Source organism: Colletotrichum scovillei, assembly GCF_011075155.1.
Source record: "Colletotrichum scovillei strain TJNH1 chromosome Unknown Contig00010, whole genome shotgun sequence".
Lineage (NCBI taxonomy): Eukaryota > Fungi > Ascomycota > Sordariomycetes > Glomerellales > Glomerellaceae > Colletotrichum > Colletotrichum scovillei.
Genome location: NW_023336268.1, coordinates 907,927 through 1,166,111, shown reverse-complemented (window position 1 = coordinate 1,166,111; position 258,185 = coordinate 907,927). Strand labels below are relative to the sequence as shown.

General features: G+C 45.8%; 44 protein-coding genes across 44 annotated transcripts; 27 read left to right on the top strand and 17 right to left on the bottom strand.

The window, feature by feature from the left end:
- Positions 1 to 15,888: 15,888 nt before the first annotated feature.
- HER10_EVM0002662 (ABC transporter) lies at positions 15,889 to 16,761 on the top strand (the record flags this gene model as incomplete). Its single annotated transcript, XM_035472364.1, has 2 exons — positions 15,889 to 15,971; positions 16,128 to 16,761. 2 exons carry the CDS (start codon positions 15,889 to 15,891, stop codon positions 16,759 to 16,761), a joined length of 717 nt encoding a protein of 238 aa, XP_035327716.1.
- Positions 16,762 to 31,196: 14,435 nt separating this feature from the next.
- On the top strand, positions 31,197 to 33,829 carry HER10_EVM0012427 (uncharacterized protein). The gene has a single exon (XM_035481823.1). The coding sequence runs from the start codon at positions 31,604 to 31,606 to the stop codon at positions 33,629 to 33,631; it is 2,028 nt and encodes a 675-aa protein (XP_035328606.1). The 5' UTR covers positions 31,197 to 31,603; the 3' UTR covers positions 33,632 to 33,829.
- Positions 33,830 to 34,399: 570 nt separating this feature from the next.
- On the top strand, positions 34,400 to 35,335 carry HER10_EVM0012044 (isoflavone reductase; the record flags this gene model as incomplete). Its single annotated transcript, XM_035481448.1, has 1 exon — positions 34,400 to 35,335. One exon carries the CDS (start codon positions 34,400 to 34,402, stop codon positions 35,333 to 35,335), a length of 936 nt encoding a protein of 311 aa, XP_035328573.1.
- Positions 35,336 to 35,600: 265 nt separating this feature from the next.
- HER10_EVM0002823 (uncharacterized protein) lies at positions 35,601 to 36,736 on the bottom strand (the record flags this gene model as incomplete). The annotated part of the gene is made up of 2 exons (XM_035472517.1): positions 35,601 to 35,992; positions 36,061 to 36,736. The coding sequence occupies 2 exons, from the start codon at positions 36,734 to 36,736 to the stop codon at positions 35,601 to 35,603; spliced, it is 1,068 nt and encodes a 355-aa protein (XP_035327730.1).
- Positions 36,737 to 42,049: 5,313 nt separating this feature from the next.
- On the top strand, positions 42,050 to 43,095 carry HER10_EVM0007348 (pectate lyase; the record flags this gene model as incomplete). Its single annotated transcript, XM_035476907.1, has 2 exons — positions 42,050 to 42,857; positions 42,923 to 43,095. 2 exons carry the CDS (start codon positions 42,050 to 42,052, stop codon positions 43,093 to 43,095), a joined length of 981 nt encoding a protein of 326 aa, XP_035328172.1.
- A 6,481-nt stretch (positions 43,096 to 49,576) lies between these two features.
- On the top strand, positions 49,577 to 49,987 carry HER10_EVM0013176 (endoribonuclease L-psp family protein; the record flags this gene model as incomplete). Its single annotated transcript, XM_035482540.1, has 1 exon — positions 49,577 to 49,987. One exon carries the CDS (start codon positions 49,577 to 49,579, stop codon positions 49,985 to 49,987), a length of 411 nt encoding a protein of 136 aa, XP_035328678.1.
- A 1,191-nt stretch (positions 49,988 to 51,178) lies between these two features.
- HER10_EVM0003594 (major facilitator superfamily transporter) lies at positions 51,179 to 52,921 on the top strand (the record flags this gene model as incomplete). Its single annotated transcript, XM_035473266.1, has 4 exons — positions 51,179 to 51,332; positions 51,470 to 51,720; positions 51,787 to 52,721; positions 52,777 to 52,921. The coding sequence occupies 4 exons, from the start codon at positions 51,179 to 51,181 to the stop codon at positions 52,919 to 52,921; spliced, it is 1,485 nt and encodes a 494-aa protein (XP_035327810.1).
- Positions 52,922 to 54,418: 1,497 nt separating this feature from the next.
- HER10_EVM0004487 (uncharacterized protein) lies at positions 54,419 to 55,392 on the bottom strand (the record flags this gene model as incomplete). The annotated part of the gene is made up of 2 exons (XM_035474129.1): positions 54,419 to 54,897; positions 55,002 to 55,392. 2 exons carry the CDS (start codon positions 55,390 to 55,392, stop codon positions 54,419 to 54,421), a joined length of 870 nt encoding a protein of 289 aa, XP_035327903.1.
- A 4,070-nt stretch (positions 55,393 to 59,462) lies between these two features.
- HER10_EVM0005749 (glycosyl hydrolase family 16) lies at positions 59,463 to 60,376 on the top strand (the record flags this gene model as incomplete). Its single annotated transcript, XM_035475353.1, has 2 exons — positions 59,463 to 60,236; positions 60,293 to 60,376. 2 exons carry the CDS (start codon positions 59,463 to 59,465, stop codon positions 60,374 to 60,376), a joined length of 858 nt encoding a protein of 285 aa, XP_035328020.1.
- Positions 60,300 to 61,892, bottom strand: HER10_EVM0012790 (methyltransferase). Its single transcript, XM_035482175.1, has 2 exons — positions 61,031 to 61,892; positions 60,300 to 60,968 (listed from the first exon to the last, which is right to left on the bottom strand). Exons 1-2 carry the CDS (start codon positions 61,785 to 61,787, stop codon positions 60,733 to 60,735), a joined length of 993 nt encoding a protein of 330 aa, XP_035328643.1. The 5' UTR covers positions 61,788 to 61,892; the 3' UTR covers positions 60,300 to 60,732.
- A 1,314-nt stretch (positions 61,893 to 63,206) lies between these two features.
- HER10_EVM0010418 (prostacyclin synthase) lies at positions 63,207 to 63,887 on the bottom strand (the record flags this gene model as incomplete). Its single annotated transcript, XM_035479878.1, has 1 exon — positions 63,207 to 63,887. One exon carries the CDS (start codon positions 63,885 to 63,887, stop codon positions 63,207 to 63,209), a length of 681 nt encoding a protein of 226 aa, XP_035328433.1.
- Positions 63,888 to 67,984: 4,097 nt separating this feature from the next.
- HER10_EVM0002908 (LMBR1 domain-containing protein) lies at positions 67,985 to 71,345 on the bottom strand. Its single transcript, XM_035472601.1, has one exon. The coding sequence runs from the start codon at positions 69,954 to 69,956 to the stop codon at positions 68,412 to 68,414; it is 1,545 nt and encodes a 514-aa protein (XP_035327739.1). The 5' UTR covers positions 69,957 to 71,345; the 3' UTR covers positions 67,985 to 68,411.
- Positions 71,346 to 80,549: 9,204 nt separating this feature from the next.
- On the top strand, positions 80,550 to 82,253 carry HER10_EVM0005791 (uncharacterized protein). Its single transcript, XM_035475395.1, has 2 exons — positions 80,550 to 81,407; positions 81,534 to 82,253. The coding sequence occupies exons 1-2, from the start codon at positions 81,247 to 81,249 to the stop codon at positions 81,784 to 81,786; spliced, it is 414 nt and encodes a 137-aa protein (XP_035328026.1). The 5' UTR covers positions 80,550 to 81,246; the 3' UTR covers positions 81,787 to 82,253.
- A 1,615-nt stretch (positions 82,254 to 83,868) lies between these two features.
- Positions 83,869 to 85,315, top strand: HER10_EVM0009719 (uncharacterized protein; the record flags this gene model as incomplete). The annotated part of the gene is made up of 3 exons (XM_035479196.1): positions 83,869 to 83,988; positions 84,052 to 84,338; positions 84,400 to 85,315. The coding sequence occupies 3 exons, from the start codon at positions 83,869 to 83,871 to the stop codon at positions 85,313 to 85,315; spliced, it is 1,323 nt and encodes a 440-aa protein (XP_035328370.1).
- A 2,948-nt stretch (positions 85,316 to 88,263) lies between these two features.
- On the bottom strand, positions 88,264 to 90,927 carry HER10_EVM0011164 (pfs domain-containing protein; the record flags this gene model as incomplete). The annotated part of the gene is made up of 3 exons (XM_035480602.1): positions 89,933 to 90,927; positions 88,448 to 89,859; positions 88,264 to 88,347 (listed from the first exon to the last, which is right to left on the bottom strand). The coding sequence occupies exons 1-3, from the start codon at positions 90,900 to 90,902 to the stop codon at positions 88,264 to 88,266; spliced, it is 2,466 nt and encodes an 821-aa protein (XP_035328500.1). The 5' UTR covers positions 90,903 to 90,927.
- Positions 90,928 to 91,822: 895 nt separating this feature from the next.
- HER10_EVM0005780 (amino acid permease) lies at positions 91,823 to 94,046 on the top strand. Its single transcript, XM_035475384.1, has 3 exons — positions 91,823 to 93,599; positions 93,658 to 93,769; positions 93,831 to 94,046. Exons 1-3 carry the CDS (start codon positions 92,180 to 92,182, stop codon positions 94,006 to 94,008), a joined length of 1,710 nt encoding a protein of 569 aa, XP_035328023.1. The 5' UTR covers positions 91,823 to 92,179; the 3' UTR covers positions 94,009 to 94,046.
- Positions 94,047 to 95,264: 1,218 nt separating this feature from the next.
- Positions 95,265 to 97,733, top strand: HER10_EVM0003975 (uncharacterized protein; the record flags this gene model as incomplete). Its single annotated transcript, XM_035473635.1, has 11 exons — positions 95,265 to 95,643; positions 95,700 to 95,857; positions 95,912 to 96,016; positions 96,078 to 96,235; positions 96,303 to 96,504; positions 96,571 to 96,776; positions 96,839 to 96,908; positions 96,962 to 97,184; positions 97,241 to 97,342; positions 97,404 to 97,568; positions 97,631 to 97,733. Exons 1-11 carry the CDS (start codon positions 95,543 to 95,545, stop codon positions 97,731 to 97,733), a joined length of 1,593 nt encoding a protein of 530 aa, XP_035327845.1. The 5' UTR covers positions 95,265 to 95,542.
- Positions 97,734 to 97,868: 135 nt separating this feature from the next.
- Positions 97,869 to 100,529, bottom strand: HER10_EVM0001276 (uncharacterized protein; the record flags this gene model as incomplete). The annotated part of the gene is made up of 1 exon (XM_035471031.1): positions 97,869 to 100,529. One exon carries the CDS (start codon positions 100,527 to 100,529, stop codon positions 97,869 to 97,871), a length of 2,661 nt encoding a protein of 886 aa, XP_035327590.1.
- A 1,597-nt stretch (positions 100,530 to 102,126) lies between these two features.
- Positions 102,127 to 103,474, bottom strand: HER10_EVM0004159 (uncharacterized protein; the record flags this gene model as incomplete). The annotated part of the gene is made up of 2 exons (XM_035473811.1): positions 102,127 to 102,683; positions 102,754 to 103,474. 2 exons carry the CDS (start codon positions 103,472 to 103,474, stop codon positions 102,127 to 102,129), a joined length of 1,278 nt encoding a protein of 425 aa, XP_035327866.1.
- Positions 103,475 to 107,778: 4,304 nt separating this feature from the next.
- Positions 107,779 to 108,900, bottom strand: HER10_EVM0013348 (uncharacterized protein; the record flags this gene model as incomplete). The annotated part of the gene is made up of 4 exons (XM_035482710.1): positions 107,779 to 107,870; positions 107,928 to 108,119; positions 108,197 to 108,550; positions 108,618 to 108,900. The coding sequence occupies 4 exons, from the start codon at positions 108,898 to 108,900 to the stop codon at positions 107,779 to 107,781; spliced, it is 921 nt and encodes a 306-aa protein (XP_035328694.1).
- Positions 108,901 to 109,671: 771 nt separating this feature from the next.
- On the top strand, positions 109,672 to 110,432 carry HER10_EVM0007365 (uncharacterized protein; the record flags this gene model as incomplete). Its single annotated transcript, XM_035476923.1, has 2 exons — positions 109,672 to 109,735; positions 109,819 to 110,432. 2 exons carry the CDS (start codon positions 109,672 to 109,674, stop codon positions 110,430 to 110,432), a joined length of 678 nt encoding a protein of 225 aa, XP_035328174.1.
- Positions 110,433 to 111,030: 598 nt separating this feature from the next.
- HER10_EVM0001862 (dihydrodipicolinate synthetase) lies at positions 111,031 to 112,409 on the bottom strand (the record flags this gene model as incomplete). Its single annotated transcript, XM_035471597.1, has 3 exons — positions 111,947 to 112,409; positions 111,301 to 111,893; positions 111,031 to 111,246 (listed from the first exon to the last, which is right to left on the bottom strand). The coding sequence occupies exons 1-3, from the start codon at positions 112,080 to 112,082 to the stop codon at positions 111,031 to 111,033; spliced, it is 945 nt and encodes a 314-aa protein (XP_035327640.1). The 5' UTR covers positions 112,083 to 112,409.
- A 500-nt stretch (positions 112,410 to 112,909) lies between these two features.
- HER10_EVM0008290 (C6 finger domain-containing protein) lies at positions 112,910 to 114,626 on the bottom strand (the record flags this gene model as incomplete). The annotated part of the gene is made up of 5 exons (XM_035477817.1): positions 112,910 to 113,194; positions 113,441 to 113,627; positions 113,730 to 114,103; positions 114,179 to 114,340; positions 114,408 to 114,626. The coding sequence occupies 5 exons, from the start codon at positions 114,624 to 114,626 to the stop codon at positions 112,910 to 112,912; spliced, it is 1,227 nt and encodes a 408-aa protein (XP_035328250.1).
- A 3,667-nt stretch (positions 114,627 to 118,293) lies between these two features.
- On the top strand, positions 118,294 to 120,553 carry HER10_EVM0001438 (uncharacterized protein; the record flags this gene model as incomplete). Its single annotated transcript, XM_035471185.1, has 8 exons — positions 118,294 to 118,399; positions 118,613 to 118,740; positions 118,799 to 119,098; positions 119,162 to 119,586; positions 119,632 to 119,830; positions 119,918 to 120,007; positions 120,075 to 120,315; positions 120,375 to 120,553. 8 exons carry the CDS (start codon positions 118,294 to 118,296, stop codon positions 120,551 to 120,553), a joined length of 1,668 nt encoding a protein of 555 aa, XP_035327604.1.
- A 2,668-nt stretch (positions 120,554 to 123,221) lies between these two features.
- On the top strand, positions 123,222 to 126,951 carry HER10_EVM0001109 (fatty acid desaturase). Its single transcript, XM_035470869.1, has 3 exons — positions 123,222 to 123,644; positions 123,786 to 124,645; positions 124,733 to 126,951. Exons 1-3 carry the CDS (start codon positions 123,476 to 123,478, stop codon positions 125,060 to 125,062), a joined length of 1,359 nt encoding a protein of 452 aa, XP_035327572.1. The 5' UTR covers positions 123,222 to 123,475; the 3' UTR covers positions 125,063 to 126,951.
- On the bottom strand, positions 125,781 to 126,614 carry HER10_EVM0006771 (uncharacterized protein; the record flags this gene model as incomplete). Its single annotated transcript, XM_035476347.1, has 1 exon — positions 125,781 to 126,614. One exon carries the CDS (start codon positions 126,612 to 126,614, stop codon positions 125,781 to 125,783), a length of 834 nt encoding a protein of 277 aa, XP_035328125.1.
- Positions 126,952 to 128,076: 1,125 nt separating the features above from the next.
- HER10_EVM0012708 (uncharacterized protein) lies at positions 128,077 to 128,362 on the top strand (the record flags this gene model as incomplete). Its single annotated transcript, XM_035482096.1, has 2 exons — positions 128,077 to 128,226; positions 128,297 to 128,362. 2 exons carry the CDS (start codon positions 128,077 to 128,079, stop codon positions 128,360 to 128,362), a joined length of 216 nt encoding a protein of 71 aa, XP_035328633.1.
- Positions 128,363 to 128,804: 442 nt separating this feature from the next.
- Positions 128,805 to 129,779, bottom strand: HER10_EVM0009751 (uncharacterized protein; the record flags this gene model as incomplete). The annotated part of the gene is made up of 1 exon (XM_035479227.1): positions 128,805 to 129,779. The coding sequence occupies one exon, from the start codon at positions 129,777 to 129,779 to the stop codon at positions 128,805 to 128,807; it is 975 nt and encodes a 324-aa protein (XP_035328374.1).
- A 4,799-nt stretch (positions 129,780 to 134,578) lies between these two features.
- Positions 134,579 to 137,084, top strand: HER10_EVM0012936 (carboxylesterase; the record flags this gene model as incomplete). The annotated part of the gene is made up of 2 exons (XM_035482311.1): positions 134,579 to 135,769; positions 135,834 to 137,084. Exons 1-2 carry the CDS (start codon positions 135,302 to 135,304, stop codon positions 137,082 to 137,084), a joined length of 1,719 nt encoding a protein of 572 aa, XP_035328656.1. The 5' UTR covers positions 134,579 to 135,301.
- A 573-nt stretch (positions 137,085 to 137,657) lies between these two features.
- On the top strand, positions 137,658 to 138,919 carry HER10_EVM0001183 (oxidoreductase; the record flags this gene model as incomplete). The annotated part of the gene is made up of 3 exons (XM_035470938.1): positions 137,658 to 137,718; positions 137,793 to 138,220; positions 138,281 to 138,919. 3 exons carry the CDS (start codon positions 137,658 to 137,660, stop codon positions 138,917 to 138,919), a joined length of 1,128 nt encoding a protein of 375 aa, XP_035327582.1.
- Positions 138,920 to 139,270: 351 nt separating this feature from the next.
- On the bottom strand, positions 139,271 to 140,633 carry HER10_EVM0010231 (uncharacterized protein; the record flags this gene model as incomplete). Its single annotated transcript, XM_035479698.1, has 6 exons — positions 139,271 to 139,530; positions 139,599 to 139,893; positions 139,952 to 140,048; positions 140,116 to 140,327; positions 140,424 to 140,494; positions 140,600 to 140,633. The coding sequence occupies 6 exons, from the start codon at positions 140,631 to 140,633 to the stop codon at positions 139,271 to 139,273; spliced, it is 969 nt and encodes a 322-aa protein (XP_035328412.1).
- A 2,338-nt stretch (positions 140,634 to 142,971) lies between these two features.
- Positions 142,972 to 144,640, top strand: HER10_EVM0010454 (uncharacterized protein; the record flags this gene model as incomplete). Its single annotated transcript, XM_035479913.1, has 4 exons — positions 142,972 to 142,998; positions 143,162 to 143,399; positions 143,481 to 144,075; positions 144,145 to 144,640. 4 exons carry the CDS (start codon positions 142,972 to 142,974, stop codon positions 144,638 to 144,640), a joined length of 1,356 nt encoding a protein of 451 aa, XP_035328436.1.
- Positions 144,641 to 145,473: 833 nt separating this feature from the next.
- HER10_EVM0011686 (GMC oxidoreductase) lies at positions 145,474 to 147,546 on the top strand (the record flags this gene model as incomplete). Its single annotated transcript, XM_035481110.1, has 5 exons — positions 145,474 to 145,675; positions 145,739 to 146,025; positions 146,086 to 146,209; positions 146,288 to 146,738; positions 146,772 to 147,546. 5 exons carry the CDS (start codon positions 145,474 to 145,476, stop codon positions 147,544 to 147,546), a joined length of 1,839 nt encoding a protein of 612 aa, XP_035328540.1.
- Positions 147,547 to 148,642: 1,096 nt separating this feature from the next.
- On the top strand, positions 148,643 to 149,781 carry HER10_EVM0006034 (uncharacterized protein; the record flags this gene model as incomplete). The annotated part of the gene is made up of 7 exons (XM_035475632.1): positions 148,643 to 148,720; positions 148,775 to 148,811; positions 148,877 to 148,944; positions 149,037 to 149,419; positions 149,480 to 149,547; positions 149,620 to 149,682; positions 149,747 to 149,781. 7 exons carry the CDS (start codon positions 148,643 to 148,645, stop codon positions 149,779 to 149,781), a joined length of 732 nt encoding a protein of 243 aa, XP_035328051.1.
- A 25,409-nt stretch (positions 149,782 to 175,190) lies between these two features.
- On the top strand, positions 175,191 to 176,542 carry HER10_EVM0006706 (uncharacterized protein). Its single transcript, XM_035476285.1, has one exon. The coding sequence runs from the start codon at positions 175,266 to 175,268 to the stop codon at positions 176,298 to 176,300; it is 1,035 nt and encodes a 344-aa protein (XP_035328122.1). The 5' UTR covers positions 175,191 to 175,265; the 3' UTR covers positions 176,301 to 176,542.
- Positions 176,543 to 179,023: 2,481 nt separating this feature from the next.
- On the bottom strand, positions 179,024 to 181,016 carry HER10_EVM0003031 (uncharacterized protein; the record flags this gene model as incomplete). Its single annotated transcript, XM_035472719.1, has 2 exons — positions 179,024 to 179,758; positions 179,817 to 181,016. 2 exons carry the CDS (start codon positions 181,014 to 181,016, stop codon positions 179,024 to 179,026), a joined length of 1,935 nt encoding a protein of 644 aa, XP_035327755.1.
- Positions 181,017 to 186,339: 5,323 nt separating this feature from the next.
- HER10_EVM0010767 (uncharacterized protein) lies at positions 186,340 to 188,192 on the top strand. The gene is made up of 2 exons (XM_035480216.1): positions 186,340 to 187,265; positions 187,321 to 188,192. The coding sequence occupies exons 1-2, from the start codon at positions 186,386 to 186,388 to the stop codon at positions 187,509 to 187,511; spliced, it is 1,071 nt and encodes a 356-aa protein (XP_035328466.1). The 5' UTR covers positions 186,340 to 186,385; the 3' UTR covers positions 187,512 to 188,192.
- Positions 188,193 to 189,099: 907 nt separating this feature from the next.
- Positions 189,100 to 190,602, top strand: HER10_EVM0000665 (mitochondrial chaperone bcs1; the record flags this gene model as incomplete). The annotated part of the gene is made up of 4 exons (XM_035470436.1): positions 189,100 to 189,298; positions 189,383 to 189,554; positions 189,642 to 189,809; positions 189,873 to 190,602. The coding sequence occupies 4 exons, from the start codon at positions 189,100 to 189,102 to the stop codon at positions 190,600 to 190,602; spliced, it is 1,269 nt and encodes a 422-aa protein (XP_035327534.1).
- A 3,097-nt stretch (positions 190,603 to 193,699) lies between these two features.
- On the top strand, positions 193,700 to 194,491 carry HER10_EVM0004019 (uncharacterized protein; the record flags this gene model as incomplete). Its single annotated transcript, XM_035473679.1, has 2 exons — positions 193,700 to 194,343; positions 194,485 to 194,491. 2 exons carry the CDS (start codon positions 193,700 to 193,702, stop codon positions 194,489 to 194,491), a joined length of 651 nt encoding a protein of 216 aa, XP_035327849.1.
- A 17,444-nt stretch (positions 194,492 to 211,935) lies between these two features.
- HER10_EVM0003074 (bZIP transcription factor) lies at positions 211,936 to 212,874 on the top strand (the record flags this gene model as incomplete). Its single annotated transcript, XM_035472760.1, has 1 exon — positions 211,936 to 212,874. The coding sequence occupies one exon, from the start codon at positions 211,936 to 211,938 to the stop codon at positions 212,872 to 212,874; it is 939 nt and encodes a 312-aa protein (XP_035327762.1).
- A 20,204-nt stretch (positions 212,875 to 233,078) lies between these two features.
- HER10_EVM0004319 (SET domain-containing protein) lies at positions 233,079 to 235,258 on the top strand (the record flags this gene model as incomplete). The annotated part of the gene is made up of 4 exons (XM_035473968.1): positions 233,079 to 233,270; positions 233,540 to 233,902; positions 233,966 to 234,539; positions 234,591 to 235,258. The coding sequence occupies 4 exons, from the start codon at positions 233,079 to 233,081 to the stop codon at positions 235,256 to 235,258; spliced, it is 1,797 nt and encodes a 598-aa protein (XP_035327886.1).
- A 515-nt stretch (positions 235,259 to 235,773) lies between these two features.
- HER10_EVM0008229 (uncharacterized protein) lies at positions 235,774 to 236,798 on the bottom strand. Its single transcript, XM_035477760.1, has 2 exons — positions 236,462 to 236,798; positions 235,774 to 236,392 (listed from the first exon to the last, which is right to left on the bottom strand). Exons 1-2 carry the CDS (start codon positions 236,661 to 236,663, stop codon positions 236,103 to 236,105), a joined length of 492 nt encoding a protein of 163 aa, XP_035328242.1. The 5' UTR covers positions 236,664 to 236,798; the 3' UTR covers positions 235,774 to 236,102.
- A 2,030-nt stretch (positions 236,799 to 238,828) lies between these two features.
- HER10_EVM0000473 (EC51a protein) lies at positions 238,829 to 239,848 on the bottom strand (the record flags this gene model as incomplete). Its single annotated transcript, XM_035470253.1, has 4 exons — positions 238,829 to 238,917; positions 238,978 to 239,039; positions 239,111 to 239,526; positions 239,846 to 239,848. 4 exons carry the CDS (start codon positions 239,846 to 239,848, stop codon positions 238,829 to 238,831), a joined length of 570 nt encoding a protein of 189 aa, XP_035327515.1.
- Positions 239,849 to 241,745: 1,897 nt separating this feature from the next.
- On the top strand, positions 241,746 to 242,582 carry HER10_EVM0005505 (necrosis inducing protein; the record flags this gene model as incomplete). The annotated part of the gene is made up of 3 exons (XM_035475119.1): positions 241,746 to 241,822; positions 241,913 to 242,214; positions 242,269 to 242,582. 3 exons carry the CDS (start codon positions 241,746 to 241,748, stop codon positions 242,580 to 242,582), a joined length of 693 nt encoding a protein of 230 aa, XP_035327992.1.
- Positions 242,583 to 258,185: the final 15,603 nt, after the last annotated feature.

Genomic DNA, 258,185 nt, shown 5'->3' with positions numbered 1-258,185 from the left:
GCTCTTGAGTGATTCCCCCTTTCGCATTCAATCTCAGCAAATTGCAGCACAATTTTGAGAGTCAGTCGTGATTTCAATCCCTCCGCCGTTCTTAAAACTTCTCGAAGCTCCTGGACTGCTGCATCAAAGTGACCGTTGAAACGGAGACTCTTTGCGTACAGGAAGTGGCATTCCAAAAGCACAAGGCTTTCCTGGAAAGAAGCGTCGTCTATTTTGTAAGGGCGGAAGTTGCTGATGGCTTTATGGACTTCTGTCGGACTCTCAGACTTGTCTATCAAATCTTGAGCTTCTATCAAGACCCTTTGGCCCAAAAAGGCATTTGCGCGCTGGTCGCTGGCACGTAGGCGTTGAAAAGGCGGAAGCGAGAATGGAAGCCTACTTTTTGCTGCAATCGGCATCGGGTGCAGCCTTCTGAGGTTCCAATGCCGGAACGTAACTCTGGCCAGGTTGACATGGTCAGGGGTCAGGAGAGCCAGTTCCTCTGCGGCTCTGAGAGCTTGCAGCTTCCACTCGAGATCACCAAACTGTGTTGCCGATAGCAATGCTTCAAACAGTAGCTGCAAATCCGTTGGCTGACTCCAAAGGTTTGGGTCGGCCCACAAAAAGTGCATCAGGCTACGGAGGAGTGGTACGAGTTCATAGCCCTTCTTTGTGTAGCTGCAGAGTAGTTAGCCCAGTTTCAATGAAAAGCTCCTTCATACATACGCAACTGGTTCCATCTGACCATCTTTTGGGAAGATCAAACAGACGTGTTTCAGAGATAACAAAGATCGATTTCGATGATCTTGCATTGACATGTTCCCGAACTTTTCTTCAAGTGTCGTACACACCGAGTAGGTCTTGCGTTTGTTGTGCGTCCTTTCAATAAGGAAGGGCGATCCATAAAGGGTCTTGAACGAACGGGCTACAGCCATTGATTGGACTTTGACTTGGCCTTTCGTGGTCCAGAATATGTTCCCAGTTGACAAAAACGATGCAGGGACGCTGTTCCCAGAGAAGTAAACTAAAGATGCCGCTTGTTCGGCTTCGGGCGGAAAGTTGCTCAGCTCGGTCGATTGTCTAGGTCTAGATTGTGATGGCCGGTGCAAGATAGAGTGTCCCCAGTGAGTAAAGATAGTAGGTAGAAGAGTGCTCTGCGTAGACTTTTCGTTATCCGGAGGATAACTGGTCAGGTTGAGGCCAAGCCGGACCATGTCAGCCTGATCTATGTGGGATAGGCGATCATTGTTGACCCAAGGAAAGACGTAACCAGTCAATTGTGCGAGTAGCCAATTGGTCTTATGGTCAATGACTGATGGCTGCTTCTTCATTGGTTCAAGAGGCTTCTCGTCTATGTTATGCAACGCTTTGAAAAGTGTAGGCCTCGTCTTTGATTGCTGAGGCTTTGATTGCTGAGCTTTTCGCCGATCCGACTCTTGATTCAAGACTGCGCATGCGCAGCTGCACTCCATCAATAATTGTTGGATCTCGTCATCGGACAAAGCTGCCACATGGAGATGATCTGTCCAACTAAAGGACACATCAGAAGGAAGCCAGAATTGAAGGACGGTGCGCCCTAGAGGATGATGTAGGGGACGAGAAGAGCTTGAGCACTGCGTGGAATTACTTTGCGATGCCATGTTTCCGTTGTCTGATTGAGAGGTGCACAGCAAAATGGCGGGGATGTTCGACCGTGCGTGCGACTTTGGGCATGGGATGACATCACGTGACTAAAAGTCTTATCGATAACTCTGCCCCGCGCGATGCACAAAAGCTATGGCTACCCATCGTAAAGCCGAAGGAAGGTTAGGAGAGCAAGCGTGCCGAGACAAGAACCGTCTGCGCATAGTGGACCATCAAGGTCCTATTACGGATATGAGCTTGGTAACCACAGCAAGTATTTCCAGACTTCAGAGTAGCCTGCTAACACGACGCAGGATAGTAGCATCGTCCCGCGCAACCAACAATGGTACCGCTACGCCGCATCCATTAGTGTAACGAGTGACATCGATATACGAGTCGTCGCAGCCAAAGGTGTGATTGTTTCATACGAAGGAACAGAAGTCTGGAAGTACTGGCCGCCTCTATCGATCCAAACAAAGGGTTCGGCGAAGAAAGGCTATCATATTGAGCTACTTGACGGAACCATAATCGTTACTGATCCTGCTGGATCGGGGGGGTAGCCTTGTTGTGTATTGGCAGGCGATATTGATGAAGTAGCGAAACCCCACTGATTCTCGATACCTTAAACTTCAACTCAAAATCGCCATGGTCTTCCATGTCTGCACTAGCTTGTACAGACAATGATAAGTTCAGAGCTTTCTCAACTTGATGGACTTCCGCGGAATCCAGGGCTTCCCGTAGATCATGCAAGACGTTTTCGATATCCGCTCTTTTTGCCCCGACTTCATAGAAAATGCTTCGGTATAAGTCGGAAATACATTCGTCGGTCATGTTGTCAATGTTCCTTCTCGTCACGTGCCGTTCTTCCCTTTGGAGGTCTTGACGCTTCACATAGTCCAAAATCCTCAAACGCTTGGCCTTGATACTAGTCTGGTCGGTGGTGGCAGAGTCATTGTTTCGCGATGTATTTTCCAGGCCATTCGCAAGATCGAGATTGTCTTCTAAAAGTTGTGCGGTGGTAAGCAAGCCCCCGCTGCTGCTAGGAGCCAGCAGATCAACTACCTCTGATTTTGCGGGAGCCTGGGTATATTGGTCAAGGGGCTTGCTGGATAAAGACTCATTCCTTCCCAACTTACGTCGCTTAGTCTGAGGCCGATCCATAGTCTCTGCGGGGATTGGCAAGGGCCCTCCCACGCGCAAACACGCCAACCCGTCGATGAGAACTTCGGCATTCCCTTTCCATGCTTCATGCAACATCTCTTTTACTCTGTAAGTAGTTGTCTGTTTTGAGAGGAGAGTTTTAGAAGTCTGTCTAGCTTTCATACCTAGTAGGAGCCATGGCGCCCATTTCGAGTTATCTGTTTGGAGACGTTTCCAGAACGTGGCACAGTGAAGAAAATCGAAGCTCTTCGATTTTAGATAGGTAATAGCGTTCTCATGAATGTCTTGTCGTGCCAAAATAGCCGCCCACCCCTGGAGAGTGCCATGAGCAGCCAGATGCGCAGCAGCAGCGATGGATAGACCCTCTACGCCATGCCTTTTTCGATACCGGCATTCTGCGATCTCAGCGGCAAATTCTCGGGCGCGCGAGTGATTTGTTAGAGTCTTCCCTGCCTGAATACTTTCCAGTGCTTTTTGGGCTGTTTCTGTGATTTTTTTCTCCCTCGATGTCTCTTTTTCTCGCTTTTCGATCTCCCGAGCTTGGTGGAGCCGGGCTTTCAACAGATTGACATTGTCCATTGTCTAGAGCTGACGGATGCGGGGGTTTTACTGGGCGGCAATAAAAACGGCATTGGCAAGGAGACCGGTCCAATAGGAGTAGGGAAGGTTCGAGAGGTACGGGACAGGCGTATTTATGATGAGTACGGTAGGTACGGGGCAGGCGTGTTTGTGATGAGTACGGAAGGTACGGGACAGCTGTGTTTATGACGAGTACGGAAGGTACGGGACAGCTGTGTTTATGATGAGTACGGAAGGTACGGGACATCGGAGCATTCGGTGTGAAGGAGAGGTTCGGCACTTGAACATGTACTGGATGTAGGAGAGGTATGGCACCAAATAGTGGATCCAGTGTTAGTGAGGAAGGGCTCGAGTGATATGTCGCTTTTGCCGTGGTCTGTGTGCGGCAACCTAAGCAGGGATGGCTCGACAATCTAGTGTATTGCGTGAATGCGACGATGGACGAACTTCTGCCCTGCCCTTGTCAATATTCAGCCCATCGATGGACCCTTGTTGGCGCTTGCCCTCCTTTGAAGGTAAGTGACCCGCATTGTCAGTCACTTCTTCAGCAGCGTGAACCACTATACAAGAGTCAGGTCAATCGATGCCTTCACTCCGCGTTGAAAATTCATTCAATCTGTATGTCTTGGTGTTCGCCTTGCGAATTTCAATTTTCCATACCTCAGGCCTCGAGCAACGCTTCATCATGTATGCTGTTACCCTCACCCGGATAGTCGACCTATGGTTCGCCTGCATCATTACGAATATAGCAGTTGTAAGCTGTTGCCTTCACCACAACAAGAAGAAATCAACATGGCTTCAGTTTTCACCGACTTTCCTCTCACTTTCAATCACGATATCTCTCATGGTGTCGGTTCAGCTCGAGTGGAACAGCATCCGGAATACAGCAACAGAGCATCCCCCACTCGTATTCTTCACGCTCTGTTGCGTTTACACTCTTATCATCAATTGCGTGGAGGTATTTCAACTGGCCAGCGCCGTGTTCATGGCTAAAATGATCGTAGTTTCTCGAGATCTATCAGTTCCTCCACAACATTCACTCAAGTCTCACAGTGCTACCATGCATACACATCGATTTTACCGTCGCGATCACTATCGCCAGCATCGTCCAGTGTGTACTCTTTGGACTAGGTGCTTTCTTCTTGTACACTACAGGACACGACCTGACAGCAATCACGCTCGTCGTGCTTCGCTGCTTTCAATTCCTGATCTACTGGCGTTTGGCAGCTCTTGCTTGTCATGCAAGAGAAACCATGTCGGCACGAAGGAAACTATCTATAGAGACATCTCCAGGGCTGAAAAGGAGCAGAAAACGCATGTTCTGGCTAGCAGTGCTCAGTCTGGTGGCATTTGTTGCCTCAGCAATAGCATTTGCCGTTACAGCTGCCGGCTTATTGTCCCTATCGGCATCGCCACAATGCGCTCTCTTCATTTTCACAGTTGGGCCGAAACTTTTGAGACGCAAGGACGAGACAAAAGGTTCAGCAGAGGCGGAATCCTCGAGAACAACAGCTCGCGAAGAAAATATTATCACTTCAAACCCGCAATGTGTCTGGTGGCTATGAAGAAGTAGGCACATCGCGGGACAGTATCGCTGAGGAAGTAGCCGCTGTTAGATGAGGCTCAAAAAACTGCAAGTTTTAACTAGATTCCAACCGCGGAAATCTCTATTCAATTGGAAAATACTTCGCCCGTCTATCTAGAGGACCGCAATCGTGCCTTTGCTACTTGCTTAAGAAGACCTCCTGCATCTATTAGAACATCGGCCGTGAGAGCTGTCAGAAGACATTTCACACCTCAAAAGATGGTTAAATCAGATCGCGAACAGAGTACACCAAGGGCGACAGTAAAAGAGGCCAGAGTAATAAGGACCCCTCTGGAAAGATTTCCGTACAATCTTCAAGATGTTCAACATCATTTAGCCCCGGATCTACCAAGTGGGGTGGGGTACATGAGACTGCACCGCTACTGGGACAGGGGTGATGGTACGTGTTCCTGAAAGCGGCAGAGATAGTGCTAGACACAATGAGGTATGTGCCCACAACAAATACATAAATGTCTTGTTTGTTCCAGTGGTGTCTTTCTTGTGTAAACATACCTCTCTTGCCCTTATCTTGCAAAATTCCACTTGCCACACATGGCCACCGTCGAAAGGTTACCAAGCACAGAGCAGCCGTCGACCGCGGACCCAGCCCGAAAGTTCTTCGAACCATTTGTCAAAAAGTTTGTTGAGATGATTTTCTCTCAATGCGACGTGGTCAACTCCAGTACTGAAGTGAAGATCGCTTCAATCCTAGGTGGTCTCAAGGATAGTTCAATCCGCAGCATCGGCAGCTTTTGGCTCATAATGGGCAATCACCCAGAAGCTAAGCGCCTGATTCAACCATTTGACCGTGTAATGTTTTTTTACAATAATGGTAGAGAGGATATTACGAAAGACACGGAAAACGCCATAGTGAGCATTACCCAAACCTTTCTTGATATGACCCCGTTAACCTTTTAGTTGGATCTGTGGCGCAGCGTTTTTCGAGAGGTCGAACCTTTGAAGGATTTTGACCCGGTCACGAATCTTGCCGAGGATTCTATAGAATTGATGGAGGGGTTGCTGAAAGATCACTCAGTGGCATCGTTGATTACAGAATTGACCGGGCTGGGAGTCTCTGACTAGAGAATGGACCGCACTGTCGTTTCCTTTTCAAGGCGACTCTTGATTATTCTTTGCAACAGCCACGGCGAAGAACTTTGCATCCGTGTTTCCCGTTCTCTATGAGTTGGAGGGAGACAAGTCGTTTGTTAGGTGCACGATCTTGACGGTCATCCCGTTTGTCTATACGAAAATCCCAATCGGCTATCTATATGGCGAATCGATCGATACACAAGGCATTGGCTCACAATAGGTGTTCATCCTGCCAGTACGTAACTACTCTGCCCGTTTGAGCATGGCCACTGAGCCATCAACACGGCGTGATCCTATGAATCTGTTTGCTAAATGACCCTTGTAAAAACGGGGGTAGCTGATGCATGCCTTGTCACAATGAGCTTCTCTGTTGGCGTCATTGGCAGCGGTCTCAGCTTGGCTTGTGCATGTCTAGAGCCTAGGTGCATGATCGAGGCCGTCTGGCTGTGGGGCTGATGACTACTGGAGGCTCGCCTAAAGACTAATATTGCTGTGCTGCTCGTCATTTGGAGCTCCAAATCTTTTCCTTTCAACCTCATAGACGACTCCAAGACATCTCTCAACCGCAGTGATCAGCGATTTCCAAAATGGGCTCCGGATTTGCTCTCACAGATTTCAAAAGGATTGGCTCGAAAGTCTATGCACGATACAAACACAACAGAAAAAGAGGGTGGCTCGATATTCACGCTTTTGTAAAGAATGGGCTTTATGAAAAATGCTATCCACCCACCCGCTACCGCAACAGCGCCAAGTTCAAACACGCGGCAGAATTTCTTGCGACATTGCGAAGACTGAAAATGCAATTAGACGACAGCCAGGGGATCAAAAGAGATCCTGAACACGAGTTGGCAACTAGAAAGCATTGGGAGACCTTCTTTTCCGGAGCATATCCAGACACCTGGCTCAGGTATCAGGATGAAGCCCAGCACGGTGTCATTGGAGCGCAGACAGACACCATAGATACTCGGTACGAGGCCTGGATGAAGTGTACGGAAGATTTCGAAGAATGGGAAAGGCGCGAGAAAGGTTAGTAGTGGTCCTCCGTACAGAAGTACATGACAAAACAGTTTTAACGCTTAACATCTTCTAGAGAACAAGGAAAAAGCTGTGCAACCTCCAACTTCTGTGACAAGAACATGAGCTGGGCAGATGGTGTGTTGTTGTTTAGTAGCTAGTATTGCGTGGGACTGCCCGTTGGCTGGGGAAGCTCCAAGTTCTGTGTAGCTAGGTTACAGGACGTTGTACAGTAGAGAGACCGCGATTATCGCGCGTTGAACTCGAAGCCCAAGTAGAAATGTGCTCAATCCTCAATGGTTCCGGCATGTGATATTCCTCCTGGGATGAGAATGGCCTCGGCCATTCCAGGGCGGCTAATGATCGTGGAAACTGAATGACTGAGCTTACCAACCTTCATCGACAGACAAAATATCATGGCCAAGGCAGGGCCGAGCATGGGTAGCGGGTATCCACTGTTCGAGTACTCCGTAATTCGTACTTCGCTCAAGGGCGAAATGTCGCTCTTGCCAATCGAGACCAGATGTCTCTGAGACAGAAGTCATTGCGTACCTATAGACATCATGTATTCGAGCAACCCGCTGGAAGTCATCTCGGAGCCCATCTCCTGCGCGGTCGATTTGCTGGCTGATCCATCTCATTGGACTCGAGCTAGTACTGATGGGGCTAGAAAAATGAAGAGACGACGCTAGTCCAGGAAAGCGTCCGTCTATGAGTGGGTCGCTCATAGGATGTTATAATAAGGTACGGAGTAGATCAGCCCAGCTATGGAAGCGCTAGTCCCAAAAAACCACATCTGTGAGTGGGTCACTCACAAAATCCACAAGCCCCCACGGGGAGACACTAGTCGCCTCAAACTTGTATCTATGAGTGGTCACCTATGAAACAAACAGAGACATATGCTGTATAGAGAGCGCTAGTCCCAAAAGGCTGCATCTGTGAGTGGGTCACTCACAGTTCACACAAACTCATGAAGGAGCGCTAGTCCCCAAAGGCTGCATCTGTGAGTGGGTCACTCACAGTTCACACAAGCTCATGAGAAGGAGCGCTAGTCCCAAAAGACTGCATCTGTGAGTGGGTCACTCGCAATTTACACAAGCTCATGAGAAGGAGCGCTAGTCCCAAAAGACTGCATCTGTGAGTGGGTCACTCACAGTTCACACAAACTCATGAGAAGGAGCGCTAGTCCCCAAAGGCTGCATCTGTGAGTGGGTCACTCACAGTTCACACAAGCTCATGAGAAGGAGCGCTAGTCCCAAAAGACTGCATCTGTGAGTGGGTCACTCGCAATTTACACAAGCTCATGAGAAGGAGCGCTAGTCCCCAAAGGCTGCATTTGTGAGTGGGTCACTCACAGTTCACACAAGCTCATGGGAGGGAGCGTTAGTCCCGAAAGACTGCACCTGCGAGTGACCCACTCACTGAATGCCTTTGAGGTGTTCCGTGATGTCATCCATGCTCGACGTTTCACCTGCAGACTTAGACAGTAAATGATAGCGAAGAGGCCCAGAGACTCCATAAAGTTGAGCCGCTGAGTACAACATACTTGCCAGCTCGTTGTCACTGAAAGGGGTTGAAGTCAAAGTCATAAGCTTGGTGATGCGGATATCATGTCCAAGAAAAATTCCGAACTCTTATTGTAAATGTAGCCAGGCGTAGGGCCGACGAAATGCCTCCTCAAAGTCTTTATAAGTATATTACATGAACGAGCTTCCGTGTGACGATGCCACATCCTCTGAGCAGTCCTCACCAACCGCTGACTTTCTCGTTATGATCGCGGTGGTGCAAGATTCAGTATCTCCTCTATGTTCCGGCGCCTTACTGGAATGTCGCCCGATGTGCTTCGACGCTAACTCAAGGACCGCAATCATACAGTTCAGTGACGTCGACATCGGCACCAGACCCGAGACAGAGAGGGCTAGAATGGACACTGAAGCAGTGAACGTGAAAGTCCAAGTCCAGAACAGCTGCCGAATCCGTCTTATATCACGCCTTCGCTCTGAGGTTGTACGTAGCGGCGTTGTTGAGAAGGGAGCGGCCATTCGACAGAAGCCTAGAAAAATGAACAGACGCAGTCCAACAAGGGACATAGGCATCAGTTCCAGGCTTGATCGATCTTGAAGCCATGCGCCAACACCAAACAATCCGCAAAGAAAAAGGATCAAGGTGTGTTGAAAGCACGGCGTCCAATCATGGCCTACCTGGAGTATCCATGCTTCGAGTAAAATTGTCCGAAACTCGGAGAACTATGAGAACGTCAGACTGGTAGACTATGGCGGCGGAACATGCACTACCTCCACGCAGTTCATGATAAATATCAATATGCCTTTCAATATATACGCGAAAGTTGAAGAAACGGTCTGGGCGAGAACTGCGCAAGTGCCGGTGATTAAGAGCATCGTGCCCGGAACAGCGAGACCTAGAACCAGAGGCAGTTCCCAGAGTCCCGAAGCAAATGACGGTAAAGTCGGTTTCGCTTTTCTGTAAAAGAAGTAGAGAGTAAAGATGATCAGGTTAGTTACCCCGAAAGCTAACCAACTGTCAATGTTGGAGACAGTCGCAGAATGCATTTTCGACGTAGCCTGGTAAAAGGCGAACCAGCAGTCCAGTTTGCAAGGCGGCTACGGTCCACCATGAGGGCAGGAGCATGGCTAAGTATGCACGACGCATGTGTGCTGCCATCTGGTAAGGGTATCTGCCAGGTTTGTCAAAGCTGCGTTGGTCAATTAGGTATATCGAGCTGCGTATAAACCAGGATGTAGATGAACTAGCTCAAGGTTCGCTGGCGCACTTTCAAAGCTGCCACGAACCCCGAACCGGAGCATTTGCGGGACCATACATTGTGATCACATCCTCGATGCCTAGAGCCATGATATTAGAAGAGGTAGATAGTAACCCTCCAATGGTCCCTGGCGCGAAGAGTGTGCGCCGCCACTCAGTGATAGGTGGGTTGACACCCTGGCGGAACGCCTTTCCCCACATCAAAGAGGGCTTTGGTAAACCCCAAGAGCTTGGTACTTCGGTTGCCTCGTCTGGACCTCCGTGCAGGTATTTCTGGGGTATAGTACTTGGGCACCTTTGCGCCCCTACCCCCTTGCGTTAGCGCGGCCGCATCTCATGGTAACCTCGACTTGATGGCTCTTTCGAGCTCACATGCGGTGGTAAGATATGATGGCCGGATTTTCGAACTGACATCAAATTACGGGTGTCAACCTTGCCACCGCGTGCCGCATCACCGACATCAAGCAGCCACGTAAATCGTCGAATGATATTCACATCCGAGATCCAGGATGCCGTAATTTGGGGGCTTCTCCTACTGCCAAGACGGCTTCCACAACCCGGCCCGATGACACCATGGATGATGGAAACTATCATACAACTCATGCGATTGACTTGACCTATCTCTTGGATTGGTGAGAGAACTAGGCATATGAGAAGGCGGAGGGTGACTTGCCTGGTTCGTATCGCAAAGTTGCACGTCCTCCATACTTGCGATCATCATAACCATCATTCCACCAGCGAACACTGTTTCTCATGCAGCCAAAAGTCAGGCAAATATCTAATAATATCCCCGATAACTAACTGACTGAATTCCCTGCTTGGATAGTCAGCGGTGGCGAGTCTCCATCTTTCGGCGAGGCGGCCGCGTCTTACGGGACTACCAAAAACGACCTCGCCATGGCCTTCACAAGGGCAACGATCACGAAGGAGGGGTGTCTGTCATGTTGTTACAGCCGGTCTGACCGAAAGAAACAGGATACTGCTGCGTTCCACCTTAGGCCATCTGGGCCAGGCAAAGATTGAGGGGTGTGGCGACAACACTTTTGTAAAATGCACACGGCGTGATTGTATTAAGCCGGAAGGCATGAATGTACTCAGATCGAGCTAATATACTTAGGACCAAGTCCACAGTGTTATAACTGCATTCCCTCGAGTGACTCGACGGTGTACTCAAGTTGATCCGACTCCAAGTCAGCCAAGGAGGCCTTGGTGTTGTGGATTTGATCCTGTGCGAAACCCTGAACGGCTATAAGGCTTGGGTCATTCTGACTGACTTCAGCCATTGCTTTCCACAATTCCATCTATCTGTATTAGTATTAGGAGGCCTGAAAACAGAAACAGGAGACATACGAAGGCCTTCTCGCCAGGAATTGCTTCTTTGATATCCGAGTCCGTAGTCGCGTAAGCATACAAAACAAAATTTCGCCAGGACCAATTAGTGAGTCCCAGAAACTCAGACTGGTCCAAGGTGCTCGCGAGCAACGCAATCTTTCGGTACGCAGTGCTCGAAAGGCGTTCCACAATCATCTGGGCGACGTGTTGGATGCGATCAGTGCCTTCAATTTTGCAGTCCAGGAGGATTGTTTGAATGAGAAGGGCGGCTGAATGCTTGCATGTCTCGGGAAGGTCCTTTTCCCCATTCATCGTAGCCTGCGGGCTTGGAAAAGGCTCCATGTCGGTAGGAATGGCTTAGATGCGGATGGTGGCAAACGAATTGCAAGAGAACCTGCCGTAAGGTAATCGACATGAGTGGGGGGGTGCGACCACTCTTTAATCTTGGAATGAAGCCGGCCTCGATCTCGACGCCATTGCACACCCTGGGTGTTTCCAACAAGCCGAATGCAGGAGAAAGGTCGATGCAGATATCCTGGCTGATTATTTCGAGTTTGACGAGGGTCCTTCGGCCCAACACCAACCCCAGTCGCCCCTAACCGAACTGAGTCGGGATACGACTTGAAGTCCAGCGGAATTCTAACGTGCGGTTTCCGACCCAAAGCCACCTACGGCCATTCCTGAGGAGGCTATTGAAGCTTCTTTACCTAGGCGACCATTTGAACGCCTCCGCGAAGGCATGGCCGAGGTTGCGAGTAGCACTCTGGAGATTAAAAAGTCTCTCATGCTATACTGTACTTAGATGTTCATGTTCCCTTCGTATCCCGTATCTGTGAAGGCTCTTCATTTTATCATCGACCTTCCTTGCTAGGCGGAATCCCGGGTTCAACACCCGATCGCTATGTCCCCTGTCTCAAGGGAATACTCCCGATGGTTTTCTGACCTGTGCTTATCGGCGCGCTCTTTACAGACTTCGTGGAAAGAGGCATTCTCTTCGACAAATTCCCTCAGGATCCCTGATCGACAATACCTTTATGCTTTGCAACTATTGAAGAGATTACTTCCCTGCGATGCCGCCTCGGATGAGAACAATGAAGAGAGAGATGCGAAAATCGATCCGAATTACGGTTAGAGTCATGGACTCGATCCTCAAGCGAACCTGCCGCCTGGTGAGAAGTCAGCACGTTGGCTTCTTCGAAGCAGGCCACATACGGTTTCTAATCAGCATCCCTTTCCTATGGAACGAGCCATACAAGAAAACACCGCGGCCTCTAAGGCTCGGGTGCATTAGTCAAGAATACCTTCGTAACTCGGCAAAGATTGGAATCGTATTACTAGCGATGGCACAGAGCCTTCTGTATACCGGTGGTCCTTTCAGACGATCCTTTTCTGATACCCACGTATGGCTCGTCGCCGTCGGGCGAGGTGAGCTCGTACTTTACGATACCGTAATAACGAGAGAGCGACTCGCAGCATTACACGAAGGGCAAACTATGGCGCCGCTCAAGGTCAATTCGAAGAGGTTTTTGACACTCAGAGAACTTCGAACAGCCTTAGGAGACATCAAAGATAGGATCATCAAACCCCTTTCGATTTCAAGAAAGGCGGACGACGAGATTGTCCTAGAGCCCATGGATAAATGGCAGAGGAGTGCGGGCCAGAAGCAACCTGAGCAAATCTGCCTGACCGCTTCAGCAGACAAATTGCGGAGTGGCTTGGAGAAGCCCCATATCGATCGGAATGCAGCTGAGTCTAATCAGTCCGCGAACTGGGCAAACCTTATGACCTATCGGGCCAGCTGCGAGCCAGAAGTCGAGCCAGAAGTCGAGCCAGAAGTCGAGCCAGTTTGGGGAGATGTGGTGTTACTTCAATTGATGGGAAAAGGACAGCACCAAGAAGTTGGTTACCAGGCTCATGTCGAGGTTTTGCCCCGGCTCAATGAGATTAGTACTCACACTACGCCTCCGGCTACCATATTTAGCTCATGGGCGAATATCGCCGCGAACTGGATGTATCGCTGGTTTCGAGCATAGCAAATACCTTCCTTTATGGAGACAAATCTTCTCCGAACAGCCGCTACTAGGGCGCTGATTCTCTTTCCTCCAAGTCCCCCCCTTCCCCCCCCTTTTCTCTTCTTATAGCCATGGGAAAAGCTAATTTGCCTCGCAAAAGTTTGGTGTACCAACAGTCAGTTCGTGATCTAAGCCTTTTTTCTATTCCCTAATATTAAGTATATAGCAAGTACATCTATCGATAGACCAATCCAAATAGCTCGTCGAGAGATGAATGCGGATACTTACAATCAGAGGGATGACCTCTTAAAGCTACATCTAAGGAGATGAATAGCGACAGTCTGCGCCTCTTTTACCCAGACTCTTAATCAATCGTACTCGTAAGTCGCATGAGGTCAGACAAATTTCTCCCTTTCCCGCTGGAATGGCCGTTCCGACAGCAATGACCCTACAACATTCCTTTTCGAAGGTTCTCGATTCGTATGATGCTCCTTTCGTATAATAGTATCTTAGGTCGTATAACACCGCGGTAGACTTGAGCGGCCTAGACCTGATGCGTTGTTGTGAGCTTCCAGCTGAACATCGATGTTCCAACAGGTGGTGTACTTGATGTCACCTCGATTGGTCAGGATGTGAAGGCTTGTAGTAGGACGCCCCTTACTCCGTACAGTTCCGTACCCAGGTGCCAGAACGCGCGGGCGTCGGGATGCCCGCATGGCCAGCGGCACGCTACCGAGTTCCCCGGCGCCGCTGGGGGCGTGGATAAGGCGGCCATGGTCAGACCCTCTTGGTGGGCACGCTGAGGGGTGGGGCGTGAATGCCACGAACGACGACGCTGGCTGATCTGCAGGTTCCTTGTTCTTGGGCGGGCTTCGATGTTTGGGGCGCTGGATTTTCTGCGAAGTGTTGCCACACATAAGTGAGGACATAGGCGAGATCGACCGATTGCGTGCAGTTTCGTAAAGGGGGCGTCACTTGAAAAGACTGGGTTTCTATGGCGGGACGGGATGTCGTAGATTGATACGGTTGGCCACTGTCTTTGTGATGTTTTATTCGATTGTGTCACTCGAACAGGAACCAAGAGGGAACGAGAGTTCAGTACCTGTCATAGGGAGTCATTGGTATGTCTAACGAAAGCAAGACCGCCTATTAAATCTCAAGGCCCCAACCCTTGCAGCTATTGCAGTATTTTCCAATGAGAAGCCCCCAGAAGAGAGACGAAAATCTATCCATAGTAGGCTGTACTAGAGGCAAGGGTGATGTACAATGGCTTGAGTTATCACAGGTTCGGCTTGTGGTCCCATTTTGCCCCATGCTGATAGGGGTAGCTGTTTATGTCGAGTTCAGGCGAGACAATCTAGCTCCATCCGGGGGGGAGGGGGGCCTTGGTATCAAATGAACTGTTATCCCGGATTTCTGCGGACCCTTTCAAGCCCGACAAGGCCTTAATATCGACGACTCGTCAGGGATTGCCTCCCATGGCCGTCGTCGACGGTGTATCGTTACCCTGAGCCTGGACGAAACGGTTTTGCATGCCGACAAAAACAAGGCTGTCCGCTGCTTGCTCCAGGACATACGTAACACACAGAAAAAGACTACGAGCCCAGGAGTACGAGCGACAGTCGCAGCGCTAGCGTATGGACCGGATCAGTAGGTTACGCGGATACGGCTATGGATCGATGTGTAAACAGCGTAATAAGACGGACTATTTCTTCCTTCTGCAAAGAACTTATAGCGCTTCCTACATGTGTGTAGAGACACCTGATTATTCTTTTCCAATCTTTGAACTATTCTCTCACGAGAACAATGATACTTCAAGATATTCTCGATTACTCGCGTCTTTCTTGCTCACTCCTGGCTGCCGCAGTATCACTTGTAGCGCCATGGAGACCGGACCGTCGAATCTCACCCATACGAGGCCTCATCTGGGCCTGCTACGCGCAACTCATCACCATATGGACTGACGCGATTGTAATCTGGACTTTGTCCATACAACAAGACTCGAGCACAGTTCCTGCCTGGAGCGGCGTTCTCTTTGCTGTCGCAGCAGTCTTCCAGGCAGAAGAGCTCTCTGCCGACTCAACCCGTGTCTGGACACTTTACAATTGGGCTTGGTGTCTGGGGTCCATTAGTGAAGTCATGGGCATTATGCGGGTCGTTATTGCTCGAGAATTAAGAGTTTTGGAATTGTTCTATCTTTTCGCGGCCTCCTTGAAGCTGGTGCTCTACGTCTTCTTGCTAGGACGCGTTTTCTTTGGCAAAAAACATAGATACAACCGTCTACCTCAGGATGACACAGGCGCCCCGTCGGAAAATGACGAAACCCGGCTTGAGATCGTTCACAAATCAGAAACCAACATGTGGGACTGGATCAAACAACTTCGTGTCTTTTGGCGGTTTATGTGGCCGAGCGATAATTTGAACATGAAAGTAAGGCTACTTTCCACGTTACTGCTGAATCTGGGCCTGGAGGGGCTTGCAATTTGGACTCCGCAAGCTTTCGGCCGACTTATCGATGAACTTGCTCACGGTGGCACATGGGTGTCTATAGGGAAGATTTTGATGTTCTGGATTGTTTCTCAAGTTTTGGAATTCTTGTCCAGTAAGCTACACACACGGTTGTGGCTTACTTTGAGTGCCTACCGGGCAGAGGAGCTCGATAAAACGGTTTTCGCCAAAGTCATGAATGCGGACCGGTCGTTTCATGCGAACAAAAGCTCGACAGATCTCATGACTTCCGTTGACAAGGCACAAGGCGTTGAAAGATCATTCGACGGCCTTATGACGAACGCCCTCGATCTTTCATTTGCGATGTGCGTCACTATGCCAGTTACAGCATACAAGTTTGGACAACACGTTATGATTGTCATGATGATACGTCTGGTACTGGCATACCTGAACTTCAAAAGGGGATTAGTGAAGGCTCTTCGAGCAAATGCAGAGTTCATGGCAGTTCATCAGGAACATAGGCAGTCTCAACAGGACACCATCAGCGGTCATGAGACTGCGTCTGTCTTCGGATGTATCGCTGATCAGATCGCCAAGAATGACACAGGAGTCGGACAGCTCCATGAAGCAAAATTCAGATATCACCTCAAAGGTTTTGCGGCTTGGGTTTATGGGACCGCTGCAGGTGAGGTGAGCTACACGATCGGCGTGTTGCTCCTGTGTAAGCAGATATTTGTTGGAGCCTCGACGGCCGGAGATCTCGCAGTCTACACTTCATATTGGAAACGAACACTCAACCCTATACTATCGATATTGAAGGAATTTCAAGAGATTGCCATTGTTTTCAAAAACGCTGAGAAGGTTGCGGACATCATGGATATGGTCCCTAAAGAGCGAGGGAGGGAAAATCTCAAAGTCACACAGGGCGCAATAGAGTTCCGGAACGTCAATTTCAGCCGCGGCAGCAAAATGGTGCTTCAGAGCTTCGACCTTTACATCCCTCCAACAAAGAAAATCGCCTTTGTTGGGCCTTCTGGCGTGGGAAAATCAACCATCCTCAATTTGCTGGCCGGTCAGATCGAGCCCGATAGCGGCGAGATCCTGGTGGACGGCCAGGACATCACGAAAGTTGATTCTGAATCGTCAGTAATCTAAACCTCGCCTTTTTGGTTCTCACTAACAACTGAGTAGCATCTCAGACCAAATAGGTATCCTTCAACAGGACCCTCATATCTACGACGCTACTATCAAATATAACCTTCTTATCGGAAAACGGGACGCCACGATGGAAGAGATTCATGAGGCCTGTATGAAAGCAAGAATTCACGATGTCATTATGGGCCGTCCGGAAGGCTACGACACCCGGTGCGGGGTTGGCGGAAAGTAAGAAGACTGCGTCAATGAATTGTTACAAGCTAACATGTCCAGGACTCTATCGGGTGGAGAAGTTCAGCGGATGGCGATTGCAAGGTTGTTCCTGAAAAAGCCAAAAGTCGTGCTCATAGATGAAGGTACAAGTGCTCTGGATGCAGCAACAGAAGGCTTCATAAAGCGAAGCTTTTCAGAGACTTTCAAACCTCAGACTATGGTCACCGTTACGTAAGTTACTATTTCACTGAAGCCCGCCGGATGCTAACTTTGTCAGACACCGGCTATCGACGGTCAGGCAAGCAGACGAAATCATCGTACTTGGCGATAAAGGGTCAATCGTAGAGAGGGGCAGTCATGATGCGCTCTTGAAGTTGAAGGGCGAGTACTCGCGATACTGGGGAGAGCACCTCGGGGAGCATATGCCAATCGAATCACAGGATACTCTGTCTTGATGGAATATTCGTAATTATTCCTTCAATTGATCATTGTGTATTTTGCTGAAGTAGAAGCTCGAAACTTTGGGTAAGCTTCGTAGGACTAAGGTTTGGTGAAGCCGTGCGAGGCGGATGATGCGGATTACATATTTTTCTCATTCACCTGTGGTTGTATGTAACCGTGGAAAGCCCTCTCTCGGAGGTGTCTCAGCCTTTTCGACGTAACTGATTTGGTGGTGGGCTTTAGGACGTTATGGGGCGTTTAACTCTGCACTCAATCTACGTCGCAACTTTCGCCGGCTTCAGGCTAAAAAAAGACCTGGCGCTCAAGTTGAGCAGTAACAATGCCCTGACCAAGTCTACCTGCGTAACTCTTTGGCACGTGTAACCAGGTAACCATTGTTCTACTTGATTTGATCTAAGCTCAAGTCTTCTTTTTATCATTGATTGAAAGGTCATTTTCGTCTAAATATAATATAAGTACTAACGCGATCGCGATATAATTTCAAATTGCCCCTCTCTCTTGACATTGTGCAGAAACCAGAATTGATAGGTCGTAAGAGCAATCGTCATCAAAATACCTTGCATGCTTGCTATGCAAAACGAAGCTACGGCTGTAATCGACCAAATGCCGCCATGGACAGAGTATACGTTAATTATAATGGTGACGATAGCTGTCAAAGAATTGAGGACACCAGGCCTCTATAAGAGTCAGCGCTGAGACGGCGGGTCTCTAGTTCGCAACTTACAAAAATATCCTACCAATCAACCAAACGTAGTTGTGCCTGAGGGTCCACCACAGCCACAACAAGCCCGCGAAGCCTAGAATGCAGGCGGCGGCGGCCACCCAGAGAAGAGGCATATTGCGGATAATGTTCTGAACTAGCCGGCCTGATTGGGAGCTTCCGAAAAGCCCGGTGCGACCGATGGAGCCGAATGTCCCAGGAAAAACCATGAACCCGGCTAGCAAGAGCCAGGAACATAGTGCAGCTAAAATGTTGCTACGTAAAGAGACGTCGTTTGATTCTAGCACCATCCTGTCATACGTCGATTGCGAGTGCGATCTGTCGCCATTTTGTATCGGCTCGGACTCTGCTTGTGGCATTGTGCGACTTCTTGTTTTCTAAGGCAAAGTGTGGAGTGGGCCGGCCGTATTGCATGCTGGCTCCTAAGTATATATACTCAAATGGCGGCTTCTTTCGGCCGTTGGTACGTTTTGGGCCGTGCAATTGGTGCTATTTTTGGTTCACATCAACAAGGTACTCAATAACACGTTGTCCCACCGCAAATCGTCTCCAGGTAACCCTCTTCGGTCTGCCATCGCAAGTCAAGATGAATGTCATTGACTACTACGGATTTTGTGTTAGCGGCGTTGTCATACTCTTGTTTGTGTTCAGCTTGATTTCTTTTCTTCGCGAAGAAGCTGCATATTTACTTTCAACGTATGTCGCTTCATGGCTTCCCAACAAACTACAGAGAATGAAGAGCAAGCTCTCCACGGTGGAGCTAAGGAAGGTTTACACCGCTCTTGCTGTGATCACAGTTCTCATCGCTATTAATACGACAATGGCGTTCGCAGATGGGACTGGACTGGTGCATCTTCGCGATCAACTCGGTTTAATAGCGGTGCTGAATCTCCTCCCACTATACATTGGCTTTGGTGTTACCTTCATTTCCCGAATCTCTCCTCTACGAAGAGACATCTTTGCCACAGTCCATCGTTGGCTTGGTCTTACAGTCATAGTCGAGGTTTCGGGCCACGCGCTTGCAGCATTGTCCAGCGGGCGGTTTTCGTTCCAAGATCAGAGAGGCGTAGCTGGTTTGATCGTGAGCAGACTATATTTTGGTCAAGGGACAGAGTTAACTTTTGGCTAGGCTGGAGCAATCCTGATCATCATACCATTCCTCAGCCTTCCCTGTCTACGAAAATTGTCACACGAAATGGTATTGAACCTGCATCGTTGCCTTGCTGTCAGTGAGATCGTTGCTATTTGGGTGCATCTCCCACCTTCAAAGGCCTTTGAAGGCCCGCGACTCTATGTTCTTATACTCGTGGCTATCTGCGTCGGCCTGAAGTGTGTCGATATCGCGAGTGCATTAAGATACGGAGCAGCGAAAGCGGAGATACAGCAAATCGCTGGGCTTTTTGAGATCCGAGTTTGTCTCTCGAGGCGTTTCACAATTCGGGCAGGACAGTTCGTGTACCTCTGCATCCCGGCCTTGAGACTGAGCCATGCATCCTTCATTCAATATCACCCATTCCAAGTAGCCTGGAGTTATCGCGACGAAGATGACCATGATATACTCATTCTGCTTATCGAACCACGGAATGGATTCACCCGGGATCTTGTTCTGGCGTCTAATAGAAAATATTTTGCTATCGTGAACGGCCCTTATGGTTTGCTTCCGGAGGTTGATCTATTCGGAACAGTTATTCTTTTGGCAACCGGAACCGGCATAGCAGGGCAGCTGATGTTTATGAAGGAGCTCGTAGTTCGTTTCACCAATTGCGATGTCAAAGCCCGTCGATTTGTGCTATTATGGGAGATAGAGGCCGAGGGTGTGATTCCATAAACCTGGCGAGATACCAGACCTATTCTTCCTCGCTTATTGCTGACAAGTTACAGTTCATCGCTACTGGGTAAGAGACTGGATGGACGAGCTTTTGGCGTTGGATACCGAATTCGTAAGTTTTTGTGCTGTATTCATGGCTCGCCTAATATTGTTTAGGTCCTTGATATGCAAATATTCATACGTGGGAGGTTTTTTCGCAGTAATACCGAGGGTTCTGCACTTCCACTCGGGGGTCATCAGCGGATTAAGCTAAATTACAGCCCAATGGACATCCAGGGAGTCTTGGCCCAGGAGATCCATAACAGAAAGGGTAAAACCCTGGTTTCTAGTAGGCGACCCAGAAAGCCATTGCGTGATGAAGTTAACGGTCCAGCTTGTGTCGACAAAGATAGTCTACGGAAAATTGTCATTTCACTTGAAGATGAACTGGATGGAGGATTAGATGCGCATCCAGATATCTTGGTTTATCAGCTTGGATTCTGGCCCAGACGTCTGTGCGAAAAGACGTTGTAATTTATTACTGAGACTCAATATATAACTCAATAGCCTACTTTTCACTCTCGATTCTCTCCTTCTCTTTCTTATAAGTGATGAGTGCAAACCGAAGCTTTTCCAAGACGTAATCGACCTCTCCAGCTAGACCATCGCCAATCCGTCGCATGTTCCCAAGATAGGCAAGTTCTTCTCGAAGCCTTCCATTCTCTCTTGTCTTCTGCTCTATCATTTCTTTCAAAGAAGGCGTTGGCATTGTTTTCAGGGTCTGTAAGGCCTCATTTGATGTATCCAAGGCAACTGTGGAGCCATGAGCTTCAGCAATGGCCAAGTCGATTCGGCTTGGTCGAGCCGGACATTCGTATGAATGGGAAGGTGTAGCCATGATTCTGATTAAAGAAAATGAAATTTAGTCCTGGCCGATCGTATCAATTATAGTCAACCAGATGAGAAGTGAGGGTCCTTTTCTGGAACGTTCCAAAAATAGACCATCTTTATTTGAATGTAGACAGTTATATAAACCACCCCATAGATGGTGATTAGCTTTTGTTTGCACATGTCAGCCATCTCTCACTCTCATCTCAGCCCAAAAGCAAAATGTCCAAAGACCCTCAGACACCTCAATTACGAACCAGGCCAGTAGAATCACTACTTAGGGAGGCAGATAGGGCACTGCATGAGGCTCAGGGAAAGGTGAAGGAGGCAATCTTTTCCGAGCTGAAAGATCGATTAGGGCGCGATCAAGGACAATACCAGATGCAAGCTGAGATGATCAAGAGCACCCGGTTGACCTCTGAGATCAACGAATTGCGCCAACAGAATCAAAGTCTGCATCATCAGAACGAAGAACAGTCGAAACATCTGCATAGGATGCAGGCGGAAGCTCTGAAAAGCACAGAAGAAGTGAGCCAAGTCCAGCAAAGCAATTATCATCTAGTTCAAGATATCATCAGAATCTCTTCCGAAAAGGCTGCTCTCAGCCAAGAACGCGATCAGGGAAAAGAACAGCTTGACATTGAAATCCTCGAACGTCAAATCACAGAACTAGCACTCGATCAGTACAAAGATGAGGTCGCTCAGTATAAGCTTGAATTAGACGAACATAGGGCTTATCTTCAACGAAAGACTGGGGAGGTAAGGAGACTCGAACAAATTACAGAGGACCAGCAGGAACAGATCATTCTCTACGAAGGGATGTTAATAGATCGTGAAACTCTGATCGCGGATCTTCAGCACCAGCTTGAGGTGGAGCATTTAATTCACACTGAGTCGCTTAGGGCTATTGATGAAACGACGACGAGTAGTCCCAAGGGCAACATAGGAGAGAAAGAGACCTCAGGCAATGTAAGACTGAAGGAAGAGTCTCACCTACATATCCATAAAAGGACCCGATCATCGACTCCTGGGGAGTGCATGCCAGCCAGCAAAAGGCTGAAATCAGGCCAATAGGCTTAGATAGCATAGCTCAATTAGAACATGAGTGCCAACGCAACACATTCAATATATTGTTTCGAAGTGGAATATTGAATCAGCTTCTATGTCGTAAATAATCACTAGATTTTACAGGCTAAATAGCTTTGAAAGGCCTCAGAGCGTAGGGATATTAGTCATTGTACATATTAGTGGACTTGTATGCTCCGAATTGGGCTCAAAAGCGTTAGAATAACTCGAATAATTTCTACATCTTAATAACGTCTATATCTTGATGGTATTTTCAGGGTTATATTCAATGCTAACTCATTCTTAGAAATGACGAAATAGTGGTGTTAATTAACATATATAGATAACTAGCAGGCTTTGACTGTTAGTACTATGTGATCTTAAATAAAGCTAAACTATCCCTCAACAGTTTGACTTATACATAAGAAGCCTATCTACCTGTAAAGCTATCTTTTGATGAGTTGCTTTTGAGTATTCGCGGAAGATGGCTAATTTACTTAAGTCTGCTTCCCGATAGCTACGGCGCATCTTATTAGCCATGCTGTCAATTTCATTTATCTTATGCCCACGATACTGTGAAGCCCCTAGAGAATCTTGTTTAAAACTATGCTGCGACGCCGTTTTCTCTAGTGTATTAACCATGCCTATCTGACGAGCTAGGTATAAAGATGCTGCGGCGAGTAGACTTGGTGGGACTGTGACAAAGTCGTCGAACATCATCGTTAGTTCAAGGAAGTAACGAGCTAATTCTTTCAATTCTAGGTCGTCGCGAGATTCTTTCAGGAGTCGATGTAGGTACACAACAGGGGTGGGCCAGGCTATATGATAATCTAAAAGAAGGAGAACCTGAACTTCAGCGGTTCTTATTCTGTCGATAGTAAAAGTCCCGCAAAGTTCTATAAAAACATCTTCGAGAGAAAAAAGGACCGTGGTGTTAAATTTCAATGCGATCATAAGAACTACGGCGCCGAGGAGGCGGAGGTTCTCTTGTGCGATGGTACGACGAGACAAAACGCGGTCAACGTAATTTGTAGCAAGGAAAAGAGTTTCGCGCTGGCTGGTATCGCCGTACATATTATGTAAACAAAGCATCCAGTCGATCAAATTAGCTCGACTTGCTCCGGAGATCTCTTTATTGACAAGATGCCGAGAACTTGGTAGCAAGACACGCTCTAAAGACTCCGTGTATTGAAAATAATCTTCTTCATATTCGTCCAACTCCAGCTCAAGAAGATTCTCCATGGCTTAAAGCGTTGAAGTTCATGTCTTGATAGTATAGAAAGAGGGTTGAGGAAATCTTATAAGATATTAAGTACGGTTATGGGTTTGAGCAATGATTAAAACGTTCAAAAGATTAGTGTTACTATTTAGATTGCTAACGTCTTCTTAAACGCTTTTTACTTTATATCAATAATAAATAAAAAGTAATCCTAGGTAGGGATACTATTAATACTAACAAATTCGCAGTTTAGTGCTATGTCTTTTATTAAACTCTTTTGTTCTATTATTAAATCCTACAACTACTATAAATTTAGAATTAGAATAGGTACTATTAATACTCATACTAGTATGCGCTTCGTACTAGTATGTAATTCGTATTGGGATGCGCATGTTGAAGCGTATTTAGTTGGAGGCGCATTTGATTGAAGCGCATACTGGTACGAAGCGCATACACTGGTACGAAGCGCATACTGGTACAAAGCGCAGACGTGAAGCGCATTTGGTCTGGTTAGGGAAGCGCATACTGGTACAAAGCGCATACTGGTACCAAGCGCATACTGGTACGAAGCGCATACTGGTACGAAGCGCATACTGGTACGAAGCGCATACTGGTACGAAGCGCATACTGGTACGAAGCGCAGACGTGAAGCGCATTTGGTCTGGTTAGGGAAGCGCATACTGGTACAAAGCGCATACTGGTACCGCATACGTACGAAGCGCATACTGGTACGAAGCGCATACTGGTACGAAGCGCAGACGTGAAGCGCATTTGGTCTGGTTAGGGAAGCGCATACTGGTACAAAGCGCATACTGGTACCAAGCGCAGACGTGAAGCGCATTTGGTCTGGTTAGGGAAGCGCATACTGGTACGAAGCGCATACTGGTACGAAGCGCATACTGGTACGAAGCGCATACTGGTACGAAGCGCATACTGGTACGAAGCGCAGACGTGAAGCGCATTTGGTCTGGTTAGGGAAGCGCATACTGGTACGAAGCGCAGACGTGAAGCGCATTTGGTCTGGTTAGGGGAAGCGCATACTAGTGTGCGCTTGGTACTAGTATGTTTCTTCGTACCAGTATGCTTCTTCGACTAGTATGCTTCTTCGTACTAGTATGCTTCACTAGTATGTGCTTCGTTGAGCTTTTTATAATTAGAACGTTACTTCTTTTTAGTATCTTTATATGTTACATTCTATTTATATTGTACCATTTGTAGGATTTAAACTGGTCCCTCAAAGATAGCTATTAATAAGGTTGGGGGCTATGCTAGCTTATTAGGCCTTGCCGCAACTGGCTGCCGGCTTGCCTTAATAAAGGGCTTCGCACCTCAACCAAAGGCAGTCTCATTCTAGGTACTCTATTCTCGTGAGAAGGATGAAAATGCTTCTATTGATTTTCCTATCATACATCTTCTTCCATGTTCAAGCCCAGCCTATTGAACATAATGAGGTCGATGTTGAAGTCCGATTCGGAAACTTGACTGGGTTTGGGACACTCCGAATAGCCGAAGGTCACCCCGAACTCCCTACTCAAACGGATACGTTTGGGTTACCTTTCCAAGTAACCATTAGACCTGAGATCACTTCCTCCACCTTGCTCCCAACAGCGACCAAGAGCAATGAAATCATCGAATGGGCCTCGCCAAGTATGCTTACAAGTCGCAGTATTGTGCCAGTCGAATCCCATCTCACAACACCTCACACAGCTGACATCGTCACGATAACAAACACGACTGTTCTTACATTTACTATCACTCGATCCCTGCCTTTCACACAACCACAAGCCGAGTCTCTTGCAACAACTAGCAACATTCTAAGTGAAAGTGATTTTCAGCTCACACCAAATAATTTCTTACCCCTTCCAACCGCATCCACATCAATCGCTCTGTCTTTGGTGACACCCAGCTTCACTAGTCCAAATATCAGCTCTGTACGCCAGGAACCCGTTTCGAATGTAACTTCCGATTTGCCTCGGCCTCCCTTGAGTTTTGAGTTTGCCAATCGAGCCACCTCCGCTTCACCAAAAATAGTAGGAGGCACCATCTGGATGAGAGCAATTTGCATCGGATTTGTAGGGATATTGGGTATTATGTAGCATAGCATAGAAACATAGTAATTGAACTCCATTTCGTTGTAAATTCTCAGTGCTCAGTCCTAAGGCGCTTGCTACGTCTTGGTTCCTCTGATCGATCAGCTGTCGATACCGCTTGTGAGTCCCTCTGTCGCTTTGTTGTCGTTTCCACCGTACGAAACCAGCCCCGTTGAATCCCCTGTTTGAAACTGCGAACCATCTCAAGACGGAGGCTGTTTTCGTTCAGCTCGATGGTGTCTGTGAGCATTCCAAACATGCGCTGGCACGCGATTCTAACTACCAAAGGCCCTGAGCTTCCGCGGCTGGTCTGTTGAGGACAGGATTCCTTCATCTCACTGTTAGTCATTGATAACTGCCTGGCTAGGGGCAACGTACTTTGCTCATGCGGTAATCCCACTGTCGAATTCCTTGCTGTAGAAGTTTAGCCTTAGCCTTCAATCTTAAGGGCAAACTGACCTGTAGTTTCCTTGAGAGAACCTTGTCTTGGTTCGGATTATAATGACGTATTCGTTTTCCTCTTTCATCAATCTCCAGCAGACTAAAATGGTCTTGACTGTGTTGCAAAGGAAAGAAACATAGGAGCTCTTGATTCTGATACGGGTCAAGTTGATCGTGCCAAGCCTCGGTTTGTGCCTTGGCCTTGCTCAATGAGGCTGGATCCTGAGCGTTGATGATTTCACCGATCCGTACGCATGACGCCTTGTCGGCCATGTGTAATGCTGTGGAAATCATGGCGTGGGTCAAGGTCTCTTCCGGTCTGAGCTTCTCGAAATCAGTAGCAGACAGAAGTGAATCATTGACGTTATTTTGTGAAGAAGTCGAGAGCACTAGAAATTGAGATGTTCCATCTCCCTTTGTTATGTCAATAAGACAATTGACTTCGTCATTCAACTCGTCGGGATCCACATGCTGCCAATGAATCTTTTGGGTGAGCTCAACTTGCTCAGTTTGGAGACCATCGATGAACTCTGCAAGGTCAGTCACGCCATTTTGCAACAACAGCTCGAATTGCCGATCGAGGTGTTCGAGAATTGTCCTCTTGTCAGCATCTCTTTTGATGACTTCTATCGAATGTTCCAACACTCTTTTGGTAGACTTGAGCAGTTCCCTGGTTCCATCAGTCAACGCAATAAATCTACAAAGGCTGAAACGTACCATATTTCTTTGACAAATAGTACACCATATCCCAGCTCCTTGACGAGCTGAAGCAGCTTTCGCCCTCGTGTTAGTTGAGTGTTGAGGAAGTTCCGACTCTTGCTAACGATGCCTGGCTCGGTGTTCTTGCTATACTTGAGTGAAAGAATCTCGTCGATCACCCTAGATGAGCCGATCTTGCCACTGATTCCAGTGTTCATTCTGCAAAGTGCTGATATCTGGGATTGATGCCAGTGAGCGAAACCCATGAGTTCGATTAGGTTGAAGAGTGTTGCTCTTCGGCGCTCACTCTCTCGCCTCTCCAGAATCTCAAACCAAGCTGAACCATTCGAGGATGGCACGTGGGATTCCGACTCTTTCAACTGTTGCGCAATCATCTGGATGGTTTCTTGTGAGCCCTCTTTTGGATCTTGGCTAAGTCTGCGGATGACTTCTACTGACTCAACGATGAAGTCAGAGATGCTTTGGTCGCCGATCGTTGTTCCAGCTGTCTTTGCCGATGGGCTAAGCATAGCCTCCGAGTCACCCAATGGAGGAGTCAAGAGACGAGAGGCCTGCCAAGATGAGTCGGTCGGTCCGCCTTGACCCACTTGTGCCTCGGCTTCCAAAGCACCGCCTTGAGGTAAGGACTGCGTCTGAGAAGCACGGGTATCGGAGGCATGAGCAAGAATGATTGGGGCGGCTTCGGGCGATGTTAGTGTGGTTGTCGGTGTGCTGATCCGGGAATCGGGACTGGTTTCCGGACTATGAGCCCCAGAAAAGATTTCGCTGTCAAATGCTGTCCCAAAAGCCGCTGGTGTGATAGCTTGAGACCCGCAATCGTTCTCTGGTTCAGGACCGCCTGGTGTGAGAGCAACGGAGATATGGCTTGCTGCTGGACTACTGAAACAAGTGGAGTAATTAGCCTCATACGCTTCAGGCGTACTGGCTAGAGATGATCGAGCGCTGGTGGCAGCATCAGGCGTGTTCACTCTGGGCATATGGCGCGCCTCGAGGTTGGCTCCAGCTGTCTCAGGGGTGCTGTCTCGGGATCGTTGATCTGTCTCGTCACTGCCGGAAACAATGGTGATGGGTGAATGGACTTCGTGTCCGGAGTGAGAGCTCACGCCGTCCGGGGTTTGAGCCTCTAAACCAGGTTGAGCGGAGCTCTTACCGCTTCCCAAGCGTGTTGTTTGTGAAGTCAGTGCGGATGCGAGCGTCTCTTCCATAGTCTCGCACCTCTCATAACTCTCTGAAGTCTCCGGGAGCGGCATACGTGACTTCTGGCAGTTCGTCTGGTGGGTTTCTGAGTCATAGGAGACGGATTTCGAGACATCCGTAATGTCAGCCTCCCCAGTAATCTCTACTGCCGAAGTGACCGTAGCTGCGGCAGCCGAGGACGCTTTTCGCTTTGACTTAGTTTCTGAGAGTGGATTAGGCGCCCGGGCTTGAGAGCTTTCCACAGCAGTGCTGTCCATCGAGGCATCAGTTGAGACCGGCACTTGTCTGTTGTTGTCCGGCTCTCCAGAATCATCAGCATCGCCATACGTCTCGACTGTCTCAACACGAGCAAAGCTTGGCCAGTTGTTCAAACCGGCATTAGACGGAGTCAATGATGATTGTCGAGGTTGTGGTGTCGTTATATTCGCCCATCCTGGAGTCAGGCTGATGGCCCGAAATCGATCAAGTTGCCACACAGGTGTACTGAGATCGAGCGATTCAAGCCTATGGGTGGACAATAGACACGGACCAGTCTGTTCCTCACAGATCTGGATTAACCTGGTGGCAAGAGTTCTGATTTGATCAGGAGCCACTTCACACAATTTACGAATCGACTCGTTCCACTTTCCGATGTAAGTTTCGCAATAGGCGATCGCAATGGGATAAACTCACGCGGGGCTCATGTAGGACACTTTCGAGTTGACGGGCGTCAATACTCGCGTCCAAACTTTCAAGCAAGCCATGAATGCATACCAAGGCTTCTTTCAATACAAGAGATTGGTGTTCCATGATGAGACGAAGGATATTCTGAGGATGATTGGAGTCGTGGCGTGAAAAAATTGAATGTACTATGATCTTTGCTATGATCTTTGCTGGGTCTCAGACAGAGAATGGGGAGCTACTTCTTATAAGAATAGAAAAATTACGTGTATGACGTTGGTTTATCGGTCGGCTCTACTTCCCGATATTTCCTCCGTAGTATCTCTTTGGACGATAATTGAGGAAGGCGCCTCCAACGGAAGGGAGCAGCAACGGCTCGATGGCAAGGCAGAGTATGCCTACCTGAAACTTGAGGACCTAGAGTTCGTACACATTCATTCATGGATTAGAAATCATGTTCGGATTCTTGAAGAGGAGTGCTCGAAGGTTCTACGCCCTTCCTGACAGAACAGATATCGCCTTGCCCCGTGTCGACTCCAAAATTCGTGTTGCGGCAATGGCGGCTTCATGAGAGCGTGATCCTCTGGAAGGGCATAACCTCCAAAAAGAGTATAACTTCCGCATCGGGTGGCGGAGCTACAAGGAATAGCCCGAGCAAGACGCTTCACGATGGCAAGGCAGTTTGTGGATCCACTATCTTGAGATCATTTGAGGCGGCATAGGGGGTATAATCCCGGAATCGAGAATCTCCGTACCCTTATGCTCCACCTTGTCCGATGACTTGTCAATGACTATCACTGGCTGAAGAAGCAGAACCTGTGTTGGATGCACGCTTCATCGACTGGCCCCTGTTGTTGTTTAATCCCATGTACCATCGAATCGTAAAGAAAATCAAAGAAAGTCCGGATAGGCATCGGACTGCTCATATATCTGAACGTTTACTTGAATAGCTGTTCTACTTCTCGGGGTCATTAGAGGTTCGTGGGAAGGGAAACAAGTCTTGTCATTAGAAACTGATTACTACTAACTACTCGTATACCTGGTACGTAGTACACCTTACTTCTTGTATCGTGAGACTTGTAGGACGGTATAAGAGTCCTTGAGTAAGTATCATAAGAAACGGTGGGGATCACGGATGCCCAGAAGGGAGTGATAACTTCCCAGGAAGTTATCGTGTCATACAGATGCTACGGAGTATACGAGTGATTAAGTATCGCGGTTTCTCAGGATAGTAAACGGTAAGTCCGGTACGGATGCCGAAAAGGGATTGATAACTTCCCAGGAAGTTATCATGCCACCCCTTAAATGATATGAGCAATGTTACACCCATGATGATGGAGGTAGGATCAAAAACGGTGAGGGGTTACGGATATCTAAAAGGGGATGATAACTTCCTAGGAAGTTATCATGTAATCAGCGTACTAGATGACCTCCTATGATGCGGTAAGCAAGCTTCATGGAATTAGGAAGGGTGGCATTGGTCAAGTGATTAGGTAGTCAAGGAACCCCACGTAGATTTAAGCCCTTGACCATGAGCCATGGTAGCGACGTGGCTTTATGGCTAGAAGATCACGGGGCTCTGATCAGACATTGAGGGGCTTCTTGGTCAAGGGTAGGTTGCCGGTGAGGTATATAAGGACGTCGGGTATCTACAGTTCTGGACCTTGATTACACATCGTTTCCTCATCCTTCCCACCTTCAAAAATGTCTTCATCAGCAACATCCGATAGATACAACAGACGGGTAGAATACACAGGCTTCACCGTTCATCGCTTCCACGTTGAGCTAAGAGGAGGCGCCAGGCCTACGAATGTCGACTTTATCGATCTCACTTCTGGAGATGTCCACTGTGCTATGCGCGATGGTCCAATTTCCAAGCCTGAAGTCATCGACCTTACTTTCGAGCCAGATGAGACCATCGGGGTTTCGACCGCACCCATTATCATTGATCTTACTTCTGAGATTGAAGATGAGGCTGCTATGCCGCTAGCTCGCAACTCCAGTAGTGGGAGCTGTGAATACCCGTCCGCTACTGCCTGTAATCCCGCGCACCTAACGCAACCCAAATCTTGTGGGTCAAACGATGCCTCGGAGGAATGCGTTTTTTGTAAGGCAGTCATCGATCCAGTTAGCCAGACTTTCTGCTTCAAGTACTGCAAATGTGTAAGTAAGCTGTATTGCAAAAGAGGCGTCAACTCACATCGTAAGGTCATTTGTGGCCCATGCTACCATCGCGCTCTCTCTCAAACCCAGCGATCCCTCCTCGGAGCATGTCCGGTTCACAACATTCTTGGAATGCAATCACTTCTGCAGGCGTTCAGAAACGATTGCCCAATTTGTTTAGAGGTGCCAGTCAGTCCTCTGAAAATTGCCTGTGGTCATGAAATTTGCGCTGTATGTTATGCAGCAGAGATTGTTTCCTGTCCTTTATGCCGATGGCGTCCTAACGATCGAGATCGCTAAAGAGGACGAGGAGTTGTGAGTGGGAGGGAGGTATACACTAACAGGAAAAAACTTCATTGGAAGGTCCCAAAATTGTGGAGCTAGTCATGACCCTGTGAATGAAATATGGCTATTATGATATTGTTGTATGCGGATTGCGCGAGTAGCGCGTGTTATGGAATGCACAATTCGACACCTTACTCTATACCATTCATAATAATGTGTCGTTATGCATTCGGTCCTCCTGAGCTACTCAGACCACATGACTGAGGTACATGATAGCCCACACTGAGCCAGGCCTGAGTTAGGGCGGCAAATACACTAACCGTATTTGGACAAATCTGATTGCGCTGTTTGTGTGACAACCCTCTCATCCAGAATCAGGAACCAGCACAAGCTCAATCGGTAACCCGTTCCCCAAGGTAGCTCAGGTGCGGTGGCCACAAGGAGGGAGGGGTCTTCTGCGTGGCTTACTCCGAACCACACTCATTCTCACTTTCTCACTCACCTCAACTCTTTTCTCTCACTTTAATCTTTCTCCAACGCGACGGGGCTCGGGAATTGGCCAGACTTGGCTTCTCAGGAGGGAGGACAGCCACTGGTCTGGCTCGCTCAGCGCAGCTCACTGCACACGTTCACGGCGCTCATCAAAATTTGACTCACTCTCATCTCACGTCGCGCGCCTCTCACCTCAACGGCCGCATTCCTCACTTCTCCTACTGGTCTGCTTCACCTTTGCGACACCTACTCAACTTCAAGCCCATAGACTCACTGTCCCGACGACATCCACGGCGCCCCCGACAACGACAACCGAGAGCGGCACACGATCAGGTCCTTTCGAGGGGGCGACATCCCCCCAATAGCGAAATACCCCGACGCGGTGAGCCAGCCCGAAACCCCCAAGAAAACCATTCGCCATGCGCCCGAACAAGGCCCCGCGATGGGGGGCGGTGAGCCGCACCTCCGACAAAGCCTCCATCCTCACCCTCCTCGGCATCTCAGAACTCCTCAAGCTCCGCGGGAAATGGAGCATGGCCCTACGCCTCGGCACTTTCGCCCTCCGCCAGTCCCAAGGCCTCGGGACGCTGACAGAGGGGCTCGCCCTGCTGAGCGTCGGCCATGCCTATCGCAACCAAACCCCCGAAGACTGGATCTCGGCCCAGCACCACCTCCGCATGGCGAAACTCCTCCTCGAGGGTCTCCCAACGAGCGAGGACCAGACTTTCTACCTTATGCGCGCCGTCCTGCTTCTCGGCGACACCCTCGTGCGCCGCGAGGATCTGGGCGACATCGCCGAGGCCGAAGAGCTGGCTCATCTCGCCGAGCGCCTGCTGCGCCAGAGCCGTGAAGGGCGATCGTCGGATTCGGGCGGCAGCAGCAGGGGTAGATCGTTCCGCTGGACGCTGTTCACAGGTTCATGGCGCGACTTTTGTCTACACTCTATGGTCGAGCTGGGCGAGATATACTACTACACGAGTCGCTGGGCCGAAGGGGAGAAGCTGCTGCGCGAGCTGGTGCCCACGCTGGTGCGGCGGAGGGGTAAACGCCACGTCACGACGATCGAAGCGCAGCGCGACCTGGCAAGCATGCTCGTCAACCAGGACAAGTACGAAGAGGCCGAGATCGCGTACCGCATCGCGCGGGACTGGAACGAGGAGGTACCCGTCTTCGGGCACGAAGAGAAGGCCGCCATCGACTACAATATCGCAATGTGCCTCTCGGAGCGCGGGCGGGACGAGGAGGCCCGCCTGGAGATTGGCAACATGGACCTGGCCGCCGACCTGCTGCACTACGCCAACGGCGAGTGGACGCTGAAGCTGGCGCGGCTCACGAGCCTGCGGCTGAAAAAGTACGACGAGGTCATTGGGCTCTGCCGGCGCTTTCAGCGCGTGCTGGACGAGCACAGGGCCCGGTTCGGGGTCTGCAGCACCGTGACGCTGCGCAACATGGAGGACCACGTCACGGCGCTCAAGGCCCTGCGGAGGTGGGACGAGGCGATTGTCATCCTACGCGACATGTGCCGGCGCGAGGCGAGCGACGTCGCGCGCGTGGTCGAGCAGACGCTGGAGACGCGGCTGAACCTCGCGCACACGCTGCGGTGCGCGGGGCTCCACGAGGAGGCGGCGTACGAGTACCGCAAGTGTCTCGAGATCGAGCGGGCGGCCTCCAACGACTTCCAGGACGAGGCGCAGATTCGGAATATACTAAAGTACCTCGCGTACCTGTACGAGCTGGCGGGCGACAAGACGAACGCGCTGATTGCGTATTCGCAGCTGCAGAGGGAGTACTGGGGCCGGCCGAGCCATCATAGGAATTTTATCAAATACGAGTGGTGCCGTGGCAAGATGTTTATGTTGCAGGGTCGGTGGGAGCACGCCTTGAAGCTGCTGCTTGGCGCGCTCGCTGTCAAGAGGGGGATCGAGACGGCTGTGTCCATCATCACGGGGTTGCCAATCGAGGCGGTGCATGCTATGCAACCTGGGAGGAGGGTGCCCGAGCCGACGCAGCAAGACATATTAGAAGTCGACGACGAGACCGACGAGGAGGAGCAAGATCTTAAGGGGCTGGAAAAGGTGGACACCCGGGGCCAGGTCCAGGTGCAAGAGCTGGATGGCTCAGAGGATACTTCTGACGATGAGGCAGAGCAGCAGTCGTGGGATGAGATCGACTGGTGGGAGGAGGTCATCAAAGACGCCGTGGACGCGGTACGGCGCGAGGAGCCCTTCCAGGCGTGCACGCCGCTCGACGAGGCTGACTCGGAGGTGGACGACGACGAGGTCGAGGAGACGGTGGATGCCGTGCTCACGCTGAAGAGCGGGTATCCTGCCGTGCCTGCGGGCGACGAGTGGTCACAGCCGCAGTGGCCACGGCTCCCGGATACGTATGAGGAGTTGGTGATTCAGCAGCGAAGTGTTGTTGAGGAGAGTAGACCTTGGGTTCCGTGAGGGCATTCAGGGACGATGATGAGAAGGGTCTCGAGGCGTCTGTTGCATAAAACTTTGTTTGATGATATCCGGAGTTGGGCATGATGCTTTGCATCAGACGGTTTGGAGGAGTGTCTTTGCTGGCACTTCATGTTGATTGGATCCATGGAGAACGTACATACAGGTTGGACAGGACTGGATATAATGACTTTTACGCCCCCTTGACTATAAAATAATGACATTGCATATTACTCTACGTAAATACCCCAATATACTGGTGACTACTGTTAATATGGCATAAATTTCAGAGAGTACCAGTGTCCACGTTGATTCCCTCATACCGTCCGGGCCTAGAGCCGGCCGCGGAGATCCGCCACCGGTTTTAGCTACCGTAACGCCGGTGCTTACTCAGACGGAGGAGGACTCCGCGGCAGGCAGGCTCCGTGGAAGACCCCTCACTGCTCCGGATCAGCGAAGGATTACATCAGTTCATGGACGGATAACTAGTGCTTGATTCACGTGAATATAGAGATAGGTATATTTGATACGTAATCGGGCTGGTGCTGCTTCTTGGGAACCTTCTTTCGATAGTTTGTGGTATTAATACGTCAAACAGCCTGAAGAACCTAGCAAAAGCCCCAAGTCCGATTTGTATTGAGTCGCGCAGAAGTTTCATGTTGCAAACGGAGCTTACGATACTCCCATCAACATACTAACTTATACTGCAATCCATATTTCGCTTTGACTGTAGTCGCCTACTCTGAACCGCATATTATACTCCTCACCAACATGTCAATCCTCGTCCTCGGAGCAGGCGAACTCGGCACAGCCATCCTCAACGCCCTCACATCTCACGCCTCCCGCCCACCCACCTCCAAAATCTCCGTCCTGCTCCGCCCCTCCACCATATCATCACCTGACCCGCCCAAAGCCAAATCCATCGCACACATCCAATCCCTCGGCATCTTCCTCGAGCCTGGCGACATCGTGCACGACTCACTCACATCCCTCGCCTCCATCTTTGCGAAATACGACACCGTCATAAGCTGCACAGGCTTCGTTGGCCCCGCCGGAACACAGCTACGCATCTGTGAGGCTGCTCTCCTGGCCAAGGTTCCGCGGTACTTTCCATGGCAATTTGGCGTCGATTATGATATCATCGGACGAGGCAGCACGCAGTCGTTGTTTGACGAGCAGCTTGAGGTTAGAAATATGCTGCGGACTCGGTGCAGTACTGAGTGGATCATCGTTAGTACTGGTCTCTTCATGAGTTTCCTATTTGTAAAGGAATTTGGCGTTGTAGATTTCGAGGAAAAGAAGTTGAGGGCTCTTGGGGGCTGGGATGTCGAGATTACGCTCACACAGCCTGATGACATCGCGAGGATGACGGCTGAGTTGGTGTTTGAGTCTCGTGGGATTCCTAGCAATGGTCGAAATGTTGTGTATGTTGCTGGAGATACTGTCTCGTACGGGACTGTGGCGGACTTGGTTGAGGAGCGGTTCCCGGGGGTTGAGTTCAGTAGGGAGGTATGGAATATGGAGGCGATCAGGGAGAGTCTTGTGCAAGATCCCGGGAACAACTGGAATAAGTACCGCGGAATCTTTGGTGCGGGTAAGGGGATCTCTTGGCCGTTGGAGAAGACGTTGAATCATGAGCGAGGTATCAAACTGGAGGACTTACAAACTTTCCTTGGAAGGATGGAGACGCCAGCCTCACTTAAGTAGGTGATGTAGGCATACAAGCCGAATAGATAGAAGTTTTTCTCCCAAAGGTCAATTGAACTTTTCAAAATATAACGTAGTCTATCGAAACCAATAACAAAATCAAATAGTTTACATCCTTTACTCCGGAACATGATCTATCCGCGTTCAATATCCCCCAGTCGATAATGACAAAAATTGTCTTTCCAAATCCCAAATCATCCACCGTCTTCCCAACTTCGCGAGAAGAATCCCAAATCCATTCAGCCCTGTGTAATAAACTCATGCTCTAGCAGTAGAATATCATCGCAAGGGCAACATGCACAGCCAAGATAAACGACCACCCAGCAAAGGGCCCCTTGATGCCAGCCGCATTACGGTTGCGGTCATTGTCATCATCATCATCGTCGTCGTCATTGTCGTTATCATCTTCTTCGCTCAGAGTCTGAGGCACATCGCTCCCCGCAACGACATCCTTCGCGCGGACGCAGTGTAGAGTAGCCCGACTCTCCGCAGCATCGCCAGAGCCACCCCAGGTCAGCATCACGGGCCAAATCATCCGGCTCGCGATAGCATACTCGCCACCTCGACGACGGTCGTCGTTGTTGTTGTCGTTGTTGCCCCAGTTGTAGGACTGGGATCCGTAGGCGAAAATTTGGGATCCAGAGGCGATATTGGGAGCTTTTCAAGCAAGTGTGTAAGCGGCCAATCTTTGACTTAGTATGTTAACTTTTAAACCCTAAACTTACAGTAACCGAAGCGTTCATCGTTGGCGTCCTCGAGGAAATCTTTGCATTCGCCGGGCAGGTCTGCGACCCCGCAAGACCCAAATTGGCCAGAAGATGTATCCAAGAGCTTCTGACGGCACTCGGCGGAGAGAAAGGCACCGCAGTCGCCGCTGTCATCTTGAGATCCGCTTCTAGCCACCCGATCCAGCCTTGGTATGAAGATGTTGACACACAGCTTCCAGCCCGCGTCGACCTTTTGTTGTCCATCGACTTGTCTGAGGTTGATGGAGGAACCGGTGAAGTAGTTCCTATTTCCGTTCCTGTTCCTGTTCCTGTTGCTGTCGTTATCGTCATCATCGTCGTCATCATCGTCATCTCTACTTCGAAGCCGATATGACAGCTGCTGCAACTGTCGCTTATCGTTGCGAGTGGTGTGAATACGCGCAGCGACGTTGATGCTGAGGTCAAAGGGGGTCCCTGTCCACGCGGAATCGTTTGCTGGCGGAAAGGCAGCGGATACGTCTGGGCCGTTGAAGCGGTAGGAGGTCGTCAGGTTGGGATGGTCCATTGCCGAGTTCCAGTCTGCTGTGCTGATGCCGTGAGGTGCACCTGTGCCTCTGATGACGGAGAAGTCTCTATCTGCGAGAGATGGGCCCGCAGCTGCCATGATGGCGAGTGCTGTTTGGAGGTAGTGCATGTTGTATGATGAAGACGGGTCTTGATGACTTCAGTTGATTGCGGTGAAATTGTTTTAGTGACTGATTTTCGAAATCAGAAGGAGAGAAACATCCCATGATCTATGTCATTTTGAGTTCCCGACGTTTCTCTGCATCCGAAGACGTTTTGCTTCCTTCCGGTGACATTGCCAAGACTTTACATATCGTCGGGGACAGATGCCCAAGCCAGAACCGCTCGACACACCTCAGAACTATCGTATAGCCAATCGGCGGACTCCCGACATATTCTGTGCTTGTTGACGAGGTACAAGCATGCGAGAGCGATCCTGATACTGTGGCGCTTCTCAACCCTCCGAGAGCGGGCGGAGATCGCTCCCGAAGACGCGGCGACGGGCGACGATGTATGCCAAGACGCAGATGAGCAATTATCAAGTCAAAATAAGATTGACGACAGAAGGGATAAACTTTTGATTAAGCTTAGGCTGGGATCGTTCCCACATTGGTGGTTCTGGTGATCCATCGTGATGGCGGGTTTGCCGACCTAACCGGCCGTTTTAGCCGGCTTGGTGTTGAGGACCTTGGCTTCGTTTGACTACATCTCATCGCAACCGGGAAGCCTAATCAACCAAAGAAATTGCCAAAAACAGGAGAATACAGCTAGAAACGCATATTGATGTAGTAGATGAAAAGAAAAGGGTGGTTCTGTGATCTGCCTGCGAAAGAACTCCTGTAGCCGAGCTGCATATCTTCGAATGGCACATACTCAATGCTCATTGTCTCGTCACATGTAGTAAATGCATATAAGCCTCCACTCAAGGGCTCTATATCTCCCATCGTTCAATGAAATTTCAAGGTAAAGACGCTAATAACGATATTATTGTTCATCTGTTGCGCCTAGGCCGTTCTTCATCAAGGGGTGTAGAGTTAAAGGTCAAAAACATGTGAGATTACTCAAACAACGATATCTAGTCCTTTGTTGACGGAATTACGGGACGCATTATAGCTGCCCTTCGAGGGTGACATAAAATCAATCGCTATATCTTATCACGATGGGATAGCATGTAGCGAGTTGAAGCGCTGGCAACTCTTCAATTTTAGCTTCTTCAATGCACTTAAAGCCCGAGAATCGCAAATTACCATTTCGAAGGACCCTACACTGAGGTTGTCATCCGTTTGCTTGCAGCGATCATTATACCACAGCTGCGTCCTCGCAGATTTTCTAAAAGACCAACAGCTGGTAAATGGTGTTAATTGCTGCCCGCAATCAGAGGTGCGACTTTTAACAACTGAAACAAACAACTTCCGAAACCTACGCGGAGAAGAGCAGAATTGGCCCGGAACTGAGGCGCAGACTCCAGCAGTGGCGTGGCAGGCAGAGAAAACGATTCAAGGGGAATTAACACGGAGCGGCGGCGGAGCAGGCCGGGCAGCACGGAGGAAGGTTCGCGGTAATAACCAAGTCAGACCGAGACGGGGTCGGGCGATGACGTGGATACATATTGGGGGATGCGTAAGTCGCAAACTCGCAATTGACTCGGCTCACTCCTTTTCATTTCCCGCGGTGGCCGGATGGCTTATCAGGAACGCAAGCAAAAGACGTCTAAAGAGTCTGGACTGTTCATCCCGTCAAAGAATTGGAGATGTACGACGACATTCCCCTGCCAAGAATTGAAAGTGCTGTCGGGGCAAATGCTAGGCTATGGAGTATCTCGTTCTCGTTCGGATGATGCAGCCTTCCACATCACTTGGGAAGCGACTTGAGGGCTGGTGCATGCTGCCGGTATTCAGTCTCCGTTTTTTCTGTAAAGTCAAAACAAGCCCTTGATGACGGAAGATCTGTTTTCCAAAGATCGTCGCTCAACTAGAAACTAGATGCGATGGTCGGGAATATCTCCAATTGGCCCCCCTCAACAGTCGGTCGCGAAAGTTGATCGATCTACAAACGGCCATGTAGCACAGGCTGTCCGCGTAGCATTGACTCTGGTATTGAGTTCCGCCTAGCTTTGGCGGCTGGCCACAAGTTCGACGCTCTGGAAGACTCGAATTGAGTTTTCTCTTGTTTCGAGAGACGGCAACACGCACAAACCAGTCTTGGTCCCGAGGACCAGCTCTTAACGGTTGTAGTGGCTTGTTAATTGACAGAGTTTCGGGAAGAATGAGCTTGAGTCAATTGCCCTCACAGAGATTTGGCAAGTGGCACTCAGGGCAAACCTAGTTACCCAGTCGCCAGCACCGTAGCACAGGCACAGCCCAAGATTTTCTGCCCCTATTTACTTATGATGTTTCGTTCCAACTGGCGAGCCTCGGCGCCAAGGTACGTCATGAGAGCAGATGTGTTCCTCTGGCGCAGCATTCTAAACCTGGTCTCTGCGAAAGGATGGACTTGCTCGAGATGTTCTGAAAAATGAATCTGGGATGCATCTACAATGGATCAGATAATCTAGGCCTTACTTTGCAGCGGGTGACGCCTTCATAATCGGCGAGCTACAACGTCCGAGGAGCCGCTAAGAAAGCTGCCAAGCATCTAATGTTTAGGTCGATACCGAACTTCTCATACCGCTTCTATTCTTGTCGTCGCGCGACATCCGGGCGGGTAGTGCGACATGGCCTATGGGGCATCAGGGGCGCGTGAGCTGCAGGGTGATCGCAATCTTCCTGGCGTAAACACATCGCCCACAACGGCCAAGATACAATGATGGCTTTCAGGATCTGAATCATTCAGCTTTTTGGCATTCTCGGAGGTCCTCCGCTACTCCGTAAGACAAATCATCACATGAAGCCTGATGCACAAGATTGATGTCGCACCTCATCCCGCCTCTCTTAGTCAGTATTAACAAGCACGAGGGCTGCAATCATGGGCCGTGGCAACGTGGTGATCCCGAGACGGCATTGAAAGCTCTTTGTTCAAGACATCTTTAACAAAGGCCAGACCACTCCGTGATCAGCGTTCCCTTGGACTATTCGACGTTCCACGAATCACCAAATCAGATGAATTCTATTCTGCTGGACATCCGAAAACGATATGGGGGCTGACGTTGCAGTGCGGAGGCAACCACATCGACCCAAAATCTTTATCCTCGACAAGCGGGAAGCCACAGCTTTTGCTGAGTCTGCTCAACAGAAAACACGGCAGAAAAATACGGCCTTGGGCAGCAGACGCGGGAGGCAAACTGCGAGTACTTGCTTACCAGGTTGGCTCGGTCCCCACCTGGCTCAAGGCGGCCGGGACACGTCCGGTCTCTTGTAGATGACCCTCTGCTCATCAAAAGGCCCGGACTCCGGAAGGGTGGGTGAGATACTCCGATCGCCCACCGGCAGGCAAAAACTTCATGGCTAAATCAATACCAACAGCTGGGGCAGTCACAATGTAAGTGACGGCTGTATCAGACTTTTCTGTTTGAATGGGATTCTTTTCTTCTTTGCAGACTGCACGGTTCTAGGGCCGTCCCCCCGATGGCCGATGCGTGGCCTCACCGTCACATCATGTATCCCCCATAATAGGGGCCATTATGTGCGGCTGCATCACCGGTATTGACCTGCAGCGTGTCTTTGCAAGGCCACCCTTGCCATATATTCGATGACATATAGTTCCCTCCCGCACTGATTCTCGAGTTTTCATGATACGATTTACCAGTGCCGCGGTTCAATACGGAGCCAGCATAAGGACAAAGTTGTTATGCATCTCCAGCTCGACCGCAGATCAGAGACAGATATCGGATGGGATCCTCAATAATTCAATCTCTATATCGTCTGATCCGAAGAGGCCGGCGTCGCGCCAGCTTGATGCTACGTGAACAAGCAAGGCGTCCACGGCGCCGAAAGAGAATACTTGGCGACCGACCTGCGAAGTGATAGCATGCCCAGACATCAGCGGGCGATGGAAAAGCAGGGGAAGCCTCCATGTTGCTCTATCCGTACGGATACCGTCATCGCCATCAATATTCCGTAGATTGACCGACCATTCTGTCCCGCCAAGGCCCTTGCCCATCTCCTTTCTCGCTCTTTCGCCCTCGCGACCGCGCCAGCTCTACGTCCTGACACGGGAAGAGCAATATGGGAATATGGGCATCATGAGGTTTTTTCGTCTGAGAAAGTCTTGGCACTGCTTTGGAAAACTGGAGATGGTGGAGTTGTCAAGATAGACGACTTCGCGGTGGTTGGCTTGGCTGACTTGTGACCCCCTTGGAGAAGTTGGCGCTGGGCACGACTGTTTCGAAACGTCCTGCAAGGGGCAAGTTCGACATTGAGAAGTTGGAGTTGGGCCCCCCCAGATGTCTGACAGGGGAAGTGGGCAGCAAGAAATCTCGAGTGTGGATATGTGTGTGGTTGCTTGAGAGGCGTGATGGTGCGTGCATGTGTGAAGCTGAGTGGTGACTTTGGGTGAGAACCTGAGAAGGAATGCGAGGAGCCTCCAATGTTGGTGTGGGCGCGTGGCTTAGCAGTTGCTGTCAGGGGCTCTTCGAGTCCACCCATCTGGACGATCACTTTATTCCAGACCTGGGATTCGTCTGTGTTCAAGCTTCCGGGCCAAGAAAGATCGAATTGAAGGGCGGGCCTAGCTAGTCAGGAACCCGGGGTCCCCAGTCGAGCCGTCCAATGCTACAAAAGACTGTCACTCGAGGTTCTGCTGCCCTCTTTGGGCAACGACCTGCGCGCGGACAATCAAGTTGGGATGAGTCTATGTCCCAACTCGGGCGTTGGCTCCGTTCCTACGATGGAGACGGGCTCCCGATGGTAACTCCATGAACATGAAATGCCACATGCAGACCACCTGCACGACGTTGGCGCCGTTGGCAGCACAGGATTCAGCTCTACGTGAGCCCACTTTACGAAACCTGGTGGATTCTGTGGCTCTAGTGCGATCTTCACTGCCTGCATCGACGCTTTCATTTCCTCCGCGTCGCCTGTTGATTGATGCTGTATTCACTGCGGAGGAGATGGAGCACCTACTCTTGGCACGCGTTGAAGCAGGATTGGGCCTCGTCGAATACACTACCCAAGTAGTCTGGACGAGCCTCTGGGCCCACGAGGGTGTTCAGTAGTAGTGTAACTCCAAGGTCGACTTGAATATGGACCTGGGCAGAAGGAATTCGTTCCACCCTGGACATCTCACTCGATATAAGTAACCTCGAGATGTCCGGCCAAGAGCTGGTTCTGTTCCCGTTACTTTCACTCCATCAACCTTTCCAACTTCTTTGTTCATTACACTCTTTCAAGCAGGCTTGAACTATTTCTTCATTCTCTCAAGTAGACAAGCCTTTCTTCTTTCTCTATCTTCGATCTCGCCTCTTATTACATCAAACCCAACGACAACCCACACAATCACATTCACAATGAAGTACTCTTTCGCCATCGCCCTCAGCACCCTCGTGCTCGGCATCACCGCCGCTCCCGCTGCCAACGGCGCCGCTCAGGGCAACGCCATCGCCCACGCTGAGCGCGGTTACTTCGACTTCCTCCACCACGCCGCCCGCGCCGAGAAGCCCACCAAGACCAAGTCCTCCAAGGCGGCCAAGAAGACCAAGCACTCCACCAAGACCCGTCACCCCGGCTCCATCATCACCTCCGCCCCCGGCGCCCCCGGCAACGGCACCAACAGCCAGTTCGAGATCCGCGCCAGCAACGGCACCGCCGCCGCCGGCCTCCCCGCCTCCTCCGGCACTTCGGTCCTCAAGGCTGCCCAGACCGTCGCCGCTGGTGCCTCCTTCGATGGTGGCATGAAAGCGTTCGACCGCGGTGTCTCCTGCACTGGCCAGGCCGAAGGTGGTGACTCTGACGCCGTCTTCATCCTCGAGAAGGGTGCCAAGCTCTCCAACGTCATCATCGGACCCAACCAGATCGAGGGTGTCCACTGCAACGGTGGCTGCACTCTCGACAACGTCTGGTGGGCGGCTGTTTGCGAGGACGCTTTCACCATCAAGAACCAGGACGCCGGCGAGACCACCACCATTACCTCTGGCGGCGCCTTCGGGGCCGAGGACAAGGTTCTCCAGCACAACGGCGCTGGTACCCTCTCCGTCAGCGGATTCACCGTCGAGACCTTCGGTAAGCTGTACCGCAGCTGTGGCAACTGCAAGTCCATGTACGAGCGCCACGTCATCCTCGACAACATCAACGCCTCCTCTGGAAAGCTCCTTGCTGGTAAGTTCATGCCACATGAAAATGCTCCCCTAACTCACAACAATGCTAACATATTTCGCCCGCAGGCATCAACTCCAACTACGGTGACACTGCTACCTTCACCAACATTGTCGCCAAGAGCGTCAAGGAGGTGTGCACTGAGTTCAAGGGTACCACCCCCGGCAACGAGCCCACCGAGATCTCCAGCGGACCGTCTACTTACTGCAAGTACGCCACCTCTGACATCCAGAGCTCCTAAGCGCGAACAACAAACATCGCGAGATCTGACCGGGCACCTTTTGTCCCGAGTTGAGAGATCATACGTGCCCTATATTTCAGTGAAAAGGGCACTCAAAACCTAGGCTTGTTTACTTGTAGATATTCTTCATTCTTGTACATTCCAAAAAAGCGTGTGTATCTAGAATTCAAAGCCCTGTGGGCGATTGTCATCATTTTCTGCCTGGTTTCTAATCGCTGTGAATGAATTCATTGGATTATCCATCAGATTTTGCATAGTGACATGCCATCCTGTGTCTGAAGTACCGACACCGTGATTGTTAGAGCTTAGTGTTGCAGCACTAGGTAAACCGAGGAAGAGAAATGGACTCAATGAAGCTTGACAACTCCCCATACTATCCGATCTCGAACGAAGCCGAGACCTAAGTTCAATCCTCAGTGCTAGAAGTGGCGTCATAAAGATCGCAAGCTACTGCGGCAGTCACAAGCTGGCCTTTTCTAGGAATTAGCACCGATGATGTATGTCTGGGGAAAAGATCCAGTCCCTCGCGAGTAGAAATGTGAAAATTGCCATACCTTTGAGTGCCTTTACGAAACCGAATGCGTTCGAAAATTTGTCCAGTGCACTGATCGCGACATTCAGCTGTTTCTTGCACTGGTACTGTACGTCGAGTCTCGTTGAAGACGAAGAGCCCCTTGCGTCTGCCGAGGCCTGGAAATGCGATATCACCATCAAGGTAAAACTGGCCAAGTTGGCCGAACAAGCCGCTGGTGTTGCTGGATAATGTCAACAGATATCCATAAGAGAGAACAGTGAAATATGTTCACTTACTGTAAGTTCCTAGGCTTGCAAGAGCTTTCAGTCCCGCAGCAATGGCTGTAGCAGACTCAAGACAAACATTATGCGAATGATTGCTTGAGAAAGGGAATACCAGGGCAGCCTTATCAGAGATACCACTGTTGCCATTGATCACTTGTGCTAAAGGAATTGAAGAGTCCGAAGGGGGCAGTGATTCGAATTTCTTCAGTATCTGGGGATGGTCCATAAAGGCGCGATATCTGTGTAACTTGATACGTGCACTGTGACCATCAGTCAGTCACATGAAATGTACTGAGTGGCCCTTACAACCATTCATACCTCATTAGTCTGACTCGAGTTGTGATACGGAGGCAAATGACAAGTTTTGACTCAGGATTGTCCACCATCCCTAATTCGTCCGGCGGATGGATTTGGCACAAGTTGAATTGTTCCAACTGATGTGTGATAACGGCGTCAAGAGTCCCAATGTTCCGGTTGAAAGACGACGCGGTTGTCTCGGAGCTGAACCCTTTGAGCAATGCCGCAAGCATCAAAGTGGCCGCAACAAGGGCCTCCTCGGCTCGGATGTACTGAATCCAAATCTATCATACGATTAGGCGGTCAGAAAACGAAATGAGTTTGGTCGACTATAACAATATCAAAGATTACCTCTGTCTCGCCTCTGTGTGAAGGATACGGTATCTTGAAGCTACTGCTATCGATAGCCTCATCAAATGGCTGGCAGGACTGTCAGTCAGCTTTGAAACCTTGACTAGCAGGTATTTGGCAGCATCTTCACTTTACCGTACAGCTCACAATCGAAGCGTTGCATCGACAAATGTACTAGATATTTGCGAGCCCGATCTCAGCTTTGCATGCCAAACGAAGTTTTTACCTCTCAAGACTTACACTCATCCACCATGCTCTACGTATGGACTCTGCAAATTGACCAGAACCTGACGCATCGTGGCTTTCCAACATTCGCTTTGAGAGACTGAGCCCTTTGTTGGCGAGGGCTTCCATCTTCTGGAAGTTTCCATGATGAAGATACTGATAAAGACTCAACGCACAACATGCCAAGGTTGCTTCGGCTTCTACGGGGACGTTTGGGTGAAAGCTCGAAGCCCGCGTCGGTTGTATTGTGACAACATCTGATGCAGTAGTCTCAATGGTCTCAAGCGCATGTTGAGCGAGTGAAGATGAGACAAAACTTCGGTCTCCAAGACGCTCATTGTTGAGATCACACCCTGCGCCATTCTGATGTACATGCGTTAAGAGAGCCTGAAGCGCCAGGATGAGAGGGGATGAGGAGGATGGTGGGGACGGAAGTTGCTCGATATCAACAGGCGGTGGAAGCAGAGGAAATACAGGATGTAAAAAGCGGTAATAAGCTTCGAGTCTAGTCTGACAATGAGTTGCCTGCCCTGGATAACTTGCGAAGTAGCGTATGAGAGACTAAGGAAAGAGGCACTTACACAACTGTAGTTGACTGGTACTCGCTCGTGTCCAAATGGTGAGATGGCGTGGATGAAACCGAAGAAGGTTGGCAGAGGCCAACACGCGGGAAAGAGGGGGTACTAAAGATATCGACGAAGAAACTGTCTAAATCGGCATCTGAGTCGCCTTGAAAGATGTTGTCAAACTCGAACGCTGCAAAATCCCCATTAAACAGTGGAGGAAGAAGCCCGGCAAATGTCTCTTGGCCAATGGTAGATGTAGAGCCATTACCTAGACATGTTCCTTGTGTGTAGGATGTTGTGCTTATCAAATTCTGCTCAGAGAGCTCTGAAGTCGAGGTTGTTGCTTTGCCTCTTAACTTCAAGCCGCGTCGGCTAGCGGTGAACGTGCAGGTGTCTCCCCTCTTTATACACTACTCGCTATAAGTAGACTTTCGCGGTGTTGATACATTCCATGTTGATACGGAATTGCTTACTCGGTTACACGGTTTCCCACCATTACATCGTACACGAGACGCTCTGCTATTGACAAACGGGTTAGAGGCTGATCACCGTCCATGTACGATACTTTGATGCTAACCAGGCCGTGCAGGCCGACTTGACAGGGGGCATTGGCATTATGGAGGATCTTATATCGAAGTCTCGTGTTGCCATCGAGATGTCGCTCCGTCGATATATTGCCCCAAGTTGCACCTTAAATGCCTTGCACAATGCTGAGAAATCGCTGCCCAAACAAGACGATGGTGCTTTCGGCTTCAGGCCCACCAGTCTCCAAAGCCCGAGGTGACAAAGCCCGAGATGTTGGAGAAATTGGGCTTTCACGTGTCGCTTGATGTCATTCCGGTGGTGAATGACTCAGGCACAACTCAAGCTAGAAGCTACTCCACTCTCCGTACATGTCGATAATCTTTGAGAATTTTGGAGAAGACACCGACGTCCCCGAGAATTCAATCCCATGACCCCAGCTCAATGACGGAGGCAATCACAGGACAGTACGTCTGCTCTTTCTGCAACAGATGTTTCCGAAAGCACGAACATCTGCAGAGACATAGACGCATACGTAAGTGTATCCGCTAATTCCTCGGTTATTGGGCCTTGGTCAATGTAAATTGCCCCGTAGCTTGGTTCTCAGCCACGGCAGGAGCCCGGTGCTAATATTGAGAGAGTTTTCAAGACACGAATGAAAAGCCGTACAACTGCGAGTGTGGCCTTTCGTTCTCCAGACAAGATCTACTTCAGCGGCATAGGCGTGTTTCTCCATGTGGCCAGCGACAACATGCTACTTTGCATGGGAACATTAACACCCTTGGTTCGCATGACCGCTTGCGTGCTACTCGAAGGGATCGCAACTCACAGGATCAGGCTCCACAGTCCAGCATAGGAGAGGAGCGAACTCTTGGCTCATCTTCACGTGAGAGATTGGAACAGCGGCGGGTGAGTCCCACGGCACATCAGTTTGGCCAAGAGCCTATCTCGACCCTCGAAACAACCTTGCCCCTGCCTCCAGAATACGCGGATCTAGGTAATTAGATAACTTTAACGCCATAGATGTGTTCCTGAAGCTGAATACTTATTCTCCAGGGTGCTCATATCTGCGATCGCAACCGGAAAAGCATGTTCTAGCCGACTTTGAAAATTTCTTCCGCAGTAGTGGACTGCAGCAGATAGCAGATGATTTGAGCCGGACGCAAAGACACGGCCTCAACGAGATGAGGAGCTCACTTATAGAAGAAGCGCTGAGCAATACATCGGATCACTTCTTGTCTTTGCCAGCTCAAGATACAACCAGGCCGGCAACGCAAACCCCTATGACTGGTAAGTCGCCTGTTTGGTGTGCTCTTGAAGTGCATGTACGATCTACTATGAATCTAAACATCCCGTGGTCAAAGAAGGCTCAACGAGACAAGGAACGGGACAAATTCAAGGATCGTGGTCCAATTATGAACCGAAATACCCAGACTTCGTACCACCATCCGCGCGGGCGTGCGCTCGATACCTCACATCTTATGTCAAGAACAGCAGAGTCCCGCTTTTTCATAATGAGGTCCAGATGCATGAGCTCGATTCAGTCACAAAGTTGGCTTTGTACGCGTTGGGAGCAATACATCTGTACGAAGTTGGAAACGCTATGTCCCTTTTCACAACGAGCAGACAGCTCGCTTTCCAAATATGGACCTCAGATATGGACAGTTCGAGAAAGGAGCCTTCACAGTAAGTCTAGCGATTCAACCCATTCTAGAGAGGCTGATAGCGGCGTATCTTGACGACTGGCAGATCTAAAACTCCCTTCGACTCCCTGATCGCCTACCACACCCTCGCTGAGTTTCTTGCAGTGACACTGCCTGTTGATGTTGTTCAGGAACTTGAGGTTTGTGCTACTGCAATCTCCTTTTACTCTAGGCCCTCGAGAGTCCATGTCCCGACAGACCAGCGGTCTGTTAAGTCTGATCCAAATTCAACTCGAACCTTTCAACGCAGTCGCACTGTTGTGCTCTGCAGTCTTGTCGTAGACAGCTTCTTGTTAGGCTTCTCTGTCGCCGCACAGTTAGATGACTTAAAAAGCACATTCAAGTGCCCGTTGAGCTCACTACTCTCTCATGACTCTGTGGGCGACGAAGGAGAGCAATCACGGGGGCTGTCTCATACTGGCGATGTAATTGCTCTTTTCGATGTCTTAGCCCATGAACATGACAACGAATCTGGCAATTACACTTCTGATTCTGAGTCGATACTGAGCAAATTTCCTCCCGATGTCCATTTCGTCTTGCTGTCTTTCATCATAATGCGCATAAGAATGGACAAAGACGCATTCATGCTTGGAGTATCTTCAGAAATTCTCGCCTTAGGGCACACTCGACTCATGTGAGTAGGAGGCATTGGAGACTGGACTGATTGTATTAGTTTCTAACTCACACAACCTCGCAGAGTGACATTGGGTAGGATTGTCCGCCTTTTGCGGCTTCAAACGTCTTCGATGATAGCTTCGCCAATCGTATGCAAAACACAAAGCAACTGTAGTCTCGCTTGTCTCGTCCACCTTCGAGCTATTTGCCAATTGGACCTGAACTATGCGGCTGATCCGTCACACCTCGTGGCATCACTCAAGGAGATTGAACCAGAATTTGAGGAACCCCTTTCTGGGTCTTTGCGACAATGTATTGAGCACTGTCTTGAGTTTCTGGAAGAGCCTTCAACTACCGGCCTTCTGCACTACGTCCGTCAACAGGCAAGCTCATGGGAACTGGAGACCGTTTTGTGGGCATTCGAATCTGCCGTGTTCCTCAGCAAATGGCTTGAAAAGAATACTACTGCTGCATCTTCTCTGAAAGAAGGTGAGTTCAAGCCCGCTTTCCAGAGCATCAGTCGATCTTACGTAGCTCTTTTTACTGATTAATTCCCAAGATGAAGTATATCAACGTGCAGTTAAATTACTCGGCATGGCCACATCTTCTTTGCCATACGTCGAAGAGCTGCCAGCTGATCCCGACGCGAAAACATTATCTTGGTCGACTTTGAAATTCTGGGGGAGTGTCTTGCAGGGGATCGAGACAAAGGCATTTGCAACACGTTTGGGGAAAACTCTTGACATCTTGGCTGAGTTTCAGAGCGAGTCTCCAGTAACTCCACTTTAGACCAAATCGTACTCTGCATCTCACAAATGAACCTTCAACCGGGTCTTGACACAAGAGGGACCCATTCATTCCGTCAAAGAGCAAAAGTTGCCAAGGTACAATTGTTGTCAGGTTGCAACAGCACATCATGATGGTACGCGGACTCCCCACAATGTCCACTGCCCATGGATTGAACATTTGAGGAAACAAAGCTCCCGACCCACTTCATCGGCGACTTCTCCAAGTCGGTGACCCCTTCTCCAAACACCCAATGAATGAGGATGAATTGAGACTTTCGCAAAAGACCTACATAAATGCCTAAACTCACTGCGCTATTGAAGGGTAATTTGACAATGTTTAATATTCCTCAGCACCAAAATACAGTTGCTCTTCCGCATTTACACATCACCTGGAAACGCTCCAAGAACCCGACAATTTGAATCTCGAAGACCCACATCTCTGTTCCCAGTCAACAGTAGGATCAACCCCTTCAGCGTACTATCTAAGCGTAAGTCCATGAGATATCCCATTACTCATAACCTGCAAAAATTGAAATTCTTCGCGCATTGGCGTCCATAAAGTTAGATACTGATGATCGCGTGTTTCTCACAGAATCCCCGCCGCACAACTAGAAACATGTCTTCAATCAAGTTCAACACCCCTCCTGGTGCCGGCAAGATTTATGGCGAGGCCTGCCACTACTCACAGTCTGTGGACCTCGGCAACGGCATCGTCAAGTGCGCCGGACAAGGAGGCTGGGATCCGGAGACGGGTGCGCTCGACGCGAACGACACCAAAAGACAGGTTGAGCTGGCGATCGAGAACGTCGATATTGTTCTCAAGGCAGCGGGCCTCCGAGGGTGGGAAGACGTCTACTCACTGAGGTCATATTCATGCGATATCCGGGCCTCTTTCGATTTCATCGTCCAGGGTTTGAAAGCACGGATTCCCGATCATCGACCCATCTGGACAGCCATTGCTGTGCCTCACTTGGCCCTTCCCGGGATGTTGATTGAGCTGGAAGTCGAGGCCAAACGTCAGGCTTAGGTGCATGCGTTCTACAAGTAGCGCAACAGGTGTATAGCTTAGTCCATGAATATTCAGATGTCGATCCCCACGTATTGCAATCACAGCCCTTTCAGAGTTACAACATCAATCAAGCCGGCCCGTACCGGTGAAACGGGGGATGTAAAGTCGACCAAGATCTCCACTTCATCGCAGGTGAAAAACTCCGACTTTGGTTTTCGGTTATGTCGTGGCCTCAAATCCAAGCTTATTCAACATCTTCAAATGACCTCGAAAGACGGCTGGCTTTGTCGACGAAAACCAGGTGATGCACTCACGCGTGTGGAAAGTATTGACCTTATGCTACGCTTTCACGGCACTGAAGGCGTTTTCTAAACTCGCTTTTCAGAAAAACATCTCTTTTCGCAAAGAAAATCTAGATAATTCAGAACGAGAAGACGGCCCCAAGGAGTGTGCTTGGCGCGCAGGGTGTTGGTTGTCATCATAAGGTAAGGTAAGACCAAAGACTTGATTACGAGGGCTCTCACATCTAACACCATCAAGACCATCAAGCACGTCATTGTCGGCCTGCCGGTCCACGACGCAGACAAGGGATAACTGCAGCGGATACTCCGCAATTGCCACTTAGAATCCTTCGAAAGGTCCAGCTTCCGGCTATATTTTTCACTCCAGATCGAGTTGGTATCGGCACACTCAATAATCCATACGATGTTGAACCGACTCAAGCTTAGTTTATCGAGTCTAGACACACCACACGATCCTGCCAGCCACGCGCCCCACGCGCATCCCATTCTTTGGGTAGACCCCCGCGCATGCTGAGGATGTCGGCCAACTCCCGGCAGGGTCTTTTCATATGCAACCACTCCAAGCACAAAGTCCCCCAGCAAAAAGGGTTCATTTTGGCGATGTCGGATGCTCCCCGACTTCCGGAAATGCTCGGCGGGCGGGACTCTTCCCACAAATCCGGGTTTGGTTGATGGGCGGTTCGCATGGCACAAGTCCGAGATGCTCTGGCGCAATCGATAGTGAGGTTGGATTTTGCCCGGCAGGGGGTCCGCGGCTGGCAAGAATCTGCTGATATCTATCGACCTGACCCGGAGACTTGGGTGACTTTGGATCAGAGTTTCCAGCTCTCAACTTAGTTCTTTCCACCCTGAGAGTCAGTTCGAAGACACTTTGATACGAGAGTGTGCTCATAGGAGTCTGTCAACAATGGCGACCGCAGACAACACCGTCCCCAGGAAGAAGTGGTGGAAGATCCAGTGGTACTCGGACGACGACACTCCCGAAGAGCGCAAGTTCATCATCAAACTCGATCTCATCGTCGTTCCCTACGCAGTTCTGGCGTACTGGGTCAAGTATATCGGTATGATTAAATCCCCTCCATCTATTACTCGCCAGTCTGCTAACACGTACCCACAGACCAAGCAAACTTGAGTATGTTCACGACCGTTGCTAAACTCTGCCTCCTCTACTCGGCAACGCCATGCTAATCAGAAACAGACAATGCCTACGTCGGAGGAATGAAAGAGGAGCTCGGCTTCAAAGGGAACGAGCTCGTCGAACTCCAGACAATGTACACAGTCGGCGCAGTTGTTGGCATGGTGCCCTTCATGTTCTTGTTCACCTATATCCCCATGTACTGGACTATCCCCGCCATGGATATCCTTTGGGGTCTCTTCACACTGCTGCAATACCGAGCACACTCTTTCGGGGAGCTGGCGGCGTATCGATTCATGGTCGGCTTCTTTGAAGCAGCCTTTTTTCCTGCCATGCACTACGTATTCGGTAGGATTCATCACCAAACCTCTTCCGACGAGAAAAAGTCGAATGCTGACCTCAACACAGGCTCCTGGTACCGAGGGCACGAAATCGCACGACGAGGCGGCATCTTTTACACTGGACTCAACCTCGGAACCTTGACAGCAGGCCTCATCGCAGCTGGAGCATCACACCGCCTCGAAGGCGTCAACGGGATGGCTGGCTGGCGCTGGATGTACATCATCTGCGCAATAATCACTATCCCCGTCGGCATTCTCGGATACTTCCTCCTCCCAGGCACCGTGGAGCAACCAAACCGCTGGATTCTCAATGACCACGACATCAAGATTGCAAAATCACGCTTGGAACGCGGCGGACACGTCACCCGCGGCAAGTTCAAGCTCGGACACCTCAAGCAGATCTTCCTCAGCCCGCAGTTCTGGACCGTTGTGCTCGTCGACGTGCTGTTCTGGAACGCCGGTATCCACAAGAGCACAGGCAGCTTTCTACTTTGGATTAAGAGCTTGGGTCGCTACAGTCCGGCGCAGGTCAATGAGATGGGGACTATCGCGCCAGCTTTGGGAATCCTATACAACATCGTGGCGTGCTTCCTTTCTGACTTGGTGCTTGGCCCCGCATGGGCCATTACATTCTCCTCGTTGTGGAATGTCACAGGCTTGATTATGCTCGTCGTCTGGGATGTGCCTGAGGGTGCCAAGTGGTTCGCCTTCTCGACGATGTACTGGTCCAACGCACTCTCCAGTGTCCTCCACGGCTGGGTCAACACCATCCTCAGAGACTCTCCGGAACAACGGTCATTTACCCTCGTCATGATTACTATCATTGCCCAATCATCGACAGCCTGGACACCGCTGTTAACATTTCCGACGGTCGAGTCTCCGAGCTATCCCAAGGGATTTTCTTTCTGTCTTGGGTGTGCTGTTGCGCTGATCGTTGCGACGCACGTCCTTGATGTTTATATCAAACGAAAAGAGTACGTCTTATCTTACAACTTCAGGAGAAAGAACTACCTAACATGTTCGTCACAGAAAATCGAAACATGCGCAGCTCGAAAGCGGCAGCAGCCACGATGGTAGCTATGTTGATGCTCCTACTAACGCTACCGGGAAGACTACGACCGCCGAAGTGACGGCAGTGGTCAACACTTCAGAAGAGTCCATAGCACGACACTGATCGGACGAATCATTCATGTTATAGAAAGAACGATAGCACAATTAGAACATAGTACCATACATGTCAACTTCGTTTCTTGATACGTCATCACTGAACTTGGATTGTGTGATGCAGCTGGTCCTACTTCCAACACGGAGTAGATACTATCACTATCACCTATTCAAACAGCACTGGAGAATGTGCCTTCCGTGAATTCGATACTAGCAATGAGTACGAAGAGTACATTGGATTGAATGGGCGGCATTTCATTTAAACGTCGTGATTGAACTGCCCTTTCCCCCCTTTTAACACAATAGAAGGCTCCTCGGGAAATGACTGCTGTCTCGTCATCATCAGTGCATCATTATGGGCATTGGTAAGTCCGTATTCCTGCGCTTGTAGCACTGCTTAGTATCCAGGAAGTATACACAGTCAGATGACACGGTTGTCAACACCTTTGGTCAGAAAAGCGAGCTAGTCAATAGCTAGCAAGTCATCGGGGTCCTTGACTGCAATAAAGGGTTATGCAGGGATATCGAGAGCGAGGCACTCATGAATATTTCCAGTGGTATATGGATTGTTCACGTGCTTTCCGTCCAGGTAGCTTTTGATGACTATGCCTTGAGACTGTGGAGCATATGGCTGAGGTGAATAAACCGCAATGGTTGCCAGGGCAGCCACCATCCACATCACCAACGCCGCGCCTTCCTCAGGTTCACCCAGCCACACCGCAAACTTTCATCCGATAGCCTTTGTTTACCACCAGAATACACAACAAGCCCTCATATACCCCTCCAACGCGATTCCTGTCACCAGCACAGCAGGCGCCCCCTTAGGCCGGGGGTCAGGTCAAACTGTGGCGTGGTGGTGGAATGGTTAATGGTCAACATCAATTATCTTCGCCAACCAGCCTACTCGACGACAGGCTTAGCGCATACGAGTAACCGAGTTCGAATCCCAGCATGAGCACCAGAGATGTAGCCCCCAGTTCAGCACCGGGGGGGTGAACTCTTTTGCCTTTTGGACCTTTTGATATCTATGTTGTTCCTCTACGTCTCTTCAGTACGCCACGCATACATTACTTCCTTATTAATTTTCGGTTTCACAAAACCTAAGGGGAGATATCAAGGCTTAGAATGGTCGTGATGGCGCCAACTCCTCTAGGCCCTACCGAGGTCACGTGGTCTCAATCAGACAGTCACGGAACACCGCCTGTGGTGTTTTTCTTTGGCCGACAGCATAAATGTATGGATGTCGGCTCTATTTTCTACTTCTTGACCTTGTTGGGCAAATTTATGATAAGTTCGAACGACTATAAAATATGTTTACATTTCGTTATTGGATGCCCTTGATTGGCAAGAGTAGTGCGAGGGAATAGAAACAGTCATGATTGGCTTCGAGTACCTTAGATAGACGAATGCCCAACGACGAACGTGTGTGGAAACAGAAATGTGTAATTACATGTGATACCTTGCTTTCCCTAAATATGAAAATAGAAAAATCAGGACACTCAACGACTCAGTTGTCAGATGCGTACCATATGTGCATCGCGCCCTTATCCGCGACGTCTTCTACTCTCAATCCAAGTTGAAAGGCCCGTTTTTCGAGATGCGCTTGCTGGTCCTTTGAGAGGGGAGCTATGCACTTGATGGCTGCTGTCATCACACTGCGTGCATTTGTCAGCTCATCTGAGAACATCTTGAGACAGTTCCCACATCCTTGCGGAATAGTAATCTTGATTCCAGCGAGATGGTCCACAATCAGCTTCAAGTGCCCTGTGAAGTTAAAAGGTAGTCGAGGGTCCCAGATATTGAAATTGTCTGTCATGCCCGCCAGAACCAAAGAACCGACGCCGCTCGGAATGCAGTTCTTTACGCAATTGTTTTTGATTGCATTCTGGTTCGAGGAGTGAGTCTTGCTCTTCATCTGTGATAGAATAGTGCGGTAAGGCTTGACAGCAGCTTCGATCAACATGAGACGAGTAAGAGAAATGAGGTCTAATACACCGAACGCGTTAGCAAGCTTTTCCTCTCTCTAGGCAAGACATATTGCCGTTCTTGTTCAACGATTAGTGTAGGGTAAAACAGATGCAATATATTACCTGAAAGATCATCTACGCTCATGTTCTGGAGACAATCAAGTGGAATCATCAGAAACTCGTTAATCTGGCCACTTTGAGGTGTCCAGTGCATCCGTTGTTTTCCATACTGCACCCCCATCACATTTGGGTTGTTGAGAGCCGAAATCGGCACGCCCTCAGCTATCCTGACCACCATGTCGCGGAACAGCAAGACGTCGCCCATTTCCCAAGCGACCCAGAGCACATACGGCTCATCCAGGGTCGAGCGCATCGCGCTCAGCCAGTGCCAACTCCAAGGTCGCAGAAGGGACAGCACATCGTATTTGTTACAGAGGACGAGAAGGTCATAAAGCCTGCGAACTCTCAGGCTGAACGGTACGCGATCGAAGTGGCCATGAATGATTTCGAGCATTAAAATCATCTTCTCGAGCCCGTCTTCTGGCAGCTCAATGATCCAGTCGTTTATTTTCTTTTGCTTCCGGCTGATTCGCCCTCGCTTGCTTTGTCTTCCCTTGATTCGTCTTTGCTAGCTTCGTCTCCACCTGCTTCGTCTTTGCTTACTTCGCTTTCGCCAGTTTTGCTCTCGCCTGGTTCGTCCTTGCTTGCTTCGACTTCGCCTTCCCCCGCTTTGTCTTTGCTTTCTTCGCCTTTGCTTCCTTCATTCTTGGTGGCTTCTACCTGCCCATTCGCAATCTGCGGGCAGGACTCCTTCCACCCGCCGAAAAGCATTTTGGCAAAAACTGGACAAACCTGGGCTAGGGACCTCGAGCATACCCGGAGCGGCGTCGGCGGGTTGCCCACATGCAAGTACAAATCGCCGCTCATCCAAGATGACGGGTTCGGGCATTCGCTTCTTTGGCGATTTTGAACGGCTTGGGCGAACTGGAAGAATTGGTTTTGGTACTAGTGATTTTTCGGCGGAGAACGTGAAGATGCTGTTCTCGGTCTTCGGGAAAATGCTGGGCGGCTGATAATCTGCCATTTTTGAGGATCACAGAATGTCGTGCTGGGGCGATGTGTGAAACTGGTCGTATGCGTGTGCCATAGAGGCTTTGAGCGATGAGAAGTTTTCAAATTGGAATTCTCCTGTTTTTCTTATAGACATTGGCACAGGTTGTCATAGAAACTCATTTCCGAGTCTTAGCCGGCGAATGTTGCTTTTTCCGTCTGCCTTTGATTTTCCTGATTAGAATACACTGCATGCGACTGCAATCAAGTAAATTTGGGAAGACTACGGGCATCTCATTCATCTGAACTTCAGAATAAGCATTATTGGATGGCGTACGCCACGGAATAGGAAGTTCCTTTGTCAGATGTGTAAAGCGCCCAAAGCAGAACCAACAAGTCTTGCCCGTCCGAGCCGAATAAGTGGGGCCGAGATTATGCCTCAAGATCCAGAAGTATCTCAATGAGGTAAATGCGATATCACTACTTACTTTTATCTATTAACTCAACCCTTCATGAAAGCTAGATTCCACATGATCATGTACCTTAGCCTTCATGATGAACCATGTATCATAGCTTGCCTTGACTTTGAATTTGTTGCTATCTTCGCTAAGCTCAGATGGAAGAATCAAAGAACGGTAGACATTGTATCGCAAACACCTTTGGGTTCAAATCGTCCTTTTTCTCCTGTTCACGATCAAGTCGACATCCATGAGACACGTTCAGGTCTTCGAATCCGCACTCAACTCCCAGACATGTCCCATAACACCGTGACCTAGGCAAAGATCTTGGAGAAAACTGATCACCGCGAAAGAGCGTAGTTATCTCATCACTCGCAGCAGATAGAGGTAGAGGCGTGAAAAGCGCAAGATGTTTGAAGCGCATTGATTTACCTCTCTCTACACCTTGGGAACGTGACCTGGTCGCATGACCAGCTTACTGAGACGATCGCGCCGAGGTGATACCGCCAGCGCCGAATCTTAAGACCGCGGGGAATTGTGGGGTTAGTGCCGGCTTACGGGTCGGGAGGTCCACCAAGTGCCGGCCAAGTGACCGAGAGCTGCTGACTTGCAACTGTCATGAAGCAAGGTGCTCTTTAGTAATGAGAAGGCGACTACATGAATCATGAGGCTTTCCCCATGACGCGATGTGTCTGAATTTTTCCAATCGTCAGATTCTTCCATCCCTTTTTTCCTTTCTTCTATTGCAACCCTATGTTGATGCCACGCACGCGTCCAGTCCAATCCACTCATCCACACACTTCTACCACACCAAAAAGATTTCCCCTTCAGGATCACGGTCCCCCCTTGCACTTTTAATCCCAACCAATCAGGCTCCGAATGGCATCCAACCTAGGGAGTTATTCGCATTGGCTTAAGCGCCTCACCCGCACTAAAGCCGTGTTGGCAAGGTGCCATCGAGCGTTTTTCACATGCCCTTTTAATCCCCCAACTTGGACGAATAGCCAGTCAGAAGAGAATACTTCGGGCTGGCTGATTGATGGGTTCCCTGAAACTGGCCTTGTTCGGACACAAGTAACGTCAGGTGCAGAACGGGTTATGCCCACAAGAACCCCATCTTCCCCCTTTTCCCAAGAGGACATGGAGAGTGACTGGCTAAGACACTGAACCTGTCAAAAGCGCAGCTGTCCACATTTGCTACCTCGTGCGATCTTTTGGGGCCTGCAACGTCACCTCTTCCGACACCAAGCACTTGGTTTATTGCGCCAAACATGACAGGAAGTAAAAGGGGGGCAACAACTAATGTGCGCAGTGCAGGTGTCTAGATCTTGCAGCTTACTAGACTGATTTGCACAACTGCCGCTAGCGCGGTGGCGTTCAGGTACCGCTATTACCAGATGTTCTCGCTGGGCTCCGTCGCACAAAGGTCACCAATATCTCTCGCCTGATGTCTCTCCAGCAGTCTTGGGGTCCTTCTGCACAATCACTGGACGTGACGAAAACAATATACCGCTTGGCGACGGGATCCACCTCCCAAGACCCCAAGACCGTAGACGAGAAGGGAGCTCAATATGACAATAGCAAAGCTCTGCCGAAGCGAAGCAGGCCCAGACCTTGGAATCATCTGCGGGTTCCTGGGGGTTTTCCTCTTCCATGGACTAGGGAGGGCGGCCGAATGCCACTTCCCGCGTGGCCGTCGCCAGGGTCAGTTTGTTCAAGCCGCAACCAACCACAAGCCTCGGAGCCGCGCCGCTGGTACCGATCCCTCGACATCCCCGTGGTCCCCCTTCTTTCCGCACGCGGGGCGCTTTTAAAGCCTTGCCATCTTCCGTCGCCGATTGGCAGATGCCCAAAATGAAACGAAGTTTCTCCCGAGGGGACACTTGGGGGCCCAAAAGCCATCCCAGTCCTCCCGGTGTTTCTTAGAACAGGGACATACTCGGCTCAGTTGGTCCTTCTCGACTTCTATTGGCCACTCTTAAAGAGCCTTAATCTTTCTTTTTTGCCAAACTACATGTACTATGCACGTTTGTCAAGCCAGCCACAAGTCTCTGCGCTCCGCTTATGCGCCCGCCTCATCTCGGAATATTGGCCGTGCCAACCGCGAATCCGCGATTGACAGACTGGACGGGCCGTGATCACAGCGCAAGGGGGCACCACCGTCCGAGATATTGGAGCCACCGAGGATGTGGACGTGTGTCCGCGGCGGACCATGTCTCAGAGTAGCACGCTTCCTCCGTCCATCACTCCTACATCGCGTGGTGCACCCATTCTCGTGGGCTTGGGGCACGGTCTTCGAGGCGAGTAGCGGGGACGTACATGTGCCATCTGATATTCTAGACCGGACACCCAAGTCCGATTTGACCTGCCCTGTGCAACACTAGACGACGGAGAGAGCACAGGGGGTAAGCATATATGAACCAGACTACCATCCACCCTCCTTGAGACCTCCGTTCTCTGCTGAAGATTGGACGCAGCTCTGAGACTCGGGGACTCTTGTCATTAAACAGGAAAGAAAAAAGGGACAACGCTCCTCCCCGTAGCCCACCGGGCGGCGGTGACTACAGCACAGTACCACTACGCCTTGCAAGATGCAAGTCTAGATTCGACATGCGGGTTGCTCCCGCCGCTTAGGTAGCCCTTCTTTGTTCCAAGGGCTGGGCAGAGGAGAACCCTTGGTCCTTGGCCAACGCGGCACGCATCGTTCAATGTTACATCTGCAGGCTCACACTTGGCCTTTTTCCTATTGTATATATACAGCAAGTCCCATGATGAATGCTTCCCGTTCTGTCCCCATGGTCTTCAACCCGCTCCTCGTGCGACCTTCCCCCCGACGACAACATCCACCATCGTGATCTTGTGCTCTTCCCCAAGACATGCCTTTCCTTTTCGAATAGCTACAGTCTCTCTCTCTCTTCTCTCTTATAAACCTTCTTCGTCACAGTCCTTTCAGTTTCACTTTGGATAAGTAGTTTGCTTCAAACTTTATTCACTCCTTGGAGCCATCTTTGCAAGACCAGACATCCAAAACACCAACTACGTTCCTTAGCTCCTTGAGCTTTACATCATCGCAAGAATGTACTCAAACTCCATCCTCTCAACCCTCCTCCTTCTCCTCCCGGCCGCCACCCGGGCCTGGGACTCTCCAAACTACTCCGGCCTCACCCGCCTCTGGCAAGATAGCTTCCCGGGCGCCTCAGGCGACCCCATCAACGGCGGCAACTGGAACATCATCACGAACCTCCATGTCAACAACGAGATCCAGGAATACACGACCTCCCGCTCCAACCTCCAAATCTCAGGCGGCGGTACCGTCCAGATCGTGCCCCAAAAGGACGGCAACGGCGCCTGGACCTCGGGCCGTATCGAGTCCCGCTACGTCTTCACCCCCGCCGCCGGGCGCCTCACCGTGGCCGAGGCCCAGATCCGCTTCGGCGACAACGCCATCGCCAACAAGAAGGGCATCTGGCCGGCCTTCTGGATTCTCGGCGACGCTATTCGTAACGGCGTCAGCTGGCCTCGTTGCGGCGAGCTCGACATCCTCGAGACTGTCAACGGGCAGCTGACTGGGTACGGCACCGTCCACTGCGATGTTCTCCCCGGCGGCGCGTGCAACGAGCCCAACGGTATCGGTGGTAACATTGGCATCCCGGATCAGGGGTGGCACACTTGGCGTCTGCAGATTGACCGTCGGTCTGGCAACTGGCAGACGGAGACGATTACGTGGTTCCGTGACGGGCAGCAGTTTCATCAGATCAGCGGCGCCAGGATCGGGAGTGAAGGCATTTGGAACACGTTGGCTCACGCGCCATTGTTCTTCATCTTGAACGTTGCCGTCGGTGGTAACTGGGTAAGTAGATGTTTTCACAAAGCTTATTCAACGTTCGTTTGACTGACTATCTGCAGCCTGGAAACCCGGATGGCTCTACCATTGGCGGCTGGGGAAGCATGATGGAGACTGCCTATGTTGCCGTCTACCAGTCCACCTAATCTCAATCCTCATGAACCTAATTGGGCTCTTGAGCTCATACTGAATATCGTCTTGTTGCTGCTCCTGCAACTACGCCGTTCGCTGTACATATGCCAGCAGCATACTTAGATACCCATTGTCCACTTTATAGTATATGCACACAACCACGCTCGCTAGATAATTTCCATAAATAATCTCACCGTCAAGATACATCACAAGCTCTCCTTCTTCACTAGTCAAATGGTTTTGAATACCTTGTTTTGTCGTGTTCATGTCTCATAATAAGCCATCTCTCCTGACTCTCATCAACTGTACCAGGTAACAGGTCATGATCTAAGTACAATGACATAGATGTCCGTGCTTCGATGAATGGTCTCTACTCATAAAACACCAAGCATCTAACCTCTATGCTTTGTCTTCCCTTCGCATCTGCGGGGGTGTTGGGGTCAATAAAGGCCGTGTGAGGCGTGTAATCGGCCCGTCCCGGCTTGCCGCCAGGCCGCCCTTGGCTCCTCGAGTCGAAGCACTTGATGAACATGGCTTCGTCAGGGGTCATATCTTTGGCGTAATACAGCTTGTGCTTGTCGCTTGGTGCGACAGAGAAAGTCTCGCCTGCATTGATGTTAGCAAAATGAACGTGCTCGTAATTCTACTACGGTGAGGGACACACTCACCCTTGACATCGTAATTCTCCGTCGACCGCGCCAAAGCCGGGTCCGGAAGCACCTCCTTGCCCCGATCATCGTCATCGGTATCCGTCCTCCGGGGGTACAAGAGATCCACAGCGATCAGATCCTTGGGCTCCGTAGTCCGCCAGTCAATCACCGCAAGCGGGAAGTCACTCGCCGGGTGTCCGATCGGTCTCCAGACATTGATAATCTGGTACCGTCCATTGACCAGCTCATCCGCCTCAGCTCCCGGAACATGCCTCCTCACACGCGCTTCCGCCGCGCCGGGCGTCTGGTCGACATGCACCTGCTGTACGGGCTGTCTGGGGCTGCTCTTCTCCCTCCTCCGGATGGTGTGGTCAAAAATCACAACTTTCTTCACACCGGGCAACTTCTCCCTCAGGAGTGCCTCCACTTCGGTATAGTAGCCGCTTCGCACTGCCTCATCGTCGATGAAATCCTTCTCCTTAGCGGGTGAGTTGTACACGGCGAAGCCGGAGACGTCGGTGCCGAACTCTTCCGTCGACTCGCGGATGTTCACCACTGAGCGGCGGCGCTCGAGCCGGCTAAAAGAGGTTACGTCTGTATCGACCTTTGCCCAGGGCTTGCTGCCCTCCAGAGTCGCGGGGTCTAGATAGCGGAAGTTGCCGGTAGTCATTGTTGCGAGGGGTCTAGTGTGGTTGATGCGGGGAATATTGCTGTTTCTGAAACTGGTTTTGATAGATGATGTGAGCTTCGAAGTTCGTCGTAGGATTGTGCTCATAATAGTACCTTATATGTACGTCAAATGGAGGGTTGATGTTGAATTACACAATGCCGTGCGGGGGTCAGGAGACGGGAGTTTAAAAGGAGGACTCGTAGGGCGCAACAGGGCGCGCGAATGAGACGACTGGATGATTGCATCACCATGAACCCGCGGCAGTGGCCATTAGTCATTCAGGATTTCTAAGCTGTTTCTCGCAGTGTCCGAGACCCACTCCCGGGCTCGGCATCGATTGTGGGGCCTTTTGATTTCCAATCGCCGACATTCCGCGATCCGAATTGCTGCCGTCCCGAAATGCATGCGTCAATCCCGCGGGGTATGCACCGCTCGGCGGCGGGAAAGTCAGCTTCACGGGGTTTAGATCAAATGCCCGACCGCTCAGTACACCAACAGCGGCATTCTGATCTATTTGCTAAACAGTGCTTGCCTTCTCCAAAGTGAATAAGCCGTTGATTTTGACTCACTACTTCGCGAGCATAGCGAGACTTGTAAGTGTGTTAGATAAGATACATGCATGGTCGTAGTAGTCATTATCGGCAAATACTTTCATCTATGAATTACACATGAACACGTAATTCAGTGAATCCAGTCGGGTAAGTCAAGTGTAAGTTATCCAGAAAAGGCATGGATAAATAATGAGACATAGAGTGGTTTCTACCGCGAAAAACAAAAGTGAAGCCGATCGAGACACGTCTTGCTAATTTCCGAAACCGAGAATCGAACTCGGGGCTATGCCTAACCTCTCACAAGATGAGAGGGCATCATGTTGGCCACTACACCATATCGGATGTTGATGGAAAATTCTGCAGGTATCCAGCTGATACTCAGTTGCCATTGTGCGTATCCACAGCGGAGACGCAGCCATTTTGACTACCCTAACGGCTCCGCAAGGTTTGGATACACGAAGTCGCGATTGATGCAATTCAATTAAACTACCTAAGTGTTCCATGTCACAAAGGGCTGGTGAAGACGTCTTATGACTACTTATGAAAGTTGGCAATGCACCAAAGGAATTCATTGTACTATGTGCAGGTACTCAATGCTACCGGAACCAAACTAAGGACATAGAGTCGAAACTCCTTCACCGACCAAGTTTCAGTGGCTTCAAAAGAAAATGTTTCGTATCATAGGCTTGATCAAGTCTTGCATCTCAACATGCAACAGGCCATTTCACGTGCCTCCGAGCCTCTCGCCTACTGATTCTGACTCTTGAGTCTGGTCCGGGCTTTGGCCTCCCTATGCCAGTCGTTGCCCAAGGGACTTGGGCTTTTGGGACTTTAACGGGCCCGCCATCAGTACCTTCCAAATCAATACTAAGTATCATTTGCGCAGCAATGCCAAGAAGAAGTCCGTTTGCAAGGTGGCGGCCAGGGCTTTCACAAAGATGCGCGGTCAGTGTATGTAATCAACCAGAGAAAATCAATTCACGTACCAGACATGTTTGCCTCCTCCAAAAGGAAGGAACCCAGGCGGCGATGATGCATTGTAACCCAGTTCCAGAAACCTGTTACCCTGCCAGCTTTCAGGGTTGGCGCCCCATACTTTTTCATCGCTATGTAGTATGCTAAGCGGCATCTGGACGTTGTTCCCTTTCTTGAGGAGGTACGAGCGGCCGCCGTCCGATATTGTCGTGTCTTTCATTACCGTTCGTGTGATGTTATCAACAATATTGTGTCGTTCCGTCTCTTGCGCAGAAGACAGGAGTAGTGGACAGTGCTCTTTGATTTTCTCCAGGTGAAGTGTCATCTCGACGTGGTCTTGATCAGTTCGCTTCTCGGTAACCGCGGCATTGAGAAGCTCGGTCCGAATACTGGCCAATAGGTCTGGCTGGCTGTAAATATTCGAAAGAAGCCAGAAGACGAGCGTGGAGATGTTGGCGAGAGCGGTGGCTAGGAGAATCTCAATCTTTGCGCTGTTGTGGATCGACATTCCGAACTTTTGTTCTGCACCGAATCTGTCCTTGGTGAATTGAGGAACTTCGGCGCCAAAATCATCCTCACGCTTGATGTACGCTTCCAAGGCTTCAATTACCTCGGTTCTCGCTTTGAATGCTTTAGACGCGATGACAGAGGGTGCAAACCCAGGGAAGAGTCTGTGCATGTCATCGTGATAGATCCTGGGTGTTGAGAATTAGCCTGGCTTCCGTCAGGGTAGACGCGCCTGTAGCGTGGCGAGGCCGGGACAGATATAAAGATGCGGTGTAGTTACCAGAAACTCTGCATGACTCCGCTGTTCTCCCAAGGGCTCAACTTCCCGTAGAAGCCTCTCATGATGGCCCTGGACACTGTCTCACGAGTCCAGCAGTAGAAGTCTCTCGGCTCGAGCTGTTCGAAGGGTATTTCGTCAAGAGAGGTGGCTAAATTGCTGACCCCTGATCTAGCAAGATCAATCAACGAAGGCCCGGCCAGTCCTTTGTAGAGAACCTTAAAGATGGCGGTACGAAACTCCGGGTTCGTCCATAAGTCCATCCCGTGGCCCTCCATGCCTACCAAAGTGCGAACAAATGTGTCAATCAGGGGTTCAAAGCTAAGAGTCCGCTTCTGGAATATGGACGATGCCAGTTGTGGTGAAGATGCCACGTAAAGCTTGCTTCCAAGGATGGGCAACGAGTATGCCGTCATATTGAACTTCTCGCTAGTATCGTATCAGCTTACAATGAGATTGCACCATCTTTGCCCGCCCGACTCAACCGTCCCTCAAGGTTCAAGCGAGATGGCTCTCAAGACTTACTGATTCTTGACATGTTGCTTGTAACCCATCTGGATTAGATCAATCAAATGACCAATGAAAGGTATCTTTGGTTGTAGGGCTGGAGGCTCCTGCGAGTCTAGGACTTTTGGCCAGAGAACATTACGGACAAGGAATATGACCAGGCAACAGGCCAAAGGAAACCATATCACTTGTGTTTCGTCCAACGTGCTTGTTAGCATTTTGAAAGGGCGTCTTTCTGCAATTCCGGTTCCTAGAGTTTGTCTGTAAGTTTTGGTCACTAGACATCTCGAAGCAACTCAGACATTCTCTTCCTTCATTTTATGCTACTTTTTGGACTTATCGACGCAAGCAGCATCCAATTTCGTTATCATCAGCTGCAGTGCACAACAATTAACTCCGCCACATTTAAACATGGGTGCATCATCGTAACGGTCTCACGTCTTGATTTGGATCCAAACTCCTCCTGAAAACGTATGTCGAGCTGCGGCGCTAACGTACAGTAAGCAATATTGTCGTGAGAAGCCAGAACCACCAATCAAATGGGTGTCTGACTTGCAGATGATTTGAGCTGAAAACCACTTCGGTACTAGCACGATGAAATAATAGACGTGGAGCATGACAGACGTGAGATTATGTGGTGAGCTTTTAGTGCAAATACCCATCAAGATGGGTTTTGCCGTGGTCAAGATAAGCGATGTCTTGGTTTACAAAGTAGGGCCCTTGGCTCTGGGGTGTTGCTGACAACGTCGGCCAGGCTTACACCGCTTGTCAGTTGTGTCACGTATCTGAGACCTTGAAGGCATGTCTAGCGGTCCGCGTGTAAGTCTTTGAAAAAATTTGAAATGTTTCAAATTGGAATCAATTGCCCCTTCAGTTTTAGGTTCATGCAATTTCAAGACCCAAGCGAGTGTTGCTCCCAGCTCGTGGTTTGGTCAAGTTGGGGTTGCTCATGGAGGGACAAAGAATGAAGACAATCTTCAACTAAAAGCACTTTATCTACCCCAGAACAAGTAGCAGTCAATTAAATATTGCAAAGCCAGAAGAAATCGATCTTCCCGTGTCAAAGAAGAGGATAATAGGCAAAAATGGCAAAAGGATGACCAACGTGGGGCTCGAACCCACAACCCCCAGATAACCACAACTCTTGATGGAAGAGATGATAGAAGTCTGATGCGCTACCATTGCGCCAGCCGGCCAGTTGCTTTGATGGGATTTTTTTCGACGGATGCGTATTCATAGACCCCGCTTTGTAAGGGCCCCGGACAATTCGTGCTCCCTGACTCACCTCGCCCGCAGTGGCACACACCAGAGCAAAACCAAAATTTTCGCGATCCCGTACGTCGTTTGCCCGCTAGTGGGCTTCTGACGTAACGATTCTCTACTAGGATCAACGTTGCATCTGCTTTTTGAGTGTTTGCATGCAATTTCTTCTTTCTTTCGGCGTCCCGCACACAAAAGCAAGCCAACGAAAAACCCAAAATTCAGAGACCCCCCCGTGGCGATCCATCGGGGAATGGGGTCTGGCGCTGTTGGAGAAAAAACTCACAGAAGGTTGATGGAGCTAGCGATGGGGCAAGCGGGTTCGATGTGGGCATCGCTTCGTGACAAACTTCAAGAGTGAATGAGACAGAAAATTCTTCAGCAAGATTCTTCTCCCCAGACAGTTCCAACTTCCAGGGAATGTGAAGCGAGCATGGAAGCCTATGTAGCATGCATAGACGACGAAACTGTACAGAGCCTCCACTCTTCCGTCTTACACGGAAGTAAGTAGACAGAAACCCTGGCGACGGCTCATGAGAGGTTGATAACCAGAACGAAACGATCTGAGGTTCGGAGCTCCACCACACGCGCCGATGTGCAAATTCGTGCCGCCGGCTAGATGGAAGCACGCCGAACACGCCTTGGAAGTTGGACCTGCCCTTTTGCTCTTCGCCTTGGAGCTGCCCGAAACTCGTTGCCTCGTAGGCTCAGCATCCAGCCAGGCCGCCTGCGGGCAAGTCATCCCGCCTCCCGGGAGCGCCTCCGGCAAGTCCCCATCAATCACGTAAGAAAAACCACTTCTTCCGTCGTCCGTAACTTGCCTCTGCCACCCCGGGGGGCGTTCTCCAACACGCCCCTCCACCCTCTCCCCCCTTTGGACCCGGCTGTCACCGATCCCGAGCAAAAGACCTGGAGCGCGGTCTCTCAGGCTCTCCCCCTCTTCTGCCACGGCTCCTTTCGCATCTTCGCACCTTGCGAGACGCCCTCTTAACCATTCCAAAACGGGCCGGGTCCGATGTTCGCATACCGTCCCTCTGACACGGCTCTCGCATGACTTTCGGTCTGGCTTGACTCATAGAAAACGCCCCAAGTCACCACTGAGCCCGCCTCCTGCCCCTACCTACCGGATTGCCATCCGATGGCGCGTGGGCGGACTGGCCACGACACACCCGGCCCGGTGCGCCGGTTACACATCATCCCCCTTCTCCTGCACCCTACACCGGCTACCCATCATGCTGCGCACGGCAAACCGACCACCGCCCACCGTCCGCCAGGGGGCGCTTAAGAGCTCGTCCGCACACCGCACTATCGTGAGATGACCTTGGAAGTTGAATCATCCATTTCGAGACTATTATCGCGCCATTCAAACCACGGGGCGGACGCGAGCTGCCCTTTCGAGCGACGTGGCATTGCTGCTTCCGGGGAAACATGCCGAGCAGGGAATTACTTTCCGTTTCAACTGCCTACGTAGTAGTACTATGCGTGATGTGCAAGTGAGCAAGTTTAGGAAACTCACAGCAGCGCATTAATAACTCGGCAACTCAACTCTACAGAGCGTATGCCGCAAAGTCACGATACTCCCGGGATCTCATCTCACCGGTACTCAATGTCCCGAAAAAGACCCTTCACTATATCACTTCAGAGCTCAGATCAACCGCTCGCCAAGGATATTCGCCGTTCGTCGGCGGGCGTTCTAGACTCTCTTGAATCTCAGAATTCCGTCCCAAAATTTCTCCAACTCCCACCCCAACACACCCAACTAGTAGTTTTCGTCAAGTAATTATTTCCTAAGATTAACTGAATAGCTTGAAGCTTGGGACATTCCCGTCCCAAAAAACCTTGCATCGCAGCGGGTAAACGCAATGCGAGAACAAAACTAGCAAACAGAAAACGTGGGATGAGCCGCAAGGTAGTGTACACATCGGACAAGTACCTGCCAATAGCCTATAATTATCAAGGGTCGTGACTCGAAAGGGATTTCACATGTTACCATCCCACGCGTCGTGGGTCGCATAGTCTGTGGCTTCGTTGGTGAGGGGCAAATTCTGTTTGAAGTTCTCTCTATGTCCACTGAGTAGTGATACTGCCGCACAATTTGCCGTCGAAGCGCACTCAAAGTATGGGATTCAACTAAGTCATTCGTAAAGTCAGTCCCGACAAGTCACATTGAAAGATGGAGAGGAAGTGGAAAGTAAATTTATAGTGATTTGTATAATAAATATTTGCTTCAATTGTATGTTTCCATATCGAGCTAGCTACTGAGAAGCCATGTGACGGGAACCTTGGCATCATCGATGATGCGCCTCTTCCATCAGCTCTGTCCAAAGTCCCCGTAGAACGCCTCGCAATGCAAAACACTTTCTCATGGTCATTTCACTCAATGCCATGCATCTCTTCAAAAATCCATTGTAAAAAAATCCAACTGAGTTGTGACACTGTCTTTCCCGCCAAAAAAGTTATAATCCTATAAGAAAACAAGCGCCCGGTTCGGAAACCAGGGGGTATAATGCGGTTGAAAAAAATAAGCAAATCCTAAATCCATTAACTTTTTGTTTTCCTTTTCATCCCGTCTCTTGAATTATTGTATGTGATTTTTTTTGGTTGTGTTGATTAATTATCTTTCATGACTCTCCTCCTCTAGTGGTGGTGGTGTCATGACGTGGTGGATCCGCCGGTAACGGATCCCTCCCGGCTATGTGCCAGTCCGTTGTGCGCTTGGCCGTCAAGGTGCTCAAGGCTCATGTAGTCGACGGGAGCCGCTTCGTCGGGGTACGCGGGCGGCGAGGGGGGAACGTCCTGGTAAACGGGCGGCGCCTCGTTATCCCAGCTGACGCCGAGACCGGGGCACTCGGTGAGCATCACGTGGTAGTGCATCCTCAAGATGCGTCCGGTGCCCGTCTGCGTCGCGAGGTGGGGCTTGCCGACGGGCGCCCATTCCTTGGAAACGACCATCTCGATCATGAGTGCGTGAGAGACTTCGGTGCCGTCGCTCGACTTCATGTCGCAGGCGTATCGCGGGCCGTGACTGTGCTTGCTGGCGACGACGCCGTAGTCGAACTCAAACTCGACGTGGCCGTCTGTACTGGTGTAGTCGGACTTCCAGCCGTCGTGCATGTACTTCTCACCGAGGACGCGGGTCTCGGTGCGGGCGACACCCTTCTGCTGAGGCTGGGTGTTGTTGTTGGCGTTGCCGGGGACCGGGGCGTGCTTCTCGCAGGCGGGAGCCACGGTCTTGATGGTCTCCTCAAGCTTCCACGTAACCTTCTTGAGCTTCCAGAACTCGACCGTCTTGTTGGTGGCGTTTGCGCTGGTGAGGCCGTCGAGGCGGAACGAGACGTTGTGAGTGCCGGCCGGGTGGATCACCTGGTTGTAGTGGGCGCTGGCCTTGATGTTGGTGGGAGGGAAGACGCGGACAGAGTGATGCGGGAACTCGGGTTGAGGGAGGGAGCGCTTGACGTCAAAGTTCTGCTCGAACTTGATGGGCGTCTGCGAACCGGGCGTGCCCTTGACGAGGATGGCCTCGGCCTTGAACTCGTAGGCGATGGACGTGATGGGTGTGTCCATGGACGCGGGAAGGTGACCCTCGAGGAGGATGGAGAAGGGGAATTGGTGAATACCCTTCTTGAGCGTCGTGGGGTGCGTGAGGAACGTCCAACGCTTCAGCTCGGTGTACTGGTTGGTGCACTCGCCGCAGTGGTTGGTGAAGGGGCGCTTCTGCTGGACGTGGATGTTGAGCTTGGCGCCAAAGGTCTCGATCTGCAGCTGCTCGTCCTTGACTTCGAGCTGCATCTGGCCCGAGACGAGGGCGCCCGTAGATGACTCTGCATCGCCAAAGAAAACAATGGGCGGGCTCTCGATCTTCAGGTCGAGGCCTGCGTGCGAGTTCTCGTGTGAATCCTTGTTGGAGCGGCCAAATGGCAGAGAGAGGCGGTGGTGGTGGTGCTTCTTCTCCTTGAGGTGGTCTGCGGGATCTGCTGCGAACATGTTGTGGTAAGGGATGTGCTCGCCGTCATCGGAGGAGTAGGAAGAGTGGCGGTCGAGGGGGACTCTGCGCAACAAGCCTTCGTCCTGGACGTTGTTGTGACGGGGTTGGTGATGTTGCTGGTGTTGCTTGGTCTTAGTCTTGAGGTTTGCAATGGCAGAAACACTGAAGTTCTCAGTGGAATTCCGCAGGAAGTTTGCTACGCGGTGGGGCATGATTGGGTGCGGTTGTGTGGTGCGTTCCCCGGATTTCGAGGGCTTGCTGAATCTTGGAATGTTCGGTTGCGGCCCTCAAGTCTTCTTTTGTAAATCTTGGCTGGCTAAGATGGGCCAACAAGATGGACAGGGGTTAAAGGGGGTGAGGGGGCGGATGAACCGCAAAATAAGGGAGGTGGTGTGACGTTTTTAGGGCGTAGGTTCGTCCAAGAGGATAATGGGTTCCGTCAGAAATTTTTGGAATCCTAAAAAGGACAAAAAGAGTCGATTCGCCGGATCCCGAAGGATAGGCGAGGTTGATGCGGGCGCGCGCAGGTTCTTTCGGGTGGGCGTGTGGTGGTAAGGGTGTAAGGCGCGAGGCCGAGGGCGAGCGGCGGTGTGTGTAGTGTAAGTGCGTTGATGAGCTGATGGACGGAATGCGGCAGGTCTGCTGATGTTCCCTGACTGACTGACGAGTGATGTGTGGTATGGGTCTGATGGGCAGACCAAGATGTGTCCGGGGGCCCTTTTCTCTTTGTACTTGGACAGAGAGACTTGGAAAAGTGAGAGAAGAGAAGAGTGTGGAGCGCGATGACTTGTTTCCTCTTGCTATTCTCGAATCCTTGCAAGGAAAGGTCCAGGTGATGTGGGTGGTAGGAGCACAAGGTCTGATTCTCGTTCTGTCCTTTGCCCGTTTGGGTTTTTCTTTCTTTATGGCGTCGAACAGCCAAGAACGAAGCTTGTTTGGGCTGGGTTGCGGTGGTGGTGGACGGGATCTACTTCCGCTATGCGCGCTGAGAGGAAGAAAGATGGGATAAAAGCGACCAAAGCGATGGATGGTAGTGAGGTGCGGGGTGTTGTAGGGCAGATGATGTAGACCCTTTTCGTTCTCTCGTTCGCAACAGGCGTGGATGGCTTTAAAGAGAAAACCAACTGTTTTGGAATCTCGGGTTGATCGAAGTCGAGATCGTAGAGTGAAGGGGTATGGGAAATGAACAAATGCAGACTTTTTGCGACTGCGATGACTCCTTCTCTTGTGAATTTCCCCTTTTGGGTTTCCCGTTCCTTCGTGTAAGTCGTTTGTCGACCGGGGTAGTAGGTAGGGCGCAAGAAAAGTGTGCTAATGTGGGATGGATGCAGCTGCAGCGTTGCGCTTAACGGCGGGCTTTTCGGGTGAGATGAGATGCAGAGTGCGGAGGAGGCAAAAGTGGCCGGGATTCTCCAGAAAGACCAGAGTTCTTTTCGGCTTCTCGAACGAAAGGTATCGTGAGGTTATCGTCAAGTTGGAGTTGTCAACGAGGGAAGATCAGAAGAAAAGTAGATCACGGTGGTAGTTGACTCTTGTAATATCAGCCTCTTATTACGCAAGACGTGAAGCAGGACCGTCGCGTTATTATGTCTTGCCAGCTCGTGATGGTCAAGCTTTTCATAGGGTAATTATGTGTCATGAGTTGGAAGGGTACCTGGCGACACATGCTCCGCTCCAGCGTTTTGACACGGCCCAGCAAGCGCGGCATCGTGTACATCAGCTCTTCATCAGACACCCACATGGGAACTGTGACTGACAGAGACGCCCGTACTGTTACTGAAAGTGGACGTGGATCCATCACAGAGGTGTGTGAATCAACCAAGGATGGGAAGAAAGAAAAAAAAGTGTGAAAAAAAGAGCCTGGACCATCTCCACCGGATGGGTCCATTGCGCGAAGTACCTGCTCCAGTTTGTTCCAAGCGCAGCTGTACATTGCGCCAACTGACACTTCTCGAACATGACCAACGCCAACCAGTGACTGAGCCCACCAGCTCCCTTCGACTGGCTGAGAAGGACGGATGCTGGCCCGAGCTGGTTCATTGTTGCAACTTTTGCAAGGCATGGCGTTGCCTGCTGTGGCATGGGTCGAGTTCCTTGGTGGCCGCCTGATCATGCGCCTGGCTCCAGGACTCGCAACCACTCTCTTCAGTCCTGAGCCATGACACTGAGAAATGGTCCTGGCGGGCCCACGTGTAGGTACGTAGGGCATCCGTAACTTGTATTCTATTCCTAGGAACCAACATCGAGTTGAGGGCCATCCACCGCGACAGGCGGCGCTGCTTAGGAGGGAGATGCCACCGCCCGATCGCGGTCCTGTAGCGCGGCGGTCAGGTAAACTCGGTACGTATATCTCATCCCGGAGCACCATCGCCGGAACCTGGGAAGAGAGCCACCAAAGAGCCAAGACAACCTGGACAAGAGACAGCTTGTTAGGTACTTGTAATTGTGGTACTGTACAGTCTGTGCCTGACCACTACAGGGAACAGCCAGCCTCAGCTTACATTCTCCCTCTCGCCGCCATCACGATTTGCGAACCCTTGAGGTCGTGCCCGGTAGTCCACAATGGCGCAAGGCCAGGGGCACGGCGTCGTACTGGATGATGCAACGGAGGGGAAGCCAATTATTCCTGCGTCCACAAGCCAGACACGTGTAGCAGCAGTAGCAGAAAGAGGAAACAAACGCAATGGAGACAAAGGGGTTCGCAGTTACAGCTAGTTACAGGCTTACAGCACACCAGCTACTGTGTGGATGGCATCATGTTGGTGCGACCGTTCGCAACAGAGCCGGTTACGGTCCATGGAGCCGCCTACCATCCAGGTGTTTCCAGCGCATCGTAGTAATAACGCAAGACGGGAGGATGATGCCAGCATCTCCCAGATTGATGCCAGAGAGCAGATCGGGCGGCACCTTAAACTTAGCACTGACCCGACTAGGTTGTAGCCGCCGCCAGCATAGTCCTGGGAAATGACACCATTGGCCAAGGGCATGAGGAAACCAGCAGAACCAAACCGCATCCTCCTCCCTCAGGTGCAGTCGCACAATGCCATGTGGTACGATTTTCTACTGTTGCCCAGGAATCGCGCTGCGGGGTCCCTCAACCTCTTTTTAGAAGACCAAGAACCGGAGCTCTCCACGAGGTGCGGTCGTGCCAGATGACATTGCAGGTGACTCGGTCAATAAGGCCATCACAATGCACCTGTCGGCAGAAGCAAGCTGCAAACCTGATGTTCTCCGGTTCTCTCTGGGGAAGGTTTCCACGGCCCACGAGGCGTCTGCCCCGGCTACCCAGCCGGTGACATATCGTGAGATCCAGAAACGGGCCATAACGACGACAGGCAGACGTGGCCGATGAACGGGTAATTGCTTGAATGTGCCAAGGAAATCGGCCTACCAGCCTATTTCTCTCATCGCAATGCGATTGTATGATGGCATCAGTCATTAGCGCCATCTGCTTGTTCTCAAACTGACACGCATAGGTAGTGGCGTTGGGGCCTGGCGTGGAACACGTATTCAACGCCGGTGTAAGTCCAGTTCAGCAAGTGGCAAGCAGCCTAGCAGTCTGTACTCTGTTTCCATAGTCAACACAAACGTAAGCAGTCCATGTTGAGGCGTAACGAGCGACGAAGAATCGAGTACCTAAACAGCAAGGCTTTTCGTCACATCTCGTAAACCAGTCAACGGCATCACCGTCACCCACATATCACCGCCACAGCATCGCAGTTGAAACCTCGTGTTGCACCTCTACTCCAAGACAAAAATCGATCTGAGATCCCTATTCGATCGTACCACTGGATCTGAAGTCCGGACCAAGCCGCAATGGAAAAGCGTTGAGAATGTCAACCCGACCGTCCGACCGTCCGACCGGCCGATCGGGGTACGTCTCACAGTCTCTCAGCCTCTCCCATTGCTTGCGGTCAGCGCTCTTGAGGCTCTGGACTATCACTGTTCACAAAGGTTTGCTTGACCGACGGAGCGCACCGTCACCGTCTTTCTCTCTATTCCGATACTCAGCAGTGAGCCGCGCGATTCCCCACCATCACCACCACCAACCATCCTCAAAAGTGCCCTTCCGTCCCCGTAACGGAATGGCATCCCGTAGACTCAGTTGACCTATTCCTAAACCGAGAGGAAGGGGTGCGGTCCGGTGCCGAGCGGGAAGAAGTCCATCCATTGCCTATCCGCAAAGGTTGTCATTTAGCCGCGTTGACCTGCCAAGCAACCCCAACCCATCGTCTTTTTTCCAATATGGAGCCGCCATCGTGAAGTTTTTTCCTTCAGTCTGCTCGATTGCGTGCGAATGTCATTCCTGGCTAGGAAAACGTGCTTCTAGACTTGGCCTAGGATCGTGAATGGAAACGAACCGCAAGCCACAATTCCCACTCGAGGAAAACAAAAACGGAGAAAACGGGGACGGGAAGCAGGGGTGGAATATCCACTTCCAAGGCCACTGGGCCACTCATGAAGTTTCTCTTACGTATAACCGGAGTCACCTGCCCATCCATTTTCGACGTTTTTTTTTTCTTCACTTTGCGTGTCTGCTTCCACCCAGACGCGGAATTCCTTTTGACATTTTCAGTCTTGTTCGACAAATTCGAAAAGCACGCCTCCAACGAGCAAGGAGTCAAGGACCCCCTCCTACAGGCGGCTACAGCATACCCAGTGAGGCTAGTTTCCGTATATGTGCCCTTGACGCTTGGGCGCTCACTTCTCTGTCCCCTTTCAGACAAGGAAACGGAGCTCCAAGGGGTTGGAGCACTCCATAGCTTCATGCCGGTGGCTGCTGGCATTCACATTTGATCCCATCGTGATATCTCCAAAAATGAACGAAGCCGCAGCAAGGAGCTAGCTGAAAAACTCTTCCCAACCCCGTGGGCAGAAAGATTCCTACCATCACTCTTAAGCCACCCCGGCTGGTGCAGGCATTGGCATCCACTGCATTCCCACACATGTCACTGCCACGGCTGCAGACTGGATGGAGCTTGGAGCTGGAGAATTTGCTCCATCTGACTCTTCCAACATTGCCCATGGGAAAGTCTTGATGTACAAGATCCGCACGCCCTGGGCAGTAAGAGACCCAAAGGCGGATGACCTAAGCTCAGAAAAACGAGATGGAACACTTCCATCGCGATCCAGAGCGGTCGTCCAGACCCACGACTCTGACCACCATTCCCAACTTGGGCAAAGGACCACAGTTCCTGCAGCCCTGCTACAAATGTGGGTTTTCAGTCGTAAATGCACACTTGTAGCCCAGCATAAATTTTCTTGTGGATGGGTACATCGAGCCAGGAGGTCGCCAGCATGATGTCAACAACGAACTCACGAATATTGTTCCTGAGTTGCTATGGAGTATTTTCCCACTCATTACCATGGTTTTTCTGTGGTGTCTTCTCCACGAGCGTGTTTCGAGATCGCCCAGCTCCGCTGTTTAATGTTTTCCATGATGCTCATCTCCTCTACAACAGTAATTAACCGCTCATACGCCAACAGGCGTCATCCAACGCCGAAGTGTCATTCAGGGGAAGAATGTTTCCGTCAAAAGTCACCACCGATTCACCGCTAGCCGCCGGTCCTCATCGGTGACCGTCGCCTCCAATGCCCAAAAACCGAGCAAGACATTTCCCACCCCCTCCCTAGCTTAGCCCCCGGGTACCCCTCGCGCCTCAGGGTCCTTCTCGGTGATCCGGGAACCATCCCGAACCCCTCCAAACCCCCCACCTCATCGCGCTCGCCGACTTCGCTCATGGGGAGTCATACTGTCATATCGTAGTGCTCTTGGCCGGCATTCTGTTCTGCTTGCCGGTCACATCGTGACATTTCCCCCAATTTCGCTTCACTTTGTGTCCTTTCCTGATTCAATAAGATGGCGCAAACTATCCCGCAACAGAAAACCTTTTGCTCATCCCCCCCGATACCGGCGCGGCGCCCGCTCACGGCTCCCACAGCGACAGCGCAGGCGGCACTGGTACGGACGCGGCCAGGCCGGTTTGATCTCACGGACCGTTTTAGAAGGCTACCAGAACAGCCAAAGCCACATGCATCCTCAAGGGCAAATAGCTTCTCACAGACTCATGCTAGGATCCCTGGAGAGTCATTCGTCCCAAGGTTTCTGTAAGTAGGGACGGCAACAACCAACGGCAACGGTTAAAGACAGGGCAGCCACGCTTCTGATTCTTGAAACATTGCGACGAGCGCAAGTCTGAACTTGTCAATTGGTTTTCGTAGAAAATCTTAAATGAGCCGACTTGAGCGTCACCCAAGCCCGTCGTCAAACACGCCAACGGGCGCGGCAAGTCAAAATTGTACAGCAAGGTTTATACCTGTGCCCATTCTCACACGTGAGCATCGAATGCTCTTTCTTGTTGAACGTGCGACCCTCGAGACAGTGAAGACACCGAGCTTGAGTTCTCGAGCCAAGAGTTCGTTGTGTTGCTCTCAGATCATTTCGTCTTCGCAATCTGTCGATAGTCGCTGTAATGCGACAATGGGCTTAGGCACTCCATCCCATTTCGCCAGGAGAAAGAAAACGAGGTCACGGCTAGGCCGCCATTGGCCAACTCAAAGCAGTTATCGGATATGATCTCCCATGTTCGCCGTGCCCCTATCCACGTTCCTGAGCCCTGGGCAGAGGAAACAGAAACAAACGGTCACGAACACGAGCGGCAGGCTCGAAGCAGGGAGATAATCGGATATCAACATGTTTTACGAGGCTGATAACGCTTGGCCTTCTTTATCTTCCCCGACATGGCACCAGGTGCAGCAAGATCCAGGTGAAACCCCGCGCGGACGGGACCAACACTCCTTTGACCACTCAACCTCGAGATCCTTATCGCAAGAAAGCCATTTCACGCTTTCCCCAGGTTTTCCTTTTCCAACGCGACCTTTCCACCCCGCATTCTACTAAATCTGAGGCGGGAGATCGCTTCATGGTAAGCCTCAATTTCTCGACTACATGCATTCCCTTTTTGTTCACATCATCGTGCGCGCCGCAGATTCGTGGCTTTCCATTGGTATTGTGGTGGCCATTCGTGCCCACAGATCATCATGACATAGGACTCGCGCCCTTTGGATGTCTGTATCTACTATCTCCGCGGAATGAGACGTCGCGTCACATGAGCCCTGTTCACGTGGACCATTTCCTTAGGACGGTCGACTACACCAAATACGCCTTAATCTAGAGAAATGAGGGGTAATAAAGAATATCATCGTCATAATCACGCCTTACGCCAAGCGCTGGTCGTAGGCATCGTCGACGAGTGTAAGTCGCAAATAGGACGAAATGCCTTATTGAAAAGGACAAAATTGACTTTGTTATTGGTGGTCCGTCCCCTCCCCGCCGGATCGACCACGTCCCAGTTCACAGCACAGCTCTGAGCTTCCAGTACCCCGCCGCGGCGTCGCCCGGCGGCTGAAGCTCTCAGTGCCCTGGCGACCCTGGCCAGGACTTCAACCCCTTTGACTGCAATCCTCCCTCGGAGATGTCCTAGACAAAGCCATTCACGAAAAACGCAGCACAACCTCTTTTTTGCTGAAAATGTTGTCATCCCTAGCGCTGACGCCTCAATTTCTTGGCCGTCTCCAATTGGGATTTCATTCAGCTTCAATGTCGGACCCCCAGACCCGGTACAGTACAATCGGGCCTGGCCCGCCATGACCCCAGTCTCACTCATCCTCACCGTCGTCCTAATGTCCTCCACAGTCCAAAGAGCTTGAGAACTTCCTCATCCTCCTCCGCCGCCGCTCCGCATTCTGCTTTTCTCCATCCCGCCCCATCTTCGCTTACTGGGCAGCACAAAAAAGCTTTTCCAAAGCCTAGAACCTCTTTGCATGTCTTCCACCTTAGCTCAATGGGCCTTTGGGGAACCTCTTACATAATGGCGTCGGACTGCGCAGACAAAGGTGGAAAAGAGCATGCTGGGCGAAAGTGCCATTGAAACAAATTTTCTTCCCCTTCCCTTTTCTTTGTGACCCAATGTGCTTACCTCACTAATAGCTTAGCCGCGCTGCGAACGAGGGAAGAGCCGCTGCCGCCACTAGCTACATAGACTATAGTCGTTCGCTAACTGGCGGAGAGCTGAATGGACCGCAAAGTTACATCTCCATGGAGAACGGCGAACCGCGAAAGATGGGCATCGGAGGTTGCCCAGTCATACTGAATGGATAGAAATTGTAGCGTTCTAACTCTATACCGAGGTATTCCGGACGAGAAGTGGCAACATGGGAATCTGAAATCACAGCCTTGACTCCTCGAGAGTTCCCTCGAGTCAAGTGTTTTCTCCTCCTTGGCCTTGGCTATCGTCAATTGAAACCAAATAATTGAAGATGAGCTCGTTATCCGTTGCTTGGACAGCACATGGCTTTTCGCAAAAGTGGCAAAAGTCTTGGTCTTTGAGCCCATAGCGAAACGTGACTCGATGTCTTTCTCTGTTTGGACGCAACTCCCAACAAGGAAAGCCGATCCGTCAAAATGTAGCTTTTTTTTGTCGTCCCAATCTTGCCGCAGCGGAAGCACTGCATACTGACCTTCCGTCCGTGTGACATGTTACGGATCCATCTCATCACCAATCCTTCTCTCGGGTGAGGCCAGGAACCGTCTTCTGCATGCTTCAGCTTGGACATTTCTGTGCGTTGTGGGCAGAGAAGTTTCTGTTATTTGATCTGGAAGTCACATTAGCCAAGACTTCAAACTCTGATAACGTTATTGAGAGTTTGATTGGTCGTGTTGGACGCTCATGTCCCACGAGCCTTCCGGGATCTTTCGACCTCTGCGCCGGGAACCGGCTCCGGGACCCATAGAACGCGGTGATCCCGGGTGGCGAAACACTGAACATCGGAGACGGACTCGGCAGCCGAAAATTCGGAAAAGACCCGCTTCGGATAGATATTCCGTCGCTCGGGGTGTCCATCTATCGGAGGTCGCCCCGTACGGCTTTGCAGGCCCTGCCGGAGACAAACTCCACAACTTCGCTCCCGTCCACCCGGTCCTCCTCGGGCCGACGATGCTTGTCCCGTCGGCTGGTTCGATCGTTCTGGGCCCACCAGCAGTAGGGACTGCATTCCGGTGCAACATGAGCTGGTCCCAAGAATGCGGTTCAATGATCCATTGTCGTGCAGATGAATTCCAGTCGCATCGGCCAATCTCGCATCTCCCGGAGCGATAAATCCGTCAAGCAGGTTAAGGTGAAATGGCTACTTGTCGAGCTGCCCATCGTCGCTCGTATCCGTTTCTGCGGACTTGGTGATCCCAATCGTTCGGTATCCCGCAAAGCTCCCGAGAGTGTCAGGGTTGCTCCGCACATAAATTGAGTCGGGGGATTTTTCAACGCCAGCGGCACCTCGGCAGTAGGCGAGGGCATTCCGAAAAAAGGACACGGGGAGAAAACTCGGGCGAGGGGGCGGCGGCGGCGCTGTCTCAGGGTTCTATTATTAACAAACTTCCAATGGTTTGTCTTGCGTTTTTTTTTCCTGGTCAGCTGGTCAGTGCGTGGCTCGTCGTGAGTGGGAAGCTCGAGCACCACAAGGCCCGTTTAGCGAAATGAAAGGCGCGGCGGTTGGCTCTTCCCGTCGGCCTTATCGCCGGGATAACTCGTTACAATTCATGCGATGGGTTGTCTGAAGCATGTCACAAGATGATGTTTTTGTTGGTCGCTGAATCGCTGCCGCTGCCTCGGTGAGGGGGGACGGCAGAGGGGAAGGGAGATTAAGAATGTGCCGTTGTTCCGTGTCAAGAAACCTGGAAGTGACGATTGTCGTCTGGTGTAGAGAAAATGTCAATTGACGTCGCTGTCATCATGAACTCTAATAGAGGGTAGTTGATTGCCCAGGTACGGATACTCAGTCATCAATGCTATGCCGAGTTTTCAGCGCCGTAATGGCGGGACGAACGCCCTTGAGATTCGTAGAGTTCGCGCTGCCAAACCCATCAGATTCGAGGGCCGTCGCGCGCGCATTTGTTTTATCTGCCACAGTCTTACCCGACCTCGAGAGAAGGGGATGGATGACATGCCAATTTCTCACCGGGCACAGCGAACAGGGAGTTTGGAATGTGAAACACGAGACAAGCATTTCCCCGCAAGACCAATTCTCTGGCAGCCACTCTAATCACGAGGCTCCCACTCTGTCCGTTGGCGATGCCCACGATAGCCCACGAAAGACTCCAACTGCCCCTCTCGGACCCTTCTTTAGCAATGCCGTCAGCTTTGTGTTTGGCTTGTGCAGTTCGTAAGGAGGCAAAAGCCAGAGTCGAGGAAATTGACTGCGGCAGTATGTTCGCCCGTATGGACCGTTCATTGGCCGTATTCGGTTGACTCGGATCGCAGGACCATCCCGCCAACCCTTTAATTGGGGCCAGGGTTCGTGTTTGTTCCTCTTCAGGACCGTTGTAAGGGGAGGCCTTTTTGGGGAGGGCTTTCCAAGAGCCAATCATGACAGCCAATTCCGGCACTCTCGGCCTCATTGAAAACGAAGATGAGTGAGACACAGCCACATTCTTCCCCCAGATTGGAACTTGTGTCTTTCCTCGCGAATGCAGAATATGCAGAAATGCACGGCCGCTAAATCGACTGAAGGAGCGAATGCGTTCCTGATGGGGGATGGTATGGAAGGAATGATTGAAAATAGAGACATTTGAGGCAGGCACGTTGTTGTCGAATGAGGGAGGAAGGAGGGGCGCCTTCTTTCCTTCCACTGTCACTCTGTCACTCTGTGCCTTCTGTCTGCCCACGGGTTCCTTCCTGTTCCTGCACCTGCTCCTGGCGTACCTGCGTCGGGCGTACTTTCGTACGTGCGGCGGTGCCTACCTCTTTCCCCCTGGACCCTGAGACGACCGCCCCCCTCCCCTGAATAGGTAGGTAGGCAGATTGCCTCACCTTCCTTCCCTCCACTTTCCCCGTGTTTTCAAGGTGTCGGGTCCCTTCCTAAATTCCATCCGTTCCTTCCATTCCTTCCAGGTTGCTTCCCGTCCCTGCCCGCCTCAATCTCGCGCGCTCTTTCCCTCCTCGCCCCCTTCTTGCTTTCTCTCGCCAACAAGCACAAACCCTCCCGGGTATTCACTCTTTTGTTCCTTCCTTCCTGCATCTCTTCTGGGCACCGGCCACTTTTTCGTTGTGTCTCTGTCCCGCCAAACTGTTTTCGCCCTTCCTCACACCAGTCACTCCTTGCATAAAAAAACCGTTGGCAATCAGAGAATGCGATAGCAGGGGCTCCGAATCCGGTTTCACAGAAGCGACACAGGGGCGAATCCACTCATTATAGACGAGCAATCCGCAACCCGCTTGCCGCAACCGAACGATAGGAATTCGAGGACGACCAAGGCGATAGTTGCGACAGGAAGCAGACGGCTCAAGCCAGGGAATTAAATACGAAAGGGAGGATTCCATTTTACTCGACGCGACGTGACGAAATTTACAATACTATCGGAACTCGAGGGTATTCCATCGTCATTACAAACGATTATCCAACCGTTACATCAAATCCACAATAATCCGATCCCTCCTCAGTCGCATCATGAGTTCCTCAACAACTGCCGCAAGCCTCCTGGCACCCGTCGCCCGCGCTGTACACTACCTCGCTGCGCGCGATGATTGCGCGGATGGAGACAACAGCTCCCGCTGCGAAAAGCCCTTTCAGTCCTCCAAGATCATCGGCATCACTATCGGCATTACTGCGTAGGTCTACCCGAACTATTCCGTACTCTGCTTCTTGGCTTCTGCCTTGATTCTCGTGTTGCCAAGCCACTCCAAGGTTTACCTCAGCACTCATCGTTCAGCCAAGACTAACATGATCCTTTTTAGTGCTGTGCTTATCTGCGGTACCCTTGGTGTCTTGACTGTGTTGCACATGAGAAGACAAAAGCAGGAGCGCAAGGAGGACGAAATCGACCTCGAGATCGACGGCGACGTCTACGACCACCCGACCATGGGCAAACCCCCGCGCGCCTGGCAGCCGCATGGCCAAAATAACCAACCTGGTAACGACAACCCCTTCGAAGCCGAGCGCCAGCCTCACCAGCGAGCCGAGAACCCTTTTGAGCCGGAGCGCCGGTAGTTACTCAACTCGTCCCGTGATAGGGACCTCTTGGGTTTCAGATACCGCACTTTAGCTGCACTTTTACACGAATGGAATAATTCGTCAACAATTATTATGGGTTTCGGGATATGTCGGATTGGAGACTTTCTTCTGCTCGTTGGGTGAGGGGATTGTACATAAGCCCGCTCCCTCGAGGACCCAATTTTGGTCAATCATCTTTGCGAGCATGGCACTGCGTCTTCGAAACTGTTCATTTTCTTCGCTGAAAGGGTCGGATACGTTACGAAGTCATGGTTTCCGATGTTCTACGTCACTCGGACCCACCGCCTAGACTTTGGGGAACGCGACAAATGACTGGGAGGATTGGCAGAGGATGGGGCATAGCCTCGGCACAAATGGTCAAGGTTCAACTCTTCTGCTGCTTGGCAACCTTGGGGGATACAGTCGGTTGTGGGGAGGTAACTTGCATATTGGGCTTGGTGAGGCTCGAGCCCACCAGCCCATGGGAGGATTCTTGTCTTTCGAAAGATGGTCACCAGGCATCTGTGATGCTGGCTAGCCCAGCATAATACAAACATGTTAAATCAACATCTTCCGCCATCCTGCAGTGGAAGGCAAGTCCATGATCGTGGGGGCTCCGTCAAGCACGTAACCCCCTTGAAGTTCTGCATTGCATGACGTCGGGTTCAGCAAGCAGTACCAGATTCTCCAAGCTTGTGATTTGCGGGCGGAAGGGTTCGCTACACGGGAGCTACCGATGCGAAGTTCGTAGCTTTTGCCTATTTGTCGGCCGGTGGGGTTTGTCGTTGCTTGTGATCTGTGAACCATCCGAAGTCTCGTTGCCAAACTTTGGCATATGCACAACTGAACTTGGCCGTCTGATGTAGGCTCCGCCTGTCCCTGTATGATGTCAGTCGCGCTGAACTTCCAGGTTAGGGCACGCTCGTGCTGTTTTTCTAGAGGTCCGTTCGCATAGCTTCTGGTTTTGTAAGCATCGCGGGTTGATTGAGGCCACACGACGATGGGGCGCGCTATCAATAACATGTCTTCCACGGTAGGGAGGCTGTTGTATAGAAGCATCGTATCTCACGACTACTTGAAGGTTCCAGGTGAGCTCATGCCATCGGGGCACGCTCTAAGCGATCCACGCCGGGTTTAAGTATCTCACTCGACAACCTCTAATCACAAACGTCTTCAAAGTGACTGAATGATATTGCTATGAGCGATTTTGTCAATCGAGTATTCTGCTACGCTGCGCGCATAGTCTCGCCGATTCTGCCTTCTGTTACCCTGCCTTATGATCGGTTACGTACTATTCATTACCCGTTAAGAAGGGTGGATGGGGGCATCTTGGCTTCTCGTATTCTCAAGCGGCGGCCGCATGATGGGCCGGGTTGCGGTACGATGTGTACCGCTTCATTCGGACATCATACTGCGTAGTTCAGGCACTCGTCGGACCGGTCTGACGCGGGACGACGTGATCCTGCTACACCGAAGCGGGATGAAGTCGGGGTAGCTGTACCGGGCCGTAGCTCCTAGCAACACAGATATCAACCGATTGGTACACTGCATAATAATACAGCTCGACAGATGCAGGTCGTGCCCAACGTGGAGAGTCCCTATGCGAACCCCGCCTTCTTATGTCGCCTTCCGGGCGGCTCGTCCCGGAATGATCGACGAGGCCCACCATTATCGTCCCTTCTTTTGCTCATTGTTGCGTAGTCGAGTTGGCGTATCGCCTGCATGTCTCAAGATCTGGACTTTTGAGCGGTTAAGAACTTCACCGAATGCTATTTGCGTTCATGGGCACCTTCTCGCTTCAACCAACATGGCATCACGGTGCATCCGAAAGTTGTGTGCCGATAGAACGACCAGCAAACCGAGGGGCTCCAGGACTTGGTGAGAATACCTCAGTCACGCAAGATTCCTGTGAATTATCCAAGCTGTCGAGGAGTATAAAGACCGCCTTGTCATCGACCTCCAACTTCTCTCTTCTTCTATTGAGTGCATATTCTATGTGCTAGAGAACTCCAAGCAGTACGATCCATCTTCACATCGTCTTCCTCTTGGTCCCTGTTTTCAACTTCACTACTTTTTGCAATGGCCTCCTACTTTCCTGAAGGCGAATGCTTCTTCGTCCGATCTTCCCTCAAGTACGGAAATACTTGGTCCGCAGAGAACGAGGAGCAGTTCTATAGCCATGTTCTCATCGAATATCAGGTACGCCTCCCCTTCTGTCCAATGTTTCTTCTCGAAGCTCTGTAGCTCACAAAACACGCGCAGTGGAATGGCTGGATTGGCAGCGGCAGCGCGAGTTCGATGCCAACCCACCTGCGGTCGAAGTCTCAGAGCGGAACGGCCAGTCTGTATAACACCCGCTTCTGGCAGTGGGACAGATTCTTTGTCGGCGAAAGCAAGACCACGGATCCAAGCAGCCTGACGGCCATCACCAGCTACCCAAACAGCTTGAACTGGAACGAGATGCGAGACCGCGACAAGGGCGGTCCGAGGAAATACATCCTGCGCCCGGTCAAGATTCGTCGCAAAGACACCGAGTGGCTGTGGATTGAGTACTCTACCCCGCTAACTACTATTTCCATGAGACCCTGCAGAGTGCTAACTTGCACCCAGTGCCACGATCCCAATCCGCGCCATCTACTTCCCCGTCTGCCAGCAGACCGACGAGGCGTACAAGCAGTACTGCACCTACGTCGTCATCGACTTCAAGGCGCGTGACACCATCAACTGCTTCAACATCGCAGGAGAGCCGCGCACCTACCCGTCCACGCGCGAAGCAGGCCTCGGCCTGAACAAGGACCTGACATGGCTCTTCAAGGTCCCCGACCTCATCACCTACCTGACCATTCCGCACAAGCTGCGCAACCCGGAGTACGGCGTCTACAACGCGACGACGAGGACCGACGCGCTGTTCCTCGTCGGGCACGCGGGGCGTACCTGGACGGCGAGTGATACCGTCCACACGGATGGGTTCATTCGCGAGATCGACCTTGCGAATGTCATCAGCGCTACGTTTGGTGTCGAAGTTGGTTGGCGCCCGTACAAGTATTCGTCTTTTATCCTGGACCTGGTCACGCACGTGGTTCAGCTCGGCCTTGGCTTTATCCCTGGGGCGGGACCCCTCTTGTCTGTGGCCTTTGGAATTGGACTGCAGCTTCTTAACGATCCTGAGACGTTCAAGGCGGATAATGTCCTGGATATCAGCGCCGCGGTCTTGTCGACATTGATCGCCTCGGCTGGGAAGTCAAAGAAGTATGTTGCTCCGGGCTTCTTGCCGGGTGCGACCATGTCCACGAGAATGGCGAGTATGCGGATGGCCCCCATGGCTTTGACATCGGCTTCGGAGGCTGATGATATGGTGGCTAATGATACGGTGGCTGATGAGGTGGACGTATTCGATGAGGGGGGCGCCGCTGAAAAGAAGAAGGCTGGAGAGGAGGAGAATGCACGGATTACCGCGAGTATCCAGGCTCAGCGGCAGGTTCTTGAGTTGAAGCTGGATGAGGCATTCCGGAGAGCGGGTTACTAAGACTCGTCTGGTCATCATTGCAGATATTGTTCCACAGAGGTATCTTCTACGTGTGTGAACAACACAGTCTGGCTCTGAATAAGGGGAAGGCCGAATAGCTGTCTAATGAGGTTTGATGATTCATTCGAGCTACAAGTCCGTCACAATCCCCCATATAGTCAGTCTCAGAGACAAAAAAATCAGCAGAAGTACGATCCCTCAGAGACTATAGATATCCTAAAAATGAACCGAGAGCACTAGTGAAGGCGAAAGAGCTAGGTCCCTTGAGGGAAAGTAATGATTTTAGGCTGGTTATCTGAAAGGCATTTCCAACAATTTCATTGACGAAAGACTTAGTCGAAGGGCCTGATATCTCTTGAGAACCCCATTGTATAGAGCTCGCCTGAGGGACCAACCCAAGCAACAACGGATTCGCCTGCAGCCACCTGGTTTCGCCTATCGTCATCATTCCAGCGAGGAGAAGTCAAATTCGAACAAGGGTTGATGTCCGCTGGCAAAAGTATAAGGTTGACACCGTCCCAAGTGATCCATTTACCACTTACATCGATTCCATAGCCCTGCCAGCGTGGCCCCTGAAGCATGGCAGACGTGTCTCCAAATTCGGCATCATCCATCGTAGGACTCGCTACTTGGGATGGGCGAGTAGACCTTTCGATGGCAATGTCCCCAAAACAAGTCCGCAATTGAGAGTTGTCGGTCGAGAAAGACAGGCTTACAAGACTACGTCCCACATCTAAGACGTGTGTGCATTGCCCCGAAATTGTCGACCAAATCCATATGCGTTGAGCCTTGTCCGTTGATGCCACTGATTCCGAATTGCAAGAAAACGCGATTGCAGTGATGCGAGATTCGGGTTGAAAAAGGGCTTGGCGGGAGCACTTGCTTGCTAGCCATAGAGTGAGCTCTTCACCACGATATGGTACTGAGGCTACCCATTCCGAGTTTGGCGATATGGCGAGAAAGCTGAATTCGTCCGCTTCCTCGGGCATATCGACGTATTTGCCTGTATTAATGCTCAAGTACCTGACCCTGTGAGACATCTGATCTGATCTGGACTCGCCATTCTCTTTTGGTGCCTCTAGGCATGGGATTTCGACTGTGTAGGCCGCGTGTTCCCAATCAGGCGTGACTGTGATGAGGGTCCCGGCACAGGTAGAGTCTCGGTATTGCAACCCCCCCTCTATTGTCCAGAGACTAAAGTCGTGATATGCACCAAATGCAAAGGATTGTGAATCTGCCGAAAACAAAACCTCGCTCTTTTTTGACTTCTTGTATTCGAGATAGCTAGGTTCACGAGGACACGGAGGCTTCATGACCTGAATGATTGTGCTGTCTTGGGTGTTATGGATTGCCGGCTGGCGAGGGAGGAATACGTATTTTGAGTCAGGCGAGACCGTGGCATCTCCCGAATCCCAGACATCCCCATCATTTTTGACTTTCAAGTCTAGCTCGCCAGTGTCAGACGACCAAATATTTACCTCGTTGGAGTCGTCGATTACGTCCATGGAAATAATTTGTGCCGTTTCCTCGGAAGCTCTCCGATGTATGAAACAGTTTTCAGTCACCGCAGACACTGGCTGTATTGGCTGATTGCCTCGACTGCCTAGCGTTCTGGGCTTCCGAATCATGGATAAGAACCAGATGGCAACTCCGTTGCTTCGAGCAACAATGAGAAACTTGCCATCGGGTGAGAACGCCACTGCCCAATACTTAGCTCCAAGTGAAAAAAGGCTGATTGGGCTGGCCCCGAAAATGCTGCTGAAATCTAGGGATTGGTAGTGTTCGCCAGTATCGAATGACGAAATCGAAACAGCGTCGCTATCGGAGAGACTTTGGTGCGCGATGAGCCTTGAGTCGTGTGAAACAGCGAAAGGTCCTCGTGTGGCCTCCCCCCCTGGGAGTTTAGATTGCCAATGACCGGTGTCGATGTCCAAAGTTCGAATCTCTCCATCAGCCTTATTCACGATCAAGAGATTGGTTTCTGGTATGAAGGCGAGCGGGCTCACCACAGGCCCATTTGTGTCAAATGTCCGAAGGCAGTTACCCGTCGACACTTCCCAGAGATGGACACCTCCACGAATAGATGAGGTCGCTACAAGCTCAGAATTCGGAGAGAAACTGACAAATGAGCCCCATCGTGGTACAGAGCGTGAGTTATTATTCCTCTGCTCTTTGTCTTTAGGCAGGAGCTCCAGACTATCCCCCGTGGAGATTGTCCATATCGCAGCGGTAAGATTGTTATAAGACGCTGCAATCTTATCTGAAGTGCGGGAAACGTCAAGTTGTACTGCGTCAAACCGAAGCGGAATACGGAATGAACATAATTCCTCGCCCGTTTCAGCGACGTAGATGTAAATGAAGTTTTGTAATGCTGATGCGATTCGCTTTGAGTCCTTGAAAAAGGTGACTGGAACGTATGGACCAATAGAGTGAAGCCGAGGCATGCGGATGTTGGTCATCAAGACACCCAGGGACAGCGACCAAACCGATATGCTCCCGCGAAGCTCACTTAATGCAACAAGCCTGGAATCAGGAGAAACAACAGCGGAATAATAACCTTCATAGGCATTCTCAAGACCTGTGTTCTGGACCGGAGGTGTCCATTCAGACTTTTGTGGTCGTTGGAAAGTGATACACTTTGGGATGCTTCTCATGGAAGTGTGTCGGATAGAGCTCGTCGTGGGAGAAAAGACTAATGCTGACCAATACAGTTGCAAAGGATACTCGAGAATGACGGAGATGTATTTGGAAATCAACATCTCCGAGTCTTCCAAAAGATTGTAGAGCTTGGATTTTGGTTGCTGCCATATTAGTTAGCAAAGTGGGCAATTTAGAAATATTGATTGATTCTTTGTGATTTGTTGCTGCGCATATACAATGACATTGTATTGATCTTATGACGGAGAAAGCCCTTAAGCTCACCTTGACGAGGGGAACTAGTGTGTCTGTCATTTGAATAGCACGATTGGTTTCTCCGAGAACACAGAGAGCCTCGACCCAATAGAGAAATCGATCTTGGAGGAATTTGTGGACTTGATCGTCATCATCGAGAAGTCGACCTGCGTATTTCAGGTGAAGAAACCAGAAGCGGCAAGCATATCGTGTGTGTGGCGGGAGCTGTTGTTCCAGGACGTCTCTCGCGATCGCAGACCGTCGATCGGCGGGCTTGAGGCTGCAAATATTGTAACGCAAAGACCTTGAAAGAGTTCCAAGACAGGCAAGCGCCATTCTCCAATGTGTTTCCTTGAAATTAACGGAGAATTCTCCGGCAACTGGACTCAGTAAAAAGTCGCGGAATGACGAATGAAAAAGTTTGACCTCCAGGCCTTCCTCCCTCGGAAGATCAAGAACAGACCTGAGAGGAACCAAGATACCACTAACTTGCGAAGGCTTGAGACCTAGCAAGCTGGCGATCGAGTTAATCGACAAAGGCTGCTCGAGGAGTATGATTGCGCCGATGACTTCTCTAAATCTTCCAAGCAGGATAATTCGCTCTGACGGAGTTCTTCCGCCTCGGAACTGTCTCAACACTGGTTGATACGTCTCATGAAGTTTGTCGCTGACGCCTCCATCCCGAGCGGTCTGGACAAGCTTCAAGAGCTGTTCCTCTGGACTGCCAAAAAGCTCGTCTCGGATGAAGCGGCATGCTATTGCCGCGAACAGAAACAAGGGTATGGCGATGCCGACAAGGGCGTTGATCTTCTCCTGTCCAGGCCAATCTAGCTGTAGTTTCTGATTATCGATGCATCTTGTGTTCCACAAATTTCTGATCTCAGTCAACTGATGTCGAAGGTACAAGGAGATATCTTTGGAGACAATCTCATTTGGTGTGTCATGTAGTCGAACTTCCCGATACAGTCCATTGTTGGGAGGACCACATGCATCGCGCACTGCCACCTCTGGCCTGCTTGTAATAAGTAGCTTCAGACCGCAGCCATCGAAACATGCAGCCTTAATCAGTAGACGCAACAAAACTTCAACGTCCTTCTCATTCGAACATTCATCCAATGCGTCGAGTACCAGGATCAAATTTCTGACCTCCCCTGGATTTGACGCTGCCTGTTTGAGTGGGTTGAAGACGAGCTTGGTGAATTGCTCCTCCATACTCTTGGAAGATATGTTATCCGTCTCTTTGATCGCCTTTACTATGTACGGGCTTAACTCAGGTCGGCGCTGGGCTAGCTGACGGGCTAGTGTGCCGAAGAGCAACGAAGCGCTGCCACGATCAACTTCTCCCCTTTTGAAAAAGAACGTGGCGCCAAGTATGTTGGCCTTGTAAAGGTCATGAGCAATTGTCCGGGCTATGATCGACTTTCCAGTTCCAGCCATTCCACTGAGCCAATAAAGTCTCTGGCCAGTAAGATCGTGAAGAGCCCAGGTTTCAATTTCGCGAAGAATATCAACTCTGGTGCTTGGATGGCATCTAGGTTCATGCTGATTTTGATAGCTGTCGAATTCAGCACCCTGAGCCGTTGGCAATTTGTCCAGAGTGTCATGATCGATTGTATCTTTTATGGCGATGACATCTTCCTTGACTGAATTGACTGACGTGCGTTGGTCAGATATTGGGAAGTTACAAGTAACGACTTGCAATGAGATTATCTGAGAGCTACTTACTAGAAGACAGTACTTTTGCTACAGATTGCTCATGCTCGAGGCTCTGACGCGGAATACAACAGACCAATGATTTGGCGAAAGAAGCGGCTGCCATGGCGGCGTAGCCCTGCCATTGCTTGTTTTTATGAGAGTCGGAGTAGTCACAGATTCCTCTTATAACTAGACAGGGGAAATGATTCATCAAACCAGCGGCTTCCATCTCGAAGCATAGCACGTTCTTTTCCTTTGCTAGTGCATCCCGTTTCTGAGCATCTTTCATGACCTGATTCGCAGAGGCTATGAGTCCGTAATGGACGACGGGAAACGAATCTGCGTCTCGTTCCGGGCGATCCACTAAGTCGTCGGCGCAATAATCAGCCACGGTCTTGTTTGTGTCATAAACGATGTCGCTGCGGAAAAGTACGTCGGAGTTGGAATTGGGACGACCAAAGTTCCTTTTCAAGATGTCGGTCTTGAGACGTTTTACGATGTGGTCTTCAAGCCGGTTGCCTTCTATCTCCATGTCAGAGATTAGAATGTTGAGGGCTGTTCTGAGAGCAATCGGCGGTTGATTCAAGAACCCAGTCATCTCGAATTTCCCGCCCTCGATGGATTTGCCAAAGTCATACTGAAGCACGCCCCCATTACCATCAGCCGGTGAGCTAACAACGATGTCGCCTAGACGAACATCGTTTCTGGGACTAGGAGCTCCGCCGCCGATGCCGACCATAAGCCCTACCCTTATGTTCACAAATGTGTGGACCATGTCTCGAGCGACCATTGCCGCCGAGGTTTCTCCGTATCCACCATGTGGAAGGACCGCGATCGCAACGTTGTGCTTGCCCATGCGCCCGAGCTTATACGAGTTGTTGTCATTTCTGGACAGCGATCGAGGCTCTTCGTGGACCTCGTCGAGGAAGAGCCGGGCTGCGACGAACTCAGGGACAATGGCGCAGATCCAGCCGATCGTGTAGATTGATGGATCGGACATAGCGACTGATGATAGGGGTTAAGAGTACATGCGTGTGATGCGACCATCTGGCCAAATGATGGCGCGCCAACGTGTTTGACGAAAGATTGAATGTTGCGACATGCGATGAATATGCCTGCCGCGCCCTCATAGGCACCAACGGCCTCTGTTACTTAAGGAAGAATGAACATGAGAAAATCAGAGTGAGGGGACTCAGCCTAGATGTGCGCGGGGAAGATGCTGACTGCATGTGCTGCTGTCAGCCCTCGGTTTAGGACCAATACTTTATGATGTGGCACGGCACATAGGCTGCGGCTGATGCAGCTTATCGAACATGATAGCTTGGCGCATGTTGGGTTGCGGCAGTTGACTTTAAGCTGTGAAGAATGTCTGTTCGCTTGGCTTATAATCTTCTACTCAGTGCACCCTTTTGAAGCTAACCCCACGAGCTTTGAATAAACTTGAGGCTCATGATTTTAAGAAATGGTAGAGCGTGAGGGTAGCTTAGGTCAAATTGTCTAGCCTGGGCCCATGCCTCACCGAGATACCAGGCCCTAGTTTTCGACACTATGTGCATCGCCTACCTTACCGTATATATCACCATAACGACCGAGACGCCATTACACAATTTTCTAGGCCGAAAACCACTGTCAACAAGGCAAGGCAATGAACAATCACCATGTATTGCCTATGAGGTTGAAGACGCGAGTCAGTTATCGAAAGACACAACGGCCGAGTTCCCTTTCGAGAGCCTCGGTCTGCGAGAGACGCGTACGCCGCCAGTAACGTAACGAGCTCGCAGTGAATGTGGATCAGGACCCGCTTAGCGCAATGGCATCATCGAATGAGAAATCTCACCTTCCCGAATCGAGTTCGCGATAAGACGACAAAATCTCTTCGATTCCCTTCCCCCCAGTCCGCCGATTGTCCATCCGAACCCCTTTCGCGATCTTCTGAGCGAGCCATGGCCCTTTGAGCATGATCTAGGTTTCAGCGCTGCATTCAACGGTTGTTCATCATTCCAATGAGGTGAAGATTTGGTTATCAATCGCGTTGCTCGTTTCCTCAGCATCGAAACCATTTGTCTCGCGTGTGTTACCTTACAGGTTCAGACGATTACCTAAGGCAATCTCACTGAGTGTCGCGAGAAAGAAAAAAGAGGAGGGCAAACGGGGCGCTTTATCAATCGCTGTTCTTTCTTATCGCTCGCGGTCAGCTTTATTTCCCTCACCTTTCTTCTCACCCCGACGCTCGGTGAAGGAAGCACAAAGGGCACGAGTTGAGGACAAAGGGGAAACATGACAAAAGCGATGAGTACCGACACCATCCCGTTCCCCGGCGCCAAGTCGCCTGGCATCACCGATGTCACCCGCCACGCCTGGATCACGTCCGACGACGTCGAGGCCGCCGAGGCCTCTCGGCGCGGCCCGTTTGAGCCTCACGACGACCACAACGGCGATTTTGTCACCACCACCGAGGACCGCGACCTGAAGCGCGGCTTGGAGCAGCGCCACTTGTCAATGTTGGGTATCGCGGGCGCCATCGGCACCGGTCTCTTCCTGGGTCTCGGCGGCGCTATCCAGACCGGCGGTCCGCTTGGCGCATTGCTTGGCTATGCGACCGTCGGCCTCATTGTCTGCGCCGTGCAGTTCGCTCTCGGAGAAGTTTCGGCACTCCTCCCCGTCACTGGTTCCTTCGTCCGCCATGCCGAGTTTCTCGTTGACCCGGCCTGGGGATTCGCTATCGGATGGAACTTGGTCTACGGCAACATCTTGTCTATCCCCTCCGAGATTACGGCCATTTGCGTACTCTTTCAGTTCTGGACCGACCTGAACCCCTCCGTCTTCATCGTCATCTTCATCATCTTGACCTTTGTTGTCGGTATCGCCTTTGTGCGCGTCTTCGGAGAGGTCGAGTTCGTCTTCGCCATGCTCAAGATCCTCCTCGTCATCTTCCTCATCATCCTCGGTCTCGTCATCGACCTCGGCGGCGTTCCCGGCACCCCCCGCATCGGGTTCAGGTACTGGCAGAGCCCCGGCCCCTTCGTGGAGCACATCGCGACCGGCGACTGGGGCAAGTTCCTGGGTTACTGGGGTGTCATGACCAGCGCCGTCTTCTCCTTTGCCGGCGTTGAGTCTCTTGCCATGGCCGCCGCCGAGACCCAGAATCCCCGCCGTGCCATCCCCCGCGCCTGCAAGCGTGTCTTCGCGCGTATCGTGCTCTTTTACATGCTCGCCGTCTTGGTCGTCGGTATGCTCGTTGCCAGCGACGACCCTCGCCTCGACGACGCCTACGGCACCGCTGCTCAGAGTCCCTTCGTCATCGCCGCCTCCGCTGCTGGTATCCCTGCCATCCCCAGCGTCGTCAACGCCGTCGTCATCACCTCTGCTTGGTCTGCGTCTAATCAGAGTCTTCTCGCCGGCACCCGTGTCCTTTTCGGTCTCGCGCTCAAGGGACAGGCCCCGAAGATCTTCCTCCGCACGACTGCCTGGGGTACTCCCTACGTTTGCGTTCTGCTGTTCACCGCTTTCATGTTCCTCAGCTTCATGAGCTTGTCAAATGGTGCATTGACCGTCTTCTGGTGGCTGGTAGATCTGACTGCGGCCGGTGTTTTGGTGTCGTGGTCGGCTATCCTTCTGAACCATATTCGTCTCAAGACAGCGATGAAGAAGCAGGGCATTGAGTTCAGCAGGTTGCCTTGGAACAACTCGTGGACCCGTAAGTTGATAAGTCTCGGATTACCTGATAAGACCTGCTAACAAAAGTGTGAAATTAGTCTATAGCTCTTACGTCGCCCTGTTCATGTGCATCGTCATTCTCTTCACGAGCGGCTTTGAGGTTTTCACCAAGGGCAACTGGAGCGCTAGTGGCTTCGTCTCGTCTTACTTGTGAGTCCACTCCCCGTGCTTAACGAGCATACCATGAGCGAGTTTGCTAACTACCTTGCAGAGATATTCCTCTGGTCACTGGCGCGTTCTTGATCTGGAAGTTCGTCAAGAAGACCAAGGGCGTCGTTCTTGAAAACATCCCGCTTCACGATGCTTTCGAGCAGGCCGATGCCTATCCCGAGGAGCCCGAGAAGCAAGAAACTGGCCCTATACGGTTTGTCAGCTGGATCTGGAATTAATGGCATACGCTTTGATGGTTGCCCATACTTAATTAGCACCCAAAGACGTACCTGCCCCGTAATAGTGTACAAATACTTCAACATTCAAGTTGTATATATAATATGTAGAAGCCGGCATTATCAGCCTGGTCTCCAACAAAGACGGTTCAACACTGAGAATTGGTTCTAGGATTTTCGAAGTGCAAAAGACGTGAGGTATTGTTAGTTTTGTGACCGTCTTAGTCCCTAGTGCGCCTCCGATTCCGCTGAACTACCCCGAGCACTTAGCTGGCAGAGGAATCCGGGGCCTGGCAATGGGGATTTTGCAACCGGCCCTTCTTCCCCAGGTATTCAGGGAACCCCCGCAACACTTTGACGTGTCTCGCGGTGATGTGCTTGAGGTGGGCCTTCAATTTTGGCCTTGTATGGTCGTAGCGCAGGGTATGAAGAGCAACTTCGGGCCTTTACATAGTGCACAGGTGCAACACCGCAACGTGGACACCCGGAACTCTAAACGAAGCTCGATGCGATGTTGGTTCAAGCCAGCTATCCGTAACTGATTGCGGTCCCCGCATTGGCACAGTAACTTCTCAAAGAGCTGTTGTAACGTGATCTCTCGAAATTGAGTTGCATTGAACGGAAGCACTTCATCGGGATTTCCAAATGGACATGCCTTATGACTGCCACCTTTTGGCGGAGACGAAGAACCAAGTCTTCGATCCGCGTTACTTACCTTAGGTAAGCTGAAGCCTCTTGGTTGACCTCGGTCCTCATATTACTTTGGACAACTTGCGAGATCACCCTTATGCTCCTTGGTCCCGACAACTCGGTTCATTCATCAATCATCATCGCATTCCCACGTGCGGTGTGGAGTCTAAGCCGGTAGTTCGCGTCGGGTCGCTTCTCGGGTCGCATGTCGGAAGCCATGGCGCGCAAACTTGGAACTATCGTCAGCCCAAAGTGGTGGGGCTAGCATAAACCAGTTCCTGGTCGAATGTCGGCAAGACCAGCTGACAGCTTCCCTGGAGCACTCTAGCAGCAGTACTGTCAGATGAACGAACACGGCAGAAGGTAGCCATGGGCGCTAACAGTTGCTACTTGGAACAAAGGCTTTTCAGTGTTCTGTTAGCGCAAAGAATTAGGTCCCACTTGATCGGATAAGAAATCCGTTCATGACATCGTTCCACGGACGACTTCCGAGGAGCGCACCCATGAATTCTTCTGGCGCAGGGCGCACCAGCGCGAGTCAAACTAGCAAGCATTCCCCCCCATCTTCCCACGCACCCACCAAAGCCCGGGCAGAGGCGGCGCCGCGAATGAGCAACTCCTAAATCCTCCATGTTTTCTCCACCGGGTACCCCGTGGGGATGCGCCATCCGACGTGGTGGTAAAGGAGGGCAGGATAAATACTCTTTGACAGCCGGAAGTGTGTTGAATGTGACTCCAGTGTGCGCGCGTGTGTCATCGATCAGATAAACCGATCATTGCAGACTGCTCCGCCGCTCGAGCTCTATCGAAAAATCCCAATCAGCAGCAGCAACGTTTCATCGCAATCATGGGTGGCTTCAAGGCTGTCGAGGATCGGCCCACGCCGAAGGAGGTGTACAACTGGAAACTCTACATCGAGGCGGCAATCATCGCCATGGGTTCTTTCCTGTAGGTTTCGATACTGTTGGTAGCTATGGCTATGACTAAAAACTGATCTTTGGTAGTTTTGGCTACGACTCGGCGTTCATCGGAACCACGATTGCCCGCAGCAGTTTCAAGAGAGACTTTGGGATCAACTCTGGCAATTCGAATAACATCTCGAGTAACATCACATCAGCATTCCAAGCTGGAGCATTGGGCGGCGCAGTCCTTTGCTTCTTCAGTACGACATCCGTGAAAAGAGTTACTTGCAGCACACTGACTTGAGCCTACTTAGTTACCGAGCGTCTGGGCAGAAAGTGGACTCTCCAGGCTAATGTTGTCATCTTCCTCGTTGGCGCGATTTTGATGACTGCTGCTACAAACCAGTTGTCATTCATCTGTAAGTCAACTCTTCGCGTACTCGGACTTGATGAGAACTCCGGCTAAGACCTGTGACACAGACGCGGGTCGCGCCCTTACTGGCATCGGCTGTGGTGGTATCACAGCTACAGTACCGTCCTACATCGGAGAATTGTCGATCCCCTCCATTCGCGGTATCCTCACCGGTCTCTTCGAAGTCGCATATCAGATTGGCAGTGTCATTGGTTTCTGGATCAACGTAAGTTGAAATACTTATGACTCGATACTTGGAAACTTTCAAGTACTTGACCTAATCATTCGGGTAGTACGGCATTACGCAAACCATCGACCCGAGCCTGCCTGTCAGCTGGAGAATCCCAATGGCATTCCAGCTCGTCCCAGCCGGCATCCTCTTCGTCGGAGTCTTCTTCATTCACGAGAGCCCCCTCTGGCTTCTGCGTAAGAACAAGACGGAACGCGCCCACAAGGTTCTCGAGGGTCTCAGGGGGCTGCCAATCGACCACAAGTGTAAGCAATCTCTTGTCGTGAATACCTTGCTATGAACCATGAGAACTAACACGAGGATACAAATAGACATGCAAGAGGAACTCGATCAATTCCAGAAGAAACTCGACGAAGAAAGAGCCGTTTCATCCCAGTACGGAACCGGACAATGGGCATACCTCCGTGGCGTCGCCAACATGCTGGCCCGCAAGGGCATGTGGAACCGCCTTGTCCTCGTCTTCTGCGCCTTCGCTCTTAACAACCTTTCCGGAGCTGCCGCTATTAACTATTACTCAGTAAGGATCATATCCTTGGACAAGTAAGCTGTCAAGACATAACTTGCTAACTCTGTCATTAGCCCACGCTTTTCGCATCGATCGGCATCACTGATGTTTCTCTCTACACCGGTATCTACGGACTGATCAAGGGTGAGCTATGGTTAGCATGATGGCTGGAGACTCTTCGCTAACTCGAATTACAGCCATTGCATCTATTATTTACTTCATCTTCCTCATCGACCTCCTCGGAAGACGTTGGCCTGCTATCGTCTCCTCATTCATCTGCTCGATGTGCCTCTTCATTGTTGGTGCATACGTGAAGATTGGTCACCCTGCCGACATCATCGCCGCCGGAAAGGAGCTATCCGCCTCTACCGCGGCTGGTGGTAAGGCAGCTACTGGCATGATCATGATTTACTCTATCTGGTAAGTTCATGAGTTACCACAAAACGTTTGAAGATTGTAATCTCTAACAATAATAGCTGGTCCTTCGGCTTGAACGGTATTCCTTGGATCGTTAGTGCCGAAATTTTCCCCGGTGCCCTCCGCAACTTCACCGGCACCTATGCTGCTCTCGTTGTCTGGTAAGTCGACAGCTCCGCCCCTCTGACAGCTCACCGCGTAAGGCATCTAACACATGTTCAGGGCTACCCAATTCGCCATCACCAAGGCCATGCCCTACATCTTCAGCTCTTTCGGCTACGGAACTTGGTTCTTCTTCGCTTCATGGATGATTATCGCCACGTTGTGGGGATACTTCTTCTTGCCCGAGACCAAGGGTCTTACCATGGACCAAATGGATGTCATCTTGTACGTCACTCTCGCATGGTCAAAATTCTGCAATGAATCAATACTAACGTTTCTGTTAATAGTGGCTATGCTCATGATGCTCGCCCTGAACCTTCTACTAAGTTTGTCGACGCCACATTCGATGACAATAAGGCGAAGTCGAGCGAGCACACGGAGGCTGTTTAGGGAGAGAAGTATCGTAGTTGCGGAGATCACACGTGCTAGTGAGTCCAATTTGATGAGATAAGGAAGTAATTTTTATAGCTAAAGAGGACAATTTGAGAATTCTCTAAAAATGTATTGCGACTGCAAAGACTGAAACTACCACAAGCTGAACCATTCCCGATCGCCATTCCCTGCTGCAGCTGCCCTGTCTGGGCCCCCTTGTGCGCTGTTGACAAAGGCCTCTCCGACTAATCTAAAGGTGTGGTCTAGATCGAACAAATTGCTGTTGTCAGCCTCGCTGGGGCCCTTCTCATCTTCTTCTCCTTCACTACGTGCCTTTTCTGCTTTGCGAAGTTCATCTTGTTCTTCGACACCATCCTTGTCAATGTTCTCTTTCCTAGCATTCTCTTTTTCGGCCTTTTTCCTCGCCAACTCTTGCTTCCGCAACTCTTCAAGTTTCAATTCCTCTTTCACGCGCGTTGAAATAGGAGCCGGCCGTAGAGCCAAAAAGACTGCATGTTCTTTCACCCAGATGATCAAGTCGCCAACTTCAACCCCTGCTGGTGCTAAACCCATTTGCCCCGTTTCGAGCACGACGAACTTTCTCCCGAGGGTGTAGTCCACATATTGATCGTATGCCGCCAGGACGCTCGTGCCGCGCTTGTCAAACATTCGCAAGGGACCTTCTGGCGGCAATGTCAAGGTTTTCTCTTGCCACCTGTAGTGCTCAAAACTAGGCAAGACATCCGTTCTCATGAGATGTGCAAACTTGCTGTTGGAGGAGGATTGAACCTTTCGTTTGATAAGATGATCCCTTGCCATGGCCTCCAAGGATTTCAATGACGGCTCGCTAGGGGTAGGGATGTGTGAACTCGGGCTATTATCCGAGTTGCTCTCTCGAAGCTTCTGGAGGAGCTTTTGGTCATTCTCCATGCGTTCTGCTAGCATGTCTGCGGCCTGCTTGAAAGTGCTGTCCTGAACCTCATCATTCGATATTGCCAGAACAGCATTGAGAAAGAGATGTTTGCGACTATCCTCCGACTGATTTGGCGGAAGATTGACACCCTTCGCGGCGCTCAAAGCGGCTTCAAAGCTTGAAATTTGGAGCTCTAAATCCGTTCTCGCATCCTTGAGATTGTTTCCTCTAGACTTCCCGAGATTGTCGTGCATCTTGGTTGCCAAAGCGACCTTGCCAATCACAGCTCCCTTGACGTGAAGTAAGTTGAACCCGCCATCAGAAACTAAAGAGTGATGTTTGTCGTCGCCATTGACAGGATCAGTCGAAGTCGGCTTTTGTCGATTCGTCGGCGGTTTGACATCATGGGGTAGAATGTACACGTTGATCTCGGCTGACCAATCTGGAACCCATGATGGCAGGTTTTCAAATGAAGAACTCCTAGAGCTGCCGATCCCTGCGTATCGCAGAAAGGCGAAGGCATCTCCGGTTCTGACAAGTTCTCGGGCAACCATGGTGTATACAACCTCAGGCGTACTCTTGTCAGTATAGTCCGGCTTGATGTGCTGTGGACTGTCTTTGGACTGTTTTGTTCGATCTAAAATGCTGTGCATACCATCCACCATTTCGCTGAAAGACCGTGTCGCCTTTGGTATGGACCTCAGTAATCTGATTGTCTTTCGGCTCTGAAGGGGATTCGTCTTTCTCAGCCCGTCGGCAAACTCAACAATTGAATCCAAAGTGTCGAACATATCCTTGGCGGCTCCTCCCCGAGAAAAGATCTCTTCTGTAAAGACTTCGCTATGACGAAAATTTGGATGAAACAACGGCGCGTTGCGTTCTTTTATGATTCCTAGCAAGGCGAACACATTATCGACCGAAAGTGTTGATTTGAACCTAGACCCAAGTTTCAAAGCATCTTTCAGGGCAAGACGATCAATCTCGTCAACCTGATAACGCATATTCTCCATGATCAGCGCATTCATAAGATGTTCGTTGGTCAAGATAGATAGGTGGTCATTGTTTTCCGTTCCCGGGGCTAAGATCCGGCTCAAGCCTTCTGCAAAATCTTGCCAGTGTATCATGATATTTCCACTTTGAAGTATGGTTTCTTTAGAAGCAGCAATTTCTTGAATGATCCAGACTCTTTCAAACCAGCTATTGGTTAAGAGAGATAGGAGTTCTTGCCATCCGTAAAAAGGTGACGACTTCAAATTGAGGAGCTCTGTCTGATCCATCTGGGGCGTAGTCACAATTTGCCGGACAAGCTCGAATGCCTTCGTTGCTACTGGAGTTTTGCCCAGCCAGCCGATAGTCGATGTGGCCTCCTCGAAAATTTCTCGCATCAGCCCGACTTGTCGACTCTTCTCTTGCGCGTCGGCCTGGTCAATGCAAATGGAGTCAATCCATAGAAGCTGAGAAAGGCGCATCCTCCGCAACTCTATAAGGAGATCATGAATGCTTGTAGAAACTAGAAATGGCGCTCCATCCACGAGAATGATTTGTGATTCGTCTCCTGTGGATGCCCAGCGGTGAGATACTGCTCGATACGGGGGAGGTGAATCCAAGGTTGCGTGGATGATATCGCATTGCACTGGTGAGTTCCGGAAGCAGGGCTGAGCCCGAAGCCGAAGAATGCGAAATTCGTTTGGTCGTCGCAATGGCTTATGCTTGAACTTCGTCATTCGCATCGCCATTCCATACCTCACGAGATATATGCCCATTCCGATGAAAACAACAACCTTTAGCGAAGTGCTGACAGGGAGCACAAAAGGCTCTGTCCTAGCCGAGGTCGGATCCATCTCGAGGGCTTTGATGAAAAAGCTCGTAATCGCAAACCAGAGGCACCCCCGGCGCTCCATTCGAAGAATTGGTGAAGCCTCTCCACCATGATGTCGTAACCAAAACTCCTGATGAGGGTACTGGTTGACGAAGAGGTGCATTGTATAAGCTGCCTGGAAGGGAACACCCTTTGAAAGCCAGAAGATCGAGCATAGCAGCCACTCGACGGCCATCACAGGCTGCAAAAATAGGCTCGGCCCAGTGAACCATAACCAGAAGGAGTAATGAAGAACTTCGGGAAGAGTAGTCACACACGTCCATACGACTACAGCCATGATTATTCCCTGCCTTCCCTCCGGAACGAATCCATTGATTGTACCCCTTGGGGCACTGAGTAGTAAACCGGGCAAGATTGGTGCGACAGCGGTGGGCCAGAAATCAGAAGATCCCAAGACTGTTTCCAAAGCTACTGATATATCGCGGAAGTCGAATAGTTTTCGAAACATAAAACGTGCACCTGAGTAGATCACGGGCCTCAAGAAGAAACCGAGATCACCCGGCAAGCTGGCGTACTTGCAACGGATCTGGCTGTCGGCGAAGAGGGCCAAGGTGTATGGATGAAAGTTGATATTCGGAAAGTACCAAGCTATGAAGGCACTTAGATAAGTCCAGGGATAAATCTGGTTGCTTAGAGTTTGTCGGTACTGAAGCAAGAGAGTCTGATATAGCCATCTTTGTTGCGATGGCAAGCCTTCGTCGACAACCAAAGTAAGGAACGCAATCTTGATCATCTCGACCGCGTCGTAGACATTCTGCTGCAGCTTTTCTAGGAACTTTTTGTCGTAGTCATCGGTGTCAAAGTCCCAATCGGGATCAACATCCTGGTCGTCCTGTTCCTCATCTTTAATGCCAGCTCTCAGCTTTCTGAAATGCTTCACAACCAGTTTCAGCTTCTCCATCGCCTTTACCTTTGGCGGTAATCTCTAAAACCGTGATCGAGAAGTTTGCGAACATCAACGAAGGGTAACAGTTGATTTTAACCTTCTGATGAAACCGATTTTCTCATATGAAGGTCGAGTTCGGGAAGCCGATCATTTGGTGAAAGATAAGATATAGGCATAATCATCATACTCAATCAACCGTCTATGACGATACGTAAAGTCTTGGGGAAGTGAATCGACGAGCATTTTTGGTCGATAGGTAGCTTCACTTGCATGTTTATATGCCATCAGGTGTTCATGGTGGTATTGTGGCTTGCCAACTCGGATGGGCAAAAGACGGCTAGACTCGTGCGGCTGATGTGCATAAGCCCAAGAGGGTACAGAAACCTGCAGATCTGGACCTAAAGCTGTTGTGAACCATGCATACGGACTGGTTAGCACTTCTTTGCCCTCCGAAAATTGACGTTGATTGGATATGCTGCCGCCAAGGCGCTCACCGCTGCAATTGTTCCAGTTTGAAATGGAAATTTACCAAAAGCCGAAACATTGCTCTTTTTAGGCATCCGAGCTGCTTGCCTGCTAATATTAAGCACATTCAGCGATTGGCTTCGCGTTATCGTTCATCAGTCTAGAGAGGCTTTACACGCAAGGATGAACTGCCATCTTGAAAATCATGTTCGATTACTTTGATACTTAGTATTTAACACCTGCCCTGCACCTGAGCTATCGCTTGATCTTAATGTTTTCTCAGCATCCAACTCCAATGCGACCAAGGATCCCTTGCGAGATCTTCCATATCTTTGACGTGTCTATGATCTTCCCACAGGGAGAGAAGACCAGCATCGATCGCGAGGCTGGCATACTTGGTCGCAAGCCATGGCTCCCCCACACCGCTGTGTTCAATTGCAGCAAGCATGTAAGCCTCACTGAGGAAACTCCAGTTGTGCTCTTGGTGATAAAGAGATATAAGAAGCTCGGCCATTTGTGGTGTGGCCTTTGACTGAGGCGAGTGGTCCTTCAGCTCCTCAAGCAATGAGTAGATTTGTACGATTCGTTTGTCTGAGGCTTCAGTCATGAGATCGGATTGCTTGCAAAAGTGACAGCTGCAAATAAAGCCCCAGTTGGAGTGCAGGCGATTTTGCCTGTCATCACGAGATTGCAAAGGCTCAACATAACTGATTGTGAGCTCTTCGCCGGGGAAGATGTCGCGAAGAGCGGTTGTTCGCTGTGTCAGTGTCCGAGGATCAAACCAGTAGTCGATATTGGGGCGGCAATCGTGATTCAAGCGAGAAGCTAGAAATGTTCTTAGTATTTGATGGCAGCAAAACAACATGAGAACCAAAGGGTCCCAAGGGAAACTTACTTTGAGCGAATAATGCATAAAACCTGTCGTCGGTACGGCTGCTATTGGTACTGATTGAGAACATATTGTTCTTGGCAATTGCAGCGACGGTAGATACCTCATCTCCATGGTATCCGTGCGTGGACAGATTCATGACCTGATTCCGATGATGGTAATTCAACAGGCCTACTGCATGAGCTCGCATGATGTCCAGCTGATTCCGGGGCATCGATTCCAGTGCTGCGTAATCAACCAGTAGACTGGCGGTCTCTTTGAGAATCACCTCACCCCGGGCTATACGTTCAGTGGCTACCAACCCGTACTCTTTGCCAGGAATAGCCGCAACCTTGATCTTCCCCAGGATCTGGTTGGTGCCTTGGAGATAGCTTGGTTTGGTAAACCCCTGACTGTTGACAATATGACTGGCGGTCTCGGCCTCGGTAATGACAGCGATGCCTTTGCCCCCGTAGTCTTCCTTGATGTAGATACAAAATTCCGGAGATTCAAGCCCTTCTCTGAAGCATCGAGAGATCCCCGTCCAGAGAGAGCTTGTTGATAGTGCCGAAGAGTTGGACAGAACTCGGTCCCGAGTGGTGGTAAGCGGTTCTACAGCATCCCTGATGGTGCAGATCGAGGAGTGTGCGAGGGACTGTGGAAAGATGCATAGTGAGTCGGCGCCTGCACTTTTGGCATTTCCCAGAACATGGGTCAATCCTGTGCCCAGAAGTAGTAGATACTTCATCGTGTATTGTTGCGAAAAAGACGTCGAAAACGTATGCACTTCAAGGGCGTGAGACCACTTCTTCATGTAGTTTTGCCCACTCACTCGCCTTCATGCCTCCTCTCGGTCCCAAACATACGATGCATGAGCTTGATAGATGGTCCAGAGTAGCATAATCATGCCGACTAACAGATTGGCAAGCCAAGAATCATACCATCTAGCTTGTTTACTATCTGACTGTCTTATTACTGGCCATTCTGACTGCTCATCTAGCGGCTGACTAAATACCCCGGCAGTCTGCAACTGGACGGTTACATGCCCCACGCGTTAACCTTTCTGTCTCACACTGCCCATTCATGTGACTCAAAGTGCATTTGTGGTGACAGGGTCGTAGGTCCATCTATTCATTCGATTACTCCGCAGCTTGATGAAAAGTCAGCCCATTCTAGTTGTTGCTGCCCACTCAGAGCTATGTTGAAGAGGACCTGTGTGCTTTTGCGTGTGGTCGCACGGTTGCCCAAGCAATATTTCTCATTACAGTAGAGTAAGGTAAGTTACGTTGCTTCAATTTACACACCAGTCATATTGCTAAGTGCAGGAGGGGGGGCGGGGGGGCTATGAGCTTTTAGTACTTCAATCCATGAAATCTCTGAGATAACCAGCTACTACCTATATCTTGCGACACAAAATGCTGCGAAACATTGTTCCTCGACTCCCTCATCTGACATCTAGCGACATGTGACGTGAGATTGATCGCGCCTTTCATCTTACCGTCCAGGCGTATATTGTAAAATCGATGTGGTGTCTAATCCTCCAGATATTGAAGTGCATTTACTTGCAATTTTGTGTGGGGTTCAGGTCACGGAATGCCATTCCGAAGGTTATATGCAAAAGCAGCCGGTGGGAGAGGCTTCATAGGATGGCACACCGTCATCACAGGTGCGAATGCACCATGAGGATGTGCCTGCTCTCCATCCGACGAAGTGTGAGCAGTGAGGTTCGTGATTAAGGCCCATAGGCGGGGATACTAAAATGAGGCCCGTCATGTTAGCTGTCTGTCGGAAATATTATAGCATGCCAATGATACCTGGGAGCGAAGCCGTGAAGTACGAACCTTGTCTCTCAGGATCCACGCGATCTCGGGCACGGATTCCACCATCAACGGGTTGTCGAGATTCCCCATAAGTTGTTCATCCAAGTCAGATCTTCCTTGTTTGACTTCCTCAGCGTAAAAGCATTCAGCACCTCTGAGCATTTCATCGATGAACCCAGATTGTTCCCATCTGTTCCATGTATTGAAATGCTCCCTGATCTCAGAGAGCAGAGTGGGAAGTCGGCGCTCGCGACTGGTACTCTGCTCGTTTGAGAGCGCAGGTGACTCACTCAGATCGGCCGTATAGTAGAGAGATAGCACAGCATCCAGGCTGCTAAAGCCCAGAAGCTTCGCACAATGTCTCAGACAACTCAGTCTCTCACAAAGAGATGTGGTGCTTGCTATAGAGCCGACCCGTCCCCGTGGTGTTCTCGGCTCGTTCTTTCCAGCGCAAAGGTCACCGTGAATACCCATGAGCTCGTGAGAGCAGTCACGATGTTGAAAAGTCTCCGTTTCCGGCGGAGAGGAGAGATAACTCAAAGCGATATCGTTGTCCCAGCTGGGTATCTCGGCTGGGGCTAGTATTCCAAGCATTTGGTCCGAGGGACACTCAAGCCTTGCAGCCAGTGGATCTCCGCGGTCGAAACATCCTGGTGCCAATCCTTTATGGATGTCATTTGGTCTTCCCCCACCGAAGAATCCGCCTGGGCTCGCGATTAGTGGTGGATTCTGCGGTGTCTGGGCTAGGAAACGCCACATGGTCTCGGTGACTTCTGGAAACTGTGACGAGGGATCTTCTGGCAGAGACATAGATTCTCTGGATGTGCTAGTTGAGCTGAGAGGAGGCGCCGTCGATGGTACTGATTGTTGTCCTGGGGTCGTGGGTATGCTGAGCGAGCCTTTGTCCCGCGGCTCATGTTCGTTGGAGGACAGTTCTTTCTTTTCTTTGACCAAACTCTCGAGGACTCGAAGACGCTGTTTAAGCTTCTCCCCTGCCTAAACTGTCAGCCTGAGCTCCTGACGAGAATCATTGTCGAGACGAACGGTGAGCACGTTGCGCGATTCGATTTTGAATCCTCTTCTTCTCTCTTGGGTCAGATACTGTGGTCCAATCATCTTTGCCTGAAGCGGAAGCAGCCTTCTCCTTGTCCATTTTCCTACACGTAGGTAGTGTATTCGGTTGGAAAGTAGATGTCTTCAGAACAGCTTCAAAACGGGTCAACGAGTAACGCGGAGGATGTTACAAGGTAGTTCTGATAGAATCTACATTGAAATCAAAGGAAAATGACATTTTAAACCTGCATTTCTTGGGCAGTATTCCTACTTGAACCAAAGTCGCAGCTCTTTATCTACAAGTTCAGCGATTTGGACCAAGTGTCGCCTGCGAGGTTTATTCCCCGGGCTTGCAATCATCTTTTGCTACCAGCTCGTGTTTCTCCAAACTCAATACTACGTGAAGGACGTCTTTGGCCTATCCACTTAGCCATGCTGTCTCACCAGTTTACTTTCAACTCCTCCAACCCTTGTCGAGGTCTCCAAAAGACCCTCTTGACTCGTGAGATCTTGCTCGAGTATGGCGTTTGGTGTACTCGGATTCGCTGCCGAAATGTGCCCCGAAATCTAAGCATGGTCTGGGGGAGGAGATATCTCAGATATCATACCACAGACCCTTGGGATTTGCCTGAGCTACAACCCACTTGGCTTCGGCTTACCTTTTTTGAAGGTAGGTTCCGTCGGCGTTTACTGGTTTATTTGCCGCTTCGTGGCGATGCAAGTGAAATGCAGTCGGAGATCCACAAAGTGGACCATGAATAAGCCAAGAGTCGGCTACGAGGATGGCTGGTTTCACGTCAAAAAACCAACTTCTAGACGCCAAAGATATGGTCCGTTAGTCGAACTAACATAAGTTGACGTGGTATAATCATTGAACCTACCTCACTGTTCATGCTGCCTGGCAGTAAGGAGGCGGTTTGGCCGATCTAAATAGCGGACTTGGTTATAGACTTTAGAGCTGCGGGACCGAAGGAATTGTTCAGCCAGGACCATTCCGATGTGGCACTTCAAATAATCAGTGATACAAAGATCACTTAGTATGAGATCCCAGGATACCATTGCGGAGTTATTGCATCGGGTCATGGATTAGTTAGTGAGCACTGAGCAATGTCCGTCCGAAGCTCCCAGCCGCCAGACATGACTCGTACGGAAGCGGCCCGCCCCGCAGACGCCGGAAACCTTAATCGAGGATCCTTGCCTGAGAAGACGGAGTAGCAGAGTTCGATATCACGAACCATGCTTGTCTTTTAGTATTTTGCCAAATAAAGCTACTCTAGCCGATAAGTCGAATCTGTCCGGCAAGTCTGAATGCATCCTCCCGTCGGTTGGCCCACCGGGCCGCCTTGTGTAAAGCGGAAGCCTCGGGATTTTCCCTGCCATCCGGCCCTGGTCTTCGGCTTCGGGTTAGTGGAAAGAAGAGTGGTTGCACAATGAGGGCTGTCACTCTCTTCTCATCTTCTAGTCGTCGGGCCGATGCCCGTCTTCTGAACAATATCTATCATTTTTGGCAACCTCGCGTAACTTTGGCTTCGGGTACTCCTTAACCGCCCCATGGCCTACTGACCGTGCGTGCGTAACCCTGCATGCAATGGGCTAGGATTTCCTTGACAATTTGTTCCTTGATAGAAAGTTCGGTTTCTTGTGAACTTTATGCAATACTAGACCGCGTTGTTGAGTAGGAATGAGAGCACAGATTACTCCGTAATAGAAGGGGCGATCACCACGCAAATAGTCCTACCTAGCTCAGACATTAAGTCTTGTGCTGTGGGCACCTGCACAAATCCACAAGTGAATTGCAGATCGTCAAGCAACGCTCACTAGCTAGCTTCTCGACAAGACACGTGTATATTGATCTAAGCCCCCATCATCACATTCACTCCCACTTTGAAAAGTTACCTATGTTGTGTCCATAACCGGTGCGAGGACGTGAAAAATCGGAAGACTTTTCAACTTTTACGAAATTCATTGTTTTGATACAACTATGGGTGCAGATGATAATTCATTCGTGGAACCAGGCATGGGCCTCAATGGACAAATACTAGAACCTCCAACTCACACCCTGATGCAACATCATGCATATGCCATCAATATTTCCCCCTAATGTTGAAGCATACTATTCCCTCTCATCTCTGTACTCATAAAGTGTGGCGATTGACTCCTCGTCGAGTCGTTGTTGTCATTACAAAGGTGGCGTGATCTTGTTGCCCAAAAATGGATCGATTTCCTCGGTGAACACATAGTTGCCGTCAGAGTCAAGAGGGTACGACTTGCCTGAGTATGACGGAGACATCAGTATGTTTTACGGCGTACAAATTGTGCATCTCTTACCAAGGAATGGATGAACAATCGTGATATTGTCGTAAATATCGAAGTGGCGATCCCGAGCCCAGTTGTTGACGAGATCCCAATTGTAGCAGCTGTGCTCGGTTCTGAAGTTCGTCAGTGGCCTTCGATTGTTGTCGACCCAGTCATATGAGCCGATTGAGATGTCTGCTTTGCACATGAGAGCCATGCGGATGTCTGACAAGGATATCAAATGCATATTAGCAAAGTAACAGAATCATCGGTGGACATTGAATGCTTAAGGAAAGTCTTACTGTCAACGCAGTGATCAATGTGGTCTTCCAGATGACGCTTCAGCTTCACATTGCCCTTGAAGTAGTAGTCCGGGTATAGAGCTTGACGAACTAGTTTCAAGCAGTGAATCTGATGATGGACGTTCAACCCGCTCCAGTAATAATCAGTCAATTGACCAGACGCATCCGAAAGTCGAACAGAAGTTCGATTGATTTTCTTGAGGTCTTCTGCTGTGAGTTTGAGATTGCTGTACAAGACAAGCTCGTCCCATGCTGCGTCTAGTTCTGGTCTCGGCTTGCCTCGATAGACGTTACCATCTGTCACTTCGTTCATCCACAAGGATCGTTCTGGCTTCAGAGCCTTTCGAGCTGGTGCTATTGTCCGAAGATTGACGATCAGCACAAAATCCAGCACGATATGCCTAAAACAGAATCTACTTACACCATACCATGGTCTGATCGTCGGCGCATATCTTCTCTTCACCCTGGAGCGAGATGATGAAAGTGAGGAAGAGGGCGGTATAGAACGTAAATATCATAAGATGAATCCAAAGATAGGGTCGGCGGAGTTGATCTAATAATGTGCCGGATCCCTTGCGAGGACGCAAAGCACGCTTTTCGGCAAGTAGGTGCTCCTCAGACCCGGCGTCGGAGCCATTCTCGTTCATGATTTGGTACTCCGGTAGGCCAGAGATACGAGACCAAGGCCATTTGAGAAGGTTCATTGTCGTAGATGCGTAACGGTTGTGAGAAAATGTTTCAAAATGGATTGAGATGTTGTTATCGTGGTAAACCACGTGCAGCCGAAACTGAAGGAGCACCAGATTGGAGGCAGTTTGGTGGTCCTATCTCAAGACTAAACCATACGATCCTACATGTATGGCTATTTCATTCGGTCGCGAAAAGAGTATGGCGTTGCAAAGTTTTGCTTTCCCAAGTCCCCATTAATCAGGCAAGGTATATACAGACCAAATCTGACATAATACCTTGCGTAACATAGATCCAAGCTTCTCATATGACTAAAGTCTGCTTGAGCATCTGGCATGCCCACTCTTTCTGAGGACAGTGGCAGCACAATACCGTCTGACAACTGAGTCATACACTGACTATCCGACCGTCTTGACAGGTTCAGCTACTCGCGACTGTATCACAACATGATGACCTAAGGTTATACCTTGGCATCTAGGAGATGTGCCTCGATGGCATCGAACGCTGTTGCTGGCGGAGCTCACCACTTTCGAGCATGAATGGGACTCTGTCAGTCGAATGACAATGCTGGTTGATGGCGATGTGACGACCAGTCAATGAATTTACAGTTTACTGGACATCGAATGCCATCTTTGAGGAAACCGTGATCTGAACACAAGTATTTAGCTTCTTCAATCCGTCCGAGATAGTTCTCATATCAACCAGCTCTCTACACAACAGCTTCCATCGACCGCAAAGAAATCAAGTACCTCACAACCAACAACCAGCCAACCACCTCCACTTTCGAAATGAAGTTCTCCAACACTCTCCTCCTTGTCGCCCCCTTGACTGCCCTCGCGGCTGAGACATTTGGTAAGTCTAATATTCCCTGACCACTTCACCATCAATTGAGACGCATAAACGTCAAAACTCCTATCTCTCTAACACTTCAGTAGGCGCCCACGGTGGTGCGGTGGCTCAAGCTGGCGCCAAGGTCCATCAGCGCGAGGAGTCCACTGCCTTCAGCCCTGCTCAGGATGACGCGAAAGCCTACAAGCGCGGCCAGGACGATGCTAAGGCGTACAAGCGTGGTCAAGACGATGCTAAGGCCTACAAGAGAGGCCAGGACGATGCGAAGGCTTACAAACGGGAGGAGTCCACTGCCTTCAGCCCTGCTCAGGACGACGCGAAGGCATACAAGCGCGGACAGGACGATGCGAAGGCTTACAAGAGAGGCCAGGACGACGCGAAGGCTTACAAGCGCGGCCAAGATGATGCTAAGGCCTACAAGCGCGGCCAAGATGATGCTAAGGCCTACAAGCGCGGACAGGATGACGCGAAGGCCTACAAGCGTGGTCAGGACGATGCTAAGGCCTACAAGAGAGGCCAGGACGACGCAAAGGCTTACAAGAGAGGCCAGGACGACGCAAAGGCTTACAAGAGAGGCCAGGACGACGCGAAGGCGTACAAGCGTGGTCAAGATGATGCTAAGGCTTACAAGCGCGGTCAAGACGATGCGAAGGCGTACAAGCGCGGCCAGGATGATGCGAAGGCCTATAAGCTTCTGTAAGCGGGGTCTTTGACCAAAACTTGAAGTGCCTCAAGTAGCCTCGAACTGGTAAGTAATGATCATCGGAACCAACGCAATTGTTATTGAGCAATGAGACTGAATCAAGATTTCAGAAGCTGGCGAATTGTATGGGTTAAATAGCAATCCATGAGAATCATACTCGGCTACACCTTGCAGCATGACCTTGTGCAACCAGCTACCTTCACCCTATTGCTATTTGAGCTTCCCCATCATTTTGCAGATAGCTTTCCATCACTTACTCGGCGGGGGTTCGTCAGTCATTTCATGTATAGATCTTTAGTCTGTCATTCATTAGGTACTAGGTCAATACATTATTTCCCCCTACTTTGATGCTCGTTCGCTTGATTTGGCCACGAGTTTATCCACACGAGACACTTTACTTGCGTCCAGAAACAATGCATAAACATGATTTGGACAAAGCAGTTCAATTATTCCTGCTCGGAAGACTCAGTAAGTCTGAATATCTTCTGACATAGCTTTTGTGCCATTATAACCAAGGTAACCTAAACGCCTATCCATGCCATTGTATACACCACTTCATAAATGCAGTCGTATCCCCATTCATAAAACTAGCACCCTAGTTGAGCTTGGCCTCCTCGACGGCCAAGGGCGCCACCAAATCCGAAATCCAGGCCTGCTTCTTCTCGTCGGTGTATTGAGGGTAGGGGCGTCTGCAGTGGCAGCTGGTCAAGGGGTATCCGTGGGACTTGGCAACCACCCACTTGGTACCGTTGATACCGCCCTTGCCGAAAGCCCACTCCATCTGGGCCAGCTTAAGCTGAGCAGCGGAGGCCTCCTCAATCTTGCCGGCGTTGTAAAGGTCAAAGATCTTGATGCAGTACTAGGCCTCCTCAATCTTGCCGGCGTTGTAAAGGTCAAAGATCTTGATGCAGTACTTGGGGAAGAGGTTGGCGACGCCGGTGATGGTGCCGTTGCTGCCGACGGACATGGCGGGCACAAGCCAGTCACTCTGGCCTGCGAGGGCGAAGAACTCGGAGGGGTCGAACTCGGCGCGAACGCGAGCGACCTTGGCGATTCCGCCGCAGGTGAGCTTAACACCGACAATGTTGGCGTGCTTGCCCAGGCGGGAGAGCATGTCAGAGTTGACGTCGAGGCCGGCGGCGACACCGGGGAAGTTGTAGATGATGATGGGGATGGGGCTGGCGTCAGCGAGCTCCTCGAAGAAGCCGACGATGGCCTCCTCGTTCATGGCGAAGTGGAAGTAGCTGGGGACAAGGACAAGAGCGTAGTCGGCGCCAGCGGCCTTGGCGAGCTTGGTCTCTTCGATAACGGCACGGGTGGACTGGCCACCGCAGCCCATGGTGATGGTAAGGTCGGGGCGACCGGCCTTGACGGCAACTTCTCTTGTGGCCTTGACGAGTCTGGTCTTCTCGTCATTGGTGAGGGTGACAGCCTCGCCGTTGGTGCCAGCCAGGACGACTGCGATACTGTCAGATTTGACCCTTTAAGGTTCTAATCAAATTATTATTTACCTCCATGGAGTCCAGACTTCACCAAGAACTCGAGGTGTTTGGTCTGCACGTCCCAATCGATCTCTTGGCTGGCATCATTGCCAAACCAGGTCAAACTAGGCACGTGAATACCGGCGGGAAAAGTCTTAGCAGCCATTATGAATGGTGTAGTGGGTGTAGGATACGCTTGACAAAATGAACACAAGTGAGTTTAGGGTATCGATTGGAGGTTTAGGAATAAGCAGAAGAAAGGCCGACAGATTCAAATGGCAACAGTCGATACAAGTATATTCTGAACTCCGTGGGTCGGAGCGCTCAACCCCGCGGTGGGCATCGAGGCGCGGGGCTCTTCAAGGTGGCATGTTTCCGACAAGCCGACCTTCCCCACGGGCATGAACCGAGCATGCAAGGCGGGTTTCTTGTGGAGTCGGAGTCTCAGGAAGCGGGCAAGGTCATGAGTCGTGAGCTGCTCACTCAGTCTTCCCCACGGGCCAGGTCATCTGATTGAAGAACTCCAATACCATGGCGAAACCGAACAAAGAACCTGAGTTCTGAGAGTAACCGATCGGAGTGGATCGGCGTCGTGGCCGTATGTGGGCCTTCCGATCGGGATCCACACTGATCGGGTACGCTAGTGTCGCCCGTCGGTTGCAGCCGACGGAACTGGTCACGCAGCTTGCCAGCTCGGAATCTTGTCTAGCTCTCACTAGGACGACGATGGCTTCCGCGGCTTGAAAGAGCAGTCCATAGATCACTGGTGACGTAGGTAGATGGGACATGTGGTAAAGCTGTTTTGATTCAGATACTATACAATGAAAGGGGTATCAAACGCTGTTACGACTTGAGCTAGGGACGAAGCGAGCGAAGACTTCCAATGCTGAGCTGTCCTCGGCAAGTGCTTCAAGTTCAAGAAGGCCGCGAAGACTCATTGCTTAGGTACAGGTGGGTGATGAAGCCTGCCAAAGTCGTCCAAGGTCAGGCAGTTCAGACAATAGCAAAACATGAGTTGAAGATTGCGTGCATGACTGATCGGATGTCAACCCGGACCTTCTCAGCATCCTGCCTAGCCTGCACCTCTTCTAGAACTTGGGCAGTGATCTTCGCATTGCCGGCAACGCTCTCCATGCGCAGGATCTGGGTCTTTATCCATATCCTCTCCTGGGGGTCCTGCTCTTCCGACCCCAGCATCAGTAAAGGCCAAAGCATGTTGACCGGCAACGAGTTATCTGCATCCAGTGAATCAACCAGTAGTCGGGCTAGGCGTCGGATCTGATTGAGAGCGTCGTTGGCTTCTTTAGTAAGCGGAAAGGTTTTGTATGCCACCCTATGTAGGTGGACTTTACTTGCGTGATAGTTGGCAAGATAGGTTCGGAAGGCACGTGTGATAACGAACGCTAGGTGCGGTGAAACGTGAGGCTCCGTCAACTTCCCCGCCACGGCATAGTCCATGAGCGGGGGCCGCTGCTCGTATAAGGTCCGCAGATCCGCTGCGATGGCGGCCCCGATGTTCATGACCTCCGTCTCGTCCTCGACGGTGCCACGTGACCTATGCCAAGGGTCGATCTTCGATATTCGACCCATGAAGCTCTGAACCTTTTGGAAGAAGACAATACCGGGGTGGTAAAGAACTTGGAATAGGACATCCTCAATGTCACCATCTCCAAAGTCCTCCCTGGTTGAGTCTGCGCCTCCTCCATCGAAACTAGCTGGTGACGCTTCGACTAAGAGCAGCTCGTCATCTTTGGAAAGGAGCAAGCCCTGTCCACCAGCGGAAACGGCACGGGCATCGAGTAAGCGCATCCACTGCAGGAATTGCTTCTCGATAGGAGCAAAACTGCTCTTCTCGCCTTGCTGGAACAGCCCGTAGGCCCGCTTAAGGAACGAGTCTGCAGCCTTGATCTGACCTCGGAGGATGTCGACATAACTGAGGAAGAAGAGCGTCGCGAGGAGGTGCTCCCTGCGTGAGCTCGGATTGTCGGTCGCGGGCGACGACTCATCGCCACAGGTAGCCACTTCCGACACGGCTTTTTGATAATGATCCTCCGGACTGGCTAGCCAGGAGCCTTCGCGACGTGATAGCATCAGGTTTGAGAAGGCGAGTACCGACCACTTGACCATTTGCGACGCACCTGCCATGTCGACGACAACCTGTCGAACGGCCAGCCACTTCTTCTGCGTCTCGACTTCGGCAAGGATAGGAGGGACGACTACGCGGCTGAAGTAGTCCATGAGTCTGTCATCCTCAGTCGGTACATGTAATGCCATGGCCTGCTCTGACTGACTACTAGCATCAGGGATTGGTGATGGGTCTGGCAGCTCATCCATAGCAGTCCGATCTGGAAAGGTGAGATTCGGCGGGCTACTCATGAGCGGCGGTTGCCGGCTTCCAAGAGGCTGGCCCGAGAACTGGTTCCTCTTTGACAAATAGTTAGAAATACGAGTTCATGGGATGTAATTGGGATCGGGTTTGATGATGTCTTACGAGAACTTGCCCATCAAGGCTCATCTGCTGACCAGGTTCTGGGTTGACCTGCTGCCAGGCATCGCCAGCATCCCACAAGAAGTTGGCATAGTCGAATATCTCATCGACGGCCTGCATGGGCTGGAACACCGACGCCGCCGGCGAAACGGAGGCATCGGTAGCATGAGACGGGATAGCCGGACTACGGCCAGACCCGGAGGACCCTGCGGCTGCTAACATTGCGTGGGCGGCGAAGCTGCTCGACTGCGGCCGCCACTTGCACTCTAGATTCAGGCGCTCGCAATGACTGCACCGAGGTCGACTCTCATCACATTTGACTTTGCGGCGTCTGTGGGTCGAACGTCAGCAAGATGTTCATCCATCGGCACGGAGTACTGCCGGTGATTTCGGGTCTTTGGCTGGACCTCCTCGACAGTACCGCGTCGGGTGATTGTCCGACGACCGTCCATGGGCTGCCGGACCGGAGTCTCGAGGTACCAAGTGTGGAAGAAACTTACTTGCAAGTCAAACAACCTTCCCTGGACCTAACTGATCTCCTCGCTGGTCGGGAGTAACTTGGCAGAGCCGAAGTCCCACTATTCTCCTGCATGCTGGCGGTTGCGATCGCGTGCGGGCTCTTTGGCAATGGCGGACATCCTCTCCTTTTGGCCCCCTTCGAGTTTTTTTCCCCTGCTGCCGCTGACTGCTACTCGCACTGCCTTGTCTGCCTGCCTGTAATGGTTTGGTGTGGCCGCTGCTGCGCTGGGTTGGAGTCTGTGGATGAGCGCGCAACGTTTTGTCCAAAGCTGGGGGAATGGAGCGCGGGGATATTTTCCCCCCTTTCAACTCCACGATGTGGGGGGGTTGCGGAGGGGGTCAGATTCCTGCCCCTGAAAATTTTCTGCGCCGTTGCCGGACTGACTCGTACGCCTAAATGTTCTACACTGCGCGGTGGTCTTTGGAGTCAGTTCTTCGACCGATGTTAGTAATGGCAACTTGAACAACTGTGGAGATTCTAGCGCGCTTTTCGGAGCCCAAGCATGAGTGTTAGTACCGGGTGTTTGAGGATTGACTGCACCGCCACAAGCCACAGTTGGAATGCGTGACGAATTTGTGATCCCTTGAGTCTACTCTTATGCCATCAACAGAGGACGAACTGTATAGTCGACTCGGAGCTTCAGTGATGACACGCGTTTTGAATGAGTCCATCCTCATCTTGGGGTAAACGCCCTAACTGATGTTATCAAGGCAGACGTCGAACTTGAAAAAGAGTTGAACTCTCATGCTCAGGGACCAAATTGTAGCACATGCACCACGTTGACAATTAACAAGGTACACTGCAGACCAAAGTAACGGCGAGACTACCAGTGCCTCACACAACGATTATCTTTCGCTAAAGTATCCGAAGATGCTCAAAGTCTAGTTTTCGAGCTTTTATCCCCTCGCGGAAGTTGGCCGAAAGTGTGTGACAGCCAGAATGTGGCTGACTGCGTAACGCCATGCGCCACCGCCAAAATGCGTCAGCCACATTGAATCCAACGCAACTCAACTCATCCGGAGAGTTAATGATAGAATGATTCTTGTCCTATTTTAAAGACTTGGACGTCTAACATTAGCGCCAATCTCGTTTCAATCTCTTCGTTCCATGGTACCCACACAGAAGTCCATTTTTGGAATCCGAGAAATGTGTGAAGATGATCCTTTCATGTTCAGTCCATGAACTCTCTCAGGAGTCGGTAGGTTCAAAGCGGACTCAACTAACGACTTGTAGCCACCCTGATGAGTACATTTTCATCTACTCAAACGCCAGACCTTCTCCAAAACTGCGTGTGTAAGTAACATAGTCAAAAATTGAATTCGGGGTCATTTATGTAAGTCTCAAATCATATCATCGTCATTTGCAAAATTCCTCGGGAGATCAAGTCCTCTATTGTCATGCGACGCCGGTTTGAGAGATCATGATACATAAAAGAACTCATATTGAGTGTGTGTTCTCTTGGCTTGATAGAGAGGCTCGATGGGGGCTATTCAACCGACGGGGAAGCACCCGCGTGACCGGTGAGGATTCCGCGCCAAGTCGTGCAGTCCTCCATCACTAGCTTCCCAGACCCCAGGCCGGGGGTGGCTGAGCACAGCTAAAAATGTGGTATTGTATGATATCCAGCAGTCTGGAAGGTATAACCGATGTTCAAAGGTAGACGATGCCACGAATCAAGTCGAGCGGTGTTGAAATGATTCGGCGCCAGCGACTGAAATTTTGGAGATTCCCTCAATGCGGGGAGTCTCTCTGCATGCGCCGTAACATCACATGAGTCCTGCTGGCTATTGATTCATGGGTAGATAGACATGGAAGCTGTGAGTATTGGGAGCCTGAGAAGCATCTCGCCGCAGAACCAGCCCTGCATGCCAACTAGATCTGGGGCGACGCGGCGCACACAAGATAGACAGTAGCCAAGCCAGAACCAAGAAGCCATCATCAGTTTTGGGCTGTTCCGCCGAGGTCATTGGAGGTTATGAGTGGTTCCTGATGGAGCCGCTTCGTGACAGCGCAGCGGCTCGTGTGGTCTCGGAACTCAAACTTGACTACCGATGAGGAGGTTGGGGGCAGATCCAGACCCGCGCCGGGTACAGATGAACTGCCAGACGGGGGGATCACCCCGGTTCCGTCATGGCTTGTCACCCACACCTTGACCCAACTCCAGAGAAGAAATGCCATTTTGCACCTTCCGGTTCTTTGGGACCTGATGTTGCTCTCGGTAATCAAACGTCGGCTTTCAGCTCGTTATATCAACTTGGATGCACATTCGACTTACTGCGTCCGGTTCTCCCCGTTTGTTTTCGTCTCGGCATTCCTTCTGAACTAGCGTATTGCTTAGCTGGGCTTTTCATTTTTCTTCCTTCCATATTGAACCTTATCTCGTATGAAACTTTTCGGGAAGTCAGATCCCCTTTTTGAGCTGGAATTAGACACGTAAAAGTGGCTGAATATTTGGTTCGCTACTTCTGAAAGAGGGAAATTCGTAGAAAAGGTTATCAGACTCTGTGGCATTCAAACTTGGTTGTCAAGAATCAGTGTCTAAATATGACAGAAGCGCGGTTTGTTAGAATCAGGGCCACCGAGCAGTATCAAAATCCGTCCTGCCTCTTTTTGATGTCTTCGTCGGATCAGGATCTTCGATGGTGTTACCCCTCATCCTCGCGTGGTTCATGCATACAGTCAGTGGGCTGTGTAAGTGAATGTAACGGAGGAAACAACCTTGGCACACTTGCATTTGGTAGTGATGAATGGCGACAACAGTCCTGAGTTTTGATTGAGAGATATCAAAGTCAGCGCAGACAAGTAAGCCAAATGACATGAACAGACATGTTCGTTTTGTGCATCCCCTTACCCCCTCTTTGGAGCCATTCTTGGCTACTCCACACATCTGCTGACGCCAAGTGTTTGCTGCCCAGTCTGTCCAATTGTGCAGGGGCAAGATGTGATCACATTCATCACTGCTGGATGGTTGGTTGGACCGTGAGGATGAAGTTCTTTTATTGCCCCCTCCACAAACCCGACCCTTTGTTACGGGTCCCAGGCAAGTTTTGACGACTGCCACCCAGTTTTTTCCCATGGGGGTGTCGCGGGGTAAACACCGCCAATCCTCGACTGTTCCACGAAGCTGTTCCAAACACGGGCTTTCCATTCGATGGAAGGCAGTTCAAGCTTATTGTAGGGTGGAACGTCATGGCGGACTAGATAAAGCTTGCCTCCCCGCTTTGTCTCCACGATGGAATGGTCTGCCGGGTCCTATCTCTACCTCGCACAATTCCCAGGTTGTTCATCTATCTCTCCGCAGAGTTGTGATACGGTCTCTCCATCATTGCCTTACTCTTCCCATCAGCCTTTTAAATCTGAAAGCCCAATATGGGCTTCTTCAGTACCCATGCGTCCGGAACGCTTGATCCTCCGGAGGTGCGAAACTGGCGCATTCACTTGATCGCCCTCGTCGCGAGCATGTCAGCTTTGGCTAGTACGTGATTCTCTTGCATTTGCGGATCAACTTTGTCTCTACCTAGATGAAGGGGCACTTGGCATACACCACGTCTTCGAGAGCTTAGTGTGACATTTCTGGGTGCACCGCACCATGTCAATCCGTGTCAGTTAGCGAGCAGGGAGGTCTCTGGTTGAACTCAGAACGTTAGCATGACCTCCTTACAGATCACTTGCTAACTCACTATTTCAGTGGGCTATGACACTGCAGTTATTGGAGGAACAATGGCACTGGACTCGTTCCGGCGTGATTTTCACCTGGACGAAGTTAGCTCGACAACCCGCGATACCATCCAGGGCAACATCGTCTCAACATTTCAGGTATGCTTGTTGACAAGAACTAGGCATGGACTATTTCGTGACTAAATGGGTGTTCTAGGCCGGTTGCTTCTTTGGCGCCCTATTCACGTTCCCCATCGCCGAGAAATTCGGTCGCAGGAAGACAGTCATGCTCGCCGGAACCGTATTTCTCATCGGTGGCACTCTTATGACTGCAGCCAGCGGAAACCTGAACTTGATCTACGCAGGCCGTGCCATTGCTGGTTTGGGAATCGGGGCATCATCGTTGACTGTCCCCGTTTACATCGCCGAGACGGCCCCGCCTTCGATCCGTGGTCGACTAGTCGGCATCTTCGAAATCGCCTCCCAAGGAGGTGGTATGCTGGGCTTCTGGATCAACGTAAGTACATCCATCGTGATATCCTCAAATTCATGAGTCAAATATCTGACGTGAAGATTCTAGTACGCTACTGACAGGACGATTGATGTCGGGTCAAGGGCCCAGTGGATCGTACCCCTCGCAATTCAGCTATTGCCAGGCTTGGGACTCGCGCTAGGCATGATCTGGTGCCCAGAGTCTCCCCGTTGGCTCGCACGTGGAGACCATTTTGACTCTGCAGAGCCAGGCTTGGGACTCGCGCTAGGCATGATCTGGTGCCCAGAGTCTCCCCGTTGGCTCGCACGTGGAGACCATTTTGACTCTGCAGAAAGAATCTTGACCCAGATCCGTGGTCTACCTGCAGATCACGAGTACATTCGCCGTGAGATGAATGATATTCGCACTCAGGTCGAGCAGCGTACGTCTCAACGCATGACGAAGAAGCAAATGTTCCAAAAGCTTTTCCAAAAAGGTATTCGAAATCGCATGGGCCTGGGCATGGCGCTCATGTTCCTTCAGAGTTTCACGGGGGTCAACATAATTACATATTATAGCCCGAGAATTTTCGAAACTCTTGGAATCACTGGAACATCTACAAAGCTCTTTTCTACTGGCTTTTATGGCATCTCCAAGACATTCGGAATGTTCCTCTTCACCTTCTGGGTTGCTGAGAGAGTCGGTCGACGAAAGGGACTATTGTGGGGATCTGCACTTGGATGCATTCCAATGTGGTATATTGGAGGATATGTCATGGTACAATTCTTTCCGAGCTGTTTCTTCTCAAGCAAAAGAGCCGAAGCAAGATGTACCACCTTACATTTATACTAACACTCTGTGCAGAAAGCAGACCCTGCCACAGCTGCCGCGGCAGGCCAAGTCACCCAGGACGGCTGGGGCTATCTTGCCATGGCTTGTGTTTACATCAACGGAGTAAGTTGCTTTCTTATCGATATACTTATACCGACTTTTGAGCACTAACACTGAGATTATGACATAGATAATCATCTGCGCAACGTGGCAAGGAATCACTTGGCTGTACGCTTCTGAAGTGCAGACACTGGAAATCAGAATGCTGGCCGTCTCTATCACAACCGCCACAACCTGGCTAGGAAGCTTCATCATTGCCCGCTCCACCCCCTACATGATCTCCGACCTAGGATACGGCGCATACTTCTTCTTCAGCAGTGTCTTGATGCTCATGGGCATTTGGGCATTCTTCTTCGTGCCAGAGACCAAGGGTATGTTTACTTATCCGCTACATGGAAACCTGTGCATTTGCTAATCGAGATATGACTAGGCCTGACCCTTGAGGACATGGACGCTCTGTTCATGCAACCTACCCATAAGACAGTGTGGGCTCAAATGAGAGGTAGGGCAGTGGTGGCCCCTGGTCGTGCCAGATCTCCCTCCATTACCGATGAGAAATACGAGGCAAATATCGAGGCTGCTCAGATTGAAGAGCGTACCAGGTCATGAAACTAGCGACTGCCTTTCTCCGGCCCGACAGTCGGGGATGAGGCTCTCAGTACGTTTCTGTCACCTCTATTCATCTCGAAAACTTTAAGTAGTCCGTGGAGCGCCACAAGTCCTGGAAAGGTGATGTTGGGGCCAATGTGGGAAGGTCTGTGGATACAAGACCTGCTCACCATCTTTGGAGTCCGAGGCACACATTTCATCGCGGAAACAAAGACTATTATGCGCCGTGTGCGGCCTTGAGTTCTTATTGCTTGGTGATTCGCTTCTTCCTCACCTAGAAGTGAGACTGGTCTCTTTCTCAACATGGTAGACCACTGTTATAATTGCTCCAACAGCAAGTTCTTATGATATCAGTAAATAATTTGTGATATCTGTTTCCTGGATGACAAAAGCCATCTACGCCATCACCCAATCCATAAGCATACTATCCTAATGAGAGCCGAATGATAAACCCCAATGAGTGTTGGGCTCTTCATGAAGACCTGTGACTACGTATTTGACTCGAGCGTAGGCCAAGGTTGAGTTATTCGTGTATAGACTATATCATCTAACTTCAAGTGTTGCTTGAATCGTAACCTCAACATCGCCATCTAGGTCATCCTTGCTCAGTAACGTCTCGGGTATACGCTGGCAGCATCGTCGTCGGGAAGCTTGGAAAAGATCTTTTACGACAGTCGACAATGGAACATCTCATCCAGATCCCACAACGAGTTGTTCGCGACCAAGATGAAGGGAGCTTTGTGGCTTGCCGATAATCCGTCAATCTGGGCCGGACCGAAGTTTCGTAGCTGCGGGGCAATAAGGGTGACCACACAATGAAATTCGGCAGGAGAAATCTGGATAAAAGGCTGTGCATGAGTAAGTAGTGACAGAAATTCTACTTAGAAATCTGAATGGTCTCCCGAGAGATCACCTGTGATGTATTCAAATATTCTCCATCGAGCGATAGGTGCACTGGTGTTTGAGATATGTGTACGTACTCATATCAGGGGTAATAGCGAATCACACGATGGCCCATTTCTGTTTTCGCCCTACCTTATGTTCAAAGTAGAAAACCAACCAAAAAGCACCTGAGAACAACTGAAGAACATGTATATTGACGCCATCCAACACTCGTTGCTATCAGCATGGTCGACACCTTTTTTCTGGTACGTCTTGTTAAAGGGACCACTTTACTCCCATTGCGTGTTCTGAGGATGATGCTTAGCGGTGGAAAGTTTATCCTGGCGAGTGTATCGGCCCGCGTAATTACGAGCCGGGCCGGTGGGCGAGCACCAAAATCGTGCTGGAGCCGCGTCGTGCCCAAGTTCAATCTCGGAGATAGTGATTTCGATGGTCGGAGCGCTTCGGCAGGGACAAGCTTAAACATCAAGGTTCGAACGCCAAAGGGCAGAGTTCCAATTGGCCCAGTGACTTTCATCACGTCAGGTATCAACATACGACGTACAGCTATCGACATCCAAAGGACGTCCAATACTCATCTCCTTCATCGATGGCTGTCTGTGGCTATGTATCCATAGACCATCCGGCTACCATTTATCTTTGAGCACATTCTCGCATTCGATGCATGTTCCCACAAGTTCGATTGGCACAGTATGCAATTTGCCTGTTTCACCTTCACTGCCCGCTCCAGGGTATCGATTCAGGGTCCAAGTGTACCCACCCACGCTGTCAACGCAAGCTTTCATTCCCCCCCCGGCTGCTTGCTAGCGTCTAGTGACGTTCTAGAACTGGGTTTAGCAGGGGTTCGAGCAAGGCAATTTGTGATTGCGCCTGCAGGAAAAGGAGAGTAAAGTTGGCATGCAGCCCGTTGGCTGAAGAGGCTGAAGAAAATGGGAAATCAGATGGGAAATTTTGCCGATCTTGGCTCCCATTGTTGGTTCAACCATTGGGAATCATCATCTCTGGAAGCTCCTTGCTTGCGCTTTGGTGGTATTACGCGACACTTGAAGTGAGAAATGCGCGACACTGGTGAAAAGTCCCGCACTAACAGGACTCACTGAGCTGAGAATGTCTGACCGCCTTTTGTTGTCTACTGAATGGAATACCTATTGGAAATATCCGTCAATAGAGACTATACATCAAGGGGACTTTGATTGGGAACTAGACTTTCGTATGCTATGCAGCCACGGTCTCTCGAGTCTCTGTCAAGGTGTCGCAAATGGCTGTTTTCAGAGAGCACTGGCACACTGACACATGCTTTTTTGTCTTTGGGGTCGCAGACGGCAAGGAACAAAACCCCCCAATTGACGGAGGCTCTACCGAAACCCGGTCCAATGAGAAGCTCCAAAGGACAGAGCTCGTAGCTCTCTTCGGAAAGTCTCCAGTGGAAAGGGGAATGAGGAGACGTGAGGAGACAATAACAAGAACAAGCGCAATGGAAGGGGGACTGAAAGAGGTGGATGACATGAACCATGGGGCCCCCAACGTATTGGCAACAGGATTGAAGAAATATACGGCGCTCGCATGATGTTGCCGCCGCTTACGCAGCTCCCAGCACTATTTCACAACGAGATGGGCTGTTTTTTTCATTGCGGTTAGTCAGTGACCTCTGGAGACGCTGCCGGTTTCCCAGCGCAAGCGAAACAGAAACGCGACATGGGTTGAAGAGATTGGGTACCCGTAATAAAGCACTGGTCACCTCCTTTAACGGCATCGTGTCTTCCCACTTTTTTCATTTTTTGGATTCCCCTTCCCCGTTTTGAAGCCCCTAAAAAAAAAAACCCTTTCCTCCAGCTTCAAATGGGTTGAGTAGACGGGGGGAAATTCCATTGCTTGACCGACCGCCTCTCCTCCTTCTCTTTTCCGTTTCCGCTTCTCTCGATTGCATTTACTCCTTCTCATCGCGCGTGCGGGGTCTTGGCATTGAGGTTTTTTGAGATTTGGGATTCGAGACTTTTTTCCTTCCAGAACCCACATGCAATGAGTAATCTCATCGTCGCCCCAGACCTTACGGTTCACGATACTATCGTTCTGCAGAACCTTATCGACGACATCGAACGCTACAACGATAAGCATCTCGCTCCCACAGACGGCGACGAGGGGTATGCCAGTCAGGAATCCTTGGGTGAGAAGTCAAAGGATGATGAAAGTGAGCGAGCCTTTTCTTTCCCTTTTCTGCCAGCCCAGATCTCACTAAATTCTCACTTTCACTTTCACTCTCATCCTCATTCTCACTCACCTGCATGTTCTCACTTACTTTTCGAACATCCCAATTGACCCGGAATCTTAGCCTGCCGCGGAGTTTCAAACCAGAGAGACGCCAAGGACATCCGCAAGCTGAAAGGTCTCAACGACGCAACAAGTCAAGACTTTGAGCCATCCGTCTTCTCATCATTCGACCTGCGCGATCTCCCCCACAAGCTCCCAGCCGTCATCTATCAAAATGTCGTCGTCCCCTACGTCGCCTGGGGGCGCAAAATCGTCCGTCACGAGACCGACGTCATCATGCTCACACACCTAATCCTCTACTTCACCCTCTCAGTACCGAGCGCCATCATGCTCTTCCGCAACTTCAACTACATCCACGGCGTCGCCCACATGCTCATGCAGTTCTGGTTCACCGGCACCTACACCCTCATGATGCACCAGCACATCCACATGAACGGCATCCTCTCAAAGAACTGGGCCGTCCTGCGCTTCTTCGACGCCGCGTTCCCCTACATCACCGATCCCCTCATGGGCCACACTTGGAACACGTACTTTTACCACCATGTAAAGCACCACCACGTCGAGGGTAACGGGCCCCACGACCTGTCGTCAACCATCCGCTACCAGCGTGACAATATCTTCCACTTCCTGCACTACGTCGGACGTTTCATCTTCCTGGTCTGGTTCGACCTGCCGCGGTACTTCTTCCGCAAGGGCCAGACGAAGAACGGCCTCAAGACGGGATTCTGGGAGCTCGGCAACTACGCCTTCCTCTACACCCTGTACTGCCTCCACAGCAAGGCGACGACCTTCGTCTTCCTCGGGCCTCTCGCGCTCATGAGGTTGGGTTTGATGGTCGGCAACTGGGGCCAACACGCCTTTGTCGACGCCGACGAGCCGGATTCGGACTTCCGCTCCAGCATCACCCTGATTGATGTGCCGGTAAGCATTCGCCAAGGAGGGCCTCCCCTCCACACACCCCACATTGCCAAGGATGAAGATCGTTCTGAACGCTGACCACCTCAACAGAGCAACCGATACTGCTACAACGACGGCTACCACACGTCGCACCACCTCAACCCCCGCCGTCACTGGCGCGACCACCCAACATCCTTTTTGCAGCAGAAGAAGACGTATATTCGCGAAAAGGCGCTCGTGTTCCACAACATCGACTACCTCATGGTGACGGTTAAGCTGCTTCAGAAGGACTACCTGCACCTGGCAAAGTGCCTGGTGCCGGTCGGTGAGCAGATTGGCATGACGATTGAGGAGCGTGCGACGATGCTGCAGCGGCATACGAGAAAGTTTGAGGAGGATGAGATTCGCGAAAAGTTCCGGGACTATTCCAAGACGAAATAAGAGGTCTGTCCCTTGATTTTCCAGGACACCGGCATTTTCGACACCTAGGAGCCAACTTGAGATATCGAGGGCCTCTAGAGGAGGAGCGTAATTCTTCTCGGCATGGCCCTTACATGAGCATGTCAGCATTACTTCCATTTCATTGCATACATGGCGCAAGCGACTTCTGAATAAAGCAAGAGAAAAAACTGGGATCATTAGACGATAGACAAAAACAGGCCTGGAGGGGCTGAGAATAGATTTGAGAGACTCCTCGGCTCTGCTGAGGCTTTTGAGCCATCCATGAATACGCCATACCTCGATGTATAGTGACGTCGCCGGGATCGTTTCGACGATACCCAGTCTGTGCGGGCTATCAAGGTTCAGCCAGCTCCTCGATCGGAGCTAATGATTGATGGCACAATGTATTAGACAAGAAAATATCTTCTCAGGGTCCTCAGAGTAAGACAGGGGCAACTATCCCCAGCGGCAGAAGAAATGTTGTTAATTTCCCTCGAGACAGCTGTCTCGGGCGAGGCTCAACGGTCAATCTTTAACGATGCGGGTGGTCCCGTGCGCGTTCCCTCTGGACCTGGCTGAAAGTGGTGGCATGTGGGAATGAGATGAGGTAGGATAAGGTAAGGTGGTGGTATTTGACATTATTGTCGTAAGACGTGGGGGTATTACATGGTATCTCGTGTGGTATATTAACAGCATTTCCTGGCCCTTTTCATCAACGTCAGCATGAACCTATCATGAGGCACGTCCATACGAGTGAGCCAGCCATCAACAACGTCAACATGCCCCTGCTCGGGGCACCATTCTGTGTCGGCGATGGCGCCGCCAGGCTGGTACTATCCCCGGGACTCGACACCTTCTCGCCCGTCGATGCGACGACAACCTCCCCTGTGGGATACTGCACGTTATACACCGGCGCATCTTTCAGCTCCACCGGCATGCCGAGCGAGTGCTTGCACGTAGGCTGGTTCGCCGCAGGCCAATCCAACTCGCACTCCTCGTCGTATCCCCATGCGCAGACCGAATCCAGTGTATTGTACAGCCCAAAGTTCTTCGCCACCCAGCTGTCCGGCTGGTCGAGGCAGCTGGCGAGGAAGTTCATGCTGTTGGACGCGCTGAGCGGCAGCTTCTTGTTCTTGGTCTTGAGGAGCTCCTTGCAGTCGTCCGCCGGCAGCTCCTTGTATGTCATGGCCAGCGGTCCGCCCGCGACGGGCGCCTTCTTCGCGGAATTACCCGTGTACAGGTAGTTCCAGGCATCGTAGCTGACGTCGTAGGCGCCCTGGGATTGGTCAATTCGGAGGAGTTTCACGGTGCGCTTGCCGTCGGAGGAGCCGTCGTCGTAGGTGAGGGAGATGCAAAGGTTGGTGCAGTCTACGGATCCGGGCCAGTAGGCGACGCGGTCGGTATTGATCTTGCAGCCGAGGACGCCAACTGAGGAGGAGTAGCTATCGTGGGGCGTTGCCCAGACGGTGCCGTCGGCGGCGACATGGTTCGGCGAAGATGCGATCAGCAGAAGGAATAGTTGCGACAGCGATGAAAGAGCGGTGCTGCGCATTGTTAGAGAGAGTGGATAGGGAGGGGTCCCAACGGGATGCCCCCCTCTGAACTAATGAGTGACTTTGGTATGTAGTAAGGGAGCGATAATGATTGTGGCCAGCCGCAAATGCGGCCGATATGCGACTCAAAGGAGTGAGGTCATCGATGATCTGCAGCTTGCGCCGATGGTGTTGTGGTGTGGTGTGGGTTGCAAAGAAAAGAGAGAAGATGGGGGATTCGGATCGCGAACGTTGGGCGCGCGCACCCCCAAGACTCAAGTGCATCCCGTCCGATCCTTCCCCCGGGATTCCAGGCACAAGATGCCCATCTCATCTCGCTTAATTGGCGCTTGCGATTCGCCAAAGCACCCGATCAGACCCGCCACGTGCCCGTGATCAGCTTAAAAAATAGAAGATGAAACCTTAAATAGGGGTCCAAGGGACGAATTTCCGCTGGCGGTGTGGTTATGTCAGCATCTGCCAGTTGTCTTCCATCCCTTCGTCCACCTTTTCAATAAGTCAAGATCTCTCATTATGTCAAGGAAATGTTAAAATGGGATGACTTGATCGAGCCTCAGACTACCTCAATTCTCAAGGGCCTTGGATTATGTTGCACTTACTTACCTTGTAAACAATCCACTCGTAACTCGGACGCATCAAGCTTTGAGGACGGCACCCTCATCCCGGAATGATTACAATCCCGGGAACAAGATACGCGTGCGTTCCGCGGATAATCTATCAGTTGCTGGATTAACTCACTGGCAAATATGTTAGAGTTTCTTAGAACCTTACGTTACCAGCGCCATGTTATCGCATTCGCGTTAGAAAGTTCTCTATGACCCCAAGCCCGATCGCAGGTATCGTATCTACTGCGTAGAGAAGCCTATCATGTCACATGTGGTGCGAAGCGACACAGCTTCGCATATGAAACCACGTTTGTCATCCAGGTAGTGACTGCAGTCTTTGCAACTTGATCAGGTACTCAACGTATAAGGCACGCACAGAGAGTGGCCTTCGCTCTTTCTTGCCTACTAGTTAGTGCTTAAGGTAACTTGAGGTGAACTGGAAGCTTTCCGGTCTCTCCGTCGACGGAATTTATGATTATGGACAACTCCGGCTTGGCCGTACAACCAAAACCAGTTGTATATGTGCCAATATTGAGACCGACGTTTTGAATGTTTCAAGTGGTCCCGAATTAATTAACGACAGCATCCCACATAGGGGCCGCCAAGTGACTGGAGCACCTGCAGGGTAACTGACTCAACATCTCTAACAATCTATCAAAGAGAGTTCTTCTCGAATCTTGATAACGGAATGCGGATCTCTTAGTATACTGCTTATTTATAGCCCTAAAAGAATTCAACGAATACCTATAAATGGGGAAGCTTCAACCCTTCTCGATCGCCCCCAACACCCATACACTCACGCCATCCATCGACTGATCTCGACTTTCCTTCACCGCGTTCCTTCACACACGGCAAAATGCGTTTCTTCGTTCTCATCGCGCTCGCTACCACTGCCCTTGCAGTCGCTCTGCCCGAGCCCCAGAAGTGCAACCCGAGCATCAACTGCTGCACTTACACCGAGACAGCATGCAACAACCGTGGCGACGCCTGCACAGCGACCTGCAACGTACGTCCATCGCAGGAAGACAAATCCCCTGTTCTCAGAAACCTCTGACTAACCTCTGTGCACTCTACAGGGTCAAAAGCGCAGTGGTTCCTGCAATGACTTGGGCAGTGGCTCCCTCTCATGCGATGCTGCTTAGGATGTTGGAAATATGGAAGATTATTGTGACTGGGGGATTACAGAACGATTGCATGGCAATACAGGAGCGTTCAGCATTTGAAAGCGTTTAGATTTGATACCAGCTAATCAAGTGACAAAGCCTGTGGCTAAAACGGAGGTTCAGGAGACAAGACACAGAGCCTCAGAGGTGGTCGCCGCAAGCTGGTAAACAGCATGCGATGATGGCTAGCCATTGTTTATGGACTCAAACGTGATGTGCTCGTTCAATGAAGATTTGTTTTAAAGATGAGAATCTCGAGTAATTTGAATCCATTCACAGTCGTGAACATTATATTTTGAGGTTCCTATTGACTGATTGATCGTTTGTGTGTCAAGCTCGACTGTCAAGGCCGAAGCGCATCGAGCCTATGTAAAAGCTATATGTCTAGTCGTCAACAGCACTGAGTCAACGATCATCTACCTTAGACTAGATACTTGCCGAAGAACTCATTGAGCTTAGGGCCGGCAACCTCCACATTGTCATACAAGTCGGCATGGGTAAGTCCATCAATAACGAGCAGCTCCTTCGGCTCCTTGGCCTTTGCAACAGCATCCTCGCTATACCACTTCGAAGCAGCTTTGGTCCCAGTAATTGCCAAGAACGGCCTTGGGCTGATCAGCTGATTCCAGGTAAAGGCGTCAAAATTGCCCATGATGTCCCAGCTTCGCGGCAAGCAAAGGTTAGGGACTCGAGGGTGAGTCGCTGTGGCCCTGCTAGTGCAGTAGTACGAAGCCAGGTCGCGGAACGACTGGGGCATTTCGATAGAGGCGGTGGCCGGGTCGAACTCATCGAGTAACATGTGGATAATGTCAACTTTCTCTCCCGTAACGTCGCTGTTACGGTCTCTGGCAGCGGCCTCGAGCTGGGTGCGGAGCATGTCAAGATTGGATCCGTCCTTATCGAGACCGCGGCGCGCCATTGTGCCCGAGCAAACGCCGGCAGAGATGGCGACGGCCTTGATTCGGAGATCGGTCTGTGCTGCGAAGGAGACGTAGCCGCCTGATGCGCAGATTCCCAGTACGCCGATTTTCTCAGAGTCGATTTCATCGCGGCTGACGAGGTACGTGACCGCCGACTTGATGACCTCAACCCTCTGACCGGGGTCTTCGAGGTAGCGGAGCTCTCCTTCGGATTCTCCTTGGTAGGCCGCGTCATAGGCGAGGCAATAGAAGCCGGCCTGAGAAAGGACGCGAGCGTAGTGGGTGGGGGGGTGTTCTTTGACTGAGGTCCAAGGGTGGGCAATGACGACAGCTGCTCCAGAACGGGCGGGAGAATCGATAACAGGAGGGTAGAAGTGGCCTGCAAGTTTGTAGCCGCGAGAGGTGAATGTAACCTTTGCCGGGGTGGACAATGTCGCCGAAGATGATATCTTTCGGGGGTGAGATGCTTTACTCATAAGTCGAGTTGTGTAGGAATGAGGGCGAGAATGGAACAAAAGATGCATTTCGGGTGAGGACCGATCGCAATAAATAGTTAATTTTCCTTCTACTGGCTTCATCACCCCGGCGGGTAGACGAACGAGACTCCTTGGAGGAAGATCCATTGAGGAACACTTCCTCAGCCAGCACAAGCAACCCTGACCTACAGTTGTACATGCACCCAGGCGGAGCTGGTCTACGTATGACTTGAATTTTGAGGTGAAGGTAAGTCCGATGTGCATCCAGAGCCCTCTTTCCGTTTATGCCCGAAAACATTGCCGACGATCGTTCTCGCCGCGTCACGACCTGTTGTCTCAAGGTGAAGTCACCGATACCGAAACCGAAGCTTATTTGCATGTCACCGATGGTAACTAAATGCAGATTTCGAGAATTCTAGGGCTCCCAGCTTCTCCCACGCGGGTACAAATACATATGAGTACTCTGCGATGTTGTCGAGCCTGGTTTTCAAGCCACGTATTACACGTTTCCGTATCCACTAGGCATCCAGGGTAACCATGGAATAAGGAAGGATAGCTATAATCGGGCAAAAGCACGCTTCGGACTTAAGAATTGTGTAGAAAAAACCATAAGCAGCGTGCATTACATGGAATTGGCTCAGTGTATGAGGGACTCGACATCTAGAATATTCGAAAATTGCCTGACTAGAGAGGGTATAAGCCGACTGGTCCATTCCTTGACTCAAAAGTCACAAGCAAGGTGCATTCGACTACAGGGCTGAAACATAAGCAGAATGCATACACGTCCGGGAACTAACCGTATTTGGATGGCCACCCTCTCTGCTGCTGACTAGGTGGTTAAAGCCTCAAAACGTGATATGTATACTTACATCGCGGCACTCTCTCGTAAATTGGAGGCGATTTCCTTGCTCAGTTTCCTTGAGAACTGAAATTTTGATTCATTGCCTGGTTCCCAGATGTTCAGTTCTGCAAGAAATACCCAGACATATAGATTCTTCATCATCGTGAAGGCCAGTGGAAGTGGTATGACAACACATGCGGACGTCATCTCTTTCCCATGGATAACATGCATCATTAGACTGCAAATTTCGAGGTCCCTTCGTATACGATCGCATGAATACGATCACAACCACATGTACCTAGCCTTCGACAGGTGAATCCCGGTTTTCTCTCGTCCTCGTCGTCAAATGTCGTTTGGCCTTGCATGCCGGACCACCTTCTCTCAGGATGCCCAAGTAGAGCTCAACAAGTCATGGCTACTTCGGCTTCCCATCAATTGAAGGATTACTTCGCCTTGAGTTGGTTGGCGCCACAGGTTAGCCGGTCGCTTGATACTCATACTGTGAGTTCTACCACCGCCTCATACCTGAGCTGTGGCTGACGAGATTGAGCACAAGCATTCTAGCGGCAACGGAATTCTGGTGTACCCAAATGTCTGTCCATCACCGAGGTCCAAAGTTATACATACTCATGGACTTTCTCCGTGACAGCTCAGGCTTCCATCACCAAACCTAGGTAAGTACTTACCTTGTCTTTTCATAGGAATGCCAATCACTGAAGTAAGGTAAGCATAGATACCTACATCCGTTACCACATGCACTCTCAAGTTATCAAGGAACAACCTGAAACTCTTCGAACTTGATGATACTTTCCCTGCATTACTATAGTGGGAGCATACATCTTGATCCAACTGTCTTTCTCACACCGGCGGAGGTGTGTAACTTTAACAGGACAGCAACGCCATAATAAGAACAACAGCTGATGTGGTATTATAGGAAAGCAAGCTCAACTCAAACCTTCAGCCAGACGAATATTCACCACCCAGATTACCTTGCTGAGATCTGATGCCTGATCTCAACTTCTCAAGTTCTCCTTCAATTTCATGTAACATGTCGCATCAGTCACTTAGCCGTCATAACCCATTCAATCGACCGCATGCTTACGGTTCTGGATGCTCTGATACCCCTTGTGGTACGATGCCAACAGCATGAGGAAATGCTTAGGCCAACACCTCGTTATGGTTCATTCTCCTAGTATCTGGACTAGTTGAGATGTTCCCAGGGCATAATAACAAATATGGAGGCCCTTGTATCAAGAGATATGGTCAAATATCGCATTTGATCTTTCTCCAGCTAGGTGGACCGTTTCGAGCATCTTCCTGATGGTCTGTGATCTTGAATGGAGGAAGTCCTCTCGAAATCGACACTTAGCTCTAAGCTAGGAGACCCGATTGAGAGGCCATCCCTGGTGTAAGGATGCGGCTGCCTCCTACCCATCGTACCATACCTACCCTGTCTTGACTTGCGTCGTAAGTTCTCTACGGTCGACAGTTGTACGAGGTCAATCCGACTAGAACCACATCCCTTTATCTTTCGGGTCACTTACAGCCACGTTGCAGTGTTTGTCAGGTGCCCACGGATTACACAGCACAAAATGTGGGCAAGCGTGTAGGCTTTTTCAATGCGCACGGGTCCTCGGAGTACCTACATAGACCACAGCGAAGTAAGGGCAGTTCCAGTTCTCCACTCCCCAGCTCTTTCGCGACGATCTTTGACCTGAGTCATTCAAACCATTTTGGAGAAATGCAAGCGATCCATCACGCTGCAGTCGCAAATTTTTCCGCAAGGGGTTTAATGGGGATATTTAGCCTTGGCGCACACTTTGGCGGATATAGAAAATTGGGGGTTCTCAAATAGCTGCAAGCTGCAAGCGGAGCGAGCCAACATCTCAGAATCGACAGGTTGGGCGACGGATGAACCGTTGCTCGCACGCTTGAGCATCTTAGACTGAACACAGTCCTGAAGTTTAAAGTGTCTAGTGTGTTCGTAGCCGCGGGAGCTAGGGTCACGGCGCAAAACATGCCCGCACGTGGCGGATCATCTTGATCTTCAGTGTCAATGCACGTATGGCTAGCAGTTGTCAGGAGAATGCCTTTGTTATTGTTCCTGTCTATTCAACAGTTGACATCTGCGGCACTAAACTTCTTCGGCAACATTTGCGAGTTTTTCTAGCTCTTCGTTTGCGGCTCGGCCGTTTGATAAGGGTTCGGACATCTTAAATTAGTTCATCGGCTGTAGGACTACTTCCGTAGAAACTGTCTATCAAATACGTAACTTCTCAACAATTGCGGATACTAATTGTCTCTGCGCGAGTGATCTCATGCCCAAGCGAAGTTTTCAAGGAGTTCAAGGGAACTTTTAGAAAATTAGAGGTGATCCAGTCGCTCCCGCTAGAAACGGGATCAAATAATTCCATCTGTCGAGCAGGGAATAACTTGATTTTGCCCGAAATTCCGGCTCCACATATGTTGAGAAGCCGGCAATCTCATTATCCCCGCAACAATATATTAACTACTTTACCTTTCGCTATGGCGGTGAAAGATCCTAAACTGGGGTGGCTTTCTTGCGAAGATATTCCCACTGAACAAGCTTGCACGCAGAATGTGGAAGATCATGCACAACACATTTCTTCTTTCCGCCCCCTCAACGGCAACATGTGCCACGCCATTGCTCTTGGGCATGGCAGACACATGCTTAAGATGTCAAAGCATACGAGCCGCATCTGTATGTAAGACCATTTGCTGATTACTAGTAGTTCGGCCGAGGCTTTCGGACGTTTTCAACGTCCCGTCACGCGCTAAGTTCTCAATTCGGACGGAGAAGGCTCCGCGAGCTGATTTTGACGTGCCTAGTGCTCTTTGGCCGCCTCGTGTCCGCGGCCGGCCGAGGAGCAAATATTGCCCTTTCGGGACTATGGACACTGTGCCTCTCAGATTGTCAGCTCGTTTCTCTCGTTCCTCGCTTTCGGGAACTTCCATAACTTCAGTTGACCAGTGGACATCTTTGAGAATGAAAGATAGGTGTGCGTCCATATGTGTGTGTGCGTGTGCGTGTGCGTGTGTGTGTGATCAGACTCGCACTAAAGCACCCCGCCGAGATGCTAGTGTGATCCTGTGTGATCCCCCCATTGCGAACATCGTTCGAGTGGGTTCTGTTTTCGAGCTAAGATACTGGTGGAATATCCCGACCTATCCGCCCCCTCAACGGTTTTTGTATGTGTTGCTTGCCCGCTTCATAGATTGTATGCGCGGGTTCCACGGCTGCTTCTCAACTCGAAGAGACAGACTTCGATTCTTTCGCACATCTCTCGATCCGGAGCCCCACGCGTCTCGGGCCCATTACCGTGGTAGGATACCAAATCCGAAAGACTCGAGCCTCGTGGATGGCTGACTCCAGTGCCGGCGCAAGGATCCAGGTTGGCGATCTACATCAGCCGACCTCGTTTGGGATGGGTCCTTTTGGTGCTACTCCAACTGTCCAACAGAGATGGATGCGCACCAAATCTTGAACTTTCACCCCGCATTCCCCGACTAATACGAAAACTCACGCACTATTGGGAGCGTACAGCTTGGCTCTGCCGCCCGCGCCGTTTGTTGTGCATCGAACACCAGCTGTCCAGGGCGCCTATGCCCTCGACGGGCAGCCACCATCGCGGCCAGACACACGACAGCTTCACACCCACAAGTCCAAGATCAGAGGAACATCGATGCCTGATTGGGACAGAGTTCCTGGTTCCTGGTGTCCGTCGACATTGTGTCTCACAATCACATGCGCTTTCGATAGCAAGATTCTCATGCCGTTCCGTTCGACCAGACCGCCTCTACTCAGTCTTTCTGCCCCCCTTGTTCCCCTGCGCTTACATGCTTTCGACGTTTGCGACTAAGCTTAAGAATCCCACCATTTTCTGCCGCCCGACATACCGAGGCGGGAGCGCGGGGCTTGATTGTGACTCTGCGTATTCCCATGTGAATCTCGAGTCTTGTCCTACGTCAATAAGGCTGTTTCGTTTCGTTTGCTGTGCCGCAGCGGGATCACTGACATCCCCGATCAATGGGTATCTTGAACTGCCGTGGGTATTCGGCCGTCTCTTCCCGCGCAGAAGCGACCCGAATACGTCTCTACATCCCGGCAATAAGCCCCGCTACCCCATGGGGAACGTTGCATTCCCGGTTTGTTCACATCCAATATTTTTTATGCTGGGTTAGCTTGAGGAGTCGAGCACGAGTACGATACCCGCTCGACTAGTGAGGCCCACGACTCAGTCGGCGGGGACTGAGCTACTCCTCCTCCCTTGCCCGAGCTCCTGCTAAGCTCGCAAGTGCCCCCATTCGCAATTAGCTGGATGGCGTGGGCCACACTTAGACTAAAAAGAAATGCCAGGGGTGCGCAATCCGATGGTGGGTGCGGCTTTGAAGTTCACCGGTCAATCCACACTAGATCGAAATTTGCCCTGGAATGTCGTTCCTGGATCGTCGTGGAGAATTGACTTAAATAGACCGCGGGAAGCCCTCTCCACGATGGCATTCTCCTTTGAGTCGTTCGAGGCAGCTCATTCGGATCGTCTTCAGCCAAGCTCCATCGTTTGGGTCTATCCTGTGGCTCGCAGCTAGCTCCATCCTCCCTTTGGTTATTCCCAGTTTGTCCAGTGGATCTACCCGGCAAACATTCGTCTCTTTTCACACCATGCAGCTTCCCACTCTCGTCTCGTCCCTCTCCCTCCTGGGAGCCGCCTTGGCGGTTTCGGACCATGTCCAGCCCTTGGAAGATAGGGCGGTGGCCAACGCGACGGTCGTTCTCAAGACAGCAACTGTCGTCGGAAACGTCATGAACAATGTCGAATCTTTTGGCGGCATTCCCTACGCCAAGCCGCCTACCGGACAATTGCGATTGAAGCCTCCCGTGCGCCTCACGGACAACATTGGAACCTTTGACGCCACCGGCCCGGCGGCTGCCTGCCCGCAGATGGTCTCCTCCTCCGACAGCGACAACATCCTCTTCAACCTGCTGGGAGACATTGCGAATCTCCCTTTCGTCCAGAAGGCGACTGGCCAGACCGAGGACTGCCTTACCATCACGGTGGCTCGTCCCCAGGGCACCACAGCAGATGCGAAGCTGCCCGTGCTCTACTGGATCTTTGGAGGTGGATTTGAGGTATGCCCAACGCCATCTGAACTTTTGACCAATTCATCCAAAGTACTGACAAGGATTTGAACAGCTCGGATGGTCCTCCATGTACGATGGAACTGGCCTTGTCCAGCATGGTGTCGATATCAGCAAGCCCTTCATTTTCGTCGCCGTCAACTACCGAGTCGCCGGCTTTGGCTTCATGCCTGGCAAGGAGATCCTCGCTGACGGTTCCGCAAACCTTGGTCTCCTCGACCAGAGAATGGGTCTCGAGTGGGTTGCAGACAACATCGCGGCTTTCGGTGGCGACCCGGACAAGGTCACTATCTGGGGCGAGTCTGCAGGCGCAATTTCCGTCTTCGATCAAATGGCTCTCTACAACGGAAACAACAAGTATAATGGCAAGGCGCTCTTCCGTGGTGCCATCATGAACTCTGGCAGCATCGTCCCTACCGACCCCGTCGATTGCCCCAAGGGCCAGGCCGTGTACGACAAGGTTGTCTCAGAGGCAGGATGCGCCGGCAAGGCCGACACGCTGGCCTGCCTGCGCGGAGTCGACTACACTACGTTCCTCAACGCCGTCACGTCTGTCCCTGGAATCCTCTCCTACAACTCCTTGGCCCTGTCCTATCTGCCCCGACCAGACGGCAAGACTCTTACTGCAAGCCCTGATGTCTTGGCCAAGAACGGCCAGTACGCAGCTGTGCCCATGATTATCGGAGATCAAGAAGACGAAGGCACCCTTTTCGGCATCTTCCAACCCAACCTGACTACCACTGAGAAGCTCGTCACCTACCTCAAGAACTACTACTTCGCGACTGCCACCACGGCCCAGATCACTGCCTACGTTGCCACCTACGATGATGGCGTGACCGCTGTCATCAACGGCAGCCCGCACCGCACCGGTCTCCTGAACGAGATCTTCCCCGGCTTCAAGCGTCGTTCCGCCGTCCTTGGCGACTTGGTCTTCACCCTGACTCGCCGCGTCTTCCTCACCATTGCTAACTCCGTGCAACCCACTGTACCTTCGTGGTCATACCTCTCATCGTACGACTACGGTACCCCGATCCTGGGTACTTTCCACGGATCGGACTTGCTCCAGGTCTTTTACGGTATCAAGGACAACTATGCCGCGCGAAGCATCCGTACCTACTACACCAACTTTGTCTACGCCTCGGACCCCAACGTCGGCCTCAACGGAGCGTACCCGACCTGGCCTCAGTGGTCGCAAGGCCAGAACTTGATGCAGTTCTTCGCGGACAAGGCTAGCACCCTAAAGGACGACTTCAGAAAGTCGAGTTCAGACTGGATCTTGAACAACGCCGGAAGCTTATACTTCTAGTTACTTCTAGTCTAGCTACGTCGGAATGGCAGCTGGGGTTGATGGAGTCGGCAAAAAGGTGCAATGATTGATGATGATTGACGATTAACTGGGTAAATCCGGCTACTACATAATGGAATAAAATCTAATTTCTCACTGGGCATGAAAGAGTCACTTCATTTTTGCAATTGATGCCGTCTGGAAATCCAAGCGAAGAAGTAAAACATTTTCAATGCCCTGAAAACTTGACTAGACTTACCATATACATTGTTGATTGGTCTTCGTCTTAGCTACCAAGTTTGCGCCGTCGTTTCTATACTTCTACGGTCCAGGACCATCGTGTCGCAAAAAGAGGTCGTGACGAGGTCTCATTGAGTCATTGGGACTGCATCGGCCCTCGTTAGCCCGAACGCCCGAGCACAAGACACGATTTTCTCGTTGCCGGAACGTCGATCGTCTTGCGGGTGATGCTTAAAAAACAAGCCTTCCCCTTCATAGTTGCAAATAACTTTGTTGGTAAGACGTCTGAGTAGCGTTATATTAATCTCAACATTAACCACCATTTGGGTCCGGTCTTCGCGTTAAGAATTTGAGATGGCACAGAAACCATTTCTGTTGAGGTGGGGGATAATGGCCACCGGAGCCATGTCCGAGTGTATGTCCATTTCAACTATCCCCCTAAACCAGTCCAACTCTCTCACGCGGAACGATGTCGCTGACACATCGCAGATTTCTGCAGAGACCTCCTAACAAACCCAGCTATCCGCGAGGTGACTGACGTTAAGCATGCCATCACTGCAGTCTCATCGTCGAAAGACCCTTATAAGGCGATCGAGTTCCTCGCTCGCATTGATCACCCCGCACCTACTGAAGTTTCCATATTTGGATCGTACGCAGCACTCGTACGAGACCCAAATGTTGACATTGTTTACATTGCCACACCGCATAGCCACCATTTCCAGAACGCGATGCTGGCGCTGCATGCGGGAAAGAGTGTTTTGTGTGAGAAGGCTCTTACTGTCACTGCTGCGCAGGCACGACGACTGTACGACACTGCGAGTCAGAAGAAGCTCTTCTTCTTGGAGGGTGTCTGGACGAGGTTCTTCCCGCTAAGTGTCAAGATACGCCACTTTGTCCGCAGCGGAGCTATCGGCCAGGTTTATCGTGTTACTGCAGACTTGTCTCGAGCGAACGGCAGCAAAGATTCAGGAAGCGAGAGACTCAATTACGAAGATTCCCATCGCATGGTCAACCCTGACTTGGCTGGAGGTGTCCTCCTTGGACTCGGAATCTACCCACTGACCTGGGTTTTCCAAATTCTCTACCACCTTCAACCTGAGAATGAGAAAGAACCGCCACAGATCCTATCAGCTGTTCAGAAATATTCCACGGGAGTCGATGAGTCGGCCACAATTATTCTCCACTTCCCAGAGCACGGCACAGTGGGTATAGCCACTTCATCGCTTCGGGTTGCGACAGATCCTGGCAATTCCAGAAACCCAGCGATCCGAATCCAGGGTTCACATGGCGAGATACAAGTGGAACACCCGGCGTATAAACCTCAGTGTTTCAAGATAATCACTACATCGGAGACAGGAGCTGATGAGAAGGTTAATGAATGCCCTCAGCCGCAAGATAGCGAAAGGAGTTGGGGAAATGGCACATTCTGGGAAGCAGACGAAGCTGCACGTTGCATAAGGGACGGCAAGTTGGAAAGTGATACGATGCCTTGGTCTGAGAGCATACTCATCATGGAAATCATGGATAAGGTATTGAAGGACGCCGGAATATTCTATCCTGAGTTGATCGCCACAGACGAGTATGATCCTCTTAGTCCGCTCAATACCGGTGGATGATTGATAGTGAATGGTTCTGGTCACACCTCAGGCCTACATAAGTACTTATGTAGAAGGTGAACAGAAGCGATCTTGGACTTTACTGCCCATACCGTATGTGTGTCACAACAAAACAATCATTTCTCGCTTGGCCTTTGCCATCGAGGACACTTATAGAGCAAAGTAGTGCTTTCAAGTCAATTGGAGGTTTCCATACGAGACCGAACGAATATCTACCAAGTAGATACTAAGTTTATGGCCGTGACATTGACAGGTCTGGCAGGAGACCTGACTCTGACCAAGCTCAAATTGTACGACCTCCCTATTTCTAGCCAAATTGTGGGAACAACGAAACCCCACAGTATCGGAACCTTACTGAGAGCCCCAGGTCTTCTGCAGGTACTCCTCAATGGTGGTTGGTTTGAAGGCAGGAAGCAATTTGTTCCACTCATCAGTGGTAGCCCAAGTGCCTCGAGCAGTCGAGATCGTCGCTCCGATGACGACTACGTTTCTGAAGTACTCCTTCTGCTCCGCTGGAACGCCAGGAAAGTCAATGGCGGGGAAGAAGTCTGTCTTGACAATGCCTGCCTTGAGATCCTCAAGCTTCAATCTGTCAATCTTGAAGGGTTTTCCTGCAATGAACAGTTAGTTATTCAAATCCAGTTGCCAAAGTTGCAATGAACACGGTTGATGGACGAACCTCTGCACTTCTCTCCCAACTTGATGAGTTCTCCGATGGTGACCTTATCGCCGGTGATGCCGCCTACAACAGGCCATTCGCCTTGGTAATCGACGGCTCGTGCAGCCACTTCGGCGATGTCTTCGATGGTAGTGATTGACATTTCAGCACTCTCAGACCCCTCGAGAATGAACGCAGTGGCCTTCTCAAAATCGATGAAGGTAGCATAATCGATCTGATAGTGCTTGGTGGTCTGATGAGGATACCCCAGGTAGTTCATGAAAGCTCCAGGCTGGAACAAACTGTACTCAATCACCTAAGATTCGGTCAGAATATGAAGCACCAAGTATTCATAGCCCTCAAACCTGACTCACCTTCTCGCTCTTATTGATGTCTTCCAAGTACTTCTTGACTTCCAGCTTGTTGGCATACCAAGACGTGTACTCAATCACATCAGACAGGTCGTTGTTCCTTGAGCCCGAACTATCAGCAACCAGCAAGAATATCGAGGATGATGAAAGTAAGGAGAAATACTTACGTCGCCCACTCACTCGGAGCAAAGCGCTTCACCCCAGCCTTGATTGATGCATCGATAAGACGCTTGGCTGTTTCCGCATTTGGGTCGGTGTGGGCCACGATGAAAGAGAGAACAGTCTCAACATCGGTGAGAATTTCTACCAGCTCCTTCTCGTCTTGATAAGAAGTCTGGATGTACTTCACTCCCTGAAATTGTGGTAGAGATGAAGGGTCCTGGGCTATCGTTAGAAAAAGAGGACGGACATCTTGTGCCCAAGTAGACTGAAGCATTGATCGCTTGGAACTTCCTTCAGGGGTTCGATAGCTTACCTTGCGGACCAATCCAAGGATCTCATGTTTTCCGGCCGCAGCCAATCTGTCAATGACCTCAAGGGCGAGCTCTAAACGTCACTTGTTAGCCGTGACACTCGCACTCAAAGGAGTGGATCGTGGCTCTAGCAAGCAATTCGGAGAGCTCCAACGCTTGAGATTAACCCTCAACTTACTTCCGGAAGCACCAGCGATAGCGACTCTGACCATCTTGGTAAGTTGTGAATTTAACTAGAAGAAAGCGTTGTTCGTGAAAAGATTGTGAGCGGTTGTGTTAGACTGTAGATGGCTATAAGTTCAGATTTGTGCTTCTAAAAGTCAAGGAGGCTCTTATACTTGACAAAATTGCAGATACCAAAGTCCGTCAGCTTCATCAGGCAGGCCATGAACGTCTCCGCTCCGGAATCCGCTGGTGGTCTCTCTCATTGACATCATTTCTGGTCGTCGTGGTGCCATGCATTGACAAAGTAGAATAAGCAGGACTCATTTCAAACGGCACAGCAAGCCACTTCATCCTTTTTTGGGACTTTGTCCAAAATCTCCGCTAGTGGAAGAGAAATGGTCAACGACCCCATCGCGGAAGGATGTGCTACGCTCCGCGCTACAGGCTGGCGGGGTTCCGCATTTCCGCAGCCGTTCAAACTCCGCCGTCAGCATCGGCTCACTTACCCGGCCTATCTCCCCGGCGCCGGCCATATAGCCTCCAATCCTCCCGCACCGGCGGATCGTACACGCTTTTTTCACCGATGTTGCATTCTAGAACCTCAAAGTGTTAATAGCGGAGAGCAACATCCATGCGATTTATGTTTTCATTCGGACCCGTGGCCTTCAATATCGCCATATCCTATCACTGTGCTCTTCCTCTGACAACCAAATTGAGACGCAAAGAAGTCTTACGCCAATAACAGAGATAAGGCTTATCCTGTATTCGATTTTGCATACCATTCCGGCGTAGTTGGCCAATGCATGTTCTCACTAAACGACACCCACTTTGCCAGGAATGTCCACCCCAGAATCATTCCTTGAATTCATGCTTACACAACCTGTCAATCGAAGCTGCCATGCATATGGCGACTGAGGCCTGCAGCATACTACCTTAGATTATCTTACCTGCAGTAAAGAAATCCTATCCATACTATGCCGAACTCCAGGAGGTATGGTGTCGCTGCTGAGAGGTAAGGCTGATAGTTTGATGCTTGTCATCAATCTTCGAGCCGATCGGATGTGAGCCGCGATGAAAGGGACAAAGAATGCACGATTCGCGTTGGACAGTAAGACGACAAGCGTTAGCGCTTCCTTACCGCCTTAAATTGACCTTCGTTCTACCTTAGCCACATGTTAGTTTATTCACTCTGTTGTCACAAGTCCGTGTCAGCTTCAGAAATGCATAACTTAACATGGCATTTTGATTCACAATAGTAATGTTGGGAAAAATGGAACGGCACAAAATATCCTAGTGAAATAAGAGAGTGAATTCCTGGTATGGCATGATGTGACCTCAAGGGCCGATCCGAGCTTTCCTTTGTGCAACGAAGCAAACATGCATGTTTGTTGGCCAAGAGATCGCCCGGCTGCGCGATGCTTCGCGGCAATGCAACCCTTTTACGGCAGGGGCATATGCAGGATGCAGGTGTAATCTGTTTCCTGTTCAGCTCCTGAAGACCATCATGTTCACCTGTTCTTTCAGTGAAAGTAAGGTTGTCGTCTGCCATCCGCGCAAGCATGCATGTGGCGGTTGTGGTGACCGGTATTTTCTCTTAACCAGACCTCTTCTCTGTTTAACCGAATGTGATGAACAACAAACATTTCATACGAGATCATGCCCTGCTTCCGAGCAGTCATGGGGCGATAGGTGCAATATCTCCACCCTTGGGGGTCATAGATACAGTAAGATCCACACCACTCTTGAAACAAAGCACTGTATCTTCAACTTGGAAGTAGTCAAAAGCAGCAGCAGTGGCTTCTAGACTGAAGTCAGTTGGAGCACTATGATAGAATCCACGCTGTTCACAACGGCTAGGGTCCGGTGAGCCCGGGGTATCGCAACAAGCAGAAGAAGCATGAAAGGTTGCTGACCTGGGCTAATGTGCATACAGGTCTTGGTAGTGGAGTGAGCAGCAATCTCGTCAACGTGGCTTTGTACTCGCGCCATTGGTGAACATGGGACTTACCTCCAGGCCATCACCTCCTTCGTGTTTGATCAATCAGGTAAGTGGGAGCAGTTTGCTCCAGATTGAACTCAACTCCTTTATCACAAGTGGAGTAAAGAAACTCAGAACATCCGTATGAACAGCACCCGGGAAACCTCGTGCAGTCTGAACAGTGCTGATCCTAGGTCCCTCAGGAGATGCTGCTTGAGTGTGGTTTGGAATCTTCCTTCAAGCCACTGGCTACAAAAGTAAGTAAAGTATAAAGCCACTCGTTCATTTCCTCTGCTTTCTGCTACCTGCTACTTTACCCTTCATCTCATGATAAATTACATATCGGTCGCTTCAGATTACTATTGGCCTTACACCTCTGACATAATCCTCGTTCCTGGACCTTCAGGATGAGTGTACAAGGACCTGAAGCCGCGGTATGTTCGAATATTGGTTCTTTTGGCGTCCAAGTAATGTAGACTGAGCAGCTTGCTTGTATATCCTGTAATCCGAGCCGCACAGCCTTCAATGAAGTCATACAAGGCCGATTGACGAGAGTTCTGTCCTTAATCGTCGACACATTGCTGACTCAATTTCTAGTGCAAGAATCTGGAAGAAGCCGGGCTACAGCCGCGGCTTATCTACTCTTCTGAAGACAGATATCGCGACGAGGTGAAACCACACTGGTCACTTACCGCTCAACTCACGCCGTATTACGTTGTGCAACCCTATTCTACACATGAATTATCTCAAGCAGTCGAGATTTTGGCAAAAGCTGAGGATTGTATCTTTGCGGTAAGAGGTGGGGGACACTGCGCGTGGGCCGGTGCCAGCAACTGCGAGAATGGAATCTTGATCGACCTTTCTAAATTAAACGGCGTTCAGTATGACGCTGATCGCAAGATTGTCACTGTTCAAGCTGGTTGCATATGGAACGACGTGTATCAGGCTATCGAGCCCCATAGTGTAACCGTCAATGGCGGTCGTGATGCTGACGTGGGCGTTAGCGGACTTCTATGCGGCGGCGGCCTTTCTTGGTTGCTACCTCGACATGGCTTTGCCTGCGACACAGTTGTCAACTACGAAGTTGTCCTTGCCAGTGGCGATATAATTAACGCCAACAAGAGCGACAATGCCGACCTCTTTATTGCCCTCAAGGGAGGAGCCTGTAACTTTGGAATCGTTAGCCGCTTCGACTTGGAAGCGTTTGAAGCAACGGAGGTTTGGGGTGGACTGCATATTTGCAACACGTCGTCCACCTCTACCAGCATCCAAAACTTTGTCAACTACGTTCATAATATTGAGGAGGATCTAGACACTTCTTATGGAATCATGTGGGGTTGGCAGCCAAGTTTGAGAACAAACATGCTTACGTTTGTGATATGCAATACTCAAGGAGTGGCCAACCCTCCGATGCTGGCAAAGGTCCTGGAGATCCCGGCTGTAGTGAGCACAGTCCAACATCAAAGTGTAGCAAGTCTTGCTCTGAACATGAAGTCGCCATTCTCATATCAGTAGGTCATCATGTCTAAGCTAGATGCCCCCGAAATCCGGCACTGAGTCTGACCGGAACATCTGATTAGTAACAAGTGGTTATCGGCTACGTTCAAGAACAGCACAGAAATTCTTACAAAAGCAGCCGAGCTCCATGCAGAGTGCGTCACCAAACTCAGTGCGACGATTCCTACCGATGGTTTTAGCACTATGTGCTTTGCACAGGCTCTTCCTACACTCTACGCCAAACGGAGCCAGGAAAGAGGTGGCAACGTTCTCGGTGTAGATCTGCTGAGTGGAAATTGCATCACCTTCCTTGCTGCTGCGCATATCAAAATGGAGGAGCATGTGGAAGATGGATTTCGTATCTTGCAGGAGTGGCACGATGATCTAATCCAATATGCCAAGGACCGGGAGCTTTTGGAGGGGTGGCTGTACCTCAACTACGCGGACAAGTCGCAGAACCCGCTGCGGGCCTATGGCGAGGAAAATATTAGCAAGATCCAAGCCGTGGCTCTCAAATACGATCCAGACCGTGTCTTCCAGGAAAAGTGCCCTGGTGGATTCAAGATCACAAACATCTAGACTTCTGGCCGCTGAATAGCCATCAGAAAACGCCCAGCATACTAAGGTTGGGGTCGGTATCATTTCCGTAACATCAGATGCAGTGAGGGTGGGTGGATTCACTCAGGACTCTTGCTTTGCGCTCAGTTAAATAGACATAACTTTACGAAACTACAAATGCGCGGCACTGATCTCGTATACGACAATTGGGACTCCACTACTACCTTGGTTTCTTTGGTCAATCCAATTGGGGATGGTGGTTAAACATTGCAGTCTTAGATGGCAACATCAAAGACAAGCGAGTTAATATCCTTAGTGCTTACAGCTTCGAGAAGAATGGTTGACAGCGTGACATCGGCTGGATACTGTGGCTACTTGGAGGACAAGGGCCGTCCCACCGGCCGGCCGGGCCCTGGTGTCTGTTGATTTTAGCCCATGGGTCGTCCGGGGTGTCACACTGGGGCCGTGATAATCAATCTACGAACTGCCCTATGGGAACGCCTAGGACTGCGGGACAGAAACCTATTGCATCGGATTGCTTTGCCACATCTGCCGCTCCCCGGCTCTTAGCACACTGCAGTTTAATAATCCTTACTGATGACCCGTCGACGACAAGGCCTTTTGGGCCCGGCGGGGTTCTCGTGCAGAAGCGCACCGTTGAACAACATGCGATCAATTGGACTAGGCGACGTTTGTGCAGTAGCCCGAAGGCAATGGACTAGGATGATTTGACCGCAGTCCGTTGGGTCCGAGCCTTTAAAAGTTTGGAAATGACCCTATTGTCTTGAGAATGATTCTCCTTCGATTGTTGTGCGCCCTATCATTCAGACTGCCGACTCTCTCGACTTTGTACAATGGCTATCATTCGTGGTCTGAAAGCGGCGGCTTTGATCGCCCTCGTCTCGAGCCAATCTCAGCTTGCGATTGCTGCACCAGCAGCTGCCAAGTTCGCCAAGAGGAACACGACGGACCTCCATGACTCCTACGACTACGTGATTATCGGCGGAGGCTTGAGTGGTCTTGTGGTTGCCAACAGACTGACCGAAGATCCAGAGGGTAAGCGAATGATGCGCTCTTGGGATAGCGGACTGATTTGCTGCTAACCGACATTCCTAACAGTGACTGTCTTGGTTGTCGAGTATGGAGACTTCGACGTCAGCTGGGACGTGGCTATTCCCTACTACGCTTCTAACCTACACCCCAACGATTTGATTCAGTTCTTGTCCATCCCACAGCCTGGTCTGAACAACAGAACTTCTGGTGTTCAGACTGGAACAGTAGTTGGGGGCGGGTCTACGGTCAATGGCATGGCGTTTGATCGCGGCTCGAAAGCCGACTACGACGCGTGGGAGGAGCTAGGAAACCCGGGTTGGAATTGGGACAGCCTTTTCCACTACTTCAAGAAGGTTTGCAAAGATCGATGGTTGACACGAGGCTCAAATACCAGTGCTGACTTGGTTTCCCAGTCATCTACGTTTACTCTTCCCGCGCCCGAGTATGTTGAGAAGTACAACTTTAGTTACGACCCAAGCACCTATGGCGATGGTCCTCTCCAGGCCGGCTTCCCCTCGTGGCAATGGCCCGACAGAGGTTCGTGGAAACCTGAACTCCTTCCCCTGCTTAGTACAAGACTTTGAGTCGGAACTAACACGAACGCTTTGTGCCTAGATCTTCAGAGAAAAGCCTGGATTGAGGACATTGGCGTTCCTGTGCTCGATGATCATGGTGCAGGTGGGAACAATGTTGGCTTGGCTCAGCTCCCCCAGAATCACGACCCAAAGAACGTAACTCGGTCGACTTCGAGAACAGCATACTATGAGCCTATCGCCGAAACTCGCAAGAATCTCAACCTCATTGTGAAGCACTATGCTTCAAAGATTGAGTTTGAGGATAAGAAAGCTGTCGGTGTGAACATCATCTCTCGCGAGACTAACGCCACAACACTGGTGAAGGCGAAGAAGGAGGTTGTCCTTGCTGCCGGCGGCGTTCAGACGCCAAGAATCTTGCTCCAAAGTGGTATCGGTCCCGCTGGACTGCTGAAGTCTCTCGACGTCGATGTGGTCGCCGACCTCCCTGGCGTGGGTAGCAACTACCAGGATCACGCATGGATGTTGATGTTGTACACGTACGGCAATCCTCCTGAGCTTGGTAGCGAGGCTATGAACGATCAGGCTTTCTTTAACGCATCCGAGGCCGAGTACTTTGCCAATCGAACTGGACCCTTCACTCACGCTCGTGGGAACAACATCATCTTCAGATCTCTCCAGGATCTTACTCCGGAATATGAGGCCCTAACGGCGTCTGTCGAAGCCCAGAACGCGCTCGACTTCCTTCCTGAAATCTACTCAGAGCACCCCGAGCTTCTCGAGGGCTTCGTCGCTCAGCGTGAGGCTCTCACCAAGCTGTTCAGAAACCCAGAGGCAGGCGTGTTGGAGATTCCCTTCGGTGGCTTCTCTGGTGGTGCAATTGCTTTCCAGAAGCCTCTGTCTCGTGGCACCATCAAGATCAGCTCGACCAATCCTGACCCTGCTAACCCGCCTGTCATCGACTTTGGTACCCTGCAAAACCCTATTGATGTCGATATCGCAGTCCTCAGTGTCAAGGATTTCCGCAAAGTCTGGGATACTCCCACCTTGGCGATTAGGGAGGCTGTTGAGATTTCTCCCGGCGTCAACGTCACATCTGATGAGGCCATTGCTGAAGCTGTTAGAAACGCCCTTTTTGCCAGCTTTGCGCACCCCAGCGGAACAACGAGTTTGCAACCTTTGGAGCATGGTGGCGTTGTGGACCCCCAACTTCGTGTCTACGGCGTTCAGGGACTGAGAGTAGTTGATGCCAGTATCATTCCGCTGATTCCTGCCTGCCATTTGCAAGCTACTATGTATGCCGTGGCTGAAAAGGCTGCCGATATCCTGAAGGAGAATTAGCTCCCACAAATACATATTTGCCGAGGTATCGTTCACGCATCTGATATCCGTGCTGGCGAGGAGCTTTTATTGTCACATATTACGATATTTCAATGATCCTGTTTGACAATGGGATTGATAAAGTGATGATGAGTTTGATCGCCGTCTATAGTTGTTCTAAACATGCCGGACCTGCATTAGGCATAGACCAGGAACGCCACCAAGCCAAGGCGGATGATACGTCGCCTGGACAAAAGACATGTGAAAAGAATATCAAGTCCAACGGTCCTTCCACCAATTGAGTTTGTGATACAAACGCGTCCAGATCCTCAGCTGTGGTCGATCACAGCCACATGGCTTTGCCCGAGAGAAACCGACCGCACATCTTTCCGTTCGCAAGCAAGCCGAGTCACTGGCACCATGGAGCGACCGCCCGCATTCCACAAGCCCGGTACGCAGGGATTTCTTTCACAGCTGAACCGCTGTGTGTAATGTAATGAAACCAATCTCGTCATTGCTTTGATGAAAGAAAGCAGACCTCGGATATCGCCACGCGAATGTCCCCTGAGATTTCCATTCTTCTTCGGACTCTGTGGCTCATATATCTAAAACCTTCGTTCTTTCGATCTGGCTGCAGTAGCCGTTAAAGTTTCCTGAAGCTTTAATCTTGAGCAAAGATGAGGACGTTTGGGGCATTTACTGTTCTGTTATGCAGCATCACAGTCGCAGCTGGTGCCATACCTAGCATCTCCGATTATCCTCCTTGCGCAGTGAGAACGCCCGGATTCTCTCACCGTAAGTCTCAAGCTAAAAGGTGTAGGTTACCTGCATAGTCGATGCACTACCTCAGTCCCCATGTGCTGGTCTCAACCAGACTTGTCTTTGCGCCGACCCGATCTTCAACGATAACGTTGGGGCTTGTGTTAAGAATGGATGCACAGTCAAAGAGGGCCTCAGTAAGCACAAAATCCAAGTTTTCTGGAAGTTTGGTTCGACGCTTACAACGATACAAGCCGTAGCAAACATGACTTGGGCAAACTGTGGCTTTCCATTGACCGACAACACGGCGATACCCCGATTTCTAACAGGCACCCTCTTCATCCTACCATTCATCTTTATGTGTATACGACTCTTAAATAAACTTGTTAACCCATCACCTTGGGGTGCTGATGATGTTTGCATCTTCATCGGTTTTGTAAGTCGGCATCTGGGCTGGCAAGCGGTTATACGGATTCTGACCTCCAAATAGGCATGCGCAACGGCTTTGGTGCCTATTGTGTATCGATGTAAGTGCAAACCTTACTCATTTGTCAAGCCGCCCAAAGTTCCAATCGGTTAACGTCGGTTGCAGTACTATCTATTGGCCTTGGAAGGGATATCTGGACTCTCCAACCATACAAAATCACCGAATTTCTCAAGGTAAGATCTGAACATTACTTACGAGAGGAAAACCATCGATACCCTTCGAGTGCCGCGATATCTTTAGAAAACAGAAACTAACCATTGCTCAGATTCTTTTTAGCACCCAGATCTTTTACATCACTGGTTTGAGTACCATCAAAGCATCCATCTTATTCTTCTACCTTCGCATTTTTCCATCTCTTCGCTTCCGCAGAGTATTATGGGCAACACAAGGCTTCAATGCTTTGTTGTTATTCTTATACCTCATCCTCACGTTCACTCAGTGTCGTCCACTCAACAAATACTGGCTTGGATGGGATGGAGAACAAGCAGGCGTTTGCATGGACTTCAACAAGCTCGTCTTGACCCACGTTGGCTTCAATATTCTCTTGGACATTTGGATGCTGGCTCTGCCACTCACACAGCTTTACAAACTGAATCTCGGATTCAAGAAGAAGATAGGGGTCATCATGATGTTTTCTGTTGGTTTATTGTGAGCTTGAATACTGGCATGAGAGAAAGTATAGTCAGACTGCTAACCGTGTCGAATCAGCCTTACCGCAGTCAGCGCTCTTAGGATCCAAGTCTTGGTCCACTTCGCGACCGCCAACAACATCACTTGTAGGTTTCATCTCTATAGTTGTTCCAATGTTGTTTCCAGAAATCTTCCAAACTTGCAACTGACTCTCTCAGCTGAGGCCTTATGGGTCTATGTCTGGTCCCTCGCGGAACTCGATGTTGGCGTCTTCGTCGCTTGTATGCCTAGCGCAAGTCAACTCTGGAGATGCACCTCTTCCAAGATCAGAACGCTCTCACGCAGATCTGACGAACGGTCTGGGTCAACCACTAAAATGATTCCGTCACCAAAGAGGGCCAGTGCACCAAAGGCTCGGCACTTGTCTCTCGAGTCAACGTCGTCGATAACGAACCGGTCCCCGGTCTAAAGACATTTTAGACGATTGGCCGAGCAGGACCTTCATATCTTAATGCTCAACGCTAGTACATAAGACCGATAAGGCTTAAATTGAGGTTTTCTATTCAGCGTACATTAGTATCCTATTATTATAGTTATAAAGACTTTATAACCGCTGTAAAATACACATATGTATCGATTTAACTTAACATCCTGTCGTATAGTTACAATAGGGGCATTAACGTTAAATATAGAGAACGGTTATCCATTAAAAGTAAGAAATAAGCACGAGGTTCGCCCTAAAATAGAGGGTATAAGCAAATATAAACCTTAATAATTATATAACCGAGGTTATATAATATATAATAAAGCTATAAATAGTTAAAACTATCATAATATACCCCCCTAAATAAATCCTTATTTAGTAAAAGCGCGCTAAACTACTCGTATTATTATAAAAAATATTACTAAATACGTAAATCTAAATAATATTATATAAGAATTTATTTATAAAAGAATTATAAAATAAATTATATTATGTATTAAATTATAAGCGTTAAGTAAATAAATAATAGTTTACTAATTATATTTATTATTATAAGTAATCTCTAAACTCTTTTATTAATAATAAATAAGACTAAGGAATAGCTTATTAACTAAATAATTAATTTATAATTTAAGATAAGTAAATAAATAAATTCCTTATAGCTACTTATTATTTTTAACTTTTTTTCTTTTTAATTTATATTATTAAACTAATTATATATATATACTCTTATTTTTATTTTTATAATTACGTTTGCGCACATATTTATTATTTAAAACTATAAATCTTAGTTAATATTATTATTTAAAATAAATATTTAAATAAATTTAGGTTAAAAGTACGCTTATTATTATAATACGCGAAGCTAAGTACTTTAAAACGAACTTAAAGGAGAGTAGTAGCTCCTCTATTTATAATAATAATCTATCTCTAAGTACGTAATTTATCTTTCGTATTAAATACTAATTAGTATAATAATAATATTATATTATAACTTTATTTTAAATTTATTAACGTTCTTATTTATAAATAATAACTACGAGGCTAAAAAAATTATTTAAAAATAAAGGTAATTTAGAGCCCCTCCTTACCCCTCTTAATAAGTATAAAGCGGTTTTTATAAATATAATATTTATTTTTAATATTATTATTTATAATTCTAATTCTTAATAATATACCTTTCTAATACCCTTAGTACTAAAGGACTTCTTAAGTAAGTATTACTATTATTTAGTTTTAAATACTTAGGTTATATTAAGCGCCCTTAATAAACGAACGGAGGTAGTACTTCCTAAACTTAAATATTAATAATAAATATATACACTACTAAGCTAATAAAAAGTCTAGTTACGTTCCTTAAAAATATATACGTAAACTAAATAAAAGTTTTTATATTTTAAGTAAATAAAAATAAAAATAGGGTAGTTATATTATAAAAATTAGTTTTTATATACCGTTATTTTAAATTAATTACTAACTATTTTTAAGCCTAATTTGTATAATATACGCGTTATATAAGGCCTTAAAACTAATAAGCTTCTAAATAAAGTTAAAAGTAAAGTAGCTTATATAAATAAGGCTAAAATAAAAAGCGTTTATTAATACTCTCTTTTATTTAAAGCTAAATTAAAAAATTAATTAAAAACGTAAAAATACTAAAAACTTTATTTATAAAAACTAATAATATTTAAATTAAAATTAATACCTTTATTAATATTTATATCCCCGCAGACATAGTACTTATTACGGCCAGCTAGTCGTAGTAAGTATATTAGTAAAAGTTAAGGCTACAATAACTAAGTAAATAGTATCGTAGTCGTAAATAGCTTCCCTAAAACTATATCTATAAATCGTAAAGTAAGTAAAGCTTCGGTAATTAATCATAGTCTTATTAAAAGGGGTTCTTAATAAAAATAGCTAAAAGCGATCGTAAGATCTAATACTAAGTTAATTACTAAAAAAACTATAGAAAATCTATCCCTAAGCCCGGCTTAAGTTTATATTATATATAAGTCTCGTTCCTAAATATATCCTTTATCCGTATGTTTACCTAACGGCTCTCGTATTCTAAATATACGGGTTTCGTATTATAAAAGGACGGACTCCGTATTTCGAATATACAGAGTTCCTTATTTTTTATTATTACGTAACTTATTTTATAATTCTTCTATCCCGAGAGGAGTCACCCTAAGTTCGTACTCCCCCGCATATATAGTATAATAACTACCGTAAGTCTTATAGAGCAGGCCCCGGCCTCGTTATACGTATTAAGTCGTAATATTAGCTTCTCTTCTTAAAAGTCTAGTCCCCTAAGCCTATAAATAAGTCGCTCGTTCCTAAGCTAGGGAATCGTTAAGTTTTACCTCTTTTTAGCGTAATATACTAATACGATATTAAGTCGTATTAAAAAACGTTTTTTAAAAAATACTATTTTAAAACTTTAATTAGCTTGTAACGACGTATTTAACTACTTCGGTTCTAACGACGTTATACTTTATACTCGGTACTTTCGTACTAAGCGTTTATACTAAATAGCTAATAATACGAAGACGTACTAGGGTTATAAAAACCTAAAGCGTCTTTATAATAGCCTTATTATAGTATTAAGTCGTAAGTACTTTGCCCGTTATTTTAGTTTTTAGTTAATAGTTTCGTAATATAATAGCTAAGTAATTAGTATTAAGAATAGGAAGAGAAAGAAAAATAAGCTAGCGATACTTTACTTAATTTTTATAAAAAACTAGCTCAGATATAGTCCGAGGTTGTTAAAGTAGTAGGTCGTTTTGCTCGTATTCGGGCAATTCAGAAAAAAGTAAAAGAGAGGTATATAAAAACTTTTATTCGTAATATATAAGAGTTAGAAAAAGAGGATAGCGTTTTTTTTACGCTAAACGCTTATAAACGCTAAGTTATAAGCGATTTCTAGGTTACTAGTATTTTTAACGATACTAACTAGCCTTCTTTTAGGATTAGTAACGAGTTTGCGTCCCTAGGGCTATTAGTATCGTTTTCTAATAATCCTTAAGAAGTTATTAAGAGTTCTAGAGGTTCGTAATAAGTTCTTATATATTTTCCTCGTATCCGTAGTTCTTCTATTTAATTAGAAATTCTCGTATTTTATTTCTAACCCTGTAGTTAATAATTTATTCAACTTCGTATTTTAATTTATTAAGTTCTACGATAATATAATCTTCTATGTATAAACCCTTAAGTACTAGTTTAAGAAATAAAATATAAAAAACTAGATAATACTTTATTATATCTAGGAGTCTTAACTTATAGTTAACGTTTAAGACTTTTTGGATAATTTCGAAGGGTCTAAGTTTTTTATAGTCTAATTTATCGCTTAGTTATTTCGTTTTAATATTATAGCAAAGAAAATAAACGCTATTTCCTTTTTTTAAGGTTAGTTCTCTAATTTTTAATCTATTTATATTTTTTTTTATACGTTAGCATATAAACTCGAGATCTAAAGACGCTTTCTTCTAGATTTCCTTGAGTTTCGCTACGCTTATTACTATTTTAATAGCTTATAGTCCTTGTTATGCTTCTCTATATATTGTTAGTTAGTATCCGTAGTTTAGATAGAACGGGGATTCTTTTGTGCTTTCGCTAACTATACTATTATATACGAATTAGGCTATTAGTAGTAATATTACTTAGTTATTTTAATTATAGTTTATATAATAACGGAGGTATATTTCGAGAATCTAATTAATTTTTTTTATCTAATTATTAGTTTACGGGTAGAAAAAAGTTAATAGTTTATGATCTATACCGAGTTACGAGATTAGGGATTTCTAAAACTTTAAAATAAATAAAGAGCCTCTATTAGAAATAATTTCTTTCGGTTTACCGTAGTTAGTAATAACGATTTTAAGGAACGTATACGCTAACTCTTTTACGCTACTAGCTTCTTTATAGGGTATAAAGTAGGCGAACTTAGTAAGTCGATCGACTACAACTAAAATACTATCGTACTATATATTCGTAAGTAGTTCTTTAGACTTCGGTAATTTAACAATAAAGTCCTATAAAATTAATTACTATACTTCCATAAGTAGTTATAATAGCTATAGCTCGCTATAAGGTTTATATAAGCTATTCTTATTTTTTTTATAAATTGCGCAGTCCTTAATTACTTTTACAATTTTTATACGTATAGCGGATTTATTATAATGCTAGCAAATCCGTTTCTACATTTTAATAACTCCTTAATAACCGTATATAGGTACACTATAAATTTCTATAATAAGCTTAGGGGTTATTTTTTTAGTCGGGCTAGTATTAATCCTTCTAGCTATTATAAAAAGTTTCGTAGTTAGTATAAGGCTACCGTCCTTTTCTTATTTAAAGATGATTTACGTTTCTTTAGGGACCATAACTTCGTAATCAGGTCTTCTACTAAGAGCGTCTACTCTACTATTTTCTAAACCTTTCCGATAGATAATTCGGAAATTATATTCAGATAGGAATTCGCTCTATTTAACTTATCGTTTATTTAGATTTTTATTTATTATAAAGTTCATAAGATTCTTATAATCTGTATAGACTATAACTTCGTATTTAGTTCTAAATAACTATAGTCTCTATTCTCGAAATACTTCGATAATAGCTATTAATTCCTTATCGTAGATTTACTAATTTAATTCTACTCCGTAAAATACTTTAGAATAGAAATAATATAAATAAAGCTTTCCTTACTCGTCTCGTTATCCTAAAACCGCTCCTATAGCAAAGTCCGAGGTATCGGTCTCGACTTCGAAAGGTTTCCGGGGGTCTAAAATCATAATAACTAGTTCGGAAACGACTATATTCTTAACTTTAATAAATACTTCTTTATACTTAGGGTCCTAAATAAATAGGGTGTCCTTCTATATTAGGTTATTAAGGGGTCTAATAATATTAGTATAATCTTTAAGGAATTATCAATAGAAATTAACGAATCCTAAGAATCCTTATACGTCCTTAACATTCTATGGTATAAGCTAGTCCCTAACTACTTCTACCTTTAATGCTTATATATGGATTTGTCTTAGTATAATAGTATATCCGAGGAAGTCTACTTTCTATACATAAAATTCGTACTTAGAAGGTTCGGCATATAGCTTAGCGTCCTAGAGTTTCTAAAATACTATATAAATATACTTCTTATGGGTTTTAAAGTTAGGAGAGAAAATAAGAATATCGTTAATATAAATAATAATAAAGATATTAACGAACTTCTAGAGTACGTAGTTAACTATTATTTAAAAGGTTACCAGAGTATTAGTAAGTCTAAAGGGTATAACAAAATACTCAAAAAGTCCTTTACGGGTCCAAAATGCCATTTTTTACTCATCTCTTTTTTTAATTCAAATCTAATTAAATACTTTTTTAAAATTTATTACGGTAAACTAATTAGCTCTGTATAGTAAATTTCTAAGTTCGGTAATAAGAAGTAAAGAATAGTAATTCTTCTTCGTAATTTTATTAAGTTTCTTATAGTTAATAATAGGTCTCGATTTTCCTCTTTTTTTTAGTATAAAGAATAAGGGGAATTTTGCAAGAGAATTCGAAGGTCGAATGTATCCTTTTTTAAGCTTTTCGTTAATATATTTGTTTAGGTATTCTTATTCCTCTTAATTTATTGGGTATATTAGATAGAACCTAGGTTATGCTCCTTTTTTAAGTTCGATTTCTATATCCTAGCTGCTGTGTTCTGGTAATCCTATTTCCTTAGGTTTTATAAATAATTTTGAATATATGCGGTACTCCTTAAGTATAATCTAGAGTCGTTGCGATCCTCGGTTATCGTTACCGCGTACGAACGCCCTATAGCTTTTTACTATTTTAATAAAAGCTATATATCGTATTTATTCTCATTCTTTAGGGGTTACTAAAAATCCGTTTAAACCCTTTTTCTTCTTAAGTCGTTTAGTAACTAGATTTTCCTATAGGACCTAGCTAGTAGTCTAATCTATCCATAGGTTATGCTTTTATAACTACGAAATTCCTAGGATAATATCGAGGTCTCTAATCTCCGTAATATCGTATTATAGTTATTCTTATTAATTGTTAATATATATTAAAAGGTATATAGTCTCTCGATTAATATATTTATTATTATAATTAACTTTTTCTCTTTTTACCGTTTATAGTTTATATAGGTTGCTCTTTTATACCTATAGTAAATTAAGTTCGTTTATTACTTTTAGTAATATAAAACTTTTTTATGCGCCGCTATTAATTATAGCGCGTAGTTTATATCCGTGTATTTTAAGTTTAATCTATAAGTATGCGTCGTTGCGCTATTTAGTTACGCATAGGAACTTATTTTCGATTTTCGCTTTTTATTATTCTTTTGCAATTAGCTTTTTTAGTTTTTTAAAAGTCTGTTTCTTAGTTATACTTTTTGTTCGATCTATTCCTCTCGTTCCCTCTAAGCTTATGATTTAGGAACGTAATAGATTTAGTAATAGTTATGTTTATATTCGTCCCATTCTATATGGTCGCTATTCTAGTATTATATAGGAAAGCATAGGTCTAGTCCGAATATTACTTTGTTAAGTCCGTTAAAGTATATAAGTATCTAGTTTAATAACTAATTATCGACGTAAATATCTTTAATAAGTCGGTCGTCGCATTTTTGGGGGTAGAACCGACTATCCTTTTTAAGCAAGAGATACTAAAGGTACTTATTATCGAAGCATTTTACCTAAAACAATTCTTTATAGAATGCGTCCTTGGTATTAAGCAAGGAGCTATTTCCTTTAACTAGTAGTATTATAAATACTTCTTTAAATTAACTAGTTCTATAAAACTATACTATTTAGTCGTCTTTATATAGATCGATATTTTTATACCGTAGTTTTTTAGGTTCCTTATTAGGGCTAGTGTTATCTATATTAGGATAGAATTTATAGTCGATCTCTGCCTAAGCACGTCGTTAAGCAACGTTACGAGGTTTATCTGAATTATAAGATGATTTTTTATTAAAGGTGTAACTGCTAGAGCCGATCTTAAGTTCGTCCTTTTTAAATTAGAAGTTTACCTTCCTATTTTTAATTTCGAAGTCGAGGTCGGGCCTCTTAATTACTTCGATTTTATTTTTGCGTTCTAGGTCCTTAAGTTATTCCTTAACCTTACGAATAAATTTCTTATTTTTATCGTCTCGTCGTATTATACAAATAGACTTAGTTAGGATGTTATCTAGTTAGGGTCCCTTTTTTTTAAAGGATTATTTTTTATTATCTCATCGTCCTATATAGACAAGGTTGCTTATGATTTCTTCTGTGTTGGGGCCTCTTTTTTCGAATTTAAGAAGTTACTCCCTTATACTTACCTAAAGTCTTTATATAATTCTTTCTTTAAGGAGGTAAAGGGTATCCTTCATAACGGGGTCTATCCTAGTTCTTTTTTTTATATTCTCGTAAATCTATAAAAGTATAGTAATATACTTAGTATTATTTTTTTTAAGGGTATAGGGTCCGTAAGTAGGTGTTTTATCTTCTTTAGTTACTACTATTAGGGTTTTAATATAGGGGATAGTATCGTATCTTAATCGTCCCTTATTCTTAAGTTTCTTTAGATAGTATCCTATTTATTCTTTACTATTTTAGTAGATAAAGTAGTTATCGTCGTAATATGCTATTTATAAGAGTTATGCGTAAAGCACTTCTTTACTAGCGATATTAGCTCATTTCTCCAGAACGGGCTAATACTAGATACGTTTAGGTTATTAATAGTCTCTAGCTATATATCCTAGTTTATCGTAGTTATAATACTTAAAGTCCTTCTTAGGACGGTTATCTTCCTTTTTGGTAACGCTAAGGTTTATAAGATTATTATATTACCCATAAGTAGTACTCTATTAGTTACTACTCTAGTTATTGCGGGGTCGTTAGCTTACCTAAAAATTACGTTATAATTATTATTAATACTTGCATCCGGTATTAAGTCGTTTTTTCCTCTCTTTTTTACGTTCATAGAGTTAGTTATCGATTTTAATAGCAAGTTCGCCGTACTAAAGGAAGTTATCTAGTCTATCGAGTTTAACTAGTTTATCCTTAACTTCGTCCTTTAATCCTTAGTAAAATATAAATATTTTAGTATCGTTAGTGAGGTTTAGTTAGGTACTAAGATATCTAAATTTAGTAGAATACTCTTTTACTAACTTAGTCTATCATAGCTACGCTAGGTCGCGTTTAGCTTATCATTTCTTATTAAGGTCTTAGAATAAGGACCTAAGAGCTTTTTCGAATCCACTAAAACTATAATAAATATCGCGTACTTTAATAAAATACTCGTTAAGAGTCTCTTTACTAAGGTATTCTTCTTAAATAAGTTCAAACTACTTAAGGGCTCGTCTTCTAAGGAAACTAGTAGCGTACACAACTTTCTTAGTTTTATTAGTAAAATCTCCGTAATAAAAGTTCTAATAGTTCTTAACCTAAATTAGAAATCCCTTAAGAGTTCTTAGAGTGCCGTTATAAGTAATAGGTGCGTTAAGCTTAAGTTTCTATCGTCCTTTATAAAAAGGTATAGTAATAATATTAGCTATAGTTTAGAGTATATTAACTCGTTAGGCAAAGAATTCGGCTTCTTTAATTTTATTCTCTAGCTACCCAAAAGTATTATTCAACATTCTTTAAACTTAGGCAATATCGTTATTATTTTTTTTAATTATCTCGATAAGCTTGGTATATACCTCCTTAGAGATTTTAACTTCTCTATCCTTATAAAAATTAACGTTTATAAAGTCGAGTTCCTTAGCAAGCTCCTCGGCCAAAGTCTTACTCTTACCAGAACCGCTCTTAGAAAAAGTAAGAGTTATTTTAAAAAACATCGTTCTTTATTATTTAGTTAGTTATTATAAAGTAAACTTACTAAATAGGAGCAATTAAAGTATTATAGCTAGCTAGTCATAGTAAGTATATTAATAAAAGTTAAGGCTACGATAACTAAGTAAATAGTATCGTAGTTATGGATAGCTTCCTTAAAGCTATATTTATAAGTCGTAAAGTAAGTAAGGCTTTAGTAATCAATCGTAGTCTTATTAAAAGGGGTTCTTAGTAAAAATAGCTAAAAGCGATCGTAAGATCTAATATTAAGTTAATTACTAAAAAAGCTATAGAAAGTCTATCCTTAAGCCCGGCTTAAGTTTATATTATATACAAGTCTCGTTCTTAAATATATCCTTTATCTATATATTTACTTAACGGCTCCCGTGTTCTAAATATATAAGTTCCGTATTATAAAAAGACGGACTCCGTATTTTAAATATACGGAGTTCTTTATCTCTTATTACTACGTAACTTATTCTATAGTTCTTTTATCCCGAGAGGAGTTACCCTAAGTTCGTACTCCTCTATATATATAGTACGGTAGCCGCTATAAGTCCTATAGAGTAGGCCCCGGCCTCGTCATACGTATTAGGTCGTAACAGTACCCATATTAAAATCCTTTTTAAATAAATATATACTTACTTTTTTAAATAAATAATTTTTTTATAATAACCTAATAAAGTTATTAAAATAACTTTATACTCCCTAATTATAAGCTACGTTTATAAATTAAAAACCTAGGCTATTTAGGGTATTATACTACCTCCTTAGTATTCCTTTATTTTATATAACTATTTTTATATATCCTTATATTTAAAAATAATATAAAGTACTTAAACTTTACTTATAAGAGGTTTTTATAAAACTATTAGCTAGTATTTCGTTTATTAATATATAAACTACTTAAAAGATCTTTTAAATACTCTTAATATAACTATATATTTTAAATATTAACGTAGTAAAAGCAAGTTAAAATACGTTCCCTCTTTTACTATAAGTTTAATTATTTAATAATTATTATAATAAATTTTCTAAACGTTACTAAACTTAAGTAATATATTATTAAAAGGTATTTTAAAATAAAGTCTCTTTAATAATATATTTTAAACTAAATAGTTCGGCCTTAGTTATTAAAATTATTATTATATTCTACTTTATAGCTTTTTATTAAACAAGTTTATTAAAAAAAGAGATTATATATTCTTAAAATAAGCATCGGGTCTCCTTATTATTTATAAACGAAGCGTTATTTATAATTAATAATACTTACTTACCCCCCGAGATACTAAAATAGATTATAAAATAGTAAAATAAGAGACGGCTTACCTACTTTTAGAAATAGCGGTCCTAATATACTATTTTTAGTACCTGCTATATTAGGTAATTCTCGGCTACGCTATCCCTCGCCGTTTTTACCAGCTTATAAATGAGCGCTTACCCTACCTAATACCCCTAAGTACCTCGAAGTTTTTTTTATATCCTTTTTTTCTCGTAATACTCGTTTATACTACTTTATTATTTTACCAGCCCTAGTTATATCCCTAATCTCTACGATATTTACGTATTATTAATATTTATTTAACTCCCGCTCGTAATTATTAACCATACAAAATACTACTATTTTATTATATATTACCTTAACCTAGTACTTAGATAGTAAAAATATCCGTGTTTAGTTATTTATACTCGTACTACTTATACTAAGTATAGCGCCCCTTACATAGTACGTCCCGATATTTTTTTACTAGAATTGTATTATTAATTTCTTTAGTTAATTATTATTTATAGTAATCTCTTAACTACCGTTTACTACTTTATACCTTACTAATCTCGATTATAGTCAATATTAAAAATATTTAATTATGCAATAGAACACTTCGTAACCCTATTACTAATTTTTAAGGGCTATTTTTACTATTCGCTTCGTATTTTACTTCGCTTTCTTATTTTTCTTACTTTATTTTCGACCTAAAATTACCCTTAAGAATAATATAAGGATACGAGGGGGTTATAAGATAAAGTATAAAATTATATTACTAATTACTACTAGCTCGACGTATTACTTAAAGTTTTAATAATTACTTCGTTACAGTTATAAACCGTAGGTAACTCGCTACGTTCCTTATACCCAAATTTACCACTTTTAATAATTTAATAACTTAGCGGGGTTTATAAGATACTACGGGTATTCGATATATTATATTAAGTATTAATAAGCGCCCGCGGGAATACCCCTAGCGGTTTATCCTTAAGTAAAAGAACGTAGGGCGTAACCGAGAGATTACTATCTTTAGTAATTTTTTAGCCTCTAACCTTAGTTAATAGTTAAGTATTATTAAAAAGGGCAATACCGTATATTACAGAGATTAGCGTTTAGCCGGGCTATTAGTTAAATTATAACGGGCTCTATCTTACTAAGAGTTTAATAAGAAAAACTATCGCTTATACTAATAGAATTTCCCTATTAAGTAATTTACATCTTAACAGTAGCCTAGATATTCGGTATTTTTATACCTAGGTATAGTACTCCTACTAATAACGCCGTTATATATATAAAGAAAGTATACTAACTAAGATATATACGTACTACAACTATACCGGTAGATATTAACCTAACTATTATACCCTTAAAATAGCCTGCTACTTAGGGGCTCGGCGCTACTAAGCTAGGATATAGCTCGCAAGAAAGCTTTTTACTAAGACCCCAAGAGTTAGCTCTTACTAGCTTCTCAAAATTTTTACTAGAGTATAATAATTCGGGGTTACCATAAATAATAGCAAAGCTAGTTATAGCACTACTATTTACTAATAGACAGGATTATTCTCCGCGTAAAGTCTTTAAAAATAAGAAGCAAGAGCTCGTTAACGAGATTACCCTATTAATATTTTTATATACTATAGATAAAATATTAGCTCTTAAACCTAGATATTCGTATGTTAGAGTTAAAAAAAACGTACAGCTAGACCTTATTAAGGCGTACTTAATAGCTATTAAGCGGCTTCCGGAATTAACAAAATTACTTAAAGGGGTAAATTTCTCCTCAGTAGTACTAACTATTCTAGTATACTTAGTTTACTTTTTATAAAATATTACGATTATTAATTACGTCGTATATACGAGACAAAAGGTATTAAAAGGCTAAGCATAGCTCAGCGCGTTAATATAACTTTCTTAAAATAATTAATATCTCTACCGCTAGTCTTACCCTATCCTAATAATTTAACTATATTATACATTTAAAGTAGTATTTTAATAGATCGTGCGGTTAATCTTATATAATTAAGGGGCTATTTTTAAGAGAGAGAGTAAATAACCTCTCCCCCTAACTAGGGGGCTAGATTTTATACTAGCTAAAAAGCTAAATAAGCTCAGTAAAAAGTTAGTCTTAGCTAAATAGGCCTTAACTAGCGTAATTAAAAATCCGAGATTTAGTATAAATAGCTAGTTTTTCTCTATCTAATAATTACGATTTATAGCGCTAAGAGCGGTCCTAGCGGGTAAAATAGCCCTAGCCTTTATTAATATAGTAACGTAGCTTACGGGCTTAGCTAGGGCTTTAGAGCTATAAGTTACTACGTTAATAGCTATTATAAGCTCGGTAATTATTTTATCACGACTATTTTAAAAAGGGAAAAACGCCGCTAGCGCTTTAAGGGTATTTCTAAGGTTTAAAATAAGGAGTATGCGCTATTAGGGGTTTATATATTAGAGGCATTATTATAAAGCGGTTTAATTACTAGCGAGAGGTTCTTTTCTATTCCTACTCTAAATATAGAAGCTACAAGCTCTTCTATAATTTAAAGAAATAATAGTTTAAACTAAGCGTTATATTAAGCAACTAGCTCGTTTATTTAGAAAATAATGTATATAAATAAATTTAGTTCCTTACGATTTTAATAGCGGTCTAATTTTATATTACTTAGACTTAACTAAATTATTCTCTTTTACTAATATAGCTTAACCTTACTTTAAAAATACGTATAACGTGCAGTCCTATACTAAGTTCTATTAAAAAAATAAGCGTAGATAGATAGAGCATAAAAAAAAAAAAACGTTAATATAAGCGCGAGGAATAGCAAAAGTAATAGTAAATATTAATACTTAAACTATCAGTACTAATAACGTTACTCGAGCGAGATATTAAGGGCTTAGTTATAACAGAGAATTAGACCTCTAGCTATACATCGAGTACGCTCATATAATATTCTTCGAGGTATTAATTTATAATAAGTAAGTAGTCCTCTAGACTTCCCTCTTAATATTAACGAACTAAATCCTAATTTTATTAAGGCTCTTGCGATAGCTAAGCTATACGATAGTTATACTACGGGCAATCTCGTATATATAACGCGACGTTTTGCCTCGATCTCTAAGATTAATAGTTCTATAGCAGAAACTAATAAATATACTATATACGATAGAATTAAGCTTTTAGAATACTAGTCGCCTTATACCTCTATACTTTTCTAACTACTTATAAAAATAACCGAACTATAAGTTATAATTACCTTTTTATAAAATAAGTAGCCGCTAGCTCTTAATTTAATAAGATTTTTAACTAGGTAACTCCGCTTAATAAATTATATTTTAAATAACGTAAATAAATATAAGTAAATAAGATTAATACGCAAGACGATATTCTAAACTAATAAGAACTCTTAAAGGTATTACCTAAAATAAGGCAAGGAGCGAGAACGGCAATACCTACGAAAGTATTAATAATAATAGCTTAGTTAACGACGACAACGGGGGCTCCGATAATAACAATACTAATTACGAGAGCTTTTTTTTAGACAGAGCAGTTCGGGGACTTTAATTTATAAATCGATACTAGCCGAGGACCTTCTTAATAAATAAGTCAGCGGCGCCCGACCCCGCAAAGAGCCTACTATACATACTAAATTTTATTTTTAATTTCTTTATTAATAATGTCGCCGTTTTACTAGAAATAGTAGAAGAATATTAACTAGATATTTTTACGCTTCTTACCCTATCCTTAAATTACCCCTTTATCTTATAGTAAGGCAGTAACGTTATTATTAATTAGAGAAAACGAGATTACGAGGTATATAAAAAAGGATATAAGAGCAATAACTTTTACTTTCCTAAGCGAAAGAGATTATAAAATCCTAATAAGACGATTATAATAAATGCTCTTTTTATAAGGACTTTGCGCACACGACCTTTTCGAATCTTAGTAAAAAAGCTAAGTAAGAGGTGCGTTCTAACTTAATACAAAAAATATATCCGGCGCTCCTTAAGATTAAAGCTATAGTTTTATACCTTTAGCGCCGTAAGTTATTAAAATACTTAACCTTAACTTAACGGGCTTCCTTTACTAAACGTAAATAATATATTAAATAAAAAGAAGCGGACGAGAATACAGTAGGGGCGACCGTAAAGTATACCCTAAGTAACTTTACCACATTTATTTTATTTTAACTATTTTTTAAAAAAGCCTAATCCTTAAAAAAATAAACGAGATTACTTCCCTCTTACCGCTACTATAATAAATTTATCCTTAGCCACATATTATATATATAGCTTCTCTGCAGAGCATTTACTATAAATAAGCGATACTATCGAGGCTCTTATTCAAAATAATACTAAGCTATCTAGTAATATAAGGGAATTAAATATTCTTTAGCTATTTTTTAGGTTCGTTAGAGATTACGTTATAAAGAGATTTTTATATAAGGTAATAATTATAGGAAATAGCGATCCCTTTAATAGGACAAATTAAGAACAGATACGGGAAGCAACTATAGGGCTACTAAACTCCAAGATAGTTAAAGATAACAATAGCTTAGATAGTAACTCTAAAAATAGCAATAGCAAAGACGAAAGTATGGGTTTTAGTCATAATAATAACCCTAATATTCCTAAATAAAGGAGTAAAAAACCTAAGCGTCTTCGTTAGACACCCTTAAACAAATTACGCCTACACACATAGGTTTAAAAAAAAAAGAAATAGTCGTAGATTACTAATTAATTATAGTAAAGCGAGCAGGGTACCTTTTAGCACTAGTCTATTATAAAGAAAAGAAAAGAAGAACTAGGCAAAATATAAGAGAAATATCGTCTTAGGGGTATACTATATTATCTTTTAAATAACTAAAATAGATATAATTATCCCATTTCTTATTAAGAGGACAGCCAGATCTCGTAGTTTCTATGCATTTAAATACGCCGGCTTTATTATCTCCTAACCTACAAGTTCCAGCAAAAAAACAGTAAGACTTAACCATAACAAGTCAATAACAAGTTTATATTTCGCCAAGCGAACTTCTAATATTACACTACCACAGAGATTTCCACAAAACCAGATCCCACAAATACAAAATTATCAGCACAGTCGATAATATCAGCCGCTCGAGGTCAGGGGCTCCCAATAAGTTCACGGGTCCGTACACTCACAGGTCCCCCATTAATCAGCAACATCCACTATATTTAGCCATCTCAACACTAATTAACAAAGAATCACAAAGTAGCCACCATCATATCTCTACCAATACATTTCAACAACCTTCCCCCTCAAACGTATTACTCATCACATAAAGAATTATTAGTCAGTCTACATATCTAAGCAGTAATCAGAGGCTATAAATTCATTATGCGAAGGTTAACTACTAGGAGGTCTAGCCGATCAACAATCTAATTTAATTTAATTAATTCCTACTCAGTTTTAGCCGCTTTAATCAGCAGCTATACCCGAATAGCGGGGTTTAGCCAACAACCAAAGCGCTCCGGGTATTAATCCGCAACGCCCCACTTCGCCAGTACAAAACACTAACCAGCTATCTCTAAATCTCCCACTTTACTCTCCAACCTCTATCTACATTCAGCTACCACCTCGTATAGTTCGCAGTTCTCTACTAATATACACGTATATCTAGGCTCTATTAAAGTCTTTCTCCTCGTACAATAGTTCAGCGTACCTATAATCTCCCCCTAATATTCAGCTTTATCTAGTATGTAACTCGATCCCGTGTTACCTAAAGATCTCGGTCTATTCTATAAATCGGATTACCTTAGCGGCTACTTTGCGCTTATTCAGTATAACCCAGAGATTATATCATCCTAAGAAGGTTCCGAATTCCTAGCACCGGAGTTATTAAAGCCTGCGGCAACGCAGCAAAATTTACAATACCGTTTATCGTCCTTCCCAGCATAGGCAGTTAGCGTTAATAATACCCAGTACTCTTTAGTTAAAGAAGAAGTCCCGGAGCCCGATCTTTTCTATACGCATCTAGACTAAGAATGCGCTTTAGTATTTACTAAGGCCTTCATAAAGTTCGAGAACTTTCTTCGTCAGCTTCGGCATAAAATAAAACGATATTCTCCCTCGCATCTCGGTTTCCCAATTAGTTCGCCACGCGTAATAAGACTATTTATACGACCATATCTTAACTATCAACCTAAATTTAAATAGGGCTCTCGGCTTATCCGCCCTAGAACCTATCTATCCGTCTAGCCTCCATCCCGTCACCTCCTTAGCTACGATATCTACTACTTCGTTACCCTAGATACCGATGTGGGCAGGTACCCATCGGAGCTCGACTTCGAGTCCCTACTCTCGGAGGGCTTGTGTCTTTTCTACAATAGTCTTAAGAAAGTACGCGCCAGACTTCCCCTTTAGTTTAGCTAACGATCTAATAGCAGCCTAATTATCAGTGTATATAAAGATTTTACTTCGGTAGTTTCCGCTTTCCTTATCTACCTACGCCATCTCGAGGGCCAGAACGATACCCTACAGCTCTCCCGCATAAACTATCAATATCATATCATCCCCCATATAAAATTTCCTAATTTACTATATAGTTATACAAACTACTACCGCTCCAATCTAACCATCAATACCACTACCGTCTATATAAATATATACTACGTCAGTATTCTTTTCCAAACAACATTCGTATTCTTTTTCAGCCTACTTCGTACTTCCGGCAATATAAATACGCGGTCCTTACCACCACGGGAGAGTAATAAAAGGAAGTATATACTCGTATTATTCACTAATTAGCCCTTATCCATCGTTCAGTCGTTTCGTTACTTTCTATCTTAAACTCATTCTCTACCCTCCCCGCAGAAGGGCTTCGGCCATACCTACTCTATTAATAATATCGATATTATATTTCCAAACCTATTATTCAACTAGCAGAAAATACATTTCCACATCTAGTACTAAGAGCGAGGTTACTCTATATACTCCGCACATTACCCTAACCACTCTAGCTTAGAGCCTCTACAATCTATTTAATATCCTTTTCGTATAACCCATCTCCCCCCAACCACTATTAAACCACAGCAAGCATACGTACATCATTTATAATATTACGACTCCCCTATAAATCGTCCTTATCTCTCTTGTTATTACGCCCCACATAAAGCTACCTAAACTACTAAGTACTATAATAATATTCGTAACCTTACATTCTATCTCGTTAATATATTATTTCTACTTAAGGGCCGAGTCTATAATAAGGCCGAAGTATTTACAAGTTATCTTTAGCTCAATTTCTCCCCCACGGGCTATAAAGTATTTTATCTCTATTAATTCTAGTTTTTACTTATATAAAATAAATAAGCTAGAACTTTTTGGGCATAAAAACGGACACGTAAATAGAGGCCTATATCTCGGCTTTCCAGAGCGCTTCTTAGAGCTTCTAATAAGTTTCCTCAGTACTATATCCTACGGCTAGGATTACTATATCATTAATAAAACTAGTAGCTATTATATCTTCAATCTCGTTACAGCTATCTAGGAAATCCGCGTTATAAAAGAAGTAGAATATTAGTAAAAGGGGTAATCCTTATAGGATACTAGTATCGAGTCTATAAGTTTCGGATCAGAACCCGTCCACGTAAATCTCCGTCTCTTAGCATCCTAAGAAACTAGCAATCTACCGCACCGCCGCTTTGTCAATCCGCCTTTTCCACAAATTATACAAGAGTTAGCGGTACAAAACGTTATCGAAAGCGCCTGACACGTCCAGGAGAAATAAGCTTACTACCATCCCCGTCCCTAAACCCTAGGCTTCGTATATCTTATCTACGATTTAATACAGTACGTGTTCCGTTAACCGATATCTTCTCCCACCCATGTAGCTATCTAGCAGCAATCTATATATTTTGGCAAAGTAGCTTAGTCTCCTCGCTATAATAGTATCTATAATCTTACCTACCGTGTTAAGGAGGGCTATCGGCCTATATACTTTAGGCACTGTATAGTTATCTTTACCTAGCTTCCTAAGTACCACCGTAGTAGACTTTCGGAAGTGTTAGGGACAATATCCTAACCAGAGACTCTAGTTAAATATGCGGGCGAGATATGGCGTAATCTATAGTCTCACCACTTAGAGTGCTAGGTTAATAATACTGTCGGGGACCGGGGCCTTCAGCAGTGCTACTTCCTAGATAGCATCTTCTACTTCGCTTTCTAATACTAGCAGCAGGCCAATCTAATTACTATACAACGTGTTATCAATGTTTTCAAAATTTACCTCTAGCGGCGGGGAGAAAAAGGTCTCCTTAAAAAGTGCTACTTTCTCTTTAGGCGTTATGGCGACTTAAAACGTGTTAGGTTTCTTAATTTCCGGCATAACGGTTAGCGGCTAGCTCTATCTATTCCGGGCCCATTTAGCGATCTTCCACAGCGATCTAGGTAACTCGGCCGCTATTTTGACTACTTCGCGATGTGCTTATTAGAGAGCTTTCTTTATAATGCGGCCCTTCCTATTATGTACCTCTCTATATGCCTCCCAGCTCTCCTCTATCTATCACTCGCTATAGTCGTGATAAAGTTGTTTCGTCTTGGCTAGGATAGCCGCGCACTACTCGTCCTAGCCTCTCCTAAACTTTAGTAAAAGGGTACTAGTCGGGACCGCGGCTTTAATAGCGGCTAAGAGGGTGTTTATGATTGTCTTTATATATCTGTCGAGCGCTGCTTTCGTTCTTAGCCTTTGTAGCTACAGTAACAATCCACAGAGCGTCTCGATAAACATTTCCCTATTAACAACTTTCTACTTCTGTTTCTCCTCTCGCTATAGCTCGGTCACTACTAGGTACAGGGACGTCGCTATAGGTAGATAATTGGAGTCATAGTCGATGTTATAATCTACTTCGCATCTAATCATCCAGTCAACGAGACCTACGATTACGAGACAGAGGTCAATAGTTATCCGGTAATCTCTTTTTTCGTACGTTATAGTTCCCGCTCTCAGTTAACTCGTAAGGATCATATCGCCTATTAAATCTAAGAGCTCAGTTACTTCGCAGTCTAGCGCTCGGATATCGCTACCTCCCTACAGCTCATAGTATAAGTTGAAGTTACCGACAACGATTTACTCAACGTGCCGATATATTTCCAGTATTATTCGTAGCTATTATAGGACCGGTTATCGATCTTCCTCCCGCGGTAACAAGTTATACACATTATATAGTACTAAGCTTATTTCGGCATCGTTATCTATTACGATAACCAGACTATAGAGGTCTCTACTAACCTCCCTAAACTACCAACGAGAGTAGTTAAGCTTCTTATTAATAAAAAAGCAGACCCTAGCTAGGCTATTTTCCTCGCTAGAAGGGTAGCATAGGTAGAACCAGTCCTTAGCTAGATAGTGCGCCGTTGCGCTATAAGGGTTCCTCTACGGTTCCTAAATAGTAATAATATCGTAATTATTAATATTCGGGTATAGAGAAGTGTCGCTATAACAATATCCTTCGATTTTCTTATATTATACTATAATATTATAAGTATATATTATGCGTTTATTCACTATTATTAACAACGATCTCTATCGCTATATTATTACTTATCGTTTACGTATTTATTATTTACGTATTAGGGTCGAGCGCTTCGAGCGCTCTTTACGATCGGATAATTATACATCTCGGATATATATTTTCTATAGCTATTATAATCGTCTCTTCCAATTCCTAGGTTACTATCAGTTTAAGCCTCTTCTAGATCTTCTTCATTAAGGACCGGCTCTAGCTCGGACAATTCTCTTAGGATTATACTAGTTCTAGTAGCGGCCGTATTATCCTCGGGTTCGGCCTAATCCGGGGTTCCAGTCCTAGGGCCGGGTATAGGGCCGTCTATTCTAAATAGTACCTCGACCGTTAGTCATAAACAACCTTAATCTTAGCCTTTTCGCAAATCCGGGTAGGGCATCCGCCATACTATACCTTATATTTATCATAATATACAGCGTATTTCTTTAGGGTCGTCGTATCGCTTTTCGAGGGGTAATCTCAGGTCACGTATTCTTACGCGTAGTAGCCGTATATTATTATTACCTTATACTAGGTTCTTATATAGCCGTATACGCAGTACTTAAAATACTACCTTAAACAGTACTATCTATTATATCGTTCGCATTAAAACACCTAGCCTTACTAAATAAGTCCCTTATTAATAAGTTTATTAGCATTTTTTACCCTTAAGAGCTCCATAACCACTAATAATACCATCTTTTTACTAGCTAACTAAGTTAGCCAGCCTACGTACTTAATATTTACTCTAGAAATAAATACTTTATTATCTTATAATAAGTCGTCTCTAATTTTTACAAAGCGGTCTATATTTATAGAGCTAGTTCTAATACCGTGCACTAGCACTCCGTAAGTTAAGATCCTTACAGCAGCTCTATTACTAATATAGTTTTCCTAATCCTTAGCAAACTACCGGAGTACCTCTATATCTTTTATCGTTACTATCTTAACACTTAGGTCGCCGCTCTTAAGTTAATTAGCAGACACGGCCTTAAGCTTATAAATATACTTATTACTACTTTATTCGATAGCGCGGTCTACGTACGCCTTAAAGCTATAAGGGTTTATAGCTCTTAAGCTAGTAATAGTAATAAGGTCTTTAATATTCATAATAATCTTACGCAGAGTCTAGGTCTAGGACGGTCTCTAGTTATAGGGATTATATATACTCCCCGCAAGTCCTCTTTAGGTAGCTACGTTAATATATAACTACACAGTATTCCCTTAATTTATTAACTCTAGTACTTTAATATCCTTTATAACTTTAACTACTAACTCGCTAGCTTTTTAAACCTCCTTAGTAGCCGCGTTAGCCGCGCGCGTTATATTAGTATTTTCTTTAAGTTCAACCGTATTCTGCTATATAATAATTCTAATATTTTATATATTACGGGTAGTATTCTTATTAGCTATTTTAGTTTTTATACATAAGCTTTCAATAGCTTAGTAGAGGTATCCGAGTTCGGGCAGGTTTTATATTTTAGCTAGCAAGGAAATAGTAGTAATAAGAGTAGCTCTTATAACTTACGGGTTAAGGGGGTATTCGTTTACGGTATCAATTAATTTAAGTACTATCTAAAGGTGTTTACTAAGTTAAGTAGCGTGCTCTCGATAGTACGTTAGCCATATTTACTCCTAGGGCTATGGGGTTACTATAGTACCTGCGTCGCTATAAGCTTCATAACGAGCACACGGCTATCTAATTAACCTTTCGGAGTATGTTATAGCGCTATTTTTACTCCGATTTCAAAAATTTCGTTCTCGCTATTATTAGTATTTTTATCCCGATCAACAATCACCTACTCATACAATCAATTCCGTTCTAGTTACCAATTCTCAGTATTAAGCAAAGAAGATTAGAGCGAGAATTAGCTTCTCAAACACCAAAAAGCCAGATTCTCTCAACACAACCACGACACTAAAAACAACTACAAGTCTCAAAACGATCTCAACTTCCTAAACATTCATAAATCTCAAAATCGGCAGCGGGAAGTAGCGCGGGACCAAACACAAAACGAGCTTCGAGGCCCTCGAAATAAGCCTCAACATAGGCCTTTAGACAGGTTAGAAAGCAAGGGAGAAAAACGACTACCTACATATAATAAATACCATTTAAAAGGCCACACAAAGAGTACAAAATCTTATCCCCAACGAGACCGCCCCAGCCCCTACTAAGACGGCAAGCTACAGTAGATATTACTAACTAATAGGGGACCCGTAAGTATACGGACCCGTGAACCTATTAGGAGCCAAGATAAGGGACAGGTTTAATCAGCTAGCAATTTTTTCAATCACGTAATTTTAAGTTTACAGCGGAATTGTTCTTGAGGTAACATAGATCAAACACTCACGATATACATCTAAACAATTCCGATTATCGCACCACAAGTATCGATTTCATTAATCGCTTTGCTTCTTAAGCACATCTCCCGAATCACAATTCAAGATAAACTTACAGAACTACGACGACAATCTCTAGGAGCGCAGCACCTTCGTAAGGAGAGGCTATTCGACAAAAGAATAGTACGTTAGGTTACCAGTTTCCTCAGATACCGAGAGACCGAGACCGACATAAACGGATTCCATTCCAAATCTTACAAAATCAACACCAGCATCCCACAAAGATCTTCCCTATCGCCAATACTCTACCTCTTCTACAACGAAAATCTCTTAGACAGTTACAATAAAGCCGAAGACACGACAGCCACCAGCTTCATTATTAACGTAGCAATCCTTACAGCGGGGGAATATCACTAACAAAACCTACCAAAAACTCCAAATAGCGCTTCGGAAACCTAAGACATTAGCCATCACCCATGCCTCAATCTTCGCACCCAAAAAGTTCAGCTTGCTCATCTCACACAAGCAAAAATCAGATTCGACACAGACACAACACTCCAGAGCCCATAAGAAAAAATCGAACCCAAGGCAACCTATAAATACCTCGGCCTCGTCATAAAGTCAGCCCTCGAGTAGAAACAACGCATCAACGAGGAGTCGCCATACCGCAAATAATATACGCGTGCTCGCTACGGTCCAACAGTAGATTAGAAAAGAAAGGCTACACCAAGAGGACACTCAAAAGGCTGCAAAGGCTTCAAGCCAGAGCAGCCAGTGCAATAAGCGGAGCGTACAAAGCGACCTCGTTTCCAGCACTCGATATAAAGATGCTTCTCTTACCAGTCGAACAACAAATGTGCGCATACCGCCCTTCGTAGCTGCCCCATGGTGGCAGGTTCCGCGCATCCATATCGGCAAAGATACGAAGCAGGCTAAGAAGGAACATTAACAATATCTAAAACAGAACACCGACGCAACACACATCTACACAGACGGCAGCGGCATCGACAGTCACATCGGAGCCGCCACAGTCTACGCAACCACACAGCAAACCAGCAAAACCCACATGGGCAACGATACAACATCAACAGTCTACGCAGGAGAGCTGCAAGGTATCGTCTTGGCCCTCGAAATGGCCCAGGCAGACAAGCAAAACGGAAATCACAGGAGCAAAGTCTTCATCCACAACCACAGACCCTTCAAAAGTATCTCGCATTTGGTTACTCCCTCAGCCTCGCCATTCAGGTAGTGACCGATCGCACCTTAACTACGCAAGCCGATACGATCAACTCGACCGGCTGGATGTTCTCTTCGACGAATCGTCCCATAGGATGACTTCGCGCCGAGGCAAGAGTAGATGTGGGATCAACTCTCAAATTCCCGCTCGTTCGCTTTGAGACCCTTGTTTCCATCGCCGCCATGTTCCCGTCTGCTTGGGACGGACAGATCAACCCTGCCGTTGTAATATGGCAGTAGCGTAGATAAGCATGTCTTGTTTCTCAGTCGGGTCGGAACGCCACTGTTTGACTGCACCAATCGAGCACCAATACAGACACTGACGCAGTCACTCACGAAAGAATTAGACTCCGTGGCGTGTCACATGTCGAGATACATCAAAGCTACACAGCAAGAGGCCGTCCTTGATGTGGTCTGTACGATGTGAGACGTACTGCTTGAGGGCTCCAAAGAACTAGTCTCTCTCAGCTCACGTGTCTTCAAACGTCCGGGATAGCGACGGAAAGACAGATTTCGACGTATGAAAGGACGAGAAAACTGAGGGGCAATTGTATAGTAGGAAGCCATGGTCAACGGTAAGGGGTCGTCTAATTTGGTTATTCCCACCACTTCGTTCATCTGCCAGGTTTCATACTGGGGATATTGATAAGCGGGGCAGAGCCATCTACCCGGAATCTAGCCGCGATAAGATTGTCTCAACACGAGACGCTGTCGTCCAATGTGGCGACACTAAACGACCGAAATTGCAGCGTTCAACGTCTTGATGTCTGACTTGTTTCGTACTAGATGGCCTTTCGGAACGGAACTACTTCTAAATTGATAGGACGACAGGTTGCCCACTTATTCACGACGACTGGAATCACTCTTTCATCGGCCATGAGCAATATGCGTCCATGAGGCGTCAATTTATTTCTCCATTTCAATGTTGCTGTTGTCTCGGCAACTAATGTTGAAGTCGAGTTGCTGGCAGAGAGGGTCGACTGAATTGGGGAGCGCTTGAAGCTTTGGTAACGTCGGGTTTTGGAGGGAGTTTTGTAGGGAAAGGCGGGGGTTTCTTTACGTCCAGATTCGAGGGTATCCTTAAGGACGACGTCTTAGTCAATGATAGCCTAGCTGTCGGGGCCTGAAGCCGCGTTATGCTGGGATGGACTTGGCGGCTCGGCACGCAGAGTCTAAATGGCGAAGGCCCAGATTTGCGCGACAGGAGACGGAAGGCATTTGGCAAGCGAGTGCTATCTATCTTTGATAGGTCAGACTAGGGGAATTTACCAGAATAGCATCCGTTTCGAGCTGCCAACTCTCTCTGATGTACTGACCGTGATGTTATCAAGATAGTTTGCTGATTATTATTGGGCAGGGTCATCTGCTTGACAGTGATGACAAGGGTTGTGCCGGCATGGCCCTTGACTGAGACCGGCCTGAGGATTTGCACAATGCTTTACCCCTACATTGTTCATGTAACCACAATAATGACACCACCAACCGTAGGGTATGAGGTACTCCTTGGCATAGCATTTGTCCCTCGAACAAACACCTTGCGTCGACACGGATGCAGTCGATAAGGGGCTACAGCGCAATAGCGTTCCATATTGCCTGTGACGACGATTGGCACGAACCGCCTCTGGGCAATCCTCGGCGTTCTCAGGGTCGTACCACTTCTCTCCGCTCTGGTGTCCGCATGTGAAGGTGTACCTCCACGCTTGACACATATCTGCCGTATTGGGACCTAACTTTAATGGCGTAGTTACTGTTAGCTTGGAGACGGAGTAGAGCTGGTAAGTGGGCATGCTAAGTTAGCACCATTCATCATCACTAGTGCTGGGGGGATCACAGGGTCATATACAAAAGGAGACAGGGCAGATCCAGCCCATTGTATGAATAGACGCTCGCATATCGAATGACGAAAAGCGATACGCCGACATAAAGCGAAGTGGTCACAATTGGGGTCAGCGAGACGCCCAGGACCATTGTGCTGCGCCGCTGTCACGAACACACGTTTGCTCGCGTACAGTGCCGCTGCGGACATTTCAGTAAATGATGCATCAGATTTCGTGCACGGACCACCAACATGCAATTTTCTTTGTAGATAAACGCAGTAAGAACGGAAGCACTGATGCTGGATCCCCTCAATTACCTACGTTTTCTATTTAACCTACTTCTTTCGTCTTGAGTTCACCGCAAATCAGGAGAATAATCGCCATGAAGAACCTACTACGATATGACGTTGCTCTTTGGCAGATACACGAAACGGAAGACGATTGCGATCTCATCATTCGAACCAACAACGGACGAGCCTTTTATTGCACAATCTCCCCGTCGCAATTTCATCGGTCGCCCAGAATCACAGAGCAGTACTTCAAATGCCTCGAACTGCTGCGGTCTGGGGAAGACGAGCAGGATGATTTCTATGTTGAAGATGCTTGCGACTGGCTGTCCAGAATGTTCGAGCCTCTCATCACCCAGCTGGCGCCGCCGTCTTCAGTGCTTCCTAACGGTAGTCTGCCAACTCTATCCCAGTATCTTTTCCCCCCGCACATCGTTTGCGGCCTGGATGCCACCGACGATGTCCCACACCCGTATCAGGCAGAGAATCAGAATCATGGCTGGTGCAGCCCCGTTGTGGTTGCTGACGATGAGTTGCTTGGGAATCTCGATCAGTGGGCTCGGTCCTACGATCCCTCTGATATCGAGATACTGTACGATCGCCCCGAAGATGTCTTGATAAGACGACCGACTAAGGTTCTTGTTGATGCGGAAAATGGCGATAAGATCATGTGCTACTTCAAACACTTTGGACTCTCATTCGGTCAAGCGCATGCCAGGAGCGAACTCGCGAGATTGAACGAAATTGCTACGGCGCAGATACCTTCTGCCCCTGATGCATGGATCTGTCGCCTACACGGCATTGTTCGAGACGGGAACAACTTGATGGGCATGCTGTTCAATTGGATCGAGAAGAAAGGAGTGCTGTCAAGAGCAAGAGCAAACCAGAGTACATCCGAGATCAGGAAACGTTGGAGAACGCAGATCAGTACATCTCTGAAGCAGCTACACTGCAAAGGCATCGTCTGGGGCGATGCCAAGGCTGAAAATGTCCTGATCGATCAGGATGACAATGCCTGGATTATCGACTTTGGGGGCAGTTACACACCTGGATGGGTAGACCAGGAGAAAGCTGGGACGATGGCAGGCGATGCACAAGGCTTAACCAAAATACTTGATTTTCTTCGCTAAAAGAGAAGTTGGGAATAGATCATGCCACCATTGCCATATATGTGAGATGGGAAGTGAGGCACTCCAATGAAACGTTTTCATAGCACTACCTCCTGAATTTGTGCTCTAACAGGCGTCTGGGCGATCAAACAATAGCACCAGCGGCCCATTAGTGGACCGCAGCTACATGGCAATGTGCAAGAGTGCATACGGCCATAGGCGAGACCCTTTGGAAACCTAGCACGTCACTTCCAGTAGCCCCGACTCAGTAAGAGGCATGCAGCGGAACAGGTGCTCTGATGGAGGTTCAACTGGCTTGAGGCGAACACTTGGATTTCAAGTCCACAGAACCGCCTTCTCATGCCCCATATCCCTGTGGACATCACACAGCTGCATTTGATCACTGATCGTGTATGTACCAATAACACATCTTTGATACCTTCCTCAACCTGGAAAATCTCCAAGTTGGCTCTGAACTGGGCAGAAAATGCATTAGATTGCTATCATCTTTGAGCGTAGACAGGTCACTGAGGCTGCTTGTACTGTACGCACATGCGGAAGCTATGGGATCGCAAGCGCACCGCCTAGAAGTGGAGATGATTACGGTCGAGTGGGAAGGGTGTCGGAGGCCTTCGCACTAATAATGTTGGTCCAACAAACGGCCACGCATTTGCCGAGGATATCCGAATTGGCACGATGCGGGTACTCCGTTAGCAGTGGACCGGAGGTACCGACTGTAGCCCGGCTATCTTTTTCGTTCTTGCTGATTCATTGATCCAAGATACCGAACCTGATGCTACAATAGTTCTCTATGGCTTACTTCTGGTGATTCATCTACAGAGTGCTATGCGCTTATCTCCGCTTGAGGTTCACTTGAGAAACGCAGACCCCCTACCCAACCCATTTCCGCAAATTTGTGCTTTGAGGTGAGCCGCGTCAGCTCCATCCTGCTTTAACATATACACTTCCGCGCGTTTTCGCTCTAAAAAGTACTGCATAAGCAGAAGTCCGCAGAGGTAAAGCTGCTTACGTAGAATCTCAAGAAGTGGGGTAAAGTGCGGGGTAGATTGCCGGTGCACAAAGAAAACGGTGCACCAGAAGTAATGGCGGCTACGCTCTCCATATTGGCTCTTTTCAGCACGCTAGCAAAAGGTCTGGGCCATGCAGCCCGACTGCAACAGTCGAGTTTGGGTGCTCGACATGGTCAAAATCATAGGACGTTAGCCAGAAATAAGCAATACTAGAGGAGTCAAAACTGAACAATACGATTCGCTCAAGTACGGCGCAATCGAGACTCCGCTGCCAAATGGTTGTCTGTTTGTAGCTTATCGATCATTCGACTTATTGGTTGCTGCTGTGAAGGCTCGACCAACAGTGACATCGATGTGGATGCCAGTCACCGTGGCGGCAAGAGGCAGCCACATCGTTGCGTCCGTGGATCAGATGGTAGCTAGCCGAGAATTCGACGAGCCACAATGGGTACAGAACCCGGGGAACTACGACCGCCCTCAGCCAGTAGAAAGGTCGGATGCAATGTGACCATCACGCAGGGCTTGACGCGGTCCGCCCCTGCTATGGGCGTCCAATCGGATGATCCGCAGAGCTGTATGAGTGCTTCCCTCGTAAGGAAGTTCAGATGGGTCTTGCTTCACCTGAAGAGACGCCTTCTCAGAAAGGTGCCGCCGTAGTATTCTACATCGCCAATGAAGCCGCCAAGGTCGACGCGGTTACCCAAGCGTAAAAGAAAACGCATAAGCTGCGGGACGTTCACCGCGATGCGAAGCTACGTAGTGCCTTGCGTGACACAGTGAGTTGTAGTTGTATCGCGGTAGTGGATTTCGAGCAGGCTAAGATCAGCTACCGCCAGGATATCACTTTGGACTGTCTTCAATGCAGCGCGTACTGCGCCCTCCCGGAGGCACCACCTCTTGCCCTGCTGGCTTGTCGCAAGGATGTCGGTCGATGCAATTGTTTTAAGCCGGGTCATTACGATACTTATTGTCGAGCAGCAGTCAGACAGGCAGGGGTCAATTTGTGTATTGATGAGTATATCGAATGGATGGCTATGGAAAGGAACCCCATATCTATATAATGAGTGTACGATCCCCTTGTATAAAGATACCCTTGCTAGCCTTTCTCATACCACTGGTTAAGCATAAGTCAGGTCGCTCGAGGTGAAACAATTACCGTAGCGAATGTGCTGAGGCAGTCTGACACTTATTGTTCAAAGGTCTATCCCTACAGTAGTAGGGACATCGCTTTTTTTTCTTCTTTATATATGTATACCGCGGTTACTTATAATACACACATAATGAAGACGCGGTTTTGCTTATTACTCAAATCCCAGGATTTCTGATTATAGGCACATGTTTTTCCCTCAAAATACTAATATTGGACGGTTGCTCTATAGTGGTACTTACTAACTCCGCCGCCTAGGTCTTGCGCTGAAACGGCTCACTAGATGAAGTGTATATAAGGTGTTTTTGCGAACCCCTTTGCGTGATAAGGACATGACACCATGTCTGAAAGAAATGCCCGGAGGACTATCTGGTTTTGTAGATCTCGTCAGAGACCATGGCTCAGGAAAAGGCCTTACCTCAGACGCCTGCTAGTATGGGATTCAATCTGGGCAGCGGCGAGGGTTCATACCTCTGTTTCGTAAGTTGAAAGGTGGCACGGCCGATTGCAATGATCGAAACTACCCGGTTACATGGGAAAGCCCCCAAATGTGTCAGAGAAGCTGCCTAGTCAGAAGTTGTCCGCCGAGCTTTCCTTTTTGTGCGATCCCCCTTCTCAGATGGTTTCTCCTTGTCCCTGACCGAGTGCGGTTGCAAGTTTGAGAAGTGAGGTTTGCTGCCCAAGGTTTCTTTCAAATCCTCAAGGCTGGCTGCGATCTGTGTGGCATGGATTCTAGAATCGATTCCAGGCTCGAGCATCCGGAAAACGGTAGATTCCAGTATATCAGTCCGATCTAATTTGGCCCTAGCGCGAGCGACACTATCGAGCCAGCCTAGCAAGCGCTCACGAGCTTCCCCGTGTCGATTTGTCACGTTACGGATGAGCCAACCTCTTGTTGTCTTCTCCGGAAGAGTGATACTTCCCAGCACATAGAGCATTGTGACACCCAAGGCCCATACGTCGCCCGGACTCCCTCGTGTTCGTTGCACAATAAGATCAGGCGGGACATACCAAGGGGTACCACCGGGCAGCTCCTTCTCATCGATCGTCGTAGCTAGTCCGAAATCGAGAAGAACAGCGCCGCGCTCAGGAGAATAGGCGATATTAGCTGGTTTGATGTCATTGTGGATGACCCGTTGGTCCGCAAGATAGGCGAGGGCGGATGACGTGCCCTGGAGTATTCTTTGAGCGTCGCTTGTCTTGAAAGGCGAACTGAACCCGCGGTGGAGGGACGGGGGAAGCTGCTCGACAAGCATGGCAAAGACGCGGCCGTCGAAGGCCTTCGGGGAGATTATGTTTGGCTAATGGCCGTTAGCAGAGGTCGAACAAACCGGACGTTTTCGGGGCGCAAAAATACACGTGATGTAGCTTTTCCAGGAACGACTTTTCTCGTTTCCAGATCGATGCGCATCTTATCAGGTCTTCGGCCGTCTTGCCTTTGTACCTGATCACCTTCGCCACAACCTTTTCCGATAATGCCGAGTGGCGGCCAGTGAAGAGACTGGCGGACAGCGTATCAGCGATTCGCTTGAGCCGATGAAGTCTGTAGGTGGTCTGATTGCCGCACCTAGAAATCCCGCCGGCCTCTCTGTCCAGGGGCAGATAACTGACCTCGTCGTCCTTGACCTGCTTAGAACGGACGACGGCAACTCCTCCATCCGAGAGGTCTAGAAGTGGTGTACCGCCCGCTCGAGCAATCTTCCGCGAGGTTGGAATGGCGGGACCGAGGCCTTTAGTAGTTTCGGTAACGGCGGCGTCAGTTGATTTGTGTGTTAAGTCCGTGGCCGTAGCAAGAACAACTTCTGCCACGGCCCTCTCCCGTCTTCGTCGCTTTGCACCATGTTGCTCCTCGCCGGAGGCAAGGCGCTTGGCGGTAGCTGAATAGCTAGGCAGGCCTTCAAGTAAAGTGATGGTGAATTGCCTCCGCTGCATCAAGAAGTCGACGAGATGTTGCTCAGTCGTGAGGTTTTTGACCTCCGCCGAAATTCTCCACATACCGGGCTTGATCACCTCGGTCTGGTCATACGATAGACGCCGGCGGCTCGTTGGGGAATATAAGCTGGTGAGATAGAAATCTACACACGATTTGTTGACCAGAACACAGCTGTCGTCGGCAGGATCGTAGTAAACACTGCACCGAACTTGTAAAGGTATGAACCGCGTAGGTCTCGGGTCGCAGGGAGGGTCGTTGAGAGGAACACACAGAGTGAAGTTCACGTCGTGCGTGCGCTGTATCACACCGACCATGTTCCACCCGCCAACTTTGTGCGGCAAAGGAATCATAGCAGAGTCAGTGCTGCGCGGTTGGCGGCGGCAGGCAAAAATAAGACGAGCATCAGGCAACGAGGCGAGGGATGCGTTGGAAAAGGCCTCAATGATTTCGGTGAGCTCAAGACTGCCAGGAGTTGGTAATGTTGTTGCACTCGTTGCCGTGCAGGTCTCACTCTGCCCAGCCAACTGGCTGTTCTCTCGGTATTCTGCCTTGATCTGGTCTATGCGCCGCTGCAGATCAGCAGAGTCGCTAAAAGCCTGAGTTGATTCGCTATTGAGGGAACTCATCCTGATAATGAAGGCGAGCAGGTGAGGCAGTTTAGCGTTGGGGAGTTCTTTAAAACTCTGGTACAGGCCAAGGTAGGGTGTTATAAGTAGTCCTCGAGGCCTTGTGAGGGAAATGCCCAGCAAGGTACCTGCGCACCTGCATTGGACCAGAGACAGGGAGCGACAGTTTAGCGCCTGCGCCCAAGAAGAGCGCGCGCTCGCTTATCGGACGGGTCGCAACTACTGCCAAGGCTGGCTGATGACTGGATCATGTCATCCCTCGTGTACAAGAAATCCCCAATCTTAACAATAACACCTTCTCCACCGCCCAACCTCCAAACTGGCCATCCATCTTGTCGCAGAGTCCTTTCTCGCCACACATTCACTTTCCACGTCAATACACACATCAAACTTTGCACATTACCAGCTACTTCATCCACCCGCCCGTACATCTGACGAACACGATCGCCCGACCGGCAATTCGACCGCGGTCAACACCCAAGACAGAATCACATAATGCCCGCTTTCCAGCCGCCGAAAATGACATACGAGAAGAACAAGGCCTGGAGACGAATAGCTAAGCCTGACTTTCACAATCCAAAAATGATATGGGGTGACTACTGGCGGCGGTTCAATACCATCGCAGTCCCGCTCCTCGATGAGGACGCCTATTTCGCCGACGTTATGGCTGCTGCAAAACACGCCGAGAATCGTGGACACCTCGAGGAACTTCTCGCTGCGAAGCACGAAGAGCGCCGCCGAGATCTCGACAGTTTCGTACGCGACATCGCCCTTTCATCCATCAATCTCCGACAGCACTTTTCGTCTACAAGTACCCGCGATGCGGCACTCAAAATTGGCCAAACTGGCAGTATGGATAGCTTGATACAGTTTGTGTGTGGTGTTGTTTTCGGTTGGAGTAGGGCCGAGGATAAGCAGCTGATCCACGTCACCACTGCCGGCGTTACTAGCACGATTGGAAACGAACCCGATGCCCGACGTGATGGCGATGCGCGAGATGATGCTTTCGAGGATGGAGGCGATCCATGGGAATACGAGAATACATTTCCCCCCGAGTTATGCTCCTCACCTAGCTCGGACGAACAAGTGGGCGAACCATGGAGTCATCCTTCGCTGAGAGCAACGGTTTGTCACGATACGGACGAGATAACTTCGGAGCACCAATTTCAGCCATCATCATCGACAGGTGCGCATGTAAAATCAGTCACGTTAGCTGAGGCAATAGAAGAAAAAGGGGAGGGCTGCGCGAAACGGTCGCATAAATCGACAAGCACATCACCAAAATCGCAAACAACCCCCAGATTGTCATTTGGCCTACACCCCACGTTGCCGCGGCCGACGGACGGTTTGTCCGCCGTTGCCGCCACACCATTGTCGAAAGATTCTCGGTCAACCACAAGCCCCTATCCGGTACAGGCCACGTCGTCTTGCACGTCACATTCCTCACCGGAGCTTTCTTATGTCGAAGTAGTGGACGAATCCACCCCTCCGACAAGGGCAAGCATGCCTACTGAACCGGGAGACAAAAAGCAGGCGGGTCGATATACGCCAAGCGGAAGCGGGGCTATAGGGCGTTGCTCAACCAGAAAGCGATCGTTCGTTCACGAGAGTGATGAGGAGACTGTGACCGAGGAATGTCATCGCCGGAAGCGAAGGGTAACAACTAGACATTCTCCTGTTAGATTATCACCCCCTGTCTTTCCGGCCGGGTCGAATGCTAGGACTAGCGAGTGAGGTATGAAGAGATAGGTAGGCTTGCGTGATGGCATCAGTTTGGTTTTGTGAAGATAGTAAACAAGTATTGCCTACTTCGTGGTTTATGTGGGGCATGATAGCTGAATAGTCACGCATGGAGAGTCGCTACGTATCGCCGACCTTCCAATGTAACTAACCAACTAGGTTGCGGACAGGAAAGATGACCAAGCCACAGCCTAATGGCCATCACGGCATCGATAACGGATATTGCCGACACGGCGACCGTTCGCTCAGCTGCTTTGATCTGCATCTCAGAGGCAATCACCTGAGTGAATTCATGATGCTCAACGCCGAGGGAAGAAGTACCGCACTGCTCGACAATAATTTGATGACGAGGATACGGTGGAGGCAAACTTGTTTTGCGGCTGTCATTACGCTGCGGACCGAATCCGGACGCTGCGCGACGCTGCGCCTTGGGGACCGGAGAGGCAGAAGCCAGGATTTATTGCGGTAAGAGCTCGGTAATCTGGAGCATCCCATTGGATGCTGAATAGCTCCATTTTGTGAAGCTCTGAGGTACCCGCATTTTACCCATCACCCCCGCCCTCCGCAACCCGACTGGGGCACGGTCAAAACCTCCACCAGTTAGTCGCTGATGATGATGATGGCCCCAGCTATTGGCTGAGTTGAAAAGCCTCGACTCAGGTCAAGAGGTTTGGAAAGGCTGAAAATGGCTGTATGTACGCTTCGCCTGACAGTGCCGGACGGCGATCTTAGTGCCATCTTGAGCTTGCTCCGGGCTTCTGATACGATCATTATTTTGGACCTGTCGAAGAATCAGGCGGCGAATGCCTTTTTTCTAGTACGTGATGCCAGGATAAATTACTTCATAGTCTGATAAGCTAACCATGTGAAGCTAGAGTGTCATTGAAACAAGTGTTGGCCTTTTTGGTTGGGTAGCTTCTCTTGCATTCGAAACGGTTTATCAGCGCAACCAGTGTGCGATCAGTATGTTGCATTGAACAACCCCCCACCCCCCCCCCCCGCCCTCATTGGCCTATGGTAGAGGTTTGACGACGATACAATGGTCATCAATAGTATCATGGTGAGTGCCAGTACTATTGATGGTGGTGAACTGTGCACTGTTTTGTTCTTCTGAGCCGATGCTGAGTGTTGATCCAGAAGCTGGACTGTATTTATCTGCATATGGCAATTGGTATTGATCTGAAACGCAACTTTGCCGGTCGAGTCCTGGTTCAAAAGGAGAGATGACGCTGCTGCAATATGGGAAGCAGATTCCACTGTGGTTTTCTGCACCAAGTGCATAATCCATATTGTTTTGATCTGGCATGCTGAGAGAGTGGTTAGTGTAGTAGGGATCCGGCTGGACAGTCTCTGTATTCCACCCGAAGGGTAGTCTTCTGAATATTTGGGAAAGCACAGGGGCCAAAGTTAGATCGTCTAGTTAAAAAATGACAATCAAATCGTCCTCCGAGATATCGATGTTGACTAAACAAGTCATAGGCGAGCCGTGGCTAGCGACGAGAGTTTGAGTAGCTGTGCCTACCGCCCGGCCTGACGGGCCCATCCGCACAGCCACCTCGCCGGGGGAACGAGAGAAGGAGGCACTTGCTATATACCGAAATTCTTGTGGAGATGGAGCCTAGGTAATCTGAGTAAAGGGTTACCATGGAGATATGAACCTCACCCGTCTGCTAACTATTAGATCTATCCCTAAGGTTAAAAATCGCAAGGGCATCCTTATAATTTAAAATAATCGCTTGTTAAACTCCAAACGTAGTTATACACAGGATGGGCAGAGAAGCGGATGATTTCTGCTCGGATGCTTATCATTTCGTGTTATATTAAATATGTTGCCACTTGGCCGGTACTGCTAAATATACCGTCCTGTTGAATGTATAGAATCTGTTGTTCTTTGCCTTCTGTTGTCAACAGATTTCCGTCAGGTTGTCTCACCGCTACTCGGACAGTTCTGTAAAGATGAATATGATGCACGTTCATGCTGAAGCGTTTGAATTGAGACGATGAATAGGCTCAGGTTGGTATGTTGCTGGTCGAACCTTCGCTAGTAGAACCGGAGCGCAATACTATGTAGATGGCAACGGACAAACCTTCTGGTCTTATATCGTGGCCGTCTCGTATTGGCGATGGCCCATGTTGCCTACCTCACCTAATTTGAGGCTTGGTAGGGTAGTCGTTGGCCGAAAGTTAGCCCGCCAGGCCAAGACGAGCAAAGTCCCCATTACAGGGTGAAAGACATACAGCCATCCATATATTCATCCATCCTCCAATCATGCATCCACTCTTCCATTCATTCCTCCCTTCCAACGTCGCCCTGGTCTCCATCTCAGAATGGACAAGATCAGATGTTTCTTACCCCGCAGGCATCGTGAGGAAGCATTCTTTTACGTCTCTTTTCAACTTGCGTAATCCTTACCTTAAACCGCTGATAAGCATCTTTCTATGAATAGTTGCAGAAGACTTGAGAATCGGTTTTGACTCCATTCGGTGGCATGTTGTGTGTAATTAATGCATTGTCTCTTCGACTTGTTTGTTGCGAACTCAATAAAGGCCACATACTTCTTGTGCATGTAAATGAGGCATCACTATACCCATTGCAGGTGTATCTGAGTAGGATGACAAGTCTAGTGGTTGAGGTCAATTGACAGACACGTCCGGAGATTTTTCCGCTACTAGCAGAGACCTCTGAAGAACGTGCGCTGCGACTCGTACTAGAAATCGGATGATCTCTTGCAGCTAGAACATGGCTAGGCCGATGAAGCTGCGGCTTATAAGAAGACGGTGATCCCCGAGCCATTATCTCACTTGGCCCACTTGGACAGATTTCAGCGTCCTGAAAGCATATATTCCGTTGATCATCCGCTCCCAAAGTAAACCGACTGGCTCAGAAAACGTGCTGGCGCTGTAGGAATTGCACGAATAGATGAATTAGACATGATGAATATAATACGGATGGATACAGTAGATGTGCTAAGCACGAATGTGATGACACAATGCATGCGCACGACGAAGAGTTCTGCTAGGGAGCTGAGAGCCCTCGATCAAACTGGTAGTATCTGTCGGCTATCGGTGACTTCTTTATGCGCGCTGTGCTGCTTGTGTGATAACGTACCGCAACACTTTGCAAGGATAGACGTGATCTTTTGACGCTCGACAGTGGCTAGACCGATGCACTTACAGCCTGCGCAATGGCCACGTTTCTCAACCGTCAGGTCGCTGTTCCCACTCGAGTAATTCCAGAATCGTGGCCCACTAATCACTTATGTGTTGTCAATCGCATTCTGGATAATGAAAGATAGATGAATGGAAGGATGAGAATGGATAACTAGTCGCGAGATGAATGAATAGGTGGATACCATATACATGCCCTGACAATACCAAAAGCTCAAGTGACGCAGCCTCAGCACGGTCAACAAGGTGACGATTGGCAAACAGGGCTCTTTATTTGCGCCACTTTTCTCCAGCAAATAGGAGTTGAGCGGCTAAACGCCGAGGAACACATCCAGTCCGCTTCTTGTTCATCCATACAAACATTTATTCCCCGCTCATCCATTCTCTATTTATTCATCGTTCTACAACGTTTTCCACAGCCTTTCTCACTCCATCCTCCCTCTTCTCTCAAGATCCGTGCAATGGCTAGGCACATCAGCAACCTTACAATTTTCCTGGACCAGTATGAGCACGGATTTTCCGATGAAGACTTGAGCAGAAGACTAAACCGTACGGCTATCTTACTGCGCAATCCACCATACCATGCGACAGCTGCTCAACCAACGAGAAGTCGGCACCAATCAGCTCAGAAGTGTCTTTTCAACATACGAAAGCAATTCGGGGATCCAGTCTATTATCTCTGTCTATTTGTATCCACCATAACTACACTTTCCACTGAGCGACAGCAGTTCAACGACGCTCTAGCGAAATGGCCTGGTAAAGGCAAGATTCCAGTTGCTTTTACAGAACAAGCCGAAGCGATAGTCGAGCGGTATCGAGCAGACAAGCGAGCAGAAGAAGAACGGCCCTCTCATACGTCCCTTTCGAAACGTTCTCTGTCAACACCCCGTTCAACCCAACAAAGCTCGGCCGTGGACTCTGGAAAAGCGTTCAAACGAGCCAGGCTTAAGGGAGGGCCCAAGGGCTTGATGTCAGTCGAAAGAATGGTCGTGCACTCTGAGCCAGACGAGATGAATGACGATACCTCGCGGCCCGGCAGCGAGTTGAATACCGGGTACCGAGCATCGTCAGAAATACGAAATGAGTGCAGCATGACTTATCAGGACCTTTACATCAATGCCCGGAGCATTGTGGCTTCTCAGCTGGCCACTAGAAATCGTCAGGTCTCTCACAGGCCCGAGATCGAGGCTGCTGGGCGGGAGATTGGACCAGACCATCAAGCTGGTGGCCAAACTATCGCACGATGTGCCGAGAGTGATGACAGTGACGATGAAGAGGATCTCCCAATTTCAGCACCACTCAATCCGATCAATTCCGTCGATACATTCCAATCACAAGACGGTATGACGCCTTGCGCCCTCCTAATAATCGAAAACCATTAACGACTCTTGTCTAGATGAGCTACAAAGGGTATACAGAGCGACGGCAAAAGATGTCATACATGCACTCTCGCATCCCGAATTTAGTATGGAAAGTGAAGGTACACTAACGGTTCCTTTCATCAAAGGAGTTTCTCCATTTATCATGTTCCCAGTATCAGGCAAGGCAGCAATGTACTTAACGCATAGCCAGAAACGACTCATGTAGAACTCACTTCGGTTACCACAACTTCGGCGACTCTACATGGTCCGTAACAAACAAATTTGAGTCCAGCCTCCCATGGAATTATGACAGTAAATCCCTTGTACTCCATGCCAACCATATCAACTTGCTCGTCGTTGGAATCGTGAATGTAAACAGCTTTCCCTTCACCAGGCTTGAGGTGCATGTCTACCAGTAAAACAGCCGTATCCTGGCCTGGCACATACCGAGCCAAGTCGTTGAAGTCCTGCCATTTGGGATTTGAACACTTATGTCCGGTCTATTCCCAAGTGAGCGTTAATCACGTTGAAGTCCTGGGTGCACATACTTCCTTCTCGCACTTCTTGACGAGCTTGTGGTCTGACGAAGTCTTTGTGCGAATCTTTCTCATTCCATCGACCGTTATGGTATGAAGTAGATCTATCGCCACTCTCGTGTTGGGGTTTGCGCCGGCTTGAAATTCGGTATTCTCGTCAGGTATCGGGCAAGGTTTCGCGTTGGTTGTCGCGTTAGATCTTGAGTAGGGTTGCGGTAGCAATCAGAGAGGGAAACTTGAAGGATCTTTGCCAAAGGATAATGGTTAGATAAAGCGGTAGAAGCATTCGACAGGGCTTACCTCAAATGTCAGCGCGCAAGCATTTGTCCAAATCTTTCTTGAGGGGCAGTAGTTTTGTGAGTAGGTCACCCCACGTTGACGCCTGATCATGTCGCGAAGTCCCACTCATGACCGCGGGTTTACATAGGCCCGAAACTGCCCCATGTCATCCGACGTTAGGTTCCCCACCATTCATCCACTCATCCATCCATCCATCCATCCTTCCATCCTTCCATCCTGCATCCACCATCCATCCATCATCCACCATCCATCCATCGTCCACCATCCATTCGCAATCCACTCACTTGCGAGTGGATTCTCACAACGCGTTAGAAGCCCACCACTCTCTCGAGAGAGATTTGTAGCTGCATGAGAACGCAACATACGAAATGCAAGCTGGCAACCCAAAAGATAGAAACAATCCATGCCTGAACGCATTAGCATAGCGAGGAACGCCCAATTGCAAGAATGTGCCCGTTGGTGCCTCGACCAAGACAGCGGCCACAGCAAGATCATAGACAGATTCCCGACGAGCCCCAAGCGACGAACGAGCGAAGCCAGGATGCCGGGAATGTTGTCTAGGGATGTAGGTCGACGATTATTCCAGTGAAAGTCATGGCTGTAAATCGGAACGCTCCCGGTGAGACCAGCTCTTGCCTGACAGCAGGGGGTTAGCATGACGCCTCCTTCAACATGCTGTGGCCAGACCCAAGCGCCGCACGCTGCATCGAATCTTATTATTAGGCTTGCAGCTTCTTCATGGTGAGGTTTGTCAGGTGTTCTCAAGACAGAGCTCCAAATATAAAAGAGCAGCCGTTTGCCCAGTTCTGCAGGTGAACGCCCGCACAACAGTGCTCTCCGAATCTCAACTCTATTCACAGCTCTTGTTCCTGCTATACTACTGTTCAAAATCGGTCAATAGGTTGATGCTGAACTATAATTACCCTTAGCTCGTCGACTGCTACCCATTTTTTGTTAGACACTTCTCAAATCGACACCATGCACCACACGAGTTCTACTGGGGTCTCCGTAGTGGACATCTTCTTCCCTGGCTTTACCGGCGCCATGGCGGCGCTGAACCAGCTTCTCAACGGCACGCTGGACAACTTTGCCACAATGTTGTGCGTCTGTGGAATGCTCATCGTTGGTGGCAAGTTCATTTGCAACACCGTGGGAGGCTTCGTAGATACTTACTTAAGTTGGTGGCCCTTCCTTTCCAATGCTTCAGCACAGTATTAATGTCCGACAGCATGTAGAGCCGACGTTCACGATCCTGACGAAGGATACGATATGCTCGAATGCTGGGTCTCTTCCCAAGACTTTGCCAAAGACGCTCGTTCATCCCTTGTCAGCGTCGACGGCAGGCGAGGACGGGCTATGTACTATCCAGACTACAACACTACGACTAAGAAGCCCCTTCGATTTACCCCGTGGAGAAAGCAATTGTATTTTTGGTACAAAGGACATTTACTCTTTCTATAATGCACGCAGAACGAGGTAGCGTTGTTTCCTCGTAAGACAATGACTGTTTCTTATGTTAGTGGTTCCTCGCAAATTCTACGAGATCTCATGGGCGAATGCCGCCTTAAATACCTAAAAATCTCACAAGACAAAACTTCAATATTCGAACATTATAATAATAGCTGGAAAAGAACTATGACCCAAGAAATCAGGCTAATCAAAACCGTTATTATAAAGGAGGAGTTCAAGTAAACGCTCCTGGACGACATTCGCGCCTTTTTCAACCCCAATTCTCGAGCTTGGTATGCCAGTCGCGGGCTACTATACCGAAGAGGTTACCTGCTATACGGTCGCCCGGGGACTGGAAAGTCGAGCTTTAGTATGTCTATTGCCGGCTACTTCGGTCTCGATATTTATATCGTTAATCTTGCCGACATTAACAATATACAGCTTAGTGCCTTATTCACCGACCTTCCCCAGCGCTGCGTCGTTCTGCTCGAGGATGTTGACGCAGTCAGCACTACACGAGCTCGAGATACTGATAACGATGAATCTGATCTGGGCTCAGACGTATCACGTAGCTTAACAAAGTCTCATAGATCTCTTTCATTATCTGGATTACTTAATGTTCTTAATGGCGTGGCTTCGCAGGACGGTCGTGTCCTTATTATAACAACGAACTACATTAAGCACTTGGACGACGCTCTAATACGACCTGGCCGCGTCGACAAGAAAATCGAGTTCGGACTTGCCGATGCTGAGGTGATTCGGAAGCTGTTCTGCACTGTTTTCGAGCACTCGGAAAAGGAGATGCCTGATGCCGAGACCCGAGACAAGAATAACGTAGGTGTGCAGCAGCTGGCAGTCAAGTTTGCGAGTGTCGTGCCGGAGTTGCAATTCAGCCCCGCTGACATCCTGTCGTTTCTTCTTGCAAACAGAGGCTCGCCATCGAGCGCCTTGGCCGATGCGGAAGGGTGGTTGCTCAGAACCAGGAAGGCTGGAACACTCAGGCGATGTGATTCTTGGGGTCAAAGTGAGTGATCGTGAAACAAATGAGTTGGGATATTCATCATGTCATATTTCATAGCTCTGGAATGGAATAAGTCATTTGGTCACGAGTTGTGGCACGCGGCAATGGGCATAAGAAGTGTAGTAAGGTGGCTTAATCTATCAAAGTTGACATAGACAAAAGAAAAAGGTCCTTATTCGAGATGTCAGTGATACATACACACGTGATATAGCACATGACGGACATTTCGTGGGTTGTGGTTCTGTGCTACGTAACACATTTTGTGTCCAAATTCTTTCTGGGTCCAAGCCCAACCAATTGGATGAGTGCATGAGCCACTGTTATGGCCTACACCGCCTTCCAGATCCACTTTGCTATCGACTGCCCGAACTACAGCACCTCTAGATTACACAATCCATTCAGCTCTACGACCATTGAGTTTGCAACATACAGGAATGAATGCATATGAAAAGGTAGCACAAGTAGAAAAGTCGCACAGAAGAGACTTGTTTAGCCGTTCTGTGGAATAGACCAATGGGAAACATACTTCATAAGCCCTTCTTGCTTGGGATTATTACACTGAGCTGCAGACCAACAGCGCCTTGTCTTCCAAGCCGCATCGGCGCGTCGATTCCAACTGAGCTCATTAGCTAGGAGGGTCCGGATATCTGTCTGTGGGGGCACAGCTGTGGGATACTGAGCATCTATCACAGCCATGTCCTCGACGTTGCTTGCAAGCGTATCCGACCCCTTATTGCAAGTCGTTGAGACCCGCTCGGCGAGTTACATCCAACCGGAAGAAGGGTCGATAGGCACGGCCCTTTTATTAGAGCACAATTCCACCGCAAGTTGGCCAACCAGAGTGCCGGTCTGGGACGCGGGGAACCAGGAGTGTCCGTTTCGCCAATAGGTGGCTTGCTACTAGCGCTATGCCGAGCGGATCAACGGCTTTCACGAACGACCTTCCGGTTCCGTTTCGTGGGAAAACACCAAATACCTAGGCGATATGGGCTTGCCAATAATGTGGGTCCCAACCCCCATAAAAGTTCAGTACCTTATACTTCGTCCATAGCATTATCTCGTTTGTAGTGGGAAAGCACCCATGGGCTGATTCAGACTCTTTGGCTCAAACATAGACTCGATACTTGACTCCATCCAATACCAACATTCTAGCGGGTCAGTAAACGGCAGGGCGCCTGTTTGACAAGGACGCTCTTTCGATCAAGCAAGCTCGCGCAGGCTTGCGGATCATTCTGCTGGTTTCCAGTTGCTATGGTGAGTCGTGCCAGCTCCTGCATGTTGGTCACTCGCATTTCACCCTTCAGCATTTCCGCTTGTCGAGGACGTGGCCAAGTCCAGCAGATTATTGGTCAAGCTCTGTGTGCATGAATTGGGAGAGAACGTGGCTGATCTGATCTGTTCAGAGGGATGTTAGCAACTCTGTCACGAATTGTTTCCACTCCTCCCTGTCAACAGCTCGTCACACCTTCAGCCCCGACATGTAAATTATGACCAGCCATTGTCGTCACAGTGCCTGGCGTCCATACCAAGGTAACTGCTGGGACCAACAAGCCAATCAAACAAAGTGACAGGCTGTCGCAACGCGATTATTTGGTAGCGGAGTCTTGATTGCGACGTATGCGAGCGAATCAGATATTAAGTCGCTTATCTAGCCAACCTCCCCGTTCCAAATTTGCTTGTTACAGGGTTTTCCCTCCGCACGTCCTCTGGTACAATCTCAAAACGCTGTGGCATACAAGGGTAGCGGTGCGTATGCATTGGGTTCTTGGTCCACCGTTCATCTGTACTCATACTTCTCGGGCCCACGGCATTTCTGAGCCGATCATGCATGGACAAAATGTGCTTCTCCAAGTTTTGGCATAGACAGAATTCACCGGGCAGATGTACATGAAAGCAGGTTTGCTCCCATATAGTTCTATGCAAGCAAGATTTCTGGAGAACAGAAGTGTAGAATCATGTGTGCTTAATGTAACATGGGGCTTGTGCAGGCCATCTCAAGTATGCAAAAGTAGGCTGGGGGTCTGCTCGTCTACAAAAAGCTGTCCCTCGCATGCCATACTGCTTAAGGGCCCTGGTCGTCTCCAAGCAGTACATACGAGTTGCAATCAATTGTTAGGTCAGAATGAGTATCAGAGGATGCAGGCAGACCATATAGAAGGATGCTGACCAACTCCCACGCGATGTTAGTGAGTTTCCGCCTTGTATGGCTTTCATCCTTGTTGACCCAACACTGATAGAGTGTGGCAAGTCTAAAAGAAAATAAGTTCATAATGCATCTGACCTATATTCCACCAACTAGCCCCTCTCGTTGCGCACTTCACCTTAGTCCCATGAAATGCCAGATTACCTTGCCTCGTGGACGAAGCTACGGCAATAGATTCCATGACGGTGCTTAGGCCATCTCGAGAGTAAGCACTCCCGAGACTGTACCATACCCGACAAGGAGCCCGGCCTGTTTCCCAATCTCAAGCTATAACATTGAGCTTGGTTGATGCTCAAGGTCTTATTGGCTCTCAGGAGACTTTGGTTGCCGGACGACGCGGGCAGACGTGGTCGCCTCACTTTGACGCCGTCCTGCAACAAAGCCGGTAAAACGCACGAATGGTGGGCCAAGGACCGCCGCCATTGCAGGTAATGCGTTGCTTGACTGGCTCGATCGCCCTTTGAGAAGACGTCACACCATGCCTCGAGAGACGTGGCACTCTGTAACGCGAGAAGTTCATGTGCCAGTGTGCTGCACTCTTGTTAATGCTGAGCCAACTGCATCATGTAGGGCGCAGATTCAGCACTTTATTGCCAATATGCATAATCGTTGCAGTCGCCTGTAGGCTCTGAATCCTTCACCCAATACTTTCCATCCTCCTCAGCCATGTCAGGTCGTTCGCTGGTTGCACCATCAATGTCGAGCCTCAATAGGCAGTGGTGAAGCTGACATTCGCGGAAGAATGAAGCGAAGGGTGATCCGGACTGAGCAGACGAGGTTTTGAGTTGATAAGCCGTAATGTGTGCACAACCGAGCACAATCGAGCACAACGGGCACCTTCCACTTTTTGCCTGTCTACTCCTCTCTTGGGCAACTCCTTGGCTAAAGGCCTCTTTGCCGCTACCATGACTCTGCCACCGGCCCACGATTCTCCGAAGGCGGACAAGACCACTCACGGCCAAGGACCTGAAGGTGTTTTCGATGAGTTCATTTCTGTCCTCGGAAGATTCTGCACCGAGAGCGGGTTTCAGGGTCTGAAGGCCATGATCTCTGATCATGACAGACTTCGAGAGGAACTCAATGACACGAGGACCGCTTTCAGCAAGAATCTCGAAAAATTGACCCAAGTAATCACAGATCGAAACGTTGAGAAAGAGGTGTTCCAGAAAAAAACTGACGATCACAACAAATATTACAAAAAGGTCTTGGAGGAAAAAGCAACGGCGTACCGGAAACTTAAGACTGAACAGGACACTTCCACGACGTGGAAGAAGAAAGCTGAGCTCCTCGAGAAAGACGTCGAAAGAATCATGACTACCAGCAAGAAACATGAGGCTCGTATCACGGAGCTTGATAGCATCATCAACGGACAAAAAGGCCAGCTCAAGGAGGCCAAAGAGGAAATCGCTACGCTCAAGAGCAAGTTGCAGTCCACCGATAACCAGCTAGGCACCAATTCGAAGGCTTTAGCAGCCGCAGAGAGCAAGCTCGCAACAATCATGTCCTACACTGCTGTGATGACATCTTTGAGAGATGTCAAAGTGGAAATGTAGGCACTAATCTTTTGAGCACGGTATTAAGTATGCTAACTATCCATGTCAGAACGGGTATCCTTGCCTCGTCATTCAAAGACGCATCAGCCTTGTTTTGGGAGTTCCTCGGTCGTGATATCGACGAAGACCAACTACAGGATCTGAGTTTTTGGGATCGCGTTAGAGATCACGTAGCCATACAGCGTGCAATTCCCATACCGGCCTCGAACTCAACCCAAGCGAAGCAGATGAGGGCAACCGCAGGCCTGATCATCTATGCTAGAGCGCTGACCAGATACGTCTTCCGGCCAACGTACTTTTCACAGGACAGTGATGCCAAAGAGATGTTAGACGCACTGCCTACGACGAATGCCTTTCAAGACACACTTGTTCGAGCCGTGCTGCTCGAGGTATTGCCGGACAAGCAGAGGATGCGTCAAGACGCTTGTGCCGAGCACGTGATCGAGGATGTGATGGCGGCAATAGTTGGCTGGGTAACGGCCGATCGGCGCGTGGCACTGAGATCACGTCTAAGCAACCTTACAAGCATGCTGTGTGGGGCTTGGCAACGTGTACAAAGGCTACACGAAAGAGTTGAGCCATGCTTTACCTTCGAGACCCTGGACGATTGGCAGCAACTGCCGCCATGGATAGACACAGTTCCCTTGGCCAATCGCGTAAAGGTATCACCATCGCGTCAGGAAAAAGGAGGGCATCAGCCACTGCAGGAAACCCCGAAGCTGGTGGGGTTCTCGACTCAAGATATAGTCAAGGTAGTGTGGCCGGCTTTCCTCAGTGTCGGCCTCGAGCAAGCTGCGGAGGAGGAAGAGGGAGGCGTATCAGATCTCGTGTGCCATAGATACGTGCTTACGCGTACCGGGGTCCAAGACGCCGTAGACGAGGACACGCCGCAGAGAGCCATACAAAGGGCTATACGTAACGGTAATACTATAGCTCAAAAAAACAAACGCGATTCGGCGGTTTTTTTATCCCATAGAGCCTTCGACAGATCGGACGTCAAGTAATCCGCCGCCGTTAAGGAGCCAACAAAAATAAATAGACTATAAGATACGATACTTTACTAATTAGCTATAAGTAACAGGGTTCAAGAAGAAGCTTCTCCAGATTACATTTATTCACTTCAGATTAAAATACTATACGACCTATCCTAAACATAAGACCAAATAAAAATCGCCAATAAATATATACTAGGACTCCTATTTAGGAGGAATTAAACCCGTTTGCATTTAATAGCCAGGTCAAGCTAGTTAACATCCTATCTCGTATCGGAGCACTCCATCCCAATGGAAGTGCTATGCAGAGAAGCTCTAAGGGGGAATATCAGTATATACCTAAGCATAACCGCGGTACCAAAAAGCCGAGGGCCAAGCTATTTATCATAAAAAAAATAGCTCAGTCACTTTCCGGCTCCTTTCATATACATCCTAAACCTACTCGCAAACCTCCGTTCATACACCCAAAGCCCGCGCGGACCTAACCATTACCATTTCACGCTCAATCATAAAAAGTACTTAGTCAACAACTATATATCACCCTAGGGGGTATAATATCCGCCTAGCTAATAGGCCACTGGTTTCTACCGCCCATATCTTCTAAAGTTACCGTTCTAATAAGTTCATAAATATATATATATCGTTATCAGTATTTATTAACTCGACCTCAGTACTCTTAAACACAAACTTCGGTCGCTCTAGTTTAGGTTTAGGTAGCTCGGACACGCCCGCCAACTTAGGAAACTACTATATTCATACCCGTTATAAAAAAAGCGTTAAACGTATACCCTATCCAATACGTACATTAGTTAAGCTTTCAGAAAAAACACTTTTTAAACGTTCAGGATCGTAAAAATATAGCTCTTACCCAGCAATAATACGTAATTCAAGTCTTTATTAATATAGACCAGAAATAGGTCCATTTTTAGGCTAGGATATTTAAAAGCGTTTAATAAGTTTCGATAATAGTCGTAATACCATTTACAAAGCCCTCTCCTTAAACTTAATAATTTTATCTTCATTCAGGCCCAGTATATCTTCTAACTTCTCAATAACTAAGTCAGAGTATTCGAAAATAATTTCGTCATCGTCACTATCGTCGCTATTACCTTCCTCTTTAAGCAAATAACTAATACTTCTAAGTTAAACGTCATAAAAAACGGCAAAGTAAGCTAGTATAGACCAGTACCGGTTAGTTTAGGGGTCCCTTAAATAATAAAACTTATTCGCATTTCGAGGAAATTATAAGGGTTCTAGCTCGACGATACTATATCTAGGTGTTACGGCCAGCTAGTCGTAGTGAGTATGTTAGCAGAAGTTGAGGCTGCGATAACTAAGTAAACAGTGTCGAAGTCGTGATAGCTTCCTGAAGCTATGTCTGTAAATCGTAAGGTGGGTAGGGTCGGTGATCAATCGTAGTCTTGTCAGAAGGGGTTCTCAGTGAAGATAGCTGGAAAGCGATCGTAAGATCTGATACTAAGTTGATTGCTGAAGAAGCTATGGAAGTCTGTCCTTGTGCCCGGCTCAAGTCCACACTATATACAAGTCTCGTTCCTGAACATATTCTTTGTCCGTATGTTTACCCAACGGTTCCGTGTTCTGAAACATACGGGTTCCGTATCGAAAGGACGGACCCCGTATCTCGAACGTACGGAGTTCCTTATCTCTTATCGTCACGTGACTTGTCCCATAGTTCTTCCGTCCCGAGAGGAGTCGCCCTGAGTTCGTGTTCCCGCATATATGGTGTGGTAGCCGCCGTAGGTCCTGTGGGGCAGGCCCTGGCCTTGTCATGCGTGTTGGGTCGTAACACTAGGGCAATACATAACAACAAGTTAAATAGGGAGGGTTAAATTCTTTAAAATATTATTCCGCGTAAAAGCTTAAAAGCGGCAAATCTTAATTTTAAAGTATTATATCTAGACTATAACATTATTTCTAAGCTCCTTAATATCAGCTTTTAACTCCCGCTTAACGTTATCGACAGAGTATTAAATAGAAGCGAGCTCCGCATTTAAATACTCATCCTCAGAATTTCGCAATTCTATATAGTTATCGTAAGAAAAGTAATATAACCAGTATTTATTAAGAGAGAGAGAGCTAATAGGCAACTCTACTATAATAACGGTAGTAAGAATATTAATAAAAATAATTATCTACGACAATTAGGACGGTCTAGTTATAGGCGCTATAGGTTTTATTAGGACATACCTTAATAAGCACTCATATTAAGAGGAGGTAGGCTATTAAGTACTTATTAAAGAAGTTATAGGGCAGATATTAAGCTCTCATTAGCTATCTTCTCCTTAGCTAAATAGAAAATAATATTACTAACCATAACCGCCTAGAACTAAGAATTTTCGCTTAAAGCCTAAGTAATAATATTATAAACGTTTGTATGTAGTTTACGAAAGCTACGATATATTATTATTATAATCGCACCTATCCCGTCCCTCCCTTTTCTAATTATAGTCCTTAAATAGCTATATTTCGTAATACCGGGGCAGCTTTTGCGCTATAGTTAAGAACTATATTCTAAGGGGACCTTAGTTCGTATTAAAACGCTAACCTCGGGTAACTACCTAGCTATAATACATTGTAATAGTATAATCTACTTTATAAGTTACTAATTATAATATCATTTCCGTACTAAACAGAGAGGTCCGAACTTATATTCCTCTAAAGTACATAACAGGCTACTAATAAATATCTATATAAGCAACTAATAAAAAAGCGCATACTAGTATATAAAGATATAAATAATATTTAGAACAGTACTAACCGAGATAGCTACTAAAAGTACTTATACCAGATCTAGGACTTAATTCCGTACGAGGTAAGGGCTAAGTTAACGCCTACGCCAAAAGGGCGCTTTAACGCATTATACTCATTAATAACGCTACCTCCCTACGCTTACTATAATCTAATACTTAGGAACTATATATAGTAGCGAGAGTAAAACTTTAAACAAATAATTTAAAAGATAATTACTATCCTATCGAGTGCTACAAAAGCGATAGTATATTAGTCTCTAGCTTTTTTTTAAATCTATTTAGAAACGAATTTTTTAGTTCGCAAAGATAATAGGAATAAATTAATAATATAGTTTAATTTACTATTCCCCCGTATTTATATATATTATCGCCTTATAATACTCAATAGGATAAATAATATTTAAGCAAAGTGGGTATTACGCTTAATCTTTAGGTATTCGGCTTTTAATAGGCTAGCCTTTTTTATTTAATACCTAGGAGCAGAGTCCTATTTAGCAATATAGCTAGCTTATATACTAGTAACCCGGCTAAACTTAGAATCCTAGATTTAAAATATATAATAAAGCCCGCAAAGGAGATTACAGTTTAATAACGTAAACGTTAATCACAGTTCCGAGCCCGGAGCGTAAATACTTAGGTATACAATAGCTAGCGAGGTACTAAACTCTTAAGAATATTCCCACAAAATCTATACGAACGTACCGCCGGGCTCTATCTATAAGCTACTATAGCAAATTATAATTTCGTATTAACTATTTTAAGCAGTACGCATTTCGTAATACATAATAAGGCAGGCTTACGATAAGAAATATTACTTCTCTTTACGTCACTATAGTTAGGATAATTAGAGGCTAGTTATAATGCGAAACGCAGACTTCTATTAGCTTCGATCGCGCTCTTTAATTTTACATTATATACGGATCATACTCCAAAGTATTTACTCAGATTACTTTAGTCCATAACTAGTTTAGTACGTAGTATAAGCTAAACACTAGCAAGGGATAGTACTATAACGAGTATATTACTTCCTCTTTATAAACAACTCTATTTTTCTAAGCTCGACCCCACACGAGCTAGACCTAGATTTAATCTTACTATATACTATCCGCTACGCTTAATAGTAGGTAATAATAGCTATTAAAGTCAAATATAGATACTTCGAGTAGCTTTTAATAAAGTGCCCTAACTCGTACTGATACTATCCTAACCCATAATTTGTTTATAAATAAGCTACTATAACTATTACCAGAAGTTTAGGAAGGCCTATCGTACTAGTATTAGGCTTCTTAAATATTAAGACTATTTATAAAATATAAGGTCAGTTAACGTAAGTATTATAGCTCCTAGAGTCTGGGGCTATTTATAGATCCTATCTTTAACTAAGCCAGATATCGTAATATTTTAGATAGCTAAAACCCGCCCTAAATATTAATTTTAGAGGTGCTTAATTATGGATTGCTATTAACGCTACTAATACTAATTCTAGACGTTACTAAATAATAAGAATTAGTTAACAAAAGCGATTAGGTAAAGCTTAGTATAAATAGTAGCTTACGGTACTATAGTAAAGTATAGGATAGGCTTTTAGTAATAATAGTAGCGATTAATAGGTAAAGAGTAGAATAGGACTTTATAGCTAGCGAACGGGGTTTAGCCTTTATCCCTACATGTTAGAATATTTGTTTTTACTTACAATTACTATTTCGGACGTTTTGCGTTTATATAGTTTAGTAATATAATTAGTAGACCTATTTCGGAGCCAAAAGGATTATAAATATTATAAAGATAGACTCGCTAGAATAATTCCCCTATAGCTAAGTTATTATTAGAGGCCCTGACCGATATGCCGGGTTATATATATTATATTATACGACTTTATCTTATATAAACTATAGAGTTGTTTTTGCTACGGGGTCGTAGAGCCGTCTCTTACTTATTATAGGGCCCAACTTTTTACGGAGCTAGTGCATAACGTAAGTACCTTGATTTGCGTAGGTATTAATAATACTATCCCCTCTGCGCTTCTAATAATACTTCGAGTTAGTATCTACTTACTAGCAAGGAATTAAATACGGACGAGACCCGATTAGTACTTTATTAGTTTAATTACTTATTTTAAAATCAAATACTTTTATTACTAAATAACTACTATCCGACCGTAAAAATTAATATATTATTAACGGTTTTCGGTTACGTTATTTAAGCTAGTTATATTATATGCAATGTTATTTACTAGTTGCGACTATAGCCAGTAAAATATAATTAAACCTAACTTTTTAAAACTTACAATAGACCCGGTTATTATATACGTATACCTTAAGCCATAACTTAATAAATAACCGCAGAAATAATCTTAAGTACGTAGTTTAGTTATAAACCTTATTTTTTCTAAAAATACCGCTAGGTCTTAATGCATTCTTACGATATAATTCGGGAAATAATCTTTATTATAATATATATATAGTACTAAGCTATCTAAACGCACAGTCTAGCTACGTTATTACTAACGGACGTAATTTACGATACGATAAGGCGAGCGGGAAAAATAGTACTTACCGATTACAGAATATATCGTAATTAAGGGGAGTAAAATAGAGAATAGACTCGTACTAATAAGAATTAATTTTAACTTTGTTACCTATATTCTATATAATATATCATAAATAATTTCTTACGCTATAATACTATAAATAGATTAAGACGACTATCTGCGTCTTACGCTAGTTTTAGTACGCTAGTTTTAGTATATTAGTTTTAGTACGCTAGTTTTAGTATATTAGTCTTAGTATACTAGTTCTAGTAGGCAGGTTTTAGTATGCTTATTTTAGTATATTAGTTTTAGTACGCTGGTTCTAGTACGCGGGTTTTAGTATACTAGTTTTAGTACACTATTTTAGTACGTAAGTTTTAGTACGCTAGTTTTGGTACGCTAGTTTTAGTACGCTAGTTTTAATACGCTAGTTCTAGTATACTATTTTAGTACGTAAGTTTTAGTACGCTAGTTATATAGTATTGTGTATATTTTGTTTTGTTTTTGGAATAGATATTAATTTTTTTAATTTGCCTCACGAAGTATATAGTATTTCCAATTCTTTATACTATCTATACGCCTCTACGTATTAGTAAGAGAAAGAACTTATATAGCTATTAATAGCTCGTTACGGGCGTTTACTATGCGCTAACTCGACCTAATAGTTTATTTACAAATCGATAACCCTTATTAGATATGTAAAGAGGCTTACTATAGTAGTTTTTACTTTCTTAGCTAATAAGAATATATATAAAAAGAAAAGTATATAATATATATTTATAAGTATACTACGTTTCGCTAAGAAATTTAGTTCTATACGATAATCCGTATATAAAATATAACCCGTAGGGTTAATACTAAATATAAGACGTAATACAAAAAAGAAAATAAAAAGATCGCGCTATACAAACGGCGCGTTACTATATAAAAGGGACTATACAACTTCGTTATAAATTATAATACCCTTAATAATACCCTAGCACGCGATCCCATAATAATCTATCGTAAACGGGAAAAAAAAATATGTGCCTCGACTAAGTCTAATCATAGCTAAACTAAACGTGTACTCAAAAGCTAGAAACATACTTAATTATTCCCCCTAGCTCGTATTATAAAATTCTTTCTACCTTACGTCTTTAAGGACGCTTATTAAGTACGGTAAGTATTTACTATGTTTCTACTTTACTACCCTAAAATAAAAGAAGTAAATAAATTAGGGGGGGCATATGCTATGTATATATATTAATCTAAGCCATATCTTAAGCTATAGTAAAACCTTATCGACTAGTTAGTACGGGACGAGCGGAATTAAAATAGACCGAGAAGCGCGGAGCTAGCCTACTAAAATAGAACTAGCTAATATATACTATTACCTATATACTAATATCAATATACTAATATAAAAGCCCACGCAATAGCTAGTAGCGCCTACTTTATGTACTATTTATACTAGCGTCTGTATACTAATACCTGTGTACGAGTATAGATATACTAGCGTCTATATAACCAGAGGAGCGCACATAGACGTAAGTAGCGCTTACTTAATATACTCTCTATTTATTAGTATTTATATACTAGTATCTATATACTAATATTCGTTTTCTTAGTAATAGTTACCTATTTTCCTAGTATTATACCCTTAGATAAGTAATTATTAAGTTCGCGCATCGTCTTCTAGATTTACTAACAATTTAGGGTATTATAATATAGATAGTAAATAAATCTGCTCGCAATATAGTACTACTAGAACTGCGCCCTCTAACTTCAAAACTCTGCATTAATTATAGCGCTTAATTATTATAATTATCGTCGTCCCGCATACTATAACTATAAGAGGCTAACTAAGCCCCCGTTACAAACCCGAAAATAATTAAGTAATATATCTTAATATCGCGGGCATAACGCTTTCTATAACCAAGTACGAAGCGATCTACGACGTACTTTAAACCAGAGTTATCCGCAATACGCTTACTATATAAAATATCCTCTAAATATAGTATCAACTAAATATATATTATATATCTTTCCGTACGTTCTTCTCACAATTATATAAAAAACCATCTCTCCTATTCCACTATTATATAACCGTACGGTTCTAATAATAAATTTTGCTTACAATACCTACCTCTAAATATAGCCTTTATAAAAGTCTCGCAATTAGTATATAGCTACTAAGTCCTATATAGCTCCTAAATTTAAATATAATACTTGCGACTATTATTATAATAACTAATAAGCTATTAAATAATATATAACTGCGCTAAACTACTGGGCGGATCTATCTTTTAACAAACCCGAGTATTACTACGACTACGACTCTTACTCTAAAATATTAAATAACGAAGATATACTTAGGGAGTATAAAATAAATAAACACTTTTACTACAATCTATGCAACCGAATATTCTAAAACTTAAACAGTATTAAGATAGTTCGTTACTAAACTAAACTATAAAATCGGCTTAACTTATATAATATCGTAATAACAGAGCGCACCGCAATAATAACGCACCCTACCTTTTTTTACCACAAATCATACGTAACTACGGCAGGCATTTTCAATCACCTAGAGGAGGGAGCATACGAAAAAGTACCATTAACTCAGCTTAGAGTTTTTTAAGCAGCTAAATAACGTAATCCAAATAGCGTACTCACAAAACGACTAAAAGAGTAGACTATAGAGGTTACTTTAGAAACTACTATAAAATCTTAAGATCCCGTTACTAAGATTTTTAATTACTCCCTATGTAGCAGTCGCTTAGCAAGCCTCGAGTCATTAAATCAACACCTCAAATCGCCTAAACACTAACAAAGCCTCTACTACTATCCAAAACATAACTATCCTAAGAAGTTTAGTACATTAGCAGTAGTCACGGAGCATTTACAAAGTAAGAGCTACAATTTCATAACCTCTAAAGCTGTCCAAGAGATTACGGCGCGAATCTTTAATCCTAGACGCATAATCGCCTTCTAAACAGATATACATATATTACTTCCTCTTTACAACACACTTCATCCTTCTAAACTTACCCCCGCACAAGCTAGACCTGGAATTAATCTCACTATATACATTTCACCACGCTTAGCAGTAGGTAATAGCCGTTATTAAAGCCAAACATAAATACTTTCGAGTAGATTTCAATAAAGTGCCGCAACTCGTACTACCAAACACTATCCCGACCCCACATTTTATTTACAAACAAGCTACCAGAGCCATTACCAGAGGTTTATAGAAGCCCATCACAGCAGTATTAGACCTCTTAAACAATAAGAATATTTACAAAAAACGAAGCGATATATACGCAATACCATAATGGCATACCATTACAATTAATAACTCCAGATTAGTAAGTCGAGTATTTAGAGTCGCTCCGTACTACTATACCTACCATTAAAATAGCCACTTCGCTTCCTCCAAAATATCTGCTCCTATAAACTTAGCACAAAAGGTAATATCTTTATTTCGTAGCAACCGCCCAGCATACATACTAACAGCGAAAAAGTTACACAGCTTCTACCATCGTCTAGATCGCGATTTCGAGGCCGTTAGCTCCTTCTTTGACTAAAATGTTTCATTTCGAGATAAGTTTACAGCCGTGATTTCGAGGTATATATACCAGCCCCGGGCTATATATAGTGTCGAGACCACCCTTGAACCGACACAAGCCGCCACAGCCATATCTCCCTATAGATACGATAGTAAGGCAGGCACTAGATCAGATAGATATGTACCTAGCCGCTCGCCAGCTGCTTCCGTCGACGCTAATCCGCGAGCTTTCGGAGGCACGTCGCCAACGCGCAAATTCGAAGAGGCTAATAGCGCTGCTACCTCCATTAAGCGTAGGAAGGACAGCAGAGCTGGACGCATCCCACCGATCATCGCCAAGGTAGAGAAAATCGGTTGCCCAGAGACTCTCGTACGCCTGTGGGACAGCTGCAGGGCATCGAGGGCTCGAGATCAGAGTATCGTTAGTGGGACGGGACAGATCCTGCCTGTTGAACCGGAAGGTGACTTGGATGGCCCGTCTGTGCTAGAACGACTTGATTCCCTCAAAGAGCAGGCGGCTGCAGCGAGTTCAAGCATTCACTTTTCCATTGCTATCAAGCGCTATCGTCATACTCAGATGGTCTACTTATACAACAGGGCGAGAGACCTAGACGAGACGACGATTGAGGTGGCAGATCCAGGCAGCGCCTCCCAGTCTCTGGTTGACCAATTCGCCGAGAGGCTTTTCTCCAGCGCCTCAGCAGCAGAAAAGCAGGCTGGTCAGGGTTCGAAACTCAAGAGGAAGCCGCTTAAGAGCGCATTTAACAGGTGGCTGACCCTCGGGAATAAGCTAACCACACTGGTTGCCAGGTACGGATATGGGATCCTTTTACTCCTACCGGGCGATTTGAGGAATGAAGAGTTAGTGCGCAGTGCCGTCTGCTTGGTCAGGTACTAACTACGTTAGCATTCGACGACTTCGCGATGGCGATCTCCTCGCGGTGCTGAACCGGTTAGATACGCATGTCCGACTGAAAGACAGCATCCAAGCCCTCACAGGAGTTCTTCTCAGTCTGGCCACATGGGGTATCCTGCCCGTGGCGAGAATTGGCCTGGAAACGTATGCATCTGCGTCGCAGGTTCGAAAACTGGCTTCGGAGCCTATGTTTCTTGGGGGCCTGTTGTCTTGGTGTGCTGGCGCAGCATCCGACCTGGACGTCGCCCTGTTGACGCAGCCCGCTCGCCATTCGGCGACTGAACAGCGCGACAGCACGGCCGATGCGGGCAACCTTCCATTTCACGCCGACGACTGATATTCGTGTAGCATTATCCAATATAGGAAACATTGCAAAGAGAAAAGTTACCGTAATAGAAAGAGCCGCCAACAGGAATCCAGAAACCCCTGTCAACTGGAACTCCTAAGGATCGTCAAAGCAAGACAAGACGGAAGCTCTGGAACAGCCACAGGAGGCATCTACCTGGACTACCTGCGAGAGAACATTTAGGCAAGCTCTGGGAGACGCCGATCTTGGCCTTGTTGCCGAAAAGAGATGAATATCTGGCGACGTCGTAGACATCCGTCGCTTTCCGCAATTATCTGCGCAGCAGACAAAGATGCTCCAGTCGACTCAGCACCCGAACATCGTCACGGTTCATGAGGTTTATAGCGACGAGGCGAATCACCACGCTTTCTACGAACACATGCCACGATCGTTACAATAGGCCGTCGGTAATCCATATCTCAGTCGTCAACGCCTAGCAGTGATTTAAGGACAGGTCTTTCCAATCTTCCCATGGAGGCCCATTTTGTCTCACAGGTAAACACATAATCGAGGCGCTGGTTTATCTCGAGAGATTGGGGTTGCAGCACGGCCGTCTCAGCTGCTCTTGTATCCTGATTCACCACAGCGGTAGGGTCAAGCTGAGTACTGCTTGATTTTTCGTCCATTGGCAAATTCGGCGCTGATCAGAATCTCCAGGCGGCCAGGAAGAATTTCGACCGCGCAGCCATAGGAAAGACTTGGACGACCTAGGCTTCACGATGATGAAACTAATGCAAGGATATGTGAAGGAGGGCGCCAACTTTGGGCTGGACGATCCGAAGCATTGGGACTCGGAAGTCGTTAGCTTCCCCTCGGCGACCACTGCTGCATCATCTGCGGCCGAGTTGAGCGAGGTTGGCCTACCCCGATGCCTTATCAAACCAGCCACTGATGTGTCTCTAGCATCCCTTCCTGCGTTCATGGCGAAAAGAAAAGTTGAAAGGACTGGTTTCTGTAGTCATGAAATGGACTCGGCAAGACTATGAATATCTCGGGTGGCTGGAAAGAAGTTAGCGCAAAGCAATACATCGAGTGTCTCTCGCATGGCCCGTTTCCTGACTGCTGCATCGATTGAGGACAGTCGATAAGTGTGACCCAGAACTGACACTGTGAACACTGTTTTTGAGAAGTGCTGAGCCCTGACAGCAGCGATTGGCACGTGACTTCCTCTACCCACGTCATACTGTTCAGGCCGAGAGCCTGCCCAAGCGGACTCCTGCGTGTGCAGCTTTGCTTGCGCAAAACTCTGCGCAAGCGGTTCTGCGCTTGAGCGCATTCCTGCGTGGGCGGCTCTGCTCGAGCGTGTTTATGCGTGGGCAGCTCTGCTTAAGCACAATACTGCGCAAGCAGCTTTGCTTGGGCGGCATTTCTGCGTGAGCAGGCATGCCGAAGCAGTCTCCTGCGTGTGCAGCTAGCACGCTGACAAATTCGTCAGAGTCATACCTGTTCGAGTTAAAGGCAACCGCAGCGCAAGCTCCCCATTCGACCCATATTTAGAGCAGAAATCCATCGCGATAAAGGGTAGTAAGCAGTAACGGGATCATCGGGAAAGCGACCCGGCGCAGATTGTCTAGTTTCGGAGCCGTTCTACGGTGCGGAAAGGTGCGTCACGATCTCCCCAGAATGGGAAAGAACCCACTGCAGGCCCAGGGGTAAGGGGGTACAGTACCCACGTCAGCCACAAGGCCCATGATTGCTGACCATTTGAAAGCTCGCGGTCGAATGCGAGATCCGTGTTCAGGCCATTGAACGCACTGACGCAGGATTAATGTTCACATAATAAAGGAGTGTTTTACTCGCTTATCATATACGTTGTATATAAGAGGTTTAGTAATAAAAAGAGGCATATTATTGATTATCATAAAATAAATTATGTACTTCGTAAGAGGCCTAGGGAAAAATAGAAAATACTTATTTCCAATAAAAAGTGTTTATTAAAATACTTCATTACTTATTGATTATAATATAATTAATTAATATATATATAAACGTTCTTGTAGTTATAGTATAAAGGCTTTTAGCTAAATCCCGCTATCTAGGCATACTTATTAATATAAAAACAGCTAATAAGTGAGTAGGTTAAAATCAATCAATCAATCAATCACGAGGCGCTATAGCCGCTATATACCCGCAGGGCAAGCACTAGTTTTAGTCATGCGTGTTAAGTCGGAACATAGTTACTTTTAGTGGATTGTTTAAGGGAAGCTTCTGGCGATCGGCGGTGCAAATTAACCCCTACATAGCAAAGAACCGCGAAGTATATGAGGGAGCTGGCTAGAATATGAACTTAAAGACAGCTGGCTTGCGTTTCGCATTGACGAATTAGGGTGCTACGGATTAACGTTCGAAGCGCGTCGACTGTCTAGTTACGTAGCCGCCTAGTTTACAGCGGACTCGCTACTATCGAAAAAGGCATCGCCCTCGTCACAAAAATTAAGAAAACGGAGCTAAGGTACAAAGGTTAATAGACTACGGGGCTGATCGACTAGCACACTAACCTCATTCAGAATTTTTGTAAGGAATTTGGGGTTTTTGTAGCAGCGACCTCTGTGGCCTGCCATAGCACAGCGTTCGCCTTCGCGACACCATGTGTCAGTGCATCTCCTCGTTTTCCACTTAGTCAAGTCCAGTTTTGGGTTCTCCCAAAAGCGATTCAATTCCTTCTCTATGTGTCAGTAACCTCCAGGACACTTTTGCGACCGAAGTCTGGCAGGTGCATGAGTCTTCCCCTGGCGAGATTGTGACTGTGCCCGCGCCCAACCTTCCTTGTGATCGGTGATGTTGCTGCGACGTGCGATCCCTTGGGCTTCTGTGCGCTTGTCTTCGGACCCAGTATCGTGTTAGCTTGGGCAGTGGCATGGTTGTGCAACTGCGCTTATCATCCCTAGATCCGCTCGACGAGAACTGACCTGCTCCCCGGCACATGAGGAGGAAGCACGTATCAATATCCGACTACTAGTGTCTCCCCCGAGTCGTAATGAGACGGCGGGACGTGCCGCTAATAACCCAAATCACCCTGCTGTTGGGTAGGAAACCGCCATTCCAATGCGTTGGCTTGGATGAGCTATAGCTGAAACCCCTGTACAGAGATCCCTGTCGCGACCTCGGATCGGGGATTGTTCTGCAATAGGAGGACGCTACGCTGGAGATCGCCTCCGTTGCCCCTTGCTCGGATATGCAAACCTGTATTATGGCGTGCCGACGTCCTTTGATGCAACAACCAGGCTTTGCACCCATGGTGATCGCAAAATGGTCTAGAATGGGCCGGAACCGCTGAAAGGATGCAGGAATAAGAAGAAAACCTAAGGAAGGGGGGATTCTGAGGGTATGCCTTCAGTAGCATTCCGCTAATCTCCTCAATAGAACGATACCAGAGATATAAGAGGAAGGGATTGAATGGAGGCGAGAATTTCGCCCATCGATGTGGCGATCCTCAATAGGTTCATTCTACCCCGGAACCTGGGCTCGACTGACACCAGCTGATTGACACCAGCCCCGCGATTCACAACCAGCTGTCTCTGTCAATCTTGAACCTTGACATGTGCCAGTAGACATTGAAAAACCAATGAAAAGGTCTAAAAGTCTAATCACCTCACAGAACTCGAATTACCACAGGGGCGCAAGACACGCGTAGGCGCTTGGGATACGGGGGGCCATCACTCTTTTCTCAGGTGAGGGGCCTTTTGAGCGCCGCTTAAACATATCGCCTACGATCTTCCAATTCGTACCTACACTCTTGGTCTCGCATCACATGAGAACCGTCATTTATGGTCAACAGATCAGCGGTTGCCTTGCGTAGTTTCTTTTTATCTCTTGGCTGTGCTCCATAAGCGGATTCCGCCGTAGTGCTAGGAATCGTGGGATTTCACACGAAAATGAGACACAGCGATAGATCAAGTGGTTCGGATACCCTTGGTCTCCCTAACTTGGTGGGACATCCGCGTGTGCCTCATTCTGCATCCGGTTATCGGTAGAGAGCAGGGCATGGGTTGGTTGGCGCGCCACGTAACCCAGAGTCAGCACGACGGGGCAGTCAGCTCGGAAGTACGCAACAAAACCCTTTCTGTCAAGGTGCAGAGTCAGAAGTCTTGGCAATGAGACGCCGCCGTAAGCTCTGGTTTTGCGGTGACTAGATGCTGTACATAGGCTTTATGGTCTGAAACTCTAATAAAGGCTCCCAAGGCCAATATTGTTAGCATATAAAAGGTTGAATAGGGCAACAACTCGCCTATCAATGGGGACTATAGCCGCGAACGTTGCCATCGGTCACGCCCTACGTTCACTATCGAGCATGTTAGAGTTGAGAGCACAGCACCCTCACGCCACTGCGGGGTGTAAAGACCAGGCTACACCGTAAGGGTCAAAGGCGAGCGGTCTTCGAGGAGTTTTCTGCTGACCCGTTGGTTCGGTGTGGCACTGGAATGTTGAGCTCCTGGCGGGATTACCGATCACACGCAGCTGCGCAGTTCTTTGGTCTCTTTGAATAAGGTAGCTTTTATGGCGCCTACACAAGCGACTCATCCAACTTCAGGCCAGGCTTTGCTTTCTTGATCCGAATGCACATCAGAGCCGGGGTTCCGGCACGGGGTCTGTGCAGCCCCAAGATTGTCGAGGCTTTGCCGGCCTTGACGCTGGCCATTAGGCACTGGACCAAAGCATGAACGATCAAATGAAGTATGCACTGCTACTCCCAATGTCAGCAAAGCCCATTTCCACATTTGCATGTACCCATGTTCACAGAGTCACGGCCGCATCAAGATATCATTCGCATATCTGCCAGTATCATACGAGACCGGCATGGCAAGGGAGGCAGGGAAATGCATGTCCATTGTCTGTAAGACTCAAGCACGCGATTGACATGCCGACATCGACCTCGCCAACGGGCCCGCGCGGATGACAAGGTGTCTGCAGTGGAACCAAGGAGTTAAGACCGATTGGCTGTCAATTGTCAATCAGCCCCTCACACGGCCGACGGGATTGCACCCACTTGCCGTGTCCCAGGGCGATAGTTGGCACATCCCCAAAAGCCAACGTCCACCTGTAAAGAAATCATACCGATGTTGGCAAGTAATCCCGATCGTGTGCGATTCTACCATGTGTGCGCCAACTGGTGTTAAAGATGTGTGACTTTCACATTCTGTGCCCTCCTATCGCCTTGTCGCCTGTGTTACAACGCGGCACCGTTGCGGTGCAGATATTCCTGGAGATACCCAATGCAGTATCTCACCCGGAACATTTGCCTGTGATAAAAAGTAACAACGGTAGTTCAGGTAGGTTAGTCGATGGTTTGCGGTGTGAGAAGGGTTGACATGGATTCAAGCGTGGCTGCCGGCTTTTGTCTTGAAGTAATGGTTCTGGACTGGCTGTATCTTCATCGCCAATCCACTACTAGAGAGATATTCCCGTTATAGTAGTGATTTCATGTGGGCCGTCTGGGCCATGTCTAGCGAAGCCCATCCTCTGGTCAATTCAATGCGCGAACAAGTGGACTCCCGGGACAGGTGTCCGTATACCACGCCAGCCCGGCGTGTTCCTAATCAGGTCCTTTTTGAAGTACCTACCAAGAGAACGAGATCAGATTTTTTGTAAGGTCACTGGGCATAGGGAGGATTTTATATCGAGACCTTAGAACATCCGTGTCTGTCGCTGCTCAAAGCCCTGCTAATACTGCAAACAGACCCTGGACAACTGCCCTTCCTTGGTAGTAGCAGGGGGTTGAACATCGTAGTAGGATTGCAAAGCAACTGTAGCCATCCCTGCCGTAAATCACAAGTCTCATTGCGACTCGTATGCAAGCCACGGCGTCCTGTCTGCCGTGTAGACAGTATGCAATGCGGCACGGACCTCTGACTGGCAAAATGGTGTGTACAATGCCTCCTGGACGAAGACATGAGTCTTCTCCCCTCCATCTCGCGGAGCTCCTCGAATGCCGCCTTCTCAGTCTCAGAGGATAGCAGTACCAGGCCAGTCGCTTTGACTTCTGTAGTCGCAGCGCTTCCCCCCTCATCTTAGCTGCAAGCTGACAGTTCCATTGAGAGCCGGCTCAAATAGTCTATCATGGCCCCATCGCTCGACACCACATTGTGAACTTGACAACCATCCGCTTGTATGTTGACCCTTTTTGCGCTGACGCTAGGGTTGTATACCGTTCCAAGGTAGGGCCATGTCCGCACTTCCCGGACCCAGGAGCTATCGCTTTCATCAGTACTTTTCTACAACACTGACGTAGCTAACAAACCATGGCTCAGTAGGGTTGTTAGACTCGAAGCGAGTGGGTCGCTGGAGCAGAGGTTCACTTGCAACAAGCTCACGGCGTCGAATCAGCCAACGTACGCGCCAAGCCTTTCAAGGATCGACGGTTAAGAATCGTGAATTCTCGTACTTTTACCTTCCCCCATTCTAATTAGATCTCGGTCAGCTGACAGGGCACTCGACAGGTACAACCCAGCTGGTATGGACGGCCGGCCCACGTATCACGAAATACCGATGGCAACTGCGCCGCAAGGCGACGAGACCATGACCGTCGATCCCGTATTACGACACCAGTACCTATCCACCGTCGATGATTGTTACCCCTATCAGTATTGGCCGGACCCGAATTACTACAACACCTCTTCGGCGGAGCTGTTGGTCTCTCCAGGCGGCTCTCTCGCCTCAGTGGGCTCGGAGAACTGGACTTCAGACTTCCACGGCCATTACCCATGGAACGCAGTTGCCGTCGCGCCGAGCTACGTTACCTCAGAGTATGCGCAACAGTCCAACAGTTGGGCCTCAAATCCGCAGCCAGATGTACAACCCGGTGAGCCCGCGGCATTCGAACTACCCCAGCAATGGCTTCAACCCATGGAGACACCTTGCACGACTCCAAGATGGCAGCAACTCTCGGAAAGCCAATCTCGCTCTAAGCAAACGCCCAGACAAAAGTCAGCCTCAGATGAGATGCATAATGTGACGAACGAGCCAACCGATCGAAGGTCCTCCGCTGGTCAGACCTTGGAGCAGGCTCTAGAGAAGACCAGTACGAACAGCGGAAGTACTAATGTTCCAACAGTGAAAATTATTGGGCAAGGGAACGATGGAATGTCGGGCGAGGGTGCCAGCGATGCCAAGCCATGCCAAAAGACTCCATATCGCGTCAAGAATCGAGCTGCCGCCAAACGAAGCCGAGAGAAGACGAAACAATACGAGATCAACCTTACTGCAAAGGAGAGACAGCTTACACAAGACCGACTTCATCTCTATGCCTGTATAACGACGCTCAAAAATAAAGTGCTCTCGCTAAGGACTCAGATTCTCGAGCACGGCGGTTGCAACTGCGAGATAATTCAAGGTTACATCACAAGGACGGCCAACGATGTCAGTATTAAGGAAAAACCCTCTCTCCTACAACAGAGAGGCCAAGGGAGTTTAGGACATAAGTCATAGTTTAACCATGATTAACTAATTATTAATTGATTAATTCCTACTCGGTTTTGGCCGCTTTAGTCAGCAGCTATGCCCGGATAGCGGGGTTTAGCCAACAGCCGACGCGCTCCGGGTCTTACTCCGTTACGCCCCACTTCGCCAATGCAAAACACTGTCCAGCTGTCTCCAGATTTCCCACTTTACTCTCCAACCTCCATCTACATTTGACTAGCTCCCTCATGTAGTTTGCAGTTCTCTATTAACGTACATATATATCTAACCTCTATCCCACACCTCCAGACCAGATCTACTTAGTCTCCCCAGGTAGGGACCTCCGATGCCAGCAATGGATTAGATAGGACGCCCAGAGAGCCGAACCCGTACATAATAAACACGGAGCTTTCGACTTCGAATATACTTCGCATCTAGATTTTGGTACTCAGAGCCTGCAAGCTTCACACTTTAGAACTAGTATAACAGATACATTCACTACTTGGGCTTCTCAAGCGACCAGCTGGCCCGCACTCGGAGATAAAAACCTACAACAACCGCTGCCATCATTCGTGGACACGTATAGAAGCGAGGCTTGGTCTCCTACCAATGCGCAATTGCAATCAGTACCCCATCCTCGATCCGGTAAAGCATCGAGCCAGACAGAGACGAGAACCAATACGAATGCCCCAACTACTTCAGCCCACCAACGAGGTTCCAAGAGAATAAAGATTAGTATTCGAGGCAGACTATTTACATCAAGCCCGAATTCTCGAGTCGATCGGACCACAACGATCGAAGACGATAGCGGAGATCCGGATAATAGGGATGGGCCAGGCGACCAGAGCAACAGCTAGGGCTCGAGGATAATCAAAATGTACCGTATCAAGGACCGGACAGCGGCAAAACGATATAAAAAGAAAACAAAACAGTATAAGCAACACCTTACGGCCAAAGAACACGAATTAGCCCAAATAAAGATATTTCGATACATGCCTAGTAGCGCTTCAGAACGAGGTACTAACCCTTAAAAACCAAATACTTCAGCGCGGCGACTGCGACTACGAGTTAATACGGCAGTATATCGCCAAAGTTACGAGCAGCTTTAGAAGCGTACGGACGAGTATCAGAGCATACTCATCAATCTAAAAGACAGCAAAAGCAGTAATAGCCTCGTCCCTCGCAGGCCGCTAGCGGTCCTTTTAATACGTGATAGGAATAGTCTTTTAATCAAACATAACTAGGGCCAGACGCACCGATAAACAGAAAGGTAATAATCCAGTTTTATTTAGTTTATCTACTCTCTAGTATTATTCACTCTCCTCCAGCTAGCTTACTTAATAGTCACGTATTATCATTTAACTTGCTAAAGAAATAGGTAATAAGACATTTCAGTAACCATTAAGGAAAAAGAAAATAAAAAAGGTTAAATAATAATAATAATAATAATAATAATAATAATAATAATAATAATAATAATAATAATAATAATAATAATAATAATAATAATAATAATAATAATAATAATAATAATAATAATAATAATAATAATAATAATAATAATAATAATAATAATAATAATAATAATAATAATAATAATAATAATAATAATAATAATAATAATAATAATAATAATAATAATAATAATAATAATAATAATAATAATAATAATAATAATAATAATAATAATAATAATAATAATAATAATAATAAAAAGAAAAAGACGGAAACATAACCCAGTACAGGCCATTAACTACAAAACGACAATTTTACAGAGCTCTTAGATACATAGCAGGCGAAGCATACCAGAAACGGAAAGGAAATAGCCCCCACAAAACAAGCCACGTTATTTTCCCAGTCGTGGGCATATCCTTATCAACTTTTTAACTAGGCTTATCACGAGCCATAAGTACTAATAAAAAAGCTAATAATATCACTAAATAGAATCCATAATCAGCTCTCAATCGCAAATACAACGCGAAGCGCTTACAGTAGCTACTACTATTAGTATCTCTTTCTTACAAAGTAATATAGAAACGTCCGCAGGTACCGTCTTAGCAGATAGGTCCATCATTATCTCTTAGCTTAATACACCAGAATAACGGTCTAGAACAATTTCGAAGTCAATTATATCCACAAGGTCAAAAAAAGGGGCAGATATAGAAGATTAAGCAGGAAATAGAGACCCGGTAGTCAATAAAAAGGCCAAAACACAAGGCCAGAAATACACGTATAGTCAGCCTCAGGTACCTTATACTACTTACGCTAAAGCACGCATCTACAGATTATTAGCTAATCTCAACAACCGGATTCCTCCTGCCAGGTTAACCAACATAAGGTACCAACCCACAGCGGGCCGGCATATTATCTATAGGCCTATTCCGGGGTATACCAAACTATACCCGATACAACGAATCACAGCTTCAGCAGCCCTAGGCTTCTAAGGCCCACAGAGGCTGCCAGGCTCGCACTAGGTAACAGAACTAATAGCGTAAGTTTTTAGTAGCAGATATAAGCGGCACAGGCTATTTTTCTATGATCCGAGTGGGTCGTTAGCCACTATTACAAGGCGGCCGCCGTTATAAAGTTAGAATTATTAAGCCTAGCCTTGGCGGGGTTCCTAAGTATTAATAAACGAGTGCTTTTACTAAAATAAGCTAGAATAAAAGCTAGTACTCTAAGACAGGCGTGCAGGGCGCAAATAGCAGTTATACAAAAAATAAATAAGCATCGAGGTACAGTAACAGCGAAAGCTAGCTCTCTAATTACTACCATACTTAGCATACTAATCTACCCGACCTTTAGACCGACTAATAACGCAATCTATAATAACGAATTCCTTTTCTAATAATAGCGGGCGAGAATCGAGGCAACGTACCCCCCTTTTAAAAATAATAGCATAGCTAACTATAATTAGCTCGCCTATACGTAAATATATTCGACCTTATCTCTAAGGATAAGTAGCGTAAGAGTTAACAATAAAAAAACTAAAACTAAGTACTTATATAATATAGGCCAGGATATATAAGTAGCCATAACCTAGTCCGCAGCGGAGGGCACCGGAGCCAGTACAACGCCCACACCTTACGTCAACCCGCCCGGGCCCCTTTTCTGAACCCGTTTCGAACTTAATATTTCCAAACAATAGGAATATACTTAAGGGACACGATTATAGTCCTCAAGTAAGGGTATTAACCTATAGCTCACAGTTTAGATAGCTATTATAAAGTCCGCCACATATTTAACGCTAGACTTATAGTATTAGCTCGCGTCTTAACACTCTAATTCGTATCTCATACCAAACATTAATTTCTAAAGAATTATTATATAATAGTTATCGCGGGACATTAAGAACCATCTAAATATTAAATTTATAATATTATTCTTATCCCTAATTAATACGGTTATTATATAAGCTCCCGGCTACTAAGGTTAAAAAGTAATTATTTAAAGGCTAGATCGAGCTAGTTAGTATGCTATACTAATACTAGAATTTCCCTTCCCAATATAAATATAGAAGAAGATTATAGGGAAGTGAGCCTAGGCTTTTAATAGTTATCTTAGCTTTATTATTGTCTAATAGGTCCGTATATACTGCGAATACTTCGAGGATAGCGTCCTAGAAACGCTAATTAGTATTAATAGTAGAGGTATAGGCCTCAGTAACCAAATATAAAAATCGTTCGGTTCTTAAGCTTATGTAGTAATAGCCTTAAAATTTCCTATAGCGAGGGTCCTTAAGACTATTAACGGCATATTTTTTTACGATTATATATACCTTAGCTTATAAAAAGAGATAAGTAATACTTTTAGCCTCGCTTAACTTTAGTTCTAGCGATTATAAAAAGCTATCTATATAAAGCGATTATTAGTAGTTTAAGAAGTAAAATATTATATTATTATATTAACAACGTATAGTTCGTCGTCTAGAAGGTAGATCGAGCTATTAAAAGATTCTTATATTACCGCCTATATTAGTATTAAAAACTTTGTGCGCAAGAAAAAATATATAATAGTTAAGAAATTAAACCGTAAATAAATAATAGCGCAGTAAACGTAATAAGTTTTAATAATAGAGGATATTATTAAATCTAAATAGATCCCGGTTATATAGAGCCTAAAATACTATAAGCATAAGGCTAATTAAAAAAATAAGTAAAAAGCGAGCGTTACCTCTCGAAAAATTTAACAAGGTTTTTCTAAGGTCGGCTAATAGAAGCTATCGCAGTTTAAGCCAGAACGGTCGCGGAAGGTAGAGTAGAGGCGGGCGGGGGTAATATAGGCTCTTTATTTAAGAAGAGCTCTAGGAAAGCTTCGTAAGCATAAAAGGAATACTCAAATATCCTATCTTTCTACAGCGACCGTACTATAATAATTAAGCGTTTAGTAAAAAAACTAAGGACCCAAAGACCGCGTTCGCGGACAATAAACGCAATAGCTTTTTACTAACGTAGCTAACTATATTTAAGCCTAAAAAAAATAGCTTTATAATCAAAATTGCGATAAATACTAATTTTTTTAAATCGGGAGGGCTCTACGTATATACTACGATCCTTACATAGTATATTTATTATAAGGACCTTTAAATAACATAAAGTCGTTACATAAGTAATAAGCTATAGTACTAATTAGATTTAAGTATAGACGATACTACTAATAAACTATTTCCTATACAATTAGGATATACGTATTAGGCGGTGAGTCGAGGTAATATTAATAAGTCTTTAGCGGGGTCAAGGCTTCTAAGGGTAAACATAGTCTCGTATATTTTTTTACAAATAATCTAGGCATAAAATATTATCTTCCCACTTATATTACCCTATATCCTAAAAAATTATTTATACTAAGGAACATAATAATTACCCTGCTAGACTTTGCTACGTTAATAATATTTTTTACGAGCTTCTTTTTATTCTCCTCGGATCTCATATATTATATACTTACCCCTCAGTATAGCGGCTCGGATTATATATAACCCCGCCTCTAACTACGCTAAGAACGTCGTTTCTTTAGCGGCTAATAGCCTATCTATTAATCCGATATTAAGGGGGCTAGTATATAAAAAAAGCCTAGGTTTATAACTAAAGTAGTACTAGGGCGCCTTAAGGGCTTAGCTATCCTAGCTACGTAAGCGGCCGCTACTCAGTTCTATTAAAAAAATAAGTTTTTCTAGCCCCGTTAACATAACTATCTAAAAATCATCGTATTAGTAATAATATAGGCTATTATGTTTATTATTATGAGCATTACTATACTTAGCCTCGGATTTGGCCTAGCCAGAGTAAGCGCCGGTAAGTCGCTTCGTCAACCCTTATTATTAACGTTCTTAGCTATCTTTAAAATAACTAACTACGTAGCATAAAGAACTCTCGCTACTATTTTTTAGTTTTTTATATACAGAGCTTTTACCCCTGCGGGAAGCTTATTCGCGACGCTAACTAGCATAGCTATATTAAGAATATTAATACTATAGGCTACTATCGTTTCTAGGGTTCTAGTAATATTAACTATAAGTATAGTATAGGGATATAGTATAAGAAGTAAATAATACGTACACGAAATAAATTTTTTATTTAGTAGAACTAAATAAGGTTACAATAGAGATATATAACTATATAGTAGCCTATATTTAAAAAGCACGTTCTATTAATTTAGGCTAGGCATTTCTAAGCCTATAAAAATCTCTAGTAAACTAATCTGGGCCCGTTTTATTTAATCCGTATCTAGGTTTATTTACTAAGTAGTACTGAGGATATAAGATCTAGAAATTACTATAACTACGTATTCGTAAACCGTTTTAACGATTTAGGTAAACCCCTTTAAAATATACCCCGAGCGGGTGCAAAAATACGGCTACTTAAGCCTCTCTAATATAATTAGGACGCTTTTTAGTTTTTTTTAGTATTTTGTTTCCTGGTCCTTGCCCTATTTCTTATACCTACTTCCCCCTCTTACCTTTTCTTATCTCGTTCGGTCTACCCCTATACGGCTATTTTAAAATTAAGGTATATAGCAGAAGTACCTCGATTTTAAAATGCTTAGAGATCGAGAATTAAAAAAATAGGAGTCTACCTTAATTCTAAAATACTCAGATCTTAAACTTATAATTATTTTAAAATTACGATAATTTTAAAAAAGAAGTACGCTATAGGTATGCTATAATTCCAGAATACCCGTAAATATAGAAAAGTATTCTAGAACGATAGAATATCCCTGAAGTACTAAGATTCTAGAATAGGGTGATTCTAGAATACCTATAACTTTAAGAAAATAGGAAAGCGTTACGATTCTAGAATTAAGGTATATAACCTAAGGACCGTAATTTTAGAATTAGATAATTTTAGAATCGGGCTGTGAAGTACGTATAAAGAAAAGGTTATAAATATAAGTATATATAAAAGTATTATAGTAATTATTTAAGTTATTTTAGAAAAAAGGGATAAGGCGGAAGTATATAAGCGTTACTCGGTATACGTATAAATAGTAGCTATATAATACTTATATCCTGTTAACATATCTTACTAATAACGGTCTAGTTTGTTTTAAAACTACAGTTATATCTAGGATTATTTCCTAAATCTATAAACAAAATATAGACTTTATAAATCCTAAACGTATTTATAAAATATTATATTCTACAGCTCTTTTTTATATTAAAGGAATTTAAAAGGGGCGGCGGTTAATGAAATAGCCCCTACGACGTTAATAACTAGTCTCTATATAGTAACCTTAGTAAAACTTTTAATTAGCTACTCGCGGGTTATTTTTTTATCTCCCCTTCAGTACGCCTTTCTACTACCCTTTTTTAAATTATTTAGCTACCTTAACCGGGATTGCTATTATTAAAAGCCTTTCTAAGCTATACGATCTAGTACTGTCTAGTAAAGGACTCTTATAGGGTTTTAATCAGTTAGATAGTCGAACCCGATATTAAACTCCTTATTATATAATACTTAGCTAAGCTAACGTAAATTACGATCGCTGGGTTCGGGGGATTCCTTTATATAACTATGTCGCGGCGGCTCTCTCTAATATAGCGCCCCCTATTACTTTAGCTTTATTAATAAAGAGGTACTTATCTAACCCTTAGTTTATTATTAAAAGCCGGATACTATAACCTTTTGGTAAAATAGCTAGCGGGTAGCTACTATTAGTTAAAAAGTTTATATAAGTAGTATTTTCGTAACGCGGGACCCGTGGGCTATTATTTTTAATATCGAGGTACCCGGCCTAAGTAATACTCAAAAGCGTAAGTACAGAGGAAAGCGTAGTATAAGTTATTTATATACGGTCCTAGCTAACTAATATAAGTAAAATATAATATATTAAGAATAGAATAAATAAGTTCTATTTCGTAAGATCTTTTCTCGAGTTATATTACTACGCTACGAAGTTTTAAGACGTATTCGTCGACCCTTTTACCCTATTAAAAAAAGGTAGTTAACTATATTCTAAAGGCGTCGAATGTCTCCGTTTTCTAGTTAACGATTATAAGAATCTAATAATTTCTATCATAATCTGACATCTAATTTGCTATATTAACGTTGATTAGTAGTACGATCCTATTAAACCCCTTGGTAAATATAAAAGCGCCCGAGGTTAAGAACGGCTCTATAAATCTTATAAGCAGTGGGTTTATAATCTAAAGTATAGAGGTATAACACACTAATTGAAGTATAGTAAGGAAAATAACGTTATCAACATACCGTCCTAGATAAAATTGACTAAGCCTTTATCTGAATTGAGCTTAGTCTCGGTACAATAACTAACCGACGTGGGTATGCTTAATTACTTAATTAATTAATCTTACGATACTTTTTAAAGAAGGTTTACGGTTAGATCTTAGCTCGGTAGCGGAGTCGGGATTACGATCGGAACTAACGTTTATTATAAACGCGGTATCTAGGTCGGGGCTATACCTAGAGCTATATTCTTTTATTAAATTAACGAAATATACGTTACGGGTTAGGTAAGTTAATACGAAGAATTGCGTAGGCATTTTTATAATAATATGCGATAGACCGGGCAATCCGCGTTTCTTAGTACTCCTCCGTATTTTAAAAAATAGGATTAGGTCGGCTCGGTATTCTTTTCTAGCGGTACGATTATTTCGGGTTAAACTTATAATGTTTTTTACGGTTAGTATTGAATTTAGAGGCATATCGAACGCTTCTTTCTTATTAGTAATAGTAGAGGAAATAGGCGATAAGCGGACGGATAGAACGTTTATTTCCGCGGTACCTAGCTTGCTAGTGTTAAGTCCTAAAGGGAATATTAGTATTAGTTAGAATATATAAATCGGCCTAAAGTTTCAAAATCGGCTATGCTTACCGAGGTAATTAAAAAGTTGCTCAATGGTATTGTTAAGAAACTCGACTTCGGTCCTGATTCTAGATAGGGAGTAAAGGATCGTATTATCTAACGGTTATTACGAGTGATTTAGTAATGCCTTGACGCGCTTATAAAGGAGAGGAAGAGTAGTTAGGCTATTTATTAAGTTATCGCATTCCTTCTTTAACAATATAGCTGTGGTAGCTTCGCAAACTATAAGCATTTTTTATAAGAAGAGGCACGGATTCTCCGTCTATAGACGAGGGAGGGTCTAATACTATACTATAAGGCACCGAGATAATATATAGAAACGCCGAATCTAGATAAAACTTAATACTAATAATAGCCTTATACTTCGTTTTTTTATTTAACTTGTCCCTTACGGCGCTTATATCTATTTAATGATAAAATGTTCCGCGTGCTAGCTAAGCGCCGCCGTTTAATAGGACTAGGTTAATGCCTTGTTAGTCCCCCTTTCCTCAAGTAAATCTAAATGCTTAGTTTTACTATATTTCTCTATTGAGTATATGCGTATAAAGCTTTTTTATTATATAGCGGCGCAACTCTTTTTAAACTTGTCGAAGTGATAATTCTCGGAAGTATGGGCGATTTAATAATAGCTAATACGAGCGGGTTTTAAGTAAGGATTAAGATTCGCTATAACTATGCGTTGTCTACTCTTAATACGATAGCGAAGCCTCCCTATATAGTCAAATATTCTATATATAGCTCGACGTAGCTAAGACGAGTCCTTTAGCACCCCCAGTCTTATATACTTATAGGTTATCTCAGTAAGTATTTCTAGTATGGAGGTTAAAGTGGTTATTTTCTAATGGCTCTTCTAGCGCCCTAACCGACTTGATATTATTTTATCTCGAGGTCGTTTGCTATATTGTCCGCTTTTGTTTTGAGAGGGATCTGCGGTTAGATAAGAGTCCTTTACTAAATTTTTTTTAGTTAAATCCCTTATTCGCGAGGTGCTACTTACCTTTATAAGTACCTAGATAAAGTATATCGTCGTTAACTCGTTCCTTAATAAACTAGTATTTAACCGTTATTAGAAGCGTCGGATTTAGTTTATTTATTTTTTTTTTTTCGTTGCGTTAGTTTTGGAACTAGCTAAAGAAGCTTAGCTGATTATTTAGGAAGTCTAAGTATGGGTTATTAGTTTCGCGTGGTTAAGCCTAAGAGACGGGTATTTGTTTTTAATAGAGATATAGGTGCGAAATTGATAACGAATTTTTGGCTCCTTGCTACTAGATACTTTAAATAAATATATATTAGATACGAGTTAAGGGCGGGGTAGTATAAATACCTAGTCCTAACTTAATAAAAGATAGGACGCGTCGACGCGCTAAGCTAACTTTTAATATATTAGTTATATATAAGGTACCCCGCTAAGATAGTAAAAGAACGGTATTAAGGTCCGATACCGAGATAGCGAGAGTTATATAAGATTATATATGGGGCGAAATAAGCGAGGAAATATATTAAATAACTTAGATACTTAAATTAACTTGATTGTGCTTGCGATGACTTACTCTCTAGGCCTTCTTATTTAAGCTATAAACTAGCTTGTTAAAGAAAGACTAGAGGGCTATTATTAATATACTAACGGGGTAATAGCAGAGTAATAACGTTATTAATAATGCGCAGCAGTAGCTTAACCTCTAGCTAGTATCCGTAGTAGTACTTTAGAGGTAATTGCCTGATAAACTTAGTATCCTTTTTAAAAAGAAGGCTACATTGGGGGTTTTCTATGGTTCTTATTAAGTATTAAGTTAGTAATCTCTAAAACCACTTTTCGAAATCTTACTTATTTAAACCTTATGGTATTTTATTAATACCCTATTACTATTACTAAGATATACTATGTAGGACGTAGCTCGATAGATTCGTAGCATACTTATTTAACCTATATACTACTTCTTTATTACTTCCCTTTATAATAAGCTTTTTAATAGAAGTACGCTTAGCGAAAAACCTCGCTCTCGCTTCGTTACCGTTAGTAATTACGATTTAGAATATATTATAATAGAGTTATGGGATTTTTGCGTTAGTAATACCCTCTTCCTCTATAAGAAGCTTTATCTCGTGCGCTATTCGAAAGTATACGAGGGGAGTCAAAATAATACATATACTATCTCCAATCTAGTCATCGAGGTACGTAATCTTATTAAGATAGTAATTACTTTACGTTCGTTATGTATTAGAAGTATATATAGTTCGTAGGCATAAACGAACCTAAAAAACTTTTACTAACGCGATTACCTCGTAGCGTAGTTTTCTAATACAGTAAGGTAAGATATCGTAATCTCTTCACTATTATTAATATCCCTAAGTATATGGGTTATAAGTTAGGCTCGATAATACGCACATACGTAAAGTAATAGATTAACATTACTTTTTAATTAACCGTATACAGCCGCCCCTTACTAAGGGGGTTACGGGGTATATATTTCCGTACTTACGTAGTCGCTAATTATATAAGTGCAGAAAAATATTAACTACGAATAAATTCGAACCGCCCCCCTTTAGAATCGCACTAAAATTTAAGTAAGACATAAATTTATTAATATATAATCGTGTTTCTAAGTTACCCCGCCCTCTTCTACTTACTACTATAAAGCTTTAGAGCCGATATACATCCCCTAAATGCATCCTCTAAAGGCTTCCCTAAAAGTATCTCTTAAATGCATCTCTCAAAAGCATCCCCCAAAAGCATCCCCTAAAAATATCCCCCAAAAGTATCTCCCAAAAGCATCTCTTAATAACATCTCCTAATTACATCTCTTAAATATATCTCTTAAATATATCTTTTAAAATGCATTTTTTAAAGCTATATCTTAGACTATAATACCTAACTATTACCAAAAGTATTTAAAACCTTACTCAAAAAACTTTTAACTAGCGCGGGATATTATAAAATAAGTATATACGAGTATACTAGATCGACGTAGTTTATCTGTAGCTAGTATAGTCTCGGGTGTCGAACCCTAGCCTTAGAGCTTAAGTATAATCTATTCCCATCCTATTCCAGTAACCGCCAACTACTACAAAAAACCGGGCAATTCGAGCGAACTACTACTACTTACCTAAACGCCTCCCCACGGCATTAGTATTAATAAAAAAAGCGAGGAGGTCTCAGCGCTAAGATTAGCCCAACGGTACAAACAATAGTACTTCGCTTTACGAAATTAAACACAGTAATAATACGCGAACTATAAACATATATTATTATTTTTTTATTTTATAATAGTACTATAGCCGTACGTTTATTTATTATAAATCTTATTACTTCTTAGTAGCGGCCGTTATTATAAATATATCGGTAATCCCTTATATTAATATAACGGTCGATTTAGTAATCCGCTCGCTAATCCGCTATTAATAAAGATACGTTACCTCATCTAGCGTAATAAAAAAAAGTAATATCTAACTAATATAAAGTATAAAGAAGCCGGCAATAAGTATTACTAATTAAGAGTACGTATTTAAATAAAAAATATCTAAGTACCATAGCGCGGCTAGTAGTAATAAGCGTACTAACTATATAACTTATTAATAAATTCGTACTCTTTTAAGTTTTTCTAATATTAGTATTAAGTAATATAATATTTCTGTTATTATAATAATACTAGTATTCGGTAACTATTACTAAACTACGCAGCCGCGCAGACCTTTTAGTAATACTTATTCTTTCTAAACTACCTTCTTATAATACCCGAAATATATATTTACTATACTTACGTTTACCCTTTATTATTAAAATAATCTAGTGCGAGTAGATTACTAAAATATGCTACTTATTACGCTAATATTCTCCTAAATACGCACAATACTTAATACTTAATATATACGCTAACTATTTATTAAGAGCGTTAATTTAGATTTCTTACTCCGGCTACTACGACTTTATATAGTTTAGCTAAAGAACGTAGAGCTTTATTTATAACCGATCGCGTCGTAATACTCTATATCTTATTAATTAAACAATATCGATACGCTAATAGTTAGCAGACGCGGTAGCGTAGCGCATAGGAGTATTTATATATTTAAATTAGAACGTATTACCCGGGCTCTAGTTATTAAAAAAAGGGGAAGAGGAATACTTAGTTATTTTTATTTTATTTATAGCCGCGACGTTAGGGATCTAAACGAGCTCGGCTCGTTCTTATAAGCTTATAAAAATTAAAAAGTTAAGTTACTACTAAACTAAGTAGCGTGGGGAATAACTTACGAAATAAAAATCTTCTATCTATTTCTAACCGCCTAACGTAATAGCCCAATACTTTTTTAACTTCTTATTAATAAGTATTTAAGCGGTAGCGCAGGTCTTTAATATAATCCCGAAAAGCGATATATTATTATTTTTTAAAAAGCAAAGGAGCTATTACTCAGAAAGAACTTTAGAATTACCCCGCTTATTAACCTATAGGTTTACTTAGTTTACTACGTATCGATAGGTCCGTATACCAGCTTAGTCACGAAAAATTTAGTATAATCCTATACCGGCCAATAGGCTCCTTTATATATTTAGTATAGTACGTTAAATAGGCAGGCTTTAACATAACTACCTAACTATATTATATAATATATTTATAACACAATATAAGAGAAACATAACTAATACTTAAGGATTAGTAATTAATATAACGAGTAGCCTTCGCGCGTCGTAGTTCGTAACTATTCGAGCGTTAAATAATAATAAAAAAATATAAAAAGTACTAGAGCCTCCCTAATATAACTCTAAAAACAAACCAGAAGATAAAAAAAAAAGTACTAGTCTCTATTTACTATTATTTCTTAAAATATTAATACTAAACTACTCGCTACTAGATCGGGATAAACCTAAGCGCTCTCTATTATCAGATAGGTCCGCAGCCGTACCTTACTTAGGTCTACTATTTAGCTCGAGCCCTCCTAAGGTAAGTATTACCCTTTCTCTTACTTACTTATATCGTTAATATAAATAATAGCCTAGCCGTGCCTTATCTAAAGCTTCGTTACACGTAACGTAATATAAAATAATTCGGTCTATCCTATTTACTAATTATAAATAGTTCGAGGCTCTATTATCAGAGATATAGTAAAAGGTTCTTAGGGTATTCGACTAGCTCTTACTCTCTTAAGAAGTATAAAATAGCTTAGAAATAAAGTAACGCGCAAAACAAGCCGAAGCTAACATAAAGTAAGCCGAGGCTAACTAATTAGCTAACGCTATACGATTAATAAAGGATAGTAACGACGATACTATTAAATTTTTATAGAGCGTTTTACTAAGTTATAATAACTAGTACGATTAACTTCCCTTAGGGCTAGATTTTAACTAAAGGGTAGCGATTAGCGAGCGTATACTAGGTGTTTAAGCTATTATGTATAGCTAATAGATCTAGAGGAATTAGCGCTATTATATAGGTCGCGATAATTAACTTACGTTTTAAATCTAATAAAATATATAAGTTCGGATCTTAGTATAATTTATTAATTAAACTATACAAATAGTAAGATAATATGGCAAAGGGTTAAAATTAGTTTTTATAACTCGTAGTAAAATATATCTTATTATATACGAACGACGCTTTAGCGGGTTACTATAACTCCCTTTTTTACAGGGAATACGTCGCTTTTATAGTACGATTTTTTTTTTTTTTTCTTCGTTGCGAGGTATAATATTTTTAGATTTAGAATACTATAACTCTCTTATAATTAAACGTTTATTATCAATAGTAACGGCTATTTAAATATAAACGCAACTTAGTTTTTTACGTCCGCTTATTAATTACTTTTTATCTAGAGTTATTAACTAGTACTTTATTTATTACCGGCGTTTGTAGATATTAAATTATATAACTTAGATCTGAATAACAGATATAGCATAAAAGTAATTCTTATCTTTTTTATGAATACTATTAACCGAGGCACTAGGAACGCCCCTAAGATATTAGTAAACAATAGTAAATAAGTTCGGACGTACTAAGGACGCCCTTAAGACGTTAGCGAACAACAGTAAATAAGCTAAGACGCACTAAGAACGCCCCTAGGACGTTACCAGATAACGGTTAATAAGTTCGGACGCACTAAAGACGCCCCTAGAATATTACCAGATAATAGTAAATAAGCTCGGACGTACTAGGGACGCTCCTAGGACGTCTATAGACAACGGTAAATAAGCTAAGACGCACTAGGGACGCCCCTAGGACGTTACCAGACAACGGTTAATAAGTTCGGACGTACTAAGGACGCCCCTAGAATATTACCAGACAATAGTAAACAAGCTCGGACGTACTAGGGACGCTCCTAGGACGTCCATAGACAACGGTAGACAAGCTTAGACGTACTAGGGACGCCCCTAGGACGTTAGCGAATAATAGTAGATAAGCTAGGACGTACTGGGAACGCCCCTAGGACGTCACCGGACAATAGTTAATAAGTTCGGACGTACTAAGAACGCCCCTAGAATATTACCAGACTAGTAACGTGTATTAGTTTTAGCAATAACTATTTACTACGCTTCTACGACGGGTAAAACTAGCTACTATCTTCCTTATAGGCAGGGGATATACTTTCTCCTTAAAGGGCATTAGCGATACACAAAGAAGCGAAAAAAATACTAACTATATCAACTCTAAATATTAGCCACGCCGGGTCATTAGTAGAGCTGTATTCGTAGTGCTTATGTCTCCTTCGTAACATAACATAAACATCTAACTAGTAGCGGCGGCTTATTTCGTTACATCGCCACATAATATTCTCTCTTACTTTCTCAAAGTTCTCATTCGTTCTATCCCGCTTTCTTCGCATAATTAAGCCAGGTTTAGGGGCGTCCATAGTCGCATCAATACAGACTTAACACCATACAACGTTATTTATGTAGGATAGTTATACTTCATAACGAGACGTTATTTACGAAAAAACTAGATTTAAGTATTAAATTCTAAAATCCAGGGCATCGCGCCGATTACATTTCGGCTTATAGCCCCCTCATAAGCTACAGTGGCCACCACTCCGCAAAGCGCGCGCACCCAAAACCCCTGCGTCCCTAGCCCAAGGGCCGCACAGCCAAAGTAGCTCAGAGCTTAGTAATACCATACCTACCAAGGCTAGCGTCTCGCTAATCCACGCAGCGCGTATCCCTGACATTGCCATTCGAGGGGCTCACATTTTAACCACCCTAACACCCCACGAGGTAAGTCACCGCCCCGCCTACCCTAGTCCGCTCAACTAAGTAGCCAACCCTCGCCCCCACCCTTAATCTCTCCTTTTACCAGACAAACCAGTTGTGGGCCCCGGAAGCCTTAGCATTCTTACACTTTCTAATCGTAGGCGGCAAATCCTAGCAAGCTACTACCAAGAGCTCGCAGCATTTAGGGCGGGCTGTTAGTAACTAATACCTAACCCCTAGCAGTCACTATTCGGTACGATAAGGAGCTTAGCGCCCTAGTAAGCTTACTAATAACCGGGCTAACAGGGATTATCGTGACTAACAGGGTAGTCAGGAACCGGACCTTCGAATAGTAGGGCCGCCGGCGTAGGTGCCTCTAGCCCCTCTTAGTTAAATACTTCGGCTACGCCTACCAGTCACCGGCGGCAAGCTATAGTAAGTTATTACTAAGAGGCTACTATTCTCGCGGCGGGCACTAGTAACTAATACTAGCCCCTAATAAGTTACTTACTAAAAGGTCCGGTATCCGCTTATCTTATCAAACGAGTCTACGCCCTTATTACAAGGACGCTTTTTTTAGGAACGGGAGGTTTACTTAAGTCTTAACTCCTAAGTAAATATATCTTTACGTCGTCGTATATAAATAAAGTATCGCTTAACTAGACGAGAAAAAAAAGCAGGTTATTACCTCGGATATTATATAGCTAACACGGAGATTTTATAATCTAATATTCCTTAGCCCAGTAAGCTGTTACCTAGATTTCACCCCGCGTCTTTAGGTATTAAAAGAGTCTATAATTCCCTCTCTCTTTATCCACCTTAAGTTATCTAACTAGTACTTATACCTAACTAGCAATCTTAATTATTCTTATTATTAAGACCGTTTTGCTAAACCTAAGCCACCGTACTACGATGGACTCTTCTTAGCTCTAGCTTTATATTTGTAATATGTACCCTCGACTTAAGCTAAAAGTTAACCCGGCGTATAATATACGGATTAACTTATTATTACTTTAAGCAATAAAGTCCGCCGTTAATAGGTACGTTTTTTTTTAAAAGCGTTTAGGACGCCTCTAGTTATATTTATTACGGACGAACTATAGTAGTAAATCTTTATTATAGGATCTAGATAACTAGATAGAAAGATCCCTATATATTACGATTTCCTTTTATCGAGGGTATATTATAGTCGATTACGATTAGCGGCTCTTTAATAAGCCCTAGAATCTTAAAATTAAAAATAGCCTTCTCGCGATTAAAAAAATAGGTAAGTATATTATCGTCTCTTATTAAATAGTCTACTAACGCGATAGAACGAGAAGGCGTAAAGGATATTATCCGAACTCGACTACCGAATTAATATTTATTTTTAAAAAATAATATATAGTAAATATGCCGCTATTTAAAAAAGTATTAAAAGAACTATGCTTAATATATTAAATATAGGTAGTAGATATAGTCTTTTAAGTAGCCGAATTACTTACTCGATCTAGCCCCCTGCGGTAATAGGTAAATTCGGTTATTAGAGTTAGGAAAGAATATTGACTTTGCTATTTTGACATATTACTAGGGTTAACCGCCGCCAGACTGCATAATAATATTAACAAACTTATAACATCACCTAGCTAGATTTCCTCTTGAGGATCTTCTTAAGATAATTCGAGATACTATAGAAGTTACTCTAGTTCTGGGCTTATAATATCTTTAGGTAGATGTATTCTATATTCTTCAGGACTAAGAGGACGAGATTATTTAGAACGAGGTTAACATTACGCTCGAGTTCTATACTTAGGCGAGGATTATTATAAGAGCTACTTTTGCGCCGCATAGTAATACTAGGTTTTTAATACCTCGAGATCTGCCGTATTATAAGTATAAGCTCCCTATTACTATGAAAGATAGTAATACGAAATTAGATTACTACCTTAGACTACTAAAACGAGGGTTTAAGAAAAAGCTAGAGCCGAATAATAAAAAGGTATAGACGTACCTAAAAACTAAAAACGCGTTATATATTTTGCGCTTCGAATCTAAATAAGTTACGTTTAGATACCAGGAAATAAATCTCGTAAATAGCGACGTTAATAACTTATTAACGTTAGATAAGATTTACTTTAGTAGTTCTAAATTTAATAGTTCGAGATTTACTACCCGAAACCTTAGAGTAGATAATACTAAGCCGTATATTATAAATTAGCGATAATAAGTCGTTAATTATTTTATACGTTAAATTAGGGAATTAATTAATAAGTTAGCCGGCCGTTTTTAAATATACTGTTCTTATAGCTATGGCAAAAATTATGGGCTAGGATCTATCGTAGTATAATACCGGATTATAGGTAATAAATATGCTAAGAGAACTATTATAGTACTACGATAGCTATTATAAGAATAATAGTAAAAATAGTAGCCCTTTAAATACGATACTAATACTATTATAGTCGTAGGCTAAAATACAATTACCAATAACCTAGCCTAATTATACCGAGCTCGACTAGAATAATTATACCCCTAGAAGTTTTTAGCTATGTCAAAAGGAAATAGTTAGCTATAAAGGGGCTTATTTTAGACGCTCTCTAGGATAGTCGGGCAATAGTCCTAGCCACGTCTCGTAACGAGGCATATAGAGCATCGCGTGCGGCCTTAAGCCCAGCTACTAAGCGCAGAAGTCGATCGCTTTCTAGCACACCCTAAATAGATACTAAATATCTCAAAAAGAACAATTTCCTTTATTACCAATAGAAATAGTCGGGACGAGCTCTTATAGTCAGAGTAGCAAAGGATAAGGTGTCTAAAAATCTAATTAAATATTAACCTCGGTCGATCTTATTAGATCGTCCTTATATATAAAGGTAGTAGTACGTCGAGGAGACTGGGTTACGTTAAGTTCCTACCCGAGGTGTATTAGCATTGGCTTCACTAGAAAAAACGGAGAATAATTTTTCTCTCACAAGTAGCCTGCATGGCATTACGTGTAGCCTCGGCCCGCTAAGTAAGCGCCTACAACGGCGGAGACTTATCAATCTTATGCAGGTAAACTCCTAAGATTAGGAGAGCATACATAATACAGTTAAAAGCGGCGTAGTTAAAACTCTTAATAGCTATCTAAGGTATCGATATCGGGTTAAGAAAGCAGCACTCTCAACGGATAATATTTAAAGCTCTACAGAGGATGCACAGTACCACTCAACATTCGCTTACCGCAATAAATCTCAAAGACAGCTACTAGAGATAGGCGATTTGTTAAGTAATCTTGAGACTGGGAACTACATAGATAAGAGGAGCTCGGTCAAGCCTCGATCTGCTAGAATCGCACTGCCACACACCGTGTAACAGGCGTCTCTATTAGCCAAATCTTGCTCGTTAAAGCGTCAGGGCAAGTTGACGGTCCATTACAAGCATCTTTGCTCTATTTCATAAGCAGCTTCCGTGACCCATAGCGCTTAGGCACCATTAACCGTCATGGCCGTCGGGATCTCGGCCTCATCGGAGGCTTCGGAGGCGTCGATAAGTGTCTATCCGGGATATATTACAATAACATAAGCCGAAATATTCTAGGAGTCTGCCACCAAGTGCATCGGCCAAAGTATAGGAAACTAACTGACCCGATATCCAGCGACCACTCGTGGCGCATATTCGTCATTCACCATTCGCCCTAGCGAGGTACTTGCTTCCGACGCGTTTCTCAAGCTCTGCAAAAGCTCCATAGTCAAGGCAGGAGAAGCTAAGATAAATGAGCAAGGTCAGTTAGACGACATACCACTTTTAACGTTCTGATTCAGCTAGGCTCAGACTGGCTGTTTCCAAGCAATCTAACTGGGACAAGGATAATGTCGGCTAGCCGACGCCACGTGAACTTTACTTGTACGACGCTTATTCTCCTGTGGGCCAGCCTATTCCTTGGTCATACTTTCTCAACATCGACAGCGGCACCCGCCAGGATCAGGTCAACTCAATTTTTGGGGGCCTTCTATACTTATGGCTGAGACGCCACCCCTTCAAACTTAATCAAGCGACGAAAAGTATACGATGCTATGAGGATCTTTCTGCCTAATTCCACAGCCGCCCCGTTTCCACTTCGGAAATTCGGCCGACCCAGCAATTTAGCTTTGTCTCCGCTCGCACTAATAATCTTTGTCGGACCATGTCAGGCCGGCGTTTAGAGAACTAGACTCTAGCTATGTCTGCGACTATCCCTCTATTAGAGAGGAAAAATCAAATTCTCACCTCGCACAGCCATATGTTAAATTATGTGCTCCTTACTCCCAGGTGGGCTCCACTCCGCCATGGTAGACCACCCAACCTCTCCTCGGCTGTTGCATATAGGCACATACCTAAAAGGAGGAGGAGAAGAAGGAGAAGAAGGAGGAAAAGAATTCAAGATGTGCTCGGCTCACCTTGTTTTGACACAACTGGCCCGACCTTCAAAGTATAGAAGAGCGTGGACGTGGTACCTAGTGGCGCTACCTGCCCGCAGGCCCGCTACAACACCCAGTAATCGGCCATTTGATGAAGATATAGACAAGTTTCAATCCATCCTTCTTCAGATCATCTCTTTTGAAGACGCTTTTTCTCCCCCTCCCCTTCTACAATACTTTGTTGACTCTTTCGATTTACCGCTGTAACCTTCCGAGACATAGCTTTGAAACATCGGCTGCTTGATTCCCAACGCAACTAAGATACGTTTGCCGTCAAGACGTTTCTCCCGCCGGCTGATCCCTACCGCCAGCGTTGAATCATGATGTCTCCGGAGCAGCGTATGGACGCTTTACGACAGGGTCTCTGCCACGTGATTCTAGAGCAGCTCGCGGAAATCCTGCGGGATTGTTCGTCCGGGAACCTAGCAAACCGGGTGCTTCGATTTCAAGCTCTCATTCATGACGGCGAGCAGGGGATGCAGTGGCAAACCCCCTGCTCTCCCATGATCTCGGTATGTTGCACATCCATTTCAATCATCGAGGGCTGAACCTCCTCTTGGCACGGGTTGTTTGGCAAGCGTTTAGCCTTCATTTGCCTGTGCAACTCCAGTTGTATAATGCAGATAATTACTGCGAGATAGAGTGGTGGATAAGTCAGCATCGAATGATTGACTGTTAGGTCTATTTTACGGCTCCTCCGTAATTCTGCCACATGGGTGGGGAGGGCCTGATTGACCAGGCATAAGAGGTCCTTCTGCTAACTATTATCATCGTCATACAGAAAGTCTTAGACTTATCAGTCATCCTTTCACGGAGCGAAAATAACAGACTGAATGCGAGCAATTCGGGAAAGGAAAACACCACCGATCAGCCAACACTGTCCACCTTTGGCCCGCATTACTTCCGAGCGCAAAGGACGCCATCCCAAGGGCTGCCGCAATCATCACCCGAAATTAGAGCTAATGCTTCATATCAGAGACGGGGGGTCTCAACGCTGCGACCAGTCAGGAAAACCGCGCAAGTGAAAGAAGACCCCCCGGAAAGTCAGCGGTATTTGCAGTTTATCAACAGTTTCCCTAAACGCGTGAACTTTCAGACAGACATTGTCTCCATCCCACAGCAATCCTCCATCAACAAATTCGTCGTCAACATCTGGGAGCAGATTCACGGCAGCATCAGCTTGGATTCCCAAAATCTGCTTGAACAGTGGCAGCTCATGGTAACGGCAGCAACGACAAACATCAATGATGCTGGTAAGACTTACTTTCCTAAGCAGCTCGAATTTAGCCAGCTCCAGGCGTCTTCAGCAGAAGGTACGCTGAATGAGGTTGAGATCGAGGGGATTTTCAACCGCGGCAACGTCTTTTGCCGGAAAATCACGGAAATCGGCCGCGCGTACCGCCTGATCGAGGTTATTGTCCAAGCACGGTGGATCGAGCACTTTGACTTGTTCGTCGAGCTGCTTGCCATCGCTAAACCCGACATGTCCCGCGCCAAACGCCGCAAAGCGAGGCTCATTCAGACATGCAACGACTTTGGGTGGTCCGAGAAGGAGCTACGAAACAAGATGGCCATTTGGCGCGGCTACAAAGATATCAAGGATGCGGGAGGCTGGGCAGCGCTTGTCTTTTCCGGCAGGGGACTCTACCGCTTCTGCAAATACAGAGTTGCATTTGACCCGAACAGTATGCAGCGACTCCGGTGCGTCCGGCCGCAGATGGAGGTCGCTGCCGATACGCTGCACCCCACATGGCGCCATCTACTCATGATTGTTGGCGAACGTACACAGCACCAATTTTCCGGCCACCCACACGACTGGGTGGTCCACAAAGACGGTTCGGTTCCGGTTCCGCTCCGGTCCACATATCTCGAGTATGACCCCTACTTCAGCTTTGAGCAGCTTGAACATTCAGTCATAGATATGAGCGCGTGGGGTACTGATGACCCACGGTGGGTACCGCCAGTGAACGTCGTGGCTGGCGTCCAAGACATACACACATGTCAATTGTGCGGGCGGGAACAGTCCGAAGACCCCGGGTCCAACTCCTGCTACTGCTTCCCGACGCTATTTGGGTCCGGGAGCCGGAGCCCCTGCCCGGTGCAGGTGTTCCGGACCTTTGACGGACGCAACAATGGCTTAATGGCCCTCTGTCCGTTTGAGCGCGGCGCGGCGATAGGAGAGTTTGTGGGTCTCATCACGAGAGATCTACAAAACATAGATGTCATGGACAGCTCGACGGGCATCCGGGCCTATCAGATCTGGCAGGGTCGGCAGGGAAACTTCACGAGGTTCATCAATCACAGTTGCCAGCCCAACGCGCGATTTCAGCAGTTTGTGTGGATGAGCACGCAGCGCATTATCCTAGTGAGTAAGGGCATTGAGGCGGGGCACGAAGTCACGGTAAAGTATTCTGAAACTACTGGATTGGCTCGAACGAAGGATGTCTCTACGGAGAGTCATATTGCCGGTACCAGAGTGCACCTCGACGGAGAGAAATGAATTTGCGGAGTCATTGATTTAAAGTATTATACAAATAAATGGACGAGGCGGGAAATATGGGTTAGTTAAATTATACGGACGAAGCGGCCATAGGAGCTGATTGAATTAGACGAGATTTCTATACTTGAGAGAAAAAGATTCTTCCTTCTTATTTCTTGATTTTTTATTTTTTCAAGTTTGTTTTCTTTTGACGCCTTGGCTATTAGGTCCGGACATAGCTGCTGGCAAAAGGAGCGATTTCATAACAGGCTGTGTATTATAGTTCTATATGTAGCCTTTATTCTAGGTTAAGCTCTTGTATTAGCTTTGTAAAGCGAGCCAATGAACCGAGCAGAATACATCATGGCCACTCGGCCAGTACATATATGCTGCGAACAAGTATTTCAAGATTGGATACCTTCCTTCGGATTGAGGAACGAAAGTTTGCTATGCTTTCACCTCCTCTCGCTCATCCACAATGTTCCACTATACAGCAACTAGGATTTTCATTCATCGGGCATGCTTCAGGATGTGATCAGTTCGTTGCGTATGTACCGATAAAGGATACCCCCTCAGTTCCGTCGAGCGCACTTGGTCATTCGTTTTGAGTTACCCTCACTCCTGATAAGACTACAGCCGGTTACAAGTCTTTCCTTACGGTCAAAAATACATCCATTGACATTTACGCCTCCGCTGTGTTTTTCTTACTTGGGCAGGGTATTTCAGTGACTCAACAACTTATTTTCTTGTTGAAAGCTTCTGACTCTGCAACCATGGTGCCGTGCTCCTCATCCACCGCTCCTGACCGCTTCATATTGTCCGCCCTGACGGAGTACAGTTCATCTTATTGTTGGCGCCAGACTTCTCAATCATCGCAGCTTCTTGAGCAGTCATGCTTCGCAGAATTGTAACGCGAGTGGCAAGTACACTGCACGTCCTGGACTGGGCGGCAGGATCCGGACACAGAGCCGCGGTTTGGGTTCTTGGCGTCCGTATTCTTGTAATCAACCGTAAATGATTTACCGAGCGAGCCGAACTTGCGGTTAATGTAGAAGAGAGCGTTGCCCTTACGCAGCCCGTTGTTACAATACTCAGCGGGCTCGTTGCGTTTCCAATAATCGAACTGACCACAGTCTACCCCGTAATACTGGTTCACTGTGTTAAAAGGTGTCAGTAAGTCTGAGTTGTCTCGGAGAAAAGGCGTATAAACGTGGGGGGACGCACTGGCACTGTCAATCAGAACCCAGGGATCTACGTGATCGTCGAAGCAGAAGTCGAGAAAACACTGGACTTTCTGGCAATCGCAGTAGCTGAAGCCGCAGTCGCGTTTCTCAAGCTCAAAGGGAAGGTAGTTGGGAGACGAGATGCTAGCTAAGACAGAGTAGGTCATCACGCTAGTGAGGACTAAGGAAAGAAATGAGGGCATCGTAGCCTAACTAGAGATTTATTGAACGAATGGATGGGGGGGAAAGGAGCTGATACGACTGTAGAAGTCGAGGCTAAAAGAATGAGTAGGTATGTGGACGTGTGACGACAGGTCATCATTGACTGACTGGCTGGGGGACTCGACTTATAGACATAGGAATTCAAGGCACTTTGCTTGGACACTGTTTGGCCGAGCCAGACAACCTAAATCCGCGAGAAAAGAGCCAAACACGGCTCAGGAGCTTTCCAACCTGAGAAAGGAGGCATCTATTTGACTTTAATCCAGGAATCGGCGTCTCCGAATTCGTCGGTATGTGCCATAGACCCATCTACTCCTGACTCCATGGCACATATCGTCTTGACGGGTTCCTAGCTGAGCTGAGCTGAGCTGTACGACGTAGTAGTGGGACTACCGTTGTTTGCAAACCTGAGTCCCCACTGTCTCATGTCATAGTCGTTCGGACTGAGGACGCTAGTAGAGAAATTGCACTGTAGTTGACTTTGCAGCATGTGACAAATTGATATTGACTTTGCTTACAATTAGGCGGCATTTCGGCATCACTATAACAAGGCGGTCGTCCGGTTGCACCAAGAGTGCACGGAGCATGATTCGGTTGCCCTACCCTAAAAAGGTTCGTGTTATGGACCCAACATGCATGACCAGCCAAGGCCTGCCCCGGAAATCATTGCAGGCTAAGCTGGAACGGTCGCGGAGGGGGGAGCAGAGGCGGGGACTTTCAAGGTAGGCTCTTTGTCTAGGGAGAGCTCCGGGAAAGCCCCACCAAAGAAGTGGAAGGATGATACTGTATCTTGATTGGGTGGTGTCTTGCACCGCATGTGGCATACATTCACCTTTCTTCATTGGGCGAGCGAGAGGTAGAGTGGGCGCTTGTCAATAAGCGGAGCCCGTTGGACAGTTAAAAGCGAGCTACAGACAGTTAGAGGGGAGCTACAAGCGATAAAGGAACGCGTAGAAGATGAAAGCGCCGAAACGAACAAAAATCTCGAAGCACTCGCGATAGTGGCGGCAACGCAGGGCCACACACCCAGCAGTGCTACAAGTGCTAGCAGATCGCGAAGCATAAGTCCTATCAGTGCGCAAATCCCCAGGTATGTGGACGCTGTGCCAAGGTAGGCCACCAACACTCTGAGTGTCACGAGACGATGGTGAAATGCGTGCCCTGCGGCGGACCGCACGAGTCGTTCAGCAAAAATTGCCCGAAGCGCAACCATGAAGTTGACGAAAAGTGCACACTTGGCAGGACTGCCTTTTACATCGCCTGCAAAAATGGATATGTTGATCTGGTGGACTTGTTTCTGGACAAGGGGGCCGACGTCACAATTGCAGACAACAACGGCTAGACATCACTCCCAAAGTCTAGCTGTTATAGTATGGTGCCCCTGCTGGTGGTATCCTGTGTCAAGGATTGCTTCAGCCGAACCCTACATATTCCAAACCCCAAAATATTGAAATGACAAGGTCCTCTATTGTGCAACAGCTCAGTCTGCTAGTAGGGTTTCTCAATTGGGTTCTCCCTTCTGCACCTGCTGGACAGTCATGCGCCAGCTTCAAGCACCTCGTTCAGTGTGTCTTGGACCACCATCGGAATAACGACGACTGGCGACAGAAAGAAAGTAGCCTGGGTAGCTTAGGATCGAGGCCACTACCACTACCCGCTTGTCGCTTTGACTTACTAAACACATTCGACTGGTTCGTTCCAAGTCTATCAGAATCAAATAACAGGTAGCAACCGTCATCAAAGTTTTAAAGAATACATAGCTGATTGATCATTAATTTCTCCCAACTACTTTGAATCCTCGGTGTGGTGTACAGAATTCTACCTCTCTGCTACAGGCCCTTGCGATCACGTCAAATTGGCGGCCAGTCACTTTTAGTCGGGAGCCCATGTTATTCTAGTGTTGACCGGAGCGGAGGATTTACATCCTTGGATTATAGCAACGCCACCTGGAGATGGGAAAGACGCCGTATTTCAGATCCGAACATATCGACACCAAATGCTTCAGAATAGACATTATACCTTATGCTACCTGACAACGAAAAAATTGTAGGTAAGTTGGAATACATACGACAGCTATCCATCCAATATAATAAATACTTTTTGATTTCAAGATGGCCTCATGTTCTCAGCTCATTGAAGCCTACTTTCAGAGCTTCGAAGCCATGAAGCGGTAGTAGGCCAAACAGTTCCAGTCCTCAGAATACTGGCCGCCAGATAATGCAATCCACTCCTCACCTACAGCCAATTCATGTTAGCATCTGCTTCTTGCCACGTTCATCATAGGAAAAGCCGTACCCTTTCTCACGACCCTATCGAGATTGCCCTTGGACGATGACGTAGTTCCACCATAGTCAATCCTATGAAGAGAGAGGAATTAGTACAGATCCATTCGTCTCTCTAGTGAAACTAATCTTGAAGGGATTCCTACCGCTGCATTCTCTTGACTTCGTCCCAATCGTGTCTGGTCTGAGTCCATGTGTTGGGGTTGTCTGCCAGACGCCTAACGTGAAGATAACTGGCCTTGAACTTCTTCTGAAAGACAGCAGTCTTTCCAATGATCAGTCCAACATGAAGACAGCCCGTCTCATCAATAGTGTATTGCTGAGAAGGAGTCATGCCCTTTTGGCCAGGGTACGCCTTGTTGCAGGACATGAAGTAGTAGTTTGTGTTATGCGACAGGGTGCCAACAACCTTCTCGGCCTCTATCCATGCCGCACTAGAGTCGCGAGATAAGATGCCATCGGCGTCGAATGCTTGGCTTTCTGTAGTAGCTAAGTCGCCCGGAGCGCGTACTGCCAGCTCTGTGTCGGGCTTCGGAACGGCCAGGCCGGAGACGGCGGCGCACTAGGCGAGAAGTTGCAGAAACCTCATTGCGAATGTTTAAAAGACACTTATTGCGCTGAAGATGTGATGATCATGATTGACTATGCAATCTAGAACTGAAGTTGCAAACCATTTATACGTGAGATATTTCAAACTGATAGTCTCTTAGTCTGCGCAATACCAAAGTCCCCATCCTCGGCCATCCCGTAAGGAGCCAAGCTACTCGTCCATCTGGTGGGTTTAGACGTCAAGAACCGAGATAGATTCCAGCGAAAAGACGCCGTCTGAGTTGGAGGCAATTTCCGTGTTCAATAAAGGCTCTTCGACAATCAATTCTCACCATAGTCAATAAACAGGAATGACGCCGCTCTAGACTTCTAGTAAGCGTTCTTTTCCCGACTGAAGCGAGAGATCTCACGAGCCGGAGCCGCCGGTGGGATATTAATTGCACGCTTGCCAACACCTCATGAGGAACTCATGGCACGGGACGGCTCAAGTTGCAACTCACTAAAAAAACAGAGTCGCCGTTCAAGTGCCTCTTGGATGTATCCGTGAGTCAAAGCGTCAAGCCGAAAGTCCCGGCTACTTCGGGCCTGCGGAATACCGCGCGGCAATTCATTTCCGGCAGGCTTTACATTAGGTATTGTGTATGGAACGGAACAAGGATCAAACTAACGAGAACTTCGCCGAGAATGAGGACACCTTCACGACATTGGAGTCTGACATTAATTGCACCTTGACTACCGCCAATCAGCTCGGCTTCTATACGTTACCTAAGCAGCACGAACACTTTTCTTTCCTGGATTCTAGCGTGAAAGCCCCACGAGACCGGCCGTGCCCATTCCCAATTTTAGAACTCCCAAGTTCCCTCAATCAGGCTGAACAGACTCTCAACCAGAAAACAGCATGGGTCCCAGGAAACTTTTGCCTAGGCAATTGAGTACGAAAGTGAATGGTCATGTTCGACACTGAACGGCGAAGGCACATAGGGCTTGGAGTTATGTCCGTATATGTAGCTGCTTCTCTCACGTTCTTTCCAGAAGCAAACCTCTCACAGCCTAGTGTGTTCATCAAACCATACTACTGAGGGGGTATCCAAGGTAAATCCGAGCGGCATCCTGCTGGATGCTCACACGGCAAACCCTGCAGTGGGATGAAACGAGTTCGGTACGCAGTAAATGGACGTATTTCTAGATTCTCTTCTCTATTTCGACAGAACACGAAAACCTCCGAGATTGCAGCCAGGAACAGCAACCAAAACCCAACCCAACCCTTTTTCTTTACCTTTGCTCCTTCATTAACCTTTTCCCAGAGTTCACCACTAAACATCCTGAGTCGGTCGGGATAAAGGCGAGGAAGCTAAGTAGACTTTGTCGGTTGAATCACTGACCAGGGTGCACCTTGCGTTTTTAGGAATTTTCATCGTCATGACGTAAAATTTCATCTATTTCTCTGCTGTCAAGAACGTCTAATGGTATTGTGTTCGTCCGCTTTATCACTCAAATATGGTTTAGGACCAGGTATGTTGCTTGGTAAATGCAAACATTGATAGACTGAGAACATCAGTAAATGAAACCGAGGGATCACCAAGGTAGCCTCCCTTGACGTGATTCTTGGTATCGCCTCAGAAGCTTTCGGCGAACGCCGCGATCCCGGCTGTACACTCGTAGCCTTAGTGGATTTCCAGCGAAATCTTAGCCGCAACAAATCATGAGGCTCAGTAAGTCACGCCGCAGTCTGAGATAGTTGAGGATATCTTCATTATTCTCTGATTAGATCTACACAATTATACTTCACGGTCTTCTCCGTTGGAAAGATGGTTCTCATCGACCAAACAATCTCATCTCTGGCTCGATGATTTGGCAGAGTAAACCGATTCCGGGAGCATGTTCTTTATCACTTGTCAGTCTTTTTGCAAGATCACCATGGACGAACCAGTCGACTATAAGACTCTTTGAGTTTAAGTACTTCGGTCTTCCTGGCTACCACCAAAAGTTCTTCAGACGTCTCATCCCATGCGGTGTCTTCTTAAGTTTTCCTCAAAATCTAGCCTCAAAATGTCCTTTCGATCGTCTCTCCTACTTTTTCTAGTGTCTTCGCTAGATCTTGCCAGCGCAACAACTTCACATACACATTGGAAGCGCGGTGGCGACGTTGCGGTAAACGACAAATGGACGAACCATGACAAAGTCGTCCCTCTTGTGGAAGCTCCTGGCTATGATCTCGATGGCGAGGTCCAGATGACTTTCAAGCCCCTGATCCACTCATGGCACGGCTGTGTGCCATACGCAGCGGTCGACGTTGATGGTGCTGCCGGGTAAGTGATTAACATCCCTTGGGACTTAGGAAATTCAATTTCCAAAGGCCAAGCAACATCGCTCGCATGTACTGATGAAGCTCGTGCTAGTGCTGGTTTGAAGCCAACGGGTAAAGCCGGCGGCGACTGCCGTGACTTGGGCCAAAGTGGCCAAACTTACACGCGAATCGGAAAATCCCACGGCCGGACGGGCATCATCTATAGCTACTACCTACCCAAGGTTCAGGGCAACGACGAGCAGCACAAGCATCACTGGATCACAGCCGTCGTTTGGCTCGCCGTCGATAAATGTCCAGACGATATCGCCAACTTCTCGCCACGCGGCGTCGCGTACTCGACGAAGCCACAAGGCGCTTTCGACACCACACATGCCACCAATACCCTCTTCGTGAGTTAGGAGAACTCAGTGACAGCAACACGACCTATCTTGGCATACGATGCCGGAGTTCCTCTTATCCCTTCCGCAAATAGTCCAGAAGGAGCCTTAAGCCCTCCTCTAGTCGCCTGGGATCGCCTCCCGGCTGCAGCGAAGGAGCAGCTAAATAGCATTCGATATAAGCACACCAGAGTCCCCTTCAGCGACGCCAACTTCCAGAGCACTCTTGACTCTACCTACAGCGATACTTTCTTCACTGGCTCTGGTCCAGATAGTACGGATTATGGCGATAATACGCCGTCGCAGGACGAGATTAATCCTAATTTCGGAAACCCAATTACTTCGTCCACTGCGGCGCCCGAGCCCAAAGCCACCGGTCCTTAAAGATGGGGCCAAGCCATTTTAACTAAAAAAAGCCTATTAGTCTAGGACTTCAAAATAGTAAATGCGTTTACCTATTAGGGATAGGGAGAGAGCTCACTAAGGCCCTGCCCTACGACGAGCCAAAAAATTAGGTCATTAGCCTAGGTAATTCGCAGGACCAGGCGGGGCAAACCCATCATCGTCGTCGTAATCATAGTCGTAGTTAGGTTAGGTTATATTTAAGCTCGTTATATTACCAACACCCAGACATCCACGAGAAATATATTATACATATCACGCGAGACATATAGCCGTCACGTAATCTAAATCATATCGAAATTCTTACTAGCTATGTATTAATTTAAAATTATGAAGATGAACGGGTCTACTTACAAACTTTTACTATACTATTGGGGCGACTGTGCCATACCTCTCTCCACTTATTACGCATCTACTATAGCCCTTAAGAGGACCCTTATATATAAGCCCCATTAATTAACACTTATATAAACGGTTAGAAACTTCGGCACCTTTAGTTTAGCCTCTAGAACCCTGTACCCCGTATTATATTAATCAAGACACGGTGCCGTATATCCTTATAACGTAATTTTAGAAGTGCATTTTATATTCGAGCGTTATTTTATAAACCTTATACTCGGGTCTCTTACTATCCGCAACCTTAGATAAATACTTATTTCAGAAGTACTTAGTTAAATTATTAGATATATAGAACTTATAGGTAAGTTGGTCTAATCGAGCCTTGTTATCTAGAGTTAAATCTAAGGCCTATTTAATATAAATAAAATATCTCCTAGGCCGCTCCTTATTATTAGTAATATAAATAAATCGTATAGCGAGGTCTAACTAACTACCCTTAAGTAAATTAAAAATAAAATAATAAACAGCGGCCTCTAGTATCAATCGAGGGTAAGACCCGGGCATAGTATATCTTTCCTAGATAAGGTAATATATAGAAATAGCCTCGATAGCTTTATCCCTCTTTCGATATTAACTTTTAAGCATAGTTACGATCGGGGTAGTAAGTTTCTTTATTAGGTACTTTTATACTATGCCCTGAGGTCGATAGGTATTATCCGTCATAAGATTATTAAATCCGATACTATATATTTAACGCTCGATATCGTTTATAGCTTGCTTATTAGTCTATTCGTCTCTAATTCTCTATTTAAGTTCTCTCCGAAACCTCTACTTTTCGTTCTATTTCGCTCGTTTAACTTAGTAATATTATTTAGAGCCTTATAATAGTTTTTAAAAAGCTTTTATTAGCTCCTTAATAATCGGATACGTAGCAACTAATATAGACTACTCTGTTATAAGGCTAATAGGGCGACGCTTAAAAATAGAGTAGCCTATGTTATAAGATTGCTTTATAAGCGCTTACTATAGCTTTTACCCTCGGAGGATACCCTAAAAGTCGGCCGAAATATTCTATCCGAGGTAGTATCTTTAAAAAAGATCGGAGTTACTATATCTTAAAACTAGATTCTAGAGGACTTTATTAACATTAACTACGTTACGAGTTAATATAACCGGTTATTAAATTATAAAAAAGACGAACCATTTTAGTTAAACGCGTTAGTAATATTATAGTATAAGTTATATACTATTATAAAGTATTCGAAGCTAAGTATTTCGCCAATTTTTTAAATCTACGCTACTATTATACTAGAAATAATTTAATCGTTAGTAGAAATTTAATAGTTTATAAATGTCTCGATAGCCCGACAAAATATAAAGGTATCGTTTAGGTCCTCTCTTAACAATAGTAGTAGCTCCCGCTCGCTAAGATATATATCGAGGTTATTAAAATAATACGGCGAGGTAAGGCTAAATATATTAAAAGCTCGGTATTAGAAGAGGACGCTTAGGAGGAATATATAGGGGCTTAGGAGCAAGGACGGGTCGAATATCGTTTTGGGGATAGAGTATATTTTTTTATAATATAAGTATAATTCGTAGGTTATAGTAAATTAGAATAACTTATTATTTTTTCTCACTAAGATAGCTTTTAGTAAACTCCGGAGTAAAGCGGAGGAGAAGTTTATATAATCCGCTTTTTAAGTCTCTAGCTAAAACGACCCTAATATCTTTAAACTATAGGTTTAAAATTATTTCTAGGCAAGATCCGGCCGGAATAAATAAAAAAAGAAATAGTATAATAAGGATGCGCAGCTCTCTAAGCTTAAACAACTTCTTTATTATACTAAGCGTTATTTTAATCTACTACTTAAGATCGTTAATTATTATATAACGATTAGCTTACTACTACTCGCTTAACTAGTATTTTTTTTTTAAATTTCGTAAAACTTAGAGTAGTTAATATAAATATTTATATTATTATAAAAAAAACCTACTCTATATATATTACGGTTTAGCTTTTAGTTAATCTTTTTTTCTACAGCTTTTTTAAAAACGAATCGAAAAACCTTTTAGTATATACCTAAAGAGCTCTTTTTTTTAATTTTGCGTTTCTTCTTACTATTCTTACTAACTTTCTAGCTTATAACCTAGTTAAAGAAATTATATATAAGGCTGAGCGAGATCTTTATATAATATTTTTTTAGGTCGCGTTTAAAAATATAATAGAACCTATAAATAAATAGCGTTAGTAAGTTAACGGCATATAAAGTTTATAAGTACGTACTATTACTACTATTCCTTTACAGCGTCAAGAAATACTATCGTCCTAGGGCTATAATCCTAATAAGCGAAGGGGTCCTTATTAAACACCTCGACCTTACGTCGCTAATACTCGGATAACTAAGTATTACTATTAAAGAGCTTTATTTAGTTTTTAATATCTATATTATTATCGTAAAAATCGTCAAAATCAGTTACGTTAGTACTCGAGTTACCTTTTTTATTCTTCGTCTCGAAAATATCATTATCGTTATAGTCATCGGATTTACTTTTAGTAACAAATAATATATTAAAATCGTAGTTATTTATATTCGTACGTCCGCGCTTTATTATAGTAAGAAATAAAGCGGCAGTTTAGAAGGGATAATCAAATAATTCGTAATACTCTAGCTTTAAGAGCTAATAAATTTAATAATTAGCTCACTAAAGTAGTATAATGCCCATAAATTAAATAGACTAAAGGGTAAGCTATAATAAGGGCCTATTCTAGTAATTATATTTAGTTATTAGAAACCAATACGTAAAAGAGGACTAAGAAGTTAAGCCTCGATATACTAAATATAGCTACGTAGACTATTTAGGCTAGTAGTATAACTAAGATATTATAATAAGTAGGTATTCTAGGGTATATACTTAGAACGAGAAAGGGCGAGGGCCGCTTAGTAGGCGTAGTACCTAAGTATAAAATAACAACTAATTTATAGTAAATTACCCGCTAAATTTAGTAGCAAAAGTTACCAAAAACGGCAGCAAATTAGCCGTCTCTTAATTTAAGTAAGTAAGTATAATATAAGTATTATATAACCTAGTTTATAATAAAATAATACTAACGAAATAAGTTTATTAAAAACTAAAATAATAAAGTATATATAAAAGTAACGTTAGGTTATATTATAATTATTATATATAAAATTAACCTTATTTTTTTAAAAACGACTTAGTTTTAACTAGTAATATTACTCTTAAGTTCTTTTAATTAATATAATTAGTAATAATATTATAAGCGTTTTAGAATTAATAAAATTAAACTTCTTAATAACTCTTTTAATATACTAATTATAAGCAAGATAGATTTTTAATTTAGTTAATCTTAAATAACTCTAATACTTAAATATTATAAAACTAGTCCTAGTCTTTTAACTTATACTTCTTTTAAAACTCCTTAGTTACCTAACTAGCTTTTTAAACATAATCCTTATAAAATAATACGAGGATATTATTTATATAAAAAAACTAGGACCTTTTATTTTAAATTTAAAATAAGTATAAGTCCTTATTTATAAATAAAAGCTAAATAACCTGGGTTATAAAAGCTCTTTATATTAAAATAAAAAGCGTTACGAGCGTTATAAAAGGCTCATTTAAGTTTAATATATTTACTTAGCTATTTAAAACTATCTAAAAGCTTATATATAATTAGAGAATTACCTAGTTTTTTATTATATTTAAAAACGTATTTATAATATTATATTAATAAATTTCTAAATTAAATTAAGTAATAATAACTATAGCTACTCTAAAAATTCTAATAACTAGAGTAATTACGTATATCTTTTAAAAAGTATTATTCTTAAAAGTCTCTCTTAATATATATCCTCTTTATAATAATTAAAATAATTATCTTTATCTAGCTTATAATTAAATACTTATTCAAATAGGATTAGCTTTTTAAGCTAATACTTAGCTAATAACTTTTAAATATTTATTTCCTCTAGCTTTTTAATTTCTATATAAATAACTTTAATAAAATAAGTTTTAAGGGGCTTAGGTATTTTAAAAACGTCTTTTTATATTTTAGAAAAAAATAAAATTATTTATATATATTTTATTATTAAGAAACGCAGTTAGTAAAACGTACTTTATTATATTAATTATAATATAAATATAATAATAAAGCGTTTAATACCCTAGGTTACCTTATTAATCGCTTTTTATTAATTAAATATATATATATTAAAAAGGTATCCTAATCTCGCTCTATATAAAAGAGAGTAAATACTACTTAAATTATTTTTATAATTCAGGTCTTAAATAACTATTTTTAGTAGCTAATTTTAATCTTTAATTTTATTTATATTTATTATCCTTACGATTATTAAATTTAGTTATTTTAAAATCTTTACCTAGGTTATTTACCTTTCTTACTTTTAATATAAGCTTATTAACTAAATAGGATTATTAAGGTCTAGTTAAATAAAAAGGCCCTCCTTATAAAAGCTTAAAAGAGTAGTATTTTTTATTTATATATATATTACGTCCTTAACCCTCTTAATAAAAAAGTCGGCTTCCCCTATAACTTTATTTATAACCTTAGTTAATTATATAAAAGCTATACTTATTTTTAAACTTTAAAAATTAAGAATAAACTTAGGGGTAAGTAACTACCTACCTCGTCCGCTTAAAAATAAACTAAACTTTTTTATAATTTAATTCTCTCTTTATAAAGCGAGCATAAATAATAATAAGTACTCCTAATTTATTATTACTAAAACCTCTTCTTAATTTATAACTCTTAATAATTAAAACTTAGGATTAATAATTATAAGCAGCTACTAGATTTTATTTATTACGATTTATAATTTAAATAATCGAATTACGGCCTTTATATCGTTTTTAAATAAAATATTATCTTATTAAACGTTATATTTTATATAATAATAACCTTTAAAAACGAAGGATCTATATTTTATATAAATTATAAATATTTATTACGTAACTTATAAAATAGCTAATATACCCCCTTTACTTTACCTTAAAATATCTCTTATTAATTCCTTTTTTATAATCTTTTTTAAAAAAGTATACTTAGTAACTATATACGTATATTTACCTTTAATAAGAACGTAAATTATAAACGAGCCTCGGTATATTCTAAAGTTATTATTACTTAAATGTTACGACCTAATACGTATAACGAGGCCGGGGCCTACCCCATAAGACTTACGGCGGCTACCGTACTATATATATAGGGGAGTACGAACTTAGGGTAACTCCTCTTAGGACAGAAGAACTATAGAATAAGTTACGTAGCGATAAGAAATAAGGAACTCCGTATATTCAAAATACGGAGTCCGTCCTTTTATAATACGGAACCTATATATTTAGAACACAGGAGCCGTTAGGTAAATATACGGATAAAAGATATATTTAAGAACGAGACTTATATATAGTATAAACTTAAGCCGGGCTTAGGGATAGACTTTCTATAGCTTCTTTAATAATTAACTTAGTATTAAATCTTACGATCGCTTTTAATTATTTTTACTAAGAACCCCTATTAATAAGACTACGATTAATTACCGAAGCCTTACTTACTTTACGATTTATAAATATAGTTTTAGGGAAGCTATCTACGACTATAACACTATTTACTTAGTTATCGTAGCCTTAACTTTTATTAATATACTTACTACGACTAGCTAGCCATAATACTTTAATTACTCCTATTTAATAAGTTTACTCTACGATAACTAACTAAATAATAAAAAACGATATTTTCTAAAATAACTCCTACTTCTTCTAAGAGCAGTTCTAGTAAAAGTAAGACCTTAGCCAAAGAGCTCGCTAAAGAACTCGACTTTATAGACGTCGATTCTTATAAAGACGGAGAAGTTAAAATCTCTAAAGAGGTATATACTAAGCTTATCAAGATAATTAAAAAAAATAATAATAATATTACCTAGGTTTAAGGAATATTGAACGATATTTTTAGGTAGCTAGAGAATAAAACTAAGGAAGCCGAATTCTTTGCTTAACGAGTTAATATACTCTAAACTATAGCTAATATTATTATTATACCTCTTTATAGAGGATAATAGAAACTTAAGCTTAATGCACCCATTACCTATAACGGCACCCTAAGAATTCTTAAGGGATTTTTGATTTAGGTTAAGAACTATTAGAACTTTTACTACGGAGATTTTATTAACAAAACTAAGAAAGTTGTATACGCTACTAGCTTCTTTAGAGGACGAGCCCTTAAGTAGTTTAAACTTATTTAAGAAGAATACTTTAGTAAAAAGATTTTTGATAAGTACTTTACTAAAGTACGCGATATCTATTATAATTTTAGTAAATTTAAAGAAGCTCTTAGGTCCTTATTCTAAAACCCTAATAAGAAATAATAAGCTAAACGCGACTTAGCATAGCTATAATAAACTAAGTTAGCAAAGGAGTATTCTACTAAATTTAGACATCTTAGTACCTAACTAGACCTCACTAACGACACTAAGATATTTATATTTTACTAAGGATTAAAAGATAAAGTTAAGGACGAACTAGTTAAACTCGATAAACTAGACAACTTTTTTTAGTATAGCGAACTTACTATTAGAATTAATAACCGACTCTACGAACGTAAAAAAAAGAGGAAAAAACGACCTAATACTAGACATAAGTATTAATAGCAATTATAACGCAGTTTTTAGGTAAGCTAACGACCCTACAATAACTAAAATAGCAACTAATAGAGCACTACCTATAGGTAATATAATAGTCTTATAGACCTCAGCGTCACTAAAAAAGAAAATAACCATTTTAAAAAGGACTTTAAGTATTATAACTACAATAAACTAGGATATATAGCTAGAAATTGCTAATAACCTAAACATATTTAGCACTAGCCCGTTTTAGAAAAACGAGCTAATATCGCTAATAAAGAAGTACCTTACGCATAACTCTTATAGACAGCATACTACGACGATAACTACTTTATTTACTAAAATAGTAAAGAATAAATAGGATACTATCCAAAAAAACTTAAAAATAAGGAACAATTAGGATATAACACTATTCCCTACGTTAGAACCCTAGCGGTAATAACTAAAGAAAATAAAACACCTACTTACGGACCCTATACCCTTAAAGAAAATAATACTAAGTATATTACTATACTCTTATAAATCTGCGAGAATATAAAGGAAAGAACTAGGATAAACCCCGTTATAAAGGATACCCTTTACTTCTTTAAAAAAAGAATTATATAAAGATTTTAGGTAAGTATAAGGGAATAACTTCTTAAATTCGAAAAAAGAGGCCCCGATATAAAAAAAATTATAAGTAACCTCGTTTATATAGGACGACGAGATAATAAAAAATAATTCTTTAGAAAAAAGGGACCCTAACTAGACGATATCCTAACTAAGTCTATTTATGTAATACGACGAGATAATAAAAATAAAAAATTTATTTATAAAGTTAAGGAATAAATTAAGGACCTAGAACGCGAAGATAGAATCAAAATAATTAAGAGGCCCGACTTCAATTTCGAAATTAAAAACAGGAAGGTAGACTTCCGACTTAAAAAGGACGAACTTAAGATCGGCTTTAGTAATTATATTTTTAACAAAAAATTACTTTATGATTTAGACGAACCTCGCGACGTTACTCAACGACGTACTTAGGCAGAGATTAACTATAAATTCTATCTTAATATAGACGATACTAGCCCTAATAAGGAACCCAAAGAACTACGGTATAAGAATATCGATCTATATAAAGACGACTAAATAATATAGTTTTACAGAACTAGTTAACTTAAAGAAGTACCTATAATATTACTAGTTAAAAGAGATAGCTCCTTATTTAATACTAAGGACGTATTCTACGAAGAATTATTTTAGGCAGAATACCTCGACAATAAGTACCTTTAGTATCTCTTACCTAAGAAGGATAGTCGGTTCTACTCCCAAAAATACGACAACCAACTTATTAAGAATATCTACGTTAACGATTAGTTACTAAACTAAATACTTATATATTTTAACGGATTTAATAAAATAATATTTAGACTAGACCTATATTTTTTTATGCAATACTAAAATAGCGACTATATAGAATAGGACAAATATAAATATAATTATTACTAGATCTATTATATTCCTAAATTACGAGCCTAGAAAGAACGAGAAGAATAGATTAAATAAGAAGTACGACTAAGGAATAAACTTTTAAAAAACTAAGAAAGCTAATCGTAAAAGAATAACAAAAGGCAAAAATCGAAAATAAGTTTTTACGCGTAACTAAATAACACAACGACGTATACTTATAGATTAAACTCGAAATATACGGATATAAATTACGCGCTATAATCAATAGCGGCGCATAAAGAAGTTTTATATTACTAAGAGTAATAAACGAACTCAATTTACTATAGGTGTAGAAAAGTAACTTATATAAACTATAAACGGTAGAAAGAGAAAGAGTTAACTATGATAATAGATATATTAATCGAGAAACTATATACTTTTCGATATATATTAACAATTAATAAGAATAACTATAATACGATATTACGGAGATTAGAGACCTCGATATTATCCTAAGAATCTCGTAGTTACAAAAACATAACCCACGGATAGATTAGACTACTAGCTAGGTCCTATAGGAAAATCTAGTTACTAAACGACTTAAAAAGAAAAAGGGTTTAAACGGATTTTTAGTAACCCCTAAAGAACGAGAATAAATACGATATATAGCTTTTATTAAAACGGTAGAAAGCTATAGGGCATTTACACGCGGTAATAACGACCGAGGATCGTAACGACTCTAAACTATACTTAAAGAGTACTATATATATTCGAAACTATTTATAGAACCTAAGGAAATAGGATTACTAAAATATAGTAGCTAGGATATAGAAATCGAACTTAAAAAAGGAGCATAACCTAGGTTCTATCCGATATACCTAATAAATTAAAAGGAATAAGAATACCTAAACGAATATATTAATAAAAAGCTTAAAAAAGGATATATTCGACCTTCAAATTCTCCTATAGGATTCCCCTTATTCTTTATATTAAAAAAAGGAGGAAAATCGAGACCTGTTATTAACTATAAGAAATTTAATAAAATTACGAAGAAGAATTACTATCTTTTACCTCTTATTACCGAACTTAGAGATCTACTATACGGAGCTAATTAGTTTATTGCGATAGATCTTAAGGAAGGATTTAACTAGATTCGAATTAAAGAAGGAGACGAGTAGAAGACGGCATTTCGGACCCGTAGAGGACTCTTCGAGTATCTCGTTATGCCTTTCGGACTTACTAATGCTCTAGTAACTTTTTAAACGATAGTTAACTACGTACTCCGGGAGTTCGTTAATATTTTTATCGTTATTTATATTAACGATGTTCTTATCTTCTCTCCTAACCTTAAAACCTATAAAAAATATGTCCATATAGTATTTTAAAAACTCCAGGATACTAAGCTATATACCGAACCCTCTAAGTACGAATTTTATATATAGAAAGTAGACTTCCTCGGATACACTATTACACTAGGATAAATCTATATATAAGTATTAAAAGTAGAAGTAGTTAGGGACTAGCCTATACTATAGAACGTTAAGGACGTATAAGGATTCTTAGGATTCGTTAATTTCTATTAACAATTCTTTAAAAATTATACTAATATTATTAGACCCCTTAATAACTTAATACAGAAAGATACCCTATTTATCTAGGACCCTAAGTATGAAAAAGCATTTACTAAAGTTAAGAATATAGTCGTTTCCGAACTAATTATTATAATTCTAAACTTCCAGAAACTTTTTAAAGTCGAGACCGATACCTCGGACTTCGCTATGGGAGCGGTCTTAGGATAACAAGATAAGTAGGGAAAGCTTTATCTATATTACTTCTATTCTAAAGTATTCCACGGAGTAGAATTAAATTAGCAAATCTACAATAAGGAATTAATAGCTATTATTGAAGCGTTTTAAGAATAGAGACTATAGTTATCCGGAACTAAATACGAAGTTATAGTTTATATAAATTATAAGAATTTTATAAACTTTACGATAAATAAAAATTTAAATAAACGATAAGTTAGATAGAGCGAATTCCTATCCGAATATAACTTCTGAATTATTTATTAGAAAGGTTTAGAAAATAATAGAGTAGACGCTCTTAATAAAAAACCTAATTACGAAGTTATAGTCCCCAAAGAAACGTAAGTTATCTTTAAATAAGAAAAGGACGGTAGCCTTGTACTAACTACGAAACTTCTTATAATAGCTAGAAGGATTAATACTAGCCCGACTAGAAAAATAACCCCTGAGCTTATTATAAAAATTTATAGTGCACTTATATACGGTTACTAAGGAGTTATTAAAACGTAGAAATAGATTCGTTAGTACTATAATAAATTTACTATACGCGCAAAAATTACAGAAGTAATTAAGGACTGCGCGATCTATAAAAAAAGTAAAAATAGCTTATATAAACCTTATAGCGAGCTATAGCTATTATAACTACTTATAGAAATATAGTAATTAATCTTATAGGACTTTATTATTAAATTACCGAAGTCTAAAGAACTACTTACGAATGTATGGTACGATAGTATTTTGGTTATAGTTAATCGACTTACTAAGTTCGCCCACTTTATACCCTATAAAAAAGCTAGTAGTGCAAAGGAGTTAGTATATACGTTCTTTAAAATCGTTATTACTAATTACGGTAAACTAAAAGAAATTATTTCTAATAGAGGCTCTCTATTTATTTTAAAGTTTTAGAAATCCCTGATCTCGTAACTCAGTATAGATTATAAACTATTAACTTCTTTTTATCCGTAAACTAATAGTTAGATAAAAAGAATTAACTAGATTCTCAAAATATACCTCCGTTATTATATAAACTACGATTAGAATAACTAGGTAATATTGCTACTAATAGCCTAATTCGTATATAATAGTATAGTTAGCAAAAGTATAAGAAAATCCCCGTTCTATTTAAACTACGGATACTAGCTAATAGTATATAGAGAAGTATAATAAGGATTATAAGTTATTAAAGTAGTAATAAGCGTAGCGAAACTTAAAGAAATCTAAAAAAAAGCGTCTTTAGATCTCGAGTTTATATACTAACGTATAAAAAAAAATACGGATAAATTAAGGATTAGAGGACTAACTTTAAAAAAGGGAAATAGCATTTATCTTCTTTACCATAATATTAAAACGAAACGACTAAGTAATAAATTAGACTATAAAAAACTTAGACCCTTCGAAATTATCTAGAAAATCTCAAACGTTAACTATAAGTTAAGACTCCTAAATATAATAAAGTATTATCTAGTTTTTTATATTTTATTTTTTAAACTAGTACCTAAGGGTTTATATATAGAAGATTATATTATTGTAGAACCTAACGAACTAAAATACGAAGTTAAACGAATTATTAACTATAGGGTTAGAAACGAAACACGAGAATTTCTAATTAAATAGAAGAACTACGGATATAAGGAAAATATATAGGAACTTATTACGAACCTCTAGAACTCTTAATAACTTCTTAAGGATTACCGGAAAACGATACTAATAGCCCTAGGGACGCGAACTCGTTACTAATTTTAAAAGAAGGCTAGTTAGTATTATTAAAAATATTAATAGCCTAGAGATCGTTTATAACCTAGCGTTTATAAGCATCTAGCGCGAGAAGAATACTATCCTTTTTTTCTAACTCCTATATATTACGAGTAAAAGTTTTTATATACCTCTTTTTTACTTTTTTCTAAATCGCTTAAATACGAGTAAAATAACCTGCTACTTTAGTAACCTCGGACTATATCTAAGCTAGTTTTTTATAAAGATTAAGTAAAGTATTACTAGCTTATTCCTCTTTTTCTTTTTATTTTTAACGCTAATTACTTAGCCGTTATATTACGAAACTGTTAATTAAAAATTAGAACGATAGGTAAAGTACTTACGACTTAATACTATAATAAGGCTATTATAAAGACGCTTTAGGTTTTTATAACCCTGGCACGTTTTTGCACTATTAGCTATTCGGTATAGACGCTTAGTATAAAAGTACTAAGTATAAAGTATAACGTCGTTAGAACCGAAGCAGTTAAATACGTCGTTATAAGCCGATCAAAGTTTCGAGATAGTATTTTTTAAAAAACGTTTTTTAATATAACCTAATATCGTATTAGCACATTGCGCTAAAAAGGGGTAAAACTTAACGATTCCCTAGCCTAGGAACGAGCGACCTACTTATAAGCCTAGGGGACTAGACTTTTAAGAGGAGAAGCTAATATTACGACCTAACACGTATAACGAGGCCGGGGCCTACCCTATAAGACCTATAGCAGCTACCGTACTATATATACGGGGGAGTACGAACTTAAGGTAACTTTTCTCGGGACAGAAGAACTATAGAATAAGTTACGTAGCGATAAGAAATAAAGAACTCCGTATATTCAAAATACGGAGTCCGTCTTTTTATAATACGGAACTCGTGTATTTAGAATACAGGAGCCGTTAGGTAAATATATAGATAAAGGATATATTTAGGAACGAAACTTATATATAGTATGAACTTAAGCCGGGCTTAGGGATAGACTTTCTATAACTTCTTTAGTAATTAACTTAGTATTAAATCTTACGATCGCTTTTAGCTATCTTTACTAAGAACCCTTTTTAATAAGATTACGATTAATTACCGAAGCCTTACCTACTTTACGACTTATAAATATAGCTTTAGGGAAGCTATCCACGACTACAATACTATTTACTTAGTTATCGTAGCCTTAACTTCTACTAATATACTTACTACGACTAGCTAGCCGTAATACTAAAGTAATAGCTAAATTAGATTTTTTTAATTTAAATTAATAAGAGCTAACTAATATATTATCTAGGGCTAATATTATATAAATAGGCCGCTACTAATATAGCTTTTATTTATTACTCGTTTAATAAACTAGCTACTAATATTATATTAATTATTTTATTAATAATTTCTTAGCTAGCTCGCTCCCCTTTTTTATTTAGCTCTTTTATATATAAAGGGGTAACTTTTAACTTAATTTTAAGCTCCTAACCTAAGTTTAAAAACGAGTCTCGCTATTAATTATAATTACTATACGTTCTACGTTTTATTTAATTTTATAAATAATAAAACCCTTTTAAGTATATACTTATTATTTAAAAGATATAAGACCCTAAATACTATATTATAGGTCTTTAAAACTCTTAAGAAAACGAAGATTTTACCTAAGTACTTATCTTTAATTAGTATTAACTACTTACTTTATTTATAAATAAGTAAATAATTAAAAAGGTCCTAAAAATCTTAAAATACAATTTAATTACCCTTTATTCTAAAATACGTTTCGAAATAACTTATTTTATATAAATAATTATATAATATTAATATTCTAAGTAACTTAGCCTTTTAATCCTTACTCTAAATAACTAATACGAGCTTTTTAAATATTATTAATACGAGATATTTAAATTAAAAGTATTAGAGCTATATAAAATCTATTTAGTTACTCTTTATTTAATATAAAGAATAAAATATATAATAGCTACGAGTAAAAGTTATATTTACTAATAAAAAGAGGCTTCTAAATAAAAATAGGATAAATAAGGCTTATATTCTAAGAAAACTAAATTAACCTTCTTAATAAGCTACTTAACTATAACGTTCTTAAACTAGTTACTAAAGTAAAGAATATAATTAAAACTAAAGTATTAAATACCTATTTTTTAAAATAGGCTTTTAATACGACGTTAATATAAAAATTCTTAATAAACCTAATATTTTAAAGAGTTAAATCCTTAGTCCTAGGTCCCTTTACTTTTATAAAAGTATTTTAAATAATCCTCGTCTTATAAATAAGTATAGGGTAAAATACTATCTTAAAATCTATATTCTTAGTCCCGTTATACTATTAAATTAATCCTAGCTTTAATAATAACTAATTATTAACTAAGTAAACGGTACTATAATTATTTATAACTATATTTTTAAAAAGTAAATATAGGCCTAAAAGGGATTAAAAATAATAGAATTAGTATTCTTATTATCTTTTAGCTCTAATAATAAAGTAACGTTAATAATTATAATTACGATATTTAAAAAGTAAGACCCTTAAAATCCTACTTTTTACTAATTTATTAAGCTTATTTAGCTTTCTACTTCTTCTTTAGTTATTATTATTAAATTTACTAAGGGCTTACTTAGATCTATTTTTTTAAATAAAATTAATATAAAAATTAATATATTTATTCATATTTAAATAAGTAATTATTTTATTAATTTTAAATACGTTTAGTTAAATATATTCCTACTTCGTTTTATTAATAAGAGTAAACTTTACCTTTATATATTTAATTAGTTTTTAGTAATAGGACCCCTTATATAAATAATCCGTAAATAAGTTAAGTCTTACTTTCTCCGTTCAGGAGAATCTAAATAACTTACTAATATTATAAAAATTATAAGGTTTTATTTACGAGTTTTATTATACCTTTTTATATAAAAAGTTATTAAATATCTTAGTATAATAACTTATATTAAGTACTACTTTACCTCTTCGCTCTATTTTTATAATATTAATAAGTCCTTAATTAAACTAGTTCGGGATAAAATAATAAATAATTACGTAAAAATAATTTAAAAACAAGAGTTCTTTAAATTTTAAATAGCTAAAGTTATATTACTTAGTAATAAATTAAATAAAAATCTTTAATTTAAATAGTAAAATTAATATTAAAATTTACTCTACTTATAATTATATTAAATTCTTTTAAATAATTATAAATAAGCTCGAGTTACTCGGGGTATACTTTTACTTAAAACCCAGATTATTATATAAAAAGTAGTTTAATAAAGTTAATAAGTTCTTTTTATATTCTCTAGGATTTCTAAGTAATAAAGTTAATAATTTAGCGATCTATAGATTTATACGATCTTTTTTTATAACTAGAGATTATTTTAAATACTGTTTACTAAATAAAAAGTATATTTTTAAAAAAGCGTACTTAGTTAGTTATAATTAATTTAAACCTCGTAAAGAGCGTTAATTATTTTATAAAGCCGTTTTATTTTATTAATTCGTCCTAAATATTATTTTTAGTACTTCTTATTAAGTATAATAATTAAATTATTAATTATATTTAGCTATAACTACCTAGTAAGCTTATTCTTAAATAATATTTTATATTTTAAT

Excerpts from the sequence above, each read along its gene's own strand:
- HER10_EVM0001109 (XM_035470869.1), top strand. The coding sequence starts at position 123,476 with ATGAGTAATCTCATCGTCGCCCCAGACCTTACGGTTCACGATACTATC. Across the intron at positions 123,645-123,785 it reads GAAGTCAAAGGATGATGAAA|CCTGCCGCGGAGTTTCAAAC; the intron begins GTGAGCGAGCCT and ends CCGGAATCTTAG. Across the intron at positions 124,646-124,732 it reads TCACCCTGATTGATGTGCCG|AGCAACCGATACTGCTACAA; the intron begins GTAAGCATTCGC and ends CCACCTCAACAG.
- HER10_EVM0002908 (XM_035472601.1), bottom strand. The coding sequence starts at position 69,956 with ATGCCCCACCGCGTAGCAAACTTCCTGCGGAATTCCACTGAGAACTTC.
- HER10_EVM0008229 (XM_035477760.1), bottom strand. The coding sequence starts at position 236,663 with ATGCCCTCATTTCTTTCCTTAGTCCTCACTAGCGTGATGACCTACTCT. Across the intron at positions 236,393-236,461 it reads GGTTCTGATTGACAGTGCCA|TGAACCAGTATTACGGGGTA; the intron begins GTGCGTCCCCCC and ends CTTTTAACACAG.
- HER10_EVM0010767 (XM_035480216.1), top strand. The coding sequence starts at position 186,386 with ATGGCTAGGCACATCAGCAACCTTACAATTTTCCTGGACCAGTATGAG. Across the intron at positions 187,266-187,320 it reads TACATTCCAATCACAAGACG|ATGAGCTACAAAGGGTATAC; the intron begins GTATGACGCCTT and ends ACTCTTGTCTAG.
- HER10_EVM0012427 (XM_035481823.1), top strand. The coding sequence starts at position 31,604 with ATGCGCCCGAACAAGGCCCCGCGATGGGGGGCGGTGAGCCGCACCTCC.
- HER10_EVM0012790 (XM_035482175.1), bottom strand. The coding sequence starts at position 61,787 with ATGAGCACAATCCTACGACGAACTTCGAAGCTCACATCATCTATCAAA. Across the intron at positions 60,969-61,030 it reads GGAGAATTACGATGTCAAGG|GCGAGACTTTCTCTGTCGCA; the intron begins GTGAGTGTGTCC and ends ACATCAATGCAG.
- HER10_EVM0005780 (XM_035475384.1), top strand. The coding sequence starts at position 92,180 with ATGACAAAAGCGATGAGTACCGACACCATCCCGTTCCCCGGCGCCAAG. Across the intron at positions 93,600-93,657 it reads TTGGAACAACTCGTGGACCC|TCTATAGCTCTTACGTCGCC; the intron begins GTAAGTTGATAA and ends GTGTGAAATTAG. Across the intron at positions 93,770-93,830 it reads GGCTTCGTCTCGTCTTACTT|AGATATTCCTCTGGTCACTG; the intron begins GTGAGTCCACTC and ends ACTACCTTGCAG.
- HER10_EVM0006706 (XM_035476285.1), top strand. The coding sequence starts at position 175,266 with ATGAAGAACCTACTACGATATGACGTTGCTCTTTGGCAGATACACGAA.
- HER10_EVM0005791 (XM_035475395.1), top strand. The coding sequence starts at position 81,247 with ATGAGTTCCTCAACAACTGCCGCAAGCCTCCTGGCACCCGTCGCCCGC. Across the intron at positions 81,408-81,533 it reads ATCACTATCGGCATTACTGC|TGCTGTGCTTATCTGCGGTA; the intron begins GTAGGTCTACCC and ends GATCCTTTTTAG.